Source organism: Eschrichtius robustus, chromosome 6, assembly GCF_028021215.1.
Source record: "Eschrichtius robustus isolate mEscRob2 chromosome 6, mEscRob2.pri, whole genome shotgun sequence".
NCBI lineage: Eukaryota > Metazoa > Chordata > Mammalia > Artiodactyla > Eschrichtiidae > Eschrichtius > Eschrichtius robustus.
In genome coordinates this window covers 80,870,429-81,108,550 of record NC_090829.1, presented here as the reverse complement: position 1 = coordinate 81,108,550, position 238,122 = coordinate 80,870,429, and the positions used below count along the sequence as shown (strand labels likewise).

The following is a 238,122-nucleotide window of genomic DNA, read 5'->3' as shown; positions in this document are numbered from 1 at the left end:
CAGTTTTAGAATAATAGAAAACAGTCAGTACATACATTTTTACACAAGATTCTTGAACAGAAGATTAAGATGCAGACTCTCGTGACTGTAATTTCCCACTAGATAAAAACTGACATTATAGTGCAGAATAGTGTGTGCTTTTCTGCAGCTGTAGGAGAAGAGGAAACATCTTTTCCTGGTCTTTCTGGGGTTTCTTTTACCAATAGTCAGGAGAGCCTGAAGTTTTAAGGTGGAGCGCTAGAATTCAGTTAGCACTGCCCAAACAGCAGAACTGAGATGCTTAAATGTTACAATATAGAAAAGGGAAGAAGAGTATTTTAACAAGTGGATTCTGAAGCATGACCTGTTTTACCTCTGTAACTGGTTTGGTGAATGGTCTGAATTTAGTGAGAAGAAACATGGAATGATTTTCTTTTTCTCTAGCTACTGCCTTCATACATACTCCATTGAAGCTGCTTTTCCTGCCCCATAGCGTCATCTTTTTGGTCTTGGGATGGGGGTGTGGTGGCGGGTATTAAAAACCCAATCCAGTCCATCCCAGTCTAGTTTTTTTAAATTTCAGCTTTATTGAGGTATAAATGACATGTAAAATTGTAAGATATTTAAAGTGTACATTTGTGGTGATTTAATAGACATATACATTGTGAAAGGTTTCCCTTCATCTAGTTAATTAACATATCCATCACCTCACATGTTTATCTTTTTTTGGTGAGAACATTTAAGTTCTACTCTCTTAGCAAATTTCAATTACACAATATAGTGTTATCAACTATAGTCACCATGGTTTACATCAGATCCTCAGACCTTATTCATCTTACAGCTGAAAGTTGGTACCCTTTTACCAACCTCTCCCTATTTCCCTCACTACCACTGCTTCCCCCAACTAGCCCCTGGCAGCCACTTTTCTACTCTGTTTCTATGAGTTTGACTTTTTTTTTTTTTAGATTCCACATGTAAGTGATATCATGTAATATCTATCTTTCTCTGTGGCTTATTTCACTTAGCATAATGCCCTAAGGTCCGTTGATGTTGTCACGAATGGCAGGATTTCTCATAGCTGAATAATATTCCATTGTATATATGTACTACATCTTCTTTATCCATTCATCAGTTGATAGCCCCTTGAGTTGTTTCCATATCTTGGCTATCGTGAATAATGCTGCAATAAACATGGGACATAGATATCTCTTTGTTACCCTGTTTTCATTTCCTTTGGATATATACCCAGAAGTAGGAATCCCAGTCCAGTTTGATCAATTCTAACACTTTAATGTCATGTCCTCCTTTCTCCCCACCACAGTCAGTCCCAGGCCCACAGGGCTTAGAGGAGGAGTGGAGACATGGATGCCTCTTTCATTCCTTGCCTCCCTCTCTTGGGGTTCCCTGTCCCTCTCCAGTGTTACCCTAGACCACCCTCACCAGTGGAGCCCTGATGGGAAAGGGTCAAGCCAGTTGTCTTCTAGGGCTCTACTCAACCCAAGGGAAACTCATCCTTCCCGGTGACATCCACCAGGGAGAGTGCAGGCTGCCCCACCTGCTGCTGTCTACATTTCCCCCATCCCTCTCAAATAGGACAGATCCGGAGGACGGATCAGGCTGCCTAGCAGACAGCCGACTCGGAAGCAGATGCCACTGTCACCTTCATGTGGTCACCCTCACTCTCAGCTGGTAGCCCCCCTCACTTGGCTTTGTTGTGAGGGTGAGGTAGAGCACCACCTTTCCTTCCCTTTCAGGAAGGGATGGGAAACCCCCCATAGAACTTATGATTCTTGTGATTTTTCCTTCAAACGGCTGATTTTCGGCTAGGGGAGGTGGGGAAGGGAGGTCTCCTAGAGCAGTTCTGTTGCCTCCTAGTAAGTCCCACTGGGATCTGTCTTTCCAAGGCCTTCCAGTCTCTTTAGAATGTGGTGGTGGAGGTGTGTGCGTGGGGGGGAATGGAGTCCCGGCAGGGTAGGAGGGTGGAGACGTAGCATTTTTTGTTTGCTAGTAGGACTTCAGCTGCAATTGGAGACAAGAGATAGCGTCTTTTTAAGATCCTGTTCTATTTGCTATGCAAATTCTCACTCTTCACAGCAGTCACAATTCAGAAAGAGATCAGACTTTCTGACTCCTTTTTCTCAAACCTCAAAACCTCCTTTCCAAACTTGACTCTCAATTGGCAGCTTTGCTTCCTATTTCTCTGAGAAAATAGAAGCCATCGAAAGAGAACAACTGTCACACCCATCCTCATCTCTGTCTCCACCTACCCGCACCTGGGCTCCTGGGCTCTGCCTTCTCTCCTGACTGTGAGTGCTGGGGTGTGTGTGTGTGTGTGTGTGTGTGTGTGTGAGAGAGAGAAAGAGAGGAGGGAGGACCAGAATGAACAGAGGAAAGAGACAACAGACTTAATTATATGCATGATGTTAGAGTAAATTTAAAAGATGACCTGAATGACAGTATGAACTTGTCATGCTAATCAAGTTAACATCTGTGTTCTGAAAAACAGAATAGGTCATGAGTAACTTTACAGGGATTAATGGTATTTTTTGACCTGCTAAATGATGGTACTTCATTTGCTTTCTTTGGTACCTAAGATTGCTAGATGTTGCTAGAAGTCTTGGCAATATATACGTTTTTAAGATCTGCATTGGCCTCATCTGCCCTTCTCCAAGCTTCTTCAACCACACATTCTCCATTTCCTCTTCTGTCTCCACCTCTCCAGGGCAAGTAAATGTGCATCTTTTTAAAACAGCCAGAGCTGCTGGGGGTGGTGAGGGAGGGAATGGAGACTCTGATGATTTCACAGTCAACCATCCCAGTGGATCAGCTCCTCAAGGAATGGGGTCTGGTTAAGGACCCAGGGGTCATCCAGGCATGGCAGAGAGGGCAGTCTTGCCATCATTTTCTCATCCCTGGGGTGTGGGTTTGGGGATATTGACACCTAGGGAGTTGGTGAGACTCTCTCCTTTGCGGAAGGAAAGACAAGAGGAGGAAGAAAGAGTTGCTGTGCGTCAGGCAGTTTACTAGAGCTTGTTAACAGGTGAAGAACTGGGGCTCAGAGAAGCTGCCATCCATCTAAAGTCACACGGCTGGGATGAGATGGAGCTGGAGTTTAAACCCAGGTCTGCTTGTCTCCAATCCTACCACACTCTAATTGTTGGCTATAATTAGAAAATGTTTCCTTAGACAAAGCCAAAATGAAACCCAGGAGTGAGATGGTGCTGGCAGCAGCCTGTGGCCTCTCTCCACCTTCCCACAACTATGAGGTGACGTCAAAAGGAAAGATGGTGGTGGGTTTGAGATGCACGTTGGGGGCAGGGGTAGGAGTGGGCAGAGCTGAGCCCAGCTAAATCCGTGGAATGGGCAGATGGGTCACTTCCAGCCAGTTTCTTCCACCACTTAGAAGGCACAACCCAGGGGACCCCCGGGGTGTCCTCTTCCTTCGACCTTCTCGTGGAATTGTCCTACAGTCCTGCACACCAGCAAAAAGCTCTCAAGGTTCACAGGTCATTTTACTTTGAAGTTAGGAGATCTCAGGGAACAAAAACTAAACCATAGAATTTGGCATCAAACTGTCATGTAAAAGCTGCAATTTTCAGTCTTTCTCAAAATTTGGAGGCCTGGAGACACCTGTGACACATTTTCCTGACAAGTGTAAAGCAAGGGTCTACCTGTTCTTCCAAGGAAAACAGAGACAGAATATAGACAGCTTTAAAATGAAAGCAAAGTTATGCGGTTTGGGGCACAAAGGGCATGAAGTATTCTCTTTACAAGAGTGTAGATGGCCTTATGCTCGTGTATTATGGTTTGTTCTGAGAATGGGTGTGTATGTGCGTGCATGCCTGTGCATGCACACGTATACACATGCAGTACATATAGAACACCAGGAGTGGAGGCTCCAAAATCATGGTCTTCACCTCAAATTGGAAAGGAACCTGGCAAAAGATCAGACTTCCTGAAAATCGAGTAGGATAGGGGCTTGAGTCATTTTGGGCTGTGCACTAAAATTTCATGAGAAGTTCTAATGGGTTTCTATGCGCCCTTAAAAAACAAATGAGGCAGGTGGAAAGAATTTTGTTTAGTGTGAAAAGCAAGGTGCAGAGGGTTTGTGTAGTGGGTCAGCAAGTGTGTAAAAAGTTCAGAAAGGATAGGATAGAATAAACGGGTGAGGCTCAGAATTATAATTTCCTAAGATTATTTTATATTAGTTAGTATGTTAGTTTATATTCCCCCCACTCCCAACCCCACCCCTAAACTGAAGGCCATGCTTCTATACACATGTGCATGCACACATGCACACACACGTAAAGGCGTATTCATTTATGGAACTGTCAGCCCGGGATCCTGAAGGAAGGTGAGGAAGCTGGGAATCCGAGCTGGGAACGGGCAGGCAGGAAAGGCCGAAAGAGATTCTGTGGATTCCAGGGGTTGTAGCTAGTAGCTACCTCTCTTCTCTCTTCCCCTCCACTCCCTTCTCTTCCTCTCCTCTCTTTCTTTCAAAACAAGTGTTTAACGAGCACCTATTATGTGCCAAGCACATTTCTAAGCAGCAGGCACACAACAGGGAGCCCTGAGCAATGAGCTGGATATTGAAGCCGGTGTCCTTGGTCTCTTGCTTTCCTCCCTGTGTTCCTAGATCCTAGGCGAGTAAAGCCATCTGACTCCACTTCACGATGGGGGCCTCGATGCCGTCTTGGGATCAGGCCCCTTCCCACTGCCCTCTCTAAATGAGCACACCATACCAGAGGTACCATGCCTTTCCTTAGCAAAGATAGAGCACTGGCTGTGTGGCAGGCACTGTGCTAGGTGCTGGGGACACCTCACTGAACAAAAGAGACCAGAATTTTGCCGTCCCGAGGCTGACATTCTCCCTGGGGAAGATGGACCACATACACTGATTATAAGCTGCTGTTCCCTACCAGTGTCTCCTGTAGAAAGATCTCCATCCTCACCTTCTAAAACACGTCACCTCACTTTCCAGGAGGACCCCGCTCTCTTGGCCCCCTGAAGCAGTGCTCCCCAGGTCTCTGGCCTCTGTGAGCTTTAGTTTCCTCACTGGTGAAATGGAGATGGCTGTGGTTAGAATTAACAGAAGACTAGTGGCTCTGGCGTGCGTAGAGTCATCTGCGGAGCCTGCTAGAACTGCAGAGTCTGGGGCCCAACCCCAAGGAGTCTCATTCAGTGTGTCTGGTTTGGGCCCAGTGGTCTGCCCCCCGTCCCCTGGGTGATTCTGAGGCAGGTGGTCTTGCCCAGGACCACTCCAGCCCCATGTGGAGAGCACTGCACCAGACGATGAATGTGACAGGGAGGGCACTCTCCACACGTCAGCTGTGCTGATGTTGCACAGGGAACACTGTGCTGGAAAAGCTGGAGTGACTGGCCTGACGCGCCAGCTCTGGGTGTGATGGAGTGGCCAGGAGAATGCAGTCCTCAGTCTCCTGCTGTGAGGAACCTCACTGACTGACGGTCCTGGGTGCTGCCCTTCTGCATCTACCCTCGTCCTTGTGCTGAGACTGCCCCCAGCTAGTGACTGGGCAGGGCGAGGTTGCTAATACAGCTCATTCTCATAAGAGACTTCAGCTTGAGGCTTCCCCACTGCCTTGGCCAGGACATTCTAGGAACTGCATGGTGTCCTGGGACTTCCTGTGCGATCCTCTTTCCTTCCCCTTGTCCTTCGCAGGTGCAGCCCTGCAGCAGGGTCTAAAGGGTCCCCCTACTGTCTTCAGCTCCCCTTTTTATTCGTCACAGGTCTTATCCCTGAGAAATCTCTTGCACATCTAGTCCCATCCTGGCTTCTTTTCTCTGAGGACCTGGACCTCTACACCTGGCTTGGTCTCTGACATCAGAACAGCCTTCAATAGTGCCCTTGCTGGTGGCAACAGCACCTGAGCAGTGGCAACATGTGCAGGAGGGGAAGCAAGGGATGGCCCCTCCAAAATCATTTCATCCCTGTCTTGGGCAGGCCTGGCACAGCTTGGTGCGGTGGTTGGTGCCGCCTGTTGGCACAGTGGTTCAGAGCATGGCCTCGGGAGCTAGGTTGTCCTGCTTCAAATCCCAGCTCTGCATGAGCTTGTGCAAGGTACTTAACCCCTCTATACCCTGAAGTTGTATGTAGATAGTACTCCCCTCACAGAGCTATGGTCCAGAAAGTTCCATACTGCCCTGTTGGTGGGTTCTCTGCCTCACAGCAATGTGCTGCAATTAAGGAGAGCTGGGCAAGTACGGCGCCTCCCCCTTCCCCTGACCCGTCTAGAAGTAGCACTCTGTGGTTTCTGCCACTCCTTTGGGTGAAGAGGCCATGCGGTATACTGGAAACACCCTGGTTCCAGGCCAGCTCTGCCACTTCCAGCAGAAGGGTCTCCATAGGTCATTTTCGTTCTCTATTTCTTTGTTTCTTATCAGTGAATTCAAGACACTGAACGACTCTTCTTAGAGGTTGGACTTCTAGCCCCAAGATTCTATCAAAGGATAGTACTCTCAGAGGCCAACTTCATCTTCTTTCGTTATTTCCGTTAAATGTACACTAAACATATTTATACATTGTTGGCTCAGCTCTGTGCTGGGCACTGGGGACTCAAAAATGAAAAGAGAAGGCCCTCAAGCCGCTCAGAGTCCTCCTGGGGGACAGACACGTCCACAGACTCCGGGACAATGTGGGTTTGTGATCCCCTAGAGATGAAAGACTTCTGCCTTGGTTTTTACTAACATTTTATAATGGGAAGTGGGAGAGGTGCAGGAAATAGTTTCCTGATGATGTTTGGCTCAGAGAGGAAGGGCAATGTGTTTCAGTGTCCCCTGCTTAAAAAAAAAGAAAAGAAAAAAGTATATTTCTTTTCATTGAGAAGAAACAGAAAAACTGGGGAAGTTAAACAAATAGGGAGAGACCTGTTACAGGTCAGGAGGCCAGTTAATGATTAGTGAGACCCAAGTGGGTGTTTAGTGTTCAAAACTGTGAGAGGCTGGGTTATGAGATCTCTTTGTCATTAGGGGTCGGCTTCACCCCAGCTCTGAGACTTCCAGCTCAACGATGCCCCCAGACCCCTGGGAGGGCTGCTTCTGGTCATGGGGGCTCCTTCTGTGGCTCAGTGTTGGAAGTACAGGTAAGTCGGGGGCTGGGGCCTTGCGTGGGACTTCTTTCGGTCAATAATTCTATTTTTTCAAGCCATCTATTTATGTAGCGCTAACCTTTGGAAGGTCCCCTAAAAGCCCTCTCCTGAGATGAATTTAAAAGAGGGAGAAAAAAACCTTCAATCATAATGGGAATGACAGCACTTTCTTAAGTCACAAAAATTGAACTTCCTCTGGTTGTTTTACTCATTTTTCTAAAATCTGCGTTACTCCTTTTCACCTTGCACAAGCCAGGAAGAGTATAAAAACATAAAATGTGATTAATTCCAAAACATGATTCATTTTCACCCTATAAATATCCATTGTTCCAAGATATATTTAATTTTTAAATTTAAAATTTCCAAACTAACAACAATTTTGTCATTGAGATTGTTAGAGGTCCTTTCTAATCTTGCCGACCCAGCTCAAGTTCAGGCTTGTCATCCCTCCTGGCAGTACTATGATAACTAGTCCTGTTCACCACAGATAACCAATGACCTTTAGCACAGTTTCCCTCAGATGCCATTTGCATCGTGCCTTTCCCAGTGAAAACCCCACCCACCGCTCTCCCTTGCTTAATATAGCAAATCTAAGCCCTCTTATGGCGTAGGGCATCTCGGAGGAGTAAAATCCCCTCCTCTCTGACCAGCAGTGGCATCACCCTTGGAAAGCTCCCTTCCCTCTGTCCCCAACAGCAGAGACTGCTTTTGTGTCAGGTCCACGAGACATTTAATTCTCATTCCCCAGCTTTAGGGTGTGTCATTCTTTCTGCCTGTAGTTGCTCACACTACCTTTTTGTTTATTTCTGCTCTTCACGTCTTCCAAGAAGGTCTCCATGATTCATACTTACTTCCCTTGCAACACCACAGGCCTCTGCTCACCCCTTCCCTGCATCAACGGTTGGCATTGAAAAGGTGCTACTTAGCTACATGTGTGCTTTCTCCTAACGCAATCATTTATTTGAGTGCGTGTGTGTGTGTGCGTGTGTGTATGTAAAGTGACCATATATCTTGTTTTATGAAGTGGCTGTTTATACACTATATACTAGATCTAAAAGGATTTATATCTTACACATTTTTGACAAATGTGAGAAAAACTGCCCTGCAAAGAAGTTATAACTGTTGATTAGTACGTGAGCACCTCTGTTTTCCCACCCTCTCCAACAACACTTTGTATTATCAAATGTTTTTCATATTGTCAATCTCATAGAAAAAATAGTATTACACTGTTGTCTTAATTTTTATTTCTGACTGTGATTTGTGCTTCTGGTGTCTTGTTTAAGCAATCTTCTTATAAAAATAATCTTTCATATTTTCTTCTAAACTCTATGGGTTTAGATGAAGATCACCAGGGACAAATCTTGTGGTCATGGGGTATTGTTTTTTTCCTACTCCTGTGGGGTATTTTTTAATATGATGTTGAATTTTATTTGCCAACATTTATTTTTATTTTTGTATATATTTATATTTATTATTTTGTATATTTGTTCATAAAGGAAATTTATCTATCTTTTTTTTTTTCTTGTATTGCCCTTCTCTGGTCTTGATACTAAGATGATTATAACCACATAAAATAAGTTTCTGTTCCATGAAACAGTTTTATATAAGATAAAGGTTACTTGCAATTTAGAGGTTTGGTGGAGTTCTCAAATAAAACCATCTGGCTCTAGCGTATTTTAGGGCCAGAGAAGACTCTTGATTACCAGTTTGATCTTTTCTTTTTTTGGTGCTAGCGGGTTTATTTGGATTTTTATTTCTTCTTGAGTCAGTTTCAGGAAATTATATTTTTCATTGCTTTTAAATTTGCCAATGCATTTGTCTGGGAATTTTTAAGAATATCTTTTATACTTAATGTTCTGCAGTTTTACTATCATCTGCCTATTTGTATAGATTTATTTACTTTTTATCTTGCTCATTGCCCTGAGTATAACTTGTGATTAGACAGCTCATATCTTTTTTCAGTTATGAAAAATTCTTAGCAATTACCTTTTCAAAATATTGTTTCTTCTCCCATTCTCTTCCTTTAGAGAATAGCTACTAGTTAAATGTTGGATCCTCTCCATCTATTGTCTATACTTTTTAACTGCACTTTCATATTAAAAAGCTTCTTTTACTTCTTCTGTACTAGACATTATAGCATTGATTCCATTTTTATTTCCATGACTATCTTTTTCATTTCCATTTCCTAATTAGCTTTTTACTATATATCTTATCATTTATGCCCGTTTTTATTTCATAATTTCTTATGCTCTGTCTTTATTTTTATCCTTGTATATTCTCAGCATACTTATTTTAAAGCTTTGTCAAAGATTTTTAAAACTTTATTTCACCTGGAATGAATTCATGATCCACTTATTGGCTTTATCGACTATCTGTGTAAACATTTGATTTCTTTATATATTTGTTTTCAAGCTTTTTTAAAAGTAAACTAGTTATTGAAGTACAACATACATACAGAAAGGTACACAGATTATTAATACACAGGTTAATGAATTTTCAGAATGATTTCACCTGTGTAACCATCATTCAGATCAAGAAATAAAATGTTACCAGATTCTTAAAACCCATTCCGTGTATCCCATCTTACTCACTACTGACCCAAAGATAACTCTTATCTTGACTTCTGACACAATAGATAAGTTTCATTTTAATTTTCAATGAAAAGTTTGTTTTCAGTCTCTCTCTTCATCTCTCTGTCTCCCCACCCGAGCCCCCATCTTTGCCCTCTTTCCTCCAGAAATGTGCGTTGTCTCAGCTCCAGTGAGTGAGGCCTTGTCTTTCCATCCTGTCTCCCTAAATAAAGCTAGAGCCCCAGTAAAAAGTCAATAGCTGTTTTTGTTTGTATTGTTTTTGTTGTTAGCTTCCTTTCCTGAGTTGGGGAGCCCCTCTCCGCTACTGGCTACCACTGGTGGGTCTTCCACACCTGACTTGGAGCACTTTTGGATCCCGCTTACCTCACAAAACTGAATTCTTACAACCACTGTCTTCTGTCAGACCTGGAACCCATCACCATTTTGCAATTCTATTCTTGTTCCTGTTTTGGAGATATTATTTTTATGTTTGAGATCGTCTATGTCTTTTTCTCCCTCTCTTTTGGATATTCATCTGTCACTACTCTTTGGCTGAAGTGGTGCTTGGAGGGATGGGGTATCTGAGCATGATTCACTGTGCCACGTTCCATAGTCTTGAATGACGGAGAGTTCAATCCTATCGTCTGCAAATATTGGCAATTTTTTCTCCCCCTTTTCAGACATTATAATCTTTATCCTATTTTATTGTCTTGTTTTACTAACTAGGACTAGAACTTCCAGTCCAATATTTAATAGAAGCACTGATAGCAGACATTCTCATTTGTTCCCAGTTCTGAATGGAATGCTTCTAACATTTCACCAATAACTATAATCATTGCTATAGACTTTTGGTAGGTACCCTTCCTTTCTTATGTTAAGGAGTGTTGGGTATTGAATTTTATTGTGTGTTTTTTCCCTACATCTACTGAGTTGAGCATATGGTTTTTTTCTTTAATTTGTTCATATGTGAATTACATTAATACATTTTCTAATGTTAAACCATCTTTTCATTTTTTGGATTAAACCCTGCTTGGCCATGATGTATACTTGTTATCCTTGAAGGATTTGACATTTTATCTAGGATTTTTATGTCTGTGTGTAATAGTGAAACTGGCCTTTAGTTTTCCTTTCTCCTTCTTTCCTTGTCCAGTTTTGACATTTTGGCTATTTTCATAGAATGAGTTTGGATTCTTTCTCCCCTTTTCTATTCTCTGGAACAGTATGTGTAAGATAGGAATTGAAGGATTGTTAGAACTTCTCTGTGAAATCTGTCCTGATAGAGTTTTTTGATGAATAGATTTAAAACTACTGTTTCAATTCCTCTATACTACAGTTTTACATTTGATTTTCTGTTTTTTCTTTCTTGACTAAGTTTTAGTAAGCTATAGTTTTCTAGGGGGTTATCAATTTTCTAGGAAAATATCTATTTTTTAACTGTTGGATGGGTATAAACATGCTATTTTGTGGTTTAAAAAATCTACTGGACTTACATCCCCTTTTAATTCTCTATATTGTTTATTTGTGACTTCCCCCTTTTTTTCTTACTCTATCATCAAAAGTACATCTGGTTTTTTTTTTTTAAGTACATCTAGTTTATTATTCTTTTCAAAGAACTACCTTTTGGTGTTTATTGTGTGTGGCAGGTTCTATTCTAGGCAGTAGAGTGAACAGAATGGATAAAAATCCCTTCCTTCTTTGAAAGTATCTTCTAATGTGGGGAAATTAATAAACAATACATTTAATAATAAACTGGTAAATAAAAAATCTTCATTAAGTGATGATTGCTGTAAAAATAAACAGATCAGGATAAAGAAAATTGAGAGAACGGAGGTGAGGCACATAGGCAGATTGCAATTTTAAATAGAGGGTTAGGGACTTCTTTGGTGGTCCAGTGGCTAAGACTCCACACTTACAATGCAGGGGACCTGTGTTCGATCACTCGTCAGGGAACTAGATCCCACATGCCGCAACTAAGACCCAGTGTAGCCAAATAAATAATAAATAAATAGGGGGTTAGAGGAAAGAAGATGATATTTGACAAGCAAAGACTTAAAGGAGGAGAGGGAATTAGTCACGTGGATGTCCAGAGAAAGACACTTTGGGCAGAAGGAATGGCTAGTGCAAAGACCCTCAGGTGGGAACCTGTCTAGAGAGAGGAAGAGCTAGGAGGACAGTGGCTAGAACAGAGGAAGCAATAGTCAGACAGGTGAAGGGCTCTCCAAGGGGATGGTCTAAGATATTTAGGGCTTTCTTCCACTGTTAGGACTTTGGATTTTATTCTGAGTGAAATGCCTTGGTGGCTTTTGCACAGAGATGTGACATGATTTGATTTACTTTTCTACTACTGTGTTGCAAATAGACTGAAGGGGGACAAGAATGAAGGCAGGAAAAGCATTACAGGCTACATAATTTTGAGAGATGATGGTGGCTTAAACCAAGGTGGTGCCAGTGTAGGTAGTGAGAATGGTTTAATTCTGAATATTGTGTTCTGAGGATTTACTCACCATTGTACGGGGGTGGCAGAAAGCAAAGTGTAAAAGATTTCTCCAGGAAGGTCAGCCTGAGCAACTGCATGGACTGAGCAGCTACTGATGCTGTTCATATTCATTGTTTTCTTTAATTTCAACTACTTCCTTTTTTTTTTTTTTAAGATTTAATTTTATTTATTTTTGGCTGCATTGGGTCTTCATTGCTGCGCGCAGGCTTTCTATAGTTGCGGTGAATGGGGGCTACTCTTTGTTTTGGTGCACGGGCTTCTCATTGTGGTGGCTTCTCTTGTTGCGGAGCACGGGCTCTAGCCGCGCGGGCTTCAGTAGTTGTGGCTCTTGGGCTCTAGAGTGCAGGCTCAGTAGTTGTGGCACACGGGCTTAGTTGCTCCATGGCATGTGGGATCTTCTGGGACCAGGGCTCGAACCTGTGTCCCCTGCATTGGCAGGCAGATTATTTTTTTTTTTTATCCACTGTGCCACCAGGGAAGTCCCTTAACTATTTCCTTTATATTTCTTTCCCTACATTTTATTTGGTGTTGCTGTATTATTCTTTTTCAGCTTTCTGAGTTATAAGGTTAATTTACCTAATCGGTGTCTTTCCCCATTTTCCCCTGATATTTACATTTATGGTTATAGATATCAGCCTAGTACTGTTTTAGCTACTTTAACTCAAGTTTTGATATTGTATTGATTTTATTGTTATTTAGTTTTTAATATTCTCTAGTCTCCATTGTGATTATTCTTTAATTTATTCATTACTTAAAAGGGAATTTTAAAATCTCCAAATGTGTCTTTAAATAACTTTTGTTACTGATTTCTAATTTTATTACATCTTATTTAGATAACGTTGTCTGGAATATATTGATTCTGTGATGCTTGTTGGGCCTTGCTCTGTGACATACTATACTTATTTAAAAGGACTCTTAATTCTCTGTCTGATGGATGCAAACTTCCCTACATGACCAACAGAGCAAATGTATTCATGTATGTGGTTCAAGTCTCATGCTCAAGCAGAGTCCTTTCATCTTTTCTTCAAAAAGCTGGGGGAAGGCAGATGAAGTAGTCATGTCAGGCATCGTTCTCTCTTGTGTTCCATGGGAGCTCAAGTTGCCACAGGCTGAGGAGCCTGGGGGCCTGCACAGTCACAGTGGGCTTCATCGCCGGGGTGTCCAAGACCTGGCTGCTCAGAAGGGAGATACAAGGGGGCTCGGGGACCAGGTCTGGGGCTTAGGTGCAAAGGTGAGGAAACCGCTGTCAGCGCTCTCTAAGGGTGCGGTTCCCACGATCTGCTCACAGTACCACAGCCCAGCGCACCCCAGATCCACTGGCTTGTTGTACATGTGCTCCCCCGTTACCTCTGAAGGCAGATAACCATTCCAGAAACCTGAAATAGCTGTCTTCCTCGTGAAGAGCCCTGCACAAATCAGTGTGCAATCTGGACCTGTCTTCTGATTCTCTGCAGATAGTTTTGTCCCATGGCAGGAATGTGAGGTAGCTGCTAACAGCACCAGGACTTCGGTGCTGGGCGGCCAGTGCGACAGTGTGTGCCCTGCTGCCCCGGCCGGTCTCTTTCTGTAAGACCAACTGGGTGTCAGGTGCCCCCCTCTTTATCACAGGCATGAGGGTGGGCCATTGGGTATTGAAGATAGGCCAGATTTTTAGCTCCCTGGGAAGCAGGAGTTTCATGCTGCTGTTTCCGTTCAGTATTGTAGAAGGCCTTTCAGTGACCTTGACCATAAAATATCGCGTTTAAACGTACCTGTTGGAAGGCACCGTAGAATACATACAGCTCATTAAGGGTCCTCTCTACCATCTGGCTGGGCAGCCATGTGCTGGGCGCTGGAAGGCTCTGGAGTGGCTCTGGACTGCTTATAAGGAAAAGAAGTGAGGAGGCTGGAGGGGGGAGTTTGAAACCCTCTGGAATGGGGTGCTCAGACCAGAATGGACCTAGTCCCCAGGGCAACTGCTCATTTCATAGCCCAGAAAACTGTATTATTTAGCTAGGACTGCTGTAACAAAATGCCAGAGACTGGGTGGCTTAAACAACAGAAGTTTATCATCTCCCAGTTCTGGAGGCTGGAAGTCTGAGATTAAGGTGGCAGTAGGGTTTGTTCCTTCTGAGGGCTGTGAGTGAAGGAGCCATTCCAGGCCTCTCTCTTTGGCTTGTAGATGGCTGTCTACTCCATGTGTCTCCACATCATCTTTCTTCTCTGTGACCAAATTGCCTCTTCTTATTAGGACACCAGTCATATTGAATAAGGGTCCACCCTAATGGCTTCATTTCAATGTAATTACCTCTGTAGGGACCCTATCTCCAAATATAGTCACATTCTGAGGTATTAGGGGTTAGGACTTCAACACATGAATTTTTGCAGGGGTGGGGGGACTCAGTTTAGCCCATGACAATATCCATTTCACCATGGCCTTTAATCTTCTCTAGCTGAGCAATATTCATATTCTTCTCTGGTGTTTTATCTTTATACATGAAAAATATTCACAGATTTTTGTTACAGAAGTGATGCTTTTAATAAATGAGTCTGATTATTACACTTGCTGATTTATGATGAATGCCTATAAGCTCCTGTTTCTCTCTTCCTTTCAAGAACACCTTTTTTCCTTTTAAGAACAGATGACCTCACCTTGGATATTTCTTGGTTTTTTATTTGTTTGTTTGCTTTTTCCTCTAGGAGATGTACCTCCTACCCCACAGACAAAGTGCACTGACTTCCAGAATGCTAATCTTCTCCGAGGCACCAATCTCAAAGTCCAGTTTCTCCTCTTCACCCCTTCTGATCCTCGCTGTGGGCAGCTCGTGGAAGAAAGTAGTGACATCCGGAACTCGGGGTTCAATGCCACTCTAGGAGCCAAGCTAGTTATCCATGGATTCAGGTGGGAGCCAACCAACCAATAGGATCACCTCAGCTAAGAGCTAGAAAGTGACCATAATGCCATAGGAAGTTAGTGGGGAGCGAAAGGAGAGATGGATTTACTGCCTGTCACAGGTCCCATTGCCCACCTCCTGCTGACTTTGAAGATGTCTCATAGCAGCCTGAACACACATCGTGTTGTTCTTTCTTGTTGGTCACATACGTTACTCCTCTGCTAACTGTAAATATGTGTGACCCTGGACACACTCTCCAACTGTAAATATGTGTGACCCTGGACACACTCTCCAACTGTAAATATGTGTGACCCTGGGCAAGTCACTTTAGCACACGGAGGCTCGGTTTCCGTATCTGAATAAAAGGGAAGTTGTAGAGATTGCCTCAGTGATCCTTTCCTCCCTGAAGCGTGGGTTGCATGATTCATCTCAGCCAGTGAGGACGTAGGCTTTGTGCAGTCACTCAGGGGTAACATCGTGGTGTTTTTATCCAGGGTTTTATCTCCTCTTCTTCTCTTTTTCCTGGGTTTCATGACCTAAGAAACTTTCACTTCCATCACTCCCAGAGGTTAGCGTTTCTCAGGCGCTACACACTTCTTCAACTTCTTTGAGGCCCTGCAGGCCAAATTTTGTTACAATGCATAGTCTCTGAGTCCCAATTTAATCACCACCCTTCCTTCCAACATCTTCTCTCCAAAGCCCACTGAGAATGCCGGAAACAGAAAAAAGTTGCTGAGAGGAGAGAGGGAGAGAACATGGTGAAAGAGTAGCGCTGTGGAGCAGCTGGAGTTGAGGGTGCCCGATGAAGAGGTGGACAGTGGGGCACTGCACAGAGGATCCCCACTTCCTCATTTCTGGGTTCTCTCTGCCTCTCCAGTCCTTCACTCCAGGGTCCCAGCCACATCCTCCCTCAGGCATCCCTTCTCTCTCTTGTACCGAGGTCTCTTCTCTGGCAAATCTTGCATTCAGCCACTACCCAACGCTGAGTGTGTGCCCTCAACCCAGAGGTAGCTAATGGAGCTGAAGAGCTCAGCAGCCTCACCACGCTGCCCGCTCCCAGATGCCCCAAAGCCACGTTCCCTGGCATACACCCAGTCTGGGCTCCCCTGTCCACGCGAGCAAGCTCTGGGCCATTGAGAAAACTTCATCCCCATTCCCAATCTCTTGGGAAAGTTCTCTGAAATTTTTCCTATTCTTCTTCTTTTCCTAGAAAAGTCCTATTATACTCTAAGTTCCAGAAGGATAAGGAATATATCTTATTTATCTTCATTTCTCACAAAGCACCTGGCATACTGCCTGGCCCATTTGTTGAATGAAGGAAAGAGTGAATGAATGAATGAGTAAATGAAAACATCCTCAAGGAAAGAGCCTATATTATAGAATGAGAATTAAGATTGCAAATCTTAACTCTAATACACAAAGCTATCTTTTCTTTCCCATGAGTAGCACAAGCAGGGTCAGCGCAGTGGTTTGTGTGGTGTATGCATTACACAAAGGTACCTGACTGAGGGCCGGTGGGGCTGAACACTGACCTGAGCTCTGAGCCCTGGCCTCAGGCTACATCCACCTGGAACAAAGGTACTCTTTTATAATTTACACACAAGCTCCACATGTGCAGTCAGGAGCCCTGCTAACTTTGAGATTATGTCCTCCTTATGCTCAAAGCGTTGTAGGATTTAGTGCCCATACCGCCCCCACCCCACCCCACCCCCCCTTACTTGTGACCTTTTCTCTGGGTTTGTTCTGTTTATAGAAATGTCACTGTAATTTCCATGACAATAGATGCTGGCTGGGAAGATAATTCTCCTGTCCTTTCTTGGCCCCATGTCTAGGGCTTTAGGAACAAAGCCTTCCTGGATTGATAAATTCATCGGTGCCCTTCTGCAGGCAGCAGATGTTAACGTGATCGCTGTGGACTGGGTTTATGGCTCTACAGGTGTCTACTTCTCAGCCGTGGAAAATGTGGTTAAGCTAGGACTAGAGATCTCCCGTTTCCTCAGTAAACTCCTGGTAGGTGTAGAAGAGCTAGGGGTGAGTTCTGGCTGCTTACAGGGAAGCAAGGGGTCAGAAAGAAAGAAATGACATGTGAGAAGGAGCTTTAGGTGGAAGCAGAGCCACCCAGTAGTCTGTGGGTCTTTGGTTCAAATCCCAACCTAGCCACGTACAGTGCTGACCTTGGGCAGGTTTTTGAACCTCTCTGAGCCTCCCGCTGTTCCTCTGTAGAACATGCCACTGTGTGTTACATCAGGGGTGCCAATGGCTGACTCTTCTAGGTCCTCAAGAGGAAATGGCCATGGTCATGCCTCACATACTTTGGACACCAAAGGGAAAGTGAGTGGGTTGTCAAGGTGGGGAGCCCAGGGAGAGGGCAAGTGATTAACAGGGTGAGATTCTGCACTTTTTCCCAAAACATGTGTGGCTGGTGTGTCATGCCCAAGACCTTCTGCTTCTGATGCCTCAGGGAAAAGTGTTACCCTTGTAAGGCCAGGGGCTGCTGTGACACAAATGTAACCCACTGTAAATGCCCGTTCTAGGTGCTGGGTGTGTCAGAGTCCTCAATCCACATCATTGGTGTCAGCCTGGGGGCCCACGTGGGGGGCATGGTAGGACATTTCTACAAAGGCCAGCTGGGACGGATCACAGGTAACATTCTTCCCTGCCCATCCTCTCAGGTTTAGAGAGAGAGCGAGAGAGAGCGAGAGAGAGATCATGACCTGGAAGAGCCTTTGCTAAGGCAGGCAGAGGGAAGTGTTGGGCCTTTGTTCTTATGATCAAGTCATCAATCACCACTGAAATTTACTTATTGTGGCCCTTTTGGATAAAATGGTATTGTGTTGTTATTGCATGATCTCTAATGTCAGTGTTAGAGGCCATGTATTTCTTTCTGAGCCTCAGTTTCTACAACTGTAAAATGGGTTGTAACAGCTCATACATCCTTGGCCCACTATGGAAATCACCTTTAGACAGTTTTGCTAAATACTTACAAAGTGCTGGGAACTTTATGCTTCAGGAGCTACCCTCAATCAATAAGGGACCAGAGCTGTGTGGTAAATACTCTGGCTTCCTGGCACTTCATTGAGATAATTCTGAGTCATGGTCTACAGAGTCCTTCAGAGGGACCCCAGTGGGATGAGACCCAAAGAGATCATCTATTCATTAAAATTTTCTTTCGTTCTCTGACTGGTTTTTCCACTCCCTCACTACGCTTTCTGTGATTTTCTCCCAAATAAGCTACTTGCACTTTAAATCCTTGTCTCATAGTCTGCTTTTTGGGAGGAAGAGGAAAAGGGATCCAAGCTAAGGCCTGGGGAAAGTAATATTTACTTTGCTCTGTTGTTGTAAGGACTAGAAAGTGTGAAAGTGCCCAGCACAAGGCCTGGCACATAGTAACTACTCAAAAAATTATAGCCATTGTTATTACTACCTGAGGATTAATATTAGTGACATTAATCCTTGCCAAATGGTTGGTGTTAGCAAGCACATTTCAGAGCCAGAGAAACTGGGTCATTGAGAGGTTAGAGACAACAGAGTAGAGCTTCCTGGGAAAGGTGGTCCTGAGCTAGTTCTCTCGCCCTTGGGTCCTTGTTGGGGGACTCTGATCCGAACTGGAAGGGTTGCCCATGTAGGTGTGCAGTGGGTCCATGAGGGTTCCTGTGGCTGACACGAAAGGGCCCCTGACATGTCTGTCCTTGCAGGCCTGGACCCTGCTGGACCGGAGTACACAAGAGCCAGCCTGGAGGAGCGCCTGGACCCTGGGGACGCCCTCTTTGTGGAAGCCATCCACACAGACACGGACAGTGAGCTGGGGTGGGGGAATGAGCACAGGGCAGAGGCCAGGAGGCTGGCATTTATCTGTGTGGCCCTGGGAGGAGACCCTTCCCCTCCAAGCTTCTGTTGCAGTGAGGAGTTTACCAGCATGATCTTGAAAGTCTCTCCCAGCTCTGTCATTCTCTGAAGACTGAGATGAATGATTTTATTTTTAGCCAGCAGCAGAAAGGAGGATTCTCATTTGTGGACCAAAACTGTTTGGTCATGAGTCTCACTCTGATTCAACACTAAGCTTTGTCTGAGGTAGTACTCAGAGGGTACTTCTGCCTGGGAAAGTCTTGCTACTTTTTCAGGGTGAACATGCCTGGCCCCAGGAAACTGGGGCATTCCACTCCTGGGGCAGGTACTCAAACCTATCAGGACTTCCCTCCTCCCCAGAGGATAAGGCCAGCCCTCAGTCTAGTGAAGAGTGAGAATTGCCCCCTCCAGTAATGACAGGCACAGGCAAGAACCCCCGGCTCTGAATCCATCATGACCAAATTAAGCACTTCTGACCAGCGGGCACTCCTCCTCATTTCTACTCGACGTCAAACACCCACAGAGTCTGGTGCCAGGCCCCATGCTCAGTGTGTTGGGTACAAGAAGAAGTTACATTTGTCTCTGACCAGAAGAGTTTGCAGTTCAACTGAGAGATGGCCATGTCTCATTCCATTTGCCTAGAAGCCTTCTTTTAGCATTCAAGACTCACGGATTCAGGATTCTGGAAGAAACTCATGCAATCATATTATTCAACCCTCTTTCCCACCTCCATTTCACAGATAGGAAACCAAAGCCCATAGCCCTCTGCTTAGCTATTAAGTTAATTAACCATGTCAATTAACAAGGTTAACGCCTTATATTCCTAAATTTGCTAAATAGGTGACTCATTGGTCCCTGTTTACCTGTGCTAAGCCTCTCAGTCCCCTTCAAAGTTGGAGCCACTTCCTAATGTGATTTAAAAAAAAAAAAGGCATTCCATGTATTCAGTTGGTCTTTATGATCTATGTAGCAGGCACTGAGAATACTGCAATGCACAAGGCACCAAATAAGATCCCTGCCCACATGGAACTTACAAGCTAATCGGCAAGCATTTGTTCACTAATTTGTTCAATAAATAAGTATTTGGCACTAACGTGTGCCAGGTACTGTGCTGGTGTTGGGGATAGAGCAGGAAAAAAGACGGGTAAAGGCCCTGCCGTGGTGGAGCTTACATACAAGCGAGCAGTCAAGATAATTCCACCCTCTGATTATGATAATGAGGGATATGGGAGAAGTGTGACTCAGCAGGGGGTTCGGGGTCTACTTCAAATAGGATTATTGAGGAAAATCTGGCCAAGGAGGTGATATTTGAGGTGAGACTTTGTGGATGAGAACGAGCCAGCACTGGAAAGAGCGGGGAGAAGAACACTCTAGGGGGAGAGGACAGCCAAAACGAAAGCCTTGTGGGTGGGGGCAGGCAGAAGAGCCACATGGTTAGAGCGCAGTGAGTGATGTGCTGAGAAAAGGGAGCAGGACCAGGCTGGACATGGCGAGGAGTTTAAATTTTATTCTATGATCAGTGAGGAGAGGGCGGCGGTTTGGATTTCCTTAAAAGAATACTCTGGCTGCTGGGCAGAGAATGGACTGCCAGTGGGCAGTAAGGGAAGCCTCACTGGAGGGTGTTTGCGGTGGTGGCCTGGGTGAGGGGGACAATAGTGGCATGGGCAAAGGTGGTGGCAGTAGAGACAGAGAGAAGTAGAAAGACTCAAAATATATTTTGGAGGTAGAGCTGACCCGACAGATGATGGGCGAGGATGAATTCTAGGTCATCACTTAACCCCTGGATAGATGACGTTAAGCACGTAATACACGCTCAGTTGCTTACAACTGTGATAGATAATATGAAGAAGAAAATCAGGGTCTTTGGCAGCTGAATCTGACCGAGTCTGAGGGGTCAGATAGAGTCACAATGGTGAGATGCAGGCTACAGCCTCTCAAACTCATCTCTTTGTAGCCAGATTATATTTCTGCTCAGTCATGAAAGCACAAAAATATGTGGGAGACTGGAAATGTGGTCCCACACACACATATCTGAACTATCACTTAAAGCAAAATAGAAACTATTCAACAAGGAAATTTACCAAGCTTATTATAACATTTACTGATTCATAAAAACTTATATTAAGGGATATTTTCCTTGATTTTATTAGGCAAATATGAGTATCTTCTTATAAATTTCTTCTTAACTTCCTTTCAGCACGGCAAAACCTGTTTAGAAAACCATCTGAGGGCTAGTTCTGTAGTCTCCCAGCACTTAGGAATGAAGTGGGCACCCATTCAGCACAGAGAGGGGGTGGACCCCCACGGTCAGACCTCAGGCTCTGCTGCCGGTGGACCCTGCTATGGGACCTGGAAAATAGGCCCCTGCAGTAAGAGGGTAACGGGGTTCTGCCTCCTTGCAGATTTGGGTATTCGGATTCCTGTTGGACATGTGGACTACTTCGTCAACGGAGGCCAAGACCAACCCGGCTGTCCCACCTCCATTTCTGCAGGTCAGAAAGCCAGAGAGAGTTGGTGTTTGGCTGCCCCAGAGACTGGAATTTACCAACAGGCTTCGTGTTGAGTCAACCAGTTTGGGCCATAGGGGGTCTTCCTTACAGTGTCCTTTGCTGTGTCCCATCAAGCTTACTCAGCATTTATTAAATGGATGTCTTTGGAGCCCAGGAATTCTAGGAGAGGAGTGCCTGAAATTAAAAGCCTGCTCCATATTTAGGCTCCCTCCCCACTTCTTAGGCCCTATTGTGATCCAACGTCACTCAAGCCAATAACCTCTCTTCTTCCTGGGCCCCACTTTGTGGCAGAGTCCACAGCAGCTACATCCTCTGCAGAGCCTCGTTGTGGCAGAAACAGACTGATGTGCCCAAAGCTAGCTAGCTGAAGGATCAATTCAGTGCATGACCATTTCCCCAGACTAACTAAATTTAAGTTCTCTAAAATTGCTTTCAAGATAATCTTCTTGAATACATTCAGTGAATATACATTTCTTCTCTTCTAAATTTATTCTTCTGGAATGTTCTTTTTGGATATATTAATTGAATATATTCTTAGCATAATTTTAAATAATTTTAAATGTATCAAAAGCTAAGCGTTAAGGATTGTGTAGTCTTCTTATATTCTTATGAATATAGCCAACCTACCAACATTTCATATGGGAATTTTATTTTGATTTCTGATTACTATGTTTTTAACCTTTTCCTGCTTTACCAAAATTTTAACATTTTAAGGATTCTTTTGACAACTGTGTTGAGTAACCACTAATCCAAACTTACCAACTATACTGATTTTCCAAAAACATGTTTCTTTTAACAATTCATAAATTTTTCAGCAATTCTGATCAGATGGGATAGTTTGATTTTAATGGCTTTTGAAAATTTCTTTGGCATTTTAATTGGCCACTTTTTTTTTCTTCATAACACAATCTGAGAAGGATTTAGTTTGTGTCTCCCAGCTCCCTGTTGTAGCTAGAAGGAGGTTGGCCATAGACAGTGTCCCAACTCTGGGGGAAAGGAAAGTCAGCAAGCAGCTCAGACTTGGTTCTGGTCCCAGAGAGGGGGTCCCAAGGTGAAAGAAGAGTCTGAAGACCCTAAACCCTGGAGTTATGGCTCATTATAGACCTCTTAGCTCCAGCAAATGCATTCAGTGTGAATTATTACAAATTTTAAAATAGTCAACAAAAGGGGGGAAAGTGGGGGTGGGTGGTGGTGGTGGTGGTGTGATGAACTGGGAGATTGGGATTGACATATATACACTAATATGTATAAAATAGATAACTAATAAGAACCTGCTGTATAAAAATAAAATAAAATAAAATTCAATAAAATAAAATAGTCAACAACAACAATAACCAGAAAACCAAGTGTCTGTTATGTTGGGACATTTGGCAAATTCAGTGTATCAGTCACTTGGTGAGGTGAACCTCAACACACTGGCTTTTTTTTTTTTAGGTTGGTTCCAATTTTTATTATTGTTGTTAATAATAATACAATGAATGTGCTTACACACCAACCTTTCCCCTTTCTTTTTTTTTTTAACATCTTTATTGGAGTATAATTGCTTTACAATGTTGTGTTAGTTTCTGCTGTATAACAAAGTGAATCAGCTATATGTATACATATATCCTCATATCCCCTCCTTCTTGCGTCTCCCTGCCACCCTCCCTATCCCACCCCTCTAGGTGGTCACAGAGTACCTAGCTGATCTCCCTGTGCGATGTAGCTGCTTCCCACTAGCTATCTATTTTACATTTGGTAGTGTATATATGTCCATGCCACTCTCTCACTTCGTCCAGGCTTACACTTTCCCCTCCCTGTGTCCTCAAGTCCATTCTCTACGTCTGCGTCTTTATTCCTGTCCTGCCCCTAGGTTCATTAGAACCTTTTTTTTTTTTTTTTTAGAGTCCATATATATATATGTTAGCATACGGTATTTGTTTTTCTCTTTCTGACTTACTTCACTCTGTATGACAGACTCCAAGTCCATCCATCTCACTACAAATAACTCAATTTTGTTTCTTTTAATGGCTGAGTAATATTCCATTGTATATGTGTGCCACATCTTCTTTATCCATTCATCTGTCAATGGACAAGTAGGTTGCTTCCATGTCCTGGCTATTGTAAATAGAGCTGCAATGACCGTTGTGGTACATGACTCTTTTTGAATTATGGTTTTCTCAAGGTATATGCCCAGTAGTGGGATTGCTGGGTCATATGGTAGTTCTATTTTTAGTTTTTTAAGGAACCTCCATACTGTTCTCCATAGTGGCTGTATCAATTTACATTCCCACCAGAAGTGCAGGAGGGTTCTCTTTTCTCCACACCCTCTCCAGCATTTATTGTTTCTAGAATTTTTGATGATGTCCATTCTGACCAGTGTGAGGTGATACCTCATTGTAGTTTTGATTTGCATTTCTCTAATGATTAGTGATGTTGAGCATCCTTTCATGTGTTTGTTGGCAATCTGTATATCTTCTTTGGAGAGATATCTACTTAGGTCTTCTGCCCATTTTTGGATTGGGTTGTTTGTTTTTTTGATACTGAGCTGCATGAGCTGCTTGTATATTTTGGAGATTAATCCTTTGTCAGTTGCTTCATTTGCAAGTATTTTCTCCCATTATGAGGGTTCTCTTTTCCTCTTGTTTATGGTTTCCTTTGCTGTGCAAAAGCTTTTGTTTCATTAGGTCCCATTTGTTTATTTTTGTTTTTATTTCCATTTCTCTAGGATATGGGTCAAAAAGGATGCTGCTGTGATTTATGTCATAGAGTGTTCTGCCTATGTTTTCCCCAAAGAGTTTTATAGTGTCTGGCCTTATATTTAGGTCTTTAATCCATTTTGAGTTTATTTTTGTGTATGGTGTTAGGGAGTGTTCTAATTTCATTCTTTTACATGTAGCTGTCCAGTTTTCCCAGCACCACTTATTGAAGAGGATGTCTTTTCTCCATTGTATACTCTTGCCTCCTTTATCAAAAACAAGGTGACCATATGTGCGTGGGTTTATCTCTGGGCTTTCTATCCTGTACCATTGATCTATATTTCTGTTTTTGTGCCACTACCATACTGTCTTGATTACTGTAGCTTTGTAGTATAGTCTGAAGTCAGGGAGCCTGATTCCTCCAGCTCTGTTTTTCTTTCTCAAGATTGCTTTGGCTATTCGGGGTCTTTTGTGTTTCCATACAAATTGTGAAATTTTTTGTTCTAGTTCTGTGAAAAATGCCATTGATAGTTTGATAGGGATTGCTTTGAATCTGTAGATTGCTTTGGGTAGTAGAGTCATTTACAGAGTGTTGATTCTTCCAATCCAAGAACGTGGTATATCTCTCCATCTGTTTGTATCGTCTTTAATTTCTTTCATCAGTGTCTTATAGTTTTCTGCATACAAGTCTTTTGTCTCCTTAGTTAGGTTTATTCCTAGGTATTTTATTTTTTTTGTTGCTGTGGTAAATGGGAGTGTTTCCTTAATTTCTCTTTCAGATTTTTCATCATTAGTGTATAGGAATGCATGAGATTTCTGTGCATTAATTTGGTATCCTGCTACTTTACCAAATTCATTGATTAGCTCTAGTAGTTTTCTGGTGGCAGTTTTAGGATTCTCTATGTATAGTATCATGTCATCTACAAACAGTGACAGTTTTATTTCTTCTTTTCCAATTTGGATTCCTTTTATTTCTTTTTCTTCTCTGATTGCTGTGGCTAAAACTTCCAAAACTATGTTGAATAATAGTGGTGAGAGTAGACAACCTTGTCTTGTTCCTGATCTTAGAGGAAATGGTTTCAGTTTTTCACCATTGAGAACGATGTTGGCTGTGGGTTTGTCATATATGGCCTTTATTATGTTGAGGTAAGTTCCCTCTATGCCTACTTTCTGCAGGGCTTTTATCATAAATGGGTGTTGAATTTTGTCGAAAGCTTTCTCTGCATCTATTGAGATGATCATATGGTTTTTCTCCTTCAATTTGTTAATATGGTGTATCACGTTGATTGATTTGCGTATAATGAAGAATCCTTGCATTCCTGGGATAAACCCCACTTGAACATGGTGTATGATCCTTTTAATGTGCTGTTGGATTCTGTTTGCTAGTATTTTGTTGAGGATTTTTGCATCTGTGTTCATCAGTGATATTGGCCTGTAGTTTTCTTTCTTTGTGACATCTTTGTCTGGTTTTGGTATCAGGGTGATGGTGGCCTCGTAGAATGAGTTTGGGAGTGTTCCTCCCTCTGCAATATTTTGGAAGAGTTTGAGAAGGATAGGTGTTAGCTCTTCTCTAAATGTTTGATAGAATTCACCTGTGAAGCCATCTGGTCCTGGGCTTTTGTTTGTTGGAAGGTTTTTAATCACAGTTTCAATTTCGGTGCTTGTGATTGGTCTGTTCATATTTTCTATTTCTTCCTGGTTCAGTCTCGGCAGGTTGTGCATTTCTAAGAATCTGTCCATTTCTTCCAGGTTGTCCATTTTACTGACATAGAGTTGCTTGTAGTAATCTCTCATGATCGTTTGTATTTCTGCAGTGTCAGTGGTTACTTCTCCTTTTTCATTTCTAATTCTATTGATTTGAGTCTTCTCCCTTTTTCTCTTGATGAGTCTGGCTAATGGTTTATCAATTTTGTTTATCTTCTCAAAGAACCAGCTTTTAGTTTCATTGATTTTTGCTATTGTTTCCTTCATTTCTTTTTCATTTATTTCTGATCTGATCTTTATGATTTCTTTCCTTCTGCTAGCTTTGGGGTTTTTTTGTTCTTCTTTCTCTAATTGCTTTAGGTGCAAGGTTAGGTTGTTTATTTGAGATGTTTCCTGTTTCTTGATGTAGGCTTGTATTGCTATAAACTTCCCTCTTAGAACTGCTTTTGCTGCATCCCATAGGTTTTGGGTTGTCGTGTCTCCATTGTCATTTGTTTCTAGGTATTTTTTGATTTCCCCTTTGATTTCTTCAGTGATCACTTCGTTATTAAGTAGTGTATTGTGTAGCCTCCATGTGTTTGTGTTTTTTACAGATCTTTTCCTGTAATTGATATCTAGTCTCATAGCCTTGTGGTCGGAAAAGATACTTGATACGATTTCAATTTTCTTAAATTTACCAAGGCTTGATTTGTGACCCAAGATATGATCTATCCTGGAGAATGTTCCATGAGCACTTGAGAAAAATGTGTATTCTGTTGTTTTTGGGTGGAATGTCCTATAAATATCAATTAAGTCCATCTTGTTTAATGTATCATTTAAAGCTTGTGTTTCCTTATTTATTTTCATTTTGGATGATCTGTCCATTGGTGAAAGTGGGGTGTTAAAGTCCCCTACTATGATTGTGTTACTGTCGATTTCCCCTTGTATGGCTGTTAGTATTTGCCTTATGTATTGAGGTGCTCCTATGTTGGGTGCATAAATATTTACAATTGTTATACCTTCCTCTTGGATCGATCCCTTGATCATTATATAGTGTCCTTCTTTGTCTCTTGTAATAGTCTTTATTTTAAAGTCTATTTTGTCTGATATGAGAATTGCTACTCCAGCTTTCTTTTGATTTCCATTTGCATGGAATATCTTTTTCCATCCCCTCACTTTCAGTCTGTATGTGTCTCTAGGTCTGAAGTGGGTCTCTTGTAGACAGCATATATATGGGTCTTGTTTTTGTATCCATTCAGCCAGTCTGTGTCTTTTGGTGGGAGCATTTAATCCATTTGCATTTAAGGTAATTATTGATATGTATGTTCCTATTCCCATTTTCTTAAATGTTTTGGGTTTGTTATTGTAGGTCAGACCCTTTCTTTTTGTCTTCTTCTTCTGGGACCCCTATAATTCAAATGTTGGCACATTTAATGTTGTCCCAGAGGTCTCTGAGATTGTCCTCAATTCTTTTCATTCTTTTTTCTTTATTCGGTTCTGTGGTAGTTGTTTCCACTATTTTATCTTCCAGGTCCCTTATCCATTCTTCTGCCTCAGTTATTCTGCTATTGATTCCTTCTAGAGAATTTTAAATTTCATTTATTGTGTTGTTCATTATTGTTTGTTTGCTCTTTAGTTCTTCTTTTTCCTTGTTAAATGTTTCTTGTATTTTCTGCATTCTATTTCCAAGATTTTGGATCACCTTTACTATCATTACTCTGAATTCTTTTTTCAGGTAGACTGCCTGTTTCCTCTTCATTTGTTTGGTCTGGTGGGTTTTTACCTTGCTCCTTCATCTGTTGCATATATCTCTGTTTTCTCATTTTGTTTAACTTACTGTGTTTGGGGTCTCCTTTTTGCAGGCTGCAGGTTCATAGTTCCTGTTGTTTTTGGTGTCTATGCCCAGTGGGTGAGGTTGGTCCAGTGGCTTGTGTAGGCTTCCTGGTGGAGGGGACCGGTGCCTGTGTTCTGGTGGGTGGGGCTGGATCTTGTCTTTCTGGTGGGCAAGGCTGGGTACGGTGGTGTGTTTTGGGGTGTCTGTGAACTTAGTATGATTTTAAGCAGCCTCTCTGCTAATGGGTTGTGTTGTGTTCCTGTCTTGCTAGTTGTTTGGCATGGGGCGTCCAGCACTGGAGCTTGCTGGATGCCCTGTGCCATGCCCAGCTCCGTTGGGTGGAGCTGGGTCTTAGCATTGAGATGGAGATTTCTTAGAGAGTTCTCGCCAATTGATATTATGTGGGGCCAGGAGGTCTCTGGTGGTCCAGTGTCCTGAACTCAGCTCTCCCACCTCAGAGGCTCCGGCCTGACACCAGGCCGGAGCACCAAGACCGTGTCAGCCACACGCCTCAGAAGAAGAGGGAGAAAAAAAGAAAGAAATAAAATAAAATAAAATAAAATAAAATAAAATAAAAATTATTTTTAAAAAGTAATAATAAAATAATAATAAAAACAAGAGAGCAACCAAACCAATAAACAAATCCACCAATGATAACAAGTGCTAAAATCTATACTAAGATAAACATAAAAATCAGAAACAAATCAGTCACAGACAGCAAACCCCAAGTTTACCATTGCTCCCAAAGTCCACCACCTCAATTTTGTGTTGATTCGTTGTCTATTCAGGTATTCCACAGATGTAGGGAACCTCAAGTTGATTGTGGGGATTTAATCTTCTGCTGCTGAGGCTACACGGAGAAATTTCCCTTTCTGTTTGCACAGCTCCTGGGGTTCAGCTTTGGTTTTGGCCCTGCCTCTGCATGTAGGTTGCCCTCAGGCATCTGTTCCCTGCCCAGACAGAAGGGGGTTAAAGCAGCGGCTGATTAGGGGGCTCTGGCTGTCTCATGATGGGGGAAGGGAGGGGTACAGTAGTTATAATTGGAACACAGGGTGAGCCTGTAGCAGCAGAGGCCAGTGTGACATTGCAACAGCCTGAGGCGCACCATGTGTTCTCCTGGGGAACTTGTCCCTGGATCACGGGACCCTGGCAGTGGCGGGCTGCACAGGCTTCCGGGAGGGGAGGTGTGGATAGTGACGTGTGCTTGCACATAGGCTTCTTGGTGGCTGCAGCAGCAGCCTTAGCGTCTCATGCCCGTCTCTGGGGTCTGCGCTGATAGCCGTGGCTTGCGCCCGTCTCTGGAGCTCGTTTAGGCGATGCTCTGCATCCCCTCTCCTCGTGCACCCGAAACAATGGTCTCTTGCCTCTTCGGCAGTTTCAGACTTCTTCCCGGACTCCCTCCCAGCTAGCTGTGGCGCACTAGCCCCCTTCAGGCTGTGTTCTCGCAGCCAACCCCAGTCCTCTCCCTGGGATCCGACCTCCGAAGCCCGAGCCTCAGCTCCCAGCCCCCGCCCGCCCCAGCGGGTGAGCAGACAAGCCTCTCGGGCTGGTGAGTGCTGGTCGGCACCGATCCTCTGTGCGGGAATCTCTCCGCTTTGCCCTGCGCACCCCTGTTGCTGCGCTCTCCTCTGTGGTTCTGAAGCTCCCAGGCTCCGCCACCCGCCGTCTCCTCCAGTGAAGGGGCTTCCTAGTGTGCGGAAACCTTTCCTCCTTTACAGCTGCCTTCCCGAGGGGCAGATCCCATCCCTATTCTTTTGTCTCTGTTTTTTCTTTTTTCTTTTGCCCTACCCAGGTATGTGGGGATTTTCTTGCCTTTTGGGAAGTCTGAGGTCTTCTGCCAGCATTCAGTAGGTGTTCTACAGGAGCTGTTCCACATGTAGATGTATTTTTTTTTTAAATTAATTAATTTATTTATTTATTTATGGCTGCGTTGGGTCTTCGTTGCTGTGCGCAGGCTTCTCATTGCGATGGCTTCTCCTGCTGCAGAGCATGGGCTCCAGGCACGCGGGCTTCAGTAGTTGTGGCTCGCGGGCTCCAGAGCGCAGGCTCAGCAGCTGTGGCACACGGGCTCAGCTGCTCCGCGGCATGTGGGATCCTCCCGGGCCAGGGATCGAACCCGTGTCCCCTGCACTGGCAGGCAGATTCCCAACCACTGTGCCACCAGGGAAGCCCCTGTAGATGTATTTTTGATGTATTTGTGGGGAGGGAGTTGATCTCCGTGTCTTACTCTGCCATCTTGAAGGTCTAACGCATTGGCTTTCGTGGGTGGACTGTGAACTGTGGGGGACTCCCCTGATTGTCTTGTTGCTGGGTTGGGTACAATGAGGTTGTAAAAAATTGGTTGTCTGGGTGATGCTGAAGAAGGTAAAAACGTACAGATATCCGTTTTGAGAGGGAGGGTCAGGATCGCCAGCTCTCTGTATGCTCCCATTTTCTGAAAGAGAGTTTTTATGATCGTGGAAGAATGGGTGTGTATGTAAACAATTTTATTGGTAAATTAACTAAGTTATCCAGGAAAATTAAAAAGAAAAGTGAGAGTGTAGTAACCATGTTCATTAATATTTTTAAAATGTGGCTCGGGGGACATCCCATGTATTTATAGCCTGTTGGAGTATAAAATTCAATAGAATTACAGTAAGTAGCATGGAGGGAGTTTCCATTTGTCTTGAACTGAAACCTTCGTTGTGTTCTTTTTGCCCTGTTCAGGCTACAGTTATCTGATCTGTGATCACATGAGGGCTGTGCACCTCTACATCAGCGCCCTGGAGAATTCCTGTCCATTGATGGCCTTTCCTTGTACCAGCTACAAGGTCTTCCTTGCTGGACACTGTCTGGATTGTTTCAACCCTTTTCTGCTTTCCTGTCCAAGGATCGGTAAATGCTACCCCTTTGGCTTCCTTTGACAGTTTGGGGAAAGTTCAAGTCTTGTCACCTCTTTAAGTCCTGATCTCCTATGGTCAAGAGGTCTATCCGAGTGGGGTAAAGAAAACTTAAGCAATGAGTCGTTCAGCCTGTCCTCACCTGGAAGGTGGTGTTTAGCTCTCTGCGTCCCACCCCTCACCCTCTATACTGCTACCTGATGCCATACTGGCTCTGCACACAACCCTCACACACACACACACAGGCACTGGCATGTAAGTCCAGCCTCAGGATGCTCTCCAGAAGCACTGGTATAGTCCAGATTGCCTGTACCCACTCTCGGACCCCCTGCTCACCGTAGGTCTTCCTCGCTAGGCCAGCCATTCTCCAAATCCTGATAGGCTGTAAGTCAAAGTGTTTTGGGGGAATCCCCGAGGCTGGCACACTGTGCCCACCTTAGAGGTGTGAGGCCACATGCCAGCTGGAGGGGTTCCTAACTGCCGAGTGGCCTGGGCACACTCCTGGATGATCCAGGCCAGTCTGGAGAGAAGGGCTCAGGAAGGCTGAGGCTCCAGCCTCAACTCACCCTGTGCAGATCATGGCTGTGAATATCCTGGGGTCATCCAGTGTGGAGGGCTCCAGGAAAACGCCAGGGTAGTGTAAATGGGTCCTCCCCCTCCCTCACTCTCCCACTTCCCACTCCTGGCTGCCACTCAGAACCGCAGCAGCCTGCCATTGCTTATAGAAATGAAATGAATATCAGCTTGACAAAATGTTAAAGTAGGGGTGGTTTCCCATAATAAAGCGAATCAACATTACTTCCTACTCATCGGGCATATGTCACTGTTTCCCACAGATGTGATGGACCAGACGGTTTAACTTCACACTGCCCCGCCTCATCTCTCGCTAGACTTTCCCTTTTTTCCAAACACCACAGGGATTGTAACTACTCATACTGCCAAGAGTACTTCATGTTTCCTCACCCTGTGTCCCTTTGCCCAGACTGTACTTTCTGCCTGGAATGCCCTTCTCTGACTTCTCAACCACTATTCTTCAGCGCAAACACCTCCCTGTGCTCCAGTGCGCAGGATACAAATGCCATTAAAACAACTGTCATATAGATTGTTTTGCAAGTTGAAGACATCATTTCAAATTTCTTATAAATACTTCCTGGGAATGGGCCAGATAATCTGCAGAATGTATTTTTTGTCTACCTGTATGTTTATTCCCATCTGGATGGGGTTGCTTGTATCCCAGGACTCACTGCAGGGCATGGCACATCATGAGTATACGGTGCAGTTGTCTGTGGAATAAATGGGTGCATGAATTAATCGATACATGGCTGGGTGCTGTGGAGACCTGAAATGGCCTCCTCAGGGCTCTGCTGTCTTTGCTTCTTTATCTCCAGGGCTGGTGGAACAAGGTGGTGTTAAGATAGAGCCGCTTCCCAAGGAAGTGAGTGTCTACCTCCTGACCACTTCCACGGCTCCATATTGTGGTGAGTGCGGGCAAATGAGCTGCTCAGCTCAGCCAGTGTGCTGCCCAGCTGAGTCCAGGGCTCCGTCTTGGGCTGTGTCCAGCCCAGCATGGTAGCTGAAGTGGGAGGTGAAGAACTGGGGCAAAAATGCCATGGGAAGAGAGAGGTGGGGGACAGCAGCAACTGGTCTTAGATGGAACCAAAACTTTTCAGAGCTAGCGCAAACCACTGCTCTATGGATGAGAACCTGGGGGCGTCTTACCTTACTGTCAGCACACTGGTTCTCATTCCTCCCCACCCCAACATGGAAACCTGCCTTCCAGTGTAGGTTCTCTCTGGAGTGGTATTTGGGAGTACCTTTTGGATTTCTCCTTCCTGCATACATTTCCCCCTCCTTATTGCCCATCCTATGTGTCTCCCACTCTGGCAGTCCTCCTAGGTCAGGGTCCGTGAGGAATACTGAACCTTCATATACATATTCCAGCTGTTTACTATGGCTCCTAACCACTGCATTTCATTGAAGCTAAGATGCCAGCGATTGTGAGAGATGTTTAATGTGAGAGAAAAAGGTGTCTTAGAATCTATGACATACATTACAGGCTGAACCATCCTCCTTCCCTATGCTATTTTCATCTTAACTAGGTTGACTATACTTCCTGATTTTGTTATCCTGGGGTCCTGTTATCCTGGTTTATTGTGTGTTCAGAATAGAAGTACGCTGGTTTGGATGGGACATTATATGACCACCCTAATTCTAAATGATTTTCTGATCAGCTGGTGTCTGGTTGGTTGGTGGAGGGATCTTTGTGGCTATACCTTCCTGGTACTAGAGGGCCTGGTGAAGTGTGAGACAGAGCCCGAAGCTCAGGCTCTGTGGTCACTCAGACCTGGATTTGAATCTCGGCTTCTCCGTTTACCAGCTGTGTCATCAGGAGCAAGTTTTTTTAACCTTTCTGAACCTCTATATACTTATGTGGAAAATGGGAAAAATAACAGTACCTATTTCAAAGAATCAATTGTGAGGATAAAATAAAATACCTAGTACACAGACAATCACCAGCACAGTGCTTGGAACTCAGTAAGTAATAATTCCCTTCCCTCTGTCAATGGGAGAATTTGGGAGACGAGATGGGGGTGTTTCTAACTTCATGCCAGAGAGAATACGTGGTTACTTCTTAGGAATAAAGTGGGTCACAAGAGTCATCTGTGGGCTTTCCACATGTATCAGCTCATCTGAGAACCCAGCCCCGAGCGGTGATGTGCCCAAGGCTACATGGGTGGGTGAAGAAGTCAGCATTCAACTCCAGGTCTTCTGACTCCAAAATCTTTACCTTTTCCAGGTCATCATCTGCCTCCATACTTGTGTCTCTGCCCCCTCTTCCAAGAACCCGCTCTTTTCAGCTGTATTTCTCAGTTACTCTTGGGTCTTGCCGCCCCTCAGAGGCCAGCCTGAGGGAGGACCTTGTCCGGGTCGGAGGCAGGGCTGCTGGGACCAGACACCCCGTTTCTACTTCCAGCTCCAGGGCAGCTTCACGGCGGCTCCTCTCTGTACGCACAGCCAGGGAGCCCAAGGAACACCTGGAAGTTAAAGGCACTTTTAGGTCCCTGCTAAGCGTGATTCACCAAGCCATACATTTTCTGACTGTTTCATTTTTGTTGTGAGACTCCCTCCCCATTCCCCCAGAAGGATGGCTGTGTCTGTTTAAAAACCTCAGCGGGCCTGCCTCCTCTGAGCCTTCCCTCTCCTGGGGGTGGGGGGTATGGGGCGCCCACCTGGCAGCCCACCTGGCAGCTCCCGCTCTTACCCACTCCCAAGCCATCATGGCACTGAGCTCCCATTGCCCAGCACTCTTGGCCTGCAGTCACCCTTGGCCTCTGCCAGGCAGGCATCAGAATGGACAGAGAATCTTCTCCAAAAAATTCATTTTTCTAACAATATTACTTTTCTCTTGTAGAGCAATGTTTCACCTGAAATGTTTTCTCCCCATCACCTCATTTAATCCTCATCATGTTCTGTGAGGTGATGTTGGGAGTTATTGATTATAGATGAAGGAACTGAGGCACAGAGAGGTTCAGTGACTTAGGCAAGGCGATACAACTAGTAAGCAGCAGGCCTGGCCTTGGACCCAGTTCCCCTGGCAAACCATCCAGGGCTCATGTGCTGTTTCCCATGTCATGTTCCCAAGCAGGTTGGATTTCACTACCAGCTCCCACCCACCCAACGTTAGCAGACCTGGCCCTCCTAGGGCTTTCAGGGTAATCAGAGAAGAGAGAAGCAGAACCTCAGGAAACTTTCTTAATCAGTGATACATGCTGATAAAGGAAGAAGCGATATAATATATCAAACTCAGCCCAGAGAATTAAATTCCTAAAGCTATGTAATTTAGCCTTTTTTCCACATTGCAAATATCCACTCCAGTTCAGCCCTTGCCCATCAACATAACAATCTGCATCCATAATAAACAACTGAGAAAGAGAGACAGAAGGGACGTGGCATCTGATATTCCGCTCTGTGGAGGGGGGAGCGTGTAGCGCTCTCTTGTCTTCTTCTGGGTTCTTGGCAGTGAGTCCTGTTACTAACCCCATGAGCCCCGATGGACCACATCACTCCTCCAACTTAGACTGACTCTCCTTAAATTCACTTAGTCCCTCCTCCCAATATTCACCCATAAAACATGACAAATGAAAAAGTACAGGTAGGGCAGAGCTCTAGCTATGTCCCAACCACCAAAGGAGTCTGTGAAAATGTTCGGAGACCGAAGTCACTGCATGGTGCCACCAGATGGGCTTACCCCTAAATGAGGAAAGGATGGGGTGCTGGGGAAGCTGTAATCCTTCTTAACCTCTCTTGCCAAAGGGACAGCCGGTCTTGGGATATCACCGTGAACCAGGCTGCTCAGCCAGTCTGTGTCGACAATACCAGCTTTGAGAGCCTCAGTGTCTGTGCTGCCCAAGTGGGTGGAGATGCCACACAGGCACCCAGCCACCACAGGGAGGGCAGTAGTCATCTCCCGCACACGTGGTGGGTTCCCTGACACAGGGTGTGTGCTAAGGGGGGGAGGGGCATTGCTCTATTTTATGAGTTAATTGTTTAGTATAAGATAGACCCTTTTTGGTTCTTTCAAAATCACACCATCAGGATAATGTCACTTGTTGGTAACAAAGAGTGACACAGTGCCAAAGAGTGGCACATTCTAGGATTAAAAGTAATAATAAAAACTATCATGTATTGAATGATTCCTAGGCACAGGCACTGTCTAAGGACTTTATATGCATTAACTCATTTAATACTCATTCAGACCTGTGGGGCATGTAATTTTATGATCCCAATTTACACTAGAGGAAGCTGAGAACCTGCGACAACAGGTAATCTGCTCCAGGTCACACAGCTGCTAAGAGCTAGAGCGAGATTTCCTAACTGCCCTGCTGCTCTCTGGGACATTTTGTGCATTGCACCCACTGATCTCTGGCCCAGCTGTCTGCTCTGCTTTGGTTTCCTAGTGCACCACAGCCTCGTGGAGTTTTACTTGCAGGAGCCGAGAAAAAAGGACACCTGCATCACGGTCACCTTCCTTAGCAGCAGCGTCACCTCCTCGGTCAAGATCACCATGTACGTAAGTGTCCCACATGGCTGGCTTCTCTCCTTCCATTTACATACATGCACATATATCCCAGGACAGGCACTGTGTGATCACTGATGGGTGGGTGGAGCCAGCTGAGCTGAGGATGGGGGTGAGGGTGGCACCTACCACAGATGGACCCACAGGCACATGCTGGGCAACTGTTCCAGGTTCAGGATCAGTACTGGGTCCAAGTATAGTGTATTCAGACAATAGCAGACAAGCAGGCAGACAGCAGTAATGGAATGTCCCAACAGGTGGTGAGAATTTGGGGATTGGGTCCCTGATAGGAAACAGCGTCAGGAATCCAGGCAGGGGGCATTAGGGATGTCAGCAAGTAGGAAGGCCTCAGCCATTGGCCCAGGGAGGGCTGGCCAGAGCCTAGGAAGCACCTACCTCTGGGCGGAGGGGTGGGAGGAGAGGGGAGCAGTGCTAGATGGGTTTCTAGAACAGACTCTCAGGCAGAGGGTCAGTTAGCAAATGAGTGCAAGGTGAGGGCCAGCAGGGTTGATGCTGAGTGGTGCCAATCCCTGGAACTGGGGCTGATTTCCTTCCTTTGTTGGGTCACACTTGGGCCTCGCAGCTGGTGGGGCCAGGCTTGAGGTAAGCAGGCAGAGAGCCTCAACTGCAGGGAGCCGCAAGCCTGGCAGGGGACAGGAACTCAGCAGCAGTGGTGCATATTTCTTTAAAAAGTCATTGGTTAGTTACAAGCCAGCAGGAGACAGACCAATCAGATAAATCACTGTCTCAGTCAGGGCTCAGTCTGGAAACCAGAGCCCAAGCCAGGCACTCCAATAGAAGGAAATTAACACAAAGAGCTAATTACAAATGTGCTGGGAGAACTGAAAACCCAAAAGGAGGGTGGGGAGGCAATGCAGAGATCAGCAACAGGAGTCTCTCCACCCCAGAGCCCGAGGGACAAAGCCAGGTGGTGTTGGTAGAACAAGGAATGGGATGGGGGGTGGAGGGTGGGAATGACTGGCAGGAGTTGGAAGCAGGGAGGAAACGCAGCTGCTCCGAATCACTGCCTGAAGCAGTCTCCCCCCTGTGCCGGGGAGCCTGAGAAACGTGGTTTGCAGGGGGATGGATGGAGCACAAATAGGGATGTGACCAGTGCCCATACACAGAAGTGCACAATTGTCAGCAGTGGCAGGGGCTACGAGAACAAATAAGATAGAGCCTGACCAAGTGTGAAGAAACAGTGTTTGAGTTGAGATCTGAAGGATTTGGAGGATCCTTCCCCCCAGACCAGGGGTTAGTGAGATACGACACGGGGAGCAGACAGCAGTGGGACCAGGCATGGGGAGAGGAGGTTGGAGGGGCAAGTCAGGGTCAGACCATGCCATGCCTGGAAGGACAGGGTAGGGATTTTGGGTTTTATCCTGAGAGCAGTTTGGAGAGCTGCTGGGAATTTTAAGCAGGAGAGTGACGGGATCAGATTTGGGTTTGGAAACATTTCTCAGGCTGCAGTGATGGACATTAACGGTGCTGTCAGGGAAAGACAAGTTTCTGCTGGGAGGAGCTCACGTCTGGGCTCCCAAACACTCTGCCACCAGGCAGGGTTCCAACTCACCCAGGCCGCACAGCACAGGACAGCAGGCAGTCAGGACACCCACACAGATCTTGGGGTGGCCACGTGAGCCTTGCAGATTATAGCTGAGTAATTTTCATTAGATCAGTTCAAGGTCACGTTACTTCTGCAAGGGTGTTTTTATCACCTTTCCAGCCCACTGGTAGATGAGCCGACACTGGCAGGAATCATAACAATGACACACGACTCTGGCTGCTTGTTAGAACCACCTGGAGAGCTTTAAAGAATACTGACAGCAAGCCCCACCCCAGACCAGTAGCAGTAGAAACTCCAGGTATGGCTTCAACCACTACACTGTTAGAAGCTCCCTGAGTGATCTGAATGGACATCCACAGATTCCTTCTTCTTTCTCCCCAAAGAGATTTGCGTTACTGTTTTGAAGAAGGCTATCAGAACATGATTATCTTCAATTCCTTGGTTCTTGTTTCCTCTTGCAGAACAGAAATTGAAAAGAAGGGAGGGGGTTTATGTGTGGTCTTTCCCCTACTTTCTATAACTTTGTGAAACCCCAAGATTTCCTTCCAATTAGAAAATTTACCCAGGCCAAGTCCCCAGGCCACTCACTCACAGTGTCCTTTGTAGCCCTTCTAGTTTGCAAGCTCTCCATCCAAGCAGACTGTTAAAGTGAATAATCTTCTTATTTTTTCCTCTGAAATACTTCAAAACACTTTTGAAATCTAAAAAAAACAGAAGAAGAAAGAAAGAGAGAGAGAAACTAAGAAAATGGAACAGCTTTTAAACAAAGTTTTACCGAATCATCCTCAAAAGGACAAAACAAACTATATGACTAATCCTGGGTTAGAAAGTACACAAAGAAGACATTTCATCAGTGTGAAGAGGCCAGAAAGGAAAGGGAAACCATGCTCAGTTTAGACAACACCCGGTGCCACAGCGGAGGGGAAAGCAGCGCCCTCCGGGCTCTCCCTCTTTCTCACAATGCCTCTTTCTGAGCCCAGAGGGGACTGGAACAGGCCAGAGCAGGGCACAGGGGAGGGGGGGCTGGGGCTTAGACCTAGGGCTGTGTGACTCCAAAGCCACAGCTGGGAGGAGACCACACCTGGACTCCACCGCAGCTCTGTCTGGCTTCGAGGCCTGTTGTGTGTTTGTTCACTTGTTTCCATCTACACTTTCACACTCAGTCTAAAATAGAGTAGTCCTCACACAAAATTCTTGGAACTGAACATCCTAGAAGAGGCCTCTACTTCCAGGTAGAGGGACCTGAGACTGAAGATATTCACTAATCAGAATTCAGATCTTCACTAACCTGAATTCAGATCTTCACTAACTCGGACCCTTTTCCAGATGTGAAAATCCAAGGGCTACTATTTTGCTGCAGGGTCCACTTATTTACTTTCAAAAAGCAACACCTATTTTCTGCATCACATTCAAAGCTGTGAGGGTGTGGGCCGAGGGGCTGGTGAGGGTGATGCAGAGGACCGTGGAGCCCACCTTCCAGGAACTAACGGACCGGGCTACCCGCAGAGCCCCTAGGAGCCAAGGGGAGGCAAAGGCCAAACATGTGCGGCAGTAAGTTACTTTGCCTTTCCCTTACAGACCTAGACAGCAACGCCACGGGAAAGGAATCATAGCTCACCCCAGCCCTCAGTGCCAGATAAACCAGGTGAAACTCAAGTTTCAGCCTTCCCACCGAGTTTGGAAAAAAGACCGGACTATCATTATCGGGAAGTTCTGCACTGCTCCTTTGCCCATCAATGACAAGTAAGCCCCGTATCCACCCCGCCCCAGACACACCCACAAGGACCAATCCTGACCTTAGATGTGGCACTTGCTGAGGTGCAATCTCATCACGGGTATGAGCTTCCTTGATGCGGAGGTGACAAAGACCCAGGGTCACCTCCTGCAGGGCCATCTTGGGTTGGGATGCTAAGAAGACAAAGAGGTTGGACTTAAATTCCCCATCCCCACTTTAATATAAGAAACTCCATTTTAACTGAAATATATATATTAAATATGTATAGATAATTATAACATACAATATATATAAAATATATATTTATATATATATATGTTTTATTACCTGCTATACTTAGTTCCTCTGTAAGATTTTATTGGAACAAACATTGCTCATTGCATATTTCCTCTTCTTTGGCCTCCACTGGTCACAGTCGTGGGTGTGGATCCAGAATCCCTGTCCCCTTTACCCCGCCTCTAGCAGGCATTTAGAGTATTAGTCTTACCACACCTGGCCCTCAGAGGACAGAAGTGGGCTCGTAGTAATCCAAGAGTAATCATCCCATAGACGATTGTAGAATTCTTTCACCTGACATCACGGAAACAGAGGCGCACGCAACTCTGAGCCCTCTCTCCCGACCAACCAGGAACCTGCCCTGAGGACACACCCTCTTGTTGCTCTTCTCTTGCAGTAAAAAGACGGTCTGCTTACCTGAGCCAGTGAACTTACAAGCAAGTGAGACTGTTTCTCATGACCTGAAAATAACCTGTATATAGTTAATATAAGGGCAGGATACATCTCCCTGGATTGGGGGTGGCGGTTCAGCTTATTCTAAGCCATTACTACTAAGAAAGAACGCAGAAGTCTTCGTTATTTTCCCCATAATTAGCCACCTTAGAGAGGAGAGAGAGCTCATTTTACAGAGCTTTATCTCCATTGTGAATTTAAAGAAGCTTACAAAGATACCATTTCAACTTTCCTATTCATACTTAACCGCAATTGCCCCATATCCTTGGACATCTGTACCTAGGATTCAATAGAAACATATACACGAAAAAGGCTCTTTTTTTTTTTCTTTTTCAAATAAAACTCCATGGAATATCTGAATCGTTTAATTGTTTTATTGGTATGGAATTCTGTTATGTACAAAAAATGTGATTTACGGTCTGTGGGATTGGAGAAAACAGTAGATGCTGAATTCTCTATATTAAAATAGCAATTGTGAGACTTTCCTGGTGGCCCAGTGGTTAAGAATCTGCCTTCCAATGCAGGGGATGCGGGTTCGATCCCTGGTCAGGGAACTAAGATCCCACATGCCACAGGGCAACTAAGCCCGCGTGCCGCAACTAAGAGCCAAGGCAGCCAAATAAATAAATAAATGTTTTTTAAAAATAACAGTTGGAAAGAAGTGCTTGGTGTAAGAGAGGGGTGGAGGGTGGGGAGGAAGATGGTGCCACTCACCATCCCTTACCATTGCCTTCTCTGGGTATCTGGAAGGTTTGGGGGATCAGAGAGATCTTTTGGGAATATAGGTGGATTTTCTTTGGGTCAGTGTTTCCCAGACTTTGATGTTTATAAATAACCTTGTATCAAGCCACAGTCCAACAAGAAACAGATGGTGTGCTCAAATTGTGTGATTTGAGAATTTAATAAAAGAACTATTTATAAAGGTGTTAGTAGGAAGTGAGGAAACCACAAGGGACAGTGCAGTTCCCTGGGACTGGGGGCAGTGGGAGCTACTATCATCCTATGTCTGAAGAGGCCAGAGGAAGGAGCACCAGAGTCTGGAGACAGAGAGGTCTGCGGGACCCTTGGTCAAGGAACAGTCATCGGGCAGCAATCCTGCAGGGAGAGAACCAGGGAAAAAGATTCTCCACCCTCACTCTTCTTTCCTCCCCCATTCTTCTGGTACTCCCACTGAGTGATTGCAACCAGAAGCCAGAAGGCAAGAGGCACGTTGATGTGGCCCCGGGGTATAAAGCAGGGCAGAGAAGGGTGAGAATGGCTGCGATGGCCATGGGAACAGACAGAGAGACATGGCACATACCTTCACTGCTTTCTCCATAGCCAGGTATTCCTGGATTCCTCTATACTTAATGATTTTGTTTAACTCTTAAAAACCATTTTAACCATTTTTAAGTGTACAATTCAGTAGTATTCACTACATTCACATTGTTGTGCAGCCATTACCACTATCCGTCTCCAGAACTTTTTCATCATCCCGAACTGAAACTCTGTCCCCATTAAACAATAACTCCCCATTCCCCTCCCCCCAGCCCCTGGTGACCACCATTCTAATTTCTGTCTCTATGAATTCTACTCTTCTAGAGTACCTGATACAACCATACAGTATTTACTTTCGTATCTGGCTTGTTTTACTTAACATAATGTTTTCAAGGTTCATCCATGTTGCAGCATGTGTCAGAATTCCCTTCCTTTTTAAGGGTGAATAATGTTCCATTGTGTGTATAAACCACATTTTGCTTATTGATTCATCCATCAGTGGACACTTGGATTGCTTCCACCTTTTGGCTATTGTGAATAATGCTGCTATGAACATGGGGATACATACAATGTTTGAGAATTTTTTTAAAAAAACCTAAATAAATGGGCTTTGAAAGGAAACTGCTGACTTGCCGATTCACTCTCCACAGTAAAGGCTGGGAGAATGATGCAAGCAACAGGCTGCAACTGCTCCAACTGGGCCAAGTCACCTAGGTCACCAGGAGAGAGAGGGAGCCTTTGTCGGAAGTACAGGTGATGCATTGTGAATGCTCACAGACACACTTTGTTTTCTGCACCGTCCACCCCAGTCGGTAGAACAACATGTTTGAAGAAACTTCTTCAATATGCAGGATTGGAGTTCTTTTTTTTTTTTTTCCAAAACCCAAACCCCTCTTTTGTTTTATCCCTCCCTTTACTCCACCCAGGTTCCCAGCAAGAACCTCCCTAGAGACAGACCTACCCTGGGCTGTATGAGGCTGCACTTCCTGTTCTCTTACTTTAAATCACTGTTAGACTCCCTCACGTTTTATGTTGCTCCCCATCAGAAACTTTAGATCATTACCTTAAATGGAAAACCAGTTTCCCTTATCATAAATTAATCCTAAAAATAAATACAATGAGAGCATAACAATGTTTAAAATTCCAACTAGATACCGTGGCTTGCTGCAAGCTCTATGCCCCAGGCCTGTTTTTTCCTTATAAAAGAAAAGATTAACAAGTATAAGGGAGATGTCAAAAACTTATCAACACCAAACAGAGACTTTCTTCTATATATGTAATCAGTGGACTGAAAGAAATTTAGAGCCGGACTAGCAATTTCACCATGAGATTTGATGTTATTTAAGGCTGGGTCTATGTGCTACCTTAAACTGTCTTGCCCAGGGGTACATTGCCCACACTCTAGAAAACCTGGCTTTACGTAGGTGGAATGTGTGTGGGGTTAGGAAAAAGGGAGCGGTAACAGAACTTGCTTGATGGCAGGGCAAAGGCAGAGCAAGGGTTTCCCCTCCACACCCTTGTCGCTCCCAACCCCTGCAGAGAACTTTTCTTGAACAGAGACTACCACGCAAGTAATTCAAGAGTCAACCCCTGCCCTTACGTGGCACTGCACACATGAATTCCAGAGGCTTCCTCTCTCTGGTCACTCTACTCCGAGTATGTTCAGTTTGTACTGCGGTCCCAGGACCAGGCTCCATATACCAAGCCTTCTCCCCCAGGGTACACCAGAGGCACACGTGCATTTGTTCTTTGTTGTAATCCTCCATTGCTTCACCCAAGAGTCGCTTTAGGGTTACCCACAATACTCCAGCTTTTAAAGGTCTGTATTCTTATTGATCCAGCTTGCTTGCTTTCAGCTTGAGTTGACTTTTTGAACCTGAATGAACTTTCCATGTAACCCAGTTCCTTCACATATTATTATTGTAGTCTCTCCAACCTGTCGGGAATTTTTCACATGGTAATCTTATCCTTAAGAGTACTTAGCTCTCCCTCCAAGCTTTATGTCATTTATATCTATATCTATATGCAGATATATGACATATTTTGTAGACTCCTTTTTCATAACTATAGCTAAGAACTTGAAAGGAGAAGGTCAAGGGTAGACACCTACCTCTAGAAGCATCTTTAAGATCAGTCAATACTCTGAACCTTCACGTATATTTCTAACTCATGTTTATCTTGGCTACTTACATATTATGAGAAAAGTTTCAATTCTTTATATTTACAACAAATCGCCTGATTAATATATGATTAATTTAACTTTAGCATGACTTAATTCCCAGAAATGCAGGCTCCTAATAATTGCTACTTTATTTCCTAAATACATGCAAGCAAACTTTTTAGTGATTTGTTCCTGGACTTTGCTGGGAATCAAAATCAAACTTCCTGATCTCTAATTTTAAGAGTCTCTGCTTTCTGATTACTGTAGCAAATATATTCATCCACCGTCTTCTACCTCTTCTCTTTGGGATTATCTAGTGATGACTGAATAAAGACCCCAGTTACCCCACAAGGTCTTCCTAAAACAAGATTATAATTCAGGGTCTGGGTACCAGGATTGATTTAAAGCAGTTGAGTGATTTCAATCTTGGTCTTCATGTTAATTTCCCTCCAAAATCCACCCCACCTTACTATATATATATTTTTTTTAATTACAAAAGCAATACATGTGCATTTTAACAAGTCAGACTGTAGACACATAGTTTTCATGGCCCCGAGGTAATAAATGTTAATAGCTAGGTGTATGTCCTACACATCTCTCCACATTAATACAAATATATACACACATGATTGTTGTTGTTTTTTGTTTTGTTTTGTTTTTTAACAAAAGTGAAATCATAGCACACACATCATTCTGCAATTTTCCTTTGTTATTCACAATATATCATGAATATTCCTCCTGGACTATACATAGACTTAATTTATTCCCTGGATGTATACATTCCACAGCATGGGCATGTCATAATTTAGCCAACCGTTTTCTTGGTGATGAATATTAAGGTTGCTTCTAGTTTTCTTCAACTACAAATGATGCTGCAATAAGTATTTTTGTACATCTATTCTCATACTGGTGCCTTCATTTCTATATGATAGATTTCTTTGGTGAGAATAGCTAGGTCAACAGATATATCAAAAGGTTAGCAGTGCTGGATTACTTTCCAAAAATGTCATACGAATTCATATACACTCTGACAACGGTTGAAAGAAATAGTTTCCTTGCGATTACTTATTCAAGTAATTGCCTCCCTAAGATAAGTAGCCCAAATCACCAAATTTCTCCTGTGGAGTTACTATGTGCTGTTCAACACTTTCCAAGTTGGCCGACCAGTTATACGCATCTGTGAAATTGGAATGATGCGCTCTCCTTCAGAAGTATAGGGGCCTGAGATTTTACCACCTTTTTGAAATGGCATTCATTCAGACAGAGCAGTCTTCAGAGCAGTGAAACTCCCGAAGGGTGAACTATGATGAACTTTTTAAAATAAAGCCTATTTTTTTATGATCATAAAATTCAACTAATTTAAAAATTTTCAGTCAATACAGAATGCTATGTAAGAGAAAGTGGAAAGCTAAAACTTCCTGAGCATTTAGTATGTGCCAGGTAGCATTCTAATCTCTTTATATAAATTATCTTACATAATCTTCCCAACAATTCTGTGTATTACTTCATTTTACATATAAGAAAACTGAGGGACAGGAAAATTAAACAACTTCCCCATGGTTAGACAACTAGCAATGAGTGAAATCAGGATTCACACCAAACCATCTGACTCCATCATCTGGGCTCTAACCTCCACATTATAGTTATACATGTAAACTTGCTGAGGTTGGTTTCTAGTATTTAGATGTCTTAACCAACATATCTAAAGAGAGATCTCCTCAGTCTGGCCCCATTCAATCTAACTAAAGTTACCTGCCATTTCCCTCAATGTGCTTAAGCCAGGATCCTCTAACAAATACTGTGGACAATGCCATCTCCAAGCCTTTGCACCTGCTGCCCCCACTACCTCTGTTCAGATTCTGCCAGTCATTCTGGGTCCACTTCCAGTTCTACCTCCCCCGGGAAGCCTGCCACCCACATGTCATTGCAGTTGGTACCCGTGCAGCCTCGCAATGGCGGTTAATAGCTTATTCCATGTTGGTCAGGTTTCTATGATGGGATTGTAAGGTCCTTAAAGGCAAGGACTATGTTTTCTCATTCTCTGTGTCTTCCACGTTGTAAGCATGCAATTAAAGCTCCTTGAATTGAATTAAAGACAATACTCTAATTATGTAGACAAAGGCAACGAGAGAAGATCAGGCACAGAGTGGCTTAACTCTAAAGGTTGGTGTCTTTTCATAAGTTTCAGGAATGGCCTTCATTTATGCAACTTGTTGTAAAATTTCACCTGCCATTGTTACACTTTAACCTTTAAAATCTCTACAGGAGGAAGCTCTGGTTGTACATGTAAAGGAAATTATACTGAAACATAAATCTTCCCAAATTGCTGCATTCTCATCCAGTCCTTGATCTCCTTGTTGAGTGGTCCTAAGTGACATTCTGAAAGTGACATACTGCTTTCCCCAGCCTTAAACACACCTCTGACCTCACTCTTGAGCACACCCAGGCCCAGGGGTGACCAATCATAGCCCTGCCTCTACCCCAGAAGAGGTGGCTCCTTCCCCTTAGAGGAGAGCTTTGAGGTGATAGGACTATTGCCATGCCTGAGTCCTTCCATGCCCCTTTGAAGGCCCTGAAATCCTCCCTGATCCTCAGGATTCACCCTCTCATTTATGAAACCATACTGTTTGATTTATGTGGCCATTCAGTGTCTTGACAGCAGCCCAAACTCAATCCATGCAAAATCAAATCAACATCTCCCCTAAAGTTGTTCCTCCTCTCCATACTGTAATAGCCTCCACCATCATCCGCCATCCAGGCTTGAAGCCTAAGTCATCTTTGACTCAGAACATCACAGTGGTCAAAAAAAAAAGCTCATTTCCCTCCTTCCTCCTAATACTTGATTTACACTCAGACACTGTCACTTTCTTCAAAATTTGCCTGATATGTGTCCCTTCCTGCCTATTCCCTCAGACATGTGGTAAGACCCTGGATCCGGTACCAACCTCGAACTCGTCTCTTTTCCTCCAGCTTCTTTCTCCTCTAGTCCATTCTATTTACCTGCGCAGATAATTCCTTCTATAAACTCTTTAAACTTATCATTCTCCTGCTCCAAAATTTTCACTGATGTCTTTAGCTTAAGGGCTTCATTAACTTCTTAACCTAGAATTCAGGAACTTTCGCTGTGGCTAAATCCTTATCTTTTTTCCTTGGTTTCTTTCTTACTCTTTACCAGAAGAAATCTTTAGCCCCTGCTGGGTTGATCCACTATAATTATTATTATTGTGTTCTTTAAATAACCTTTTATATTAGTCATCAAGCCACAGAGTGTCAGAGGAGGAAACCAAGGCCCAGAAAGATTAGGGGAATTGCCCAAGGTCGTCAGCCAATAGAGGAAAACATAACCCCTCTCTCATTTATATTGCACTTCCAAACCTGGGCTGCACTTCTATTGGGTTTTAGTAACTCTAAATGACCTTCATTGCACATAAGTGTGAGCTTTAATAACGTTTTGAAGATAAACAAAGGACAGTGTTTATCTGGAAGTAAATTCCTGCTGCTGCCTTGAAGCTCTGGATCTCTAACATCAATCCAGGCCTAAGCCAGTACAGATTCTTATTTTAGACAGAGCTGGATGGTGGAGAGGTGGAAAGAAATCTAGGTTTATATCCTGGGAAGGTCAGCTCAATATGTGGGCACCCCTCTTCATGGCACCGGGGTCAGACTGACTCAACTAAAAATGCCCCTTCTCTCTTGCAGTCACCAGGACTCCCAACTTTAAAACTCCCAGTGTTCACTCAGCCATCCTGCTTTGGGCTTGAAACTGAATCCACCCCAACCTCGAGATCACTCCCTTTGACTCTCAACCTAACCTTCCATTCAGAAGTTACCCTCTGCTATATTCCTTATCTGGAGAATACAATGAAATGGATAAAACTGGAGGCAAGTAATCACAAAAGCAGAATGTTCATTCATTCATTCAGCAAACCTTTACTATAAGCCAGTGATGTACTGTGTACCAGGCACCGTTCTGAGGGCAGTCTTCTTAAGAATACAACCTACTGAATGCTTACTATGTGCCAGGCATGGTTTTAAGTATATATATATATATATATAGAGAGAGAGAGAGAGAGAGAGAGAGAACTCTTACAACAAACATATGAGATAGGTTCTTTTTCATTGTCATTTTACATATGAACAAGCTGAGGTGCAGAGCAGTTCAGTTACTGGATTGTGAATGACACAAGGCTAAGTGGCAGAGCTGAAATTCGAACCCAGGCAGTCCAGCTCCAGAGTTTCGTATTCTTAACATTATGTTGATAGGGCATCCTAACCCAATGTCTACTTGTGTCACCCCCATCTCCTTTTTAAAGAAAACTTAATTTAACAAACATTTACTGGTAATGACAAAGTGTCTGGCCATGTGCTACATGCCGAGAATGAAAATACAAATAAAACAGAAAGGACTGTTCTCTTCAGAAGCTCACACATTAGTGAGCCATCATGTGCCAGTGTTGGTGGTCTTATAATTTACTTTAAAATACTTCAGCTAGACAGTGTGATAAATGAGTTATCTGTAGTCACCATTCTTGGAATGTTTGATCATTTATCCAAATCAGGAGTAATACTTTAGGGGCAGTCATCTGACATTTCATCAAAAGCTCACAGTCCAGAGGCAGCTACTATAATCGCTTCAGTCCTCTTCATGTCCCCATGTCCCCCTCTCAACCCTCAGAATCCCTGGGAAACTTTTACGACTACAGATTCTAAGCCTAGGGGCCCCAGAAATTCAATTTTAACTGGTTTGCTATAGGCCCAGTTTTATATTATTTTATATATTTATATAATATATATATTGTATATTTAGTTTTAAACTTTTTATTATGGGACATTTCAAACACATACAAAATTAGAAATATAGCATAATGAATCTCCATGTACCCATTATCCAGCTTCAACAACTATCAACTCTTGTGGCTGTCTTGTTTTATGTAAGGCATTGGTATTTTTAAAAAACTTCCCAGTTTATTTTACTATGCAGCCAGGGTTGAGAATCACTGCTCTAAACAAATAATTTCAACGGGATCGTTGCAAACAAAGAAGTATGCATCAGACATAGTGGAAGCAGGGAGGGGGATGATGAACTCTGACCACTTAGGGAAAAGGGGTAGGGTTTCCATGACTCCTCTCTGGATCTCAGGGTCTCCAGGGCTAAACCATCCCTTGGCAGCTCTGATGTCTGCGACGCCGCCAGAGGTGCTTCTTTAGCTTGGCCTGCGGATCCCAGGCTGGAAGGTGGAATCACACGCCCACACACCCACAAAATGAAGGCCTTCTCAAATATATATATATTTAGTTGCATTAAAGTGGGGTTTACTAGGTTAAAGTAACACAGTATAAACGTGAGAGTTTTTTTAAAATATGCTTATGTTTGTGACAAAGAAAACAGATGTTAAAATCATTTAGGAGTTATTGGAAGGGGGAAAAGGAAAGAAACATAAGGGGAGCCGTGAATAACGAGGAATCGGGTTATGTGATGATAGAGTGGGGCAGGGCGCAGCCCTTAGCACGCGGCTGTTGCAGCGCTCTGTTACCATGCAACCCGTTACCAGGCAACGGTTACCGGGAGACCACTAACGCCGGACGGTTAGAGCGGCAGTTGGAAGTCCCGCTCGGCCATTGCTTGGCGCCGCAGTGGGCCCCTACCCCAACGAACAACTGTCAATGAGCCACCGTTAGTGGCCCCGCTCGGCCAACGGTGGGCAGAGTAGTGGTCCTCCAAAGGAGAGTGAGGTGAGAGGCGGATCCCGGCCTTCTCCCCGGGGCCCTCCAGCTCACCCGGCCTTGGGCAGGTGATCTGGGGGGCCCAGGGAACAGGCTGGGGGCTGTGTCCTGCAGGGCGCCAGAGCCCTCGCCATGGCCATCCACTGGCCCGGCCCAGGCCTCGACGTGGCGGTGAACCTCTCCCCCATCCCCGCCTCTGTGACCTAATGACAGCCACAGTCTGCATGGGTTGCAGCCTGTGGGGCCTGGCCTCCTAACCACCGTTTGGGCGGCCTGAGGAGCCTGAGGACGGGTTGGGTCCTGGGCACCTGGTTTCCTCAGTGATGATGGCTGGGCGGGGTCTGGGGACCTGGCCCTGGGGGTGCCACCAGCTGAGATCTGCCTCTTGGGCCGGGCCTAGGCACTGGTGGGAGGACCAGCCTGGGTGCTGGATGAATGCTCCCGGGCAGGGTAGCCGGCCCCCGCAGGGACCCCCCTCCTCTTAGCCAGGACCTGGACCTCGGAAGGTGAAGGTTGAGCCTTGGGACCTTGCCCTTTCTCGTCAGAACAGAGAATAACATTTGTTTTGGTGGAGGTTTACAGGAACATTGTGACCTGACTGTGACCTGACCTCAAGAACAAAGGATCTGACACCAAGAAGTTTGCAACAACTAACCACGCTCCTCCCTCACCTTTCCTATAAAAGGGCTTTGCTGAAAGCTTTCAGAGAGTTCGGGTTATTTAAGGCATGAGCCACGTGTTTCCTTGCACGGCCTTGCCGTAAACCTTTCTCTGTTCCAAACTCCTGATGTTTTGGTATTGTTTGGGCTCACTGTGCCTCGGGCACACGGATTTGTCCTCAGTAATAATTGCAAGAAACAGGGAAAAGAGAAGAAACCAAATCGGAGAAAGGAGAAGGAGTCGCCAGTGTTTTCCTCTCAGACACTTCAGGAAGGAGCAGGCATGAAGGCCAAGCTGTCCAGGGGCAGGAGATGGGGGATACCAGGCCTGAGCCTGGAGACACCAGACAGAAAGGACCTCCTTCCTCAGTCACACATGAGTCAAAGAGAAAGAGTTCTGGCTTGAATAGTGAACAGAAGCCAAAGAAAACTGCAAAGCAGAACTAGAGGTCTCTAAAATCCCACGTGTTAATCTGACCCAAATTGAAATGGGTAGCAACTGAGTTTAGCAAAGCTCTGTTACCACCTAAACGCCAGACCTGTAGCACCGTGTGAGGTGCCGGGACCAGGGCCACAAGTCAGAGTCCGCCCAGCCCTCTGGTGCCTCCAGAGGGAGTCTAGGGGGAGAGGAGGGCTGGGCGAAGTGGCCCCAGAGGATCTAGGGTCCTGCGGGGACTGGTGATACTGACAGAGCTGGAGGGAAATGGTGAGAGTGTGGGAAGGGAGGGGACGTTGACACTAGCCTTGAGGGACGAATAGGGTTCAGGGCTGATGGGAGGGGCAGAGGGCAATTCCAGGCCATTGAGCAGTTGGCAATTGCAATCATGTGCTGTGCAGAGGAGGACTCCTGGGAAGCCTCACGTCAGATAAGTGAACCAAAAGTGAAATAAAATCCCATGACCTCCAGGGAATTTCTGAGTAGGAGTCAGTGTATAAATTCAATGACGATTAGAAGTGAAACTGCTGAGGGCATTGCTCACACTTCTTCAGTCATCAGGATTTGCGGAGGCGTCTACAGGAAACCAGGGTGTCCAGAACATACAGGGAAGAAGGCACAGAGCCTCTAATGTGGACTCGACTCCCCTCCCAGGCAGTTCCCCCAGGGTCCCGCACAGGTGACTGCCTCTCTCTTCCCTTCGCCATCACACGCTCTGGCCTCTGGTAGGGGCGGAGCAGGAGCGCAGCTCTTAGCCCGAGACTGTTATCGCGAGACGTTAGCGCAGTAGTTAGAGGTCTCGCTCCGCCAGCAGTCAGCCTCGCAGGGCTCTCCCCGCAGAGAGTGCGGTGAGAGGCGGATCCCGGCCTTCTCCCTGGGGCCTTCCAGGGCCCTTGGCCGAGGGGCCGGTGGGTGAGCTGGGGGGCCCGGGGACGGGCTGAGGGCTGTGTCCCGCAGAACTCCAGAGCCCTCGCCACGGCCGACCACTGGCCGGGCCCAGGACCCAGCTCTGCGACCTAATGGGGCCGCAGTCCATGGAGGCCTCAGCAACTGGACTATGTGGACACTGCCATTAAGGTAACAGCTTCAACCAGCTTCAGTCTCTCCATTCAAGTTTCAAAAATTGGTACAGCCGAGACCGGTTGTCTACCCCTAGGAGGCGGCCAGAGGTCAGGGTTAGGCTGCAAGGACGTCGCACGTCGTTGCTTCCAGGTCCGCCTCTGTGGTGGTCTGCGACTGCGAGCCGGGAATTCGCCTGATTGGTATTCGCCACAACGTGTACCCCTGATCCTACACAAATGAGTCTCTCCAGTGTAAATGAAAAGCCTGAGGGCCAGCTGGGCCTGGCGGGCGTCCTCAGTGGTGACGGCTGGGCAGGGTCTGGGGACCTGGCCCTGAGGGCGCCACCAGCTGAGATCTGTCTCGTGGGCCGGGCCTGGGCACTGGCGGGTGGACCCAGCCTGGGTGCTGGATGAATGTTCCCGGGCAGGGTAGCCGGCCCCCGCAGGGACCCCCTCCTCTTAGCCAGGACCTGGACCTTGGAGGGTGAAGGTTGAGCCTTGGGACCTTGCCCTTTCTCGTCAGAACAGAGAATAACATTTGTTTTGGTGGAGGTTTACAGGAACATCATGACCTGACCTCAAGAACAAAGGATCTGACACCAAGAGGTTTGCAACAACTAACCACGCTCCTCCCTCACCTTTCCTATAAAAGGGCTTGGCTGAAAGCTTTCATGGAGTTCTGGATTTTTAAGGCATGAGTCACCCATCTCCTTGCATGGCCCTGCAATAAACTTTTCTCTGCTCCAAACTCCGACGTTTTGGTATTGTTTGGCCTCACTTGTGTCGGACACACAGACTTGCATTCGATAACAGTATCTCACAACCCACTGACCATTTCAACGGCCTTGATTATTCTCCTGGCTTTGTTCTCTCTACTCAAGTCCCTCAGAACTTGAATATTTGGGAAACAGCTATGCTCTGCCAGGCGCTGTGGTGTGCACTGAACACAATCTCCCTCCGTGCTTCTTTGAGAGCACCACTTCCCGGTTCACGTCCCACTGCGTTGTGACTGGAGCTCAGATTCCACAGCTGGTCACTGAGAGCTGTTGCTTCTCTTCTGCAAGCATGCCTTACTTGTACCTCCAGCTCACAGACTCACATGCATCTTTTACCTGAATTTTTTTCTGCTTTGCCTACCTTTCTCTGTATTTTAAGGCACAGCTCAAAGTCAGCTTCTTCACGAACCCCTCCTGATCCCAGAAGTGGGAAGTGACACCTGCTGAACTTCTGTAGCTCTTGTAGTGGTTTCAACTACTCATGTAAGGCTTTCCACAATGGACTGGAGTAGTGCTTATTTGTATATGTGTCAGGGATCCAGCTTCACCTTAAACTGGTTATGAGCCGCAAGAAGCCTGTTAATCTTCAGAGGAGTCAGGCCCAGGGAGCTTGACTTAATAAGGCCTTGGTGGAGATGTGGGAGAGTGCCTATAATTCATGTATCTTCTTTTCTAGATCTGGAGCTCCTTCAGGGCAGAGACCGTGAGTGATTCACCCAGCAAAGCATGTGGTGTCCAGAATAGTGTTTGACAGCAGTGGATATTTAGTAAGTATTCATGAGATAAAAGAATATTTATTGTCCTCTCCTTAGAGCAAATCTGACTACATGTCAGGCTTTATTCCAGAATACATGAAGTTGTAACCCAAAGATTTTATTTTCACATGTGTGGACCTCTAGCATGGGATTTTGTAAGAGGTTCACAAATCCATATAATGTCAACAATATTATGGAGACTGAATAAAAACAATGCTTTGTACATATATGTAATGCTCTGTTTCAGATAGGTAAAGATACCATTGTGGTAAATTTTTTAAATCTACAAATTTATCTATAACCCTTATTGGAATCCAAATGTCTTATGCCATTACATATGACATTAGATAATAAAAGCACAGCTTCTACCACGTTAAGGTCTGATCCATTTATTTATTTATTTGTTTATTTATTTATTTTTGTGGCAGTCCTTGCTGATATTTTTATTTTTTAAAGAAAGGAATACAAATCACTTTCCAAAGTTAGCTTAAATGCTATCCTGCCTGGGAGGAAGGATAATGGGCTAAATGACTTCCCAAGTTCTTTCTTTTTTAGGATTTCAATCCATAATTTTTATTTTTAAAAAATTTTTATTGGCGTATAGTTAATTTAAAATTTTGTGTTAGTTTCTGCTGTACAGCAAAGTTAATCAGTTATTATACATATACATATATCCACTCTTTTTTAGATTCTTTTCCCTTATAGGCCATTACAGAATGTTGAGTGAGTTCCCTGTGCTATACAGTAGGTCCTTGTTGGTTAACTATTTTAAATATCGTAGTATATACATGTCAATCCCAAACTACCAATCTGTCCCTCCCCACTATTTCCCCTCTGGTAACCATAAGTTTGTTTTCTACATCTGCGACTCTATTTCTGTTTTGTAAATAAGTTCATTTGTACCATTTTTTTAGATTCCACGTAAAAGCGATAAGGTCTGATCCTTTTAAAAACACACACACATTAAAAGTGGTTCCCATCCTGAGGAACCTCTGTTATATACCACATGTGTGTAACAACAGCCCTGCCTGGGCCGTCCTCCAGCTTGGGGGGTGGCCCCACACCCCAGGTAACATTTTTGAGTCTCAGTTTACAATGTACAAGGAGCTTTTTTGTTGTTTATTGCTTCATTCACTCCCTACAACAGCCCTCAAGGATTGACAAGAGAGCTGTAGCATTTGTCAAGACTGACAAAGGGCTTCTATTGTGAAATGTACATGGAAGAGACAGAATTCCAACAAGAAAGAAAATAAATACATAGTATAACTTTGGGGAAAAAAATGAGAAAAGAACAGAAGAGCAATATAGAACACACTGCAAAGTTCTACAAAGCACATAATCGGAATCCTAAAAGGTGAGGAAAGAGAACACAGGGCAGCCCTGAAGACAGGGCAAGAGGACAGACGGTGGTGGTGAGGTGAGGTGGGTGTCTTAGCTGGGTTGGTGACATTGAGCTGAGAACTGAGTGACCAGAAGAAGTCAGCCAGGAGAAGGTATGATTGAAAAGCATTGCAGAGAGAAAGAAAAACTGCAAAAGCCCTGATACAGAAAGGAGCTGGGTGTGTGTGAGGAGCACGCAGAAGTCTAGTGTGGCTGAAACATGATGAGTGAGAATAAGAGCAGAATGGTGTACGGCTGGAGAGACAGGCAGGTGGGGTCTTGTGGGTCATAAGTAGCTAAAAGAGTAGCATTCGTCAGCATTCCTTTTACTCTCCCACATTGCCCAGTCCCTTTAATCAACAGAACACAGAGCTGATTATTAAGTAGGTCCATGTGACTAGTAGAAGGGATTCGTGTCACTTCTGGGCCAAAGCATCAAAGAGCCAGCACAGGAACGTCAAGCTGTTTCTTTCTTAAGGTGACAAAGCCAGAAGGTCAAAGCAGGTTGAATCATTGAGTTGCAACATGAAGACAGTTGCCCTGATGAGTCACACAGATACTCAGTAGACTTTAAGAGCAATATATCTGTGTGCCATTAAGTCATAATAAGCTGATTCTGACTAATATCACATGGTAAGAAATTTGGATTTTATTCTACGTGGAATAGGAAGTCATTTGAAATTTTGAGCAAGAGAGTGAAGACGTCATACACATTTTGAAATGACCACTTTGTGTAGAATAGATTATGGGGAGGAGGGACAGGAGAAATCAAGAGCCAGTTATAAATCTATTAAAGTTAATCTAGCTATGAAATAATGGGGGCTTGAAATTAGTGGTGGCAATGGACATGGTGAGTTGAACTGGGGATATATTTTGAAGGTAGAACTAACAAGACTGATGTAAAGACTCCAAGGTTTTGGGCCTGGGCAACTGAGTGGAATGAGAATGAAGAGTCATAAAACTTTTTTGGTTTAAAGATCTCTTTCATAGGACAGGGGAAAAGAGAGAGAGAGAGAAACTTCCCAACTCCTTTCACAAAGTCAGCATAACCTTGATATTAAAACCTGACAATGATATGACAAGGTACATAGATTCAAAACTCCTAAACAAAATATTTACAAACCAAGTTCATAAATACATAAAGAGGAAAATACATCATAATAAGATTGGATTTGTTCCAGGGATGCAAGTTTGTTTTAAAATTCACATATCTATTAATGTAGTTCATTAACAGAATAAAGCAGAAAAGTAAACTCAATTAGTGCAGAAAAATCATTTGATAAAATTCCGTACTCAGTCATGATTTAAAAAACCCTTTTAGCAAATTAGAAATAGAACTTCTTTAATCTGATAGGATATTATAAAAACCTAATGGCACATGTCATACTTAATGGTGAAACATTGAAAACATTTTCCTTATGGTCAGGTATGACAGAAGGATGTCCTCACCATCCCTGATATTCATCCCTGTACTTGAGGTCCTACCCAGTGCAACAAGTCACCAAAAGAAGGAGGAGGAGGAAGAGTGGGAAGAGGGTGCAGGGAGAAAGTGTAGGTCAAGAAGAAAGAAATAAAGCATTATTTAGAGATGACATAAATGTATCTATGGAAAACTCTGAAGACTCCATGGATTAGTAATTAGAATTGATAAGTGGATTTATCAAGATCTCTGGATGGAAGTTGAAGATACAAAAATCCACTATATTTCTGTATACCAGTAATAAAATATTAGAAAGTTAAAAATTAAATAATAGCATCTACAATAGCACCAAATTCATCAAATACCTAGACATAAATCTGCTAAAATCTGTGTAAGGACATCTGTATGGAAAACTACAGAACACTATTGAGAGAAAAATTTAAAAACCAAAGTAAATGAAGTATTATGTTTATAGATTGAAAAATCAATATTATAAATATATCAACTCTTTACCAACCTAATCCACAGTGTGAATGTAATTCTAATAAAATTCCAGCAGAGTTTATATTTTTGTGGAAATTAACAAGCTGCTTCTAAAATTTATATGGAAATACAAAGGGAAGGGCCAAGAATAACCAAGACTTGAAGAAGAATGAAGTTTGGAGACCACCAGATATCAAAACTTTTAAAGCTACAATAATTACAGCCAGGTTGTATTGTCAGCAGGTAGAAAAATAGACTAATGGAACAGAATAGAAGATCCAGATACAGACCTACAGATATATGGATACTTGATTTATGACAAAGGGGACACTGAACACTAGTGTGGATAGGATAATCCGTTCAATAAGTACTCCTGTCTATTGGATATCCACCAGTAAATAAGAAATTTGATCCTTACTTTATACCATACACAAAAATCAACTCCAGGTTGCTTATAGATCTGTGAAATGTAAAACAATGAAACATCTAGAAGGTAACATAGAAGAATATCTCCAAGGGAGGAAAAGATTTCTTAAGCATGATACAGAAAGCACTAGTGATGGAGGAAAAGATTGAAGATTGATAAATTACTATATTGAAATTAAGAACTTATGTTCATCAGAAGACACCATTTAGAGAAAAAAAGAGTCACAAATTGGGAGAATACACTTGAATACATATAAGCAACAAAGAACTTTTAACTTGACTATTTAAAGAATTCCTTAAAGTCAATGAGAAAAGAATACAAACAAATAGAGAAATCGACAAGAACTAGAATAGCACTTCACAAGAGAGGATATCCATTTGGCTAATAAAAACACAAAAAGATACTCAACCTTATTATTCATCAGGGAAATGAAAATTAAAACCACAATGATAGGGCTTCCCTGGTGGTGCAGTGGTTAAGAATCTGCCTGCCAATGCAGGGGACATGGGTTCAAGCCCTAGTCTGGGAAGATCCCACATGCTGCAGAGTAACTAAGCCCATGTGCCACAACTACTGAGCCTGCGCTCTAGAGCCCTTGAGCCACAACTACTGAGCGTGTGTGCCACAACTACTGAAGCCTGCCCACCTAGAGCCCATGCTCTGCAACAAGAGAAGCCACCGCAATGAGAAGCCTGCACACTGCAATGAAGAGTAGCCCCCGCTAGCCACAACTAGAGAAAGCCCGCATGCAGCAACTAAGACCCAATGCAGCCAAAAGTAAATAAATTAAAAAAAAAAGAACCACAATGATATGCTGCTACATACACCCAAATGGCTAAAATGAAAAAAAAAAAAAAAAAAAGACAATGCCAACTATTGGAGAAGATGAGAAGCAACCAGAACACTCATACACAGTGGGAATATTAATCAGTATAATCACCTAGGAAAAGTGTTTGGCAGTATTTACTATAGTTGAACATATACATACCCAATACCTCAGTAATTCCAGTATATACCCCCCAAATGTGTACATATGTGTACCACAAGATAAGTTCAAGAATGTTAATAGTAGCACTATTCGTAATTGCCCCAAGCTAGAAACTACCCAAATGCCTATCAGTAGTGGAATGGATAAGTAGATTGTGGTATATTCACACAACAGAGTACTATACAGCAACAAAATGAACAAACTCTTGAAAGAGCAAGGGTTGCCCAAGGATTCCCAGCTGTTTCAGCCCTCAACTGTTTGAGTCTTCCCAGCCTGGGCCCCAGACACATGCATGAAGAAGCCTTTGAGGTGATTCTGGCTGTAGCCACTGTCTGAATGCAACAACACAAGAAACCCTGAGTGCAAACAGCCCAGCTGAGCCCAGCCAAGCCCCACTTTTGTGAGCAAAACAAAGTATCGTGATGATTTTAACTCACTGCTTTAGGGATGAATGTTACACAGCAATAGGTAACCAGAATACATGTGGCGGTATTTGGGGGAAAAAAATAAAATAAAATATGTTAAATTTGTAAGTCTACTTTAAAATGTTTAAGGAAATTTAATTAAATAGATTTGTAAAAATCCCTCTAAAAACTACTGTTTAATATTAGGGTCATAAATAGAGGGAAAGATTTGTAAGTTGAACTTAAAAGCTTAATGGCAAACTAGGTTCTAAAATTTCTGCTTCCCTATGTTGAACCTTAATGAAAAAATTTTTAAATAAAACAAGACGAAAACAGTGAAAACTTCTTGGATAGCTGACTTCACTGATCCTTTCAGAACGCTGAAAGAAACAACATAAGGAAAGGAAATGAGTGATTTATTGAGTGCTTACTAGGTGCCACGCCATGTCCTAGGTGCTTTACCTGAATCAACTTATTGAATCCTCACAACCCTGTGAACTGGGTTTTATAATCCCCACTTTACAGACACTCAGAGAGGCTATGTGACTTGCCTGAGATACTGCAGTTAGTAAAGGATAGAATCTGTGCTTTTGCACTTTTGGATGCCTTCTCTGGGAAGAAAGGCTGGTGAAGGCAAAGTTCTAAAAGTCACTCGGGGGCCTTGGTGTGGCTGCAGCACTTTAGCATCTTCTGTGTCTGCTCCGACCTTGCCCATGAGCCTTCCAGAGGGTGAGAAGAGGGGTGTGCACACGAGTGACCTTCCTGTGAGGACTGACGTGGCCAGAGAAAAGGATGGTCCATTGATCCTTACAGTTCAGGAGTCAGAGTTGGAGCCAAGGGGGCCCGTCCCCTGGACATAACTTGAGAGTAGCTCTGGAGAGGAGTTCTAGAAGCTGTGGAAAGACAGAGGAAGGAGTTCAGCACTGTGGCTCCAGATAGCTCGCATAACTTCACAGGGTTCTTTTCACGTCTTTTTTTCCTCTACCAGTTCCCAATATTTTAAGTGTACCCAATGCCTAACATAATAGGGGCAGATGTATCTTTGAATCATTTCCTTCTAGAATATTAGGGTGAGTCAGCTTTGAAGTTATATAGTCCAGTCCTCTCATTTTATAGGAGAAGAGACCAAGAGATCAACTTCGGTTGCTTCCTGTGAAGAATCTATACGCTTCCTATGAAGAATCCTACCTAACATTATGGAATGAGTTCTCAAAATTCTGCATAGAAAATTGGTTTTATAAAACCCTGTCTTTTATTTTTACAAAGAGAGGGATAGGTAAATGAGGCCTGTAAAACAGAAGTAGAAGAATAACCTGGGGGTGGGCCCGGGTTGTAGGCTGCTGGGATCCCGAGGGCAGGGAGGGAACTGCTGCCTCTAACTTACCTGCCTGAACACGGAGCCTTGGCAGGTCGAGTAGAGCTACCATCTAGAGACCCAGACCCTGAGGCCCCAGGCAGCTCCTGCCATGCCACCTTCAAGGGCAAGTCTTCTGCCGCAGGAGGCTTTCTAGTGGTTCTGGGAGAAACATGCTATTTAACAACACTGACAGCTAACTAAGCACCTTATGGCCACTTCTGAGGGAAAGAGCCTGAATATAGTGTGACGGTGATCAGTCTCTCCTGGGCAAATAAAACAGGTGAAGGTCTGGCTATAGCTTAGTTATTCAGGGGCCAAGGAGCTAGTGTGTGCTTTCTTTGGATCACCACCTTTTTGCTGTTCCTTTTGTTGTCAGGGGATCCTGTCAGCTGCTACCTTCCTTGGAATACCAGACTGGAGGAAATAAGATGGGAAATCATGTATCTCAGAGGAGGAGGGCTAGGGAGCGGAAGAGAGAAGCAGGGGCAGCGTGGGGAGGAGTTCGTTAAATAATTCTATACAGAACAGAATTTTAAAATACCTTATACATTAAACTAGTGCTTTATAGCTTACAAATTGCCTTTGTGTACTTAATCTCAATTACTCCTCACAGCAACCTGGTAAGGTAGACAGAGGCTACCTATCTACTTCTCAGTAGGTACTAATTATCTATGAGACTACTAGCCCTGTTTCGCAGATGAGGAACTGCTCTTGAAGGTGGTTAACTGGCAGGACTAGAGTCACATCTTAGAATCACAGAATCATAGCATCACGGAGTTAGAAGGCACCTTAATAGCAATAACCTAAGGCATCCTTCTCTCAGAGCTTGAATCACCTTAAAAAAAATCTCTGAGAAGATTTCTTCTGATCCCTATTTGAATTCTTCCAGTGACGAGTAACTCACTACTCCTTGAGGCAAATCCATTATTAATACTGAGCTAAAATCCTCTCCTTATAGCTTTCAGCCCTTAATTCATTTCTGTCCTCAAGAACTTCACCAAATTAAGGGAAATTGTAATTCCTCTTCTTTTCAAAATTTGAAGGTATTACTCTTGTCCATCTCTTGCAGATTAAGCATCTTACATTCTTCCAACTGTTACTCATGATTACTCATAATGTGATTACCTGGCACAGTGCCTGAAATACACAGTGGATACTCAGTGAATGTTTGTTGAATTGGTTCTCTGGCCCTTGGTACTATGTCCTGGTCCTGGCCTCCTTCCTTGACCACAATTAGCCTCCATGTTGTAATCTGTTTCTCATTTGTTTGTTTATTTAAATAATAGAAAGGAAACAATATATAGTATTTACTTTCAAACCACAAAGTCTTCAGAACAACTTGAAAACATAAGCAAAATTGCCCAAATTTCAGACAGCTTCCAGTTAATTTGTGATAATGGACTCATTATCTGACTTACTGACCACTTCAGAGATGCATTCATTGAGCATCTCCTTTAAGTAAGACATCAAATGGAGCATTGTGGAGTGTGTTCATAGAATTAACTGGAAAGATTCTAGTGAAGGCAGGGTTAATTTGAGGTCTAACTGTAAGACCCTGCGTGAATACATTATCCTACAGAACTGCTTTGCATGTTAAAAAAAGTAGCACCCAGTTGTGGATAATTCTGGGCACCACCAAACTGAAAAATGTGCTCTCTTCAAAAATAAGCTCCAGTAGAACCTCTGACTATTTTTAGTTGGTCTTAAGTTGGCTTGGTGTGAGGGACAAGCGCTGGCGTCAGTGTGATGAAGCTGTGTCCTGACAATGCAGAATCCGGTCAGCTTCATGCCTCTTATGTAAGTGCTGGGCGGGGATGAATAGCGATGAGCTTACAGTTTTGGTCATTGAAGAGCCAGGGACTAGATGGTGAATTGTGCCCTGCTTTAGAAAGGAAACCAGAGTCAATTGCTACCAATCACGAGGGACTATGGTTATTCATTACAGTAATAACCCTAAAAGGAGCTTGATGGCAAATAAGTCAAACCAAACACCCTAAAACACAATTCGAGGAAAAGGTCTCTGGGTTAAATTATCCCATTATCACAGACTAAATCGAAAGGCGTCTAAAATTTGGTCGATTTGATCACATTTTCAAGTTGTTCCGAAAACTCTGTGGAAGTAAACAATGTGTTTTTTCCTTTCTCTCTATTACTTAAGCCAAAGAACATTTAAAAACCTACTCTCTTTATACTACAAATACTAGTACTTTAGAAAGTGAGTTATGTTAGCAGTTTTCTCATCTTGAGCCTCAGAAAAGGCTGAATTTGGAAAGAGGCCTTTTATGCAATAGTATTAAGGGTGGAGGACCTGGGAGATGGAGTCGTGACCGCCCTGCACATGAGCATCTGCACTGTCATCACGTGGTAGGTGATAGACTCTTCACAGGTACAGAATGGAGAGAACTCCTAGTCAAGCAGGACCTACCACCCAGCAGGGAGGAGGACAGTCCCAAATCACAAGAGAAATCATAGTGAAGTACAGCAGCGAGTTCTTGCTGGAAGACACGCTGATGTCCTGGGGCTTGTGTCCATTATACTGTTGACTGGCTGCTTCTCTTTCCTCCTCTGAACAGCACATCCTTTGCCTTCTCACATAAACCCAGGAGGGCCTTTGGGGGCCAGCTGGGCCAACACACTCACATGAAGAAAGTGAGGTTCAGTGAGGTTGTGTGGTTTGCAATCAGTAGCAGAGCCAGACATAGCAGCCAGGACTTCGGGGTCCCAGTGTGGGTCTCTTTCTTGTTTACAACCCCCCCTGCCTCTTAACGTTTGGGATAACTCATGCATAAGATGTGTAGCCACCAAAGGTGGGAATTTTCACACCTTCACTTGAATGGTTTTCTTTATAGGCAGAGGGAGAGGTACTGATCTTGGAAGAGTCAGGATTAAAAACTAAGTTGGGGATACAGGGCAGCTTAGGAAGAAGAAGAGATAGAGCAAAATAGGAAGTGGGGCAAATGGGAAGAAGGCAACAGAGAGATAAATACAGCAACAGTAAAATGGGGAAGACGTGGAGGACAAATATGTAGAGGGGAAATTAACCGAGAAGAAGAAACAGGCCTTTTTCTTCTTAAGAGCAGCAAACTGAGGGAACCAAGGACTGAGCAGAAGTCAGAAGGAAGGGAGAAAGAGGAGAACAAATAGAGCCGGGAAAAGAGAAGAAAGCCAGGAAGAACATGAGGACACAGGGAGCTGCTGTAAGTTCAGAGTGTGTGCAGGTGGGTAGGTGTGTTGGACAAAGAGAGGGACCCACAGGACAGAATCCATATGCACTGGTGGGGGTGGGCGAGTAGGGCACAGTGGGAAGGAGGCAACAGGAGAGGACAACACAAATGGAGGAGGTCAAGAAAGTGATTTCGGGTGCCAGATGCTGGTTGTAAGGACTCTGCTTCCATAGATTATCAATTCCACACCTATGAAACCAAATAGCTAACCTTTTATCATTTGCCTCTCTTGCCTCTTTCATCATTTATATGACTTGCTTTTCAAAATATACAAACCTTCACTTACTTACCTCACGTACCCTAAATGCCTTCCTCACTGAACTAGTGTCTTGGGAAAATAGTCAGTGTTCCCTAAAGAATGATTAATCTCTTAGCTAACCCTCCCCCACCTTGGAAATGCCTTCCAAATTGGGAACAGTGGGATTTTCCTCAGGAAAAGCCAGGCCTGCACCATGGTTGGCTGGAGTCCTAGAGGAATAAGTCACACAGCATTGTGAGAGCAGCCAGGGGGAACATGAAAGCAGTTACCCAGAACTGCTCAGCACACACTTTCTTGTACACTCTCCTAAGGTGTGAGCGAAATCCTGCACGTTAGTCCCACCCAGATTACGCCCACTCTACCTCCCGCAGGTGTGGTTTTCTGGGAAAGTCACCCTATCATAGTAATATTCAGTCACAGCAGTGTCCAGTCCTGTGCCTGAGCAAATAACACACTTTCCACTGGCACAGAGGAGAGCAAGGTGGGGACATTTTCCTCCCAGAGTCATTAGCCTCTAATCACAAGCCTCTTCGAAATACTCGATGTTAACAGAGGTACCTGTCCAATCCAGGCTAAATAATGACTGCTTTCCAGAGCTGACTATATGCCAAGAAGAACCATTAGGAATTAGAACCATGCCAGCTTTTTAAAAAATCCTTTAAAATGCATGCCACAAATAAAATCCCCTTTAGTCTTAGCTGTGGCCTTAGTTATTAGCACAACCTTGCAAAAAAAAATTAGCAACCTATCTGCTTGCTCAAAATGTTGACCAGCCAGCCCACTTTCAAAAATGCAATCACACTTAATAAGGGATGAGTTCAAAAAAAAATTTTTTAAAAACTCTCATGCTTTGCGTGCACCAAGAGTGAGTCGCTATCTGCAGGGTTGGGTTAATGCCACTTTCTGGGAATCCTCGGGAGGACAGGCTCCATGAAACGATCTTTTGCCCTTACAAACCCAGTTAAGGCCAGCTGTTGGCAAGAAAGTGGCAGCTGCCTTCTGAGTACTTACACAGGATCCTGAGCCCGGCAGCCGTGCCCATGTTAGTTCTCCCCTCACCTCATGTACTCCCCATCACTCTGATAATCCATGAACGATTCTGATCCCGACACCTCCTCAAAATCCTCCAGCACCAGACTGGTAGAGTCCTCACCCAGGACACTGCTGTCGGGCCTGGACATCCTGACCCAGGGAGGAGGTGCAGGAGGGTTGGCGGCCGCTGGAGGTGGGGAGCTAGGGGGTGTTTGCTGGACAGATGTGGGCAGGGCCTGAGGAGGGGGGGATGCGGCAGGCTCACGGACGTCCTTGTTATCCTTCTGAGACTCTGGTCCTGCATCTGGGGCAGCAGGACCTAGGACGTGGTAGAGGCTGGGGAGACGAATGTCGAAGCGCAGCCCGAACTTAGCAAAGAGCTTGTCATTGAGAGCGTAGAGCTTCTCCGAGATGTCATAGCCCAGCAGGGCCGAGAAGAGGCGAGAGATGTATCGCTCTTTGGCCAGAAGGAGGTGGAGACTTTTCCGGGGCCAGGAAATGTAGCTACATTCAGTCTCGGCTGTCAGAGTGACCTGAGAGGGGTCAGGAGCAGAGAGTAAAGGTTGAAACTAGAAAATGTGTCCATGCTTAGCACAGAGAAATACAGCATTTACTTGGCAAACTGCTGCACTTTTCCTGAAGAAGCTGTGGAAGTAGCTCTCCATGGCCTTGCCTGGAAGAGGTCCTATGACTGACTTTTACTGTGTGCACTGACATGACAGGGGTGGGGGGTGGTTGTGTGTGTGTGGGTGCTCTTGTCAGGAGCCCTGAGATCAGCCCTTCACTCGCTGGGCCCTCACCTCCTGCAGCCTGAGTATCCACCTCCGGTCTCCTCAGCTCTCCTACTCTGTGTCCCATGGCTGATCTCACTAATGGCTACAGGAGGTTCTGAGCCTGCTGTGATTACAGGAGAGAAGAAGGGCCACCTAGTGCTCAGAAGAAAGGTCAGGATGCTGATGACAGTTTGTTTTAAGGATAAAAAGAGATAATATATTGGAGTGGGGACACAAAAAAGAGTTGGAAAGAATTTCAGTGAGAGGAGAGCCAGGCTGCATCCAGTGGACAGAATGCTGGCTTGGGATTCAGGCCCGTGAGCTACTCTTGACTTGGGCCCTACAAGTAACCAAATGGATCCGATTACTGAAGTCAGAAAAAGGGCACAGAGGAAGAGGAACTCTTTCTTTGGGGTTGGGGGGGCCGCCACCTTGCAGCATGAGGGATCTTAGTTCCCCGACCAGGGATCAAACCCGTGCCCCCTGCATTGGAAGTACAGAGTCTTAACCACTGGACCTCCAGGGAAGTCCCAAGAGGAACTCTTAAGAGCACAGAGTAGAAGGACACCCCACTCTCCATTTATTTAGACATCTAGAAATTTCTGGGCACTCGCTATGTGCCCATGATACAAAGCTAAGTTACACTAGCAGGGTCAATAACGTGTGCCCAGCACAGAGTAGGTGCTTGATAAACCTTGTTAAAACAATGATGGTAAAGCTAGGTTTCAAATGAAAACATGCTTAGGATAGTAAAGAAAAAGGGTGTGGAATCACACAATTCTTTATACTCTGGCCATAATACTTTAAACATGAGCAGGTTGGCAGAGCTCAAGATGATTTGTGAATCGAGACAGTGGAAATGAGGAGGAGGAGGACAGCAGCTGACATTTACTGAGAGGCGACCACATGTTGGCATTGTGTTAAATCCTTTATGTGGGTCGTCTCATTAAAGGTAGGGTTGGCTTTCCAAACATTCTTTGTTAGAGATCGTATATAATCCTTTTATTTCTTTGCCTCCAGAACTCCCCCTCCCCTCCCCTCAATCATCAGCACTGAAGTCAGGGCTCTAAGGTAACTCATCAAGACCAGAAACAAGTTTCAAGTTCTGGCTTTACCGCTTTACTAGCTGTGTGACATCAGATGAATTGCTTAATCTCTCCGGGCTTGTTGCCTCATGGGAAAGAATTATTACTCACAATCCATCCATTACTAATTTGGTTCAGCAAGTAATTGTCACATCTGCCATAACCTGTACTTTCGATGTACTTAGTAACAATTCCCAAACAAGAAATAAGGGTGCTGCACATGAAGTGGGTGTGCGTAAGAGCTAATCTGGATGCAAACAGCGTCCTCAAAGCTGAACACAAAGACCGTGGGCATTCTTGTGAACATGCTGTTACTTCTTCCATATTAAAATGAATCAAAATTTTAAAATTAAAATCCTTTTTCTTCACTTCACTTCCTTTGCTAGCTAACACTCCATTGATTTGCTCTCCTTTTCAGCAAAGCTCCATGAAAAAGTTGTCTATACTTGCTGTTACCAATTCCTCTTGCACTCTCTCTTTAGCCAGCAAGGCTTTGCCCCAGTGGTCCACAAACTGTTCCTGGCAAGGTCACCAATGACCTCTACGTTGCTGGGTCTGACAATCAGTTTTCATAGCATTCAGTCTCTCCTCTTTGATACTCTTTACTTGGTTCCCAGGATGCCATACTCTCCTGGTATAATCTCCTGATTGGTCCCTTTCAGCTTCCTTTTCTGCTTCCTCTTTTTCCCTCCAACTTCTAAACACTAGAGTATCCCGGGGTTAATGGATTCTTGAACCCCCTTTCTGTCTACACACACTCACTTGGTGATCTTGTCCTATCCAATGGCTTTAAATACCATCTGTGTGCTATGACTTCTCAACCTCAGACCTTGTTCCTTAATTCCAGACTCAAATATGCAACTGCCTTTGCAGTGTCTCCATTTAAATGTCCATAGATGACGCAAATCTAACCCTCCCCAAACTGGACTTCCTCTCTTCTCACAAAGCCGACACTATTGTAGCCTTCCTTATCTCAGTTGATAGCAGCTCCATCCTTCCAGTTGCTCAGGTCAAAAGTCTTAGAGGTTTTCTTAATCCTCTTTCTCTCATGCACTACATCCAATGCATTAGGAAATCCTTTTGGCTCTATCTGGATAATATACGCTCTGGCCCTAGACGTTGTGGCTCCATATCACCTCTCTGACTTCCTCTCCTACTATACTCTCCCCTCCCTCTCTCTGTTCCAGCCGCATTGGCCTCCTTTCTGAACCTGAAACATGCTAGTCCTTCCCATCACCCAGCTTTTGCACTGGCTCTTCCCTCTGTCTAATATGCTGTTCCCCCTGATATTCTCAGAGCTCACACTACCAATCACTTCAGGTCTTTGCTCAAATGTCGCCCGTTCAACAAAGACTTCCATGAACACCCCATTTAAAATTGCAACTACAGTTGACGCTTGAGCAACACGGGTTTAAACTGAGTGTGTCCATTTAAATGGGGATTTTTTTTTTTTGAATAGTAAATACTAAAGTACTACACAATCGGCCGGTTGGTTGAATCTGAGGATGTGGAACCCCAGATATGGGGGAACATATATTTGGCAGTTGGACTATATAAATTATACATGGATTTTCTACTGCGTGAAGGGTTGGCGCCGCTACCTCCTGTGCTGTTCAAGGGTCAACTATATCTCTCCCTTAATTACACTACTCTATTTTTTTTTTTTACTAGAAGTTATTATCTTTTAACATATTACATAATTTACTTATTCATTATGTCTATGGCTTATTTTTTGTCTCCCCTACTGGAATGTAAATTGCATGAAGGCAGGGACCTTCATCTGTTCTATTGACTGATATATTCCGAGCACCTTTAATAGTGCCCAGGTGAGAATTCCCTGGCGGTCCAGTGGTTAAGACTCTGCGCTTCCACTGCAGGGGGCACAGGTTCAATCCCTGGTTGGGGAACTAAGATTCCACATGCCACATGGAGTGGCCAAAAAAAAAAAAAAAAAGATAGTGCCCAGGTTACAATAACTGCTCAATAAATACTACTGAAGTGAATGAATGAAATCAGGAGAAGACTACCAATCTTGTATGTTGCAAAACAACCTGATGTCGTTTTCTCATGTCCTATGTAAAATCCTTCCTAAAGGTCTTCAGGAAACCAATGGTTTGACTGATTCCCACATACACATGCACGTGTCTGTAATAAAGTTTTGACCAGCTATTTCTTTAATCCTCACCTTCGAAGCTGGGTGAATGGATTAAATAAACTGACATATGTAAAGAGACCTTGGGTCCAGTAAAACATGATGCAAGTTGGAGAAATAATGCCGATTTTTGTATGATCCCTCCCATGCTATGTTCTTGGTGACTAATGAGAGGGTCACAGTGCTTAACAGTCAATAAATTCTTAATTGAATTCTTGAGAGGTGTGATGGAATGTTGATTCCCTTGTGGTAAACTCAGTAAGAATTATGATTCAGTCACTGTGGATTCCCTATTAGTCAACAAAGACTATGCAATTGCAAAGGCAAGGACAAGATGAACTACAACCCGAGACAACACTTGACATTTGCAAGAGGAAATGGGACTTCACAGAACCAAGAGCAAATATGTGGATCTCATTGCTCCCAATGGGGATGCATGCTAAAAATACAAATGGGAGAAATATGACAGTCCCTACATCCCTCTCAGATGACTGAGAGGCCATCTGGGGTCACAGCCCTTCCTTTCAAGCATAACTTAGGGGAGGACGCCTGGCTTATCCACCACCTGTTTCTCAGTTTCAGTGTCAGAAAGAGAGCCTGGTCTGGCTGGCTCAGGACCTGACTCAGGCCTCCTGAGGGTTCTTATGGTCCTGGGAGGGTTCTCAAAGGAGACTGCTGGGAGGCTTGGAGAGGACGTGAGTGTGTGGTGGATGAGGCACGTTCAGAGGGGATCTGTGGCTGGTGGTCTAGGCAGTGGGATCAGGATTGCCTCTCAGGCTCTGTCCTCACAGAGCCAAGAGTCAGGGTGGGGCGGAAGCAGGCCCAGCCAGGTGGCACTGCCTGGCATGTGTCTATTCTGGGGTTGGCTCGAATGCTCGCCTGAGGGACTCCCTGATAGAACTGGTAGGAGACACAGGGAACCCAGTACTGGCAAACTATCTGGACAGGGGAGTCCCTATAATGGTGGGTATGTGTAAACTCCACTCTCCTGGTAACCCTCCCATTTTAAAAAAGAATAGAAATAGTGGTGTCAGGCCACTTGGCTTTGCCACTTTCTAGATGAAGACCTTAGGCAAATTATTTGAGGTTTCTAAGCCTTAGTTTCCTCATCTGTTAAACATGTTAATAACAACATTCAACCCAGAGGATGGTTGTGAGAATCAATAAGGCAATAAAATAGGTAGTGCCTGCCACGTGCTAGCCATTCAGTAAGTGAGAACTACAAAGAAGGTAACTGGAATCTGAAGGACTGGCAGAGAAGAGAGGAGGGCTCTAGCAGCCAGGCCCTGAACTTGGAGTGTGTATGTGATGTCCTCTGGAGCCCTCTGAGACACCAACTGCCCACTGCCGAGTCAGTTCAGCGAACCTTTACTGAACACCTACTACTGTGCACAAGGTATTGCCCTTTGGAGCCTGAAGATGGAGAGGAGAGCCCAGATTTCTACCTCAAGGAGTTTACTATGTGAAAGACAGAAAGGAAACCAAATCGTTAGAGACATGTGCACAGTCAGCATGGTAAAAGGAATAGAAGAGGCACGTAGGCGGTGTGCAGGGCGGAAGCTGGTGAGGTCAGCCTGGGCAGGCCTCAGAGGAAGTGAGATGCCATGGCCTCCTCTGGATGAGGAAAGTGCATTTCAGATAGGAGCGACAGTAGGAGCCAAGGCATGGCCATTGCAAAACAATGTGGTGTGTTTAGGGAAGTACTAGTAGTTCGGTAGGGCTGGTATGAGCAGGAACTGTGAGGAAGGAAGGGACTAGAGATGTAGCTGGATGTCACCAAAGGTCTTGAGTTACTCCCTAGGGAGTGTGGGCTTTTCCCTTGTGGTCACTGGGGTCTTCTGGAAGAGTTTTCGGCATAGGCGTGACATAGCCCCCCTCTCAGGGGTCTGCACCTCCCTACCCCACCCTTCCTCTGCCAGGCACTTTTTCCACAGGATGAGAGTGCTCCCACCCCAAGCATCATATTGGCAGTTGTTCAAATGACAGATGTAAGAGGGGAAAGATGGAGGCAGGGATATTGCTGGGTTACAGTGGGATGGGCTGGGGCGGTGCTGCCATGGGGCTCCCTATTACCTGGAAGACCCCCTCCACAGAGGGATGCAGCGATTCCCACTCGGGAGAGTCCATGAACTGGTAAGGAAAGATGTAGTGCAGAAACTGCCCGTCCTGGCTCACACGAACCCTGGCAAAGGGAGAGAAGAGACTGTGTGGGAAAAGGGAAGTGGCTACCCAAATCCTCTCCGAAGTCTAAGTTACATGTTAAAAAGTGGAAAATGATTAGGGTCCAGTATGGGCTCTTTCCTCTTTTCCCCAGAAAACTCAGAGTCTCAGCCTCAACCTCTCCTCTAAAGTGAGTTATACTGGGAAAGAAGGTTCCTCTATCAGGCAGAGGGGGCAAATCAGAAAGATCTTTAAGGTGCATCCTGTCCATTTGGAAGGAGCTACTGTTCCACTTTTTCTGGAGCTTTATTGGCTAAACAATTATGTAGGGAGCACCTTCTGTGTTCCTGGAAATCTGGGAATGTGGAGATGATCTGATCCTTGCCTTTAAAGACGTCACAATTTAGTGGAAGTCACAGGCACATAAATAACTGGCTGTAAGTCAGCGTGTGCTACTGTGGGACAGGAGACTAGAGGACGGAGAGAGCTCAGTTCTCTCCAAGTGGCAGACTTCTCAAAGATGATATCTGAGCTGAGTTTTGAAGGATGAATAGGATATTGAGAAGCAGATCAGAATGGGGATGGAGATCTGAGAAATCCAGTGTGGAATTCTGTTTTCCAGTATCTGCTTTTTCCCTTCTTCCATATTTGGAATTTTAGCTGGGTTCATGGCTGCCCGGCTAAACTACATTTCCCTACCCGCCTTGCCGCGAGGTAGAGCCATGTGATTACGTTTTGGCCAAGGGGATATTAGCACTCCACACCTTGCTCCTAGTGAATGCCTAGATATATATGTATGTGTGCAAATTACCAAAGACCACCATCAATTAATAAATTATTGCGTATTATCTGACAACCTAAAGACGGAAGACAGAAGGGGACGTAGGTCTCAAACCAAGCCCAGGATGTGGCGTCAACCTACACTCTCTGATGGCAGAAACGCACCTGCTCCTACAAGACCTATCAATATGTGTAGATAGCCATCAGAACTTCCCTGAGTAATGAAAGGATACAAGGAAAGATGAAGTGCCCCGTTCTCCTACCTCACAGTCTTCACATATTCTGTCCCCTTCAGCTGCCTTTCTTCCCAATCCCCACCTTCTCCTCAGGCCTCAGCTTGAACATTCCTTCCTCCAGGAAATCTTGTCTGGCCGCCCCAGGAAAGTTAGGTCCACCGCTTAAATGCTCTCATTGCACTTTGCCTTTCTCCTTGGAAATACTATGTCTGTTGTTCACCACTATGTCAAACATGAATTAGTGTCTCTCTTCATAGACTGTAAGCTCCGTGAGTACAAGGAAAATATTTTTCATTTTTTAACACAAGATCCCTAGTCCCTAGCCCTCTTCATAAATATTTTTGGAAAGGGGGAGGGAGGAAGGAAGGGAGAAAGGAAAGGAAGAAGGAAGGAACGATCAAACAAATGAACTCACTGTGTCACCATAAATGGGACCAAAACCTCAAAGAAAAGCTTCTCTAACAAAGGAAGAAAGACAACAGGAAAGAAATGAGGCTGCTGCCACACACATCAGATCCTGCCGTCCTCTCCCCAGGCAAGGAATCTGGACACCCAAGCAAGCCACTGAGGAAGGACAAGATTTTAGAGTGTGAGTAACATCTAATGAGCCTGCATGACTCCCTGAAGCCATTCACATTGTATATTGTATCCTTTGTAGTTTGAGTCTCCTCTTCCTTCTTGATCTCCTGGACATCAGGTAATTTCATCCTCCAAGAAGAGCTTAGACAGTTAGTTGCCTCTTCAGGAGTTCATGCTTGGGATTGTATATGAGAGAAAATCTCCAACAGTAAGCACAGCTTAACAGGGTGATGAACTTTGAGGAAGTCACTTTGCCTTTCTGAGTCTTGAAAGGGATTGACTGCCTTATGAAAATAAAACAAAAAGGATGTCTGAGATTTCAGCAAAGTGCTCCAGATGAGAGTCTGCACGTGAACTGGGGAGGTCTCCACAAGAAGCCTCCATTTCCTAGCGTGGAGTCCTTGTCTGCTGCTTTGAGGTGTTTGGTACCTCACCAGCCAAAGGTACGATGGTTCTCCTTTAAAGCTGGAGCCTGGTCATATAGACTAGAAGCTCCTTTCCCCAGCTCCAACTTAGCAAAGTTGAGACAGGATGACGTTGAAAGATCTCAAAACAAAACTCTTACTTCCAAACCTTGCAAAGCAAGAAAAATATCAAAATTGTCTAAGTTTTGACTCAGGTTTCGGATGCTAAGTATAATAGGAAAAGCCACACTGAGAGGGCAAGGCCCCCTCTCCTCTTCACAGGGGCGTGGTCTTCTACAAGTTCATGGTAAATCCATTATATAAAAGATACCTGAACCATACAATAATCCTGATGTATGGTTTATTTACACTTCAATTCACCCATAAATGAAATGAAACATCACAAAACCTCATAGCTCATTCAACCCAGGACCTCAGACTCCAAACAAAATAAAAACATGTATACACCACACTTTGATTCTATACATTAATACATAAATGCATATTATTACTAGTAGCAGTAGTTGTTGTAGTACCATCACCATCAGTGTCAAACTCCTTTTTTTCCCCACTGTGGCTGGCGGTGTTATCTGGTTTCTTTCTTTTTTTTTTTTTGAAGTCAGACCCTTCTGATTACTTTCTTGTCTTTCTACCACATTCTCCCGGTCTCAAGAAAGCAGGAAAGAGGAAATTAAGGACAAAGCTTTTGAAATACTCTACTTGCTTTCCACAGAGCCAGCCCAAGTACATACCAGGTTAAGATGCTTAGCTCCACATACAAGTCCCACTAGGGCAATATTTCAAAGAATTCACAATTTCCTACCAACTGTGCAGCACAGAGCTCCATGGTATATTTGTTCAGAAGAGATCAGTCAATGGCCAATGCTCGCATGCAGCCTGACCAGGCATACACTAATCCTGACAAAGCCCATTTCTGCTAAGGTCTGACTGTCAGCCTCCTTAAAAGGTGTCAGCCAGGTGTCTCCACCATATACTCAAAGAGACACACGTGGGCATCACCACTCCTCCCTCACTGTCTGGCCCGCAGGTTTATAGCACTTTACTTCTCCGTCTGTAAGAATCTCAATAGAACAATTGGAAGTGGAAAAGTGGACAAGGGGTATTCCTGCTCCATACCTGGGTATATACAGAATGGCTTTACCATAGAATCTGTATGGGATATTCCCCAAGATCCTTGATGCCCTGGAGGGAACAGGGGTTACAGGAAACCCCCTCTGTTTTGGCACTGTTTCTTGTACATACTTGGCACTTAGCAAATGTTGAATGCATATGGAAGGAATGAATTAATCTTATTGAAATGTCCAGTTTTCCAAAGCTTACAGAGATATTGCTGCAGTTTAGGCATGACGTGCTGGCATGTGTGTGTGGTGTGGTCATTTCAGACCCAGGCTCAAGAAACGCTCAGCCCACACCTCCCAGCACAAGTGCACACACAATCCCTCCTGCCAATCAAGGTGCCTCATGAGCTAGTTTCCTCATGGAAAATGCTAAGAAAGGGGAAGCAAGCGCATGCTTAGAAAAATCTATTTTGGTTTGTTTGACTTGCCACATCCTTCCTCAGTGGAAGGGACGTGAAATGGAAAGGGAGGCACTGGGAAATTAGAAGCGTGGGCGTGGGGAAGAAATGCTGGCCATTGACGGCGGCTTACCGGCCAGAAAGCAGCAGGGACAGGCGGTCTATGGGCGTCTCGCCCTCCACGGCGTAGGTCTGCTCCGTGGCCAGAGTCAAGACTTGCTCCTCGCAGCAGCGAATGATCTCCTTGTACGCTGGCAGGGGTACCTGCAGGGGCAGGCACAGCGTCTTGTAGAGGAGCTCGAACTCCTCAGGGAGGGTATCCTCGCGCAGGCGGTACACCAGGTGTGCCAGCTGGAGCACGCAGGCAGTCGCCAGCAGGACGCTCCAGAGGACGATGTCCAGGCCGCAGGCATCGAACCAGCCCCACAGCACACAGCACAGGTAGCCCGTGCCCAGGAAGCCAAAGAGGTAGAAGCACCCATACACCCCGCTGCCCCCCATGAAGCCCAGGAGCAGGAGGCAGGTGGCCAGGTGGTAGACAGCCCCTTCCTGGTCCCGCCTCCAGCCGACGCACAGCGGCCCGCTCCAGAGGAGCTGGCCCACTGCACTGCCGTTGCTGCTCATCTTCGGGCCTCAAAGCCTGTCGGGCTCTAAGACCGTCCCCACGTGGGAAATCCAGGAAGTGGGTTAGCCTGTCCTCTCAGATGTCATCTCACCATTGGCTTCTCCCCACAGCTCCACCTTTCCTGGGAGGAATGCTTCCAGTAGCTTGGGGAATGAATGGCAGAACATAATACACTTCATGGAGAACTGAAAACCTTTCTTTCTCTTTCCCTCAGCAAGGCTCTGGACCTCCCTGCGGAGCTCTGACGAGCGTGCACGGCTCCAGGTTTCTTAGGACGGTCTTCACACTTGGCTCCTGGCAGGAAACCTAAATTGTCCTGAGGAAAAGATAGGACTATGGGGCTGAAAACTTCAGCAGTGAGGGATAAAAAAGCAGCCACATCCTGCTCTCCGTTGTCCCCAAACAGAATGAGGAGAGCCCAGCACGGGAGGCACATTTGTGCTCCATTTGGAATGCATCTCTCTTGGCACCGGAAGAAAGCGTGACCCCAGACGGATACCATGTTTGGAATTGGAATCCAAGAGGTACTGGCAGTGAGAAAAAACAGGCCAGGCACACAGGCAGGCTGGAAGAGCACTTAACATACCTCCCCAGAGGACAAGATAAGACCTGGGGCAAAAGAGGCATGTGTGTGTGTGTGTGTGTGTGTGTGTGTGTGTGTGTGAGAGGGTGGACAAAGGGAAAGTGAGCACAGAATTTACTGCCACACCTCAGGCAGGACACTGTCCAGAGCCCCCTCTGGGAGGGCTGGGGTCTCTCCTGAGGTAGGCGGACACTTCAAGGTCGGAAAGTGTGGGACTATTATCAGAAAAAATGCTAACAGTGAGCAGTGGAAAACCCCTTGAAGGCCTTTATGAAGTCACGTTGGAAATATGACTTTATTTGAAATAAGCATTTATTTGACAACCATTAAACAAAATTAGCTATGCAAAGCAGCTTTTTGAATTCTGACTTTCTCCTGCGTGTATCTGGATCTAGTAATAGTTAATACAATGGTAATACATTGCTCAGACCATCACCCCACCCACCCCAATATTGGCAAATTATAATAACCATCACCTATTGAACACCTACAAAATGGCAGACGCAGATTAGGTATTTTACATACACATGATTTAGTCATCACACAACCATTCCAAATAAATATTATCCTCCTTCTACATCTGAAAGAAACTGAGGTTTAGAGAGGTAACAAGTTCCAACAGGTAGTAAGTGGCAGAGGCAGGATTTTTTTTTTTTTTCTTTAATAAATTTATTTATTTATTTATTTTTGGCTGCATTGGGTCTTTGTTGCTGCGTGCGGGCTTTCTCTAGTTGCGGTGAGCGGGGACTACTCTTCGTTGCGATGCGTGGGCTGCTCATTGCAGTGGCTTCTCTTGTTGCGGAGCACGGGCTTCTAGGCACGCGGGCTTCAGTAATTGTGGCACGTGGGCTCTAGAGCGCAGGCTCAGTAGTTGTGGCACGTGGGCTCAGTAGTTGTGGCTCACAGGCTCTAGGCGCACGGGCTTCAGTAGTTGTGGCACACGGGCTTAGTTGCTCCACGGCATGTAGGGATCTTCCCAGACCAGGGCTCGAACCTGTGTCCCCTGTATTGGCAGGCGGATTCTTAACCACTGCGCCACCAGGGAAGTCCCAGAGGCAGGATTTGATCTCATCTATCAGACTTACTGCTGTGTCCCAAGTAGTTTGCACAGTTAGTGGAAATACAGGACGAGATCCATGACTCCTAACTCCACTCCCCCCAGAAAGTCTGAGGACGTTCAGGAACTTCTGGATGAACCTGGGGTCTACCTTGGGTCATCAATTTGAAATCTGGGAATATGCAAACACTAAACTAAGAAATGTCCCTCTGGCTTCCACATGACTCCTTGATTTTGTTTCCTTATTACCATTACTCCTACAGCCCCTGAGGTATGGGGGCGGGGACAGGGGGTGGAGGCACCCAGTAACCTTCCAGAACTATTCAAGTGCTCAATCCATAGGGACCTTTATTATTCTGCTAGTAACCTAACTAAAATTAGTGAGAAATTAGGAATTGTCAGATATGCAGAGGAGTAGAAGTTTTCAACTCAACACACGTTGAGTGCCTGCTATGAGCCAAGCACTTAGAGAATCAAAGATTCCCAAGAGCTTTCACTCTATCAAGGGAGAGATACCTCAAAAAACAACCTCAATTCAGTGTGGGAAGCATAGTAACTGAGTTGAGTTTAGGAGAGGTGGCAGCCTAGAAGGAAGGTGGCATTGAAGAAGGAAGACACAGGTGCTAACAAGGAATTTGGGGTGCAGGGGTTGAATTAGCCAGGTAGAGGGAGAAGAGGATTTCTAGCGGTGAGAACAGCAGAAGAAGCATAGGCACGGAGGTGTGAAAATGTACGGCATGTTGAAAGAAGCTGGTTTTTTTCTTCTTTAATTACAATCACCTAACCAACAAATGTGCATCTTATTCCCTTTTTTCTAACGTTGAGGGGGAAAATCAGTGGCAAAGGAAAAGAGCTAGAGAGCTCCTGGAGAAGGGCCCCGTGCCCCACCCCACCGCCCTCGCCCCCAGCCTTTCCCACAGCAACCATTTGGGTCCTTGATGTCATTTCAGCAGTGGAGTTTGGGGATTTCCATATGCTGCTTTTCTGTCACCTGCCTGCCCCCTGGCCAAGCCACCCCCTGTAGCAAGCAGCAGCTGCCCATCCCTCCACCTTAGTCATGCACCCCCGGAGCTGTCAGAGTGGCTGTCTCTGCCAGCTGTGAGCAAGGAAATGAGAAGCACAGGAACAGAAACAACCAAGGCTCTGCCCAAGATAGAATTTCAAAGCAGGTCATCTTTCTCAGCAAGCCTGACCAATGGGCTGGTCCTGAGCCCTTAAAGAGACAGGCAGACCAACTGACTGCTGCTCTCAGCCTGCCTTCTTTGTCAATCCACAGATGTGCTCATCTGAGCAGAAGGTACTAACATTTATCAAGCAGTTATTGTTTCCTCATGTCTCCCCATGATACTTTATTTTTAATGAAAGAAACAAGCTCAGAGAGGTTAAGGAACATCCCCAAGGTGACAGAGATAGTATGTGAATAGGGGCTAAAGCCTAGGTCATTGTGACTCTAAATTGTATGTTTTCTGTGCTGTACCACCTTGCCAGGTACTTTGGGGAGTTAATATGTGTCCATATGCAGGCTCATTCATTGCTACCAGGGATTTGAGTATGCCGCTGGGGTGGCATAAACCCCACATGCTGCCTGTAGTGACAGTGACAGTGATGCCTGTGGGGTGGGACCTATGACAGGAATACAGTGAAAAGCTGTATCTTTGTTTTTAAAACCAGGTTTGATAGAAGAGGAAAGAAAAAAGTGTGTGTCAAAATGGAATGTTCTTATAAGGAAAGCCACAAATACGCAGGCAGAAGCACGGTAGAAAATACTTGGGGAGAATAAAAGGAAAGACACAGAAGTCACATCATTTGTTGAGTCAATTCTATTGAATAAGCATTTACTTAGGACAAAGTATGTGTGCCAGGAACTGGGGGTAGAAGATGAGGAAGACAATGAGTGAGGGAGACTGACCCAGAAAGAACTACAACCCAAAAAATACACTTATTGGGCATGTGACCAATGAGACATAAGAGAATGTGTCAGGGAGCTTCTGGAAGAAGTCTACTCCCTGGTGGAGACAGTAAGGAGGCCTGCTACCTTTCAGCCTGGCTTGAATACAGTTGTGTGATGACATAATGCCTGAAGTTACCACAACCATGAGATAGGAAGGGGTTCAAAGGAAGCACTGATAGGGGAGCAAAGAATTCAGGAAAAACATCACAAGGGAAGATGACATTTAAGCTGGTTTAAAAAGCTGAGTAGGTGTTCCCCAGCTAGGGGAGGGCATTCCAGGAAGGGAGAACAGAATGTGAAGTCAAGTGCAGAAGTAAAATGAAAATACATGGCATATTCTGGTAACAGAGAACAGTTTGTTACCAGTGAATCAAAGGGAGCAGCAGGGCACGAGGCAGGAGAGGCAGGCCGGGGCCAGATTACGAAGTCAGCCGGCTACACCATCTCTCCAAGAGTGGTCATGGACCATGGCTGGCCCGAGAGCTGTTACTGGTCCATGATGAGATATGGACAGAAACTGAGAGAACTTAAGACATCTTTATACAGTTTGACAGGAAACTTATTAGTCTGTGAATTGGAAAAAATTAAAGTAGTAGTAGTTTACCACTTATAGTTTGAGAAACTACATGTAGTTTCACCACAGGTAGTTTGAGAAACACTGGGCTTGATGCTTTTAATGCTTTCCTAACATCGTTATTAAAATAGAACACAGGCATGATTCTAGGCATTGGACACATACTGCTGAGTTGATCTTAGGCAGACACTACTGGTTCCTTATCCATTTCTCCTTTTTCCCCCAGTTTATGGAACTCTGATTTTGCTTGGGCGATATGTAAAGGAGGGTGGGCTTCTCTCCCAGTTGCCAGGGCCTGAAATAAGACTGGTCAAGGGACTTCCCTGGTGGTGCAATGGATAAGACTCCGAGCTCCCAATGCGGGGGGCCCGGGTTCGATTCCTGGTCAGGGAAATAGATCCCACATGCATGCTGCAACTAAGAGTTCACATGCCACAACTAAGGAGCCCACCTGCCGCAACTAAGACCCGGTACAACCAAATAAATAAATAAATATTTTTTAAAAAACAATAAAAACTGGTATCAAAAAGACTTCCAAGTTAAAAAAAAAAAAGACTGGTCAAATCCAAGCACGATATCCCATTCCCCACAATGGCAACTAGTTTAGGAGTGGACATGTGACCAATGAGACATAAGAGGACACGTGTGTGGGAGTATCTGGGGAAACGTATACTCCCTGATAGAGACAGTAAGGAAGGCTACTACCTTTCATCCTGGCTTGAATACAGTTGTATGATGATGTAATGTTTGAAGCCACTGTACCCATGAGATAGGATAGGCCTAAGGATGAGAAGGTTAAAGAGGAGAAAAATAGAACAAGCCTTGGTTCTTCAAAGTATCACTGAGCCATTGTCTCAAACCTGAAACTTTCAACCTTCAGACTTTATGACAGGAGATAAATTACATTTATTACTTAAGTCTCTGTAGTTGGGTATTCTGGTACTCGCAGTTGAAGGCATTCAGATTCCGATCTCCCTAAGGATCTCCGTAAGGACTACTATTCAACCAACAGTTCTCCGAACATCTGCTGATTGTTTTATTCTATGAAAACTGAACGTCATATGACTTGTTATTTGCTACCAATAATTTTCTCTCAAAAGTCTGAGTAAACTGAGAGGAACTGCTCCTTTAAACTCAATCTGACCATTCAGGATGACTTGGTTGTTAAGTGAACACGATGATTTAGTGCAAAGTTGGTTGTCTACTCAATACCCATTTACCATTTACCACTTCCTCCTTGTAACAGAATTCCAGTTTTGTTCTGATATCTCACCTACACATGGATCCAAGGAGGAAATCCTGTTTAAGCCAGTCAGCAAAAGGCATTCTGTTGACAATTATTATTGGTCCATAAAAATACACATAACCTAATTTGGCTCAATCAGACCAAAAAAAAGGGGGGTGGGTGTGGGGACTTCATGCCTTAGGAATGATTTCTCTTTCCTCTGCTGCACTTGAACAAGAAAGTACATTATTAGCTTCATTAGTCCTAGGAGAGAGCTCTGAGATGAAAGTAACTTGAGTCTTGGATGGCACCACTGAGCCTTGATATCATTGCATCTAGAGCTTTCCCTAACCCTGGACTGCCAGTTATGGGTTTCCCTTGATGAGGATTTTGTATTACTTAGCTGTCAAAAGCACCATAATTAACACAGATAGAACTACCATCTAGCAGTTTATAATAGCTAAAGAAAGAAACACTGGGTATAGTCACACATGCACTCTTTTAAGGAAAATATTTATCATAGCACTGAATATTCAACTTTATATTTTTATAGCTTATATACATATATCCACCAGAATATAAGCTCTTTGAGAGCAGGCCATGTCTTACTAATCTTTGTTCACTACTTAGCACATAGTTGGCATTTACTATGTCCTCAGTAAATGTTGAGTCAAGCAGCCTCTATTCTTGAGGACAGGGGATATGTCTGGTTCACACATAAATACTCAACACTTAGGGCAGTTCCTTGCACATAATAAGCCTTCACTAAATATGTACTGAGTGAATAAATGAATTTACAACTATGAATGTATGATGTTTATATTAGACACCTGGTACAGGAAAGAACATTGGGTTTTTGGGCTTGAACTCTAATGACCAAGACTCACATCCCAGTTCACCAGATATTTAACCAGAGCAACTTCCTTAACCTGAGTGCCTGTACTCACCTGTAAAATGGGGATTATAGTTTCTCCATCAGCCTCACATCAGACCTGCAGAAGGTATAGTCAACCTAATGGAGATCTTGCTTAGGGACATGGTCCTGTTCTTATCAACCTTCAAGGCAAATGTTTCACGTTAGACGAAGGGAACTAATTATAGAGAATAGTGTGAATGTATCTGTATAGAGATTTGGGGATGTATTGTGAATAGCAGGGGCTTAGCAAAGAGGTATGTGGTGGTCAGAATGTGGTGATCACCTATTAGGAAGCTAAGTTCTTCATTTTTCAAATTATTGTGGTGACATCTATTACTGTTAGTACCAAAATGCTGCACATGATTCCTGGGAAGGCTTAAGCACTAGAGAAGGGTGGGCAGAGGGTCTTGTGAGATGTACTTTTAACTATGGCCGATGTCAAGAAGGTTGTGTTAATTCTTTACAAATCAGGTGAGGGTATCAAACTGGCAAAGGCTGAAACAAATTAACCTTGCTAAGAGCTTAGGGAAACAGGCACCCACAGGTATTAAGGTATTATAAATGGGCACCCCCTTTCTAGAGATCAGTCAGGCAGTACTCATTCAAAGCCTTGAAAACTCTGGCCCATCCTTAGTTAAGTGATTAGTAAAGACACTTGTAAAGACTTTCCTATAGAAACTTCCATTGCAGTATTATAATGGAGTAGCAAAAAAATAAGAAGTGAACATACATGCAGAAAGAGATAAATGGCAAGAAGGTCACCAAAAAGTGGCCCTATTGTAGACTGGTGGGATTTCAGGTGACTTCTTTCTTTCTTCCTTACATGTTTCCATAAAACCAGCCAGCAAAACAATGTATTTTAAAATCAGAAATAATTTAGGTATCTGGTATGTATCCTGTTCAATTCTGAGACCCAATTCCTAGAAGGGTATTTGACACACAGCAGGCATTCTATAAAACATTTGATTGTTGAATGTATGTAGATAGGGAATTGGTAAGCCATAGAGTAGATTTATACATAGCTACTACAACTCATATTGTAGAACTGAACTCACAGGTGGTAAAATATATTAAGGGGAAAAGGCAAGTAATATTGTGATTGCATTAAAAATATGTAGTATAGAAAAATGATCTAATTTTTTGTTTTAGAAAAATGTATAATAAAAGTTTGGAACAGCAAAAATTAACATTGGGAGATGATAAGGTTAGGGATTTTCTTTTTTTTTTTCCTTTTGTAGTCCCAGGACATATTCAAGCAGAATCTGGATAACCATCTGCCAAGGATCTGTATTGGGTGGAAAGTTGGTTCACATCATCTGCCTTAGGAGTCCAAGATTCTATTCTTCATCCTAAAAGAATGCTCTGAAAACTATAAAGTGCTTACTATCAATAAAATAAAAACTCTACATCCAAACGAATATTAAAGTGAAAAATATGAATACAGACTCAAAGAATTAGAATGTTAGTAACACTGAATGTTACTGTGCCAAATGCTTTATGTACACCATTTCAGTGCGTAAGCACAATCTCGTAACTTAGGTATTGCTACTCTCCCTGTTTTTTTCTTTCAGATGAGAAAGACACAAACGGTTGACTGACTTGCTTGAGGTCACATAGCCAGCTGTTGAACTTAAGTCTGTCACACTTTGAAGCCATGCTCTTAATTAACTAGGAAGGAATCTTACGGAACATTTTAGTTCAGCTCTTTTGTAAGAAGCAATTTTCCAATCGTGATACATGAACCCTACATATTCACTTATTTATGTTTCTCAGTGTCTTTTGTTGTTGAGATCTAAAGCTCCATTTACTTGAAGACAGAATATGACCAATTGTCTCATTAGCTCATAAGCAGCTAATAGGACCACAGGGCTTGTATTACAAGATTTGTTTATACCACAGTCATCCCTCAGGATCCTGGGCGATTGGTTCCAGGACCCCTGTGGATACTGAACTCTGCATTTGCTCAAGTCCCTTATATATTGATAAAATGGTGTAGTTTTTCTATATAACTTAAGCATATCCTCCTATATACTTTAAATCATCTCCTGATCACTTACATAATAAAATGTAAATGTTATGCAAATACTTGTAAATACAATGTAAACAGTTGTAAATACTATGTAAATAGTTGAAAAAGCAGCAAACTCAAGTTTTACTGGAATTCACCCACCCCCACCACCCGCCCCCCAATATATATATTTTTTTTAATTGAGGGGAGAATTTCTTAAATTTATTTATTTATTTTTGGCTGTGTTGGGTCTTCGTTTCTGCGCGAGGGCTTTCTCCAGTTGTGGCGAGCGGGGCCACTCTTCATCGCGGTGCGCGGGCCTCTCACTGTCGCGGCCTCTCCCGTTGCGGAGCACAGGCTCGAGACGCGCAGGCTCAGTAGTTGTGGCTCACGGGCCTAGTTGCTCCGCGGCATGTGGGATCTTCCCAGACCAGGGCTCGAACCCGTGTCCCCTGCATTGGCAGGCAGATTCTCAACCACTGCGCGACCAGGCAAGACCCCCCTCCCAATATTTTTGATCTAAGTTTGGTCGAATCCACAGATGAGGAACCCACAGGTTTTTTTTTTTTTTTTAATGTCTTTATTGGAATATAATTGCTTTACCATGGTATGTTAGTTTCTGCTTTATAACAAAGTGAATCAGCTATACATATACATATATCCTCATATCTCCTCGTTCTTGTGTCTCCCTCCCACCCTCCCTATCCCACCCCTCTAGGTGGTCGCAGAGCACCGAGCTGATCTCCCTGTGCTGTGCGGCTGCTTCCCACTAGCTATCTATTTTGGTAGTATATGTAAGTCCATGCTACTCTCTCACTTCGTCCCAGCTTACCCTTCCCCCTCCCCGTGTCCCCAAGTCCATTCTCTACATCTGCGTCTTTATTCCCATCCTGCCCCTAGGTTCTTCAGAACCTTTTTTTTTTTTTTAAGATTCCATATATGTTAGCATACGGTATTTATTTTTCTCTTTCTGACTTACTTCTCTCTGTATGACAGTCTCTAGGTCCATCCATCTCACTACAAATAACTCAATTTCATTTCTTTTTATGGCTGAGTAATATTCCATTGTATATATGTACCACATCTTCTTTATCCATTCGTCTGTTGATGGACACTTAGGTTGCTTCCATGTCCTGGCTATTGTAAACAGAACTGCAATGAACATTGTGGTACATAACTCTTTTTGAATTATGGCCACAGGTATTCTTTAAGAAAAATAAATACATAAACGCCATGTGAGGAACACAAAAAGAAACACACCTGAAGACTTTTGACCAGGGATATTCTTTTTTTTTTAATAAGTTATAAATACTTTTTAATTTATCAATGTTCATCAAAGAGCTCCCAAAGTTATTAAATCTTCTTCATTTTTCAGGAATTATTCATCCCCAGAGCAGACCACCTGCAGAAAAAGATGTATTTTAGAAAGTCAGGTTTCAAGCATCATGTCAGACCTATGGAGTCAGGGAATTAAGATGCTAGAAATGAGTGCCTCAGCTGAGGACTATTAACTAACTGCCACAATTATTCTAAACCAGTCATGAAATAAAAGATCCACATGTTAAAATTCTAGTTCTGTTTAAATAAAAACATCATGGAAACTGTTTAATCCATTACAAGGTTTAACCTTTAAAGTCTTTGTTGAAGTAAAAACTACACATTTATTTATTTTCTCAAAAACATCTTCCACAAAAGACTAAGGGAGTTTACTTTTGCAGATACTGAAGAGAAGAGACCTGTAGCCCCCTCCGCTGTGACTCAAGTGTTTGGCAAAGATCCATGAAGTGGAAGGCAGAAGGTCAGCTCTGTACACAGGCATTTCCTGTGGAAAGTTACTCAATCCCAAGGGCAAAGTAAGGGTAACACTTCTGAAATGAATTTGGAAAGATCAAAAAGGGAGAGCAGCAGAGGATGGGGTTGCTGGTGTACCAGGCTTCTCTCCAGACAGCTGGCAGCCACGCCACCCCCACCCCCACCCCCTATCCCAGAAGACAGGAACAATGCCATAAAGGTAACTGAGTGATTTGGGCTAGCCAACTCTTCAAGTCTAATTCAAGCGCTTCCCTCACCTAGCTATTCCCTCACCTAGCTATTCCCTGCATTTGGTTTAGAAAAGAAGATAAGCCTTAACAACAATGTAAATATATACACTCTCTTTTCTAAGGCTCAAAGGAAGCATACACTTAAAGATAAGCAAAAATGAAGCCACTCAACATTTCAACAGATAGCAGTCTATATAGCATTGCTACCGCTTTTGTTACCGGCTACGATACATCAGAAGGGGCTACCCACTGAAAGCCTCTGGGTATAAAGTCCTTGACAGAAGAGACCCTGTGTCTTCTCATCTTGGCATTTTCTAGAGTTTTAAACAATAGATATCTATTGAATGAATAAATGTTCAAATAGCAGAAATGACCCTTTTTCTTGACTCTCAGGATCATATTTTCATACATCATCAGTTGTCTCTGTGTGCGTTTTGTGTGTGTGAACTATTAAGTTCAGTTAAGCTTAATAAATACTGAGTATCACCACCACTCAGTGACGGTCCTTTAATTTCTTTCAATGATTTTAGCCCCCGAGCTGGATTCTCTAGGTTCCTCCTGGCTCCTAAAGGCAGAAAGATACCAGCTGCCATTTCCTCTTTACATTTCTAAGCAGGTTTTAGGTTCCTCTAGTTTCTCTTTCAGTAAAAGAAGCAGTCAAAAGCTAGAAGTGACTAGAATCACCACCATCACACCCTGTTTTTCCTTAGGAGTAGTTTTCAAGTCTCTGCCTTTGCTGCTATTAAATCTTTAGACAATTTATATTTAGTACTATCCCTACTATGTCTTCAGCTTAAGCCAGTGGTTCTTAAAGAGGAGGACACTTGAAAATTATCTAGGAGCTTCTGAGTCAACATGTACAGATCAGGGCTCAGGCTTGTGAATTTTGGAAAACATTCCTCGGGTGATTATAAAGGTACACTTACTTTCATACTAAGTCCAGTTTACTGGATTCAAGGTACAATTAAGATCTATCTTATTTAGAAAATAACATTAAAATCTACAAAGGTTTTCGAATTAAGGAAGTTTCATGATCATTACTGGGAATATCTAAGATTGCAAAATATTTTTCTTTTGAAGCTATCCTCGGAAAAATGTGGTCTAATAGTCTAAGAAATACCAATTTAGTTAAGTTTATCTTGTAACAGTGCAGACAGTAGCACTGGATTTTACCCTACAGTCACTGACCTGGTTACTGAGTTATATACACCTATGCATTTCAACAACAGGTCTTTGTAATTAGCATTCAAAATAAAGTTTTAGGATTGAAGTTCAAGACTATGTGTAATCCTAAAAATGAATATGTTGGAATAAAATCTCATTAAGTGCAGGGAGTGAAGTATAAAGTGCTTGAGATTTGGAGAGTAAGAAAGACCTAGATTCTAGTTTTAATGCCACCACCTATCCACTCTTAACTTGAGCAAGTCTTTTTTTGACTTCACTGTCCTTCCATTTCCCCATGGGGGCCAGGGAAATAGGACACCTGGGACCAATGCAGATCCAAACACCTGTTCCTCCTCTAAAAGTAGTATTATACTGAAAACTTAAAAATGATTATTTTAAATTCTTAGAAAGGCCCTATGTGGATTCAGATTCTTCTTTTTGTAACCAGGATTCAAAAATAATCAGGACATATATTAAACAGACCTCAATAGAATGTCTGCTATCCATGACTTCCAAGATATGGCTCTTCTGTTCTGGTTTCCCTTTGACAGTTTACAAAGCCTATTCACACATATATCATTTAATCATCATAATGACTCTAATGAAGTAGTTTGGTCATGTACTGTTCTCTCTCCTTTACACATGAGAAAACTAAGGTTCAGAAAGTTAAGGACTTGCCCAAGATCGTACAATCAGTTAAAGGTCAGGTCTTCTAAGCCCAAAGCTCTTGCATTTTCTTTTACACACAAATGAAGTACACAGGAATCACTCTTACTCTCTGTCCCAATAACATAGAAAACCATGATATCGTCTGGTCCTCGTGAATATATGCTAGTTATAGCAATAATTCTATCACCTGTGAGGTCCACATGAAGTCCAAGAGACTTCTGATGCTCCTAAAAATTAGCATGTTTAAAAATCACCCTTTTTATCAAGGCAGGCTTAACCCTAAGCAACAGCTAACAAAACTGACTAGGAAGAAAGTTAGATTAGGAACAAGGAAATCATGTACAAATGTTGAGATTTCATGTTTTTGAAATAATCAGTAGTTATACTTTTTAAGAATAGCTCCCCACAACCATATTTACTTATTTTACAAAATGATTCACCATGGGATTTCTTTAAATAACCATCTAATCTTAACAGCACTTAAGTATATCTTGTATACACAGATATCATACCATGTGTAAAATCACAAAATATATTATGGTTCTCTTTTAATAAATGAAAAAAGTGAAATCCAGATAGGATTAATGTCTTGATGAATATAGATGTAGCTAAAGTAAAACACATGCTAAGCTAGAGAACAGGAGAACCAAGTTAAGCCTCAGGACTTCCAGCCTAGACTGTTTTCCACTACACGGTGATACTTCTTATCAGCTGAGGACAGGTTCTTTATCCCTCCTTTTTCACAGCTCAGTGAGGAAGACTGGCCACATGTAAAATTCCAAAGAGGCAGGAAAGAGGTGAAAGGGAAAGAAGCCAGGCTCTTACTCCTACACTGGTATGTAGCTTTGGCATTATCTCTCAGCTATTATTAAGTTATAAGTGGTGGTGTGGTGTGGATCTTATGGGGGAGTAAGGGCACCAAGCAGAGGGAGCCTCTGGAGACAGAGGTTCCAGTTCTGACCCTGCCTATAGGAAGTCACTTCATATCTATAGGCCTTAGTTTCCTCATTTGTTGATTTATTTAACAATCCTCTATTGAGCACCTATTATGTGCCAGGCACTGTTACTGGTCCTGGAGATATGCCAGTGAGTAAATAGAAAATTTCTGTCTCAGAACTTACATTCTAATTGAAGTAAAGCAATTCGGATGATTAATAAATACAAAATACGCAGGCAATGGTGTAGCCCAGCCACTAGCCACATGTGGCTATTAAAATAAAAAAACAAACATACAAAAAATTCAGTTCCTCAGCTTTACTAGCCACATTTCAAGGGCTCCACAGCCACATATGGCTAGTGACTACCATACTGTAGAGTGCAGGCACAGAACGTTTTCATTATCACAGAAAGTTCTACTGGACAGTGCCAGGATAGAGTAATGGGGAACGGATGCTATTTTAGATGGAATGTTGAGGGAAAGCCTCTCCAATTAGGAGGCTTGAAAACAGATCTGAAGAGAGATCTGAAGTGAGGGAGTAAGTCAAGTTGCTATCTGAAGGAAGAGGTTCCAAACAAAAGGAGATAATTTATTTGTGGTATTGTTGTATACACATCACTTAAGGTCACTTTCAGCATTAAAATTTGAATTCAAATAATGGTCTGAGGTTTTAGTTTTATTAGAATAAAGCATGGTACAAAAGAAACAGCAACGATTCCATTTCTGTTTTGCAGAAAGCAATGCTTCCATGAGCTGCCTACTCTGTATTTAAAAACACTTCCTAAAAACTCACAAGATTAGAAACAAAAAATAGAGAACACTTCCCTTTTAAGTCAAAGTGAATATTTTGAACTTCCTAAGCCGTGATTCCTCTGTCTCTAACATAACTCTAAAGGCTTTTGCCAAGCCCTTTCTTGAAAGCTTAATTTTCCCCTTCCCAAATCCACCAAACACCTCTAAGTTTTTTTTTTTTTTTTTTTTGGCTGCACCACGCATCATGCAGGATCCCTACCAACCAGAGATCAAACCCAAGTCCCCTGCAGTGGAAGCGTGGAGTCTTAACCACCGGACAGCCAGGGAAGTCCCACCCCTCTCAATTTATTAGCATCGTTTACTCCATACACTAGAAACTGAGACGTTATCTTTCCAGTGATACTTAGGAATGTTAGATTAACCAGGTGAACTACCTTTCAGAGAGAATGTTGCCCAATGATCGCTAAATCTGTAAAGCAATACACAAAATTGAAGCAATCAGCCTATGTATTACCTTCCCAATAAGACAGTAGCGTGCTCACCATTTCATATCTTAAATCCCAGGGCTCTCATGCATTCCTTGTGGGCCTCAATTAGGTGTCCACAGTTCTCTTCTCCTTTCTCAATGATGCTATAAAACAAAATGTACTTGTTATCTAACAAAGTAGGCACTAAGCACATTAGTGGTAAATAAGCATGCAAGACAGTGATGGGGAGTGAGGCCGAACATGGATCTCACTGAATACAACTGGAGTTTTAAAAAATGCTATTATACCAAATGGCTTTGTTTCATTGGCTCTTGTGATACTTCCTTGCCCATGAAAATGTCCCACAGATAACTAGTTTTGGGGGGGGGGGCATGGAGGAATCTGATTAGAAGAAATAATTATGCATATTAAATATTGCCTCTAGACAATATCCAAGGAATAATACCGCTCTATAATGAAATAAACTGAATAAAAAGTTAACATTAAATGGACAGAAAGAAGAGCTTAATTTTTTGCCTATCCCAGAGGAATTAAATTTTTGATTCTGCTCTACATTCAAATACACCTAAGTAAATCTACTTCTAACCACAAGACACCCAACACAAAGCAAAAAACATTTGGCTGCCAAGAGCAGCCTGATGAGCCCCACTCATGATGATCAAAGAACTTTTTACTTACTTGTAAAATTCACAAAGGAAAGACTAGGACCACACAGCTTTATTTCTAAGGGCCTGAAAATGTAATTTTAGCAAAGAATCAAGTTAAGCCAAATTCAACTACAAAAAAAAAATTGACTCCTGACTCTAGATATTTGGGGAGAAGCCATAGCAGTCAGAGGTAATTGATGCAGAAGTAATTTAAAGAAAGGTAGGTTCTCCTTCCTTCTAAATCCTACGTATCCTTCGATAACTTTAAGGGCTGTCTGCTTGGGATAGCAAGCTCCTTATGAAAATCATAGCTAGCCCTCCCTGATCGTTTACTGAATGCTGTAAATACTGTGCTAGGCACTTGATGTGGCTTATAGCACAGTAATCCTGGAGGCAGATACTTTTATTAGGACCATTTTACAGATATGAGGCAGATATGTTAAATAATTTGCTCAAGGTCACAAAGCTGGTTGGTGGACCAGAATTCAAACCCTGACACTGGATCCCAGACTCTTAATCATAATACAATAATATCTGAAGGTTCAATAAGTACTTACTGTTAAAGTGTGTAAGTATAGTTACCGATCATAGTAGTCTTTCAATTCTACCTTCACAGTATTATTTGCAAAGTACTGAGTATTAATAAAAAGCACTGAGCTCCTACAACTTTATTCCCCCACTATGCCACTTATGATCTCTTTACTTTCTATGTGAGGACAAAAAGGGGCTGGAGGGAGAGGTGTATATCCACATTATCTGAAGATTTCTTCTGAGATTTGTTCCACAATAGAGGCTGTATACCAGCGGTCCCCAACCTTTTTGGCACCAGGGACCAGTTTTGTGGAAGACAATTTTTCCACAGGGTCGGGGTGGCGGGGTGGGTAGGTGTTGGTTCAAGCTGTAATGCGAGTGATGGGGGAATGGTTCAGGCTGTAATGAGAGCAATGGGGAGCGGCAGATGAAGCTTCACTCACCCATGCCTCGCTGTGCAGCCCGGTTGGGGGTCCTTGCTGTATACAATAGCTGTATACAATAGTAACAAACAAAACCTTTTGCGGGTTCATGGTATTGTAGATGTACTATTCTCAACACTATAATGTCACCTATGTCATAGCCTGGTTGATTTTTAAATCATCTATCTAAATGGGGTGGGGTTAAGGGGATCTTCCCTACTGTTAAGAAACGTACCCTGTCCTGTGTCCTACTATGTCTAAATTTTGGGAGAAATTACCAGAAAACTTACTCTTTGATACTGCCAAACCTGGTACAGCAATCATTAACTTTAATGCTCCATTAACTTTAAGCTCCTTTAAATCAAGCAGCATCTTTACCCATTTCTACGTCTTCGGACCTAAGGCAGTGCTTGACCTATAACAGATGCTCAGAAACCCTTTGCAGTAAAGAAGGAACGGACGAAGTGAGCCCGGGTCAATCCGATCTCTCGCCAATCCCCTCATGTTTCCCCAGCCTGAGCTACGGGCTCAGTTTACAGACAGCTGATTGCGAAGCCTACCGGGCTCTACAACCCTCAAGAGCGCCGCACGACAAAGCGAGGGCCTCGACCAGCTCCACGCCGGGCAGAGGCGCCCGAACGCAGCGCGCGGAGCCTGCCGGCCGCCCCCTCCCTGGCTGCGCACTGACCACGCATCGCGCGCCTTCTTGGTCTCCGGGCAGGCGCAGCAGGGCTTCAGAGGCTTCTTCTCCTGCGACTCAGATGGGGCAGGGCTTGCGGCCGCCAGACCCGGCATTTTTCGCGCCAAAAGCAGCAACTAGTACAGACACCCTAAACTCCCCAGCCTCCGCAAACGCCGCCGATCACCCGCAATCACTTCCGGTAGTCGCTGTGAAAAGAACAGGAAGTCCTACCTCCCTCTGACAATTGGGGGTGGGGGGAAGGAGAAGAAGGGATTAAAAAGGGGAAAAAAAAAAAAAAAGCGCGTGCGCAGAAGAGGCAAAATGAAGCCATTAACGCGAGAGCGCCTCTTCGGCGCAGGCGCAGAGAGGCGAGATGAAAGTGCTGCGAGTTTGTAAATCAACTTGGGGAGGACCCACAAAGGATGAAAGTAGGAAGGTTACTCGGAGATATCTCAACCCTACACCCACCACGAATGTCGAAAACCGAAGCCCGAGAAGGTGAAATGACTTGTCCACGCCAAACAAGAGAAACCACTAGCGAAAGCCAGTTCCTCTTGAATATCAGATTAGTTCCCAGTATTTTATGCTCAGCATTATCTGCCTTTTTATTGTCCTCTCCACCCCCCTTCAATTTGAACAATCCAATTCACGTCTTGAAAAAAAAAAAAAAAATCTCTGCTACTCACACCTCACCCCACACGCTTTAAATCCTCAGCTAGTTGGTATTTATAGCTCCCTCTCCAACTGATTTCAGTATGAATTGTCCAGTCACAGGGCAAATATACCGGTTAGAAAAATGCTTTTTCCTCGTCATTTCTCAAATTCAGTTAACACCTATCTACCTAAGTAGATAAGTAAACTGGTGCCTACGTTATTTGCAATATAATGCCCATACCGTTGCGTTTTTTTCTGCAGAGAACTGTTGGAGAAAGAATGAACTTATTTTTTAGAGCAGGACTTCCAGGCGTTCGTAAAATAGCTGCCTAGGGATAGATATTTTGGGTAATCAAACTTTCAGTATCACCTAACCGAGGTTTGTTTCTGTATTTCAGAGATTTAGCTCAGGGAATCCTGAGGTGTGTCTGTGAACTGGTGCCCTGTAGGAGTAATTTCTATGTGTGTATTTTCGAAGATATTAAGACCATCCCCATTTCGTCATCTGAAAACTACTAATTAGCATGATTTTTACTTCAGTCTGCATTGATATGTTTAATAATACAACATACTGCCCTTACATTCTCCTGAAGTCACCCTTATCCACTATTATTTCAACTAGCTGTTCACTCCCATTGTTCAGTTATCTTGCTACTCAAAGAGTGCTTCTTGAACAGGCAATGTCGACATCGCTTGGAAATGTAGTATACAATAAACACAGTTCACAAATCAATGGGGAAAAGAAAATAAACTGGAAAAAATTAAATTCCACATCTAGATGTGAAAGGTCAAACTAAGAACTTAATAGAAGATAGTAGAGGAGATTATACCAAGGGGTGCGGAACAACCTGTTTGACGACATTTCAAAAGAACAAATTGTAAGTAAAAAAATTGATGAAGTTAATTACATGAAAATAAAGGCTTGAGGATTTACAAAGGACATGCTGAATTATATAACTGTTACCCATATCTGCCCCTAAGAGCTAAAGGATCCTTGCCTTGATTTATCTCTTTGCTTATTTCAAAGCACCGGGTATTTGTCAAAGATGTTTTACAGCTGTGCTTCCAGAAACGTGCAGTGGTCAACCAACCTGAACCGGCTCTGACTTGACCACAGAAATGTTTTCTGCGCAGATGAAACCTGGCAGTGTCCAAAAGTTACCTTTGCTTCATTACTATGCTAAAATCTCCACCCAGGGGGGAAACTTGCACTTTGCTAGGCACAATCCATGCAGTGTGCAAAGAAGTGTGGAAGACTGCACGTGCCCCAGTTGCCCCTGAAAATCTCCCCCCATTTCCTAGAGCCTTGATTATGTCCCTGCCTAACCACTTAAAATTCCTTTACTCCCCTCCCCTGGGGGAGAAGGTATATTTAGAACACAAGCTCTCTCTTCACCATTCCTTGATCAATGAATAAAGTTTCTGCTCTGCTATACCAAACCCGGGTTCATCTGATTGGCATTTGCAACTCCAGGCAAAGGACCCATTGAGGGGTCACCGACCTCTTGGGGATCTGTAACAAAATAAGGAGGCCATTAGACTGATGTGGCGCTAATGACATGGCGACCTACATAAGCAAACCAAAATTTAAGCCTATAAATGCCTCAAGGTTAAAAAAATGCTAAAGGAAACCAGTTGCAAGCAGCTAACTAGGCTTTAAGCTGTAGCCAGTCAATAATTAATTTCCTTACTTTTCTTCCACCTTTTTTCTATAAAAGCCTCTCCCAGAGCTCCTGTTGGTGAAGTTTTCCTAACCACTTCTGGTTTGGCGCTTCCTGATTGGAATCAATTTTTCCTCAATTAAACTCTTAAAAATTTTAATATGCCTCAGTGTCTTTTAACAGACACTGTAGACAAAGTTAACAAATAGATGACGAACTGGTAAAAGGTATCTGAAATATCTAAATCCAACATGGGATTAATGTCTAGAATACTTATGGAACTTAGTAACAATAAAAGAACAGCAACCTCAATAGAAAAATGGAGAAGAGATATGAACAGACAATATATAGAAGCAAAAATACTCAAGCAAATGTTTTTGTTTCTCTGCCTATTTAACACAGGAGAATATGTAGAATATGTAGAAGAGAAAATCCAAGGTCAGCACTCACAAAAAGGGCTGTTCCAAGAGTACTAATCATAAAAATGGAAAATAAAACAACAATGAGGTATCATTTACACCCATTAGATTGAAATTAGATTAGTACTTGGATAATGCCAAGTACTGATGAGTATGCAGGAATCCTTGGGTATGGAGACTGGTCCTGCCATTTTGGAAGGCAGTTAGGCAGTACCCAGTTAATTTAAAAATAGGTGCATATCCTATGACTCAGCAGTTCTATTCCTGGATCTATATTCCAAAGAACTTCCCAGCAAGTCCATAAGGGAACATGTTATGGGGATCACTGTCACAGCATATTTATGTAGCAGGGAACTGGAGGCAATCTGGGCATTCATCACTGGGGAGGTAGATAGGGAAATGTGGAGTACAGGGTCCAAACTAGAAGAAATTGACAACATACCCACATGGTAAAATGCACACATTTTAAAAATAGCATGGGTAGTGAAAAAAAGTCAGAAAGAGAATAGATACATAGCCCAGTACTATTTGCATATATTTAAAGAAGGTGTGCAAAAACAAAAATACGTATACGAACACACGTGTGAAATGATTTGCTTATTTAAACAGAATGGTTGCCTATAAGGAGAGGCAAGTGGGGGCAGAGAATAAAGATAAATGCAACTAAAGTACCCTGGCAGGGAGCAATGATGATCATGTGTCATGCACAGAGGAGGACAATTAAGTCCTGCACCTGAAGACCAAGGACAACTATGCTGGTTGCATCCTGCTCTATGCAGTTTGGAAAACACTGCTTTATGGGGTAGAAATGGAATTTAATTAAATGGAATTTAAAATGTCCTCTTTCACTACACTTTTAGGTGGTGTGGAACAAAGGAACTACACTTTTAGGTGGTGTGGAAAATTTTATTCTAAGGGTTAAGCCACTTCCTTGCTTCTAAGTAAAAACAATCATTTTGTCATAAAGAGGTACTGTGACTTTCTAGAAGATGTGTGGTCATCTTGTCATACTCATTTTGGGCCCCCAACAGTAGTTAGCACATGAGACACAGCATAACTGCTTTTTACTCAGACAAATTATTCCCTCAAAGCTTTATTTTGCCCTGTTGCTGCCAAGAATCTAGAAGCACTTTTTTCCACAGAAAGATCTCCCTTAAATAAGCAGAGAAACAAACAAAAACAAATACAAAAGAAAATGTTGTTTGGACTGATTTTCCCTTTTAGTACTGTCCAATAACTCATATTGGCACTAATAATTCTTCTTTTCATCACTTTAAAAAATATTTATTTATTTATTTTGGCTGTGCTGGGTCTTAGCTGCAGCATGTGGGATCTTCGTTGCGGCATGCAGGATCTTCAGTTGCGGCATGCATGCGGGATCTAGTTCCCCGACCAGGGATCGAACCTGGGCCCCCTGCATTGGGAGCGTGGAGTCTTACCCACTGGACCACCAGGGAAGTCCCTGGAACTGATAATTCTTCACAGAGAACCCAGATTTTTTAGAATGTGCTCACTTAGAATGAATAATCAGTTGAAATGACAACATAATCTTCAACTGCAATACCTTCCATATATGTAGGACTGCTGAGTTTGTGAACCATCATTTAATCTTCACAGTAGTTGTGAAACCAAGCAGGGACCCTTTGGGGCCCTCCCAGGTACAAAAGCCTTTCTAGGTCCCTTGTTTCTTGTTTATAGGAAAAAGGCTTCAGCCTCCTAGACTTTCCCTGAGTCCCAAAGTACACATTCAGATAGTTAGTGATTAGAACAATAGGGTCACAAGACTCCTAGTTCCTCCTAAAAGGATATACATAACAACCTGATACAGATCTGAGTCCCATTACAGGAACTAAGGCCCCCACCCAGGTGGAGGATGGTAACTTCAGCCTGAGCACAAGCACATGGGACCCCAGACTGGTTGGAACCAGACGGCTGATGATTAAGATTCTTGGAACACCACCCTGTTACCTCACCACCAACCAATCAGAAGAAAGTCACACACCCTGTGGCTCTCCCCGCAAATTTGCCTTTAAAAACTCTTCCCTGAAACCCATGGGGGAGGTTCAGGTCTTTTGAGCATGAGCTGCTCATTCTCTTTGCTTGGCCCTTGTAATAAACATTTCTCTGCTCCAAACTCCAATGTTTCAGTTTGTTTGGCCTCACTGTGCATCTGGCACATGAACTTGGGTTCAGTAACAGTTGAATGTGTTATCTACATTTATAGCTGAGAATATTGAGGTTCATAGATGGACATGATTTGTTCAAGGTCACGTAACTTGTAAGTGACAGCCCTGAGTCTCCACATCTTCTCCCTCTAAGGTCCGTGGTCTATCTACTATCTCATTTAATTTGTCTAAATGAAAGGTGAATATTATTTTAAAATTAATCATTGTTCTGTATTTAATTGGGCAACTGAACTTCTGTGTCTACGAAATGAACAAGGAAGAAATGAGAAATATCCAAGAGAGTTTAGGGAGTTAATGAATTGCGATAAACTGTAGACACAGATTATAGACCAAAAAACTGAAACAGCCTTTCTGCAACTGAGAAAAGATTTTTCTTGCCCGTTGTCCTTCCCTGCTTCAGTGAAGACAGGATACTTGCAGTGAGCACACTCTATGACTTTCTCAGGGTAAGCTAGTATTGGCAGGCCTTGCCCCACCCACACTTCTTTTAACTTGCTGTGTTCAAGATATAAACAAGCCCTTGTTTTCCTCCCTGAGCACTGTGGGTCTTAAACTCTTTTCAACAAGCACTTCTTTGGGACAGAATATTCTTCTGCCCTTGAATAAAAGACCAAAGGATACTCCTTTCCAAAGTGAAATAGTCATTTATATCCAGCTATTTAACTCTCCTCTCGTTTCAGAATGGTACAGCTAACCCACACACATGGGTTATATTTTCTTCTGCCTTTTAATTTATGAATAAGTAAGTGTTCAGATCAATTATTGATCTTTACATTAACATCATGCTTTACTTTTCTTACACAGCCTAAATGCCTTTATACTTATGGGATGGCCTTAGTTAAAGAAAAAGGAGTATAAAATATTGTAATCTAATGTTTCCCATTCTACCCCAGGAAAAAATCTCAATAACTCACTTCCCCCAAGAAAAACACAGCAGTTTGAGAGACCTGTGATTAGAGATTAAATTTAGAGTAGGTAGCCATGGAGACTAAATAATGAAAGATTGGATTCAACCTGCTGTTTACGTAGGCAACTCGGAGGTTAGTTTATATCAAGTTCTTACTTCCCAATTCCAATTTTAACCAGCAATACTTTACTTTTAAGCCTCTGGCACTCTTTGCTGTTGCTATAATTGCTAAATTTGTAGGCAGCAAGAGTTGCAATGGTGACTGTAATGGACTTTTTCATAGTACAGTGAATCTGTTATTGTATGGTTCTATGGGGACACATACTGTAGTACCATAGCTACAGGTGGTACCAAGCAGGCATTCTGTGGATGGGATGACAGGCCTGGTGATGTAACAAGCAACAACTAAGGAAATACTTTCTAAAATCTCTCCACGATAAAGGTATTCTTAACCATTTTTCATGCCTAACTAACCCCAGGTATGGAGACTTTATCAAGTAAGGGTGGATAGTTGAAGTTGGTAGAGAAGGAGTGACACCATATGCTGAGAGAGAAGAATTACAAGGCTTGAATTCTCACTTGTCTAGTTAATAGGTTCAGCAGAAACTTTGTGTAGTATTTACATTTCTGCCGCTGCAAAAAATATGCTTTCCAATTGCCGCAGATAAATACGTGCTGTACATAAATTCTCTATAGCTTTTCAAGAACCCTGAAGTGTCTGAGATTTACCCTGTTTGCCTGCCACAGTTCCATGAATGCTGGTAGAAGCCAGCAAACTGCTGAGTCAGAGATGAAGGATCATTTATTACTTATAGCAGAAGCTTCCAAGTATCAGAATTTTTGCACCACTTCCCTGAGCCCCAATTCCCACAGGGTGATGTGAAGAAGGCCAGGTGACATCATAGATGTTGCAACACAGAAAAGGAAGCTTAGGAAACCCAAATCTTTAATAATGGGCAGTAAGAAGGATTGCCCTTTGCTCAAAAGGAGACAGGATCTCTGACTTCTAAGGCTGTAAGCAAACCTGCCCCTTGCTCCAGAGATAGACATTATTTCTATTGTCCAAGGTTGTTTCCTACACAAACAAACGAAAGGGCAGACAGCTACCCCCTTGCAAGACAAGCATACGCATGAGAGACCCATGGAGAACTGTCTCCCAAACCTGCAAAGTGTAACTTTGATTTTAATGAACCTGTATTATTAACTAGCACCCCTCTCCAACTTAATTTCATAAAGATTGCATATTAGTCATTTCTTGCTGCGCAGCAGTATTTCCACAGACCTAGTGGTAATACACATTTATTTGTTATTATCTCACTTCTGTACTTAGGCATCTGGGAATGGTTTAAGTGGCTCCTCTGATTAGGGTCTCAAGACGCAATCAGGATTTTGGCTGAGACTGTGGTCTCATCTGAGGTTCTACTGGGGAAAAATATGCTTTCAATCTCATTTAGGTTGCTGGCAGAATTCAGTTTCTTGCAGTTGTAGGACTGAAGGATTTGGTTTTTCACTTGCTGTGGTCAGAAGCCACCCTCATCTCTGGGAGGCTACCTGTAGTTCCTTGCTGCTTGGGGTTTCCAAACATGGTCACTTGCTTCCTCAAAGCCAGCAAGGGAGAGAGTGAGCAACTCCAGCAAAATGGAGTTACTACAGTCTATGTAAAACAATCACGTCATCATATATAAACCACTACATTTGACATATTCTATTGGTTAGTGTCTTCCATTATGCTTATCAAGGGGGCTGACTGTTGGCTACTTCAGATAATTTATCTGATAGAGTGAGGAAAAGTCTTTCTGAGGATGGGACATTCTAGCTGAGACTTTAGATGATGAGGAGTCAGCAGGGATAAGATGGGGGTAGGGGTGAGGAGCATTCTGGGAAGAAGGAACAGAAAGTGGGAAATGTAGCTATGCCCGAAGACAGAAAAATATTATCATGCCATTATAACACCGTATTTTACATGTTTTTGAGTCTGTTTTCTCCATCATACAGTGAGCTGTACAAATTATCTTAGATCTTCAATACCTATTTCACAGTAGACAGTAAATTTATATTATAAATGGATGGATGTATTCACTTAGGAATCATTTTGTTAAGCTTTCAGGTACCAGGTACTTCAGAGATACAAAATGACATGTAAAGGCCTGTGCCCTCAATGAACTCACAGGTGTGGAGAGCAAAGTTGCAAACAATTACTAATACAAGGTGGTCAATGCCATTGGTGCTACTACAGCACTGGAAGGAAGAAAGAAAGAAGCCTTGGTCTATTTGGGTGATTTGGGAGACCACATAAAGGTGGCAAAATTAGCACTGAGTCTGGAAGAATACCTAAATTAGTTGAGGGGCATAAACAGGAAAAGGCATTTTAGGGAAAGGAATCAGTTTGAGTGGCAAAATATCTGGCTGGTTTGCAAAAAACCCAAGAAGTTCAGGAGTAGAGAAAATAAAACCAGGAGTATGTGTGGAAAGAGGGATAGCAGGCCAGGAGGCTTATTGAAGTGTCTGTGGATTTTATCAAAAAGACAAAGACGCTAACTCTAATGTGCAACACTAGCCAAATGGGATAATTTGAGCATCATAAAGTATAAGGATCACAATGGATTAAAAGAATCTGATATGTACAAATGCATGCATTCGTAATGATACTAATCAAAGAAAATCTTACTGGTTAACATTGGAGGTTGCTAGGGCACCAACTCATTTCTGTGAAATTTGATAACTAAAGTGAAAGAATCCAGCATTCATGCAGACTTTTCTCTATGATCCCTGTATTTCAGGATAACCAATGAGTTGGTGAGGGAAAGTTCTTTTTACAGAGGAATCCCAGGTAATAAAGAAAACTATTGAAGGTATCAGAAATTCACTGTTCTAGCATAAAAGACTTAAGAGATACCAAAATGCAATGTGAAGACTTTTTTTGGATCTTTTGATCAGAAAAAAACAACTATTTAATGACATCTTGGACTCAACCAGCGACATTTGAATACATACTGAGTGTTAAATACGTAGGAATTTTGTTAGATGTTGATTAAGTTAAACATGGCGATTAAATTAAGATGGCGATTAAATTAAAAATCCGTATCAGTTTGAGATGCAGATTAATTTAAGGGTAAAATAATGTCTGGGTTTGTTTTAAAATACTCAAGCAAAAAGGGGGGGTAGGCAATAGATGAAACTAGATTGGCAAAATGTTGGTAATTGTTGAATCTTGGTGACGGTTAGTGAGAGTTCATTACTAAAAGTGGATTCACTTTTGCCTATGTTAAAAAATTTTCCATAATAGTTTTAAAAAGCAGAGCCAGTGCCTACTACACCACATCATCTTCAGCTGATTTAATGCCCAGGGCTCAGAAAAGGGTAGCAGAATGCGAATCAACAGTTACTAATTACCCAGCCCACCCCAAACGCTGACACTCACGGCCAGAGCTCAGTGTGCCAAAGGCTGACGTTCAGGAGCTTGGATTCCTCAGCTCGAACAAGCCCCGCGGAGAGGGGATGTCCGAAATGAAACCCCCAGCTACTCTAGAAGGTGCTGCGATTTCCCAGGCATTTCCGAAAGAGGCTACGGAGTGTAACTGGCCGATGGCTGCAGGATTCAAGCAGCAGCCTTTTCCCCAGCCTGCGGCCCCCTGGCCTTGACCCTGGCGGGCGGCTAAATGCTCGTGGCTTGGTCACGGGAGTTAAGTGGGAAGCGAGGCCGTCCCTCTCCCTTCCCTCCTCCCCTCCCCTCCCCAGGCCTGCCCTTCTTTCCTCCTTTCTCCCTCCCTCTTCCGCCACACCTCACGCTCCTCTCTTCTGCGCACTTTCCGGTCCTTCCGCTCCTGCGCCTCGCCCCACCCCTCCGTTGTCATCACTCGGCTCCTCCTCCCCCACGCCCGCCCCGCCCCTCCCTTCACGAGCCCCGCCCCGTAACTTCGCTCAGCCCCGCCTTTCCTGCTCCTCGCCCCGCCCCTTCCTTGTTGTCACTCGGCTCCTCCTCTCTCACGCGAGTGCCGCCCCTCTCTTCTGGACTAGCTTTGTGTCCTCGCTCAGCCCTCGTTCCTCGCGGGGGTTACTATAGCTACGCTGCACACAGTATTTCGGTCTCCGTAGTCTGTCCTGGCTGGCCGCAGGGAAGAGCCGGCACCATGAGTCATGTAGTGACCATCGAAGAGCCCCAGGCCAAGCTGCAGGTGTCTCAAACCCGGTGCGGAGGGAGGTCGGGGCCCTGGGGCAAAGTCTCTGCCAATCGAACATATGATTTCCTATACGGTAAGGGCGGCTCCAGACCTCCCTCCTGAGTTGCCGACTCGTGGGCCAGGTGGGCTTTGAGACGGTGGGACCTGGCCGGGGGCGCGGCGGACAAAAGACGAGCCTCAGGACGGATCCTTTGCCCGCGGTCGTCTTCTGTTGGGTGGGGGCAGCTCCAAGCCCCCCAGGTGGTGACGCTCTCGGGGAGCGGAGGGGCGGTGGTGTGTCTCGGAGACCGCAGGTGCGCTGTGCATCTCAGAGCACTGAGCGGGAACACCTGACTCTTCTCCACCCTCTTTTTCTGATAATTTGCACAGCCTTAAGCAATCGTCCTGAATCCTGTTCCTGGCGTTCTGACTTGGAGATTCACTCAACACTCCCGCATGCAAACTGCATAAAATGCCCAAAGAGAATGACCTTCCTGCTTCCATTCCCTGGGCAAGTCCAAATTTGGCATTCTAGGTAAAGAAGGGCCAGTTTATCTCATTTTTGTTTTGAGGTTTCTCTTTTTATTTAAGCTTATTCTTATCCATCAAAGTGTTGCTTATAAACTAGGTCCACTAGGTCCTTTGGGCCAGTAAAGCCCCAGTTTATTTTAACGACCTGATTGTTCATTTATGTTCTGTCTCTTCTACTGGACCATAAGTTCCCTGAGTTCTTTAAGTTCTTGTTCTATACATTTTTGTAGCCTTCTCAGCACTTATTCCAGTGCTGGTACATATGTTAGGTGCTATGTAATTTATTATGAATTATTTGAATTATTGAATTTACTACTACAATAATTATAATAAGTAAAGCATGATTTTTTCCAGTTTTGCCCTCGTCACCCTACTTTTAACCACGTGTTATTTCCTCTGGGAATCCCAGGGTCTCCTTTGGATGGAATCTTTAGGGTAGCCATTTCCTGGTGTTGGGAATGTGTAATGATTGCTTACATTTGTATAGTACTTTAGAGTTAACACCATTCTTTTATAAATCTTACCTCATTTATATACCATTTTGCATTTAACTTGACTTTAATGCTTTGTATCTCTCAAGTGTCTCACTCGAAGTGCCCACAATACTTTGTCACTTCCCTGAATCTACATTTGTTGATGGATTAGTAGCTACACTACTGCCCTGCTAATTAAAGTCTTTTAAATATGATATATTTTTCCTAGCTTTCAAAAATATTTTAAAATACTTCTTGGGTTTATCAAGAGCTCTTTCCTCCTTTCTTTCCCCCCAGAATCTGCAATTTATTATAGTTTTCCCAAAAAGTAATCATCATATTTTGGGGTTTGAAACACTTCCTCATCGTCACCATTACTTTGTTGTGACAACTTCCTGTGCTTCTTAGAATTATTTTTACAATATGGGTAAATTGGCTGAGGGGCTGTTTCATGATTTCCATGGAAAAATTTCCCCCATTAAATTCATGGGCTTTTGATAACATTAGGCCTGGGGGCCGAAAGGATTGGTGTTCAAATCAACTGCCAATCAATAAGTTGCCAACTTATTTATTTTTTAATAAATTTCTTTGAAGTATGGTTGATTTACAGTACTGTGTTAATTTCAGGTATACAGCAAAGTAATTCAGTTATTTATATATATAGTTCAGATTATTTTCCATTGTAGGTTATTATATTTAATTTACAGTAAATCCTTGTTGCTTATCTATTTTATGTATAGTAGTTTGTATCTGTTAATCCCATACTCCTAATTTATCCCTCCCACCTCCCTTTCCCCTTTGGTAACCATAAGTTTATTCTCTATGTCTGTGAGTCTGTTTTGTATGTAGATTCATTTGTATTATTTTTCAGATTCCCCATATAAGTGATATCGTACAATATTTGTCTTTGTCTGACTTACTTTGCCAAGTATAATATTCTCTAGATTCATACGTGTTGCTGCAAATGGCAATATTTCATTCTTTTTCTGTGGATGAGTAATAGTCCATTGTGTGTGTGTGTGTGTGTGTGTGTGTGTGTGTGTATATATATATACATATATACCACATTTTCTTAAGCCAATCATCTGCTGATGGGCACTGGGTTGCTTCCATATTTTGGCTGTTGTAAATACTGCTGCTATGAACATTGGGGTGCAGGTATCTTTTCAAATTAGAGTTTTCATTTTTTACAGCTATATACCCAGGAGTGGGATTAGTGGATCATATGTTAGCTCTAGTTTTAATTTTTTAAGGAACCTCCATACTGTTTTCCATAGTGGCTGCACCAATTTATACATTCCCACCAGCAGTGTAGGAGGGTTCCCTTTTTTCCACACCCTCTTAGGAATTTATTATTTATAGACTTTTTCATGATAGCCATTTTGACCACTGTGTGGTGATACCTCATGGTGGTTTTGATTTGCATTTCTTTAATAATTAGTCATGTTGAGCAGTTTCTCATATGCTTCTTGGCTATCTGTATGTCTTCTTTGGAAAATGTCTATTTAGGTTTTCTGCCCATTTTTTGATTGGGTTGTTTTTATTTATTTATTTATGGCCACATTGGGTCTTCGTTGCTGCATGCGGGCTTTCTCTCTTTGCAGTGAGCAGGGGTTACTCTTCATTGTGGCGTGCAGGCTTCTCATTGCGTTGGCTTCTCTTGTTGTGGAACATGGGCTCTTTGCGCGCGGGCTTCAGTAGTTGTAGAACGTGGGCTCAGTAGTTGTGGCACACGGGCCCTAGAGTGCACGGGCTTCGGTAGTTGCAGCACGTGGGCTCAGTTGTTGTGGCATGCAGGCTTTAGGGCACGTGGGCTTCAGTAGTTGTGGCACATGGGCTCAGTAGTTGTGGCTCGCGGGCTCTAGAGTGCAGGCTCAGTAGTTGTGGCACACAGGCTTAGTTGCTCCATGGCATGTGGGATCTTCCCTGGACCAGGGATCAAACCTGTGTCCCCTGCATTGGCAGGTGGATTCTTAACCACTGCGCCACCAGGGAAGTCCCTGTTTGTTTTTGATATTGAGTTGTGTGAGCTGTTTGTATATTTTGGTTATTAACCCTTTGTTGGTCACATTGTTTGCAAATATTTTCTCCCATTCCATAGGTTTTTTCAGTTTGTTGATGGTTCGCTTTACTGTGCAAAATCTTTGAAGTTGGATTAGGTGCCATTTGTTTATTTTTGCTTTTATTTCTTTTGCCTTAGGAGACTGATCTAAGAAAATATTGCTACAATTTATGTCAGAGGATATTTTCCCTATGTTCTCTTCTAGGAGTTTTATGGTTTCATGTCTTATATTTAGGTCTTTAAATCATTTTGAATTTATTTTTGTAAATGGTTTGAGGCAGTGTTCTAATTGCATTAATTTACATGTAGCTAGCTGTCTAGCTTTCCCAGTACCGCTTGTTGAAGAGACTGTCTTTTCTCCATTGTATATTCTGGCCTCCTTTGTCATAGACAAATTGACCGTAGGTACATGGGTTTATTGCTGGGCTCTCTATTCTGTTCTGTTGATCTATATGTCTGTTTTTGTGCCAATACCATGCTGTTTTGATTACTGTAGCTTTGTAGAATAGTTTGAGGTCTGGAAGGGTATGTCTCCAGTTTTGTTCTTTTTCCTCAGGATTGCTTTGACAATTCTGTGTCTTTTGTGGTTCCATATAAAGTTTAGGATTATTTGTTCTAGTTGTGTGAAAAATGTTATGGGTATTTTGATAGGGATTGTATTAAATCTGTAGATTGTTTTGGGTAGTATGGCCATTTTAACAATACTGATTGTTCCAATCCAAGAGCATGGGATATCTTTCCATTTCTTTGAATCATCTTCAGTTTCCTTTATTAATGTTTTATAGTTTCCAGCATACAGGTCTTTCACTTCCTTGGTTAGGTTTATTCCTAGATATTTTTTTATTGATGCAATTTTAAATGGGATTTTTTTTTTAACTTTCTGATATTTAATTGTTAGTATAAAGAAATGCCACAAATTTCTGTATATTAATCTTGTATCCTGCTACCTTGCTGAATTCATTTATTAGTTCTAATAGTTTTTGTATGGATACTTTAGTGTTTTCTATATAGAGTCTCATGCCATCTGCAAATAGTGACAGTTTTACTTCTTCCCTTCCAATTTGGATACTTTTTTATTTTTTTTCTTGTCTCATTGCTATGGCTAGGGCTTCCAATACTGTGTTGAATAGAGGTGGTGAGAGTGGGCATCCTTTTCTTGTTCCTGAATTTAGCTAGAAGGCTTTCAGCTTTTCACCATTGACTATTATGTTGGCTGTGGGTTTGTGGTTTATTATGTTCAGGTATGTTCCCTCTATACCCACTTTGGTGAGAGTTTTTATCATGAATGGACATTGAATTTTGTCAAATGCTTTTTCTGTGTGTATTGAGATGGTCATGTGGTTTTTGTCTTTCCTTCTGTTAATATGGTGTATCACATTGATTGATTTGTGTATGTTGAACCATCCTTGCTACCCTGGAATGAATCCAACTTGATCATGGTGTATGATCCTTTTTATGTATTGTTAGATTTAGTTTGCTAATATTTTGTTGAGGATTTTTGTATCTATATTCATCAAAGATATTGGCCTGTAATTTTCTTTTTTGGTAGTGGCTTTGTCTGGTTTTGGTATCAGGGTGATGGTAGCTTCACAGAATGACTTTGGGAGTGTTCCCTCCTCTTAATTTTTTGGAATAGTTTGAGCAGGGTAGGTATAAATTCTTCTTTGTAAGTTTGGTAAATTCCCGAGTAAAGTCATCCTGACCTGGACTTTTCTTTGGAGGGAGTTTTGTTTCGTTTTGTTTTTTAAGTAGAGTTAATTTACAATGTGGAGGGAGTTTTTTTTTTTTTAATTACAGATTCTGTTTCACCTCAATGATTGGTCTGTTCGAATTATCCGTTTCTTCTTGGCTCAGTTTTGGCAGGCTGTATGTTGCTAGAAACTTGTTCATTTCTTCTAGGTTGTCCAATTTGTTGGCATATAACTGTTCACAGTATTGTCTTATGAGTTTTTGTATTTATGTGGTGTCAGTTGTTATTTTGCCTCTTTCATTTCTTATTTTATTTATTTGGGTCCTCTCTCTTTTCTTCTTGGTGAGCCTGGCTAGAGGTTTGTCAATTTTGTTCCTCTTTTCAAAAAAAAAACAAAAACAAAAGAACAGCACTTGGTTTTATTGATCTTTTCTATGGTTATTTTATCTCTATCTTATTTCCTCGCTGATCTCTATTATTTCCTTCCTTCTTCTGACTTTGGGTTTTGTTTGTTCTTCTTTTTCAATTTTTTTTTCCCCCTGATATCAGCTGTTTTCCTGTGGGCTTTTCCCAAAGCAGACCTTGAGGTAAATGTTCATAAGCTACTACTTTATTAAGAAGTACAATCCAAAAGAAACCAGAGATAGGGAAATGTGACTGAGACAGGGAATGTCAGAGAGAAAATAAGACTATGTGTTACCAGGGTGATTACCACAAAGTTTGTATCAAGTAAAAGTAAAACCATTTTTCTGAGAAGCAGTATGTGTTACTTTGCCTGTCAATAATCCAGCCCTGGGGTGGAAGGAGAATTTACCTGCTGGCTTCTGTCTCTCTTTGGTTAAAACCTTGGTTTATGTCTCCTCAGTAAGAGACATGCGAAGGTGATATGCATTTCCCATGGATTTGCACGTCTCCAGGTCACAGAGAAAAACTAAAGGGAAGGTGAGGGACACTTGGTGCAGACATGAGGTAAAGAGACACTGGGCTGTGCCTGCTGCTTGGACTGCAGCTTGGTTGAGCCAAAACAGAAATTGTTGCTGTGGTTAGTTGGTAGGAAACAAGTTGGCAAGAGCTCCAGACATCTGCAAATTACAAGTTTATGAAATCATGTAAATGAAGTGGCTGATCCAAACATACCAAAACCAGAACCAAACAAAACAGCACTTCTCTTCCCCACACTGTCCTGCCTTTTTAATTATTACCTCCCAGAGGGAAAACTTTTAATTCTTTTTAGCTCTTTCTTCTCGTATTTAGTAAAATATTCTTTTCATCTTTTCTTAAAAAAATTTTTTTAATTAAAATTTTTAACCATTTAAAAAATTTAAGTAGAATTAATTTACAATGTTGTGTTAGTTTCAGATGTACAACAAAGTGATTCAGATACATATATATATATATATATACACACACACACACACACGTATATACTTTTTCAGATTCTTTTCTTTTATAGGTTATTGTAAGATATTGGATATAATTTCCTGTGCAATACAGTAGGTCTTTTTTGTTTATCTGTTTTATATATAGTAGTGTGTATATGTTAATCCCAAACTCCTAATTTATCTCTCCCCTCCCCTCCCACACTATCCCCTTTGGTAACCATAAGTTTGTTTTCTACGTCTGTGAGTCTGTTTCTGTTTTGTAAATAAGTTCATTTGTATCATTTTTTTAAGATTCCACATATAAGTGATATCATATGATATTTGTCTTTCTCTGCCTGATTTACTTCACTTAATATGATAGATAATCTCTAAGTCCATCCATGTTGCTGCAAATGTTATTATTTCATTATTTTTTTATGGCTGAGTAATAGTCCATTGTATATACATATATATATATGTGGGGTGTGTGTGTGTGTGTGTGTGTGTGTGTGTGTATATACACACACACAAAACATTTTCTTTATCCATTCATCTGTTGATGTTCATGTAGGTTGCTTCCAGGTCTTGGCTATTGTAAATAGTGCTGCTATGAACTTTGGGGTGCATGTATCTTTTCAAATTAGAGTTTTCTCCAGATAAATGCCCAGGAGTGGGATTTAAGGATCATACGGTAACTCTATTTTTAGTTTTTTAAAGAACCTCCATGCTGTTCTCCATAGTGGCTGCACCAATTTACATTCCCACCAACAGTGTAGGAGGGTTCCTTTTTCTCCACACCCTCTCCAGTATTTATTATTTGTAGGCTTGTTAATGATGGCCATTCTGATGTGAGGTGATACCTCATTGTAGTTTTGATTTGCATTTCTCTAATAATAAGCGATATTGAACATCTTTTCATGTGCCTGTTGGCCATCTATATGCCTTCTTGGAGAAATGTCTATTTAGGTATTCTGGTCACTTTTTATTGGGTTGTTTGTTTTTTTGATATTAAAGTATATGAGCTGTTGGTGTATTTTGGAAATTAATCCCTTGCTGGTAGCATCATTTGCAAATATTTTTTCCCACTTTGTAGGTTGTCTTTGTTTTGTTTATGGTTTCCTTTGCTATGCAGAAGCTTTTAAGTTTAATTAGGTCCCACTTGTTTATTTTTGGTTTTGTTTCTATTACTCTAGGAGATGGATCCAAAAAAAATATTGCTATGATTTATGTCAGAGTCTTCTGCCTATGTTTTCCTCTAGGAGTTTTATAGTATCTGGGCTTACACTTAGGTCTTTAATCCATCTTGAGTTTATTTTTGTATATGGTATTAGAGAATGTTCTAATTTCATTCTTTTACATGTAGCTGTCCAGTTTCCCCAGCACCACTTATTGAAGAGATTGTCTCTTCTCCATTGTATATTCTTGCCTCCTTTGTCATAGATTAATTGCCTGTAGGTGTATGGGTTTATTGCTGGGCTCTCTATTCTGTTCCATTGATCTGTATGTCTGCTTTTGTGCCAGTACCATACTGTTTTGATTACTGGAGCTTTGTAGTATAGTGTGAAGTCAGAGAGTGTGATTCCTCCAGCTCTGTTCTTCTTTCTCAAGATTGTTTTGGCTATTCGGGGTCTTTTGTGTTTCCATCCAAATTAAAAAAAATTTTTTTCTAGTTCTGTGAAAATGCCATTGGTAATTTGATAGGGATTGCATTGAATCTGTAGATTGCCTTGGGTAGTATGGTCATTTTAACAATATGGATTCTTCCAATTCAAGAACATGGTTTTTCCATCTGTTTCCATCTGTTTCATTCTTTCCATCTGTTTGTGTCATCTTCAGTTTCTTTCATCAGTGTCTTATAGTTTTCAGAGTAGAGGTCTTTTGCCTCCTTAGGTAGGTTTATTCCTAGGTGTTTTATTCTTTTTGATATGATGTAAACAGGATTGTTTCCTTAATTTCTTTTTCTGATATTGCCTTGTTAGTGTAAGAAATGCAACAGTTTCCTGTACATTGATTTTGTATCTAGCAACTTTACCAAATTCACTGATGAGCTCTAGTAGTTTTCTGATAGCGTCTTTAGGATTTTCTATGTATAGCATCATGTCATGTGCAAACAATGACAGTTTTACTTATTCTTTTTAATTTGGATTCCTTTTATTTATTTTTCTTCTCTGATTGCTGTGGCTAGGACTTCCAAAACTCTGTTCAATAAAAGTGATGACAGTGGGCATCCTTGTCTTCTTCCTGATCTTAGAGGAAATACTTTCTGCTTTTCACCATTGAGTATGATGTTAGCTGTGGGTTTGTCATATATGGCCTTTATTATGTTGAGGTTGGTTCCCTCTGTGTCCACTTTCTGAAGAGTTTTTATCATAAATGGGTGTTGAATTTTGTGGAAAGCTTTTTCTGCATCTGTTGGGATTATCATAGTTTTTTATCCTTCAGTTTGTTAATATAGTGTATCACATTGGTTGATTTGCATATACTGAAGAATCCTTGCATTCCTGGGATAAATCCCACTTGATCATGGTGTATGATCCTTTTAATGTATTGTTGGAATCAGTTTGCTAGTATCTTTTGTTTTTTAATTTATTTATTTTATTCTTTTTATTTTTTTTTTGGCTGAGTTGGGTCTTCATTGCTGCGTGCAGGCTTTCTCTAGTTGAGGCGAGCGGGGGCTACTCTTCACTGCAGTGCTTGGGTTTCTCACTGCGGTGATTTCTCTTGTTGTGGAGCACAGGCTCTAGGTGCACAGGCTTCAGTAGTTGTGGCTTGCGGGCTCCAGAGTGCAGGCTCAGTAGTTGTGGTGCACGGGCTTAGTTGCTCCGTGGCGTGTGGGATCTTCCCAGACCAGAGCTCAAACCCATGTCCCCTGCATTGGCAGGCAGATTCTTAACCACTGCACCACCAGGGAAGTCCCCATTCTATGTCTTTTGATTGGAGTATTTAGTCCATCCATACTTAAAGTAATTATTGATAGGTATGTACTTACTGCCATTTTAAACCTTGTTTTCTGGTTGTTTTTGTAGTTCTTCTTTGTTCATGTATTCTTTTTGTTTTTTCTTTTGTGGTTTGATGATTTTCTTTTGTAGTATTCTTGAGTTCCTTTCTTTTTGGTTTTTGTGAATCTGTGTTTTTTTTTTTTTTGGTTGCGTTGGTTCTTCATTGCTGCGTGCAGGTTTTCTCTGGTTGCGGTGAGCGGGGGCTACTCTTTGTTGCAGTGCGTGGGCTTCTCGTTGTGGTGGCTTCTCTTGTTGCAGAGCACTGGCTCTAGGTGTGCAGGTTTCAGTAGTTGTGGCACGTGGGCTCAGTAGTTGTGGCTTGCGGGCTCTAGAGCACAAGCTCAGTAGTTGTGGAGCACGGGCTTAGTTGCTCTGCAGCATGTGGGATCTTCCCGGACCATGGATCGAACCCATGTCCCCTGCATTGGCAGACAGATTCTTAACCACTGCACCACCAGGGAAGTCCCCCTATTGTATGTTTTTGATTTGTGGTTACCATGGAATTCAATTATGTTGACCCACAACTATATCCACTTGCTTTAAATTTACACATTCTAAAAGATCTACATTTTTATACTCCCCTCCCCCACATGTTGTGATTTTCATGCCCTATTTTACATCTTCATGCTTATCCTTTTACTGTTAATTGTAGTTATAGTTGCTTTTACAAAATATTTTTTAATCTATGTACTGGCTTATTTAAATGATATTTAATCCTTTCATATATTTGCCTTTCCTATAGTTTCTTGCTTCTTTTCTGTTTAGAGAAGACCCTTCAATATTTCTTTTAGGGTAAGCTTAGTATTGCTGAATTCATTTAGTTTTAGCTTGTCTGAGGTATTTTTAAATCTCTCCTATTCTAAATGATAATCCTGCTGGGTAGAGTATCCTGGGTTGCAGTTTTTTCTCTTTCAGGACTTTGAATATACCATGGCCCTCCCTTCTGGCCTGCAAAGTTTCTGTAGAGAAATCAGCTGATAGCCTTATGAGGTTTTCCTTGTAACTAACTCTTTGTTTTTTTCTTGCTGCCTTTAGAATTTTCTGTTTATCTTTAACTTTTGCTGTTTTAATTATGATATGTCTTGGTGTGGGTCTGTTTGTGTTCATCTTGTTTGGGACCCTCTTTGCTTCCTGTACCTGGATATCTGTTTCCTTATTTAGGTTTGGGAACTTTTCAGCCATAATTTCTTCAAATACATTCTTGATCCCCTTCTCTCTCTCTCTCTTCTCCTTCTAGAACCCCTATTATGTGTAGGTTGGCATACTTCATATTATCCCATAGATCTCATATGTTGCCTTTATTTTTTTCATTTGTCTTTCTGTCTGCTGTTCTGATTGAATAATTTCCATTATTCTATCTTCCAGATCACTTATTCATTCTTCTGTGTCATTTAGTCTGCTATTCATTGCTTCTAGATTGGTTTTTATCTCAGCAATTGAATTATCTAATTTTGATTGGTTCATCTTTATAGTTTCTAGTTCCTTGTTACAGTGATCTGCATTTCTATTGATAATCTTTCTTAATTCCTTTAGCATTTTTATTACCTTCTTTTTGAACTCAGCGTCTAGTAGACTGGTGAGGTCTGTTTCATTATTTGTTATTTCAGGGGATTTCTCTTGTTCTGTTGATTGGAAATAGTTCCTATGCTTTTTAATTTTACTTAACTTTCCCTGTCTATGAATTTAGGAGAAAACAGCTATCTACTGTGGTCTTGAAGGGGTGTTTTTATGTGGGATTGACCCTGCAAAGATGGTATGTCTCCAGTATTTTTGGTGCAAGGGCTGGTTTTGGTATGGATGCCAGCCACATTTTTCCTCAGGGTGTGCTTGTCGTTACCCCCTTGATAGGAAGTGTGCTTGGTGTTGTCATATCTAGAGCCTGTGCTGGATGTGAGGCAGGGCTTCCTCTCTGCTCCGTGGCTGTCAGCGTACTTTTGGGGGTGGGGCCTGCTCCCCGGTTGTTGGAATAGATGGCCTGAGGGTTGGGTTCGATCAGGCTCCGTAGCCCTTGAGTGTGCATCCTGCCCCAAGGGAGGTAAATCCTGAAGCAAATGAGGCCCGTGTGGTCACAGAAGACCTGTGCACCACCTGTGTGGGCATCCGTGGTTCCACTCAGAAGCAGTCCAAGTTCACGTCCTTTTCTCTGTTGTGTTCATCCCAGATCTAGTGCAGGGCTGTGGTGTGGAGTGGATGGGGCTGGGGCATTTGCTAGGCTGGGGCTGGCCGTCAGGTTGTGGTTGCAGGAGTTGAGCTGGCTGCTTTGCTGCCTGAGATCTGGGCTGCCTCTGTGGCAGTCTTTTCCCAGGACCGTTCTTCCCCAGATGTAGTGCTAAGCTGTGGTGTGGAGTGGGCGGAGGCTGGGCGCTCTTGCTGGGAAATGAACTGCTGCATACCCCTGCCCAGGGCCTGTCTGCCTGAGATTCAGTACTTAGCCCCTTCACACTCTTGTGGTGCCACCAGGTACACACGCTGACAATTTCTGCCCAGCTAGACCCACTGCCCCTGTGCGTGCACTTATAATGGGCTCTGCAGGGCCCCCCAACCCCGATAACCTCCCAGGCCCTCTGGTCTGTCTCTGTATAGCTAGACCAGGTCTCTGCCCAGATCTCATGCCAAGCTGTGGTGTGGACTGAGTGGGGCTAGGCCATTCGCCCATTTGGATTGGGAAGTGCGGTGAGGTGGCAGCCACCAGTGCAAGGCTCTCTCATCCCTGATTGTTAGCAAGCCAGCACACGTGCACTCCTATCGAGTAGAGTCTAGGCTTCTTCAGTCTTTCTGTCTGAGTGAATTTCCCAGCAGGCAAGGGGGCTTTACTCCTCTGTGCAGGAATCCCAGGAATTGGATGCCCAAACTGTGGCTTGATCTGCTCACTCCCCAGAGTGAAGGTCCACCCATGTGGACCTTTTCTTCCTTTCAGATCCCTCCCAGGGATGCAGGTCCTGATCTGATACCTTTTTTTCCCCATCATACCCAGTTACATGGAGATCTTTATTGCAGCTTTGGTTGTATAGCAGTTCTTCTGCCAGTTTCCATTGAGAATTGTTCCACATGTAGATATATTTTTGATGTGTTTATGGGGGGAGGTGAGCTCCATGTCCTCCTACTCCACCATTTTGATCCCCTCAGTTGCTGACTTCTTGAAGCCTTGGTTTCCTTTTCTATAAAATGGAGGCCTAGTGCCGACCTCATTGGGTTTTTTGAGGATTAAATGGAATATTGCACATAAAGCATTTAATAACTGTCTAGGAGTAAGCAAGTAATGACCTGGTGACTGCTATTACTTGGGCATCTCAGAGACCTCTCCATTGCCATTTGAGCACTGATTTTGAGCACAGTTTTAGGCTATGTTGTAGAATGTGTAGTCACAAATCATAGAGTATTGTGTCATTATCTTTTATAGATGTAAAAATGTTCCTGTAGATGTCATGTCTTCACACTCCTTGTGGAAATAAGAGGAGAATGGTTTATTATTTATTGTTCAGACTTAGGAGAAATGTGGGTTAAATTAATTTCAGTTGACCAGCACAATTGCAACTACTGACCCAGTGATATCGAGTTGAGAAGTGATGGAAACTGGGCTGATTAGGAATGAAGAGACCAGATTTTATGGCCTCAAATTATAGGCTACTGAATTTGAAGACAGAATGAATGCACCTGTTTAAACAGAAGAACGACTATAGCTTCAACATCTCTGATATATTGGAAATAGTATAGGACAAAGTGAAATTTCTACATACTCTTATTTTAAATGATTTAAAAGAAATCACTGGGTCAGTGGCTGCAGTTGTGCTGTTCGTGTGCAACTGGGTAACTGAGGAGTCATTAGGTTCTGGAAATTGACTTACATCATCTAAATTCAAAAGAGATTTATTTCTAAATCACAATACCAATTTAATAATTTCTGTGGAGAAATATATGTTACCAAGATGTCTAGACTAGTTGGTCAGGGTATTTGTTTCTCAAGAGATGTCTACTTGATAAATCAAGTCTGTATCTGAAGATTGCTTGTGAACTTAATGTCAAATTGTTTGATTTTAAGGGGTAGTATAATCAATCATGAATATTCTTTGTCACTTTAGAGATATATCTAACAAACCCATACTTATAGCAGCAGGGCAGTCTTTTTTGAACTGGGAGAAATAAGTCCCATCTTAAGGGGTGAATTCTAAAAATAGCTGATCTTCTTTATCTCTTATTAGAGAATGACATTTTCTTACCCTGTCTACCAGTTATGGGTGATAGAGTTTAAACTCAAACACTGTTGAGAGTTTGTATCTCTCCTGTGAACTGAATATGGGAGATAGTGTCCAAAGTTATTGTTTCTTTCCCTTGGAAATGGGTGTTGTGTGTATACACATGGTCTTTCTTCTTGCAGTATTTCCAGGACTATCCAGACCCAGAAGGCGGTTTGTTCATAGGAGAGAAGAGAGCCTATTTAGGCTATGGTGCTTGAAAACATGTTCAGTCTTCTTTTTGCATTCTGATTCTATTAACTGACTTTGGAATACACAGAAAAGAAATGCATCTCATAGACCCTCACTGGTGGTAGAGTAATAAGGCTATGAGCTGCTGCAGAGTTAGGCAATATCTAAATTTTCTAATTTGTTTTCCAATTAAGAAATTATATTTCTTTACTATTCTCTGCCTAGGAGTAGATATATTCTATTCCTTATACTACCTTATTGTTTATTTCACAGATCCATTGTTTATCATGTCAAGTGAGAAAGACCACAGCCAGGCAAATATTCAGGCCACCCTGATTCGAAGCAAACTGGTAGGTCTTATTCATCCACTAAGGCAGCCTAATGGACCTGAACCATCTAGTTTGGCTAACTGCGCTGATCAGATTGGCTAATCACCAAATCTCCACTGGATTTTATATTCTGCAGAGATTACTTTGCCACGATTACCAGGGGACAAAGTATCTTAATACTTGTGGCCCAATGTGAGGATTAACTAACTAATAGTGAATAAAGGACTCATTATAACCTAAGTTATTTCAATGAGAAAAGTAATATATGCCTGTGTTGAAAGAATTCAAAGAGTACAAAAGCTTATATGGTATAAAGTAAATGCTACCCTTAGCCCTCTTCACATAATCATCCATTAGCATCAGTTTCTTGAGTACCCTTCTAGAGATAGTCTATGCATATACCAATAGCCTATGTCATATACACTGTTTTGTGCCTTTAAAAAGTTTGCAGTAGTAAAATACTTTAGAAAATCTGATGATATAATTTTGTCCTTTTTTCCCCTGCCTTCCTGTCCTAACATTAGAGAAGGGTTCCCAGGTATAGAACCATGTTCAGTAGCCTGATTCATTATCCAAGATATTCTGTGTATTGGAGCAAGGCAGATCCTGTTCCATCATTCATCAGTCAGGACTGGAAGGGACATGAGGAGAGACACAAAGAAGCCCTCCGGAAACTTGCTGTGTAAGTGTCCGGTAGCTTCAGCTGCTACTCATGTTTTTAATGAATGCATTGTTCTCTTAAAAATTTTATTGATTCATTCTGTATTATTTTAAAATGTACAGGGACTTCCCTGGTGGTCCAGTGGTTAAGACTTCGCCTTCCAATGCAGGGGGTGCAGGTTCGATCCCTGGTCAGGGAACTAAGATCCCACATGCTTCGTGGCTAAAAAACCAAAACATAAAACAGAAGCAATATTGTAACAAATTCAATAAAGACTTTAAAAATGGTCCACATCAAAGAAAAAAATCTTTAAAAAAATGTACAATTGTGATGTTATACCTAGACCAGTTGAGCTCAAATTCTCTTTCTTAAGCCCTTTGACCAAAACAAGCCTGATTCAGGAGCAATGGTTATAGGTTTATTGGTCAGTAGATGTTCTCCAAAGGTTGGAGTGCATATGTATATTAAGTGATAACTTACCACCAAAGGTAGAAGTGAATGCGTTTGTTGTTTCTTTGATTCATCTTAGAAATTGCAAGTGTACTTTTCTGCTAGTATCCAAATACACTTTTTGGAGACTTGCAGCCAAGGCACCTTCAGAGACAGATCTCTTGAATTGCATATTCTTTTAAGGGATATTTACAAGTTCATACCTAGTAAATTTCTTTTAAAATGCTACCTTACAGCCTAGACATAAAACTTCGTTTTTTAAAATTTTGTAATTCTCATGTGCCATTAACTAAAAGTGGGTAGTTTCGTATGTGAGATTTCGTAAGTCTACTCATTTATTAGCTTTCAGTTCTACTTGTTGGCTCCTGGTTTCCTGGCTCAGGGAAAGTAACTATTCTAGTCTGAGATGTAGGACAGTAAGATGCATGGTATAGAAGACTTTGCTCTCAGTCTGAGCTACCCTGTGTATCCCCTACTTTATAGACATATAAATATGAATTGGAAATTATATGTTAGACTTGAATAATGTTTTCCTGCTTCGTTTTAGAACTGACACTTCTTTTCAGATGCCTAAAGAAGTTTATGAAGATCCTGATGTTACTGGAAAGAATCGCTATAAATATTTTGAAAGGTAGAAAATAATTACTGTGAATATGAGCCCTAGTATTATTAGAGGCCACTTTGTAATAATGATAGCAGCTCTCATTTTTAAGTGCATGCAGTGTGCCAGGCATCACTTTATAAGTGCTTTACGTATACAACATCAATTTTCAGAACAGAAATATAGGATAAGATATATTATCCCCATTTTACCAGTAAGGAAGCTGAGACCAAGAGAGGAGAAGTAAATTGCTCAAGGTCACATAAATAGCAAGTGGTAGAGTTGGGGTTCCAACTAAGTCTGCCTGACATTAGAGGTACTAATTGCAAATAAGAATGTATATTTGAGAACAAAATGAAGTTGTCAAATGAAGTGAGATAGAGCAAAGACACCATGACAGCCGTAGTGCAGGGGAAAGTGTTAAAAGAGAACAAATAGGTGAAATATGCTCTCTTTGTGTGAATGTTGCCAAAACCAACATGGTCAAAAGATTCACTTTGTATCATTTGTGAGTAATACTGATGTGATAATCATGCACTCAGATCAGATTAAAATAAGATGAGGATTTCCCTATAGGTCCTGAGTTAGCAAAATAGTCTTGATGTTATATCTACATAAGCTCATTTGAGAAAAGTAAACTTGTAGTCCACATTATGCTGATTTTTTTCAGAGAAATGTTAAATTCTTAACATACTATACTCAATTTCTAGACTTTTGGGGGGAAATTTTTTTAAGTAAATCATTGGGAATTTCAGAATGTCTCAGGGAACTTGAGAAGTTGCTGGGGACTAATGACCAGCTGAAGCCCAAGTATACGGCACTGTTTCTCAGAGTATGGCTTGTTTCCCATCTTCAGAGAACACACTGGGATGTTTATTAAAAATGCAGATTCACTGGCTCTACCTTATATCTACTGAATCTCCTGGGCTAGACCTGGGAATTTGAATTTTACACAAGAATCTTCCCACTCCCCAGTGATTTTTGTGTATGCCAAAGTTTGAGAATTACTGATATATGAAGTATTCAAACTCACTGATTTCAAGGGACAAATATTAACAATGGACGAAAGCTCAGAGAGCACACAATGCAAAAGTCCCACACATTTGTGTTTTCCTTTCTCCCCCAGGCCTTTCCTTCCATTTTATCAACAGATGCCATTCAATGTTGTTTTTGCATCAACCAGGTAAGTAACCATTATTTAAAAACTTTTTTTCCAGTTTATTTAATTTATTATTTGCTTCCATATTTGTTTCCAGAGGATAGTTGTCTAAATCAATATTTTTAAACTTTGGATCACTAACCATTAGAAGGTCTTCTAGTGGGTCATGAGCAGCATTTTAAAAAACAAAATAGAATAGAAAATAACCAAGAGCATCAGACATATTGAGGGTAGTTGTTTTTTGCTTATAACTTTTGTTTTGAATAGATACATACATATGCTCATCTAATTTTTGCTATACTCTTTCCCATGTCAATATAACTTAAAATTTCTGTAGGAGAAAAAAATCCAAGGTATTCTTGAAATGAACGGGAAAAGAAACCTTTTTTAAGGTCTCAGATTTCTGAATAGAAAGTTAGATAGGGCTTGACTTTCAAACATGCATTTAAAGGATATGGTTACTCTTAATGATATAGCATCTTATGAATAGGATATATGTTATCAAAGGTCTGTAATCCTCAATATAAGTGCCAATTATGATCCCAGTTCCCCTCTAATTTTTTAAGACTGTATATGGATACCTTTGGCTCTTACATGGATGGAGGAAAGATCCTCTGCTCTCCTCCTAGACAGAGCAACTTTGTGTATTGTCACTTTACCTGGGGACAACTGCAGACTTGTTTTCTATGAAATGCTTTGTATGAGCAAAAGAGAAGCTATAAGACAGGTATCTCCCTATAGATACCTTTGGTAATTCTTTAGAAGCAGGCTCACTGGCTCTCCTGCTTTGGAGGTCATAATCACATTAGGTCTAAAAATTGTTCAGCTGATTGTGGGGAGTTCTGAGGTCTACAGTGATGAACACTGGGCCCCTCCACTCCTTCCTAACTAATTGTGATGTAAGGGATAAAGATTTCCTTTGAGAGTTAAAGCATGATAGTTGACATTCTAGATAGTCTCTTTCTTTCTCAGAAGTTTTAAAGAATGAATCAGTAACCATCTGTGAAGTCAACTCTGGAATTCTGGCAGCGTTGAGTTTCTGAGTGGTGAGGATAATTCCACTTTATGTTAGCAAGTATGGACTTTTCTGGGGACAGCTGGCCTTCTCCAGGCACACCCTTTCCATGGCTAGCTGTTGGAGCCTTTACTTTGGACTCTATGTAAGCATCTTGGTGAAGAGGATAAAAAGTAATATTTTTAAAATGTTCAATAGTGGTTTCCAGTTCCACATATGACGTGCTTGGAAGTTACTATTAACTGAAGATTTTAAAAACAGACAGGCAAATACAGGGAGTAATAGCTACCCAGAACAGAGATTCATGAGTAGAAACTGCCCTGAGAACCATTCCTAGGTAGGAAAACCTGAACTGTAATTGACAGGTTGCTGGAGATTCAGTGTGGAAGACTCTGAGAATGAAAAACTCCAGGAGGACCCAGTCATGGGGGCTCCCACAATTTTGTGATTTACCTCCAGGAACTCAACCAGGTTCTCACAGTAAATATTGGAGAAAAATCCCCCCATGCTTCTGGCAGGAGGAGGGAAAAAGGAACCACTTTGAAATATGCTAGAGCACTCTGTTCTTCTTAACAAGGCCGGCTGTCAGGAGAAACTAGTGAAGAGAGCCTAACCTGCTGGGGTATTATCAGAGCCTAACTGAGAGGGGAAGGAAATACCCAACTTCAGTCCCCTTTTGCCATCCTGCCCCACCTAAGGGGGAAGAAAAAACTGAAAAACACTTACGAAGCTCATAGTCCAGATGCATAGGCTCACTGAAAGAAAGACCTAATATATGAAAATAGAATGCTTCCCTTCCCCCCGCACCTTACCACCAAATTACCAAAGACCTATTTACAGTTTTTCTTACTCAGTACATCATGTGTAGCTGTAAGAAAAAAAATTACAAGGCACACTGAAAGGCAAAACCACAATTTGAAGAGACAGCATAAGCATCAGAACCAGACATGGCAGGGATGTTGGAATTATCAGAAAAGGAATTTAAAACAACTGTGATGAACGTGCTAAGGGCTCTGATGGGTGAAGTAGACTTCAAGCAAGATCAAATAGGCAATGTAAGCAAAGAGATGGAAATTCTAAGAAAGAACTAAAAAAAAAAAAAAATGCTAGAGATCAAAAACACTGAAACAGAAATGAAGAATTCCTTTGATAGGCTTGTTAATAGACTGGACATAGCTGAGGAAAGAATTTGTGAGCTAGCAGATATCCATACAAACTTCTAAAACTGAAAAGCAGAGAGAACAAAGACTGAAAAATCCAGAATATCCAAAACCTGTGGACAAATACAAAGGCATAGCATACGTATAATGGGAGTACCAAAAGGAGAAGAAAGAAAGGAACAGAAGAAATATTTGAAACAATAATGACTGAAAATTTCTCCAAATTAATGTCAGATATCAAACTACAAAGTCAGGAAGCTCAGAGAACATCAAGCAGGATAAATATCAAAAAAGCTACACCAAGGCATATTATATTCAAACTAAAGAAAATCAGAGATAAAGAATAAATTCTGACAGAAGCCAAAGTACAAAATTACCTCACCTATAGAGGAACAAAGATAAGAATTACATCTGACTTCTCCGAAACCATGCAAGCAAGAAGAGAGAGAAGTGAAAATTTGAAGTGTTGAGAGAAAAAAAATCAACCTAGAATTCTGTATCCTGCAAAATTATCCTTCAGAAATGAAAGCAAAGTAAAGACCTTCTCAGACAAACAAAAATTGAGGGAATTTGTTGCCATTAGACCTGTCTTGCAAGAAATGTTAGAAGAAGTTCTTTAGAGAGAAGGGAAATAATATAGGTCAGAAACTTGGATCTACATAAAGAAAAGAAGGACATCAAAGACAGAATAAATGAAGATGAAATAAAAACTTATTTTTTAACAGTTTATTCAAAATAATAAGGCCACCAGGGCAGAAATAGAGACACAGATGTAGAAAATGGATGTGTGGACACAGGGGGGGAAGGGGAGGGTAGGATGAATTGGGAGATTAGGTTTGACATAAATACACTACCATATGTAAAACAGATAGCTAGTGGGAACCTGCAGTATAGTACAGGGAGCTCAGCTCACTGCTCTGTGATGACCTAGATGGGCGGCATGGGGGGAGATGGGAGGGAGGTCCAAGAGGGAGGGGATATATGTATACACATAGCTGATTCACTTCGTTGTACAGCAGAAACTAACACAACATTGTAAAGCAATTATACTCCAATTTTAAAAAAAAGGAAGACAATGGAAGACAAATGTTGGGCAGTTTGTTTTTCCTCTTTGACTAATTATTAAAGGAGCCTATTCAGAAAAAAAATTAACAATGATAAGAGCAACAATGTATTTGATTATGTATGCTCATGAATATATCATGTATATGCTTATATATAAGTGAAATGAATGACAGCAATAATAAAAGAGATGAAAGGGAGGAATGAGGATTATTTTGTTATTATAAGGTACTTACACTGCTTGAGAAGTGATATAGTGTTATTTGAAAGTGGACTTGGATTAGTTGTAAATGTATATTGCAAACTCTGGGGCAATCACTAAAAAAGTAAAAAATAAAGGGAAGTATAACTGATATGCTAATAAAGAAGAGAAAATGGAATCATATAAAACGTGGTTAAAACTACAAAAAAACAGAAAAAGGGTGGAAGATAAAATAGGAACAAAGAACAAGTGCAACAAATAGATATGGTAGATATTAATCCAACTATCAATAATCACTTTGGCCATCAGTGGTCTAAATGAACCAATTAAAAGACAGATATTGTTAAAGTGGATCAAAAAACAAGAACCGACTATATGTTGTCACTAAGAAACCTACTTTAAGTATAAAGACACATATAGATTAAAAGTAAATGGATAGATTAGAACAGAATAGAGAGCCCAGAAAGAAACTCATGTTTTTATGGTCAGTTAATCTATGACAAAGGAGGCAAGAATATACAATGTAGAAAAGACAGCCTCTTCAATAAGTGGTGCTGGGAATACTGGACAGCTACATGTAAAAGAATGAAATCAGAACATTCCAACACCATATACAAAAATAAACTCATAGACCTAAATATAAGACCTGAAGCCATAAAACTCCTAGAAGAAAACATAGGAAGAACACTCTTTGACATAAATTGTAGCAATATTTTTTTGGAGCAGTCTCCTAAAGCAAAGGAAATAAAAGAAAAATAAACAAATGGGACCTAATTAAACTTAAAAGCTTTTGCACAGCAAGGAAAACCATCAACAAAATGAAAAGATAGCCTACTGAATGGGAGAAAATATTTGCAAATGATATGACTGATAAGGGGTTAATATCCAAAATATATAAACAGCCTATACAACTCCACATCAAAAAAACCCAAGCAACCCAATTAAAAAATGTGCAAAAGACCTGAATAGACATTTCTCTAAAGAGGACATGCAGATGGTCAACATGAACGTGAAAAGATGCTCAACATTGCTAATCATCAGGAAAATGCAAATCAAAACCATGAGATATTATCTCATACCTGTCAGAATGGCTATCATCGAAAAGAACACAATTAACAAACGTTAGCGAGGTGGAGAAAAGGGAACCCTCCTACACTGTTAGTGGGAATGTAAATTGGTGCAGCCACTGTGGAAAACAGTAGGGAGGTTTCTCAAAAAACTAAAAATAGAACCACCTTATGACCCAGCAATTCCACTCCTGGGTATATATCCGAAAAAACCAAAATCACTATTTTGAAAAGATACATGCACCCCGATGTTCATAGCAGCATTGCTTACAGTTGCCAAAATATGGAAGCAATTCAAGCATCCATCAACAGATGAATGAATAAAGAAAATGTGGTATATATACACAATGGAATACTACTCAGCCATAAAAAAGAATGAAAATTGCCACTTGCAACAACATGGATGGACTTGGAGGGTATTATCCTAAGTGAAGTTAGTCAGACAGAGAAAGACAAATACTGTATGATATCACTTATGTGTGGAATCTAAAAAATACAACAAACTAGTCAATATAAGAAAAAAGAAACAGACTCACAGATATAGAGACCAAGCTAGTGGTTACCAGTGGGGAGAGGGAAAGGGGGAGGGGCAATATAGGAATAGGGGATTAAGAGGTATAAACCATTATGTATAAAATAAGCTACAAGTATATATTGTACAACACAGGGAATATAGCCAATATTTTATAATAACTATAAATGGAGTATAACCTTTAAAAATTGTGAAATACTGTATAGTACACCTGTAACATATAATATTACACATCAACTACACTTCAATTAAAAAATGTAAAAAAAGAACAAAAGTAAATGGATAGAGAAAACTATAGCATACTAACACTGAAAGAAAGCAACAATAGCTATAATAATTTCAGACAGAGCAGACTTCAAAGCAAGGAAAATTATCAGGGATAAAGAGAGGCATTACATAATGATACAGAGGTCAGTTCTCCAAGAAGACATAATAATCCTTAATGTATATGTGCCTGATGACAGAGTGTGAAACTACATGTGGCAAAAAGTAATAGAATTACAAGGAGAAGCAGATGAATCCACTATCACCTCCTGTTGGAAATGGATACATCTAGCAGACAGAAAATCAGTAAGGCCCTAGTTGAACTTAACAATACCATTAATCAGTTGTATATAATTGGTATCTATAGACTACTTATTCAACAACAGCAGAATACACATTCTTCTCAAGCTCACATGAAACATTCACCAAGATAGCCACATTCTGGGCCATAAAACACACTTTAATAAATGTAAAAGCATAGAAATAATACAATGTCTGCTCTCAGACCATAGTGATATTAAACTGGAAATTAAGAACAGAGAGAGAACTGAAAATCCCCAAATATATGGATATTAAACAATATATTTCTAAATAACATATGGATCAAAAAAGATACCTCATGGGAAATTTTAAAATATTTTAAACTAAATGAAAATGACAATACAAATTATAAAAATTTGTGCAATGCAATGAAAGCAGTGCTTAGTGGGAAATTTATAGCATTGAATGCATGTATTAGAAAAGAAGAAAGATCTAAATCAATCATTGAAGCTTCCACCTTGAGAAAGTAGAAAAAGAAGAGCAAATTATATCCAAAGCAAGCAGAAGAAAAGCAGTAATAAGAATTAGAGCATAAATCAATGGAATTTTTTTTTCAAGTGTATGGAGAGTATAAGCCATGTACTTTTTAAAAAATGTTTATTTATTTATTTTGGTTGTGCTGGGTCTTAGTTGCAGCTTGTGGGCTCCTTAGTTGTGGCTCGTGGGCTCCTTTAGTTGCGGCATGTGTGCTCCTTAGTTGCTTCTCGCAGGATCCTTAGTGATGGCATGCGAACTCTTAGTTGCGGCATGCATGTGGGATCTAGTTCCCTGACCAGGGATTGGACCCACATCCCCTGCATTGGGAGGTGGATTCTCAACCACTGTGCCACTAGGGAAGTCCCATAAATCAGCAGAATTGATCAAGGAAATCGATAGAGAAAATAAGTGAAACCACAAAGTTCTTTGAAAAGATCACTAAAACTGATAAGCCTCAAGCCGGGCTAACTAAGAAAAAAAGAGAGGACACAAATTATTAATATCAGAAATGAAAAAGGATCCCCTTTTCAGAAATGAAAAAGGATCACTGCAGATCCCATGGCATTAAAAAGATAATTAAGGAATATTGTGAATAACTCTATGCCTACAAATTTGATATTCTAGATGAAAAGGACTAATTACTTGAAAAGCAATTTGCCAAAACTCACACAAGAAGAAATAGAAAATCTGAAAAGGCCTATATTATTATTAACAAATTTTTGAATCAGTAATTAATAACTTTCTAAAACATAAAGCACCAGGCCCAGGTGGGTCTGCTGGTGAATTCTACCAAACATTTAAGGAAGAAGTTATACCATTCTCTGCAGTCTCTTTCAGATAATAGAAGCTAACTCATTCTTTGAGGCCAGCATTACTCTAATACTAAAACCAGGCAAAGACATTAAAAGAAAACTACAAACCAACATCTCTCATGAATGTAGGCATGAAAATCCTCAACAAAATATTAGCAAATCAAATCCAACAATGTATAAAAAGAGTTATACACCACAACCAAGTGGGATTTATCCCAGGTATGCAAGGTTGATTCTGCATTTGAAAATCAGTTAATATAGGGCTTCCCTGGTGGCGCAGTGGTTGAGAATCTGCCTGCTAGTGCAGGGGACACGGGTTCGAGCCCTGGTCCGGGAGGATCCCACATGCCACGGGGCGACTGGGCCCGTGAGCCACAACTACTGAGCCTGCGCGTCTGGAGCCTGTGCCCCGCAACGGGAGGGGCCGCGATAGTGAAAGGCCCGCGCACTGCGATGAAGAGTGGCCCCCGCTTGCCGCAACTAGAGAAAGCCCTCGCACGAAACAAAGACCCAACACGGCCAAAAATAAACAAACAAACAAACAAACAAACAAATAAATAAATAAATAAAAGTAGCTATTAATAAAAAAATTTTTTTTTAAGAAAATCAGTTAATATAATGCATCACATCAACAGGCTGAAAAAGAAAAATCACATGATCATATTACTAGAGGCCAGAAAAAGTATTTGACATTATCCAATACTCATTCATGATTAAAACTCTCAGTTAACTTGGATTAGAGAGGATTAGAGAGGAATTACACAACTTTATAAAGACTGTGTACCAAAAACTTACATCATACTTAATGGTGAGAAACTCAAAGCTTTTCCACTAAGATCAGGAAAAAGGCAAGGACGTCCCCTCTTGTCACTCCCTTTCAACATCATACTGGAAGTCGTAGCTAATTCAATAAGACAAGAAGAAGAAATAAAAGGTATACAGTTTGGAAAGGAAGAAATAAAACTGTCTTTTAGCAGGTGACATATTCATCTATGTAGAAAATATGAAAGAATTTACTGAAAAAAAAAAAACCCTCCTGGAACTAATAAGTGATTATAGCAAGGTTGTAGGATATAAGGTTAGTATACAAAAGTCAGCTGCTTTCCTATATACCTATATAGAACAAGTGGAATTTGAAATATAAAACACAGTGCCATTTACATTAGCATCAACAAATGAAATACTTGAGTATAAATTTAATAAAATATACACAAGATCTACTTGAGGAAATCTACAAAACTTTGATGAAAGAAATCAAAGAACAACTAAATAACTGGAGAAATATTCCATGTTCATGGATAGGAAGACTCAATAGTGTCAATATGTCAGTTCTTCCCAATTTGATTTATAGAGTCCATGTAATCTCAATCAAAATCCCTGCAAGTTATTTTGTGGATATTGACAAAGTGATTCTAAAGTTTATATGAAGAGGCAAAAAACTCAGAATAAGCAGCACAGTATAGAAGGAGAAGAACAAAGTTGGAGGACTGACACGACCTGACTTCAAGACCTACTGTAAAACGTTTATAATCATGAAAGTGTGGTATTGTGGAAAGAATAGACAAATAGATGAATGAAACAGAATAGAGAGCCCAGAAATAGACCCACATATGTATAATCAACTAATCTTTGACAAAAAGAACAGACAATATAATGGAGCAAAGACAGTCTTTTTAAACAAATGATGCTGGAACAACTGGACATCTACATGCAAAAAAATGAATTTAGGCACAAGCCTTACACCCTTCACAAAATTAACTCAAAATAATCACAGACTTAAATGTAGAATACAAAAATATAAAACTCTTAAAAGATTACATAGGAAAAAAACCTAGATGATCTTGGGTATGGTGATGACTTTTTAGATACAACACCAGAGTCATGATCCATTAAAGAAATAATGGAGAATTTGGACTTCATTGAAATTTAAAACTTCTGCTCTACAGAAGACAATGTCAGTAGAGTGAGAAGACAAGTCACAGACTAGGAGAAAATATTTGCAAAAGACATATCTGATAAAGGACTGTTATCCAAAATAATCAAAGAAGTCTAAAACTCAACAGTAAGAAAACAAAAAACCTGATTTTAAAAAAGGTCAAAGACCTTAAAAAACACCTCACCAAAGAAGATATACAGATGGCAAATAAGGATATGGAAAGATGCTCCACATCATGTCATCAGGGAAATGCAAATTAAAACAATATACCGCTATACACCTGTTAGAATGGACAAAATCTGGAACACTAACACCACCAAATGTGGAGCAGCAGGAACTTTCATTTTTGGTGGGAATGCAAAATGCTATAGCCACTTCAGAAGGCAGTTTGGCAGTTTCTTACAAGACTAAACATACTCTTACCATATGATTTGGCAATCCTGCTCCTAGGTATTTACCCAAAGAGGTTGAAAACTTACCTCTACAGAAAAACCTGCTCACAGATGTTTATAGCAGTTTTATTCATAATTGCCAAAACTTGGAAGTAAGCAAGATGTCCTTCAGTAGGTGAATGGATAAATAAACTATGGTACATTGAGACAATATAATATTATTCAGCACTAAAAAGAAATGAGCTATCAAGTCATGAAAAGACATGGAAGAATCTTTTTTTTAATCATTATTTTTATTATTACACTACTTATTATAGATTATCTTTTGCATACTGCTCTATTCAAAAGTGTTTTGGATTTGCTGAAGATGATTCCTGAGCGTTCTCCCCACAGACACACACACAGCAGCCCTTCGACTGCAGCTTTACTGCCTGCACCTGTTGGCTGGACGAGGCTCATGAAATCCTGCACGTTCCCCTCAGGGAACGGTGAGCAGCCCAGGCTGGAAGGGGAGCTTCGAAGAGCATGTCCATGGGCCACCTGAGCCTATAGGACAACTGACGAGTCCTCTTGAGGGCCCAGAAACAGCTCTGTCTCCCAGGAAGTCAGGGAGGGTATGCTTGCCCACCATAGCCACATTGTCAAGGTTACTCTGTGGGCCCAGGAACCACTCTTGCCCTCCTTGAGAGGCTGGAGATGGCATCCCTGCTCCCAGCATCTTCAGAATTTTTTTCTCAGATCAGGAACCCAGGAACCACCATTGCTGGAAACAGAGGGGCACAGAGGTCATCTTATCCCCCCCCGAGCCTCTAGAATGTTCTCAGTTCCCACGGGTGCCCAGGAAAGGCCGATGCCAACCTTGAAGGCATGGAGAATGTGGTTTGCTCGCCCAAGCAACTGCAGAAAGTTTTCAGTCCACCTGGCAACTGGGAAACTGGTGCTGCCAGTCCCTTTTGCCCTTGCTGGCCAGGAAGCACACAGATGATGACCTTGGACAGTGTAGATGCAAATGGAAGGGCCTGGACTTCAAGGTGCCCAGAAAGAGAAGGACCGACAGCAGGCGAGGTCTGGGCAGTGCTGGGGGCTTCATGTCTGACGTCTGAACGCTGACTGTGGATGTGCATTCTTCTTTGCCTGGAGAAGCTGAAAAAAGTTCTGGAGATGAATGGTGGTGATGGTTGCACAACAATGTAAATGTACTTGATGTCCCTGAACTATATGACCATAAATGATTAAAATGGTAGGTTTATGTACATTTTACCACGATGAAAAATCATAACTCCAAAGAGATGGACAGTAGAACACACATTGCCTTAAGGGATGAGGAGATACAGATGGCATAGTACGGAGAAGAAAGTGTAATCTGCTGTTTTCGGATGGAATGTCCTATAAATACCAATTAAATCTATCTGGTCTATTGTGTCATTTAAAGCTTGTGTTTCCTTATTAATTTTCTAAGACATGGAAGAATCTTAAATGCATATAGTTAAGAGAAGGAAGCCAATCTGAAAAGGTTACATACTGTATGGTTCCTACTATATGACATTCTGGAAAAGGCAAAACTATGGAGATTATAAAAAGATCATTGGTTGCCAGGGGATTGGGGGGAATGGGAAAAGGATGAATAGGAGCACAGAGGATTTTAAGGGTAGGGGAAATAATCTGTATGTTACTATAATGATGGATACACATTATTATACATGTATACATAGACATGTAAGGATTTGTCCATACGCATATAATGTACAACACCAAGAGTGAACCTTAATGTAAACTGTGGACTTTGGGTGACTGTGAAGTATCAATGGAGGTTCATCAATTGTAACAAAGCTACCACTCTGGTGAGTCATGTTGATAATGTGTCGGGCTATGCATGTGTGGGGCAGGGGGTATATGGGAAGTTTCTGTACCTTTTCAATTTTGCTATGAACCTAAGATTGCTCTAAAAAATTGCCTTTAAAAAATGCAGACATTCAATAGAGTTCATAATAACAAAACAAGATTTACTAGCTTTGTGAAGCTCCTCTTTTTGTGCAGTTCACTTGGGGCTGGAAGGGAAAATCTAGAAGACTGTGGGTGTGGCAGACAGTACATGTTCCTGGTAGTGGCCCGTAGTAGAGGAGGAGGGGCCTGGATGGAGGGAATAGAGCAGCAGTGGCTGCTGTAAAAGCCAGACTAAGTAAGGCTGAGGATGGGATCCAGGACAAGGCAGGGCTCAAGCCAAGTAGGAAGCAGATATGGAGTCTTTCTGGCATTGGGCCCCGATCGAGGTTGGGCGGAGGTGGGAAAGAGATTTTTGCTCTTTCTTATTCACATTTTACTCTCCTCTAAAACCAACTGAAATGGAGAGAAAAAGAATAGGTTGGAGAAAAATAACAAGTCAGTTGGGAAAGAAACTGTACTATTGAGTTGCATAGGACTTTTTGTCAAAGTAGCATTCCTCCTTTGCATCCTATCCTCAGACCCACCTAGAAGGGTCCCAAGTCAGCAGAAAGCTTAGTCAGAAGGATTCCTCAGGCTTTACCATAATCCTAGCACATTTGATCAGATGGGTCAAATGTGAAATTATTTAATTTAGAAAACAGTAATTCTCTTGATTCAAGCTTATGGTGTTATAATATTCACATGATCTGTGATGATAAAGCTAATTTGAAGTTATTTCCTCAAGTAGAATTTTTATAGTAGCATACTTTCTGCTGAAAACTTAAGAAACTGTATGTCTACATGTGTTAGAAATTAATAGCAACTGCTGAAAAATGATTTCAATGCCTGTTAGAATTCAGCATTAAAAACAATTTAAAGTACTGTTCCATCATAGGTCGAAATGTCAAATAGACACTTCTTTCTAATTGGCTTGAAATGCATTTTTCTTTGAGCTAAGCTGTACATGCTGTGCTCATGTATAAGCACCTCCCCTTGCCTTTGACTTTTTCATAATGGAAATCTCTCTCTTTTTTTCCATTATTTATTGTTTGTGTAATTTAACCAATTCTTCAAAATGATTTATTTTAAATGGAAATGGTTATATTTTTTTTCTTATTTTATAAGTAGTATATATACAGGTTAAAAAAAAAGTTAGAAAATTCAGAAGACTATAAACATGAAAAAAATTCTCTCTATAACCCTACTATCCAGAAATAATTGCTTTTATTATTGTGTGTCCATCTAGGCATTTTTATGTGCCTAATAACACAGTCTTTAAAAACATAAAAATGTACTCCTAATGTACATACTGCTTTACAGTGTTATTTTTTCTACTTTACTTTGGATCATAGACATTTTTGTTTGTTCATAAATATACATTACATTGTAAGTTTTAATAGCTGGATAAATTCCATTATGTATGTGCCATTTTTTTTTTTTTTTGTGCTAACTAACTTTATTGTGGTAATCATTTTGCAACATATGTGCACATCAAATCATCACATTGTACAACTTAAGCTTACACAATATTATATGTCAATTATATCTCAGTAAAGCTTGGGGGGAAATGGGCAAAATATTTAAAGACATATTTCACCAAAGAACATAAATGAATGGCTAGTAAGCAAAAAAGAAGATGCTCAGCATCTTTGGTCATTGAAGAAATACAAATCAAAATCACAAAGTTACTACTACATACCCACTAAATTATCTAGAATCAAAAAGATACACAATACTAAATGTTGGCAAAGATGTGGAGAAACTGAAACTATCATACATTGGTGGTGCGAACATGAAATGGCACTGCCAATTTGAGGGATAATTTATCAGTTTTTTAAAAGTTCAACATAAATTCACCATATAACCTAGCAAATTCACATCTAGGAATCTACTCAAGAGAAATGAATACATATGTCAACACCAAAACATTTATACAAATGCTCACAGCAAGATGATTTATAATATCTAATACTGGAAACTATCCAAATGTCCATCTAACGGTGAATGAAATATTTTTAACAAGATATACCCATACTATGGAATACTACTCGGCAATAAGAAGGAATAAACTAGTGATACAGGCTACAACATGGGTAAACTTCTAAAACATTATGACAAGTGAGACCCTACATGTGAAAGATTTGTATGTGCCATTTTTTAAAAAACAATTTTTCTACTGATGGTGATTAAGTTTGTAATTTTTTTTTTTGAAAGAGTCACATGAGTAGATTGGGAAGGGTTTCCGTGAAGTGTTGTTTAGTCGAAAAAGCAAGATGCAAAAATGTATTTATAGTATGATTTCATGTTAGTCAAATGATAAAATAACACTATATTTGTGTATATTTGTGTCAGTGTAGAAAATAAGTGTGCAAAAAAATATGGAAGATATAATTCAAGGATACAACTGAGATACATACCCTAGATATTGGGTATATAGAGAAGGTACTGCTACAGGTGGATAAGGAAGAAAAAGGGATTGAGGGACGCAAACTCAAAAGCACAAGAAAACACTGCACTGAAACATTAAACCATATGTGCTGTCATACTTACTGTTTAAGAAATTATGTGTAAGGGTGGGCATATGTTTAAGTGAATTAAAGAGGTTTTTTGTATTTAAAAATAGACAGAATGAAAAAAACAAAGGTGAAAATAATGGGTCCAAGGTTGATGCCTAATGACTCCAGGTATAACCATTTTTTAAAAATAAAATTGGCCATTAAAAAAAGTTTTTTACTCTAATAAATGAGACTTTGTAAACATGTTTGCATATATCTTTGCACACTCATTGAATTATTTCCTACAATAAATTCCTAGGAGTACAATTGCTGGGGCAAAAGGGTATTTTAAGGGTTTGATATATATTGATAAGTTACCTGTTAGTTAGGTTGTACCTATTTGTATTTCCATCAACGGTTTATGAGAATGTCTGTTTCTTCACAACTTCATTGATGCTAGGTACTTTCAAACTTTTAAATCATTGCTTATGTTATATAATAAAATAGCATCTTGCTGTTTTAATTTGCTTTTCTTAGATTACTAGTTATGTTCATTATCTTTTCATATGATTGTTAGAAGTTTTACTTTTTGTTTTCTGGACTGTCCTTTACCCATTTCTCTGTGGCTATTTAACTGTCTTATTGATTCACAAGGGCATTTTATATAGAAAGACTGTTTAACTCTTTATCATATATGTTTCAAAACCTATTGATAGGTATAAAGTGATTGTATCAGGTTTTAATTTTTAAAATGATTTTCTCTTTTAGGGCAGAGCCATATACTTTTCCTCCTCCTTCTACTAAGTACCTCCCCATTCCTTCAAAGTATACTGTGGGCACTCAGACTGATTATCGCGATGCCGAAGTTCAAACAGACCCGTATTCTCCAGAATACATAGTATGTCAGGATTCCATCCCTGAACTGCTGACCCTGGCTACTCTCACTTGGGGTGAGTTGGTAATTCTTTTGAATATTTGCAGATGACAGTCCTGATAAGCACACATGCTATTGAGTTCTTGGAAATGACACACATAGAGGCAACTGTGGTTTAAAGTATTGCTATTTAAAGCGTCTTGCTCAGTAGGGCTACTTCATAGACTCATACATTTTCTGATAGATTTGTTCAAAGGTATTTACGCCCTTTTCACTGTAAGGAGGCTTATTGTCCTTTTCCCCTGAAGCTGAAGTTATATTTTGGCTTAATTTTGTGGTTACTTTGCTGACGACTCCCCTCCCTCTTCTCACTGTTTCTCCCAGTGAATCAGTTCTTTTTTTTTTTTTTAGTTCTTTTTCACTGAGGCATTCATACTCCTTCTTTACACATAAACCTTTCTTGAGTGTATAATACTGAATGCGTATTCCAACATATGTAATAATATTATCTTTCTTTGCTAAAATATCTTGCAATTTATCAAGGCTCTCTTATATACTTTATTTGATGATTTGGATGATTTCTTTTGATATTATCTCTGAAATTCTAATATCTTCCAGGCTCAGAAATTCACTCTCAGAGTATAGAAATTCACTCTGGTCTAGGCCCTTATTATGTGAAACTATAAAAATTAATAAGAGAAGGGACCTTTAGAAACTATTAGGCATTAGCTTATTGAACTCACTTGATTGTAGCTGGGAAGCTGAGAACCAGAGAGGCTGACTCCTCTAAGGTCATGGAGATAGTTGGTACACTGTAATGATTTTTATTAAAATGAGATTACTTTTGTTTCCCCAATGTAATTAATTGCTGTGATCAATTCTGCATCACAGGCCAAGAAGATGTTCATATCTGAGTTCTAGTTTTGATTCTTGTTTCCTGGCCCACTTTATGAATACAGATTAAGCATTCTTGACACCCACACTTTAAACCAGAGGCTCTAATTTCAGGCCTAGATGACAGGTTAAAAGTATGCTGAAATCTTTCCCTTTGCTCTGAGCACATAAACATATTATAAAGATTAATAACCACACTTAAAAGCAAGGAGGAAAATTTCCATAGTCTAGAAGTGGAGACTTCTTCCTAAAAGAAAGAAATAGCTGGGAACCTGTGATGGTAAGCAGGGACTCTGAATGGTGGGGAGCAGATCTGAGTTACCTGCTTAAACTAAAGGAGACAGAAACTTTTCTCCTGCCCACAGATAGGACTGAAGCCCAGTGCCTGCCAGTCTAAGCCAAGTGCTCCTACCTGGGGCCCTGGGCTTTACCTCTTGGTGTGACAAGGGCTTAGCGTTGAGCTGCAGGAGGACCAGAACCAGGATATCTAAAACAAAAAATCTGGGCAGGGGCTCAGAAGTGCTTCACTTGGTAAAAGGCCTAATCTGGAGCCCTGCCACTGGCAGCTCTGGGGTTGAAGTATCAATAAAAACCTCCATGAGTTAGGCCTACCTCCTCATTGGTGAGGCTCTGGGCAGAGGTTCAAATAGAGGCCCATATACTATTGATATATGTATAGATGTTTAAAAATTATAAATCAAGCTACTATCTGTTAGATAAAATACGTTCTATATTTTTCACAAATAAATCTTTCTAAAAAGTTGAAAGGACAAATGTACATTTAAAATTCTTAGACTCTTTGGGATTGCATGCTGGAATGTGGCAGCAATGGGAGAGGCTGCCTAGTGGCCTGCCCTTTTCTCTGGCTCTGTTCCACATCACGAGGGGCCTGTCATGCATGTATATGATTGCCCCACCTTGCTTTTCCATTTTCTGTTTACACATCCTTACAAACAGCTGCCTCTTGGCTATGCCTTGGGCTTAAGGGTGAACAAACAGCAGCATATAGTCTGCCCTCAGGAGTCTGAATCCTGAGAAGAGGCCCATGTAGATTTTGGAAGTGGGCTTGGGGCCATTTATGCAAGGAATTCCAGGTTCTCTAAGAGCAGGAGTACTCCAGGTGGGCATTTTGTAGTATTATCTTTAAAGTGCTGTGGGAAAATAATCCCAAATCTAGAATTCTTATACCAGCCAAACTGTTATTCAGGAGTGAAGGTGAAATAAAGACACTTTCACAGGATAGGACATTTCATAGGTCTATCTCATAGGATATTGTAAAGATTAATTTAAATTCACTTATGTAATGTGCTTAGTATGTAAATAAGCATTCTATACATGTTAGCTATTAATCCGAAAAGGAAAAACAAAAGGACATACTTCAACAAGAAGAAAAATAAGCCCAAAAGGAAGAAGCAGGGTTTAAGAACATGATGAGCAAAAAAAGAGAAAAATACGTAATTAAAAATTTAAAGTGTTGAGTTTTTAAAAATGATACTTCAAAAAAAAAATAAGAACGAAGCAAGTACTAAAACTCTAGATCAGGATTGGCAAACCATGGTCCATAGACCAGTTTGGCCTATTGCCTTTTTTTATATGGCCTGCAAGTTAAGGATGATTTTTACATTTAAAAATGGATGAAAAAAACCTATTTTGCGATATGTGAAAATTATTTGTACTATTTTGTGACATGTGAAAATGATATGAGATTAAAATTCCAGGGGCTTCCCTGGTGGCGTGGTGGTTGAGAGTCTGCCTGCCAATGCAGGGGACACGGGTTCGAGCCCTGGTCCGGGGGGATCCCACATGCCGCAGAGCAACTAGGCCCGTGAGCCACAATTACTGAGCCTGTGCGTCTGGAGCCTGTGCTCCGCAACAGGAGAGGCTGCGATAATGAGAGGCCCGCGCACCGCGGTGAAGAGTGGCCCCCACTTGCCGCAACTAGAGAAAGCCCTCGCACAGAAACGAGGACCCAACACAGCCATAAATAAATAAATAAACCCAAAGTTAAAAAAAAAAAATTCCAGTGACCCTAAAATGGTTTTATTGTAGTACAGCCAAACTTATTTGTTACGTAGTGTCCTTGCCTGCTTTTGCACTGCCATGCAGAATTGAGTAACTGAAAGAGACTGTGTGGCCCACAAAGCCTCATGTATTTACTCACTGGCCTTTCACAGAGAAAGCTTGCTGACCTCTGCTCTAGATCAGTCCTTTTCAGACTTTAGCATGAATAAGAATCATCTGGTGAGCTTGTTAAAACACTGATTCCTGGCCCCATCCCAGAGATTCTGATTTACTAGGTCTGAGAAAGGGTGGAGAATTTGCATTTCTACCAAGCTCGCAGATGCTGCTGCTACTGCTGGTTTAAGAACCACACTGAGTACTGGAGTTAAGAAGAAATAAGAATAAAGCATGCGAAAATTCTATTTGCTTTTGGAGAGAGAGCAATATTAATTAGCTTTAGACTTTATTAGAAAACTATGAGTGGAAATTTCTAGGTTAAAAAATTAATGTGTAACCTCTGGAAAAAAGAGAAGAAATATATCATTTCACAATTGGTAAAGGGGAAAAAGTGGAAATAACAGTAGAAGTGGGGGAAAACGCAAAGAAAAAACACGATAAATAGAAAATACATAGTAAAGTGTAGGGAAAATGTTCAAATATTTTAATAATCAAAATATATAATAAAAGTGACTTAAACTTGCCTATTAAAAAATTCTTGGATTGAATTCATTAAAACCCAGCAAAAACAGCTTGCTATTTATAAAATAGCATTATAACTTTGAAAATAAAGGAGTGGAAAATATACTGAAAGCTGACGCAAAGAAAGCTGGTGTAACAATGTTAATATTAGACCAAAGTTAATCAGAAAACAGTAAAAGGGATAATGAAGAACATGAAACAGTTATAAAAGGAAAGTTATATCTGTTATGAATTTGAATTTACTCTGCATAGACTCAAAATATAAAGCAAAATTGATTGAATCACAAGGAAACATGGACAAATTCCTATTCACAGTGGAAGATTTTTTAATGCTCCTCTTTCAGATTAAGCTATCAAAAGTTAGGATTTAGGTGATTTGAACAAGACGATTAATGTATTTCACATAAAAGAGTTTGCATGTGGTAAGCCATGGCGAGACCTGCTGTAGATCTGATTATGCATTAAGAAACTGAATGTGGAAATAACTTGGCTGTAGTATTTCAAGGAAATAATTATGGCTCTGGGCTCCTTTGAACTGGCCGATTTCTCACTCCACATTTATAGTCATTTGATTTATGAGAAAGATGCCACTATATTCAGTGGGAAAAAGGAGGTCTTTTCAATAAATGTTGATGAAACAATTAGATATCCATGTGCAAAAGTGAACTTTGATTCTGATTTCTACCTCCAGGCAGTACTGGGAAAAACAAACAAACAAAAAAACCCAATGTGTGTGTGTGTGTGTGTGTGTAAATTGATAACCTGATTCTAAAATTAATATGGAAATGTGAAAGGGTCAAAAGTAGCCAAGGCAAATGTGAAGAAACAGAACAGTATACACTATGAGATACAAAGACTTACTTTAAAGCTGCAGTAATTACACAGTGTGGTATATTCTCAAAGGTACACAAATAGATCATTGTTACAGAATAGGGAGTCCAGAAATTAACCCACAAGAAGATATCATCTGACTTAAGACAAAGATGGTACTACAGTACACTAGAAAAAAAATGATCTTTTCAATAAATGGTGCTGAGTCAATTAGATAGTCATCTTGAAAACAGTGACTCGATTCCTAGTTCACACCATAAATTGAACCAATCCCAGATGTCTAAATGTGAAAGGTGAAACAAAAATTTAGAAGGAAACATAAGAGGATATTTTCATGATCTTGGGTAGGCACACATTTTATTAAATAGAACAAAAAATGCTAACCATAAAGGGAAAATTAAGAAATTAGATCACATTAAAATTAAGAACCTCTGTTCACCAAAATACATTAAGATAGTGAAAAGGCAAACCACATATTGGGAGAAGATATTTGCAATACCTACATATGACAGAAGACTCATATCTAGAACACATAAAGAAATCCTGCAAATCAACAAGAAAAAGACGACCCAATAGAAAAGTTAGCAAATGATGTGAGCAGTCACTTGATAAAACGGGTTTTCAAATGGCCAGTCAATATATGAAACAGTGTTCAACCTGATTAGTCATCAGGGAAATGCAAATTAAAATCTCAGTTTGATACTACAGACACACCAGAATAACTAATGTTAAAAAGATTGATATTACTAAGTGATGATAAGGATTTGAAGCAAAGAGAATTTCATATACTGCATGTATATATTGCAACCATTCTTTGGAAACTGGTAGTATCTTCTAAAGTTGACATAATACCTACAACCCAGGAACGTCATCCCTCACTATATACCCAAGAAAAGTGAGTACTTAGCTCTACTATAAGAAATGCATATATAATTTTCACCAAGAGACAACGCAAGAATGTTCATAGCAGCACTATTCATAGTAACTCTGAACTGAAAACAACCCAGATGTCCATCAACCATAGAACGGATGAATAACCTGTAGTATGTTCACACAGTGGAATACTATATAGTAACGAGAATGAAAGTACAGCTACACATAACCACATGGGTGAATCTCACATACATATTGCTGAGCAAAAGAAGTAAGACACTAGAGAGTACCTACATTTTGATTTCATTTATATAAAGATCAAAACCTATCAGAACTAAATTAATATGTTAGGATTCAGGCTGGTGGCTATCCTTGAGGCAAGTAGAGACTGGGAGGGAGTATGATGGGCAATCTAGGGTTCTGGTAAATTCTGTTCCTTGATCTGAGTGCTGGTTATTTGGGATGTTCCTTTGTGTACCTTTCTGTGTGTATATTATACATTAGTAGAATGTTTGCATAAAAATAAGTGAAAAATAATGACACAGTAAAAGGTTGACACCGAAAGCACTAAGAAAAACATTGAGTGCTATGTGCCAAGAACTGTTCCAAGTGCTTTATGTTTTTAACTTATTTAATCTTCACAAGTTAAGTAAATAATAAATTTAAAATCAGAAACCAATAAGAAACCTTAAAAAGGCAAAAGAAATAGTCATTACGATCATAAATTTTTTGGATAAAGATTAATAATATACTGAAACTTCTTGTGGGAAACATCAAGAACGAAGACAGAAGTTGCAAATAAAGAATATTAGAATTGGAAGAGGGACATACTATAGACTAAACGATTTAGGGACTATAAGAGAACACTATGCATCACTTTTGCCCTACATTTAAAAACTAAGATTATATTAGTTTCAGGTGTACAGCATAGTGAATTTTTAACAGATTATACTCCATTTAAAGTTATTACAAAATAATGGCTGTATGTCCATGTGCTGTATCATATATCATCATTGCTTATCTATTTTATACATAGTAGTTTGTATCTCTTAATCCCGTACCCCTGTCTCGCCCTCCCACCCCTTCCCTCTCCTCATTGGTATCCACTATTTTGTTTTCTATATCTGTGAGGTTGTTTCTGTTTTGTTATATACGCTCCTTTGTTTTATTTTTTAGATTCCACATGTAAGTGATAACATACACTATGTCTTTCTCCGTCTGGCTTATTTCACTGAGGATAATATGCTCTAGGTCCATCTACGTTGTTGCAAATGGCAGAAATTTATTCCTTTTTTATGGCTGAGTAAATTCCATTGTATATATACACCACATCTTCTTAATCCATTCACCTGTTGATGGATTCTTGGGTTGCTTCCATATCTTGGCTACTGTAAGTAATGCTGCTGTGAACATTGGGGTGCATGTATCTTTCCAAGTTAATGTTTTTGGGTTGTTTTTTTTGGGGGGGGGATATACCCAGGAGTGGAATTGCTGCATCATATGGTAGTTCTATTTTTAGTTTTTTGAGGAACCTCCTGTTTTCCATAGTGGCTGCATCAATTTTAATTTCTACCAGCAGTGTACAAGGGTTCCTATTTCTCTACATCCTTCCCAATGTTTGTTATTTGTAGACTTTTTGGTGATAGCCATTCTGACAGGTGTGAGGTGACATCTGATTGTGGTTTACATTTCTCTGATGATTAGTGATGTTGAGCATCTTTTCGTGTGCCTGTTGGCCATCTGTATGTCTTCTTTGGAAAAATGTCTCTTCAGCTCTTTTGTCCATTTTTTAATTGGGTTGTTTGGTTTTTAAGATATTGAGTTGTATGAGCTGTTTATATATTTTGATATTAACCACTTGTCAGTTATATCACTTGCAAATATTTTCTCCCCTTCAGTAGGTTGTCTTTTCATTTTGTCAGTGATTTCCTTTGCTGTGCAAAAGCTTTTGAGTTTAACCAGGTCCCATTTGTTTATTTTTGCTTTTGATTCCTTTGCCTTAGGAGACAGATCCAGAAGAATATGGCTGTGATTTATGTCAGAGTGTTCTGCCTATGTTTTCTTCTAGGAATTTTATGGTTTCAGGTCTTACACTTAGGTCTTTAGTCCATTTTGAGTTTATTTTGTATATGTTGTGAGAGAATGCTCTAATTTCATTCTTTTACATGTATCTGTCTCGTTTTCCCAGTACCATTTATTGAAGAGACTGTATTTTCTCCATTGTATATTCTTGCCTCCTTTGTCATAGATTAATTGATCATAGGAGTATGAGTTTATTTCTGAGTTCTCTATTCTGTTCCATTGATCTCTATATCTGTTTTTGTGCCAGTACCATGCTGTTTTCATTACTGTAGCTTTGTAGTATAGTCTGAAGTCAGGGAGCATGATACATCCAGCTTTGTTCTCTTTTCTCAAATTACTTTGGCAATTTGGAGTCTTTTGTGGTTTCATATGAATTTTAGGATTATTTGTTCTAGTTCTGTTGAAATGTCATGGGTATTATGTTAGGGATTGAATTAAATCTGTAGATTGCTTTGGGTGGTATGGACATTTTAACAATGTTAATTCTTCCAATCCAAAACACAGGATATTTTTCCATTTCTTGGTATCATTTCTAAATTCCTTCATCAGTGTTTTATAGTTTTTAGAGTATAGGTCTCTCACCTCCTTGGTTAAGTTTATTCTTAGTATTTTACTCTTTTTGATGGGATTTTGAATGGGATTTTTTTCTGTTTTGCTTTCTCTTTCTGATAGTTCATTGTTATTGTATAGAAAAGTAAAAGATTTCTGTGTATTAATCTTGTATCCTGCAACTTTGCTGAACTCATTTTTGGTTCTAATACCTTTTTGGGTATTAGACTTTGGGTTTTCTATATATAGTATCATGTCACGACTTTGGGTTTTCTATATATAGTATCATGTCATACACAAAGAGCAATAGTTTTACATCTTCCCTTCTAATTTGGATGCATTTTTTTTCTTGTCTGATTGCTGTGACTAGAACTTCCAATACTACATTAAATAGAAGTGGTGAGAGTGGGCATCCTTGTCTTTTTCTTATTTTAGAGTAAAGACTGAAAGCTTTTCACCTTTGAGTATGATGTTAGCTGTGAGTTTGTCATAAATGGCCTTTATTATGCTGAGATGTGCTCCCTCTATACCAACGTCAATGATAGTTTTTATCATGAATGGATTTTGAATTTTGTCAAATGCTTTTTCTGTATCTATTGAAATGATTGTGTGATTTTTCTCCTTCCTTTTGTTACTGTGGTGTATCACATTGATTGATTTGCAAACACTGAACCATCCTTGCATCCCTCAAATAAATCTCACTTGATCATGGTGTATGATCCTTTTTATATATTGTTGGATTCAGTTTGCTAATATTTTGTTGAGGATTTTTGTATCTATATTCATCAAAGATATTGGCCTGTAATCTTCTTTTTTTTTTGCAGCGTCTTTGTCTGGTTTTGATATCAGGGCAGTGGTAGCCTCATAGAATGAATTTGGGAGTGTTTCATTCTCTTCAAGTGTTTGGATTAGTTTGAGAAGGATATTATTAGCTCTTCTTTATATGTTTGGTAAAATTCCCCTGTGAAGATGACTGGTCCCGGATTTTTGTTTGGTAGGAGTTTTTTAAATTACAAATTCAATTTCACTACTAGTGATCTGTCTGTTGAGATGATCTTTTTCCTCCTCATTCAGTCTTGGAAGTTTGTGTGTTTCTAGAAATTTCTCCATTTCTTCTAGGTTGTCCAATTAGTTGGCTTATAACTGTTAGTAGTACTTTGTTATAAGTTTGTAAATCTCTGTGTTATTGGTTGTTACTTCTCCTCTTTTGCTTCTTGTTTTGTTTACCTGGGTCCTCTCTCTTTTCTTGTTAGCCTGGCTAAAGTTTTATCAATTTTGTTTATCTTTTCAAAGAACCAGTTCTTGGTTTCATTGATCTTTTCTAATTTTTTTTTTCTCTATTTATTTCCTCTCTGATTTTTATTATTTCCTTCCTTCTGCTGACTTTGGGCTTCGCTCTTCTTTTTCTAATTCCTTTAGGTGGTAGGTTAGGTTGTTTATTTGAGATTTTTCTTGTTTCTTGAGGAAGGCCTGTATTGCTACAAAATTCCCTTCTAGAACTGCTTTTGCTGCATCCCATAAATTTTCGGAAGGTTGTGTTTCCATTTTCATTTGTCAGGATATTTTCTGATTTTCTCTTTGATTTCTTCATTGATCCTTTGGTTTTTAGTAGCATGTTGTTTAGTCTCTACATGTGTGTGCTTTTCTCATTTTTCTTGCCATAATTGATTTTTAGTTTCATACTGTTGTGGTCAGAAAAAATGCTTGATATAATTTCTATTAGATTTGTTGAGACTTGTTTTATGGCCTAGTATGTGATCTATCCTGGAGAATATTCCATATGCACTTGAAAAGAATGTGTATTCTGCTGTTTTTGGATGGATGTACTGTAGATATCCATTAAGTCCAACATATGGTCTATTGTATCATTTAAGACCACTAATGCCTTATTGATTTTCTGTCTGGATGATCTGTCCAAAGATATAAGTAGGGTGTTAAAGTCCTCTACTATTGTTATATTACTGTCAATTTCTCCCTTTTGTCTGTTAATATTTGATTTATATATTTAGGTGCTCCAGTACTGGGTGCATATATGTTAACGAGTATAATATCCTCTCTTCTATTGATCTCTTTATCATTATATAATGCCCTTCTTTGTCTTTCTTTATAGCCTTTGTTTTAAAGTATATTTTGTCTGATATGAGTATTGCTACCCTCGTTTTCTTGTCGTTTCTGTTTCATGAAATATCTTTTTCCATCCTCTCACTTTCAGTCTCTGTGTGTCTTTAGTTCTGAAGTGAGTCTTTTGTAAGCAGCCTAGAGATGGGTCTTGCGTTTTTATCCATTCAGCCACCCTATGTCTTTTGATTGGAGCATTTAGTTCATCGACATTTAAAGTAATTGTTGATAGTTATGTACTTATTGCCATTTTGTTACTTGTTTTCTGGTTGTTTATGTAGGTCTTTCCTGTTCTTTTCTTCTTCTTTTAGTTTCTTTTTCTTCCTTTGTGGTTTGATGATTTTCTTTACTAGTATGCTTATGTTCCTTTCCTCTCCATTTCTGCGTATCTGTTGTAGGTTTTTGATTTGTGGTTACCATGGAATTCCTATATTATGACCTATAACTACATCTACTTGTTTTAAATGGTAGTAATTTAAGTTCACACCCATTCAAAATATCTACCTTTTTACTCCCCTCCTCCACATAGATTCTTACCTTTTATTATAGCCTTTTCTTTCCACTTACAGAAGACCCTTTAGCATTTCTTTTAGGGTAGGTTTAGTATTGATGAGCTCTATTAGTTTTTTTTTTTTTTTTTTTTAATGATGACTAACTTTCAGTTACTATTTTCTTAATGGGTCAGAATAGCTCAAAGTCAATAGCACTTTTATTTTATTTATTTTATTTTTTATTTATGGCTGTGTTGGGTCTTCGTTTCTGTGCGAGGGCTTTCTCTAGTTGCGGCAAGTGGGGGCCACTCTTCATCGCGGTGCACGGGCCTCTCACTATCGCGGCCTCTCTAGTTGCGGAGCACAGACTCCAGACGTGGAGGCTCAGTAGTTGTGGCTCACGGGCCCCGTTGCTCCGCGGCATGTGGGATCTTCCCAGACCAGGGCTTGAACCCGTGTCCCCTGCATTGGCAGGCAGATTCTCAACCACTGCGCCACCAGGGAAGCCCTCTAGTGTGTTTTTGATGTCAGTTATTGTATTCTTCAGTTCTAACTGGTTCTTTTTTATATTTTCTAGTTCCTTGTTAAAATTCTCACTCTGCTCATCTATTCTTTTCCCTAATTCAGCTCGCATTCTTATTACTAATGCTTTGAATTTTTTATCTTATAAATTGTTTATTTCTGTATCATTATTTTTTCCAGGGGTTTTTTCTTGCTCTTTCAATTGAGACGCATTCCTATGTCTTTTCATTTTGCTTAACTTTCTCTGTCTCTATGAATTTAGGTGAAACAGTTACCTACAGTGATCTTTAATGGGTGGGCTTATGTACAAGTGTCCCTATATAGTCTGCATGTGCCCAGTGCCTTTGGTGGGAGAGCTAGATTTGACGTGAACAGAAGTCATTTGTTTACTCAGGGTGTGCTGGCAGCTATCAACTTGGTAGGAGGTAGGGTTGGAGATGGAGGGGATAGGGCCATAGCCAGGTGTGAGGCAGGCCTTCCTCTCTGCTCAGTGGCCATCACTGCCCTATTGGGGCAGGGTCATCTCCCAAGTTGCTGGAGCAGAAACCCTAGGTTCAGCAATCAAATCTTGTAGTATTTTATTTATTTATTTATTTATTTTTATATGAACACCATTGAATTGTACACTTTATTTATTATTTATTTATTTATTTATGGTCGTGTTGGGTCTTCGTTGTTGTGTGCAGGCTTTCTCTAGTTGCAGTGAGCGGGGGCTACAGTTTGTTGTGGTGTGCGGGCTTCTCATTGTCGTGGCTTCTCTTGTTGCAGAACACGGGCTCTAGGTGCACAGGCTTCAGTAGTTGTGGCACGTGGGCTCAGTAGTTGTGGCTTGCGGGCTCTAGAGCACAGGCTCAGTAGTTGTGGCACATGGGCTTCGTTGCTCCGCAGCATGTGGGATATCCCCGGACCAGGGCTCAAACCCGTGTCCCCTGCGTTGGCAGGTGGATTCTTAACCACTGTGCCACCAGGGAAGCCCTCTTGTAGTATTTTAAAAAGATGACTTATCATAGTCAAATGTGTTAATTGTACAAAATCAAGTTTAGTACAATATCAGAAAACTAACCAATGCATTTTACCATTTTAACAGAAAATGTCAGAAAAATGCTTCTATAGGTGCAGGAAAAGTACTGTTCGATAACATTCAACATGAATTCATGTTATAAACTCTAAAGAAGCTGAGATCAGAAGGAAATTTTAGTAACTTAATAAAGGTTATCTTCGATAAACATAATACTAAAGGTGAGACTTGAGAAGCTTTACCCTTAAAATAAAGAAAAAGACAGTGATTCCTTTATCACCACTATTATTTAGCAATGCAGAGAAGATCCTAGCCCAGAGCATATTAAACTAGGCTATGACCCATCACCCACAGGGACATTTGGAAACCTGGGTGGTATTTTTGTATGTAATAGTGATGAGACAAATGGGTTGGGTTTGGGGGAGGTAGGCTGGCATGGATACTAAACATCTTGCCCTGCATGGGGCAGTTTCATCCAACAATTAATTGTTTGCCCAATATGACAATAATAGTATCCTGATAGGGAAATAATTGAGTCAGTGCAGTAAGATAAGAAGAATTAGGTATGAGGATTAGAAAGAAGAAGCAAAACTATATTTGCAGACAATGTACTCATATAGAAAAATCAAATGAAATAAATTATCAGAACTAAGAACCTCAGTTTAATAAGGTATCCTATTATGAAACCAATATACAAATATTGGTAATTTTTGTATGTATGAGCAATATGTAATTAGAAATATTATTGAAAAATCATATTTTTAATAGCAACAAATAACAAAGTCCCAGGAAAGCACTTAATAAAACATGCACAAGGCATTTATGGAGAAAAATATAAATTGTTCCTTAAGCACATACACAAAGATTTGACAAAAAAAGAGGAACATCATGTTTATAAATGGGAAGACTCATGCTTGAATAAGTATTATTTCTCTCACAAGTATTTTATATCTTCAAGCAATTCTAATCCAAATCTCTACTCGCAGTATAACCATGTATGTAAATCAGCATCTTTTCTCTTCCCAGAAATTATACAAAAGCAACAAGCCCAACTCCAAAAGAACAACTCCCAAGAACAAATTCCATTCTCAGTGAAACTCACATATATATGAGTCTTTGAACCACTAAATACTTGTAAGGACTGTGAAAAGCAGCTGAGACTAGGTAGCATGGACTGTGGAAGAGGGTCAGGAGAATCTCAGAAAGCTTGAGAAAAAATATGCTTTGTGGAGACAAATTTGGCAATATTCAGAAATATTTTAAATGATTGTATTTTGTGATTAGTTGCTAGGCTCTAGATCCTTCTAAGGTTCCTAGAGAAATTCATACATGGGCATAATGAGACCAGTATTAGATGTTTGTTGCAGCATTATTATGTGTAATCAAAAAATTAGAACCAATCTAAATGTCAATTTGAGCAGATAGCTTAAATTGTGGTAGAGTCCTACAATGGAAGAAAGAAATTACGTCTCTATATATCGGCATGGCCAGATTCCCAAAACAAAGCTGAATAAAAAAGCGAGTAACAGAATATTTATAGTAAAATATCACATATGTAAATATTAAATTAAAAATATACTATATTTTGTTTATGTATAGTTCTTTTTCCTAGCTTTATTTAGACATAATTGACATGTAACATTGTGTAAATTTAAGATGTACTACATGATGATTTGGTACACATATATATTTCAAAATGATTACCACAATAAGGTTAGTTAACACATCCATCACCCCACATATTTACTGTGTGTGTGTGTGTGTGTGTGTGTGTGTGTGTGTGTGTGTGGTGAGAACATTTAAGATTCACTCTTAGGAACTTTCAAGTATACAATACAGTTTTGTTAAGTGTAGTCAGCATGCTGTACATTAGCTCTCCAGAATTTATTCATCTTATCACTGAAAGTTTGTACCCTTTGACCACTTTCACCCATTTCTCCCACCACTTTGCCCCTGGCAACCACCAGTGTACTCTCTGTTTCTATGAATTCAGTTTTTTAGATTCCAGATATAATGAGATTATACAGTATTTATCTGTTTCTGACTGACTTATTTTGCTTAGCATAATGCCCTCAAGTTTCATCCATGTTATCACAAATGGCAGGATTCTCTTCTTTTTTTGTGACTATATATATATATATATATATATATATATATCACTTTATATATATATATCACTTTATTTATCCATTCATCTGCCAATAGACACTTAAGCTGTTTCCACGTCTTGACTATTGTAAATAATGCTGCAGTGAACATGGGGTGTAGATACCTCTTTGATGTAGTGATTTCATTTCCTTCAGCTATATACCCAGAAGGAAAATTGCTCGATCATATGGTAGTTCTATTTTTAATTTTTTAAGGAACCTCTATGGAATTCTTATGGAACTATTTGCCATAATGACTGTACCAATTTACATTCCCCCCAACAGTGCACAAAGGTTTCCTTTTCTCCACATCCTTGCCAGCACTTGTTATTGCTTGTCTTTGTGTGTGTGTGTGTGTGTGTGGGGTAAGAAGTAGATTTATTAATATCCTTTGTAAAGAGGTTGCAGGAAAATGGGGCTTGAAGAGGGTGGTCATGTCCCAGGTCTCGGGTGAGTTCCTGGGACAGGCCCCCAAGTGAGGGTCCTTGGCTTCGCACAAGAAAGAATTAAACCATAGTAAAATGAAAGCAGAGATACACATTCCATAGGCAGAATGCAGTCCATCTTGGAAGAGGAGAGCGTCCTTTCTCTTCTTTTTGATAATAGCCATTCTAACAGGCATGAGGTGATATCTCACTGTAGTTTTGATTTGCAATTCCCTGATGATTAGTGATGTTGAACACCTTTTCATGTACCTGTTAGGCATCTCTATATCTTTTTTGGGAAAATGTCTATTCAGGTCTTTTACCCATTTTAAAATCACATTGTTTTTTGTTTTGAGTAATATCTGTTCCTAATATATTTAGAATATAACCCCTTATCAGATATATGGTTTGCAAATGTTTTTGCCCATTTCATAGGTTGCTTTTTCATTTTGTTGATTGTTTCTTTTGCTGTGTAGAAGATTTTTGGTTTGATGTAGTCCAATTTGTTTATTTTTGTTTTTGTTGCTTGTGCTTTTGGTGTCATATCCAAAATATCATTGCCAAGACTAATATCAAGGAGCTTTTCCCTTATCTTTTCTTCTAAGCGTTTTACATTTAAGTCTTTAATCCATTTCAAGTTAATTTTTGTGAAAAATGTAAGATAAGGGTCCAGTTTCATTCTTCTGCATGTGAATACCCAGTTTTTCCAGCACCACTTACTGAAGAGACTGTCTTTTCCCTATTGACTATTTTTGACTTCCTTGTCAAATATTAGTTGACTACACATGCATGGGTTTACTTCTGGCTCTTTATTCTGTTCCGTCGCTCTGTGTGTCTGTTTTTATGCCAGTACTATACTGTTCTGATTACTGTAGCTTTGTAATATAGTTTGAAATCAGGAAGTGTTTCTTCCAATTTTGTTTTCTTAACACTGCTTTGGCTATATGGGTCTTTTATGGTTACATGTAAATTTTAGGATTGTTTTTTCTATTTCTGTGAAAAACACCACTGGAATCTTGATAGGGATGTATCTATGGATGGCTTTGGGTAGCAGGGGCATTTTAAAAATATTAGTTCTTCCAATCCATGAACATGGGATATATATATATATTTTTACTTGTGTCTTCTTCAATTTTTTTCATCAATGTTTTAATAGTTTTCACTGTATAGATCTTTCACCTCCTTGGTTAAATTTATTCCTAAGAATTTTATTGTTTTTGATACTATCGTAAATGGAATAGTTTTATTTCTTTTATAGATATTGTTAGTGTGTATAAATACAACTGATTTTCATGTATTGATTTTGTATCCTGCAACTTTATTTATTTATTAGTTCTAACAGCTTTTTGATAAGAGTCTTTAGAGTTTTCTCCACATAAGATCATGTCATCTGCAAACGGAGATGATTTTACTTCTTCCTTTCTGATTTGCATGCCTTTTTAAAAAAATTATTTATTTATTTATTTTTGGCTGTGTTGGGTCTTCATTGCTGCGTGTGGGCTTTCTCTAGTTGTGGCGAGCGGGGACTACTCTTCCTTGTGGTGTGCGGGCTTCTCATTGAGGTGGCTTCTCTTGTTGTGGAGCATGGGCTTTAGGCACGCAGGCTTCAGTAGTTGCAGCACTTGGGCTCAGTAGTTGTGGCTTTCAGGCTCTAGAGCGCAGGCTCAGTAGTTGTGGCACACGGGCTTAGTTGTTCCGCGGCATGTGGGATCTTCCTGGACCAGGGATCAAACCCATGTCCCCTGCATTGGCAGGCGGATTCTTAACCACTGCGCCACCAGGAAAGCCCTCTTTTTTTTTTTTTTGCTTGATTTCTCTGGCTAGGGCTTCCGGTTTTATGTAAATAGGAGTGGTGAGAGAATGCACCATTTTCTTTTTCCTGATCTTAGAGGAAAAGCTTTCAGCCTTTCACTGTTGAGTATGATATTAGCTGTGGGCTGGTCTGTATAGTTCATGTTTGTTTCATATTTGTTTTTATTAGAGGGGGAGTATAGTGTAATACATAAGACCATAAGGGTCAGATTGCCATTTGCAAATTCTGAGTTTCACCACGTACTAACTATGACCTTTCTGCAAGTTATTTTGCAAGTTATATTTCTTTGTATTTCAAAATACGGATTTTTCCAATATAGGACATTCCAAGGTGTGATTATTTCATAATCACCTAATATCTTCAAATACTTTCTAGCATCTTACATGTAAGTAAAATGTCTTCTGGCTGAATTGTTAACAAGAGACAGTGCAGGGCAGATAATAAACTCTGAGGCACATCTGGAGATGTATCCTGATATCATTTCATCCTGTCATAGCCCTTGAATTTAAAGAGGACAGGAACTGAAAGGGAGTAAATTAAGTACTGGTAGGTACATGAGTTTGTCTGTGTGTTTCTAAAGTGTTCTGCTTCATCTTCCAGGTCGAGGTCTCCCGGCAGGACAAGCTGAGGTAGAGATGATAGAACGTGCCCGGGAGAAGCGTGCTTGGGAAGCCACTCTCCCCCCTCTGAGTGACACCTCCCAGTTTGAGAAGAGGAGGAGGATGATGAATGCCATGGAGAGGAAGGAGTGGGCCTTCAGAGAGCAGGAGATCGAAAAGTAGGTTCTTAATCACCCAGATAATTGCTTCGGCACAGATGGGATTAATGTTAATACTTTTAACCTATAGAGCATTTTCCCAAATGTATGGGTTTAAAAGCAATCCTTAATCTGTAGTTAGGAAATTGGACTTCAGGAGCAATAGCTCTATAATTTTCTCTCCAATAATATAAAAATGTATAATGCCTCCTTTGTGTGTGTAGTTCAGTGTGGAACCCAAATTAAAACAATTCCTCAAGGCATCTCTGATTCTTCTCTTCCCTTTTCTCTTTAGGGTCTTACCTAGAATCCCACTGATTTCTGCAAAATGTCTTTCAAACTGTCCCTTTCTGTTCATTCCCAGTGCCACGGTCCCTAGACTTTGGCCCTCTTCCTATCCATCAAACAGCCTCCTGGCTGACCCCATCTCTTTCCCCCTGGTACTGGATTCACCGTCAGTACACCTTGGGTTCTAGCTATAGCCAATGAGGCATTTTTCTGTTTAAAAGACAAACAGTGGAACTTTTCAATTAAGAGATGAGCTCATAGTACGTAAGTAATAATATGCTAAGGTATTTCTGGTTGAATTTTCAGTCATTTTAACTGATGTATTTTCAGTAATGAGGTTGTCTCTGGAATATGTAGAAATGATGAGGACCAAAAAATTACAGCTCCCTAGCAAAAAGGAAAGGAAGGGAAGTTTGAGGGTGCCATTTGTTCCAGGCTGTGCTGAGGTACTTCATTGCTCACAGCAGTACTACCAAGCCCCTGACAGTGTGCTTACACGCAAGCAAGCTAGGGACCAATAGAGTTAGGGATTCAGTGTGGTTCTGAATTCAGAATATGTTTATCTTTTTGCAACACCTTCTGATTAACCCTGAATGCAGACTGTGATGTTTGGTAAAAGCTTGCAATTTAATAGAAAATCGTGTTTGGGGCAGAGTAGGTGTCACATACCCAATCCTGTCTGCAGAAATTTAAATTTATTGCTGCAATTTGAAGAGGAATATTCTTGTCAGAAGGACATTAAGAATATTACAAATGTATCTGGCCAGAATGAAGATATCACCTGAGAACATGAGTACTTTGGTTAAACTGAGGTTAATTTTAATAAATATATTTTGAGTCCCACCTCAGGACTGGAAACAGGAAACTGCTTTACCCTGACAGAGCTTCTTATGGACCATTGGAACAGGGGGTGAGGGGTGGAAGGGGGGCAGGTGGGTGGGGATGGAGTGAAAGACCTTCAAACCAATAACTCGCAGGCAGGATCTTCAGGTGATGTGCTGCTCTATACACAAAGAGCTAGGGGAACCCAGGCAGGAGAACAGTTAGTTCTGTTTGAGATGGGTAGATATTTGGGAAAATTACTGAGATGAGGTAGCTTCTGAGCTGTATGTTGAAGGATGAGTAAAAAGCTATCAGGCAGATGATAATATCGATGATGATGATGGTGATGGAGATGATAATGATGATATTCATAAAGCATTCAGCACTTACAGAGTGCTTATTTCATGCTTGAGCTAAGTTCTAAGCCAGTAGTTCTCAGAGTGTGGTCCACAGATGAGTAGCATCAGCACTTACCTGGGAACTTGTTAAAAATGAAAATTCTCAGGTTCCATCCCAGACCTACTGAATCAGGGAGCGGGGCACAGCAATTTGTGTCATAGCAAGTCCTCCAGGTTATCTGATGTATGCTCAAGTTTGAGAACTACTGTTCTAGCATGTTGTGTACATTCACTCATTTAACGTTCACAACAACCTTAGGGGATGGATACTATTATTACGTCCATTTTATGACTGAAGAGGCTGAGGTAAGTGATGAAGTTGAGAATTGAACCTAGGATTTCCAACTCTATAAAGAAAGGGGACTGTTGGTGTGTGCTTATTTTTAAAAATGCCTACCTCCCTGTATTTACTTGTCACTGTTTCCCTACCCTCCCATGTGTATTCACTTTGAGAACCTCCACCAGTATAACATGTTTGCCCTGTCTCTAGTCCTTTTGAGTAGAATATTCAGCTCTCTCTGCTGAGGCCGCACTTCTCCCTTGTCAATGTGGCAAATCTCAACCCTTGTTTATCCTCAAGTGCTGGGTTAATGACTCCTGAAGGAAGGCTTCCCCACCATCCCCCTCCTTCCCTTTGATCAACTGGGAATAGTGCTAGAAGAGGCGCTCTGCCATTTCTTCTCCCACAGGAGTCTTTTCATTCTTTTGGGCTGGTATGTATTTCCCTGTGTTGTAAATGTTGGTTTATATGCCTACTCCACTAGAACAGTGCTTCTTGAGACAACATATTTTATCTTGTTCACCATTGTTTATTCCCTGCCTGGCATAAATATTTGACAAATGAGTGACTGAATAAATTACTGTGTAAATTTTTAAGAGTAAAATATTCAAATCTCCATTTTAGAAAGGAAAATCTTGACCGCTATGTGGAACAAAGATTGAAAGGAGGAAAGACTAGACTAACAACCAGAGTCCAAGTCAGGAGAGAGGTGACAAAGACATGGGCTAGGGAACAGATGTAAGAAGTGTTTTAGAGAAGGAATCATTAGAGGAGGGAAGAAGGTAAGAGAAGGGGTAGATTTCTGGGGGAATAAAATGAGTGAGGTTTTTTTGAGGTTGTCAGGGGATATAGCTGGAGATTCAAGTAGATAGAAGTTCTAGTTCAGAAATACCTGGGCTGAAGTACAAATTTTGAAGTCATATGTACACATAAGCAAGGTAGTCCTGGGAGAACAAGGTGAAGGTGAGGGGAAGGGAAGCGAAGAATGATTATCTATATGTGTCAGCTGCTGGCATTTTCACATTCACCACTTAAGGCTGCATGCCACAACCTCATTTTCTCTCACTCCTATTACTTAACCCTCCAGCAATACCAGTCGACCTGGAACTGTGCACAAACATTCTGCTGTTCACTTAGGCCCATCTGCCTGGAGAGCCCTTTTTTACCCCATCTACCTAGCAAACTCTTTTTTGTCCTTCAGAACTACACCCATACATATTCCTCTTATACAGAGACTCACTATTGAGTTGCCACCCCAAACCCCCAATTCATTTGTCACACTTTTGCCAGAGTGGTCTTTTTAAGATACATGAATATGATAGCAGCCCAAAGAGAAGCTTCTGTTTATGGCAAGTGTTCCCTTTCTCTGTAGTAGAGCACCCTATTTGAGAGATTGTAGACTTCTTTATGTTTTGTGATTTACTTGAAGACTGCAGGAGATTCGCCTGGAAGTTCTAAAAGAGCTGCTGAAGAAGCGTGATGAGAATCAAAATGAAGTAAACATGGCTTGCTTGAATGCCCAGTGGTCTAAACTTCAGGAGGTGAAGGAGGCAAAGTTGGCACAGATTCACCGCACACATGTATCAGGTGATGGTGCAGTATGAACCGTGAAGAGAATGGAAAAGTTGGCTCTGCTTTGGGTCTTTGACCAAACCTGACTTAACTGTGATATAATTCTTTTTTGGTCCTAGTGTTGTTTAATAGATAAGGAACAGGAGATGAGTTATTTCTCAAAAGTAGAAGGGTGGAGGAAAATTCCTCACTAAGAAAATCAAGTAATGATGTTCTAACAGGTAGTCAAGTTATTGACATTATGGGGCGTGTGTGTAGGTGTTGGGCTCCCCATATTCATGGGCTGAGGCCCTGGATAGAGAGCCCTGTTTCTCAACCTTTTTTTCATTGTTTCCACTAAAAAAGACATTCAGACATCTTTTTTCCAATTCATCCCCCTGCCATGAAATTTTAATACCACAGGTATACTGTATATCTGTTATGTACTATAAATATATCTGTACTTTATACATAAAAAGAGGAGTCAGTGGAGGATTAAGAATAACTAAATAAAAAAATTTAAATTAAAATTTAAATTAAGAAAATTTAACTTATTAGCATTTAGCTTTATTTGCTGTATTTGCTTAGTGACTTTTAATATAATTAACTTATAAAAGTTGTAATGCATCGCTTATATATGCAAATTAGCAATTTATACACATAATAATAGCAATGTAATCACATTAAAAATTATTCAAAATATTTTTCCTAGCAAAACAATTACAAAAAGTTAAGTTAATTCCTTAAAAATTATTTTTAGTGAACTTTTAAACTTTTTTTTTTTTTTTTTTTAAACTTTTTCTTGATGTGAGAAAATAACTTTTAACTTAACTAGCTGCACCTATGCATTTAGATACTGTCAACATTTTTTCTTTTCAGTAGTTGACATAACTAGTGATGGGTTGACTTACTTTTTTTTTTTTTTTTTTTTTTTTACTCCTCCTGTCCCTCTCTCTTGCCCTCTGGGATCACCTTCCCAAATAAACTACCTGTACGCATGCCTTTGTCTCAGGTTCTGCCTGTGGGGGAACCCAGGCTAAGGCACAACTCAAATGTCACTTCCTCAGGGGAGACCTTCAAGGACCCCTGCCCCCAGATAAGTCAGGTCCCTGTTATCTGTTCTCACTGTTATATGCCCCTGAATTTTTGTGTGTGTGTGAGAAAATGACTTTTTACTTAACTAGGTGCTAGGTATGCATTTAGATATGGTCAACAGTTTTTTCTTTTCAGTACTAGATATAACCAATGATGGGTTGACTAATTTTTATAAATAACTATTAAAATGTAAACTATTTTTATGTAATTATGAAATCCCAAGTCACACACAGAAGCACTGAGGATCAAATATAAATAACATCCAAAAGGCAGCAGTGGCAAGTGCAACCACCTCTTTCAATTGTGACTTCAAAATCTCATAATATTGTTTTACACCCATTGAGTGCATGATGTAGAGCCTTCAAAAGGGGATGGGTCTGTGATGGGATTGAAAGAAAAGGAACAGGTGGAAGTAGTAAGCCTGACTCCTTAGATGAGTAAACTCCTACTGTGTACAGCTGAGACTGCCAAACAATTCTGAAATCTATAAGCTTGGATATATTCTGACTTATTCTGGTGTTAACCAAGATGGACAGAAATTTTTGAAGAACCTGTAGTCTTCCTTCCCTTTTAATTATTCTCTTAGGAGAGAATAATTCCCTCAGTCTCTATTGAACACATATTTTTCAGTTACTTTGAGTTTCTCTCATTCATTTGACAAACTTTCATTGAATACCTCTTTCTGGCCCAGAGCTTAGAATGCAGTTATAAAAGATTTTTGATGAGTACCAACTGAGAACACTAGCTGATTCAGCTTCTATCATGGCCACCTGTCTCATGACAATCTGGATCACACAGATGTCAGATCTATGTTTTAAGTGTTCTGGCTGCAGTGAGTGATCGTAATGAAATTCATTCAGTTCAGTAGCTTTCCTGTGAATAAAACTATGGTTTACTAGTCTGCATTTGGACCATTCAGAACAATATTTTGGAGATAGTCATGGAGGTATGTTTTATTTTAGCAATCAGAAAACTTTTGGGAAAGGGAAAGAATATAGAAGGGAAGTTGGAGAGAAGAAATATCATCAAGGATTATTCTGATTATGCATCACAGGTCTATGGACCTCTATCTCGCCTTGGTCGTTTCACAGACAACAACTCAGAGGACTTTGTAGTAAAAAACCACTATCTCAACACCTATGAAGGTAAGCAATTCACATAATTACAAGTCTAGTATAAGGATTATCTTAGAAATATAAATATATAAAATATAGCAGTTTAGATTAAAAGCTAATCAAAAATTAAAATATTTGCAAGAAATAGCAATTGCATGTTTAGTATTATTAATAATATGAGTTCACAGAAACCAATAAAAACTGCTAAGACCCAAATAAATAAATGGATACACTATGCAACAATTTATTAAGGAGTAAAGTCAGCAAGCTACTAAACATTTAAACATGTTTAATGTCAGTAAAATCAAAGTTTTGCAAAAATGAAATAGAAAAAGATTTTATACCAGGTTTGTGAAGCAAACAAGAAATATATAATGAAATTGGCTCTTTATGAAGAAATGCCAGAAAACTAGTGGGCAAGGGGACGGATAAGTAGGGGATAAATTAGTGGAGAGGGTTATACCTGTTATAAAGTCCAAGAGAGGCTTTTTAAAATTATTTAAATTTCAGTTGAGAGGTTGGAGTATCACATGGCCAAGATCATGAGTTGATGGTCACACAATTGAACTTGCACCTCTGGCTGACCATCTCCAGAGCTGAATATGATAACCTGGTGTACATCCACTTTAGAATGGTGGTGCCATGTTTCATATGATCATTAATTTTCTGTCTATTATTGTGGAATGTTACATTTTTGTAGGGCAATGTTTTCATTTTAGAATGCATTTCTTATTTTATGATCTAAGTCATCAAGAATATAATTATATAGAAATTTCCTTTATATTTCAGGGACAATTCAATTATATGAGATACACCTTATCAATAATTCTAAATGAAACCACTTGGCACACAGCTACTAAAATTAACAGCATACTTCCAAATGATGTATTTAAGCACCGGATACTAAACATGTACTTCCTTCCTACAGGATTAGTCGAACTTGAGTCATGTCTCCCAGAATTTGTGACACAACCCCGAATCAGACCTCCAAAACCAAAAGTCACTACCACCAAAGATGGTTTTCTAAAGAGGGCTGCAAGGATGGACCATGAGTTGGCAGAGGTTCATAAGGTATAATTCTTATCTGGAAGACAAGATGCTTCTAGTGTGACTTTTACAGAGATACACTACACTCCAAAAATTGCACTTTGTCTTGGGCAGCAATGTCCAGTAGTTCTCAACACACAAGCCTACATTCCTTCTCCTCTCTAGACTTTTCTGGCAGTTACCTGTGCTGTACCAATCAGTGTTTTTCCCTCTCATTTCAAACTGTAGGAAAACCTCTTAGAGGTTATTCTCCCCATTTGCAGAAGTCATGCTACTTTCTAAAAGTGGTTCTGACTTTGGATCTACACAGTAAAATGTGACACAACATTGAGGTGTAACAGGTTTCTAGGGTTCAGGATTACTGTTGATTTTAATAGTGTAATAGGCCTCATTTTCTCCCTTTTAGATTTGTTACCAGGGCATCATGAAGAAAGGGAGTCATGTTCAGCATCCCACTCATCTAGTTTAAACTCAGCTAAATGAGAAAGTTTGATGGTCATCTCCCATGAGCCAGCTGTGCAGCTTCATCCGTCAGCTTGGCTTTCTCTTTTGTTAATTGGACTATAGGTGTTCAGACATGGATACATTTGAATCCGTAGTATATGACAGTGGTGCTCTATCTTTAGCCTGCATCAGCATCACCTGGAGGGCTTGTTAAAACACATGTTGCTGGGCCCCACCCACAAAGTTTCTGATTCAGTAGGAGTGGGGATGTAGTAATTGCATTTTTTTGCAAGTTCCTAGGGGATGCTGATGCTGCAGGAACCACACTTTGAGACTCACTGATTTATGACATACCGTCATCACTGGTCCATGCATGTTTGTTTGTTCAGTTAGTAACAGCATAAAGATCCATGGGAGCCCACACTCAAGATAAAAATTAGGACCTTGACAATTATTTACTTACATCTGTGTGGTTCTTTCCCACATTATCCCCGTCTCCATTTACCGATTCTGAATTCTATGTTCATCATTTTCTCACTTTCTGTAACATTTTGTGTAGATATTCTTTTTTCTTTTTTTAATCATCAATTTTATACACATCAGTGTATACATGTCAATTCCAATCACCCAATTCAGCACACCACCATCCCCACCCCACCGCGGTTTTCCCCCCTTGGTGTCCATACGTTTGTTCTCTACATCTGTGTCTCAGCTTCTGCCCTGCAAACCGGTTCATCTGTACCATTTTTCTAGGTTCCACATATATGCGTTAATATACGATATTTGTTTTTCTCTTTCTGACTTACTTCACTCTGTATGACAGACTCTAGATCCATCCACGTCTCAACAAATGACTCAATTTCGTTCCTTTTTATGGCTGAGTAATATTCCATTGTATATATGTACCACAACTTCTTTATCCATTTGTCTGTCGATGGACATTTAGGTTGCTTCCATGACCTGGCTATTGTAAATAGTGCTGCAATGAACAATGCGGTGCATGTGTCTTTTTGAATTACGGTTTTCTCTGGGTATATGCCCAGTAGTGGGATTGCTGGATCATATGGTAATTCTATTTTTAGTTTTTTAAGGAACCTCCATATTGTTCTCCACAGCAGCGGTATCAATTTACATTCCCAGCAACAGTGCAAGAGGTATCCCTTTTCTCCACACCCTCTCCAGCATTTGTTGTTTGTAGATTTTCTGATGATGCCCATTCTAACTGGTGTGAGGTGATACGTCATTGTAGTTTTGATTTGCATTTCTCTAATAATTAGTGACGTTGAGCATCTTTTCATGTGCTTCTTGGCCAACTGTATGTCTTCTTTGGAGAAGTATCTATTTAGGTCTTCTGCCCATTTTTGGATTGGGTTGTTTGTTTCTTTAAAATTGAGCTGAATGAGCTGTTTATATATTTTGGAGATTAATCCTTTGTCTGTTGATTCGTTTGCAAATATTTTCTCCCATTCTGAGGGTTGTCTTTTCGTCTTGTTTATGGTTTCCTTTGCTGTGCAAAAGCTTTGAAGTTTCATTAGGTCCCATTTGTTTATTTTTGTTTTTATTTCCATTACTCTAGGAGGTGGATCAAAAAATGTCTTGCTGTGATTTATGTCAAAGAGTGTTCTTCCTATGTTTTCCTCTAAGAGTTTTATAGTGTCCGGTCTTACATTTAGGTCTCGAATCCATTTTGAGTTTATTTTTGTGTATGGTATTAGGGAGTATTCTAATTTCACTCTTTTACATGTAGCTGTCCAGTTTTCCCAGCACCACTTATTGAAGAGACTGTCCTTTCTCCACTGTATATCCTTGCCTCCTTTGTCATAGATTAGTTGACCATAGGTGCGTGGGATTATCTCTGGGCTTTCTATCTTGTTCCATTGATCTATTTTTGTGCCAGTACCATATTGTCTTGATTACTGTAGCTTTGTAATATAGCCTGAAGTCAGGGAGTCTGATTCCTCCAGCTCCGTTTTTTCCCCTCAAGACTGCTTTGGCTATTCAGGGTCTTTTGTGTCTCCATACAAATTTTAAGATGATTTGTTCTAGTTCCGTAAAAAATGCTATTGGTAATTTGATAAGGATTGCATTGAATCTGTAGATTGCTTTGGGTAGTATAGTCATTTTCACAGTATTGATTCTTCCAATCCAAGAACATGGTATATCTCTCCATCTGTTGGTATCATCTTTAATTTCTTTCATCAGTGTCTTATAGTTTTCTGCACACAGGTCTTTTGTCTCCCTAGGTAGGTTTATTCCTAGGTATTTTATTCTTTATGTTGCAATGGTAAATGGGAGTGTTTCCATAATTTCTCTTTCAGATTTTTCATCATTAGTGTATAGGAATGCAAGAGATTTCTGTGCATTAATTTTGTATCCTGCAACTTCACCAAATTCATTGATTAGCTCTAGCAGTTTTCTGGTGGCATTTTTAGGATTCTCTATGTATAGTATCATGTCATCTGCAAACAGTGACAGTTTTACTTCTTCCTTTCCAATTTGTATTCCTTTTCTTTCTTTTCCTTCTCTGATTGCCGTGGCTAGGACTTCCAAAACTATGTTGAATAATAGTGGTGAGAGTGGATATCCTTGTCTCGTTCCTGATCTTAGAGGAAATGCTTTCAGTTTTTCACCATTGAGAACGATGTTGGGGGTGGGTTTGTCATATATGGCCTTTATTATGTTGACGTAAGTTCCCTCTATGCCTACTTTCTGGAGACTTTTTATCATAAATGGGTGTTGAATTTTGTTGAAAGCTTTTTCTGCATCTATTGAGATGATCATATGGTTTTTCTTCTTCAGTTCTTTAACATGGTTTATCACATTGATTAATTTGAGTATATTGAAGAATCTTTGCATTCCTGGGATAAACCCCACTTGATCATGGTGTATGATCCCTTTTAATGTGCTGCTGGATTCTGTTTGCTAGTATTTTGTTGAGGATTTTTGCATCTATGTTCATCAGTGATATTGATCTGTAGTTTTTTTTGTGACATCTTTGTTAGGATTTGGTATCAGGGTGATGGTGGCCTCATAGAAGGAGTTTGGGAGTGTTCCTCCTTCTGCTGTATTTTGGAAGAGTTTGAGAAGGATAGGTGTTAGCTCTTCTCTAAATGTTTGATAGAATTTGCCTGTGAATCCATCTGGTCCTGGGTTTTCGTTTGTTGGAAGATTTTAAATCACAGTTTCAATTTCAGTGCTTGTGATTGGTCTGTTTATATTTTCTGTTTCTTCCAGGTTCAGTCTCGGAAGGTTGTGCTTTTGTAAGAATTTGTCCATTTCTTCCAGGTTGTCCGTTTTATTGCCATACAGTTGCTTGTAATAATCTCTCATGATGCTTTGTATTTCTGCAGTGTCAGTTGTTACTTCTCCTTTTTCATTTCTAATTTTATTGATTTGAGCCCTCTCCCTTTTTTTCTTGATGAGTCTGGCTAGTGGTTTATCAATTTTGTTTATCTTCTCAAAGAACCAGCTTTTAGTTTTATTGATCTTAGCTATCATTTTCTTCATTTCTTTTTCATTTATTTCTGATCTGATCTTTATGATTTCTTTCCTTCTGCTAACTTTAGGGGTTTTTTGTTTTTCTTTCTCTAATTGCTTTAGGTGTAAGGTTAGGTTTTTTATTGGAGATGTTTCTTGTTTCTTGAGGTAGGGTTGTATTGCTATAAACTTCCCCCTTAGAACTGCTTTTGCTACATCCCATAGATTTTGGGTCATCGTGTTTACACTGTCATTTGTTTCTAGGTATTTTTTGATTTCCTCTTTGATTGCTTCAGTGATCTCTTGGTTATTTAGTAGTGTATTGTTTAGCCTCCATGTGTTTGTATTTTTTACAGATTTGTTTCCTGTAATTGACATCTAGTCTCATAGCATTGTGGTCAGAACAGATACTTGATACGATTTCAATTTTCTTAAATTTACCAAGGCTTGATTTGTGACCCAAGATATGATCTGTCCTGGAGAATGTTTCATGAGCACTGGAGAAGATAGTGTATTCTGGTGTTTTTGGATGGAATGTCCTATAAATATCAATTAAGTCCATCTTGTTTAATATATCATTTAAAGCTTGTGTTTCCTTGTTTATTTTCATTTGGGATGATCTGTCCATTGGTGAAAGTGGGGTGTTAAAGTCCCCTACTATGATTGTGTTACTGTTGATTTCCCCTTTTATGGCTGTTAGCATTTGCCTTAAGTATTGAGGTGCTCCTATGTTGGGTGCATAAATACTTATAATTGTTATATCTTCTTCTTGTATTGATCCCTTGATCATTATGTAGTGTCCTTCTTTGTCTCTTGTAATAGTCTTTATTTTAAAGTCTATTTTGTCTGATACGAGAATTGCTACTCCAGCTTTCTTTTGATTTCCATTTGCATGGAATATCTTTTTCCATCTCCTCACTTTCAGTCTGTATGTGTCCCTAGGTCTGAAGTGGGTCTCTTGTAGACAGGATATATACAGGTCTTGTTTTTGTATCCATTCAGTCAGTGTGTGTTTTGGTTGCAGATTAAAACCATTTACATTTAATGTAGTTATCAATGTGTGTGTTCCTATTACCATTTTCTTAATTGTTTTGGGTTTGTTATTGTGGGTCTTTTCCTTCTCTTGTGTTTACTGCCTAGAGAAGTTCCTTTAGGATTTGGTGTAAAGCTGGTTTGGTGGTGCTGAATTCTCTTAGCTTTTACTTGTCTGTAAAGGTTTTAATTTCTCCGTCGAATCTAAATGAGATCCTTGCTGGGTAGAGTAATCTTGGTTGTAGGTTTTCCTCTTTCATCACTTTAAATGTGTCCTGCCACTCCCTTCTAAGTTGCAGAGTTTCTGCTGAAAGATCACCTCTTAACCCTATGGGTATTCCCTTGTATGTTATTTGTTGCTTTTCCCTTGCTGCTTTTAATATTTTTTCTTTGTGCTTAATTTTTGATTTTGTGATTAATATGTGTCTTGGCGTGTTTTGCCTTGGATTTATCCTGTATGGGACTCTCTGTGCTTCCTGGACTTGATTGACTATTTCCTTTCCCATATTAGGGAAGTTTTCAACTATAATCTCTTCAAATATTTTGTCAGTCCCTTTCTTTTTCTCTTCTTCTTCTGGGACCCCTATAATTCAAATGTTGGTGTGTTTAATATTGTCCCAGAGGTCTCTGAGACTGTCCGCAATTCTTTGCATTATTTCTTCTTTATTCTACGCTGCAGTAGTTACTTCCACTATTTTATCTTCCAGGTCACTTATCCATTCTTCTGCCTCAGTTATTCTGCTATTCATTCCTTCTAGAGAATTTTAAATTTCATTTATTGTGTTGTCTCTCATTGTTTGTTTGCTCTTTAGTTCTTCTAGGTACTTGTTAAACGTTTCTTGTATTTTCTCCATTCTATTTCCAAGATTTTGGATCATCTTTACTATCATTAGTCTGAATTCTTTTTCAGGTAGACTGCCTATTTCCTCATTTGTTTGGTCTGGTGGGTTTTTACGTTGCTCCTTCTGCTGTGTATTTCTCTGTCTTCCCATTTTGCTTAACTTATTGTGTTTGGGGTCTCCTTTCTGCAAGCTGCAGGTTCGTAGTTCCTGTTGTTTTTGGTGTGTGCCCCCAGTGGGTAAGGTTGGTTCAGTGGGTTGTGGAGGCTTCCTGGTGGAAGGGATTGATGTGTGTGTTCTGGTGGATGAGGCTGGATCTTGTCTTTCTGGTGGGCAGGACCACGTCTGGTGGTCTGTTTTGGGGTGTCTGTGAACTTATTATGATTTTAGGCAGCCTCTCTGCTAATGGGTGGGGTTGTGTTCCTGTCTTGCTAGTTGTTTGGCATAGGGTGTCCAGCACTGTAGTTTGCTGGTCGTTGAGTGGAGCTGGGTCTTAGCGTTGAGATGGAGATCTCTGAGAGAGCTTTCACCATTTGCTATTACGGGGGGCCAGGAGGTCTCTGGTGGACCAGTGTCCTGAACTTGGCTCTCCCACCTCAGAGGCTCAGGCCTGACAAACGGCTGGAGCACCAGGGCTGTGTCAGCCGCCTGGCTTTTGGGAAGTCTGAGGTCTTCTGCCAGTGTTCAGTAGGTGTTCTGTATGAGCTGTTCCACATGCAGATGTATTTTTAATGTATTTCTGGGGAGGAAGGTGATCTCCACGTCTTACTCCTCTGCCATCTTGAAGCTCCAAACTCGGGAACTCCACACTCCAGAGGCCCTCTTTTCCATGTGGTGCCTCTCCCCTTCTGCGCGGGTCCTAACCCTTTCCGTTTTTTTCTTGGTGAGTCTGGCTAAGGGTTTATCAATTTTGTTTATCTTCTCAAAGAACCAACTTTTAGTTTTATTGATCTTTGCTATTGTTTTCTTCGTTTCTATTTCATTTATATCTGCTCTGATCTTTATGATTTGTTTCCTTATACTAACTTCGGGGTTTTTTTTTGTTGTTGTCTAGTTGCTTTAGGTGTAAGGTTAGAGTGTTTATTTGAGATTTTTCTTGTTTCTTGAGGTGAGGTTGAATTGGTATAAACTTCCCTGTTAGAACTGCTTTTGCTGCGTCCAATAGGTTTTGGTGCTCGTGTTTTCACTGTCATTTGGTTCTATGTATTTTTTGACTTCTTCTTTGATTTCTTCAGTGATCTCTTGGTTAGTTAGTAGTGTATTGTTTAGCCTCCAGGTGTTTGTGTTTTTTACAGTTTTTTTCATGAACTGATTTCTAATCTCATAGTGTTGTTGTCAGAAAAGATGCTTGATACAGTGTCAGTGTTGTTAAACTTACCAAGGCTTGATTTGTGACCAAAGATGTGATCTGTCCTGGAGAATGTTCCGTGTGCACTTGAGAAGAAAGTGTCTTCTGCCGCTTTCGGGTGGAATGTCCTATAAATATCAATTAAGTCTATCTGTTCTTTTGTGTCATTTAAAGCTTGTGTTTCCTTATTTATTTTGTATCTGGATGATCTGCCCATTGGTGTAAATGGGGTGTTAAAGTCCCCCACTATTATTGTGTTACTGTCGATTTCCCCTTTTATGGTTTTTAGCATTTGCCTTATGTATTGAGGTGCTCCTATGTTGGGTGTATAAATATTATAATAGTTATATCTTGTTCTTTGATTGATCCCTTGATCATTTTGTAGTGTCCTTCTTGTCTCTTGTAACAGTCTTTAAAGTCTATTTTATCTGACATGAGTATTGCTACTCAAGCTTTCTTTTGATTTCCATTTGCACAGAATATCTTTTCCATTCCCTTACCTTCAGTCTTTATGTGTTCCTAGGTCTGAAGTGGGTCTCTTGTAGACAGCCTATAAACAGGTCTTGTTTTTTTTGTTTGTTTTTTTATTTGGCTGTGCCGGGTCTTAGCTGTTGCACGTGGGATCTTTAGCTACAGCATGCAGGATCTAGTTCCCTGACCAGGGATCAAACCCACACCCCCTGCATTGGTAGCATGGAGTCTTAACCACTGGACCACCAAGGAAGTCCCAAACAGGTCTTGTTTTTGTATCCATTGAGCCTGTTTGTGTCTTTTGGTTGGAGCATTTAATTCATTTACATTCAAGGTAATTATCGATAGGTATGTTCCTATTACCATTTTCTTAATTGTTTTGGGTTTGTTTTTGTGGGTCTTTTTCTTCTCTTGTGTTTCCCACCTAGAGAAGTTCCTTTAGCATTTGTTGTAAAGCTGGTTTGGTGGTGCTGAATTCTCATAGCTTTTGCTATTCTGTAAAGCTTTTGATTTCTCTGTCAAATCTAAATGAGATCCTTGCTGGGTAGAGTAATCTTGGTTGTAGGTTTTACCATTTCATCACTTTAAATATATCCTGCCACTCCCTTCTGGCCTGCAGAGTTTCTGCTGAAAGATCAACTCTTAACCTTTTGGGGATTCCCTTGTATGTTATTTGTTGCTTTTCTCTTGCTGTTTTTAATATTTTTTCTTTGAATTCAATTTTTGTTAGTTTGATTAATATGTGTCTCAGAGTGTTTCTCCTTGGGTTTATCCTGTATGGAACTCTCTGCACTTCCTGGACCTGGGTAGCTATTTCCTTTCCCATGTTAGGGAAGTTTCTGACTATAATCTCTTCAAATATTTTCTCAGACCCTTTCTCTTTCTCTTCTTCCTCTGGGACACCTATAATTTGAATGTTTGTGCATTTAATGTTGTCCCAGAGGTCTCTGAGAGTGTCCTCCCTTTTCATTCTTTTTTCTTTTTTCTGCTCCTTGGCAGTTATTTCTACCATTCTATCTTCCATCTCACTTATTCATTCTTCTGCCTCAGTTATTGTGTTGTTGATCCCTTCTAGTGTATTTTTCATTTCATTTATTGTGTTGTTCACCACTGTTTGTTTTTTAGTTCTTCTGGATCCTTGTTAAACATTTCTTGTATTTTCTTGATCCGTGCCTCCATTCTATTTCTGAGATTCTGGATCATCTTTACTGTCATTACTCTTAATTCCTTTTCAGGTATGTTGCCTATTTCCTCTTCATTTATTTGGTCTTGTAGGTTTTTACCTTCCTCCTTCATCTCTAACGTAGTTTTTTGTCATCTCATTTTTTTTTTAATGGGTGGGGCTGTGTTCCTGTCTTACTGGTTGTTTGGCCTGAGGCGTCCAGCACTGGGGTTTGCAGGCAGTTGGTTGGAGACAGGTCTAAGTGCCAAGATGAGGACCTCTGGGAGAACTCACACCTATTAATAGTCTCTGGGGCCTGAGGTTCTCTGTTAGTCCAGTGGTTTGGACTTGATGCTCCCTCCACAGGAGCTCAGGCCCAACCCCAGCCTGGGAACCAAGACCCCACAAGCCATGTGGCATGGCAAAAGAAAAAAAAGGGCAACAAATAAAAAGAACAGAACAATAACAAAGAATAAAAAATAAAATAAAATTAGAAAAATTAAAATTAAACCACAACAACACAGCAAAACAGAACCAGCACAGCAAAAAAATAAAAAAATAAAAATTAAATGAAAAAATAAAATTAAAAAAAAGGGGCTTCCCTGGTGGCGCAGTGGTTGAGAATCTGCCTGCCAATGCAGGGGACATGGGTTCAAGCCCTGGTCTGGGAAGATCCCACATGCCGCGGAGCAACTAGGCCCTTGAGCCACAACTACTGAGCCTGCGCGTCTGGAGCCTGTGCTCCGCAACAAGAGAGGCCGCAATAGTGAGAGGCCCACACACCGCGATGAAGAGTGGCCCCCACTTGCCGCAACTAGAGAAAGCCCTCGCACAGAAAAAAAAAAACAAAAACGTGTTGGGGGGGGGCCCTTAGGCCCAGTACCCACACAGCCAGGAGAGGCCTTGGCTTGGGAGGGCAGGGCTCAAACCTGGGTCCCAGTAGGCCGCAGGGGGCCCTGGGGGTGGGGGGCTCAGGCCCAGGACCCCAGCAGGCTTTCTGGGGTCTGAGGGGGTGGGGAAGACACTGGCCATGTTCCCTTCTGATCCCCCGACCCTCCAAAAGTCCCTCTCCATCCCCACCAATCCCCATGCCATGAGTGGGCCATTCCAAGTGTGGGAATCTCTCCCCTCCCCCCAGCTCCCCCTCAGGGGCGTCGGTCCCATCCCACCTCCACTTTTTTTCCCCCTCCCACGTCCTACCTGGTCGCATGGGGATTCCTCCCATCCCCTTAGGTGTCCGAGGTCCCCCACCAGTGCCTAGTAGATGCCCTACTTGTGAGGAGACACGAACCTTTCGTCCACCTATTCCGCCATCTTGACTCCTGTTTAAAACTTTTGAGTCCCCTTAAATCCAACTACTAATAGACTATTGTTGACAAGAACCCTTACTGATAACATAAACAGTCAATCAACACGTATTTTGTACATGTAGTATATACTATATTCTTACAATAAAGAGAAAAGATTAACAAAATCATAAGGAAAAGAAAATACATTTACAGTACTGTACTGTATTTATTGATACCATAAGTTTATGTCATCTGTTGACAAGATGAATCCTCTGTCAGTCAGTACCTACCTATATCAATATTGTCAGTATTGCATTATATGATACAAAATACAGTAGAAGTTATATGTACTACTAACACCAACATTAAAAATGAAAAAATTACATTAAAAAATTTATTTTTACTTACAGGAATAACGATTCATGCACTGATAACAAAGAAGCGGCAATATGATTGCTTAATGGTAGCCTAGCGTAATCAATACAATTTCTTCACATAGCCTAGCCCATATACTAATGAATGAATTATTATAAAATTTTAATGGCCTATAGTATTACAGTCATATTCATAATACAGACTTGGAAACACTGTTACATTTTTTTAAAAAGTCACTTACCTGTGGTAATAGGGTGATATGCAGTTTCTCAAATTATGAGAGAGAGAGGCATTTGGTACGGTAATGTAATTCTTTGAAAGCAAAGTTATAAATCAATAATAAAACTAACACATTATTAATTTTATATTAAATATCACTCACCTTGTGCCTATGTTAAGATAGACTATCCACTCCAATCTTTTTTCTTATTACAGTTGATTTACATTATTTTATTAGTTTCAAGTGTACAACACAGTGATTCAAGATTTTTATAGATTATACTGTAAAGTTGTTACAAAATAATGGCTATATTTCCCTGTGCTATACAATATATCATTGTTGCTTATCTATTTTATACATAGTAGTTTATATCTCTTAATCTCACCCCATCCCTATCTTGCCCCTCCCCGCCTCCCCTCTCCCCACTGGTAACCACTAGTTTGTTCTCAGTATCTGTGGATCTGTTTCTGTTTTGTAATATACATTTGTTTGTTTAATTTTTTAGATTCTACATATAAGTGATAACATCAGTCTTTGTCTTTCTCAGTCTGACTTACTTCACTGAGCATAATACTCTCTAGATCCATCCATGTTGTTGCAAATGGCAGAACTTTATTCATTTTTATGGCTGAGTAATATTCCATTGTATATATACACCACATCTCCTTTATGAATTTTTCTGTTGATGGACACTTTGGTTGCTTCCATGTCTTAGCAAATGTAAATAATGATCCTTTGAACATGGGGGTACATGTATCTTTTCAAATTAGTATTTTTGTTTTCTTTGGATATATATCCACGAGTAGAATTTCTGGATCACATGGTTGTTTCATTTTTTCTTTTTTCTTTTCTTTTTTTTTTTTTTTGAGGAACTTCCATACTGATTTCCAAAGTAGCAGCACCAAGTTACATTCCCACCAACAGTGTACAAGGGTTCCCCTTTCTCCACATACTCACCAACATTTATAATTTGTGGTCTTTTTGATGATAGCCACGCTGACAGGTGTGAGTGTGATAGCCACTCTCTCATTGTGGTTTTGATTTGCATTCTCTGATAATTATCGATGTTAAACATCTTTTCATGTGCCTACTGGCCATTTGTATGTATTCTTTGGTAAAGTGTCTATTCAAGTCTTCTGCCCTTTTTTTTTTTTTAACATCTTTATTGGAGTATAATTGCTTTACAATGGTGTGTTAGTTTCTGCTTTATAACAAAGTGAATCAGTTATACATATACATATGTTCCCATATCTCTTCCCTCTTGCGTCTCCCTCCCTCCCACCCTCCCTATCCCACCCCTCTAGGTGGTCACAAAGCACCGAACTGATCTCCCTGTGCTATGCGGCTGCTTCCCACTAGCTATCTATTTTACATTTGGTAGTGTATATATGTCCATGCCACTCTCTCACCCTGTCACATCTTACCCCTCCCCCTCCCCATATCATCAAGTCCATTCTCTAGTAGGTCTGTGTCTTTATTCCCGTCTTGCCACTAGGTTCTTCATGACCTTTTTTTTTCCCTTAGATTCCATATATATGTGTTAGCATACTGTATTTGTTTTTCTCTTTCTGACTTACTTCACTCTGTATGACAGACTCTAACTCCATCCACCTCACTACATTCTGCCCATTTTTTAATCAGATTGTTTGTTTTTCTGATACTGAGTTGTATGAGCTGTTTGTACATTGTGGATAATAACCCTTTATCAGTCATATTATATGCATGTATTTTATTCCATTCAGTAGGTTGTGTTTTCATTTTGTTGATGGTTTCCTTTGCTGTGCAAAAGCTCAAGTTTAATTAGGTCCTATTTGTTCATTTTTACTTTTGTTTCTTTTGCCTTAGGAGACAGATCCATAAAAAATATTGCTACAATTTATGTCCAAGAGTTTTCTGCCTATGTTCTTTACTAGGACTTTTATGGTCTCCATTCTTACATGTAGGTCTTTAATCCATTTGAGTTTATTTTTGTATACGGTGTGAGGAAAGTTTCTAATATTATTCTTTTACATGTAGCTGTCCAGTTTTCCCAGCACCACTTATTGAAGAGACTGTCTTATCTCCACTGTATATTCTTACATGCTTTGACAAAAATTAATTGAAAATAAGTGCATGGGTTTATTTCTGAGCTCTTTATTCTGTTCAATTGATCTATGTGTGTTTTTTATGGCAGTACCATGCTGTTTTGATTACTGTAGCTTTGTAGTATAGTCCAAATTCAGGGAGCATGTTACCTCAAGCTTTTTTCTTTTAAGATTGCTTTAGTAATTCAGGGTCTTTTGTGGTACATATAAATTTTAGGGTTATTTGTTTTGGTTCTGTTGAAAATGTCATGGATATTTTGATAGGGATTGCATTGAATCTGTAGATTGCCTTGGGTAGTATGGACATTTTAACAATATTAGTTCTTCCAATTCAAGAACACAATATATATTTCCATTTCTTTGTATCATTTTCAAATTCCTTCATCAATGTTTTATAGTTTCAGAGTAGAGGTCTTTGACCTCCTTGGTAAGTTTATTCCTTAGGTATTTTATTATTTTTGATGTGACTTTAAATGGGATTGTTTCCTTGCTTTCTCTTTATGATAGTTCATTATTAGTATATAGAAAAGCACATATCCTGTAACTTTACTGAATTACTTTATTGGTTCTAATAGTTTCTTTTGTGGAAATTTTAGGGTTTCCTATATATAGTATCATGTCATTTGCAAATAGTGACAGCTCTACTTCTTTCCTTCCAATTTGGATGAGGTTTTTTGTTTTTTGTTGTCTGATTACTGTGATGAGGACTTCGAACACTATGTTAAATAGAAGTGGCAAGAGTGGGCATTCTTGTCTTATTCCTGATTTTGGAGGAAAAGCTTTCAGCTTTTCACCATTGAGTATGATGTTAGCTGTGGGTCTGTGATAACTGGTTTTTATTATGTTGATATATGTTCCCTCTATATCCACTTTGATGAGAATTTTTATCATGAATGGATGTTGAATTTTGTCAAATGCTTTTTCTGCCTATGTTGAGATGATTATATGATTTTTGCCTTTCCTTTTGTTACTGTGATGTATCATATTGATTGATTTGTGAATATTGAACCATCTTCGCATCCCTCAAATAAATCCCACTTGATCATGGTGTATGATCCTTTTTATATATTGTTGGATTGGGTTTGTGGATATTTTGTTGAGGATTTTTGTATATATATTCATGAAAGATATTGGCCTGTAATTTTCTTTTTTTGCAGTGTCTTTGTCTAGTTTTGGTATCAGGGTAATGGTGGCCTCATAGAATGATTTTGGGAGTGCTCCATCCTCTTCCATTTTTTGGAAAAGTTAAGGCTAGGTTGGTAGAATTCCCTTGTGAAGCTGTCTTGTTCTGGATTTCCGTTTGCTGGGAGGGTTTTTGTTGTGTTTTGTTTAGGGTTTTTTGGTTTGTTTTGTTTCTTACAGATTCAAGTCACTAGTAGTGATCTGTCTGTTCAGATTGTCTATTTCTTCCTGATTCAGTCTTAGAAGGTTATATGTTTCTAGAAATTTGTCCATTTCTTCGATTGTCCAATTTGTTGTCATATAACTATTCATAGTATTTCCTTATTTTTTGTATCTCTGTGATATCGGTTGTTATTTCTCCTCTTTCATTTCTCATTTTGTTGATTTGGGTCCTCTCTTTTCCTCTTGAGGAGCCTGGCTAAAGGTTTGTCAACTGTGTTTATCTTTTCAAAAACCAGCCCTTGGTTTCATTGATCTTTTTTATTATTTATTTGGTCTCTGTTTTATTTATGTCCTCTCTGATCTTTATTATTTGGTTTTTTCTGCTGACTTTGGGCTTTGTTTGGTCTTCTTTTTCTAATTACTTTCAATGGAACGTTAGGTTGTTTGAGATTTTTTGTTTGTTTCTTGAGGTAGGCCTGTATCACTATAAACTTTCCTCTTAGGACTGCTTTTGCTGCATTCCACCAATTTTGGAAAGTTGTGTTTCCATTTTCATTTGTCTTGAGGTATTTCCTCTTTGATATCTTCACTGACCTATTTTCTTTTTAGTTACATGTTGTTTAGTCTCCACGTGTTTGTGCTTTTCCCTTTTTTTTTTTCTGTAACTGATTTTTAGTTTCATACAATTGTGGTAGAAAAAAAATGCTTGACACAATTTCTATTTTCTTAAATTTGTTGAGACTTGTGGCCTAGCATGTGATCCATCCTGGATAATGTTCCATGTGCACTTGAAAACAAAGTATATTCTGCTGTTTTGGGATAGAATGTCCTGTAGATATCTATTAAGCCCAGCTGGCTTATTGTATCATTTAAGACCAGTGTTGCCTAACTGATATTCTGTCTGGATGATCTGTCCATTGATATAAGTCAGATTTAAAGTCCCCTACTATTATTGTATTATTATCAACTTCTCCCTTTATGTCTGTTAATACTTGATTTATATATTTAGGTGTTCCTGTAATGGGTGCGTATATGTTAATGAGTGTAATATCCTCTTTATTGATCCCTTTATCATTACATAAAGCTCTTCTTTATCTTTTGTTATAGACTTTTCTAAAGTCTATTTTATCTGATATGGGTATTGCTACCCCTGCTTTTTTTTTTTTTAAAGAGGTAATATTTTAATACCATCCTGTATGTGTGTGTGTACACATTTATCTGAATATTTTCAATCAGCTTGACTGAGGTATAATTTACATATAAGAAAATACACATAGTTGCATATAGAGTTGGATGAGTTCAAAAATACATATCCCTAAGTCAGCTCCACACAATCCAGATACAAGACATTTCCTTTTACCTTAGGACCCTCTCCCTGGTTTGAGAAAAGGAGCAATAAAGTATAAACTCTTCAAGTAGAGTTTTGTAAGGTTTATCAAGGCTACTGGTTGAGGAAGGAATATTAGGCTCAAGAGCTTGGGCACTGGTGTATGAGAGCCAAAGTTTCAATTAGCCAAACAAAACACTTTACCCCTGCTTTCTTGTCTTGTCTTTCTTATCCAGTCTCCCACCCCATGTCTTTTGATTGGACCATTTAGTCCATTGATATTTAAAGTAATTATTGATAGGTTTGTACTTATTATTATTACTTGTTTTCTGGTTGTTTTGTAGTTTTTCTCTGTTCATTTCTTCTTTTTGCTTCTTTTTTAGTTTGATGATTTTCTTTAGTAGTATGCTTATGTTCCTTTCCTCTCCATTTTTGTGTAACTACTGTAGGTTTTTGATTTGTGGTTACCACGGGATTCATATATGTTGATCTATAACTAAATCTACTTCTTCTAAACTGGTAGTAATTTAAATTCAAACACATTGTAAAATATCTACCTTTTTTGCTCCCTTCCCCCACATTTTGTGTTTTGATGTCCTATTTTATGTCTTCATGTTTATACCTTCACTACGTGTGTAGTTATATTTGCTTTTACAGTTTTTGTCTTTCACCTTTTTACTCGTTTATTTAAGTGGTTGATCCTCAGCCTTTACTGTATATTTTCCTTTCCTAGTGGGATTTTTCCTTTACCATAGTTTCTTCCTCCTTGTCATAGGCTTTTTTTTTAACTTAGAGAAGACCCTTTAACATTTCTTTTAGTGTAGGTTTAGTACTGATGAACTCTTATTTAGTTTTTGCTTGTCTGAGTTCTTTGTCTCTCCTTCAATTCTAAATGATAATCTTGCTAGGTTACAGATTTTTCCCTTTGAATACTTCGGATATATCATGGCCCTCCCTCTGGCCTGCAAAGTTTCTGCAGAAAAATCAGCTGATAGCTTTATGGTGGTTCCCTTGTATATGACTCTTTGTTTTTTTCTTGCTGCTTTTAGAATTCTTGCTTTATCTTTAACTTTTGCTATTTTAATTATGATATGTCTTGGTGTGGGTCTGTTTGGGTTCACCTTGTTTGGGACACTCTGTGCTTCCTGTATAGTACCTGGATATGTTTTCTTTCTTCAGGTTTGGAAAGCTTCAGCCATAATTTCATCAAATACGTTTTGACCCCCTTCTCTCTCTTTTTTCCTTCTGGGACCCTTATAATGTAAATGTTGATATCCTTGATGTTGTTCCATAGATCCATTAAGCTGTTCTCATTTTTTGTTTTTCTTTTCTTGTTCTGATTGGGTGATTTCCATTATTCTATCTTCCAGATCACTTATATGTTCTTCTTTATCACCAATCTCCTATTCATTCTTTCTGTGTTTTCATTTCAGCTATTGTCTTCTTCAGTGTTCTGACCTGTCCTTTTTTATATTTTCTAGTTCCTTGTTAAAATTCTCTCTGTATTCATCTATCCTTTTTTCCTAATTCAGAAATCATACTTATTACTAGTGCTTTGAATTCTTTATCTGGTAAATTGTTTATTTCTGTTTAATTGGTTGTTTTTTTCAGGGGGTTTTGTCTTGCTCTTTCAATTGAGACAAATTCCTCTGTCTTCTTATTTTGCTTTTCTTTTGTTTCTATGAAATTAGATGAAACCGTTACCTATAGTGGTTTTGAAGGGGTGTCCTTATAGGGGAGCATCCCTATACAGTCTGTCTGTACCCAGTGGCTTTGGTGGGAGAGCTGGATTTGACATGAACACAAGTCACGTTTTCTCAGGGCATGTTGGCAACTATCACCTTGGTAGAAGGTGGGGCTGGAGATGGAGGTGCTAGGACCAAAGCCTGTTGTAACGCAGGGCTTCCCCTCTGCTCAGTGACCATCACCGCCCTATCAAGGATGGGTTCCTATACCACGTTGATGTAGCAGAAGCCCTGAGGGTCAGGTCTGGGCTGGCTCCATTCCTTCCAAGTGTGCACTCTCCCCATTCCCGGCACTGGCACCCTTACCCCAAATGAGAGCAATGCTGGAGCAAGAGGGGCTGGTATAGAGTACTTGGCATGGATTGGAGCACGGGCCTTGGCACAGACCGTGGTAATCTGGCTGGGGCCAGAGATCTGGACTGTCCCTGATGCCCTGCCTGTGTAAGCACCAGCAATGGCTGTCCCCACCCTGCTCAGATGCTGCTTTATGTCTGAACCACTTCTGTGTCTCACAGCCAAGCTTTTAGGCAGGGCTGGAGCATTCTCTTGCCTCAGGCTGGTGCGCACGCCGAGGCATTCATGGGAAACCAGCCAGCCACCCATGCAATTTTCAGTCCGCCCTCTTTGCCCTGCTTTGTGAGCAAGCATGCACATGCTCCTTCCAAGCAGAGTACAGGCTCCCACAGTCCACCTGTTAGTCCCACTGTCCCTCTAACCAGCCAAGGGGATTTGTCGTCCCTGTGTCAGACCCCAGGACTCTGGTGCCCAATATGTGACTCAAACTGCTCACTCCCTAGGGAGGATCTCTGCCTGTATTAACCCCCTCTTCTGGGAGGTTGCGACTTGATCATTTCTTTTCTCTTCCTACCCAGTTCCATATGGATCTTTCTTACAGCCTTGGTTGTGCAAGAGTGTTTCTCTGAGTCTCCAGTTAGTTTTTAGTGAGAATTGTTCTACATGTAGATGTATTTTTGATGTACTCGTTGGGGGAGGTGAGTTCTGTGTCCTACTCCACCATCTTGAACTTCTCCAGACAAAACCGACTTTAAAACAAAGACTCTCCAATGAATCTGCTGTTGTCAACAGTGCCCTCCACATTGCTAACTGCCACACAGCGGTCAATTCTCTTCTCTCTGCAGTACTTGACTGGTTACTCTCTCCTTCTTAAAACAGTTTCTTCAGTTGAAATCTGTAACACAGCTCTCTTGTTTGACCTTACTTCACTGAACTCAATACAAGTCTTGGACACAATGTTCTACACAGTGAATACTTAGGCGATGATGATCATGATGACATGAAAACATCTTGTATAGTTATTAGATTTTTACACAAAGACACACACATAAACAACAGATAAGTAGTTTATTAACTGTATGGCATGATGATTATTTACCATTCATTAGGTGGAAGTGGATCACCATAATGGTCTTCATCTTTGTGGTCTCCACATTGAGTAGACTGAAGAGAAGGAGGAAGATGAGGGGTTGGTCTTGCTGTCTCAGGGGTGGCAGAGGTGGAAGAGGTAGAAGTGGTGGAAGGGGAAGCAGGAGAGGCAGGAACACTTTACAGAAATACATTGTAATTTCTGTCTGACTTTTTTTGCTTTTTCATTTCTCTAAAAATGTTTCTATATGGTACCAATCCTTCTTCCATCATTTGCTTTAGTTTCAGTGCCCATATCATAGAAGGGTCCGTGTCATAAAAGGAAGTCAAAAGCAGCCTTGAATAATTGAAATTGTTCTCCCAGATCCTCTAATGTCATTTGTTTTCTGGCACTGCTTCTTCGACATCCTCATCCTCATTGTGTGTCACTGGTTTGGGAGCACGCACCTCCATCAAGTCGTTTTCTGTTCATCCCTCTGGTGTGCTGTCTTTTAGCTCTTGAATTTCTCCAAGATCCATGTCTTGAAACCCTTCACCCCACCACCACCTTTTCTGTCATATCCAGAATCTATTTCATGATTTCTTTGATTGACATTGTCATAAATCCTGTAAAGTCATGCATAACATCTGGACACAGTGTTCTCCAGCAGGAATTTATTGTTTCGGGCTCAACGGCTCTCACAGTTTTTTTCTGTAACAATGATGGCATCTTCAATGGTGTAATCCTTCCGGACTTCTGTGGTGTTCTATCAGGGTTCTCTTCCATAGCACTGACAATCCTTTCCACAGAGTACCATGTGTAATGAGCCATAAAGGTCCTTATCACCCCCTGATCTAGAGACTAAATTACAGCCATTGTGTTTGGGGGCAAGTAGATCACTTTGACGCCTTTGGTGTTGAACTCATGGGGTTCTGGGTGGCCAGGGATGTTGTCCAATAGCAAAAGAGCTTTAAAAGGCAGTCCCTTACCGGCAAGGTACTTCCTGACTTCATGGACAACGCATTAATGGAACCAATCCAGAAAAAGGGCCTCTTTTACATCCAGGCCTTCTTTTACAACCAAAAGATTGGCAGCTGGTGATTATCTTTTCCCTCTAAGGCTGGAGGGTTAGCAGCTTTGTAGATAAGGGCAGTCCTGATAAGAACCCAACTGCATTTGCACAAAACAGTGGAGTAAACCTGTCCCTTCCTGCCTTGAATCTTGGTGCTCGCTTCTCTTCCTTACTAATAAATGTCTTTTGTGGCATTGTTTTCCAGAATAGGGTACTTTTATCTGCATTAAAAACCTGTTCAGGCAGATATCCTTTCTCCTCAATGATTTTCTTAGTGGTGTCTGGGAACGTATCTTCTGCCCCTTGGTCAGCAGAAGCTGCTTCTCCTGTTATCTTGCTTTAAGCCAAACCTCCTTCTAAAACTATCAAACCATCCTTTGCTGGCATTAAATTCTCCAGCTTTAGATCCTTCCCCTTCCTTTTACTTTAAGTTCTCCTATAATGACTTTACTTTTTCTTGAATCATATTACAGTCTATAGGTATGCCTTTCATCCTGCACCCACATGAAAGCTGTATTTTCAACATGCGATAAAAAGGTATTTTGCAAAGATTGCAAGCTTTTCACATCTGCTGGTGTAGCTACAGTGATGGCTTCATGAATTTTTTTCTTTTTTCACAATGGTCCTTATGCTGGATTCATTTATCTTGAAATGGTGGGCAACTGCAACTGCAGACCTCAATTTACGGTGCATATCAAGCAATTCAACTTTTTCTTGTAATGTCACGACTTTTCTCTGCTTCTTGGGAGCACTCCCACTGTCACTAGTGGCACTTCGTATGGCTCCCATGGTGTTACTCAGGGTTTACGGTATTGCACTAAACGCAATGAAGAATATACAAGAACTGCTAGAGATCACCTGTTACCATGACATGCAATTTACTGGAGAGATGAACTGTTCACTCATAGATGATTAGTGTCACCCTACATTTTAAGTGGATACTAGCAACACTTGAGCTCACAGCAGAAGCAATAAGAGGTAGTCATGAAATTATTACAGTAGTAATCTACTAGTTACTTTTATGCAGTTATGATTTAATACTGCATCTTTACATTTGTTTACATTTCTTTTGACTTTGAATGGCACCATGTATGGTCTGTAAGTGTTTATGTGCATAAGTTTTGATAAATTTTAACTTTTTATAGATTTTGTGTACTTTATGGTAGTAAATGATAAAATAGACTAATATCTACATATATTTTATGCATTCATGACATACCTAACTTTTTCAATATTTCTGGGCTATGTGGTTTGTATGCAAGTTTTAAAAAATTGTCAAAAATCTCCCCAAATTTTTCTAATATATTTATTGAAAAAAATCTATGTATAAGTGGATCCATGCAGTTCAAACCTATGTTGTTCAAGGGCAAACTGTACTTTTAAACTGCTGCTGCTTCCTACTGATTCATTAGTTTGGGTTATCATAGAGCTATTATATATATTTGCCATCACATTTATTTTCAGGAAACTCGGATGCTCTGTTACAACCACAGTAATTGGATGTGGTTCCAAATTTTACTCATAATTTTCATATTTTTATTAATTTCAAGTCTTGGCTTAGTGCTTTATCACTTATTTAAGTGTTTTATCACTTATTTGTGTTTTTATGGAAAAAATAATATAAAAATTATGTGATGAAAAAGTAATGAAAGTGTGATTTTAAAATCACAGAGATCAGAATTTTTGATACTTTTAAGTTAAAAAGTATCCCCCTATGTCTGAAAATGGAACTGATGAACAAAATCTTATGTATAATTTTGGCAGGATTTTTGATGATCAAAAGTAAGAAAATAAAGTGCATGTTTAAACAGAAACACATACACTCTTCCACAAGGAACCATGTTCAAAAATCTTGATGTGTAGGCCTTCAAGCCCAAAGTAAAGCTCTCTTCACTTTGAGATAATTGCCATTTAATGCCCCTTAGTTCCCCCATAACAACAAAACATACTAAATATTTCAGTCATTTACTACACAGGACAATTTTCTATTGCCCAGGTAGTCATTTAAAACAGCAAATTAGCTCATGTGGAAGAATAGGAGTTGGGGGTTTTGCTTGCATATACACACGACAGAACCTTTCAAAAACTCAAAAAAAAAATGTTTAAAGTTTCCAAAACTTTTGATTAAAATGGATACACCTAGAATATGTTTCATGTTTGTTCAGTGGTTAACTTATGCATGGGAATATCATAGGTGCACCCTGATTTGGACTTTCTCAAACCGTCCTAGCATGGCCATAGAGAAAATTATTTTTGATTGATATTCAGATCTGTGGCGTAGATTTGGTAGTGGGAAAAAATACAAAGGTAAGAAATGACACTCACTGGTGTGTTATTTCAGGCACTGTTGGAAAAGAAGAATAAGGGCCTCGAAGCAAAGAAACCAATGCGTTTTCTTCAAAGAAAGCCAATACCTCAACCTCGACTTCCAACTCCAACTTTGGAGTTGAGTTCCAATGTAAGTTCGAAGCTTCTTTTATTTGAAAAGCTAAAGTCAGTATTGCTGTTTATTCTCCAGATAGTTTGGGTTAAAAACAAACCTAACATAACAGCGTTCATTTCCCAAGATCTGACTTACGTTGCCTTTATCCTTATGTTTCAAATGCACACACAAAAACAAGCAAAATGAAATGAAATCTAAAGTCAATCCTTTTCAAGAATAAAAACACAAAGAAGAAAATCTTCCCAAGAAAAATAGGCATCAGAAGGTAATTCTGATGTACGTCAAATAAAAAAAAAGATCGAATGATGATCAGTTACTGTAACTGTCTTCCCGCATGAGGAAGTGGCTGATGACAGCTGGAATTAGAGAGGAATGCAATACCAGAGGTGTCATCAAGACTGGCTCAGAGAGTTCACCCTGACCAGGGCCGTACCTCACCTTCGCAGGGTCCCAGACTCAGTTTGGTCAACATTCCATAGTTGGTTAGGATTTAAAGGACTGACTCAGACTAAACCTACAAGAAACTGCTGGAGATGCCACAGTGCAAATTTGTTACTTTACGGAGAGAACTATAACTGCCTGGTATATCAGGATATTGCTCTCGGGAGGTCAGCTTGTTATCTCCCAATACAGGGCAGTTCTCACAAGAAGCCAAATTGTACAGAAGGTTGTTGTGCTTTGTCAGAGGGAGGGGAGTTGACGGGAGATCTCACTAGCACCTCCGATGGCTCCGATGGCTCTGGAAGGACTGGAATGCTCCCGCTGACTGGACACGATGTGCTTCTGGGCAGTATCCCCTTTTCTAGACTTTGTGCCGACCACTGCCTGTGGGTAACACGTTGTCATTCACGAGTGTTAATGCCACTGATTCCACTGTTGATTACTTTTGCAATCAGAGGGGCTTTAAGTAAATTTGCAGACTCTGATCTTTCTGCTTTTGACATACACTTATTTAAGGTGATTTTTGTAGATAGCTGATCTTATCCATTATATTCTTATTTTACCAGTTTAGCTAAATTCTTGTGAAAAGCACCTCATTTTTGACTCTGATATAGACCAGCTGTATTCTTTGTCTACGCATGAGCAAACATGAAAATACTATTGCAAAAGGGATGTTATTAGCAATACTTACTTCTTCAAGAAAGATTTCGCTGGAAAGGAATATAGAAAAAATGAAAATGGCTTAATTTGTAAGGATACCATGACAGTGGGTGAATTTTTTGCTTCTGATGTAATTTATTAATATCTTATTTATCATGAAAAAATAATAATGAATTTTAACAATACAGTAAGTAACATTTAAAGTCCTGTATTTTCAAAGAGGGATGATGTTTTATTCTCTTTAAATCCTTCTGGCATCTAGCTTTTTGCTAGATATAAATCTTTTACTTGATATAAATCTTCAAAAAAGTATTTGATGCTGACTGCTGCTGTTCTCAAGCTGCTTGGTTCTCCCTTTGTTCTTTTAGGAAGAAGAAGATATAGAAATGGCTGTGATCTACCTTCAAAAGTTACTCCGGGGCAGAGTCGTTCAGAACATGGTGTGTACGGTGCAACCACTGGCCCTGTTCTTCTCCTTTGAGAACAGATTTACAGAACGCATATGTGCTTGGTTCCTTGGGGTGAATTGCCTCTTGCGCCCTGCTGTCCAATGGAACTATGCTCTTGCATTGCCATAGTTTGCCCGAGTGGCACAGTAACAAGGCAAGAAAGGACCGCCTGCTGTTTGCTGTAGTGTAACCAAGGCAGTGTGAAGCTAATGTCTTCCTTGGAATTGCTAAATCCAGCAATTTTCATACCTGAATTTTGACCCTAAACATCACAAGTAGATTCTCTAATTTTCCACAAAGTTGTAATACAATCATCTGCATTTGTATATAGCTAGCAATACCTGAATAATAAATGAAATAGCTAAGTAATAACTACAGTTTTGAACTCTTACCATATGTTCACATTATATATTCTTTGCTCTACATATATCAGCTCTTTTTTTTTTCTTGTATCAATTACCCATTTTACAGGCAAGTAGTATGAGTCTGAGAGGGATTATGTTAACTGCCAGCAAATTCAACTCTGGTCTTCCTGACTAAAAGCTTTAGCCAGATTATTTGTGCCACTAGAGCAAGCTCACGCTTCAGTTTAAAAATGGACTGATATAAAGTCTCAGCTGAAACATTTTTTTCTCCCCAGACAGCTGTAACTCTTAAGAGACTCAGTTATGGTGAGTAAGTCCAGGGAGGCTGGATGAGCATCCTGTGTTCAGCATTGTTCTCTATCCTCCTGCCAATATTTCCCCAGGAGAAACACAGCAGTTAGGTTCAGACAGCAGATCATGTATTCCAGATGAGGGGCAAATCTCTCGGAAAAGATATGACCATGAAAAATACCACCCCCAGGCTTCTTAGGGAAGGAGCAGAGGAAATGAGGAGAAGGCTCTAGTTTCTTAACATGACCCTATAGTTGTCACCTTGTCTTTGAGAGGCATTTTAAGAAACTGAGTCAATAACTAACCTATAGCTAAGCTCCTTCTCTGCCTGAGCAGCTGATGGTGCAGAAAAGAGGGCTGACCGCTAGTTCTGTGGCCCCGAAAGGCAGAACAGAACCCTCTGCTCACAAGCGCCTCACAGGTCACTGCCTGCGAGGCCTCGTGCCTGGCACAACGGATGCTGATTTGCAAGTCTCTCTCTGATCTGATTTGACACAGATGTTTGAAGGGAAAGAGAAGCGGCTGGAGTTGATCCAGGAGCTGCGCACCAGCCACGCACTGCAGGAAGAGGACAGGCTGGTGAAGAAAGCCGAGAAGCAGGTGACCCTGGCCTTGCAGCGACAGAAGAACTTGCATGAGCACAAGGTTCTTTCCTTTCCTCTCCTTTTCTTGTCCCATTTTCGCCCTTGATTTTTATTATTCTACAAGCAACATTATAGTAACAATAAATGATGTGAGGAAAAAGAAACACCCCCCACAAGCCCAGCATTTTTCATCAGTGGTGCTGCAGTCCAGAATTTGAACGGGCTGTGCCCTCCCTGAATTGAGTCTGCTCTTAGTTTTTTATTTGCAAAAAGAAAAGAAAAAAACCCCACATTTTTAAAAGGTTTTCTCTTCCAATCTTTCTTAAATATTTGGTGACTCTGTTATATTTCAGTGGGAGCTTAGCAGAATGAATAAGTAATTAAAGCAATAAGAAAAAAGTGAGAAATGGGATTTTAAAAACTATCCACACTCATTTATCAGTTTTGGAGCTGTACATAGCTCATGCTCCTTAAAGTGCATATTAAATATGTTAATATGATATTCTGTGACTTTCACCGGGTCATCTGAGCTCTGTGTGACTGACAGTAGCTGCTAATTGCAGCTCTAACTCGACCACTGTAAATGTGTTTCCTACTTTCTTCTGGCATTTGTCTATATACACATAGTATTTAATGTTGTTGACTACAGTATACACTTTTTTTTTTTTTTTTTGTTAAAATGTGACACATACTTTTAATTTTATTTATTTATTTTTGGCTGTGTTGGGTCTTCGTTTCTGTGCAAGGGCTTTCTCTAGTTGCGGCAAGTGGGGGCCACTCTTCATCGCGGTGCGCGGGCCTCTCACTATCGCGGCCTCTCTTGTTGCGGAGCACAGGCTCCAGACGCGCAGGCTCAGTAATTGTGGCTCACGGGCCTAGTTGCTCCGCGGCATGTGGGATCCTCCCAGACCAGGGCTCGAACCCGTGTCCCCTGCATTGGCAGGCAGATTCTCAACCACTGCGCCACCAGGGAAGCCCTAGATACACTTTTACTATCTGTCCCACTTATCTGTAAATCAAAATGAAAAAGAACCAATTTGCACAGAGTTTAGTGTTACAAGAAAGTAAATTTGGGACTTCCCTGGCGGTGGAGTGGTTAAGACTCCACACTTCCAATGCAGGGGGGCATGGGTTCGATCCCTGGTTGGGGAACTAAGATACCACATGCTGCGCAGTACGGCCAAACAAAAAGAAAGTAAACTTACGTCAAAGCTAACATGACCCACCTTTAGTAACAAATGTAACTCTTGTTTTGTGAATTAGGCACAAATGTGAAGCAGCTCGGAAACGAGCACCACTTTATTCGTTTTACATGACAGCAGGACTGGGGATGGTCTCTGAGTGATGGGAGCTGGTTTGCAGGGAGGGAGGAAGAAAGCCACAGACTGTGAGACCCAGCAGAGGAACCAGAGAAAGAAGAGGAGAATGCAGACACCGGAGTCTCTAAATCTGGGGCATCCTGGAGCCCTGGGAATGATGGAGACGGGCTGCACTTCTGTTCAGATAGGGAGCAGAATGCCCTGGCAGCAGAATACCCAGGACCTGGACGGAAAAATGCCCTCCTTGGCCCCTTCAGGGTTTCTGATTGTAGACTTTAGCAGCTACAGCTAAGACAATCCAGGATTTTCAACCCATCTAGCTCATTTAGTGGATAAATACTTGATAGACATCATGACAGCTAAGAGCTAAGGGAGGAATTAATGGGAAGAACTGTCACATAGCCACAGACTCGCCCTGCTTACCTTCAGCTGTTCCTGGATACACCAGTAAGATGCAGGCATCTGTGGGAGTGGGCACCCCATGGGTACCTACAGCAATGCCGATCCTCTCATTTTCTCCTTCTCTCATATTGAGGGAGAACCGTCAGTGTGAGAGCAGCAAGTGCCTGGGAGAAGAGCCTTTCCCCCTTATCCCTGAGGATAGGAGCAGGAACACAGTACAATCTTCTCACTTTTATTCCTCCTGTGCTGAAGCCAGCACAGAGAGATCCATAAATAGATACTGTGGCTTACTCCTGGCCAAGAACTCTAGGCCCCTATTTTACCTCAGTGATTACACAGACATGTAGGCTTGTTTCCTGCTCTGTTTCAAAGATAGTTCTTAATGACTTTGAAATTATTTAAATGAATAAAAAGTACTAAGGTTTTCTACTTTCATGTTACTGAAGATCTTAAAATTCCCCAAAGTTGTGTTAAAGGACAAAGCATTGAAAAATTAAAAGGTATCATGAGTGAATTTTTTTTTAAGAGATTCTATTTTTTTGAACTCCAATATTATCTTTTAATAAAAACCTTGACATTTCCCTTCATGTCTGGGAAGACCCAAGCACTTTACCTTCTGGATAAAATTGAAAGAAAAAAAAATTCTGTGTGGACACTAACAAATGTTTTGCTAACTCCTCTTTATAATTTGAAGACTATCATCCAGCAGTGACTGATTGAGCAATTTACTTTCTCAAGTCTAAGTTTGTATCATAAGTTTTCCTAGTAAAACCCTTGGGTTGGGGCCAGTCTGGAGATAACAGTCCTAATAAAAACTAAGTGCATTCTGAAAGTGAAGTGACTGTCAAGGATAATCCAGCATCCCTCCTCATAAATCACCATTCTTAGTGGAATCTGTATCCTCATAGTTATATTATTATTTTCCAGGTGTCACTGGTTGAAAACCATTTGGCCGGACTGGAAGGATGGGTGCTGGCAGACATGCTTGACTTCCTGTCCAAAGAGCTGGTGAGACTGCAGGAGGAGAGGAGGGTCCACGCCCTGGCCATGCTGGCCGAGCGGCAGCGCAGGATGCGTGAAGCCGAAGAGAGTGGCCGGCGCCAGGTGGAAGAGAGGCGCCTGCAGGAGGAGGACCAGATATTTAAGGAGGCGAGTGGGGACGTTGCCAGGAAACGTATGATATGAAATGACTTTCGTTTTTTGTTTTTCATTGTCTTCAACAAATAACGTATCGAGTTCCTATGATATGCCCAGCACTGTGCAAAGGCATTGTGGGGTACTTTGGAGGGAAAAACCAGGTGTGGCCCCTTCTCTCCTGGTGCTTAAATCCTATATAACATGCAAATAAGTGTAGGATCAGAAAATGTGTTAAGTTTCATGAAGGAAACAAATGGGGCCCGGTGACATATTTTGAAGAAGTCACTCTGCTTTGCTGTGTGAACAGGTTGTAGGGAGGACAGGGTGGAAACAAGGAGACCTGGAAGGAGGCTGATGAAGTAACTCAGGCCAGAGTGAGAAATGGGGTAAAGTCAAGTATGATGTCCAGTTTCTGGTGTCAGTGAGTGGGGAGATGGTGGTTCTATTTTCTGAGGGGTGGTTCTATTTTCTGAGGCGGGAAAGCTGAGGGTGGAATAGGTTTAGGGGCAGGAGTGGAATGAAGAGCTTGATTTATATTAAGTTTGAGACATCTTAGTGGAGGTGTCATTTCAGCAGATGGATATACAAGATGGAGTTTAGAAGAGAGAATTTGACTAAAGATACAATCTTGGGAATTAGGAATGCCAGGCTGGTAAATCAGAATTCTGACCAAGACCCAATAGATGTGAAATTCCAAAGTGACCAAGATGCAAACTCAGAGGAAATCTGAGGAACCAGTAATATCTCAAAGCACTCTCACCCTCATCAAGTATACAAAAGCTCAAGTGTTAAAACTGGAGGGGATTTGTGAGGAAGATTTCTTTAAAGGGAGCTGTGCTGTGACTAATTCCCCCCAAAAATCACACCCAGAGGTGGGGACGAGTACTTCCCCTTGGAGAGCTTGATGTGTATTCTTTCAGTTAGGGCGTCTCACCCCCGGAATGGAGAGGAGGGAGCTGGGCAGGCTGAGGGGAGGTGGGCACAGAAGAGGCTGCAGGGGTGGCCAGCACACCCAGAATATATGAAGGCAAAGGCTGTGTGAGCTTCCCTTGCGTCAGATGTGGGCCAGATGGGAAAGGCAGAAAAAAGCCAACCTGGAACTTAAAAAAATTCCTATCTAAGAGGCTGTCTGAATTGTATTAATATATGTGGATAGTTTTGAGCTCCTCAGGTTAAAAAAAAAAAAAATGCTATGTCAAGTTGGGGTCTTCTTATTGAATCTGGGATTCAAAGGATTTACCCAATTCCCACGGAATTAGGATTGACCCCTGAATAGTATTTGGTGTGTGTTTTTTCAGATAAGAAATTGATTAAAATTAAACAGATTTCCCATCTACTGTACAGCTTAAAAAAGTTTTGGGTTAAAGCTTTTTAACTGTAGTGTCATACAGCCTATAATAATACTTCATATTCTAGCTTCCTACCATCCTAACACATTTTTCCTTAAAAAGAGTTACTGAAATGTAGAAATTTTTAGCGAACCAGAATTTACTCTCCTCTACCTAATATCACTAAGGAAAAACCAGCTGGGATGGGAAGAACCAGTTGGGAGTGAGAATAAAAGGAAAGAGACAGAGGAACCAGTATCCTCAGAAACACGGAAAGGAAGAAGCTGGTGAAAGGCTTCTAGGAAGTTATCTTTTAAGTGGGAATGATCCCAGGAAATGTCAGCATGTCTAGGAGGGGCAAGAAAGGGTTAAGATGACCCTTCCAGCCTGATTTAAGGATCATTTATGTAAAATAAGTATCCATCTCTGGACCCCAGCATCATTTAAATTCCCTATCTCCCATCATATGACCCTCTTAAAGATAAATATGCTTACACATAAATAGACCAAAACCAAGAAACGTACACGAGTAAATTTCCAGAAAAATAACATGTAGATATTGAGAATCATAGATACAGAAAGTCATAGACTCATATTTTAAACACATACACACTTTTGCACATCTATAAGTTAAGACACACTCACAAACATAAGCCCACATGCACAATATTAGCAAAGATGGGAGGTACACACATATAGCCACCCATATGTTTCCTTATTCACTTATGCACATACAAGCACAAATGTGTCCAGAAACACATTTATAAAGATATATGTAAACACACAAGTACATGTATTACTAGAGGTGAACCACATTAAACTTTCCACCTCTGAACTATTACAAGACTCACCTGTCTAATCGTTCCATCTAGGTGTGACTTGTTTCCTGAATAAGTCTGTGGTCCCCATGGAGCAGGAGTCTCCTCTGCACGGGAGCAGGCACGTGCCTTCCACAGCACCAGCATAGCCCTCTGCACGTAACAGACTTTGAGAAAATATATTTTGGTTGGTTGGTTGTTCGGTTGAACTGTATTAAACTGGTCATTGGGTCTCTCCCGTAAGGAAGGCATAGGAATTCAAGGTTATGGACTTGGTGTTTTACAGGTAGATATTCAGTAAACATTTCATATTCAGAGTCCTGCTGCAGTGCCAGTCAAGAAGCAGGCACTGAGTTGTTACCGAGTCCCAAGCATTATCTCAGATACAAAGAAATACTCACACATTAAACAAAAAGTGCCCTTCCCCCAAAGCTCAAAATCTGTTGAGACAGAATGCATACAAAACTAAGTATGACACCCTTGATGCCTGTGATACTTCCTTGGTATCTACCTGTAAAACAGGTAAAACTAAACTATTATTTATGGTTGACTTAGGGAGCAAAACTCTAAAGAATAGGAAGTCTTTACCATCAACTCAAGAGAGTGGGAAGGGTCTGTGGTCAGGTAGAATTCACAGTGACCTCTGGGATCCTAGCAGTGGCTTGACCCTCATGCATTGCACTGTACATTTATGCGCTCTGCACTTTTTTTTTTTTTAATTATTTATTTATTTTTATTTCTGGCTGTGTTGGGTCTTCGTTTCTGTGCGAGGGCTTTCTCCAGTTGTGGCAAGCGGGGGCCACTCTTCATCGCGGTGCGCGGGCCTCTCACTATCGCGGCCTCTCTTGTTGCGGAGCACAGGCTCCAGACGCGCAGGCTCAGTAGTTGTGGCTCACGGGCCTAGTTGCTCCGCGGCATGTGGGATCTTCCCAGACCAGGGCTCAAACCCGTGTCCCCTGCATGGGCAGGCAGATTCTCAACCACTGCGCCACCAGGGAAGCCCCTCTTTTTTTTTTTTTTTTTTTTAAACATCTTTATTGGAGTATAATTGCTTTACAATGGTGTGTTAGTTTCTGCTTTATAACAAAGTAAATCAGTTATACATATACATATGTTCCCATATCTCTTCCCTCTTGCATCTCCCTCCCTCCCACCCTCCCTATCCCACCCCTCTAGGTGGTCACAAAGCACTGAGCTGATCTCACTTTTCTAAATGTATATTCATATTCTTTCAAGAAAGCTTTAAAAAGAAGCAGTCCAGGGCTGAAAAGATAGTTAAAAAAATTCACCAGAGACCCAGGATCCTTCTAGCTTCCTGCTTTTCTGTCCCTTGGGTGTGACCCTCATGGCAGTTTAAGATGACTGGTGCATTTTGTCCCCATGAAATGAGAAATGAAAAGAGAAAAAAAAAAAAAAAGCTACGTCTTTCCCTGTTAAGAATCCTTTAAGAGGAATAAAGAAAGGACATTGTGTAATACATCTTAAGTCTCTGCCACAGTTAGGTAGCTTGACCAAATTACATTGCTGGTAAGAACAAAGCCAGGATCCAAAACAGGGTTATTGACTCAAGCCCATGATCTTTCTGCAGTGTTGTATTGCCCACCCCGTAATTCTAAAATGAGCCAGATAGGTAGGGGCTGCCCAGAGTGGGTAGATAGGTGGATTAGAAACAGACCATCTATAGTTTTAAAAAAAAGAATAATGAATGAGGGGACTACTGATGAATGAAGTAGATGTGCTAAAAAAGTCAACCAATGTTCATGCATTTTTCTTGTGTACAGTAGTAGCATTCCTATTCTGAGTAACTGGAGTATTTTGGGGTTTTGCAGGTAATTAAAGTTCACCAAAGTACTGTAACTTCCTATCTGGAGGATATAATACTGAACACTGAAGAGAATACTGCAGAAGAACAAGCCAGGGCAGAAATAGAGAAGATGGCTGAGGAAATCAATGACATTGCTTATGAAATGGAAAGCCGGTGTGTACCAAGGGGACAGATGGTGGGATGGACAGCCTTTTGCTGTTACTCATATGTATTTTTCAAGAGCTTAAGATTTCACCACCAAGGAGAAACAAATATATAACTCATGCTTCAGTATGCATTGTTTTGGCAGCAGCCAGCAGGCCTGTACCTTTGTATGGTAAGAGCATTGGGAATAGAATTCAGTTATCCTCTGCAGCCTGCAGCACTTTCATATTTCTTACTTTTAGAATACCACAAAGCATGAAAGCAATGTGAATAAGTATGTCCAATTTTACTTGGACATCACCACAGGGTTTCTGGCTTCCATTTATAAGTTGTATCTCTAACACTCCCTTCCTGGTAGGCAGGGTAAGTGAAGGACAAATTTGGATTTTCCATGGAGTTAACCAAGCTCACCAGGAATGTGCTATTTCAGATCACTTAAGGAAAAGGCAGTGGTGGGATTTGAGCAGTGGAGTTCCTTACACAAACAAGGAGGATCCAACTATAAATCAGCAGCTCAAGTAAGGCAACAAAGGAAATACTCGTTTAATTTGTTTTTTATTTTTCAGTCGAACTCAGCTTCAGTCAGAGGAGATTGTTGCCGAGTTGGTTTATAGTTTCCTGATCCCAGAGTTGCAAAAGGACTTTGTCAAAGAAAAGGGTAAGCCAATGTAAATGCTTCACGTGATGATCTTTTTAAAGATAGAAACTATTTTCAATATTCCAGAGATTTAAAACTGAGCAGAGGTACGGGGAAAATTCTGAAGAATCACTGAATTTTCTTATTTCAGAGTTGTCAGGTTCTCTCGATGCTGTCTGACTGCAGAATATAATCACCTCTAGTGTGGATGGGTGCAGTTCTAATAAGTTTGACGGAGCGTCAAGATCCAAACCTTCTTGAAGAGGCGGTTCCTGAGGGGTGGGATGGAGGGGTGGTTGTAGGAGGGAGGCTCGAGAGGGAGGGTATGTATGTATACATATAGCTGATTCACTTTTTCTACAGCAGAAACTAACACACCATTGTAAAGCAACTACACTCCAATTTAAAAAAAAAAAAAAAAAAAGAGGCAGTTCCCAAGTTCCCAGAAGAGGTGTATTTTGCTTTTTGTTGTTGTTTTGGTTTGGTTTTGTTTTTATTGAAATATAGTTGATTTACAATATTATGTTAGTTTCAGGTGTACAGCAAAGTGATTCAGTTTATATATATATATATCTTCTAATTCTTTTCCACTGTAGGTTATTACAAGATACTGAATTTTGTTCCCCAGGCTATACAGTGAATTGTTGTTGTTTATCTGTTTTATATATACTTGCGTGTATATGTTAATCCCATACTCCTAATTTATCCCTCCCCCACCTCTTTCCCCTTTGGTAACCATAAGTTTGTATTTTGTAATTTGATTTTTTTTCAATATAAAGCAAATGTTGAGAATATACAGGGTTTTCCAACTGTAGTAGCCTTTTGCAGGCAGGGCACGTGCAAGGCAGGTGTTGAAAAGCTGGGAAGCCTGACAGACCTAAATTGACTCTGCAGCTCTGCCTGAGTCACAATATCTCCTGTTCCTGCCAGGACTGATCTCAGTATAAATATCCTCACTTATCGTTTGCCAAAAGTGGCATGTTTTTAAAGATTGATGCTTTTAGTCAATAGAGAAGGAGAAAAAAAAATGTTTTTAAAAACAGTGTTCTTCCGGAGCTTTCAGACTCTTGGTGACAGTCCTGATCCCAGAGGGAAGGATGCAACCGGAAGATTAATATTTAAGTGAAATAAGAGCTTGGGAGGCTTTAGAGTTTGCAGGGGAATTCTAGACAGGTTTAAGAGAAGTGTTAATATTTAAGATCACGTAACCAGTGAGAAAGGAATGGTAGTTCTAATGCATTGGACGAGAACAAAGAAGTATCTTGTTTTCCCATTACATGACTGTACTTTAATTTTTAAACCAGTACCCACCCCAGCAATCAGCATCTAGTTTGTTCCCAGTGTGTTTTCCTGTAAATAGCAGTGAACACTCTGGTCATGCTTCTGAGAGTGAACTCCTAGCAGTACAGTGCTGGAAATAAGGTGTGTTTCATATTTTGATAGATACCACCAAACTGCCCCCACAAAAAGATTGTTCTAATTCATACTCCCATCAACAGTGTATGATAGTGCCTCTACCAACAAAATTTATTTTGTTAAATTAAATCAAATAATCTTTTTGTATCACCTTATATTATAAAAGGGATCTTATGTTTTCTAGATCCTTAAGAAAATATGCAACTCCTTTCTCCTTCTCCTCTGTCCAAGGTGAGGCCAACCTGCTTCAGATCAGTTCCACCTGAGGGAATTGAAGGAGGGGGGGGAAATCCTCTGTTTAATAGTTACTAGTTTGTGACCCCCTCCCCAGCTTCTCCTGGCTCTGAGGGGAAGGAGCTGGAGCGGGCACAAGATGTAAAGGAATCAGTGGGACTTGTCTGTGGGCAAGCTGGGCAAGTCCTAACTTCTTCCCTTTGCGTGGATGTAGCCCAAATGAAGAAAGCCACCTAGACAGGGAGCACACACTAGGGCCTTTTGCTTCTCTTTCCAAATACGACATCCACTTATCCATGGATGAATCCATGAATCCATGGATGAATATTTCATTTTCATCCATGTTATAGATACTCTTTCCTCCAAATTAAGTAATATTACATACCGACTGTTTGAGATATCTCATTATTAATTTTTATTTGGATGAATTTTTAAAAAATTTTTTTGAGGTCTAGTTGATTTATAACATTATATTAGTTTCAGGTGTACAACACAGTGATTTAAAATTTTACAGATTATACTCCATTTAAAGTTATTATAAAATTTTGTCTATATTCCCTGTGCTGTACAATATATCCTTGTAGCTTATTTATTTTATATGTGGTAGTTTGTACCTCTTAATCCCCTACCCCTATCTTGCCCCTCCCAACTTCCCCTTTCCTCACTGGTAACCACTAGTTTGTTCTCTATATTTGTGGATCTGTTTCTGCTTTGTTAAATTCATTTGTTTGTTTGATTTTTTAGATTCCACGTGTAGTGAAAACATACAGTATTTGTCTTTCTCTGTCTGACTTACTTCACGAAGCATGATACCTTCAGGTTGATCCATGTTGTTGCAAATGGCAAAATTTCATTCTGTTTATGGCTAGGTAGTATTCCATTGTGTGTGTGTGTGTGTGTACACACACACACACACACACACACCATGTCTTTTTATCCATTCCTCTATTAATGGACACTTAGGTTGCTTCCATTTCTTGGCTATTGTAAATAATGCTGCTATGAACATTGGGGTACATGTATCTTCTCCAATTAGTATTTTCATTTCTTCAGATACATACCCAGGAGTGGGACTGCTGGGTCGTATGGTAGTTCTATTTTTACTTTTTTGAGGAACCTCCATACTGTTCTCCAAAGTGGTTGCATCAATGTACATTCCCACTGACATTGCATGACGGTTCCCTTTTCTCCACACCCTCTCCAGCATTTGTTATTTGTGGTCTTTTTGATGATAGCCCTTCTGACAGGTGTGAGGTGATATCTCACTGTGGGTTTCATTTGCATTTCTCTGATGATTAGCAATGTTGAGCATCTTTACATGTGCCTGTTGGCCATCTGTATGTCTTCTTTTTAAAAAAATGTTTAAGCAAGGGACTTCCCTGGGAGTCCAGTGGTTAAGACTCTGCACTCCCACTGCAGGGGGTGTGGGTTTGATCCCTGGTTGGGGAACTAAGATCTCGCATGCCACGGCCAAAAAAAATGTTTATTCAAGTCGTCTGCCCATTTTTTAACTGGGTTTGTTTGTTTTTCTGATATTGAGTTGTATGAGCTATTTATATATTTTGGATAACTTTATTAGTCTTATCATTTGCAAATATTTCTCCCATTCAGTAGGTTGTCTTTTCATTTTGTCAATGATTTCCTTTGCTATGCAAAAAGCTTTTAAGTTTAATTAGGTCCCATTTATTTATTTTTGCTTTTGTTTCCTTTGCCTTAGGAGACAGAGCCAAAAAATATTGCTACAGTTTATGTCAGTGTGTTCTGCCTGTGTTTTCTTCTAGGAGTTTTATGCTTTCTGGTCTTACATTTAGGTGTTTAATTCATTTTTCATTTAATTCATATATGGCCTTTATTATGTTGACGTATGTTCCCTCTACACCCACTTTGTGGAGGAGACTTATGATAAATGGATGTTGAATTTTGTCAAAAGCTTTTTCTGCATCTATTGTGATGATCATATGGCTTTTATTCTTCAGTTTGTTTTTTAAATTTTTATTTTATATTAAAATATAGTTGATTTACAACGTTGTGTTAGTTTCAGGTGTACACCGAGGTAATTTAGTTATACATATACGTCTATCCATTCTTTTTCAGATTCTTTCCCCATAAAGGTTATTACAGAATATTGAGTAGATTTCCCTGTGCTATACAGTAGGTCCTTGTTGGTTAGCTATTTTATATATAGTAGTGTGTTAATCCCAAACTCCTAATTTATCCCCCGCCACCATCTTTCCCCTTTGGTAACCATAACTTTGTTTTTCAAGTTTGAGTCTGTTTCTATTTTGTAAAGAAGTTCATTTGTATCATTTTTTTTTTATAGTCCACATATAAGGGATATCATATGATATTTGTATTTGTCTGACTTACTTCAGTTAGTATGATAATCCTCAGTTAGTATGATAATGCCATGTTTCTGAATATGGCATTATTTTTTATGGCTGAGTAGTATTCCATTGTATATATGTACCACATGTTCTTTATCCATTCCTCTGTCAATGGACATTTAGGTTGCTTCAGTGTCTTCACTGTTGTAAATAGTGTTGCAATGAACATTGGGGTGCATGTATCTTTTTGAATTGTGGTTGTCTCCAGATATATGCCCAGGAGTGGGATTTCTGGGTCATATGGTAGTTCTATTTTTATTTTTTTAAGGAACCTCCATACCGTTCTCCATAGTGGCTGTACCAATTTAAATTCCCACCAACAGTGTAGGAGGGTTCCCTTTTCTCCACACCCTCTCCAGCATTTATTGTTTGTAGACTTTTTGATGATGGCCATTCTGGCCGTTCTGGTGTGAGGTGGTACCTCATTGTAGTTTTGATTTGCATTTCTCTAATAATTAGTGATGTTGAGCATATTTTCATCTACCTTTTGGCCATCCATATGTCTTCTTAGGAGAAATGTGTATTTAGATCTTCTGCCCATTTTTTGATTGGGTTGTTTTTTTTAATATTGAGCTGCATGAGCTGTTTGTATATTTTGGAGATTAATCCCTTGTCAGTTGCTTCGTTTGCAAATATTTTCTCCCATTCTGTGGGTTGTCTTTTTTTTTATGGTTTCCTGTGCTCAAAAAGCAAAAGCTTTTGAGTTTAATTATGTCCCATTTTTTAATGTTTCTTTTTATTTTCATTAATCTAGGATGTGGATCCAAAAAGATATTGCTGTGATTTATGTCAAAGAGTGTTCTGCTTGTTTTCCTCTAGGAGTTTTATAGTATCCGCTCTTACATTCTAGGTCTTTAATCCATTTTGAGTTTATTCTTGTGTATGGTGTTAGAGAATGTTCTAATTTCGTTCTTTTACATGTAGCTGTCCAGTTTTCACAACACCACTTATTGAAGAGACTGTCTTTTCTCCATTGTATATCCACGCCTCCTGTGTCATAGATTAATTGACCATAAGTGCCTGGGTTTATCTCTGGGCTTTCTTTTTTCTTTTTTCACACACACACACACACTGTATTTTATTTTTACGAGATGAATAGACTGACACCAAGCATTGTACATGGATGACCACAACAAAAGCAACAATGATTGCAATTACCAAACATGAAACACACTCATACTATGTCATAATATTGACATTCAGTCCAGTAATCCTCCACTGTAACAGCTCCTTTACTTTGCAGTGAAAATTGATTTGTATATTCTTTGCCTCTGAGTCCTTGTGGGATTTTTTTTTTTTAATTCAGACAGAAAGTCACAAAAATTATACTCATCCTCATCAGTTCACTCAGTCCCATGTAATTAATTTTTTTTTTCATCTTGATCTTTTGTTAGCACTTTTATGAGTTCATCAGTTTTTCATTAGAGTTCTGAAAATGCTTATTCATTCAGTTCAGTAGTACAGTCAGTTACCAGAAACCTGTACTTGTCAGAGTCTTTTCCATGAATTTCTTGAAGATGAAACCCTTTTATAGGAACATATTTGCCAAAGCATCAGAGTACGCCCAGAACTGTCTGTAAATGACAAAAGACTTAAAAATGACCACAGTTAAAGATTTGATGAAAGTTCATAATAATGCAGTTGACAAGAAAATTAGTTATTTCTGAGATATACATTTTAAAGTAATAACTAGGATTATGACTTATAACATTATACCAGAACATATAAGATTTTTAGAAATTTCATGTAATGTCTAAAACATTTATATTAACATATTTCCATACAAATAACCCAATGAAAGTTTAGTATTAGTTGTTTTGTTTGTTTTTTTATACTGCAGGTTATTAGGCATCAATTTTACACACATCAGTGTATACATGTCAATCCCAATCGCCCAATTCAGCACACCACCATCCCCACCCCACCGCAGTTTTCCCCCCTTGGTGTCCATATGTCTGTTCTCTACATCTGTGTCTCAACTTCTGCCCTGCAAACCAGCTCATCTGTACCATTTTTCTAGGTTCTACATACATGTGTTAATATACGATATTTGTTTTTCTCTTTCTGACTTACTTTATACTCTGTATGACAGTCTCTAGATCCATCCACGTCTCAACAAATGACTCAATTTCGTTCCTTTTTATGGCTGAGTAATATTCCATTGTATATATGTACCACAACTTCTTTATCCATTCGTCTGTTGATGGGCATTTAGGTTGCTTCCATGACCTGGCTATTGTAAATAGTGCTGCAGTGAACATTCGGGTGCATGTGTCTTTTTGAATTACGGTTTTCTCTGGGTATATGCCCAGTAGTGGAATTGCTGGGTCATATGGTAATTCTATTTTTAGTTTTTTAAGGAACCTCCATATTGTTCTCCATAGTGGCTGTGTCAATTTACATTCCCACCAACAGTGCAAGAGGGTTCCCTTTTCACCACACCCTCTCCAGCATTTGTTGTTTGTAGATTTTCTGATGATGCCCATTCTAACTGGTGTGAGGTGATACCTCATTGTAGTTTTGATTTGCATTTCTCTAATAATTAGTGATGTTGAGCATCTTTTCATGTGCTTCGTGGCCGTCTGTATGTCTTCTTTGGAGAAATGTCTATTTAGGTCTTCTGCCCATTTTTGGATTGGGGTGTTTGTTTCTATAATATTGAGCTGAATGAGCTGTTTATATATTTTGGAGATTAATCCTTTGTCCGTTGATTCGTTTGCAAATATTTTCTCCCATTCTGAGGGTTGTCTTTTCGTCTTGTTTATGGTTTCCTTTGCTGTGCAAAAGCTTTGAAGTTTCATTAGGTCCCATTTGTTTATTTTTGTTTTTATTTCCATTACTCTAGGAGGTGGATCAAAAAAGATCTTGCTGTGATTTATGTCAAAGAGTGTTCTTCCTATGTTTTCCTCCAAGAGTTTTATAGTGTCCACTCTTACATTTAGGTCTCTAATCCATTTTGAGTTTATTTTTGTGTATGGTGTCACGGAGTATTCTAATTTCATTCTTTTACATGTAGCTGTCCAGTTTTCCCAGCACCACTTATTGAAGAGACTGTCTTTTCTCCACTGTATATCTTTGCCTCCTTTGTCATAGATTAGTTGGCCATAGGTGCGTGGGTTTATCTCTGGGCTTTCTATCGTGTTCCATTGATCTATGTTTCTGTTTTTGTGCCAGTACCATATTGTCTTGATTACTGTAGCTTTGTAGTATAGTCTGAAGTCAGGGAGTCTGATTCCTCCAGCTCCGTTTTTTTCCCTCAAGACTGCTTTGGCTATTTGGGGTCTTTTGTGTCTCCATACAAATTTTAAGATGATTTGTTCTAGTTCTGTAAAAAATGCCATTGGTAATTTGATAGGGATTGCATTGAATCTGTAGATTGCTTTGGGTAGTAGAGTCATTTTCACAATGTTGATTCTTCCAATCCAAGAACACGGTATATCTCTCCATCTGTTGGTATCATCTTTAATTTCTTTCATCAGTGTCTTATAGTTTTCTGCACACAGGTCTTTTGTCTCCCTAGGTAGGTTTATTCCTAGGTATTTTATTCTTTATGTTGCAATGGTAAATGGGAGTGTTTCCATAATTTCTCTTTCAGATTTTTCATCATTAGTGTATAGGAATGCAAGAGATTTCTGTGCATTAATTTTGTATCCTGCAACTTTACCATATTCATTAAATAGCTCTAGCAGTTTTCTGGTGGCAGTTTTAGGATTCTCTATGTATAGTATCATGTCATCCGCAAACAGTGACAGTTTTACTTCTTCTTTTCCAATTTGTATTCCTTTTATTTCTTTTTCTTCTCTGATTGCTGTGGCTAGGACTTCCAGAACTATGTTGAATAATAGTGGTGAGAGTGGACATCCTTGTCTTGTTCCTGATCTTAGAGGAAATGCTTTCAGTTTTTCACCATTGAGAATGACGTTTGCTGTGGGTTTCTCATATATGGCCTTTATTATGTTGAGGTAGGTTCCCTCTATGCCCACTTTCTGGAGAGTTTTTATCATAAATGGGCGTTGAATTTTCTCAAAAGCTTTTTCTGCATCTATTGAGATGATCATGTGGTTTTTATTCTTCAGTTTGTTAATATGGTGTATCACATTGATTGATTTGCGTATATTGAAGAATCCTTGCATCCCTGGGATAAATCCCACTTGATCGTGGTGTATGATCCTTTTAATGTGTTGTTGGACTCTGTTTGCTAGTATTTTGTTGAGGATTTTTGCATCTATATTCATCAGTGATATTGGTCTGTAATTTTCTTTTTTTGTAGTGTCTTTGTCTGGTTTTGGTATCAGGGTGATGGTGGCCTCATAGAATGAGTTTGGGAGTGTTCCTTCCTCTGCAATTTTTTGGAAGAGTTTGAGAAGGATAGGTGTTAGCTCTTCTCTAAATGTTTCATAGAATTCACCTGTGAAGCCATCTGGTCCTGGACTTTTGTTTGTTGGAAGATTTTTAATCACAGTTTCAATTTCATTACTTGTAATTGGTCTGTTCATATTTTCTATTTCTTCCTGGTTCAGTCTTGGAAGGTTATACCTTTCTAAGAATTTGTTCATTTCTTCCAGGTTGTCCATTTTATTGGCATTAAGTTGCTTGTAGTAGTCTCTTAGGATGCTTTGTATTTCTGTGGTGTCTGTTGTAACTTCTCCTTTTTCATTTCTGATTTTATTGATTTGAGTCCTCTCCCTCTTTTTCTTGATGAGTCTGGCTAATGGCTTATCAATTTTGTTTATCTTCTCAAAGAACCAGCTTTTAGTTTTATTGATCTTTGCTATTGTTTTGTTTCTATTTCATTTATTTCTTTTTTTTTTTTTTCATTTAAAATTTTTTTTTTTTTTTAAATTTTATTTATGGCTGTGTTGGGTCTTCGTTTCTGTGCGAGGACTTTCTCTAGTTGTGGCAAGCGGGGGCCACTCTTCATCGCGGTGCGCGGGCCTCTCACTGTCGCGGCCTCTCCTGTTGCGGAACACAGGCTCCAGACGCGCAGGCTCAGTAGCTGTGGCTCACGGGCCCAGTCGCTCCGCGGCATGTGGGGTCTTCCCAGACCAGGGCTCGAACCCGTGTACCCTGCATTGGCAGGCAGACTCTCAACCACTGCGCCACCAGGGAAGCCCTATTTCATTTATTTCTGATCTGATCTTTATGATTTCTTTCCTTCTGCTAACTTTGGGTTTTGTTTGTTCTTCTTTCTCTAGTTTCTTTAGGTGTAAGGTTAGATTGTTTACTTGAGATATTTCTTGTTTCTTTAGGTAGGCTTGTATAGCTATAAACTTCCCTCTTAGAACTGCTTTTGCTGCATCCCATAGGTTTTGGGTCGTCATGTTTTCATTGTCATTTGTCTCTAGGTATTTTTTCATTTCCTCTTTGATTTCTTCAGTGATCTCTTGGTTATTTAGTAACGTATTGTTTAGCCTCCATGTGTTTGTCTTTTTTACGTTTTTTTCCCTGTAATTCATTTCTAATCTCATAGCGTTGTGGTCAGAAAAGATGCTTGATATGATTTCAATTTTCTTAAATTTACTGAGGCTTGATTTGTGACCCAAGATGTGATCTATCCTGGAGAATGTTCCGTGTGCACTTGAGAAGAACGTGTAATCTGCTGTTTTTGGATGGGATGTCCTATAAATATCAATTAAATCTATCTGGTCTATTGTGTCATTTAAAGCTTCTGTTTCCTTATTTATTTTCATTTTGGACGATCTGTCTATTGGTGTCCGTGAGGTGTTAAAGTCCCCCACTATTATTGTGTTACTGTCAATTTCCTCTTTTATAGCTGTTAGCAGTTGCCTTAGGTATTTAGGTGCTCCTATGTTGGGTGCATATATATTTATAATTGTTATATCTTCTTCTTGGATTGATCCCTTGATCATTAAGTAGTGTCCTTCCTTGTCTCTTGTAACATTCTTTATTTTAAAGTCTATTTTATCTGATATGAGTATAGCTACTCCAGCTTTCTTTTGATTTCCATTTGCATGGAGTATCTTTTTCCATCCCCTCACTTTCAGTCTGTATGTGTCCCTAGGTCTAAAGTGGGTCTCTTGTAGACAGCATATATATGGGTCTTGTTTTTGTATCCATTCAGCAAGCCTGTGTCTTTTGGTTGGGGCATTTAATCCATTCACGTTTAAGGTAATTATTGATATGTATATTCCTATGACCATTTTCTTAATTGTTTTGGGTTTGTTTTTGTAGGTCCTTTTCTTCTCTTGTGTTTCCCACTTAGAGAAGTTCCTTTAGCATTTGTTGTAGAGCTGGTTTGGTGGTGCTGAATTCTCTTAGCTTTCGCTTGTCTGTAAAGCTTTTGATTTCTCCATCAAATCTAAATGAGATCCTTGCCGGGTAGAGTAATCTTGGTTGTAGGTTCTTCCCTTTCATCACTTTAAGTATATCATGCCACTCCCTTCTGGCTTGTAGAGTTTCTGCTGAGAAATCAGCTGTTAACCTTACGGGAGTTCCCTTGTATGTTATTTGTCGTTTTTCCCTTGCTGCTTTCAATAATTTTTCTTTGTCTTTAATTTTTGTCACTTTGATTACTATGTGTCTCGGCGTGTTTCTCCTTGGGTTTATCCTGTATGGGACTCTGCACTTCCTGGACTTGGGTGGCTATTTCCTTTCCCATGTTAGGGAAGTTTTGGACTATAATCTCTTCAAATATTTTCTCTGGTCCTTTCTCTCTCTCTTCTCCTTCTGGGACCCCTATAATGCGAATGTTGTTGCATTTAATGTTGTCCCAGCGGTCTCTTAGGCTGTCTTCATTTCTTTTCATTCTTTTCTCTTTATTCTGTTCTGCAGCAGTGAATTCCACCATTCTGTCTTCCAGGTCACTTATCCGTTCTTTTGCCTCAGTTATTCTGCTATTGATTCCATCTAGTGTAGTTTTCATTTCAGTTATTGTATTGGTCATCTCTGTTTGTTTGTTATTTAATTCTTCTAGGTCTTTGTTAATCATTTCTTGCATCTTCTCAATCTTTGCCTCCATTCTTATTCCGAGGTTCTGGATCATCTTCACTATCATTATTCTGAATTCTTTTTCTGGAAGGTTGCCTATCTCCACTTCGTTTAGTTGTTTTTCTGGGGTTTTTTCTTGTTCCTTCATCTGGTATATAGCCCTCTGCCTTTTCATCTTGTCTGTCTTTCTGTAACTGTGGTTTTTGTTCCACAGGCTGCAGGATTGTAGTTTTTCTTGCTTCTGCTGTCTGCCCTCTGGTGGTTGAGGCTATCTAAGAGGCTTGATGGGAGGCTCTGGTGGTGGGTAGAGCTGACTGTTGCTGTGGCGGTCAGAGCTCCGTAAAACTTTAATCCACTTGACTGTTGATGGGTGGGGCTGGGTTCCCTCCCTGTTGGTTGTTTTGCCTGAGGCAACCCAACACTGGAGCCTACCTGGGCTCTTTAGTGGGGTTAATGGCAGTCTCTGGGAGGGCTCACACCAAGGAGCACTTCCCAGAACCTCCGCTGCCAGTGTCCTTGTCCCCACGGTGAAACAGAGCCACCCCCCACCTCTGCAGGAGACCCCCCCAACACCAGCAGGTAGGTCTGGTTCAGTCTCCCCCAGGGTCACTGCTCCTTTCCCTGGGTCCCGATGCGCACACTACTTTCTGTGTGCCCTCCAAGAGTGGGGTCTCTGTTTCCCCCAGTCCTGTCGAAGTCCTGCAATCAATTCCCACTAGGCTTCAAAGTCTGATTCTCTAGGAATTCCTCCTCCTGTTGCCGGACCCCCAGGTTGGGAAGCCTGACGTGGGGCTCAGAACCTTCACTCCAGTGGGTGGACTTCTGTGGTATAAGTGTTCACCAGTCTGTGAGTCACCCACCCAGCAGTTATGGGATTTGATTTTACTCTGATTGCGCCCCTCCTACCGTCTCACTGTGGCTTCTCCTCTGTCCTTGGACGTGGGGTATCCTCCTTGGTGAAGTCCAGTGTCTTCCTGTTGATGATTGTCCAGCAGCCAGTTGTGATTCTGGTGCTCTCGCAAGAGGGAGTGAGAGCACATCCTTCTACTCCGCCATCTTGGTTAATCCTCTCTATCTCTGGGCTTTCTATCCTGTTCCATTGATCTATATTTCTGTTTTTGTGCCAGTACCAAACTGTCTTGATTACTGTAGCTTTGTAATATAGTCTGAAGTCAGGGAGCCTGATTCCTCCAGCTCCATTTTTCGTTCTCAAGATTGCTTTGGCTATTCGGGGTCTTTTGTGTTTCCATACAAATTGTGAAATTTTTTGTTCTAGTTCTGTGAAAAATGCCAGTGGTAGTTTGATAGGGATTGCATTGAATCTGTAGATTGCTTTGGGTAGTAGAGTCATTTTCACAATATTGATTCTTCTAATCCAAGAACATGGTATAACTTTGCATCTGTTTGTGTCATCTTTGATTTTTTTCATCAGTGTTTTATAGTTTTCTGTGTACAGGTCTTTTGCCTCCTTAGGTAGGTTTATTCCTAGGTATTTTATTCTTTTTGCTGCAGTGGTAAATGGGATTGTTTCCTTAATTTCTTTTTCTGATCATTCGTTGTTAGTGTATAGGAATGCAAGAGATTTCTGCGTATTAGTTTTGTATCCTGTAATTTTACCAAATTCATCGATTAGCTCTAGTAGTTTTCTGGTGGCATCTTTAGGATTCTCTATGTATAGCATCATGTCATCTGCAAACAGTGACAGTTTTACTTCTTCTTTTCCAATTTGTATTGCTTTTCTTTTTTCTCTGATGGCCATGGCTAGAACTTCCAAAACTATGTTGAATAATAGTGGTAAGAGTGGACATCCTTGTCTTTTTCCTGATTTTAGAGGAAATGCTTTCAGTTTTTCACCATTGAGAATGTTTGCTGTGGGTTTGTCATATATGGCATTTATTATGTTGAGCTAGGTTCCCTCTATGCCCATTTTCTGGAGTTTTTATCATAAATGGTGTTGAATTTTGTCAAAAGCTTTTTCTGCATCTATTGAGATGATCATATGGTTTTTATTCTTTAATTTGTTAATATGGTGTATCACACTGATTGATTTGCATAATATTGAAGAATCCTTGTTTCCCTGGGATAAATCCCACTTGATTATTGTGTATGATCCTTTTAATGTGTTGTTGGATTCTGATTGCTAGTATTTTGTTGAGGCTTTTTGCATCTATGTTCATCAGTGATATTGGTCTGTAATTTTATTTTTTTTGTGTGATATCTTTGTCTGGTTTTGGTATCAGGGTGATGGTGGCCTTGTAGAATAATCTTGGGAGTGTTTCTCCCTCTGCAATTTTTTGGAAGAGTTTGAGAAGGATAGGTGTTAGCTCTTCTCTAAATGTTTGATAGAATTCACCTGTGAAGCCATCTGGTCCTGGACTTTTTTGTTTCTTGGAAGATTTTTAATTACATTTTCAATTTCATTACTCGTGATTGGTCTGTTTATATTTTCTATTTCTTGCTGGTTCAGTATTGGAAGGTTATACCTTTCTAAGAATTTGTCCATTTCTTCCAGGTTGTCCATTTTATTGCCATATAGTTGCTTCCCTTTCTCATTTCTGATGTTATTTACTTGGGCCCTTTCTTTTTTTCTTGATGAGTTGCATAAAGGATTTATCAATTTTGTTTATCTTTTCAAAGAAACAGCTCTTAGTTTCATTAATCTTTTCTACTTTTTTAGAAATAGGCTCTATTTTATTTATTTTTGCACGGATCTTTATGATTTCTTTCCTTCTACTAACTTTTGTTTGTTCTTCTTTTTCTAGTTGCTTTAGGTGTAAGGTTAGGTTCTTTATTTGAGACTTTTCTTTCCTGAAGTAGGCCTGTATCACTATAAACTTTCCTCTTAGAGCTGCTTTTGCTGCATCCCAGAGATTTCAGATCACTGCATTTTTTATTTCATTTGTCTCCATGTATTTTTTTTTTAATTTCTTCTTTGATTTCTTCAGTGATCCCTTGGTTGTTTAGTGGCATAGTGTTTGGCCTCCACATGTTTTTTTGCTGTTTTTTCTTGTAGTTCGTTTCTAGTCTCATAGAGCTGGGATCAGAAAAGATGCTTGATAAGATTTCAGTTTTCTTAAATTTACTGAGACTTGTTTTGTGGCCTAGCATGTAATTTATTCTGGAGAATGTTTCATGTGCACTTGCAAAGAATGTGTATTCTGCTGCTTTTGGAATACGTGTTCTATAGAAATATCTATTTAGTCCATCTGGTCTAGTGTGACGTTTAGGCCAGTGTTTCCTTATTAATTTTCTGTGTGGATGATCTGTCCATTGATGTAAGTGGGGTGTTAAAGTCCTTAGTACAGTAAGTCCCCTACATACAAACGAGTTCCATTCCGAGAGCACGTTCGTAAGTCCAATTTGTTCTTAAGTCCGACAAAGTTAGCCTAGGTACCCAACTAACATGATCAGCTATATAGTACTGTACTGTAATAGGTTTATAATACTTTTCACACAAATAATACATAAAAAACACAAAAAATATAGAAAACATTTTTAATCTTACAGTACTTCAAAAAGTATAGTAGAACAGTGCAACAGTTGGCACACGGGCATTTTCGCATCTTTGGAAGTTCGCAACTTGAAGGTTCACATGTAGGGGACTTACTGTATTGGAAACCTGGATGGAGTGAAAAGAGAGAGCAAAGATTAAAATGTCTGTGGGTTTTCTATAAGTATGTAAATTTCTAGATGAAGAGAAAACTATTCTTGCAGAAAATCTGTTTGTATTTCGTTGCAGAGAAATTTCTGAATAATTTCATTCCTCAGTAGAGATTGCCTGTTTTCATTGCCTGTGACAGAGGGACCCATATTATAGGTCTTGCTGTAAAATAAATTAGTAAATTCTTTAACACACACACACAAAGTTCCTAGTATTATGTGCTACTGTTGATTTTCTCCCTTTATGTCTGTTAATATATGTTTAAGTGTTCCTATGTTGGGTGCATATATATTTAGAACTGTTATGTTTTCTTCTTGGATTAATCCCTTGATTATTATGTAATGTTTCCTTCTTTGGCTCTTCTAACAGTCTTTGTTTTAATGTCTATTTTGTCTGATATAAGCATTGCACCCCTGCTTCCTGTTGATTTCTTTGTGCATGTAATACCTTTTTCCATCCTCTCACTTTCAGTCTGTGTGTGTCTTTAGATCTCAACTGAGTCTCTTGTAGGCAGTATATATATGGCTCTTATTTTTGTATACATTCAGTCACTGTATGTGTTTTGATTAGAGAATTTAGTCCATTTACATTTAAAGTAATTATGGACAGGTAGGTATTGCCATTTTTTAATTGCTTTGGGGTTGTTTTTTGTAATTTTTTTGTTCCTTTCTTCTTTCCTTCTCTTCCCTTGTGATTTGATGATTGTTTTCAGTGTTGTTTGGCTTCCTGTCTCTTTTTTTGTGTGTATCTATTATAGATTTTTGGTTTACGGTTACCATTAGGTTTATACATAGATGTAGCTAGGTCTAGTATCTATATATGATTATTTTAAGTGCTTATCTCTTAATTTCTAACACATTTTAACAACTCTGCATTTTTACTCCCCTCCCTTCACAATTACTGTTTTTGTCATCATATTTTATATCTAGTTTTGTGCATCCCTTTACTGCTTATTGTGGATATAGGTGATTTTACTACTTTTGTCTTTTAACCCTCCTACTAGCTTTGTATGTGGTTGATTTACTACCTTAACTATATACTTACCTTTACCAATGAGCTTTTTCTTTTCATAATTTTCATGTTTCTAGTTGTGGCCTTTTCTTTTTCACTTAGAGAATTCCCTTTAACATTTCTTGTAAAGCTGATTTGGTGGTACTGAACTCTTTTAGCTTTTGCCTGTCTGTGAAACTTTTGATCTCTCCATCAAATCTGAATGAAAGACTTGCCAAGTAGAGTATTCTTGGTTGTAGGTTTTCCCTTTCATCACTTCAGCTCTATCTTGCCACACTTTTCTGACCTGCAGAGTTTCTGCTGAAAAGTCATCTGATAGCCTTATGGGAGTTCCCTAGTACATAACTTGTTGCTTTTCCCTTGCTACTTTTAATAATATCCCTTTATCATCTTTGATTTTTGCCATTTTAATTACAGAGTGTTTTGGTGTGGTCCTCTTTGGGTTGATCATGTTTGGGACTCTCCGTGCTTGCTAGACTTGCATGTTTGTTTCATTTCACAGGTTAGGGAAGTTTGCAGCTGTTTTGTCTTCAAATATGTTCTCCGTCCCTTTCTCTTGTCTTCTCCTTCTGGGACCCCTGTAATGTAAATGTTAGTATGTGTGATGTTTTCCCAGAGGTCTCTTTAACTGTCCTCATTTCTTTTTATTCTTTTCTTCTATTCAGCTTGAACGATTTCCACTACTCTGTCTTACAGCTTGCTGATCCATTCCTCTGTATTACTTAATCTACTGTTGATTCCTTCTAGTGTATTTTTCATTTCAGTTATTATATTTTCATCTGTTTGGTTCTTTATATTTTCTAACTCTGTTAAAAACTTCTAACCTCTCACTCTGTTCATCCGTTCTTCTCTAGAGTTCCTTTTTTTGTTGCTGTTCTGCCTTATTTTTTTATTGAAGAATAGTTGATTTACAATGTTGTGTTAATTTCTGCTGTACAGCAAAATGATTCAGTTATACATATATATACATTCTCTTTTTACATTCTTTTCCATTATGGTTTATCACAGGATATTGAATATAGTTCCCTATGCTTTACAGTAGGACCTTGTTGTTTATCCATTCCATGTCTGGTGAGTGGGGCCAGATTCTGGGGAGGCTGGCTGAGGGGCCCAAAGTGTCTCAGAGCTGGTATTGGCCTGCTGGTGGGTGGGGCTGGGGCCCAGCAGGTCTGGGGTTGGTGCCAGCCTACTGATGGGTTGAGCCAGGTCCCAAGGTCTCTTGCTGCAGGCCTTGGGGGTCCCAGTTCTAGTGCTTGTGCGCTCTGGTGGACAGGGCCATGTCCATGAGTGGCTGTGGGCTCAGGGTGTTTTAAGGCAAACCCACTGGTGGGTGGGGCTGTGTCCCTGCCCAGCTAGTCGCTTGGCCTGAGGCATTCCAGTACCAGTGCCTACAGGCTGGTGGGTGTGGGCAGTACTGGGTCCTGAGGCTGATGAGCTAGCTAGAGGGAGGTTTACAAAATGGTGCTCACCAGCACCAGTGTCCATGTGGTAGAAAAAGCTCCCCAAAATGGTTACCATGAGTGTCTGTGTCCCCAGGGTGAGGTCCAGTTGCCTCCTATCACCCCAGGAAACTTGCCAAGATCCGTGGGTGGGTCTGACCCAGGGTCCTTTCAAATTACTGCTTCTGCCCTGGGTGCCACAGTGTATAAGATTTTGTGTGTACCTTTTAAGAGTGGAGTCTCTATATCCCACAGCCCACAGGGTCTCCTGAAAGACAAGCCCCACTAGCCTTCAAAGCCAAATATTGTGGGTACTCCTCATCTTTCCAGTGCAGGACCCCTGGGCTGTGGAGCCCAATGTGGAGCTCAGACCCCTCACTCCTTGGGGAGAACCTCTGCAATTCTAGTTATTTTCCTGTTTGTAGGTTGCCTACCAGGGGTATGGCTCTTGACTATACCACAACTCCACCCATCCTACCCATCTTATTGAGGTTCTTTCTTTATATCTTTAGTTGTAGAGGTCTTTTCTGGTAGGTTCTGGTCTTTCTCATCAATAGTTTCTCTGTAAATAGTAATTTTGGTGTGCCCATGAGAGGAGGTGAGCTCAGAGTCTTCCTAATCCACCAACTAACTCTCATTTTTCTAAAAGTTCATGGAGGGGAATGACATTGAAGACCTTTATACAGATGAAAATAATAGTAACTACCAAGGTTTAAATGCATACTAAGTTCCAGACAATGTACTAAGCATTTTTAGAAATACCTTATTTAAATTTCTTACAACATCTATAGATGTGTTCTCATATTTCAGTTACGGAAATTAGTGCTTAAGAGACATTATACAGTTTGCAGATTGTACCATGGTCTGTGTGGCTCCAAAGTCCCCATTCTTTCAACCATACTGCTCTGAAGTGTTGTAAGTTGCTATGTGATTTACCCTGTATAAACTAGCTGACACCTCAATAGCACAGAATCCACAGTACTGCTTATTATGCTTTACTAGCTGTATGACTAGGCAAATTACCTAATCTCTCTGTGTCTCAGTTGCCGCATCGGAAAATGGGGATATTAATACTCTCTTTTAGGGTTGTGGGTGGCTTAAATGAGTAAGTATATGCCAACTGCTTAAAACAGTGCCTGGCACAAAGTAAGGACAAATGCTAACTGCTGTCATCGTCATCATCACAATTACCTCTTTCTTTCCAAGGCAAACGGGATGCTTAATGTACTAAGTCTTGGTAATAAATATTCTTAGAATGTGGAACTAGGACCAACTTTTAAAGCCAGGAGCTCAGAAACTCATCATTCAACAAGTACCCTTCATATTAGGGACTAAGGCTCAAAGAGAAGTATGAAACAAGGTCTTTACCTTTATGTCACTCATTTACAATCTAGGTAAACAAAATGTAACTCACATGAAGTACTTCAGTGCTCAATAGGTTTGTACAAACTCAAGTGTGGTCATGGTAAATGTGGGCTGACTCAGTCAAAGGAGACTTCCTGGAGGAGCTGGGACTTGGGCTGGGCTTTGCAGAAGGGCAGGATTTAGAGTGCAGGCATTCCAGGTGAGGGAAGCTGCCAAGCAGCAGAATGGAGGCAAACCTGGTGGGGAGGAGCAGGACTGGACTGAGCAGAGAGCGGAACAGGGGGAGCAGCAGTAGTAAGATTTGGGTTGAGTTACCCTTGGAATGTATCCTTCCAAAACAGAGAGCAGGTAATTTTTCTTTAATCCAGTCAGGCTTAAGTAAGAGAATATGTGGTTTGCAAAGTTACCATTTCTGTCACTACTCTCTTGAGAATCTTTGGGAATGATATGTTCCAACTTGCGGAGTAATAAGTCTTCTGTCCCTTTGGCACAGTGAGGAATGCACAGCAGAAGCACATCCTCGCAGCCCATCAGGTCATCCACAGGCACACGGAAGACATGCTCGAGAAGCATTCTGTTGAGCAACAGCAAGCATCAGACACTGAGCTACTTGAGGGAGAAACTGAAAATGAGCAAAACAGCTAAGGTGAGTTTGATCTTTCAACTGGAAGTAGAGAGGAGGACAAGCAGCACCATTCAGCTCTGTGCTGTACTCTAACAATCCTAACATGGAAAATGAGGCATTCCCATTTAAATTGGTGCATGTCATGCATCTATTTGACAGGCCTGAAGCAGTTACTGTCTGCTAAGGTTTCCACTACAGATGCAAGAAAAAAGTGTCCTCGTGCTTTCTGTCTGTCTGATTATGGCAGCCCAGATTGAATGGGGGAATACAGGGGGAAAAATTAGTGCATTTCTATGGAATCTGCTATTGAAAGTGTTAGAGAACAGAGTTGATATGACAGCAGTTGGACTCTTGTGACCAGAAAACGGGACTCAAAATTACTTTTATAGGTTCTTTTAGCATATGACTGTATGCCATCACAGATAAAGCTACAAAATGTGTCAGTGTTATTAAAAAAAAAAAAAAGCTTGTTCTTAGGGGGTACCTTGTCTAACTCCACATCGCACTGTTCTAGCTATAAACATGGCATGAGGCACAGCCTGCCCAATTCTAGCCCTGATGCCCTCTGCAGTATCAACCAGGGGCCTGGTCTTAGGTGCAACTAAACATTCATACTCACAAGACTAACATAGGCCATATTTGGTATGATTTGAGTATCACTCTACTCAGAAAGACAGATATAATACAGGACCCACAGGTTCTAGCAGGGCAGCATTAGGTGTTTGTTTCTCTTCCTGTGGGAGCTCTCACTGAATCCACACAGAAGACCACATAGCTGTTTCCTTTAGCCCCCAGGTTACAAAGCTCAGGTGCAAGGAAAAGAGACCAGATGCATTGGGTGGGTGCAGGAGCTGCCCTGGTTTACATGCTCCTGGACCAGTATCTCTTGTAATAATTCCATCAGCATAGTTTCCAGGGTCCCCCCCAATGAATTTGCCCAGTTACAAAAGTCAGCACACTCAGGAAACCTCAAAGTTACAGTTTCCTGTTAGGTATTAATAACTTATTTATAATTCCTCCAAGTCAGATGCTAGTTCCAATCAGGGGTCGTTTTCACCTTAAGTAGTGTTGCTTAGTAACACAGTTGACACATACCACCTTATCACATTACTGGAAAACAGAGCTAGAGGGTCAGTTCAAAGTAAAATTCTCATGAGAAGGGGAAACGGAGTAAACCTTTTGCCTCTACCTTCTCCCTTAACCCTCCCATGGTAGAGGCACATCATCTGCTATTTTGGCCTTGAGGGTGTGCTCTCAGGTTAGGGAAGGCACTAAGGCTTTACGGGGAAATTTGCACCTGGCACTGAGAAGGTTTGGGTGTTGGTAGCTCTACCTCTAACTATATAATCTTATACAAATAATTCGCTTCACTTGAGGTTTACCCATGAACATGTGACCAAGAGACCTTCTGCAGGGAAATCTATTGGGACCTTAAGTCTCAGAGGCACATGGAAGGAAGTTTCAGATGAGGGGGCAGTTAAGAAAGAGAGTGGAGGGAAAACTGATAAAGAATTCTTAAATACCAAACTATGGCTGAAAATTACAGCAGAAAATCCTTTGTTTTTTATTAATAATGAAATAACCTCTGAAATCATTGAAGATATAAGCCATGTATTTACTATCTATATAACATAAATTCAAGGATCAAAGCATTTTGCCTATCTTATTATTGTCAAAAACCAGCCTTAGAAATGCAGTTCCTCTGTCAGGTCCCTTGGGTCTCTCCCTATCATCTGGTTGATGTTGGAGAGTGAGTGAAGGAAGCTGAGAGTATGCACTGGGAAGAGCTCAGGTGCATGGCATTGCTAGCCAATTCTCCATGCAGATGAAGAATTGAGTGCCTTGGTCCTGAAACAGTGATCTGGACAGCATATCACAGCATTCTCTGGACATATAAACAGACCCAGCTTTCTGGTGGAAGATAGGAGATGATGGGGGCTAACTTAAGGCAATAGTAAAAATTATAACACTGAGCCTAGACACACAGCTGAGACAAGATGACAGAGTAGAAGGACATGAGTTCACCTCTTCTTATGGAAACACTGAAGTCACAACTAACTGCTGAACAACAATTGACAAAAGAACACTGGAACTTACCAAAAAAAGATACCCTACATCCAAAGACAAAGACAAACCCACAACGAGATGGTAGGAGGACCATGATAAAGTCAAATCCCATACATGCCAGGTGGGTGACCCACAAACTGGAAAATAAGTTTACCACACAAGTTCACCTACAGGAATGAAGGTTCTGAGCCCCATGTCAGGCTCCCCAGCCTGGGGGTCTGGCAATGGGAGGAGGAGCCCCCAGAGAATCTGGCTTTGAAGGCCATCATGGTTTGATCACAGGAATTCCACGGGACTGGGGGAAACAAACTCCACTCTTGGAGGGTGCACACAGCGTCTCGTGTGCACCAGGGAGAAAAGCAGTAACCTCATAAGAGACTGGGTAGTTTTACCTGCTAGTATTGGAGGGTCTCCTGTGGAGGCGGGCACCTGTGGCTTACTGCAGGGACAAAGACACTGGCAGCAGTAGTTCTGGGGAGTACTCATTGGCGTGAGCCCTCCTGGAGGCCACCATTTTCTCACCAAGACCTGGCCCCACCCAACAGCCTGTAGGCTCCAGTGCTGGGACACCTCAGGCCAAACAACCAACAGGGTGGGAACACAGCCCCACCCATCAGCAGGCAGGCTGCTTAAAGTCTTCCTGAGCACACAGCTGCCTGATAAACACACCCCTTGACATGGCCCTGCCCATCAGAGGGACAAGAGCCAGCTCCACCCACCACTGGGCAGAAACCAGTCCCTCCCACCAAGAAGCCTACACAAGCCTCTTAGCCTCATCCACCAGGGGGCAGGCAGCAGAAGCAAGAAGAACTACAACCCTGCAGCCTGCGGAACAGAAACCACAATTACAGAAAGTTAGACAAAATGAGACAGTAGAGGAATATGTCCCAGATGAAGGAACAAGATAAAACTCCAGAAGAACAACTAAGTGAAGGGGAGATAGGCAGTCTACCTGAAAAAGAATTCAGAGTAATGATAGTAAAGATGATCCAAGATCTCAGAAAAAGAATGGAGGCACAGATTGAGAAGATACAAGAAGTGTTTAACAAAGAGCTAGAAGCTTTAAAGAACAAACAGAGATGAACAATACAATAACTGAAATGAAAGATACATGAGAAGGAATCAATAACAGAATAACTGAGGCAGAAGAACAGATAAGTGAGCTGGAAGAAAGAATGGTGGAAATCACTGCTGTGGAACAGAATAAAGAAAAAAGAATGAGAAGAAATGAGGACAGTATAAGAGACCTCTGGGACAACATTAAACATACCAACATACTTGCTTTATAGGGGTCCCAGAAGGAGAAGAGAGAGAAAGGACCTGATAAAATATTTGAAGAGATAATAGCTGAAAACTTCCCTAACACGGGAAAGGAAACAGTCACCCAAGTCCAGGAAGTGCAGAGAGTCCCAGGCAAAATAAACCCAAGAAGGGATACACCAAGATACACAGTGATGAAATTGACCAAAATTAAAGACAAAGAAAAAATCTAAAAAGCAACAAACAACATACAAGGAAATTCCCATAAGGTTATCAGCTGATTTCTCAGCAGAAACTCTGCAGGCCAGAGGGGAGTCGCATGATATATTTAAAGTGATGAAAAGGAAGAACCAATAACCAAGAATAAGCTACCCAGCAAGGCTCTCAGATTTGACAGAGAAATCAAAAGCTCTACAGACAAGCAAAAGCTAAGAGAATTCAGTACCACCAGACCAGCGTTGCAACAAATGCTGAAGGAAATTTTCTACGTGGAAAAGAAAAGGCCACAATTAGAAACAAGAAAATTATGAATGGAAAAACTCACTGGTAAAGGCAAACATATGGTAAAGGTAGGAAATCATCTACACACAAATAGGATATGAAAACCAGCAATCGTGAGAAAAGGAGAGCACAAATGCAGGCTACTGGAAATGCATTTGAAATTAAAAAACCAGCAACTCAAAACAATTTTGTTTATATATAGACAGCTGTATCAAAACATCATGGGAATGGCAAATCAAAAATCTACAATAGATAAACACACAAAAAAGAAAAGAAATCCAAACACAACACTAAAGTCAGTCATCAAATCACAAGAGAAGGGAACAAAAGAGGAAGGGAAGAAAAAAGACCTATAAAAACAAATCCAAAACAATTAACAAAATGGCAATAAGAAAATACATATCAATATTTACCTTAAAAATAAATGGATTATATGCCACAACCAAAAGACACAGGCTGGCTGAATGGTTACAAAAACAAGACCCATATATATGCTGTCTACAGAAGACCCATTTCAGATTTAGGGACACATACAGACTGAAAGTAAGGGAATGGAAAAAGGAATTCCATGTAAATGGAAATCAAAAGAAAGCTGGAGTAGCAATATTCATATCAAACAAAACAGACTTTAAAATAAAGACTATTACAAGAGACAAAGAAGGACACTACATAATGATCAAGGGATTAACCCAAGAAGAAGATACAACAGTTGTAAATATGTATGGACCCAACATAGGAGGACCTCAATATATAAGGCAAATAATAACAGCCATTAAAGGAGAAATCCCCCACATAATAATAGTGGGGGACTTTAAAACCCCCCTTTCATCAATGCACAGATCATCCAGAAGGAAAATCAATAAGGAACCACAGGCCTTAAATGACACATTAGACCAGGTGGACTTAATTGATATTTATAGAGCATGCCATTCAAAAGCAGCAGAATACACATTCTTCTCAAGTGCACATTCTTCTCCAGGATTGATCACATGCTGGGCCACAAAGTGAGCCTCAGTAAATTTAAGAAAACTGAAATCATATCAAGCATCTTTTCTGACCACAACACTATGGGATTAGAAATCAACTACAAGAAAAAAAACTATAAAAACACAAACACATGGAGGCTAAACAGTATGCAATTAAACAACCAATGAATCACTGAAGAAATCAAAGAGGAAATAAAAAATACCTAGAGACAAATGAAAACAAAAGCACAACAACCCAAAACCTATGAAACACTTCAATCCAGAGAGGGCAGCTTTTTTTACAGCACAGATAGAGGACGTCTCCCAGGAGAGTAAAATATCATTCTCCCTCTCTGGAATGGAATTTACTCTCTTGTACTCCACAGCAAAGATAAGTTTCTCTTTCTCTTTCTCCCTCCCTCTCTCTCTCTCTCTCTCTCATATGGACAGGAATCCAGCAGCCCTATATAATGTCTGTCTTTCCCACCATGGGGTTCCTTATCCATACTGTACCCCAAAACATGTTCATGTGCCATCTAGCCCTCACCAAATCACCGCTGTGAGAACTGATACTCAAGAAACTGACACACACTATTGCTATAGTTGATGCTATTTCTGTGAGTAGTAAGTGGTCCTTGTTTCTGACTCAAAGAATCTTCTGTACACACACATGTATGCATATACATTAAAAAAAAAAACCTATGGGATGCAGCAAAAGCAGTTCTAAGAGGGAATTTTATAGCAATACAATCATACCTCAAGAAACAAGAAAAATCTCAAATAAACAACCTAACATACACCTAAAGCAACTAGAGAAAGAAGAACAAACAAAACCCAAAGTTAGTAGAAAGAACAAAATCATAAAGATCAGAGCAGAAATAAACGAAATAGAAATGAAGAAAACAATAGAAAAGATCAATGAAACTAAAAGCTGGTTCTTTGAAAAGATAAACAAAATTGATAAACCTTTAACCAGACTCATCAAGACAAAGAGGGAGAGGGCTCAAATCAATAAAATTAGAAATGAAAAAGGAGAAGTTACAATGGACACCAGAGAAATACACAGGAACATAAGCGACTACTACAGGCAACTCTATGCTAATAAAATGGACAACCTAGTAGAAATGGACGAATTATTAGAAAGATACAATCTCTCAAGACTAAACCAAGAAGAAATAGAAAATATGAACAGGCCAATCACAAGTACTGAAATTGAAACTGTAATTTAAAAACTTGCAACAAACAAAAGTCCAGGACTAGATGGCAGGTCACAGGTGAATTCTATCAAACATTTAGAGAAGAGCTAACACCTATCCTTCTCAAACTCTTCCAAAATACAGCAGAGGGAGGAACACTCCCAAACTCATTCTATGAGGCCAACATCAACCTGATACCAAAACCAAACAAAGATAACACCAAAAAAAAAAAAAAACAGAAAGAAAGAAAATTTACAGGCCAATATCACAGGTGAACATAGATTAAAAAATCCTCAACAAAGTACTAGCAGACAGAATCCAACAACACATTAAAAGGATCATACACCATGATCAAGTGGTATTTATCCAGGGATCAAGGATTCTTTAATATTTGCAAATCAATGTGATACACCATATTAAGAAACGGAAGAGGAGGAGAAGATGGCGGAAGAGTAAGATGCGGAGATCACCTTCCTTCCCACAGATACATTAGAAATACATCTACACGTGGAACTGCTCCTACAGAACACCCACTGAACGCTGGCAGAAAACGTCAGACCTCCCAAAAGGCAAGAAACTCCCCACGTACTTGGGTAGGGCAAAAGAAAAAAGAAATAACAGAGACAAAAGAATAGGGATGGCACCTGCACCAGTGGGAGGGAGCTGTGAAGGAGGAAAGGTTTCCACGCACTAGGAAGCCCCTTCGCGGGCGGAGACTGCGGGTGGCGGAGGGGGGAAGCTTTGGAGCCAAGGAGGAGAGCACAGCCACAGGGGTGCGGAGGGCAAAGCAGAGAGACTCCCGCACAGAGGCTCGGCGCCGAGCAGCACTCACCAGCATGAGAGGCTTGTCTGCTCACCCGCCGGGGCGGGCGGGGGCTGGGAGCTGAGGCTCAGGCTTCGGTCGGATCCCAGGGAGAGAGAGGACTGGGGTTGGCAGCGTGAACACAGCCTGAAGGGGTTAATGCACCACAGCTAGCCGGGAGGGAGTCCGGGAAGAAGTCTGCAGCTGCCGAAGAGGCAAGAGACTTTTTCTTCCCTCTTTGTTTCCTGGTGCGCGAGGAGAGGGGAGTCAGAGCGCCGCCTAAACGAACTCCAGAGACGGGCGCAAGCCGCAGCTATCAGCGCGGACCCCACAGCAACAGGGGCGCAGAGGGAAAAGCGGAGAGATTTCTGCACAGAGGAGTGGTGCCGAGCAGCACTCACCAGCCCGAGAGGCTTGTCTGCTCACCCGCCTGGTCGGGCGGGGGCTGGGAGCTGAGGCTCGGGCTTCGGTCGGATCCCAGGGAGAGGACTGGGGTTGGCGGCGTGAACACAGCCTGAAGGGGTTAATGCACCACAGCTAGCCGGGAGGGAGTCCGGGAAAAAGTCTGCAGCTGCCGAAGGGGCAAGAGACTTTTTCTTGCCTCTTTGTTTCGTAGCGGGCAAGGAGAGGGGATTCAGAGTGCCGCCTAAACGAACTCCAGAGACGGGCGCGAGCCGCGGCAATCAGCGCGGACCCCAGAGACGGGCATGAGACGCTAAGGCTGCTGCTGCCGCCACCAAGAAGCCTGTTTGCAAGCACAGGTCACTCTCCACACCGCCCCTCTCGGGAGCCGGTGCACCCCGCCACGGCTAGGCTCCTGTGATCCAGGGACAACTTCCCCGGGAGAACGCACGGCGCGCCTCGGGCTGGTGCAACGTCACGCCAGCCTCTGCCACCGCAGGCTCGCCCCGCATCCATATCCCTCCCTCCCCCCGGCCTGAGTGAGCCAGAGCCCCCGAAGCAGCTGCTCCTTTAACCCCGTTCTGTCTGGGCAGGGAACAGACGCCCTCAGGCGACCTACACGCAGAGGCGGGTCCAAATCCAAAGCTGAACCCCGGGAGCTGTGCGAACAAAGAAGAGAAAGGGAAATCTCTCCCAGCAGCCTCAGAAGCAGCGGATTAAAACTCCACAAACAACTTGATGTGCCTGCATCTGTTGAATACCTGAAGAGACAACGAATCATCCCAAATTCAGGAGATGGACTTTGGGAGCAGGATATATTAATTTTCCCCCTTTTCCTTTTTTTGTGAGTGTATATGTATATGCTTCTGGGTGAGATTTTGTCTGTATAGCTTTGCTTTATAATAGCTTTATTTTACTTCACTATATTTTATCCTCTTTCTTTCTTTCTTTCTATTTTTTCTCCCTTTTACTCTGAGCCATGTGGATGAAAGGCTCTTGGTGCTCCAGCCAGGCATCAGGGCTGTGCCTCTGAGGTGGGAGAGCCAACTTCAGGACACTGGTCCACAAGAGACCTCCCAGCTCCACGTAATACCAAACGGCGAAAATCTCTCAGAGATCTCCATCTCAACATCAAGACCCAGCTTCACTCAACGACCAGCAAGCTACAGTGCTGGACACCCTATGCCAAACAACTAGCAAGACAGGAACACAGCCCCATCCATTAGCAGAGAGGCTGCCTAAAATCATAATAAGGCCACAGACACCCCAAAATACACCACCAGACGTGGACATGCCCACCAGAAAGACAAGATCCAGTCTCATCCACCAGAACACAGGCACTAGTTCCCTCCACCTGGAAGCCTACACAACCCACTGAACCAACCTTAGCCACTGGGGACAGATACCAAAAACAACGGGAACTACAAACCTGCAGCCTCTGAAAAGGAGACCCCAAACACAGTAAGATAAGCAAAATGAGACGACAGAAAAACACACAGCAGACGAAGGAGCAGGGTCAAAACACACCAGACCTAACAAATGAAGAGAAAATAGGTAGTCTACCTGAAAAAGAATTCAGAATAATGATAGTAAGGATGATCCAAAATCTTGGAAATAGAATAGACAAAATGTAAGAAACATTTAACAAGGACGTAGAAGAACTAAAGAGGAACCAAGCAATGATGAAAAACACAATAAATGAAATTAAAAATACTCTAGATGGGATCAATAGCAGAATAACTGAGGCAGAAGAACGGATAAGTGACCTGGAAGATAAAATAGTGGAAATAACTACTGCAGTGCAGGATAAAGAAGAAAGAATGAAGATAACTGAGGACAGTCTCAGAGACCTCTGGGACAACATTAAACGCACCAACATTCGAATTATAGGGGTCCCAGAAGAAGAAAAGAAAAAGAAAGGGACTGAGAAAACATTTGAAAAGATTATAGTTGAAAACTTCCCTAATATGGGAAAGGAAATAGTTAATCAAGTCCTGGAAGCACAGAGAGTCCCATACAGGAGAAATCCAAGGAGAAACACACCAGGACACATATTAATCAAACTGTCAAAAATTAAATATAAAGAAAACATATTAAAAGCAGCAAGGGAAAAACAACAAATAACACACAAGGGAATCCCCATAAGGTTAACAGCTGATCTTTCAGCAGAAACTGCAAGCCAGAAGGGAGTGGCAGGATATACTTAAAGTGATGAAGGAGAAAAACCTACAACCAAGATTACTCTACCCAGCAAGGATCTCATTCAGATTTGATGGAGAAATTAAAACCTTTACAGACAAGCAAAACCTGAGAGAGTTCGGCACCACCAAACCAGCTTTACAACAAATGCTAAAGGAACTTCTCTAGGCAAGAAACACAAGAGAAGGAAAAGACCTACAATAACAAACCCAAAACATTTAAGAAAATGGGAATAGGAACATACATATCGATAATTACCTTAAATGTAAATGGATTAATAGCTCCCACTAAAAGACACAGACTGGCTGAATGGATACAAAAACAAGACCCATATATATGCTGTCTAAGAGACCAACTTCAGACCTAGAGACACATACAGACTGAAAGTGAGGGGATGGAATAAGATATTCCATGCAAATGGAAATCAAAAGAAAGCTGGAGTAGCAATTCTCATATCAGACAAAATAGACTTTAAAATAAAGACTATTACAAGAGACAAAGAAGGACACTATATAATGATCAAGGGATCGATCCAAGAGGAAGGTATAACAATTGTAAATATCTATGCACCCAACATAGGAGCACCTCAATACATAAGGCAAATACTAACAGCCATAAAAGGGGAAATCGACAGCAACACAATCATAGTAGGGGACTTTAACACCCCACTTTCACCAATGGACAGATCATCCAAAATAAAAATAAATAAGGACACACAAGCTTTAAATGATACATTAAACAAGATGGACTTAATTGATATTTATAGGACATTCCACCCAAAAACAACAGAATACACATTTTTCTCAAGTGCTCATGGAACATTCTCCAGGATAGATCATATCTTGGGTCACAAATCAAGCCTTGGTAAATTTAAGAAAATTGAAATCGTATCAAGTATCTTTTCCGACCACAAGGCTATGAGACTAGATATCAATTACAGGAAAAGATCTGTAAAAAAATACAAACACATGGAGGCTACACAATACACTACTTAATAACGAAGTGATCACTGAAGAAATCAAAGGGGAAATCAAAAAATACCTAGAAACAAATGACAATGGAGACACGACGACCCAAAACCTATGGGACGCAGCAAAAGCAGTGCTAAGAGGGAAGTTTATAGCAATACAAGCCTACATCAAGAAAGAGGAAACATCTCGAATAAACAACCTAACCTTGCACCTGAAGCAATTAGAGAAAGAAGAACAAAAAAACCCCAAAGCTAGCAGAAGGAAAGAAATCATAAAGATTAGGTCAGAAATAAATGAAAAAGAAATGAAGGAAACAATAGCAAAAATCAATGAAACTAAAAGCTGGTTCTTTGAGAAGATAAACAAAATTGATAAACCACTAGCCAGACTCATCAAGAGAAAAAGGGAGAAGACTCAAATCAATAGAATTAGAAACGAAAAAGAAGTAACCACTGACACTGCAGAAATACAAACGATCATGAGAGATGACTACAAGCAACACTATGCCAATAAAATGGACAACCTGGAAGAAATGGACAGATTCTTAGAAATGCACAACCTGCTGAGACTGAACCAGGAAGAAATAGAAAATATGAACAGACCAATCACAAGCACCGAAATTGAAACTGTGATTAAAAACCTTCCAACAAACAAAAGCCCAGGACCAGATGGCTTCACAGGCGAATTCTATCAAACATTTAGAGAAGAGCTAACACCTATCCTTCTCAAACTCTTCCAAAGTATTGCAGAGGGAGGAACACTCCCCAACTCATTCTACAAGGCCACCATCACCCTGATACCAAAACCAGACAAAGATGTCACAAAGAAAGAAAACTACAGGCCAATATCACTGATGAACACAGATGCAAAAATCCTCAACAAAATACTAGCAAACAGAATCCAACAGCACATTAAAAGGATCATACACCATGTTCAAGTGGGGTTTATCCCAGGAATGCAAGGATTCTTCATTATACGCAAATCAATCAACGTGATACACCATATTAACAAATTGAAGGAGAAAAACCATATGATCATCTCAATAGATGCAGAGAAAGCTTTCGACAAAATTCAACACCCATTTATGATAAAAGCCCTGCAGAAAGTAGGCATAGAGGGAACTTTCCTCAACATAATAAAGGCCATATATGACAAACCCACAGCCAACATTGTCCTCAATGGTGAAAAACTGAAACCATTTCCACTAAGATCAGGAACAAGACAAGGTTGCCCACTCTCACCACTATTATTCAACATAGTTTTGGAAGTGTTAGCCACAGCAATCAGAGAAGAAAAAGAAATAAAAGGAATCCAAATCGGAAAAGGAGAAGTAAAGCTGTCACTGTTTGCAGATGACATGATACTATACATAGAGAATCCTAAAGATGCTACCAGAAAACTACTAGAGCTAATCAATGAATTTTGTAAAGTAGCAGGATACAAAATTAATGCACAGAAATCTCTTGCATTCCTATATACTAATGACAAAAAATCTGAAAGTGAAATTAAGAAAACACTCCCGTTTACCATTGCAACAAAAAGAATAAAATATCTAGGAATAAACCTACCTAAGGAGACAAAAGACCTGTATGCAGAAAATTATAAGACACTGATGAAAGAAATTAAAGATGATACAAATAGATGGAGAGATATACCGTGTTCTTGAATTAGAAGAATCAACATTGTGAAAATGACTCTACTACCCAAAGCAATCTACAGATTCAATGCAATCCCTATCAAACTACCACTGGCATTTTTCACAGAACTAGAACAAAAAATTTCACAATTTGTATGGAAACACAAAAGACCCCGAATAGCCAAAGCAATCTTGAGAACGAAAAATGGAGCTGGAGGAATCAGGCTCCCTGACTTCAGACTATATTACAAAGCTACAGTAATCAAGACAGTTTGGTACTGGCACAAAAACAGAAATATAGATCAATGGAACAGGATAGAAAGCCCAGAGATAAACCCATGCACATATGGTCACCTTATCTTTGATAAAGGAGGCAAGCATATACAGTGGAGAAAAGACAGCCTCTTCAATAAGTGGTGCTGGGGAAATGGGACAGATACATGTAAAAGAATGAAATTAGAACACTCCGACACCATACACAAAAATAAACTCAAAATGGATTAAAGACCTAAGTGTAAGGCCAGACACTATCAAACTCTTAGAGGAAAACATAGGCAGAACACCCTATGACATAAATCACAGCAAGATTCTTTTTGACCCAGCTCCTAGAGAAATGGAAATAAACACACAAATAAACAAATGGGACCTAATGAAACTTAAAAGCTTTTGCACAGCAAAGGAAACCATAAATAAGACCAAAAGACAACCCTCAGAATAGGAGAAAATATTTGCAAATGAAGCAACTGACAAAGGATTAATCTCCAAGATTCACAAGCAGCTCATGCAGCTCAATAACAAAAAAACGAACAACCCAATCCAAAAATGGGCATAAGACCTAAGTAGACATTTCTCCAAAGAAGATATACAGATTGCCAACAGACACATGAAAGAATGCTCAACATCATTAATCATTAGAGAAATGCAAATCAAAACTACAATGAGATATCATCTCACACCGGTCAGAATGGCCATCATCAAAAAATCCAGAAACAATAAATGCTGGAGAGGGTGTGGAGGAAAGGGAACACTCTTGCACTGTTGGTGGGAATGTAAATTGATACAGCCACTATGGAGAACAGTATGGAGGTTCCTTAAAAAACTACAAATAGAACTACTACCATACGACCCAGCAATCCCACAACTGAGAAAACCATAGTTCAAAAAGAGTCATGTACCAAAATGTTCATTGCAGCTCTATTTACAATAGCCAGGACATGGAAGCAACCTAAGTGTCCATCATCGGATGAATGGATAAAGAAGATGTGGCACGTATATACAATGGAATATTACTCAGCCATAAAAAGAAATGAAATGGAGGTATTTGTAATGAGGTGGATGGAGTTAGAGTCTGTCATATAGAGTGAAGTAAGTCAGAAAGAGAAAAACAAATACAGTAATGCTAACACATATATATGGAATCTAAGGGAAAAAAAAAAGGCCATGAAGAACCTAGTGGCAAGACGGGAATAAAGACACAGACCTACTAGAGAATGGACTTGAGGATATGGGGAGGGGGAGGGATGAGATGTGAGAGGGTGAGAGAGTGTCATGGACATATATACACTACCAAATGTAAAATAGATAGCTAGTGGGAAGCAGCCGCATAGCACAGGGAGATCAGCTCGGTGCTTTGTGACCACCTAGAGGGGTGGGATGGGGAGGGTGGGAGGGAGGGAGATGCAAGAGGGAAGAGATATGGGAACATATGTATATGTATAACTGATTCACTTTGTTATAAAGCAGAAACTAACACACCATTGTAAAGCAATTATACTCCAATAAAGATGTTTAAAAAAAAAAAAAGAAACGGAAGAATAAAAACCATATGATCGTCTCAATAGATGCAGAAAAAGCTTTTGACAAACTTCAACACTGATTTATGATAAAAACTCCCTAGAAAGTGAGCATAGAGGAACCTACCTCAACAGAATAAAGGCCATGTAAGACAAACCTACAGGTAACATCATACTCACAATTGAAAAGCTGAAAGCATTTTCTTTAAGATCAGGAACAAGACAAGGATGTTCACCCTCACCACTATTATTTAACATAGTTTTGGAAGTCCTAGCCACGGCAATCAGAGAACAAAAAGAAATAACGGGCATCCAAATTGGAGAAGTAAAACTGTCACTCTTTGCAGATGACATGATACTATACATAGAAACTCTTTTTAAGATGCTATCAAAAGGGACTTCCCTGGTGGTGCAGTGCTTAAGAATCTGCCTGCCAATGCAGGGGACATGGGTTTGATCCTTGGTCCAGGAAGATCCCACATGCCACAGAGCAACTCAGCCCATGCGCCACAACTACTGAGCCTGCACTCTAGAGCCCGTGAGCCACAACTACTGAGCCCGCGTGCCACAACTACTAAAGCCCACATGCCTAGAGCCCGTGCTCTGCAACAAGAGAAGCCACGGTGATGAGAAGCCCACACACCACAATGAAGAGTAGCCCCCACTCGCTGCAACTAGAGAAAGCCTGCGCACAGCAATGAAGACCTAACACAGCCAAAAATAAATAAATGTATATATATATAAAAAAAGATGCTACCAGAAAACTACCAGAGCTCATCAGTTAATTTGGTAAAGTTGCAGGATACAAAATACACAGAAACCTGTTGCATTTCTATACATTAATAACAAAAGATCAGAAAGAGAAATTAAAGAAACAGTCCCATTTACCATCGCATCAAAAAGAGTAAAATACCTAGGAATAAACCTACCTAAGGAGACAAAAGACCTGTACTCTGAAAATTATAAGATGCTGATGAAAGAAATCGAAGATGACACAAACAGATGCAAAGTTATACCATGTTCTTGGATTAGAAGAATCAGTATTGTCAAAATGACTATACTACCCGAGGCAATCTACAGATTCAACACAATCCCCATCAAATTACCAATGGCATTTTTCACAGAACTAGAATAAAACATTTTAAAATTTGCATGTTAACACAAAAGACCCTGAATAGCCAAAGCAATCCTGAGAAAGAAAAACGGAGCTGGAGGAATCAGGCTCCCAAACTTCAGACTATACTACAAAGCTACAGTCATCAAGATAGTATGGTACTGGCACAAAAACAGAAATATAAATCAATGGAACAGTTTAGAAAGCCCAGAAATAAATGCACCTATGGTCAATTAATCTACAATAAGGGAGGCAAGAGTTTACAATGGAAAAAAGACAGCCTCTTCAATAAGTGGTGCTGGGAAAACTGGACTGCATGTAAAAGAATGAAATTAGAATACTCCCTAACACCATACACAAAAATAAACTCAAAATGTATTAAAGACCTAAATGTAAGACCAGATACTATAAAACTCTTAGAGGAAAACATAGGCAGAACACTCTGACATAAATCGCAGAAATACCTTTTTCAACCCATCTCCAGAGTAATGGAAATAAAAACAAAAATAAACAAATGGGACCTAATTAAACTCAAAGGCTTTTGCACAGGAAAAGAAACCATAAACAAAGTGCAAATACAACCCACAGACCGGGGGAAAATATTTGCAAATGATGCAACCGACAAGGGATTAGTTTCCAAAATTTACAAACAGCTCATGCAGCTCAATATCAAAAAAACAAACAACCCAATCAAAAAATGGGCAGAAGACCTAAGGAGACATTTCTCCAAAGAAAACATATAGATGGCCAAGAGGCACATGAAAAGATGTTCAACAATGCTAATAATTAGAGAGATGCAAATCAAAACTACCAAGATATATCACCTCACACCAATCACAAAGGCCATCATCAAAAAATCTGCAAAAAATAAATGCTGGAGAGGGTGTGGAGAAAAGGAAACCCTCCTACACTGTTGGTGGGAATGTAAACTGGTGTAGCCACTATAGAAAACAGTATGGAGGTTCCTTCAAAAACTAAAAGTAGAATAACCATATGATCCAGCAATCCCACTCCTGGGCATATATCTGCAGAAAACCATGCTCCAAAAGGATACATGCACCCCAATGTTCATTGCAGCACCGTTTACAATAGCCAAGACATGGAAGCAAGCTAAATGTCCATTGACAGATGAATGCATAAAGATGTGGTTCATATATACAAGGGAGTACTACTCAGCCATAGAAAAGAACGAAATAATGCCATTTACAGCAACATGGATGGACCTGGAGATTATCATACTAAGTGAAGTCAGTCAGACAGAGATAGACAAATATCATATGACATCAAGCTTATATGTGGAATTTTTAAAAAGATGATACAAATGAACTTATTTATAAAACAGAGACTCACAGAGTTAGAGAACGAACTTATGGTTACCAGTGGGGAATGGTGGGGGGGAGTTTGGGATTGACATGTACACACTCCTATATTTAAAATAGATAGCCAACAAGGATCTACTGTATAGCATAGGGAACTCTGCTCAATACTCTGTAATAACGTAAATGGGAAACGAATTTGAAAACGAAGAGATACATGTATATGTATAACTCAATCACTTTGCTGTACACCTGAAACTAACACAACATTGTTAATCAACTATACTCCAATATAAATTAAAAATTAAAAATAAATCATCTTTAATGTTGGGGTAGTCATTTTTCTTCCATGCCAATTAAATAAGATTAATAATTTACATCGTTTGAATTGAATACATCTGCATTTACTTCTGAGTATAACACCTGTTCTATGACATCTACAGTGATCTTTGAAATCAAGCCATAAGAGTTTTAAAGTGATTCTTTCTTTTATACTTAAGTTGTTTTTTTAAAAAATTAATTTATTAATTTATTTAATTTTGGCTGCGCTGGGCCTTTGTTGCTGGGTGTGGGCTTTCTCTAGCTGTGGTGAGTGGGGGCTACTCTTCATTACACTGCACGGGCTTCTCACTGCGGTGGCTTCTCTTGTTGTGGAGCATGGGCTCTAGGCATGTGGGCTTTAGTAGTTGTGGCACGTGGGCTCAGTAGTTGTGGCTCGTGGGCTCCAGAGCGCAGGCTCAGTAGTTGTGGCGCACAGGCTTGGTTGCTCTGCAGCATGTGGGATCTTCCTGGACCAGGGCTTGAACCTGTGTCCCCTGCATTGGCAGGCAGATTGTTAACCACTGCGCCACCAGGGAAGCTCTATACTTAGGTTTTAATGAAACGTATTTTACTTTCACTATGTAAAGCATGTTGTGGTTATAAAATATAGTTTCAAAAAAAACCTACTTTCCAGGCTAGCTACAGACACTCAGCAAGGAAGGTTAACCAATAAATTAATACAGTATCTTCTTAATACTTTCTATTAAATGGTTGGAACATGATGCTTAGTTGCCCCCATAGTATATATCACTTCCTCTTCCTTCTCTCAGAGGGAAGGACAGATGTGAGGTTATTTCATAATATTTAGTGAGAGGGTCAGTAGGCATGGACTACTGATTAAAAACAAAATTTTTAAATCAGCTAAAGACAAAAGAGGTAATAAAATAGTGAGGCATTTCTGGGGGAAAATTTATGAGTAGAAAAATCCATTGAGTTGAGTCTGGCATTTGGAGCCATTTTTTTCCTTAGAGAATATGCAGATTCTAGTAAATGTGGCTGAAAAGCTGAGCAATACTTTCACAAGCTTTGCAAAACTAGACGGACAAAAACTGGAGTCAAGGTTGAGTCCCTAGTAAACCTCCTCCATTTGGGCTGGGACTCCATAAGGTTATGCCCTAGTAGAAAGTGTTCACTGGAAGTAAATCACCCCTCGAATACACTACAGTTTAGCTTCTAATCATCTGAAAGATCAAAAAAACCCTCAGTCCCATAAAACAAATTTAGAAGATCCTTGATTCCTGTTGCCTCAAGGAAATTGTCAGGGACAACACTTAAATTCCCTTTGGAGAAAGTTGGCATCATCCTAGACCTCAATTTATTTTCACAATTTTTCATGAACAAGTTCCAGAACACAGCAAGGATATCCAGTATATGAAGAGACATGACAATTTGAACAAGCAGCAGAAAGTACAGATAACAGAAACAGACCTAAAGGGATCTAAGCTATTGGAATTATTAGACACAGATTTTAGAATAACTATGCTTACTGCTATGTATTTCTAGCCTCCAGAATTGTGAGAAAATACATTTTTGTTGTTTAAGCCACCAGGTCTATGGTATTTTTTTATGGCAGCCCAATCTAAGATTTTGGCACCACAAGTGAAGCACTGCTGTACCAAATACCTAAATGTGTGGAAGCAACTTTGGAACTAGATAATGTGTAGAGGTGGGAAGAGTTTTGAGATGCATGCTGGGAATATGGGTGTTAAGGGCAATTCTGACAAGGTCTCAGATGGAAATGTGGAATGTGTTATTGGAAACTGGAGGAAAGGCAATCCATGTTATAAAGTGGCAAAGAACTTGGCTGAACTTTGTTCTAGTGTTCTGTGGAATGTAGAACTTCTGAGCAATGAAATCGGATATTTAGCTGAGAAGACTTCTAAGCAAAGTGTTGAAGGAGCAGCTTGGTTCCTCATGACTGCTTTTATAGGAAAATATGAATGGAGAGAGATGAACTGAAGAAGGAATAGTTAAGCAAAGCAAACAAGAACTTGTAGATTTGGAAAATTCTCAGCCTATCCATATTTCAAAAAATGAGAAAATCCATTCTGAAAAAGAACACTAAGGGTGTGGCTGAACAGCTATTTGATAAAGAGTCTATGGAATTATAAGAGTAGGAACTCTGCCAGTTTGAAATGAAGGAATGGACACAAGATGAAGGAAGGCATCAGACTTCTTGGATTTGACAGGATGACATGATAGAGCCATTATGCTGCAAATGTGCAGTATTTAAGAAGAGGGAAAAATAATCCTGAAGGCTTATCAACCACTTCCTCGGTTTCAACAGGTCAGATGGCCTCTGCCCAGAACCTTAAGGATGGGACCACCTATGGCACCCTACCCTGGCAGAGGTGCAGTGACGGGATCCCCACCGAGGCTGTGGGGATGGGGGACAACAGAGCTGGAGGGGTGGGGCCATCCCCAGAGCCACTGGAGTAATGTTGCCATCCCAGTGGACCTGGAAGGCAGGACACTGAGCCAAAGGGGATTAATCTTGAACTTTAAGAGCCAACAGAATTTGTCTAGCTAGGCTTTGGACTTGCTTGGGACCCATTACTCTTTTCTTCCTTCTGATTTCTCTCTTTTGGAATGGGAATATCTGTCCTATGCCTGTCCCACCACTGTATTTTGGAAGTACATAATGTGCCTGCTTCACCGCTGCAGAGGAATATTGCCTCAGGATGAATCATACCTTGAGTCTCACCCACATCTGATTTAGATGAGAATTTGGACTTCAGACCTTAGAGTTGATGCTTGAATGACTTAAGACTTTGGGGCTGTTGGGATGGAATGAATGTATTCTGCATGTGAGAAGGACATGAATTTTGGGAGGCTAGGATGGAATGCAGTGCTCTGAATTGTGTCCCCCGCCCCAAAATTCGTATGTTGAAGCCCTAACCTCCAATATGATGGCATTTGGAAATGAGGACTGTGGGATACAATTGGGATTAGATGATATCAGGAGGGTGGGTCCCTCATGATGGGAATAGTGCTCTTATAAGAAGAGACACCAGAGAGCTTGCTCTCTCTCTCTTTCCCTGCCATGTGAGGACATAGCAAGAAGGCAGCCATCTACAAGCCTGGAAGAGAGTCCTCCCCAGAAACTGACCATGATGGCACCTTGATCTTGGACTTCTAGCCTCCAGAACTGTGAGAAAATAAATTTCTAATAGCCAAAACAATCTTGAGAAAGAACAACAACGCTGGAGGTACGATACGCCCTGATTTCAAACTATACTACAAAGCTACAGTAATCAAAACAGTATGATAGGCGGGCTTCCCTGGTGGTGCAGTGGTTGAGAATCTGCCTGCCAATGCAGGGGACATGGGTTCGAGCCCTGGTCTGGGAAGATCCCACATGCCGCGGAGCAACTAGGCCCGTGAGCCACAACTACTGAGCCTGCGCGTCTGGAGCCTGTGCTCCGCAACAAGAGAGGCCGCGACAGTGAGAGGTCCGCGCACCGCGATGAAGAGTGGCCCCCACTCGCCACAACTAGAGAAAGCCCTCGCACAGAAACGAAGACCCAACACAGCCAAAAATAAATAAATAAGTAAATAAATTTATTTTAAAAAAAAACAGTATGATACTGGCACAAAAACAGACAAATTGATCAATGGAACAGAACAGAGAGCCCAGTAATAAACCCACACTTATATGGGCAGTTATCTATGACAAAGGAGGCAAGAATATACAATGGGGAAATGCAGCCTTTTTAATAAATGGTGTTGGGGAAACTAGACAGCTACATGGAAAAGAATCAAACTGGACTACTTTCTCACACCATGCACAAAAGTAAATTCAAAGTAAATTAAAGACTTAAATATAAGACCTGAAAACTTCTAGAATAAAACATATGTAGGATGCTCTTGGACACTGGCCATAGTAGTATTTTTTTTCTTGCTATGTCTCCTTAGGCAAGGGAAACAAAGCAAAAATAAACAAATAGGACTATATCAAACTAAAAAACTTTTGCTCAGTTAAGGAAACTATCAACAAAATGAAAAGGCCACATAATGAATGGGAGAAGACATTTACAAATGATATATACAGTAAGGGGTTAATATCCAAAATATACAAAGAACTCATATAACTCAACATCAAAAAAAACACTCAAAAATTAGGCAGAGGGGGACTTCCCTGGTGGTCCAGTGGTTGAGACTCCACCTCCCAATGCAGGGGACGCAGGTTTGATCCCTGATCAGGGAACTAAATCCCACATGCCACGGGGCAACTAAGCCTGTGCGCCGCAACTACTGAGCCCGCACGCTTTAGAGCACGTGTGCCACAACTACTGAGACTGTGCACCACAACAAGAGAGCCTGCACACCGCAACACCTGAGCCCACGCGCTCTGGAGCCCGCATGCCACAACTAGAGAGGCCACGTGCTGCAACTACTGAGCCTGTGTGCTCTGGAGCCCATGCGCCACAACTAGAGAGAAGCCCGCGCACTGCAACGAAAGATCCCACATGCCACAACTAAGACCCGATGCAGCCAAATAAATAAATAAATAAGCTAATTTTTAAAAATAGGCAGAGGATCCAAGTAGACTTCTTCCAAAGAAGACATACAGATGGCCAACAGGCACATGAAAAGATCCTCAACATCAATAATCATCAGGGAAATGCAAATCAAAACCACAATGAGATATCACCTCACACCTGTCAGAATGGCTATTATCAGAAAGGCCACAAAAAACAAGTGTTGGCAAGGCTGTGGAGAAAAGGGAACCCTTGTGCACTGTTGGTGGGAATGTCAATTGGTGCAGCTACTATGGAAAACAGTACGGAAATTCCTCAAAAAATTAAAAACAGAACTACCATGTGATCCAGCAATTCCACTCCTGGGTATTTATCCAAAGAAAATGAAAACTCTAATTAAAAAAGATATGTACACCCCTATGTTCATAGCAGCATTATTTACAGTTGCGAAGATATGGAAGCAACCTAAGTTCCCATCAGTAGATGAATGGATAAAGAAGAGGTAGTACATGTATACACAGTGGAATATTACTCAGCCATAAAAAGGAATGAAACCTTGCCATTTGTGATAACATGGATGGATCTACAGGATATCATTCTAAGTGGAATAAATCAGACCGAGAGAGAAAAATACTGTATGATTTCACTTATATGTGAAATCTAAAAACAAAAGAAAAAATAAAATCATAACCATATAGAGAGTCATAGCTACAGAGAACGAAGAGGCGGTTTCCAGAGGGGAGGGGGTGGATGGAAGAGAGAAATAGGTGAGGGAGATTCCAGTTGCAAAATAAATGTCTTGGGTAGGAAATGTACGATTTGGGGAATATAGTCAAAAACTATGTAATATTTTTGCACAGTGACAGATCCTAACTAGACTTATCGGGATCATTTTGAAATGTATAGAAAAATCGAATCACTATGTTGTGTAATAAGAACTAACACAGTTTTGTAAGTCAATTATACTTCAAAAACAAACTCAGAAAAAGAGATCGATTTGTGGTTACCAGAGGTGTGGGGGGAGAAGTGGAGATTGGACGAAGGCAATCAAAAGGTATAAACTTTCAGTTACAAGATAAATTAGTACTGGGGATGTAATAAGCATGATAAATATAATGAACACTGCTATATGTTATATATGAAAGTGGTTAAGAGAGTAAATCCTGGGCTTCCCTGGTGGCACAGTGGTTAAGAATCCTCCTGCCAATGCAGGGGACACAGGTTCAAGCCCTGGTCCAGGAAGATCCCACATGCAGCGGAGCAACTAAGCCCACGTGCCACAACTACTGAAGCCCACGCACCTAGAGCCCGTGCTCCGCAACAAGAGAAGCCACCGCAATGAGAAGTCCACGCACCACAACAAAGAGTAGCCCCCGCTCACTGCAACTAGAGAAAGCCCACATGCAGCAACAAAGACCCAATGCAGCCAAAAATAAATAAGTAAGTAATAAATATATTTTTTTAAAGTTTCTCTTTTAAAAAAAAAGAGTAAATCCTGAGTTCTCATTTAAAAAGAAAATATGTTTCTGTTACTTAAGCTACCCAGTCTAAGGTATTTTGTTATGGCATCCTGAGCTAAGGCACTTACTATGTTCAAAGAAATGAAAGTCAATATGGAAATTTTTAAGAGAACTAGAAATGATAAAAATGATATAGCAGATTTGAAGAAAATAGAAATTCTAGAATTTAAAAATACAGAAGTCAACATGAGAAACTCAATGAATAGATTTAAGAACAGGATATATACAGCTGAAGAGAAAATTTGTAAATTAAAAGATCAGAATAATTTATCTAGAAAGAATCACAGAGACAAAGAATTGGAAACTACAGAAGAAAAGGATAGATGTAGTATAACTTAATCCTTAGGAAGCGACAAACGGATTCAAGAAATTTGACTTCTAAGAGAAGAAATGTGTTGGGAAATCATATAAAATATGAATTTTCTAAAACCAATGAAAGGGTCAATGTTTAAGAAGGCTTCTTAACCCCAAGTAGACAAAATAAAAAGAAATCTATACCCAGATGCATTTTAATATGACTACTGAAAACAAAAGAAAAGAAAATCTTAAAAGTGTTGAGAGAGAAAAGATGAATTACCTTCATAAGAGCAATAATTAAGCTAAGAGTTGACTTCTCACCAGAAACAAAGCCAGAAAATACTGGAATGATATATTCAATATGCTTAAATAGTATAATAAAATAGGATTCTATACCTTTCAAAAATATCCTTGAGAATGACAATAAAAGACATTTTCAGATAAATGAAACAGAAAATTTGTCACTAGGAGACTTGCCCTACAATAAATTACTAAAGGGTGTTCTTCAAGCAGAAGGAAAATTATCCCAGTTGGAAGGTTGGAGATAAATGAAGGATCAGCATATGGATAAATATTTATTGATGGCATATAACAACAATTAGAAGAAACAGCAACAATAGCAGCAGTACAGTTATACAACAACAACAGTATATACGTCAGGAAGGGCATAGATGGGTTAAATTGTCCCAAGCCACTTGCATTGTCTAGGAAGAGGATAAAAGTATCACCTAACATTACAGTTGATAACTCAAGGAAACATTTTGTATCCTTTAGGGTAAATTCTAAAGGATAGTGAAAAGATGTATGACATCGAAACTAATAGAAGAAAATGAAATAAACAAAAAACACTCAATACAAAAAGAGGACAGAAGGAGAGAAAAAGGAAACAGAACCAATAGAAAGCACTGAATAAAATGGTAGGTGTTTATCATTGATTCATCATTTAATTACATTAAATGTAGATAGACTAAATGCTCAAAGTAAAGTCAGAATTTGTCAGACTGAATTAAAAAATAACTCAATTGTATGCCTTTTATATATAAAATCTAAATATGCAGAATGGTTACAAGTTAAAGGAAAGTAAAAGACACCATGAAAACACCATCCACAGGAAAGCTGATGTTAACTATATTAATGACAAACAAAGAAGACTTTAAGCCGGAAAGTACTTACTAGAGCAAAAGAGGGACACTTCATAAAGATAAAGGTTTAATTCATGGGAAGGTATAATGAGTCAGAATTTGAATATATCTAATAACATGGCCTCAACCTATATGAAGCAAAGGTTAAGAGAACTGCAAGGAGAAACAGAAAAATCCATAATAATGCTGGGAATTTTAATCTCTATCAGGAACTGATATGGCAAGCAGAGGAAAAAAAACTAAAAAATAGAAGATTTGAGATATATAGTTAAGAAATTTCACCTAATGGACATTTATAGAATATTATCCCAACAACTCCAGGATGCAAATTATTTTCAAGCACACAGAGAACATTTGCAAAAACTGACTATATACTGTGTCATAAAGCAAATGTCAACTATTTCAAAGTTGAAACCATGGCAAAGTGTGTTCTCTGATAAAAATGGAATGAAACTGAAATCAATGACAAGATAATTCTAATTTGTTTGGAAATTAGGAAATTCAGGTGTAAATAATCTGTTCATCAAAGAAAATATCAGAATAGAAACTTGAAAATATTTTGAACTGAAAAATGACCAAAATGCTACATATATATCCAACATGTGAAATGGGACTGATGTGGTGCTTAGATGGAAATTTGTAGGCTTAAAGGCATTTATTAGAAGAGAAAAGGTGAAAGTAAGACTAAGTATCCTTTTCCAGAATTTAGAAAAAGAATGGCAAATTAGATGCAAAAAAAGTAAAAGGAAGGAAACAAAAGTAACAGGACTAAAACAAAATAGACATGTCTTCTGATTCTAAGTAGATACAGTAGGTAGCTTCAAGAATTAGAGAAAATTATGGATATACTGTAACCTTTCAGAGACAGTGAACAGCTCTGGCAATAAAGGGGAACTCGATGAACTAAAATGGTAGAGAGGAAAGAGTCCTTCCTAAGTGATCTAAGATCACTGGCCATTTTCTTCCCCTCAGGCACTGGCCAAATCTGGTTATAAGACTTTACTAAGGGAAAGAGAAACCAGCAAGACTTTTTAAAAACTCTGTGTGAGCAAGCATGATGGATTGGAATCTGGAGGAGCCCCAGACGTAAGGCCAAATTTCCCCAGAATGTCAGCTTTAGGTTTTTGGTAGATAACCCCTTTACTAGTAGAAAGATGTTTGAATCTACCATGTGTTATTTAGCCAGCTGTGTCAATGTGATCCTCACTCAGCCTCATGGATTTATCCATTGTTAATTCATTGTTCCATGAATTTTTTTTTTGTCAGAAATAGCAGAATATCCTGACTTGCCCTACCACCGTGATGTTTGATGGCTTAGCAGTGGTAGCATTTTTGTGTGATTTTTTTGAGCTCAGAACAAGATTGAGATTTTTCTAAGAAAACTACCCTTAGCCACCATCATGGAACACTGAATGACTTTGGAAATTAGCTTTTGCTGCAGACTTGGTAATATTTTTTAATGAATCCAACCTAAAATTACAAGGCAAAACAGAACCTGTATGTAGAATTTATACTATGGTAAAGTCATTTCAATGGCAACTAACATTGTCTGAATCACAAGTAATAGTAAGCTGCTTTATATACTTCCTGTGCTGCCAAAGCTAAAAAAACAAGGTGTCCATTCCCATGCATATTTGCAGTGAATGTATTTTCTGAGCTTAAACTATACTTCCAGGAGCGTTTTTTGGACCTTGAAACAAGTGCAAAGGAAATTTCCATATTTCAAAGTTATTTAACTGCGCAGTGGAGGCATGTCCATCTAACCATCATGGAAGTGATTAATCTGCATTTTAATGATGTGCTAAAAGGCAAATATCAAGAGAAGAATCTAATGGAGTTCTATAAATGCCTTCCAAGCAATAAATATGCACAATTAAAAGCACATGCTTATGGATTGAGATCAGTATTGCCAGCACCTATCTGTGAAAGACATTTTTTAAAACTGAAGTACAGTTGATTTACATATTTTGTTGGTTTCAGGTATACAGCAAAGTGATTCAGTTTTAAAATTCTTTTCTATTATACGTTATTACAAGATATTGAATATAATTCCGTGTGCTATACAGTAAATCCTTATTGTTTATCTATTTTATATATGGTAATGTGTATCTATTAATCATTCCTAATCTTTCCCTCCCTGTCCCTTTCCCCTTTGGTAACTGTAAGTTTGTTTTCTATGTCTGTGAGTCTGTTTCTGTTCTGTACTATTTTTCAGATTCCACATACAAGTGATATCATATTTGTCTGAAAGACATTTTCAAAACTTCAATGGGGGGAAGTCTCATTACACATCACCATTAACAGATGAACATTTGCAATCAATTTAAATTACCTGAACCCCAATTAAGTAAAATGTTATCCCCTAAATAAGAGCTTCATTCTTTTCTTCAGGAGACCTGTATTACAAAAAACTGTAGTCAACTATTATTACTATCTTTTGAATTTTATCAATAAAAATTTGTGAAAATTTGTTTTCTTTCTTGTTATTTTAGTACCTACATAATATGCTTGATTTTGTCTTTTGGCCCACAAAGCCTAAAATATTTACTGTCAGGCCCTTTGCAGAAAAAGTCTGTTAATTCCTACTCTACAGCAGATAAAAAGAATGAAGAACTAAAGACAAACACATGGATGAATCTCACAAATATAATAAGAACTGAAAGAAGCCAAATCCAAAAAAAAAAAAAATCTACAGTATGAGTCTATTCATATAAAATTCAAAGTCAGCACTAAACTGTGTGTTGAGGAGTATACACTTAGGTAATGATATAAAAAAAAGCAATGAAGTGATTACTGTAAAAATCAAATAAAAATCAGAATAGTGATTCCGTTTAGAGGGTAAGAACAGGGTTGTGATTGGAACAAAGCGGGAGCTTATGGGAGTTTTTGCCCTGGGTGGTATTTACAGAGATGAGTAGTACACATTAATTCATTAAGCTGTACAATGATTTTTTTTTGTACTTTGTGTGTCATATTCTGTAGTTAAAAGTTAGAAATACCTATGTAGATATACAAACATGTACATACGTGCATTATGCTTGCAATATACACAGAATAATCCTGGAAAGATCAATGTGAACTTGGTAAATAGTTGTTGCTGGCATGGAAACTGAGCACTGTAGGTCAGACTGGGGGGAAAGAGGCTTACTTTCCACATGTTTCTGTCCTTTTGTAGTCTGAATTTTTTTTTTACTATATACACATATTAATTTTTAAGTTATACCAGTTAATGTAAAGTCTTTTTTCAAGTTGTAGAATTTAGAAACTGAGACTAACTGAGGGGAGTTAGGAAACGTTTGGATCGTGGGGCCCGTAAGCAGCAGAGCTGGGATATGTCTGGGGCTGTGTGACTTCAAAACCAGGACTCTGTGTAATTGTATCTCAGTAATTTTTTGGATGTGTTGATCTGATAATGATTGTTTCTAAAAAAATGATGTAATCATAAATATTTGTGTTGTTTTTTTACAGACTATGATCTTTTTAAAAAGAAGCTGTACAAATCATCATAGAGCATTCCAGTCATCTGTGCTTCTCCTCAGATGTGCAGCTCTTATGGGCTTGTCAATATGTGATGCATGAGGAAAACAGATTTATTTTCTTTAAACTCCCAATAATTTAAAATGATTTTCAGTAATAATAATCAAATGAAGGAGCTTTATTCTCTTTGGTGTTTCCTAGAGGCTCTACTTCAAGAGAAAATTTTCTCATGTCTCATTCCAACATTTCGTTAACTATGAAGATATGCCAGCTTGTTGAATCAAATAAAAAATGTTACTGGATATTTAAGTGGTTTTGGTTTGCTATTCATAGTGCATTGGCATTATTTGTTAAGACTGAAAATATGCAATCCCCATGACCCAGCATTTCATTCTCACAACATTTCATTCTCCAGAAGAAATGCATGAGTATGTACACCAACAGGCATGACAAGAATGCTGTAGCAGTACTATTCATGCTGACCCAAATGTCTATCATCTACATAGGAACAGAAAAGTAAACCTTGGTATATCCATACAATGGCACATCAAGTCACCACTGAGCTTTAGCTCTGAGAAGTATATTCTTGCAACACCCATGGAGAGGGTGCTGCTGGAGAGCAATCTGCCCATCCTACGTTTTGACAAGTGTCAGGGTTGAATAGATCTCTCCTCATTTAAAGATCAATAAATAGGAAAAACAATAAATAAACAAAAGCATCCACAACAAATCAACATGGGACCCATGTAAAGAACTTATGAAAGAAAATGTATGTTATCTGAAAACAATGAAAGCCTATCTTAGAAAATATCTTACTGTAATAGGGAAGAGCTAGTTCTGACTCCATGTTGGATCTGTTTCTTTTACTTTAGCCTTTGCTTTTCATTGCTTTTGTTACTAGAGTCACTGTCTATAACTGTAAGCTTAATGGCCTGCCACAGGGAACCCTGCTCCTCTGCCTGACTGTTAAACTACAGTGCCTTTGTTCAGCTCACATAGAGACATTCTGACCCTGCCCACCTGTGAATGGCTGCAGAAAAGAAGAAATTAACACATCCCCTCCTCAATGCGGCCAAGCAAGGAGATATTTTGCAAGATAAACGGCCTTTTTACTTTACTTCCTCACCTCCTCCCCCTCTCTGTTCTATAAAAGAAACGCATCCAGACCCCGATAAGATGGTTATGTTGAGTCTTTAGTCTGGTATCTTCTTGGCCTGCTGGCTTTCCGAAAAAAGTCACTATTCCTTGCCTCGACACCTCGTCTCCTGATTTATTGGCCTGTCGTGCAGTGAGCAGAGCGAGCTTGGACTCGGTAACAAATTGGGCTTAGCCAGCCAGGAGCCTTGCTGCTTGTGGCTCGCCAGCCCCAGTCAGGGAATATTGGAGCAAGGCCCTAGCGGCTGCCAGGACCATTTGTCCTGTGGATCTTCCCTTCAGAATTCCCTGAAGTGGCACCAGCTACCCCAGCACTCGGCAGTTGATGCAGGGAATTGACAAACTTCTATGAGTCGACGGACTCGATTATGGAGGGTAAGTTGCTCAGGTGTGCACACCGGGAGCATATTCCCCCCTCAATTTGGGCTTTTCCTGTATAAGACAAGCTAATTTGTTCGGTTGGGGTACCCTGTTGGAGAGGGGAATTGTTGTTGGACTCTACCTGATCTGGGAACGGGTTCGTTGGTTTTGGTTTTTTGTGCGTCAGTGTTGGAATTTGTTTGTGCTTTTTGTGTTGGAATTTGTTTGCATCTTTTGTGTTTTGGTGTCATCAAACTTATAAAAATGGGAAGTAACTCCAACTATCCTGAAGGAGAGCCCTTTGGGGGTGTATATTAGATAAATGGGCAAAACAGAGATGTGAACCTATGACTAAGACAGACATGATATACTATTGTAATAGGGTGTGGACCCAATATATGTTAAGTTCAGAAGAGCAATGGCCCCTGAATGACTCACTCAATTATTATACGATCTCACAATTAGAAGTGTTTTGCAAAAGAGCAAAGAAAAGAGATGAGATTCCATATGTAGGAGCATTTATGCTATTGCATCAGGAGGAAAAGGAGTCAGAGGGCTGCCACCTTATGGTGCAGTGGTCTGAAAGGAAACTCAAGGGGAAACCTGTTCTACAAGGGGAAGAGGGAGAAAATGAGAGTGGGGGTGTGTTACTTCAAAATCTAAAGCCCCTCCGGCCTATCCAGCTCCCCCACTGGCCGAGCAAGCTGCACCGGCAGTTGTTTCAACTGCCCCCCCATGCCACCAACATATTCACTCCTTTCACCACCTCCTGTTTCTCCTACCCATGGGGATCGAATAGAAGTTTCTATATTAACCCCTGGAGCATAGGGACCTGGTTTAGTATTACCATCTAAGACCCAACAGGGCACCCAATTTGGACTGGGAGCCACTTCCGCAGCAGGGCAATTTCCCTTGTGCTGATATCCTGTAAGAGGCCAGGGGACTCCCTTAGACTTGAGGCATCTGATTCTAGTTTCCCCACAGGAGCCCTGGGTAACTTTGACAGTAGGGAACAAGTTGATTGACTTTCTAATACATACGGGGTGCCACATATTCTGTGGTAAACACCAAGATGGCACAGAAAACATCTCAGTCTATCCCGGTCACAGGAGTTTCTGGAGAAGTACAAAACCATTCATTCTTACAACCTCTTAGAATGCCAACTAGGGAACCTCACCCTGAAACATAGCTTCTTATATATGCCAGAGTATCCAATCCCCCTTTCTTGGGACAAGTCTCCTTTGTAAATTCAATGCTCAGGTAACTTTTTCACCAGAACAGTTTGACATCAGGGTCCCACCAGAGCACTCTTTAAGCCTACAAATGACGCTCATGGAAACCCCAGAGAAGGAAACAAAGTCATCCTCAGAGAAACTTGCCTGTATCTTTGAGATTCAAATGTCCTATCTGGTTCTCTCAGGAACTCTCATCTCTGCCATCTTTTTAAAATGCAAATTTTGAAAAGAGGGCAAAGTAATTTAGAACTTGACTTGTTTTCCATAACTATTAAGTAAAAAGGGTTGAGCCATTTAGACAAGTGAGCTTGATTTGTTCCATGTGCCAGAAACCCAATTTTAATCCAACCTCTTTTGTAAACTGATGGGTTTTACATTGCTGTACCTGACTCAGGGCTGAAATTTTGAAAGGAGAACTATGAGGTCTCTCTGTTTGTTTGTGTTTGTATATGTCTTTGTCTTTGGATAACATTGCTGAGGTTAATCTGTAAATGAGCTCTACTTAATTGGCTTAAAGAAAAGTAAGCGCTTACAAACCAAACAATTCTAAATACAAGAGAAATTAAGCTAAATGAGTTTCAGGTTCTCGTGAACTGGGAAATATTTAGTATTAAATTAATACCTGGTATTAATGTTTAAGTTTGTTGATCTAATTAATATAGACATGTCTTCAGAGTCATCAACATTAAGTATAATACTTTTTCTGCACCTAGATTTAACAGAAGTTAAATGAAACCTTGTTATATCTGTTGCAAACTTGTCAGCATGAAAAATAACTTGATATGATGAAACTTTAAAGTAAATGTAAATGAGATAAGAGCTTTTAGGTAAACTCTATAGGAATAATTACATTCTGAAAATTATCTAAAATAGCCTCTCCAGATTTTGGTAACTATTACTTGCCTCTTGGTTTTCACCAGAAATTAAGGTTTTTCAGAGTCGGGGATTCTAATTTAAATATGTAATTAAAGCT

At 40.6% G+C, this 238,122-nt stretch overlaps 4 protein-coding genes and 1 non-coding gene across 12 annotated transcripts; 3 read left to right on the top strand and 2 right to left on the bottom strand.

Annotated features, from left to right (window-relative positions):
• The first annotated feature begins 6,890 nt into the window (after nt 1-6,890).
• On the top strand, nt 6,891-39,871 carry PLA1A (phospholipase A1 member A). Of its 3 annotated transcripts, XM_068545518.1 has the most exons (11): nt 6,891-7,079; nt 14,832-15,033; nt 16,858-17,035; nt 17,560-17,668; nt 18,721-18,822; nt 21,274-21,363; nt 30,283-30,450; nt 31,844-31,933; nt 35,414-35,522; nt 38,678-38,842; nt 39,508-39,871. In XM_068545518.1, the coding sequence occupies exons 1-11, from the start codon at nt 7,007-7,009 to the stop codon at nt 39,590-39,592; spliced, it is 1,371 nt and encodes a 456-aa protein (XP_068401619.1). In that variant the 5' UTR covers nt 6,891-7,006; the 3' UTR covers nt 39,593-39,871. The 3 variants fall into 3 exon arrangements, with proteins under 3 accessions (XP_068401619.1, XP_068401620.1, XP_068401621.1); XM_068545519.1 differs by lacking the exon at nt 21,274-21,363; XM_068545520.1 differs by lacking the exon at nt 39,508-39,871 and having other exon boundaries at nt 35,414-35,526; nt 38,678-38,745.
• Nucleotides 39,872-57,795: 17,924 nt separating this feature from the next.
• POPDC2 (popeye domain cAMP effector 2) lies at nt 57,796-74,089 on the bottom strand. Of its 2 annotated transcripts, none has more exons than XM_068545516.1 (4): nt 73,206-74,089; nt 69,450-69,558; nt 63,346-63,899; nt 57,796-58,387 (listed from the first exon to the last, which is right to left on the bottom strand). In XM_068545516.1, the coding sequence occupies exons 1-3, from the start codon at nt 73,694-73,696 to the stop codon at nt 63,390-63,392; spliced, it is 1,110 nt and encodes a 369-aa protein (XP_068401617.1). In that variant the 5' UTR covers nt 73,697-74,089; the 3' UTR covers nt 57,796-58,387; nt 63,346-63,389. The 2 variants fall into 2 exon arrangements, with proteins under 2 accessions (XP_068401617.1, XP_068401618.1); XM_068545517.1 differs by having other exon boundaries at nt 63,488-63,899.
• Nucleotides 74,090-83,279: 9,190 nt separating this feature from the next.
• Nucleotides 83,280-90,593, bottom strand: COX17 (cytochrome c oxidase copper chaperone COX17). 2 transcript variants are annotated; one of them, XM_068546683.1, is made up of 3 exons: nt 90,353-90,593; nt 88,091-88,207; nt 83,280-83,413 (listed from the first exon to the last, which is right to left on the bottom strand). In XM_068546683.1, the coding sequence occupies exons 1-2, from the start codon at nt 90,457-90,459 to the stop codon at nt 88,123-88,125; spliced, it is 192 nt and encodes a 63-aa protein (XP_068402784.1). In that variant the 5' UTR covers nt 90,460-90,593; the 3' UTR covers nt 83,280-83,413; nt 88,091-88,122. The 2 variants fall into 2 exon arrangements, with proteins under 2 accessions (XP_068402784.1, XP_068402783.1); XM_068546682.1 differs by having other exon boundaries at nt 88,119-88,207; nt 90,353-90,589.
• Nucleotides 90,594-100,196: 9,603 nt separating this feature from the next.
• CFAP91 (cilia and flagella associated protein 91) lies at nt 100,197-237,742 on the top strand. 4 transcript variants are annotated; one of them, XR_011074319.1, is made up of 19 exons: nt 100,197-100,427; nt 114,147-114,223; nt 114,727-114,884; nt 115,861-115,944; nt 117,041-117,097; nt 131,500-131,681; nt 148,669-148,846; nt 152,043-152,200; nt 154,222-154,404; nt 155,303-155,445; nt 177,355-177,471; nt 178,926-178,997; nt 180,161-180,307; nt 182,895-183,116; nt 187,080-187,228; nt 187,786-187,877; nt 206,808-206,960; nt 229,176-229,403; nt 234,391-237,742. XR_011074319.1 is itself a non-coding variant. In XM_068546679.1 (18 exons), the coding sequence occupies exons 1-17, from the start codon at nt 100,304-100,306 to the stop codon at nt 206,957-206,959; spliced, it is 2,295 nt and encodes a 764-aa protein (XP_068402780.1). In that variant the 5' UTR covers nt 100,197-100,303; the 3' UTR covers nt 206,960; nt 234,391-237,742. The 4 variants fall into 4 exon arrangements, 3 of the variants coding, with proteins under 3 accessions (XP_068402780.1, XP_068402781.1, XP_068402782.1); XM_068546679.1 differs by lacking the exon at nt 229,176-229,403; XM_068546680.1 differs by lacking the exons at nt 229,176-229,403; nt 234,391-237,742 and adding an exon at nt 230,555-230,691.
• LOC137766860 (small nucleolar RNA SNORA31) lies at nt 207,082-207,212 on the top strand. Its single transcript, XR_011074393.1, has one exon. It is a non-coding gene; the product is annotated as a small nucleolar RNA SNORA31 (small nucleolar RNA).
• Nucleotides 237,743-238,122: the final 380 nt, after the last annotated feature.

What these genes read in the sequence shown, in the direction of transcription:
- PLA1A (XM_068545518.1), top strand. Translation starts at nt 7,007, where the DNA reads ATGCCCCCAGACCCCTGGGAGGGCTGCTTCTGGTCATGGGGGCTCCTT. An exon ending in CTAGTTATCCATGGATTCAG is followed by an intron (nt 15,034 to 16,857) that starts GTGGGAGCCAAC and finishes CCCCATGTCTAG; the next exon opens with GGCTTTAGGAACAAAGCCTT. An exon ending in TTCCACGGCTCCATATTGTG is followed by an intron (nt 31,934 to 35,413) that starts GTGAGTGCGGGC and finishes TTGGTTTCCTAG; the next exon opens with TGCACCACAGCCTCGTGGAG.
- CFAP91 (XM_068546679.1), top strand. Translation starts at nt 100,304, where the DNA reads ATGAGTCATGTAGTGACCATCGAAGAGCCCCAGGCCAAGCTGCAGGTG. An exon ending in GCCCTCCGGAAACTTGCTGT is followed by an intron (nt 114,885 to 115,860) that starts GTAAGTGTCCGG and finishes GCTTCGTTTTAG; the next exon opens with AACTGACACTTCTTTTCAGA. An exon ending in AGAACTTGCATGAGCACAAG is followed by an intron (nt 180,308 to 182,894) that starts GTTCTTTCCTTT and finishes ATTATTTTCCAG; the next exon opens with GTGTCACTGGTTGAAAACCA.
- COX17 (XM_068546683.1), bottom strand. Translation starts at nt 90,459, where the DNA reads ATGCCGGGTCTGGCGGCCGCAAGCCCTGCCCCATCTGAGTCGCAGGAG. An exon ending in AAGAAGGCGCGCGATGCGTG is followed by an intron (nt 88,208 to 90,352) that starts GTCAGTGCGCAG and finishes TTTGTTTTATAG; the next exon opens with CATCATTGAGAAAGGAGAAG.
- POPDC2 (XM_068545516.1), bottom strand. Translation starts at nt 73,696, where the DNA reads ATGAGCAGCAACGGCAGTGCAGTGGGCCAGCTCCTCTGGAGCGGGCCG. An exon ending in TCCCTGCTGCTTTCTGGCCG is followed by an intron (nt 69,559 to 73,205) that starts GTAAGCCGCCGT and finishes TCCCTTTGCCAG; the next exon opens with GGTTCGTGTGAGCCAGGACG. An exon ending in CTGTGGAGGGGGTCTTCCAG is followed by an intron (nt 63,900 to 69,449) that starts GTAATAGGGAGC and finishes GACCCCTCTCAG; the next exon opens with GTCACTCTGACAGCCGAGAC.